The 288,358-nt window shown below is 50.7% G+C and overlaps 1 protein-coding gene, 1 long non-coding RNA gene and 1 other non-coding gene across 6 annotated transcripts; 1 reads left to right on the top strand and 2 right to left on the bottom strand.

Moving 5' to 3' along the window:
• Window positions 1-60,837: 60,837 nt before the first annotated feature.
• On the bottom strand, window positions 60,838-284,987 carry COL22A1 (collagen type XXII alpha 1 chain). 3 transcript variants are annotated; one of them, XM_002692600.6, is made up of 64 exons: window positions 284,537-284,987; window positions 261,826-261,988; window positions 257,653-258,219; window positions 233,522-233,596; window positions 228,927-229,038; window positions 226,271-226,394; window positions 221,871-222,146; window positions 220,095-220,175; window positions 218,806-218,922; window positions 216,293-216,337; window positions 214,123-214,185; window positions 209,811-209,849; window positions 195,260-195,313; window positions 194,429-194,482; window positions 192,989-193,042; window positions 192,332-192,376; window positions 188,557-188,610; window positions 187,904-187,948; window positions 186,276-186,320; window positions 185,989-186,018; window positions 185,717-185,770; window positions 181,383-181,436; window positions 171,107-171,160; window positions 164,929-164,982; window positions 164,246-164,299; window positions 162,938-162,991; window positions 161,954-162,007; window positions 157,161-157,205; window positions 156,574-156,636; window positions 156,088-156,141; window positions 152,866-152,907; window positions 151,866-151,898; window positions 148,812-148,865; window positions 148,116-148,169; window positions 147,107-147,160; window positions 146,406-146,459; window positions 144,792-144,845; window positions 141,541-141,645; window positions 140,188-140,232; window positions 129,486-129,563; window positions 119,669-119,704; window positions 118,740-118,793; window positions 118,054-118,098; window positions 113,888-113,935; window positions 107,007-107,120; window positions 106,594-106,647; window positions 94,833-94,886; window positions 92,827-92,880; window positions 91,025-91,078; window positions 87,691-87,744; window positions 84,034-84,087; window positions 80,769-80,822; window positions 78,071-78,115; window positions 77,298-77,351; window positions 75,924-75,977; window positions 73,950-74,003; window positions 72,219-72,290; window positions 72,028-72,063; window positions 70,957-71,001; window positions 68,924-69,103; window positions 67,252-67,318; window positions 64,583-64,765; window positions 62,301-62,378; window positions 60,838-62,040 (listed from the first exon to the last, which is right to left on the bottom strand). In XM_002692600.6, the coding sequence occupies exons 2-64, from the start codon at window positions 261,941-261,943 to the stop codon at window positions 61,850-61,852; spliced, it is 4,845 nt and encodes a 1,614-aa protein (XP_002692646.3). In that variant the 5' UTR covers window positions 261,944-261,988; window positions 284,537-284,987; the 3' UTR covers window positions 60,838-61,849. The 3 variants fall into 3 exon arrangements, with proteins under 3 accessions (XP_002692646.3, XP_024857776.1, XP_059730394.1); XM_025002008.2 differs by having other exon boundaries at window positions 60,838-61,889; XM_059874411.1 differs by lacking the exon at window positions 194,429-194,482.
• On the bottom strand, window positions 106,022-106,128 carry LOC112449648 (U6 spliceosomal RNA). The gene has a single exon (XR_003038246.1). It is a non-coding gene; the product is annotated as a U6 spliceosomal RNA (small nuclear RNA).
• On the top strand, window positions 197,790-199,055 carry LOC112449599 (uncharacterized). Of its 2 annotated transcripts, none has more exons than XR_003038195.2 (2): window positions 197,790-197,901; window positions 198,641-199,055. It is a non-coding gene; the product is annotated as an uncharacterized lncRNA (long non-coding RNA). The 2 variants fall into 2 exon arrangements; XR_009490435.1 differs by having other exon boundaries at window positions 198,531-199,055.
• Window positions 284,988-288,358: the final 3,371 nt, after the last annotated feature.

The raw sequence follows: 288,358 nt of genomic DNA, 5'->3' as shown, positions 1-288,358 counted from the left end.
TTCAAGCTGGTTTTAGAAAAGGCAGAGGAACCAGAGATCAAATTGCCAACATCCGCTGGATCATCGAAAAAGCAAGAGAGTTCCAGAAAAACATCTATTTCTGCTTTATTGACTATGCCAAAGCCTTTGACTGTGTGGATCACAATAAAGTGTGGAAAATTCTGAAAGACATGGGCATACCAGACCACCTGACCTGCCTCTTGAGAAACCTATATGCAGGTCAGGAAGCAACAGTTAGAACTGGACATGAAACAACAGACTGGTTCCAAATTGGAAAAGGAGTATGTCAAGTCTGTATATTGTCACCCTGCTTATTTAATTTATATGCAGAGTACATCATGAGGAACACTGGGCTGGATGAAGCACAAGCTGGAATCAAGATTGCCAGGAAAAATATCAATAACCTCAGATATGCAGATGACACCACCCTTATGGCAGAAAGTGAAGAGGAACTTAAGAGTCTCTTGATGAAAGTGAAAGAGGAGAGTGAAAAGGTTGGCTTAAAGCTCAATATTCAGAAAACTAAGATCATGGCATCCGGTCCCATCAATTCATGGCAGATAGATGAGGAAACAGTGGAAACAGTGGCTGATTTTATTTTTCTGGACTCCAAAATCACTGCAGATGGTGATCACAGCCATGAAATTAAAAGATACTTACTCCTTGGAAGGAAAGTTATGACCAACCTAGACAGAATGTTAAAAAGCACAGACATTACTTTGCCAACAAAGGACCATCTAGTCAAGGCTATGGTTTTTCCAGTGGTCATGTATGGATGTGAGAGTTGGACTATAAAGAAAGCTGAGTGCTGAAGAATTGATGCCTTTGAACTGTGGTGTTGGAGAAGACTCTTGAGAGTCCCTTGGACTGCAAGGAGATCCAACCAGTCCATCCTAAAGGACATCAGTCCAGGGTGTTCATTGGAAGGACTGATGTTGAAGCTGAAACTCCAGTACTTTGGCCACCTGATGCGAAGAGCTGAGTTATTGGAAAAGACCCTGATGCTGGGAGGGATTGGGGGCAGGAGGAGAAGGGGACGACAGAGGATTAGATGGTTGGATGGCATCACCAACTCGATGGACATGGGTTTGGGTGGACTCTGGAAGGTGGTGATGGACAGGGAGGCCTGGCGTGCTTCGGTTCATGGGGTCACAAAGAGTCGGATATGATTGAGTGACTGAACTGAACTGAATTAGATTATAATTGATGCTTTTGAACTGTGGTGTTGGAGAAGACTCTTGAGAGTCCCTTGGACTGCAAGGAGATCCAACCAGTCCATCCTAAAGGAGATCAGTCCTGGGTGTTCATTGGAAGGACTGATGTTGAAGCTGAAACTCTAATACTTTGGTCACCTGATGTGAAGAACTGGCTCATTTGAAAAGACCCTGATGCTGGGAAGACTGAAGGCAGGAGGAGAAGGGGACAGCAGAGGATGAGATGGTTGGATGGCATCACTGACTCAACAGACATGAGTTTGAGCAAGCTCCGGAAGTTGGTGATAGAGAAACCTGGCGAGCTGCAGTCCATGGGGTCGCAATGAATCGGACACGACTGAGCGCTGAACTGACCTGAACTAGCGAGGCTACAATGGTGCCATTGTTTAACTCAACAGGTAATGGGGGCAGAAGCCCAGGGGCCTCCCAGGAACAGCCCTTCCTCCAGGTCCTCTGCTTTGGCTCCTCTGAGAAGCACCTCCATAATACATTTTTATGCATATTTCCTGAGTTTTTCAGATGGTAAAACCACCCGCAAATGGAAGAAATCAACTACTTGATGATCACTAGCTGGTAACTCAGACCTTCTGGCACCCAAGGATTGGCCACCATCGACCACAGAACTGTGCTCGACCTGATCACATACCCTGGGACGCCCGTCCCTCACCTGCAGTAAGCCTTTCTCTGCTCTGAACTCCAGTGTTCTGGTTTGTCTGGCCTCGCTGTGCATCTGGCACACGAACTTGCCTTCAGTAGCAAAGGATATTTGTGTTATATACATATGTATATAATTTTAAGTGGGTGAATCATTCAATTAAATGACTACAGTTGTTCTTTAGGGACAAATTCTTCCTTCTCGAAAGGACACAGCACTGGGAGGCGGCCAGGACCTTCTCACTTCTCGTAATCGAAGTGTCTGGGATGTCAATATCATTCCTGTCTGCAGAAGCACCAGGCCCTGTGCCAAGGCCTTTCCCTCAGTGAGTTATAAAGGGGAGGAATTCGTCGTGAGCCTGGCGCTGAGGCTTGCTTCCTTCTCTGTGAAGTAGGAGGTGAACAGCGTACCATATAGGGTAGTCCTGGGGGCTCAAGGACCCCTGCATAGCTCTGACACCCCGGGGACCCATTCCTCCCTGACTCCTGCTGCCTCCCCAGACCTGCTGTTTACCTTCATTCTGAGATGCCCTTGCAGGGGATGTAAGAGACTCAGTGATCAGGCAATAACTTCCTTAGAAGAACACAGCCAGGGAGCCCAGACCTGGCTGCTAGTCCTGGAACCTGCTAATAACCAGCTCAGTGACTCTGGGAAAATTACTGTGACCCTCTGAGCCTCAGCTTCCTCATCTTTAGAATGGACAGGACTTATAAGAGGAACACTAATGTCCCTCCTAATGTTAATGATTGTGGGCCTCCAGACCTAGGCTCCATTCCCTCTGGGTCTCTCATGGTTTGTGTAAGAAAGTGCAAGTTTGACACAAAGCTCATCACAATATATTACTTTATTTGATATCAGTGTTTTCTCCCTTAACTGAATGTATTTCCTACTATCTTAAGGTTTTTTTTCATTTTGAAATAGATTAACCAGATAAAATGTTTCTACACATATATTATACACATACATAGAGAGTGTACTCATACATGTTCTTTAAAAATAATTTTTAAAAACTGGATGCAATCAATTCAGTTTAAGGAAAAGACCGCTGCCCACACCCCTGAAGTGTCGTGTGCGTCCTTTTGTAATCCTGATGCCATTCAATTGGCTTTTTCCCACTTGTTGGCGTGATTCTGAATTTTGAGTTATTCAGTCCTATGCTTTCTTTGTATATTAATATGAAATGCATTGCTTAGCTGAATCTTTGTATTGAAATATAATGAAGATGCATTTTATTCCATTTATATTGAAATATAATGAAGATTCATTGCTTACTTATTTGGATAAAAATAATTAAATTATATGTGTTCTTCTTCTGAGACCTTTTCCCTCAAGTGTTTTTGAGAGAGAGTCATATTGACTCAAGTACTGTAAATTCATTCTCTATTTCTGTAGAATATTTCATTTAAGAACACAATGGAACTCATTTAAGGAATTCTTCTATTAAGGGACATTTGAGTCATTTCCTCTGTGTGTATATGTGTTCACCGTTTCTAATAAAAATGCCATGAATATTCATGTACTCCTGAATATCCATGAATATTCAGGTACGCGCCTCCTGGTACACCTGTGCCAGTTTTTCTTTCTATTTAGAAGGACAATTGCTGAGTTACAGAGTACATGTGTTCCAATTTTTCTGGGTAGCATCACATTACTTTCCAAACAAGCACTTCATTTCGTAGGAGTATCAGCAGGTGACACGAGTTTCCATGGCGGCATGCGTTTCCAACAGCCGGAAGATCAGACTTTGATCTTGCCTGGGTGATGGATTGGAAATGACGTTTCATTCAGAACAGGTTCTAATTTGCACACTTCTGATGAGCAATGATGCTCCGATGGCTCTACGTGTTTGCTGCCGTTCATGGTTCGTGTTCCCTGGAAATGCTTCTATTTGGCTGATTTTTATTATTGGATTGTTTATCTGTGTCTTATGGGTTTGTACAAATTCTTCATTTATTTATAGAATTTCTTAGGTTTATGTGTCCAGATATCATCTCACCATTTGTGGAAGTTGTTTATCCACATGTCCGTGGTGTCTTTTGAGGAGTAAAAGTGAAAGGGAAAGCCGCTCAGTCACGTCCGACTCTTTGAGACCCCATGGACTGTGTCCATGGAATTCTCCAGGCCAGCATACTGGAGTGGGGTGCCATTTCCTTCTCCAGGGGATCTTCCCTACTCAGGGATCGAACTTGGGTCTTCCACATTGCAGGTGGATTCTTTACCAGCTGAGCCACAAGGGAATCCCAAGAATACCAGAATGAATAGCCTATCCCTTCTCCAATGGATCCTCCTGACCTAGGAATCAAACTGGGATCTCATGCACTGCAGGTGGACTCTTTACTGACTGAGCTATCAGGAAAGCCCCCTTTGATAGTAAACTGCCTTTTATTTATGTCAGTTTAACTTCTCTCTTCACTTTCTGTTGATGGTATGCATTTTGGACCACTTCTCAATCTTGAGGACATTAAGATCCTCCTCTGTATAATTATTTCTTAAATTGTAAGTCGTTGCTTTTTTGTTGTTGTTGTTGTTGTTTTTACCTTTAAATCTCTCATCCAGTTCCCCCACACCATTCATTGTCCAGACCACCCTCAGCCCAGTAATCTTCAGCACCAGCTCTGGTACAGACAAGGCTATCATCCATGGAGGGGGTTGGCTCTGGGTTCTCTATTTTGTTCCACTGATGGAGTTTTCTCCCCCCTCTTATCAATAATATGCTACAACAATATGCTACTGTTTATCATGCTCTAGTTTTACAGTGAACTTTTCTCTTCAGCAGGCTAATGCCACAGGCTTCTCTGGTAGCTCAGCTGATAAAGAATCTGCCAATTTGATTCCTGGGTTGGGAAGATCCCCTGGAGAAGGGATAGGCTACCCACTCCAGTATCCTTGGGCTTCCCTGGTGGCTCAAACAGTAAAGAATCCGCCTGCAATGCAGGAAACCTGGGTTGGATCCGTGGAAAGATCCCCTGAGGGAGGGCATGGCAACCCACTCCACTACTCTTGCCTGGAGAATCCCATGGACAGAAGAACTTGGCAGGCCTGCAGTCCATGGGATTGCATAGAGTCAGACATGACTGGGCACAGCGCAGGCTAATGCCACACACCTGGGACTTCCTCAACTACATATCAGCTATTCTTGGTAACACAAGACTGTAGGAGTTTGCAAGGAATGGAACTAAAGTTTCTTTATTTAATTTTAGAGAAGATTTTGTTAAGTTTCATGACATCACCAATTAGGTTTTTCATTGGAATTGTACTGAATCCACAGAGCAATTGGGAGTAACTGACATATTTATGAAAATGACTGTACATTTATGTCAGTCTTCTAGTGCAGTAAAATATTATCATTTTCTATTTAAACTCCTTACAAATATTTTGTTAGACTTGGACCAAGGTACCACTGATATACATGTTACTAGTTTAAATGTATCCCTTTGAAAGTCGCTTTTCAAACTATCAGTAGCTAGAAATGGCAATTACTACAGCCTTGTTTGCTGGAGAGATCCGTCTAATCTCCAGCTAATTCTAATAATCTGTCTATAGATTCTCTGAGTTTCTTATGTAGAAGAACATGTGTTATCTGCAAATAATGAAACTGTAATTTTTACTTCTCATATTTTATATAAATTTTTTCTCTTTCATGTCATAGTTCCTGGCTGAGCTCTCCTGCAGAAGATAGACTAGAAGAGCAAAGGGGAGCAATCTTGCCTTAATCTTTATATTAAAAAGTGGTTTTTAACAACCCAATATTGTGTACATTGTTCCATTATTTTATCTGTAATACTCATCAGTTACCACTTTAAATAAGTTCTTGTTACTCGTATATTGCTAAACTTTTACAATAATGAATAGTCATTGAAATTTTATCAAATATTCTTTTCTAAGTCTATTAAGATAAGGTGGTTTTTCTCTTCACTTCTGTGAATAGAGTAGATTACATTAATCTGTTCTATAATGTTAATATGAATTTGCATTCCTGTAATAAACCCTGGTGGCTCCCAATGTACCATCTTTTTGTATATATGCTCCTCTTCAGACTGCCAGTGTTTTATTTAGAATTATTTCATTATTTGAATGCAATTTTCCTTTACTTTATCAACGTCGTTTGGTTGTAAAATCAAGTGACTCCATATTCTTAAAATAAGTTGTAGGGTCTCCTCTTTTTTTTACTTCTTTGAAAAAAAATGTATGATATATTAGCAAGAATTTCTTTGTTGAATATTTAACTCAACTGTAACATCACTGGGAGTCTTAACATTCTCTGTGCAGTAAGAATTTCAATTATTGATGCAGATGCTAGATAGAGAAGTATAGTTATTAAGGGAGGTCCCAGAGATGGAGGAGGGATGCTTGTTCCGGACTGAACCTTTTTGTAAACGGAGAGGAAAGAACCATCAAGAGGGAGACTGCAGATAAAGGGGAGAAAGGAAAGGAAATAGAAATCCTCGAGGAATTAGTTGCTGGGCTTGGATTCTAGGGCCTAGAGCAGGAATGAAGGGAGCTCTTGGGCTATGAATTAAGGGTCATTGCATGAAGTTGGTTGAAGAGATGGGTCATGATAGACCAAAAGAGAATGAGAGAACAGGGGAGTGGATGTCTGTGAGGCCAAAATAAAAAGGAAGCTTAGTGGAAGAATGGGAGAGGGCAAGGAAGCTGAAAGACAGATGTTGTGATCAGGAAAGACAGGCCTGAGTTTATGCTGCTCAAGTTTTCCAGATCTGGGGTTGGGTCACGATTAGGATCAATCCTAGGGACACGATGGAAGGGAGATGGGAGGGACCTTCTAGGTAAGACACAACGGAGCCAGGGCTGAAAGCAAAAGCTGCAGAGGTGGTCTTCCTTTAGGCCACCCTTCCATTCTCTGCAGTGTTAAGGGGTTTGCAGACATCATGTAGTTTAATCCTGGCACAGCATGGTAAGGTGAGTCCCAGTGTTATCGCCAATGTACAGATGAAAAGCTGATACTCAAACAAACAAAAAGCTGATGCCCTTGGGACATTTCTCAGATGAGACTTAAGTGCAGGTTTTTCTACTCCAGGTTCAATCGCTGGGTCGGGAAGATCTCCTGGAGGAGGAAATAACAACCCACTCCAGTATTCTTGCCTGAAAAATCCCATGGATAGAGGAGCCTGATGGGCTACAAGTTCATGGATTGCAAAGAGTCAGACATAACTGAGCAACTGAACAAATGCGCTCTTTCTAATCCAAACCACTTTACATTTAACGGACCTCAAACACTATTTAGGAGGCCAAGAATGTGGATAAGTCATTTCCAGGGCATTGAAATCTCACAGAAATAGCAGGACTTTGGGAGGAGACAGAGTTTGAGCCCACAAATGTCGGTGAGAGGTGAAGCCTGGGAAAATCCATTGTCGCAGATTTCAGGAACCCCAGGTTCTATGCCTTCTCACCCATCGAAAACGGGGGTTCCCGAGGCTCTGCCATGTTTATGGACACTGCAAGGCACAGTGGCCTTTGTGGTCTGTGAAGGCAGTCCTGTTCTGCACAGTGGTGTGTACTCTGTTGCTCTGTTGTGTCCAACTCTTCGCGACCCCATCCGTGGGCTGCAGCCTGCCAGGCTCTTCTGTCCACGGGATTTTTTCAGGCAGGAATACTGTAGTGGTCTGCCATTTCCCCCTCCAGGGGAATCTTCCTGACCCTGGGATTGAACTCATGTCTCCTGCGTCTGCTGCATTGGCAGGCGCTTTCTTTACCACTGAACCACACGGGAAGCCCTTTGCACAGTTACACAGATAGGCTTTGAGTCTCCCCCCTCTTCTCCAATCCTTCTTCCTCCAAAACAAACAACCCTCCTGCTCTGATTCTCGGTGCCACCTACTTCCCAAAATTGGCAAGAGAACTGAGTAAGGCATTTCACACTTAGCATCTTTTCTGATCCCTATTGTCACTCTGGGACGTAGATATTATCATCCTCATTTTACTCACAACAAAGCTTAAGCACAGAGATTGAGACTTGGCTTGGTACAAACATCCCTTGCAATTGCAGAGCTTTTTGAAAGAACAAATCATTTACTGTATGATTTTGCATCCATGTTCTCCTCTTGATTTTGTTCTTGCCAAGAACTCCTGAAGGAGACAAGTCCTGTGATCCCCACTGGCAGAGGAGGAGGTCTTCTCTCAATCCAAGCCTCATCACCATGAATGCTGCAGCCAGGACAAAGCCTTGCCTCGTCCATCTTGCTCTCTGTCATTTTTTTTTTTTTTCTTGACTGCACCGTGCAGGATGTGCAATCTTAGCCCCCTGATCAGGGATCGAAACTGTGCCCCCTGCATTTGAAGTTCAGAGTCTTAACTACTGGACCTAAGGAAAGTCCCTTCTGTGATCTTTGTATAATGGTCATGATACTTCCAGAACTCGAGAAAAAGTGCCAATCTCCAGACATTACTGTCAGGCTAACCATGGTGAATAGCACCAGTTTGGCTCAGGGCTCCCCGAAGACCTTGCTGAACATGGCACCCACTGAAGATCCCTTGTCCTGAATCATCTGGACTTGAAGGAGTGCCTCATGGGCCAACAGAGGGCCCTGCAGGAGACATAGCACAGGCCAGGGTGACCAGTTCCAGGGCTCCTGCCTAGGTGCTGATCAGCTCGCCCAGGCCCATGCTGAATTGCCTGTATTAATGCTGAAGGAAGTCAACCCTGAACATTCATTGGAAGGACTGATGCTAAGGCTGAAGCCCCAATACTCTGGCCACCTGATGCGAAGAACTGACTCATTGGAAAAGACCCTGATGCGGGGCAAGATTGAAGGCAGGAGGAGAAGGGGACGACAGAGGACGAGATGGTTGGATGGCATCACCACTCGATGGACATGAGTTTGAGCAAGCTCCAGGAGATGGTGAAGGACAGGAAGCCTAGCATGTTGTAGTTCATGGGGTTGCAAAGGGTCACACACGACTGAGCGACTGAACAACAATTTCTAGTTAAGCCACTTACTAGCTGTATGCTCCTGAGTAGGATGTGAACCTCTCTCTACCTCAATATCTTTGTTTTTCAAAACTCCCAGCAATATTCCTACAAGAGGATTGTTGTGACAAATGATCCTTGAACACAAGCATTCTATAATTTTTGCTTCTGATATTAATGATGATGACTGTTATTGTTATTTAAACATTTGTGAAAACTGAGGCCCAGAGAATACAAGATAACTTCCAAGTTCTCTCACTGAGCCAGAAGCCATAATTCTGTTTTTCTTTTATTTTTTTCTCAACTTCAGCATTTTCCTTCCCTTTGGAGGATGAATTGAGGTAATATAAGTAAGCTGCGGTATTCGTCAGCTAGAGCTGCCATAACAAAGTGCCTCAGACTTGGTGGCTTAAACAACAGATTAATTTTTTCTCCATTCTGGAGGCCAGAAGTCCTGGATCAAGGTGTTCGTGGGGTTGACTTGTTACAAGGCCTCTCTCTGCCTTGTAGATGCTGTTTTCTCCTTGTGTCTTCATAGGCTCTTCCCTCTTTGTGTGTCTCCATCCTAATCTCCTCTTCTTACAAGGACTATGGAATTAGGGCTCATTCTAATGATTTCATTTTAGCTCAGTTACTTCTTTAACGACCTCTTCTCCAAACACAATCACATTCTGAGGTGCTGATGGGGAGTGGAGGGGGAGGTTCGGACTTTGACACGTGGACTTTGGAAAGGCACCATGCAACCTATAATACACGCCGATCACAGATTCTGACACAGAGAAGATGCTCAGGAAAACAGTATCATTTTCACGATATGGAAACTACTGTGCCTTATCCCTCGAGTTGGATGAAATTCCCATATTGAAAAGGTATGATGTCCGCAGCCAAAGACCCTCAAACTTAGCCCCTTGTATGTGCCCTGCAGAGGATGTCACACAGTTCCAGAAACTGCTGTGTGCCCACAGGACCCTTCTGAGGAAAGAGAACTCATGAACTCTCCCTACATGGAGTTGCTTTGGCTCAAGCCATGAGCACTGAGTGGATTAAGCTCTACCTCCCCACCCATGGATCTTCCCTGTAGCTCAGATGGTAAAGAATCTGCCTGTAAGGCAGGAGACCCAGGTTCGATTCCTGGGTCAGGAAGGTCCTGGAAAAGAAAATGGCAACCTACTCTAGTATTCTTGCCTGGAGAATCCTATGGACAGAGGAGCCTGGCAGGCCACAGTCCACGGGGTCGCAAAGAGTCGGACTCGACTGAGTGACTAACACACTCCCCACCCACAGATGGCTCAGATGGTAAAGAATCTGCCTGCAACGTGGGCAACCCAGGTTCAAGCCCTTGTTCAGGAAGATCCCCTGGAGAAGGGAAAGGCTACCAACTTTAGTATTCTTGCCTGGAGACTTCCAGGGACAGAGGAGTCTGACAGGTTACAGTCCATGGGGTCACAAAGTGTCAGACATGACTCAGCGACTAACACTTTCACTTTCACTTACCCACCCACAGGACCTTGGTCAGACATCAGTGTAAGTTCACTGCAGCCAAGGATGGACCTGTGAGCGCAGACCCTGTCATCTGCAGTGTGGGCTGATACTCCAGCCAATGGTAAATGTTATGTAGGAAATTTCTCCTTGGAGACACATAGAGAAATAAACCAGAATTGAATTTGATCTCATCTATACCTGGAAAATTCCATGGACAGAGGAGCCTGGTAGGCTGCAGTCCATGGGGTCGCTAAGAGTCGGACACAACTGAACAACTTCACTTTCACTTTTCACTTTCATGCATAGGAGAAGGAAATGGCAACCCACTCCAGTGTTCTTGCCTGGAGAATCCCAGGGACAGGGGAGCCTGGTGGGCTGCCATCTATGGGGTCGCACAGAGTCGGACATGACTGAAGTGACTTAGCAGCAGCAGGAGCAGCAGCATACCCACTGAATATAAAAAGAGACAGAGAGAGAGGGAGTGGGGAGCTCTGGAACAAACTTTGTCTTCTCTTGAGTTTATAACCCACAATCCTTTCCTTAGAGTCAGTCTTTTTGATTCCCTCTGCCATTTTCCGAGATCTTTCTCCACTCCCTTCTTCCCAAGCCAACCATATTCCTTTCCATGAAGTGCCCTTCCTATCTGTAATGCAAATGGTGAAAATAGAATTAAAGATGTCTCATTCAATCTAGAGAAAACCTGCTGGGTGTGAGGACCTGGAGTTCCTCTTCAATACCAGAAGCATCTGGGGTCCCCTTTCTAGGCACAGGGACTTTGTAACATGGGGCTCACCTGTGAACAAGAAGATTGTGCAAGCTATGTGTTAAGGTCCTTCCCAGCTCTGATGAACATATGGTCTCTATGTCATCCGGGGTACGTGGACCTCAGGCTCTTCCTTCTTCCTTCATACTCCAGCAGAACCAAAGCCTCAGGAGGCAACTCCCCTCTCTGTCATTGCCAGGAGAGGCCAGGAATGATGGTCGGAGAGGGACTTGATAGGTTGATTTCAGTGAGTGTGGGTGGGGATGTTCACTTCTGCCTGAAGAACGCAGGAGGAAACACCACATCCATGATACAGGGCTCAGCCCTGTACCAAACAGCAATGCCCTGGCCTCTGCACTGTGGTCGACTCTGAGAACACAGCAGAGCCCAGTCTCTCAAAGGAGCCACTGACCCGTGGACAGATCATAAATCAAACACTACAGGAAGCCCACCAGAGTGTAGCTTGCATGGCTCGGGGAAGAGGTTTCAGAAGCAGGAGCTTTGGTCACTTACTAGCTGTGTAACCCTTACCAAGTCCTTCACACAGCGTGGCAAATCTTGAGATTTAAGGAAGCACTCTATAAACTGTGGATTGCTTTACAAATAGTAATTGTATTAGGAAGCTGATTGCCCTGGGACACGATCAAGTCCAAACTACTTAGCAGCCAAGGTGGCTGAAGTTCCGGCTCCCGATACTCCACCCCTGCAACATGGTCAGCGCTCCAGACACACAGCACACAACTTGACATTTCTCACATTTTCGACATCCAGTCGTGCGTCCCTGCCCTTGCTCTCTTCCTGCTTGCCATGTGGCAGATAACTGCTTGTTTATCAGAATTAAAATCTCACATCACCCCCACCACACACACAGGGGCACATGGACACAAACTAAGCGCCGTCAGCGTCTCTCCTGGGTAAATTCTTTGATCTCAAGATACGTCAGGAAAGACCAAATTCATTAAGCAACGCTAAGTCCCCTTCTCACGATGTCCCCAGATTCTGATAACCCAGAGGTCGTCAAAGAGCTCTAGCAGAGGTCTACTCCTGAGCCGACCTGCAGATTCTCAACCAGCGTGAAGCTCAATGCAGTGACGTCATAGATAACCTTTCTTCTGCAAAGTGAGGATGTTTATCCCTGCAGTGTTTGCAGTAACACAAAACGGGGAAAACATCTTAGTGAGGAACAATAGTGGGGACTGGTTGGATACAATAAAAGATAATAAGCTATCAATCAATCGCTAAAGGTAAATGCTTTATTTTATTTTATCCTTTATTTTAAAATAAAGGGAAATGTTCTATTATGTGGAAAAATCCATTTTATGAGTTTTATGCTGTAATACCAGGCTTCCCTGGTGGCTCAGTCATTTAAAATCTGCCTACAATAGTGCAGGAGACTGCCTGCAATGCAGGAGACCCAGATTTGATCCCTCGGTCAGGAAGATCCCCCAGAGAAGGAAACGGCAACTCACTCCAGTACCCTTCCCTGGGAAATCCCACAGACAGAGGAGCCTCAGGCTACAGCCCATGGGCTCGCAATGAGTTGAACAGGACTTGGCAACTAAACAACCACCAGCAATAAAAAAATTATGCCCCAAAAGAATGTAAAACAGAGATAGGCTCTGGGAGTTGGAGAGTGCAGGTGGCTGTAATTCTCTCCATTGTGTTTTACTGCATTTTCTAAATATCCTATAAGAAATCATTCTTTATGTCATCAGGTAAAAAATAAATGTTTTAATTTTTTTTAATCACTTGGAATCAAACAAACGCAAATTTTGAATTTTAGACTTTTGTGTATTTTTAATAGTCACTCTGATGCTGGATAAGAAGGAAGGCAGAAGGGGAAGAAGGCAACAGAGGATGAGATGGTTGGATGCAATGGACATGAACTTGGGCAAACTTCTGGAGATGGTGATGGACAGGGAGGCCTGGTATGCTGCAGTCCATGGGATCCTGAAGAGTTGGAAGTGACTAGGCAAATAAACAACAATAGTTACCCATCCGTCCATCCTTCCATCCATCCACCCTAGGGGAAAAAGATAATCTCACTACTTAGCGTCACTCCCTCAGACCCTTGGGATATAACAAAAGCCATTGGGAAGTTTAGAAATCTGCCCATGCAGAAGGAGGAGGTGCTGGGCCGTGGAGTGGTCCTTCCTTCACATCTTGCTGTCTTCCGTGAGATCTGAGTGCATATCACAGCATAAACCAGGAGCGTCCCCTCTGTGCCAGTGGGTTGTGCTGGAGCAGCCAAGAGCAGACCAGGAGAGGTGGGCATGGAGCCAGTGGGCCAGAGGCACACCGAGCGAGGTCCAGGATGACTCCCAAGTCTGACTCTGTGCAGAGGTTCAGAGAACAGTGGATGCCAGTGGAAGATTTGCTGGATGAGGGTCACAGAAGCAGGGCTTGGTTGCAACAGTGAGAACTAACGTGGATCAAGCCCTTCCCAAGTCTCAGACACCACCTCCATGCTTCACTGAGCACCCTGATGTCCTGCTCGCTGGCTCGGTGACCTCCAGGGAATGGCTCAAATCTTGTCTTCAGTAAAAGCGTCTGTAAGTGGGGCAGAGGCCTCAGCTTGGCCTGCCTGCCTGGGTTCTTTTAAGGTACAAAAGAATGCACAGATGCAGAAGCCCATTCAAAGCTTCCACTTCCTGTATGTGTGACCTGAGATTTGCACTTGCTGATTTACAGTGTTGTGTTTAACTTTGCAAGTAGGTTTCATGCGTGCCCACTTCAGTTTACAGAAACCCAAGCCATTTCACAAACAGCAGTTTTCCCATAAAGGCACCTTTGGAAACTGTAAAGGCTCCAAATAAGACTTTGATGTCTAAAAGAAAATGCATACCATCCCTTCTGATGTAAAAGTAATTGACTAACTTCCTACACAAAGGATTCTTTTCATTTAAATGGAGAAGAAATCTTAATAATAGATGATTGCTTTATGAATATGAAAATTATGTATTCGTTGCATAATCAACCGTTTAATTGACACATCATTGCAGCGCCTGTGGAGTGTGCGGGACAGATTTAAAACCACGTGACGAATGGCTCCAATGCTTCTTTTACAAAACAAGAGACCTGCTATGCAGCTTAGGGGAAAGGAAACAGCAGATTTCAATCTGCCATTGCTTGAGAAGCACCTGCTATATACAAAGAGAGACTGTTGCTGAGTTTACCATCTTTAGGATGTTATCTCCTCCATGGTCAAGCCCAAAAAATGAATTTATTGGCGTTAGCAGAGGCAAACTATTATACAGAGTGGATAAACAGCGAGGCTGTGCTGTATAGCGCAGGGAACTATATTCAACATCCCATGATAAACCATAATGGAAAAGAATATAAAAAAAAAAAAATATATATATATATATATATATATGTATAACTGAGTCATTTTCCTGTACAGCCAAAGTTAAACACAGCACTGTGAATCAACCATATTTCAATAAAATTTTAAAAATAAAATAAAAAAATGTTTAAAAATGAGATTAGTGCATGGATTATTGCAATTACTATCCAGATTAAAATCTATAGAGAGAAAGACAGTTCATAGTGATAAATAAAGAAAAAAATGGCTTTAAGAATCAGCTGTGGACAAGCACTTTAGACACATCATTTTATTTGCCTCTTGGCATCAAAGCTAGGGCAAGATATGGGTTCACTTCTCTGAAGACACATTGCAGATTCAAGAAGAGAACCTTCTGCCTTCCAAAGTCCACTATCTGCTTTATATCATGCTGCCTCCCCTGTAGGTGACAAAAAAAAAAAATGCTCACAAGATTCCAAGGAGGAGCAGCTGTAACCAAGCTTTCCAGGACAGCCCACCCCCTCATCCTTTGCTGTGGCTCCTCTCTGAAATACCCAGAGAGGTATTTCCTGAGTTGTTCTACAAATGAAAAAACCTCCACCTCTCCAACAAAGGGAAGAAGTTAACTACTTGACAATCAGGAGCATGTAGCCCCAGGCCTCCTGAAGCCTAAAGGCTGATAATGTGATACCACCTGGTGATTGCACCATCAGCCAATCAGAGAACCGTGCAAGGGAGGATCACACACCCTGTGACACTCCCTCTCAGTTCAGCTCAGTTCAGTAGCATAGTCGTGTCTGACTCAGAGATGCCATGGACTTAGCATGCCAGGCCTCCCTGTCCATCACCAACTCCCGGAGTTTACTCAAACTCATGTCCATAGAGTCAGTGATGCCATCCAACCATCTCATCCTCTGTTGTCCCCTTCTCCTCCTGCCCCCAATCCCTCCCAGCATCAGAGTCTTTTCTAATGAGTCAACTCTTTGCATGAGGTGGCCAAAGTACTGGAGTTTCAGCTTCAGCATCATTCCCTCCAAAGAAATCCCAGGATTGATCTCCTTCAGAATGGACTGGTTGGACTCTCAACCAAGGGACTCTCAAGAGTCTTCTCCAACACCACAGTTCAAAAGCATCAATTCTTCAGTGCTCAGTTTTCTTGGGACTCTCAAGAGTCTTCTCCAACACCACAGTTCAAAAGCATCAATTCTTCAGTGCTCAGTTTTCTTCACAGTCCAACTCTCTCATCCGTACATGACCACAGGAAAAACCATAGCCTTGACTAGCTGGACCTTTGTTGGCAAAGAAATGTCTCTGCTTTTTAATATTCTGTCTAGGTTGGTCATAACTTTTCTTCCAGGAGCAAGTGTCTTTTGATTTCATGGCTGCAGTCACCATCTATGGTGATTTTGGAGCCCCCAAAATAAAGTCAGCCACTGTTTCCACTGTTTCCCCATCTATTTGCCATGAAGTGATGGGACCCGCCCCCTTACCTGTCTTTTAAAAATGCTTTGTCCAAACCCTTTGGGGAGCTCCAGGAGGAGTTTCTTTTTTTGGGGGGGCGGGCATGAGCCACCCTCCTCCTTGCATGGCCTGCAATACACCTTTCTCTGCTCCAAACTCCAGCGTTTCAGTTTGTTGGGCCTCACAGTGCATCGGGCACACGAACCTGAGCTAACACAACCTCAAAGCTCCAGGGTGTTGATAAAAGCTCCGAGAGCAGGAGGCATTTTCAGGGGACTGAAAAGAGGCTAGAGCTATGGCATGGGGCAGCGAGCATGAGGATAGATCCCTGCGGGAGTTACTGCATCTAGAGACGCCTCAGAGGTGGAGGGACGAGAGCTGACGCAGAGAAAAAACTGGCACAGAACTCAACATTCAAAAAACAAAGATCATGGCATCTGGGCCCATCACTTCATGGCAAATTGCCGGGGACCAGCCCCGGCTGATCCAGGGTATTCGAAGGAGAGATGGCGTAGGCGAAGATCAGGAAACAACTGCTTAATTAAATGTAAATTAAGGATATAAAGAGCAATAGAATAAGGATAGCTCAGTGAGGAAATTCAGTGGAGAAAAGAGGCTGAAATAAGGATAGCTCAGTGAGGAAATTCAGTGGAGAAAAGAGGCTGAATAATTCAGCCAGAAGGTAAGAGAAAGAACGACATGGGGAGACCAAGTTTCGGTGAACAAGGCCCCGCACTTTATTTTCCAAAGTAGTTTTTATACCTTAAGTTATGCATAGAGGATAATGGGGGAAGGGGTAGAGTCAGGCAGCAAGCCAGGCTTTCTTCCTGCAAACTTATCATATGCAAAAGCTTAGGTGATTTGCATCATCTTCTGGCCCGGAGGCCTGTTAACATTTTAAGACCCTTTCTTCAGAAAACTTATTTTTCTCTAAAGGTGATTGGTCGGGAGCCACCCTCCAAAAGCATTAGATAAAGTTGCATTCCTACAGAGCAAAGGTGTGGTGGGCTATAACAAGAAAAAGAATTAACTCAAGGGTCCCAGGTTACAAACATTAAAGCTACTACTTACACCAATTATATTAATCAATACACTGCCAGGGACACAGCAGGTAAGGGATATGGAAACTTAGCAGCAAACATTGGCCCAACAAGTGAAAATCCCTTCACCAATACAATTTCTAATCAACCTTTTAACTATTCAAAAGAATCTGTGTTTACACAGTTTAGAACATCTCCTGCCTCTCACAGTTGGGAGGCTCTGAACAATCACATGTGGCCGGAAAAACCTATTCAGGCAGGCTAGAGGATTTCCAAAGGAGTTTGTAGGTTAAACACTGTCACACCCAGGAATTATTAACTGGAGCTGTAAGCTAACTTTTTTCAGAGAGGTAGTGGGGGACAGCCCCCCGTAAAGTCAGAGGTGTAGGTGAAAGCACAAAGCAGAAAGTAGGCAGACTCTGGTTTTGGGGGTATATGCTCGAGAATTTCCAGGGGGACTCCTGAAGCTCGATCCCACCTTTGCGTATGCCGAGCCTCCTTCCTCATGACCTTTGTCATGGGCGGAGTTCCTCACGCTGGCTACCGGCAGTGATAGAATTCCAGTTGAGCTATTCCAGATCCTGAAAGATGATGCTGTGGAAAGTGCTGCACTCAATGTGCAATATGCACTATGCACTCAATATGCAATATGCCGGCTCCCGGCAGCAAATAGATGGGGAAACAATGGGAACAGTGAGAAACTTTATTTTCTTCTGCTCCAAAATCACTGCAGATGGTGACTGCAGCCATGAAATTAAAAGACTCTTGCTCCTTCGAAGAAAAGCTATGACCAGCCTAGACAGCATATTAAAAAGCAGAGACATGTCTTTGCCTACAAAGGTCTGTATAGTCAAAGCTATGGTTTTTCCAGTAGTCATGTATGGATGTGAGAGATGAACCATAAAGAATGCTGAGCGCTGAAGAATTGATGCTTTTGTACTGTAGTGTTGGAGAAGACTCCTGAGAGTCCCTTGGACCACAAGGAGATCAGACCAGTCAATCTTAAAGGAAATCAGTCCTGAATATTCATTGAATGGATGGATGCTGATGCTGAAACTCCAATACTTTGGCCACCTGATGCGAAGAACTGACTCCTTGGAAAAGACCCTGATGCTGGGAAAGATTGAGGGCAGGAGGAGAAGGGGAAGACAGAGGATGAGATGGTTGGATGGCATCACTGACTCAATGAATATGAGTTTGAGTAAACTCCAGGAGTTGATGATGGACAGGGAAGCCTGGTGTGCTGCAGTCCATGGGGTCACAAAGAGTTGAGAGTCCATGGGGTCGCAGAGCAACTGAACTGAACTAAAGAGAGCCTTGGACCACAGTCACATTTGGGGCTGGGAGCTCTGAAGGGCCGAGGAGAAGGATGTGGAGGAAGGCAGTTGAAGGAAAGGAGTACATCAAAGGGACTCCAAAGAAATCCCAGGATCCAGCCATCTCACCAGAGTAAGGATCCCAGGCGCAGCAAATAAAAATAAGGATGTGTAGTTAAATTTGAATTTCAGGCCAACAGCAAATAATTTTTGAGTAGAAGTTTGTGTCAAGGATTGCATGGGAAACACTACTACTTAAAAGGTGTCTGAAATTTACACATAACTGGGTACCCTGCCTTTTATTGGTTTGTCCCACCCAGAGGGACACACACTCCTAAGCGACCCAGCCAATGTCCCTACAGAATGGGACCCTGGCCCTGAAGAACTAAGGCCCTGGCCATCTGCAGTGGCTGGCGCGCAGCAGGGATGGCGTGGGGTGGTGGAGGGAGGGGGAAATGCTGTACAGACTCCAAATAGAGCACAGTGCAGCCAGGTAGCACAATCACTAAGGGCTCTTTCCAGAATCAGAGTGTCTTCCATGGCATGTGTGTGTGCGCTCAGTCATGTCCAACTCTTTGCAGCTCCATGGACTGTAGCCCGCCTGGCTTTTCCGCCCATGGGATTTTCCAGGCAAGAATACCGGAGTGGGTTGTCATTTTCCACTCCAGGGGATGGCACTTTCTACTTCCCAACCCAGGGATGGAACCTGTATCTCTTGCATCTCCTTCATTGGCAGGTGGATTCTTTACCACTAGCACCTGCTGGGAAGCCCGTCTGACGTGGACTCATGAGGAATATCATCAAGAGGGCAGGTATGGATGAAGGCAGGAGTCAAGAAAGGAACAAAAACACTGTGTAATCACTTGAGAAGTTTTCAAAGAAGGCAACAAACACCAAGACTCTGGAAAGGAGAAATCAATTTCCTTTTATCCCCTGTGTTGCAGTCGCTTCTTCCCATTCAATGAATATCAATATGTAACAACTTTCTAGGCTGTGCTGGGTGTTGTGAGCTGCAGTTGCAGAATGAATAAGCTAGAACCCAGCTTGTACCCTGGGTTTCAAATGCTGGCTTTGCCATTTACACACTTCCATTGATCCTCAGTTTCCTCATCTGAGAAATGGGTGTAACCATTTGTTGTAAGGATTTCTGTAAATGATGTAAGGGAAAAAATAGTGCTCACAAAAAGCCGACTTCCCCTCTGGCTTTTTCTAATCATGGAGAAACACAGATGGTTTCACAATCTCAAAGTATTGAGCAAGCGACACCGGGTTTCCAGAGCCAATCACGGACAAACTGAATCCGGTTGGCTTCTGTTTGCTGCTACTTGACCACACTCACCAGAGTAAACTTGCCCACATGCTGGGCAAAAGGAGCCCTAGCAAGTTCAGCTTCAGAGAAGTTGCCTGCAAAAGCTAACCAAACCGGTCAGTGTTCTACAGGGTAATAAAATCACAACCCTAGAGGTTGTGTTTTCTACCAGGCAGAAAGAATTTGCATCATTAGAGAAAGCTGAGACGTGAATAGGGAATGCCACACAGAAATGTCAAGTTTTAAAATGAAACAGAGGTAAATTCCCCTAGATAATTAAATAATCCTTGAATGTCCTTGTTAAACAAAGCCCCATTCGACATGATGAAGGTTCCCTGCACTCTCATGGCCTTATTTGTAAGTTTGAGGCTTGTTTTTCTAATCAAACATTATGTAACAACAGAGAAGTCAAAACCAATAAAAGACAATGATAGAGGGAATTATTCAACATAGAAAAATAAGATGTTGTAGTTTCGTGTCAGCAACTTTTATAGACTTTTTCTAAAACTAGAAATAATACTTTCATACGTTGTTCAATGACCTTTGTTGTTGTTTAGTTGCTATGCCGTGTCAGACTCTTTGCATCCTCATGGACTGCGGCCCATCAGGCTCCTCTGTCCATGGGATTTTGCAGGCAAGAATACTGGAGTGAGGTGCCATTTCCCTCTTCAGGGGATCCTTTCGCCCGAGGGATCCTTCCGCCAGAGGGATCCAGCCCGCGTCTCCTGCCCGGCAGGCGGATTTTTCACTACTGAGCTTCCCAGGAAACCCATTCAGTGTCCTGCTGGCCAATAAAATCTTAAGCTCTGTGGTTATTTTCCTTTCTAGGAAGAAGTAATTTACATTTCTTCTGGACAAAAACCTTCAGACCGGCATTCAATGTCAGAGTCCGGACCGTCATCGGTAGTGAATAGTAAGTCAAAGAAAACATCCTTGGGGTGACTGACAGGCGACTTTCTAGTCTGATTTTCAAAAGATGTGCCATCAGTCTTTGCTTATTTCTAAGTCGTGGAAAGTTGTTTTCTTAATACTACACTGGTTGGGATGAGCTTGAATTAACAGCATGTTATTATGCCGGGACTTCCTTTGAAACCTACCCAGAAGGTTGTAACCGCTAGCGTTATAGCCACGCGTTCTGGGAAACAAACTCACTCAGAAGGGCAATGCAGATAGTGGAGTGCAGTTTATTACACCGACGGGCCCAGGGTAGAGTCTCCTCTTAGCCGAGGACCCCGACCAACTTCTGTGAAAACCTTATGTACCTTATTTGTACTGCTCAAGCTCACTTCCCCAAATTCCTTAAAGCCAGCCTGGAAAGTGTTAAAGGGAGATCCAGGTTACAGCCATGATTCACCATCAGAAGGGTCAGCTGGTTATACACTGTAGCCTACACCAATGGGTGCCATAAAGTTTACAAAGGTGACTGACTACATAGGGGATTATCACATTCTTTCTGGCGACAGGAAATCTTGGGATGGAATCTGTGTGTATTAGTCCGGGAGGCCAGTTCGGCAGTGGGTATGTTATCCCCATGGCTACCAGGCACATGGTCCAAAGCTCACTGTAAGTGCGAGATGGAGTTTCCTTCTTTGTCAAGATGGAGTCAGCTCGGCCTGTTCTTTCCTTCCTCACTAGCTTTAAAGGCACATGATGCTGCCATGTGTTCTCTTAATTTTCTAAGAAACTACAAGGAAATTTAGAATACACAGCTCGAAACTCACCGCCACCCCCCCTCCCCACCGCCCCCCCACCCCGTCCATTACTTCTAATCAGGCTCCTACCTATTACTCCCTCTTTGTCCATTTGCAAAGAATGTTTTTCAATTAAGCAGCTTTACTCTGTGAATGAAAAGAGAAGCCCTTAGTTTGGCTGCAATTGGGTTACTTCCCAGCTTTTCTATTTCTCTGAAAAACGATGGGTCCAATTTCTGATTGGTTGTTTGTTGTCCAATTTTCCTTTGAGAGCAACAGCGAGTCGAGGCTGTGTTTAAACACAATGAAGAAAGTGGAAGATTGACACAGTTTTCCCAATCGTTTGAGTTAAAAGGAAAGCAATAACTGAGTGGAGAGTAAGCAGTGTTTCAGCAGACGCGACACAAATGGGTTAGCCTTCTTGGTCAAGCTCATCCTCCTGATGATTTTTTTTTTTTTAATGGATTCTCTCTAGTGGGTTTCGTAGTCAGAGATTTTATTGTGCGTGACACGTGAGTCAGCTTGATACCTATTCGCTCATGCATAGATTCTGGTGAAATCTCTGCCATGTTTTCTCTGGAGTAAAAGAGAATGTGTCTTCATCTGGACAGATCCAGCTCTAATTCCACCTCCACTCTTTATGAAGGATGGCACAAGGGCAGGCGTCTGTCCCTCCTCTTCCTGCTCCGTCCAAGAGAGAGACCAGTGCTGACATCCCAGGTTAGCATGAGGAGCCTCTAAGGCATGGTGTCCAACTGCCAGCAGGTCCCCAGGAAATTCGCCCCATCCTCCTGTCTCTTCCTTCTCTCCAGCAGGTCCCCAAGAAATGCATCCATCTCCCTCCCCTGTCTCTTCCTTCTCGAGGAGGTTGGGTTGCTGGAGGATTACGTCACAGAGGTATTGACTTGAAAAAAATGCACAATGTGAAAATTGTGAGTTAAGTTTTATTTGGGACAAGATGAGGACTTTAGCCCAGGAGACAGCATCTCAGATAGCTCTGAGAAATTGCTCCAAAGAGATAGTGGGGAAGGTCAGTATATATGTGATTTTGGTGAAGGGGGAAGAGTACATGCAATCAAGCACATATTTTTTTTTTTTTTCAGAAGGTTTCTGCTGGTCTCAAGGAGCAGGCGTCATCATGAAAAATTTTAGTGCTTTTCTAGACTTGAGGAGGTACAAGAATTGGGCTCATAAAATCGGCCCATCTATCTGGAGACCTGTTCCACCAGTCTTCCTAGAGCACAGAGCACCTCATTTCTGCTCTCTGCCCTGAGCTGCTTTGAGGGGCTGTTGGAGGTCTGCAACTTCAGCAGCACGTGATTTAATCCCTGTAGAGGAAGATGGCAAGTGCCAATTTGTAGTTGACAGAGGAAAGAATACGGGTGCAGAGCTTGTTAAGAAGTGTCCTTCAAACTCTCCTGGTGCTAAGAAACCCTTTGAGTGCTTGTCAAATGTGTGAGCAAGCCCCACCCTAGACCCACTGAATCAGATCCTCCAGAGGAGAGGCTGGGCCAGTGGTGATGCTCGGTCTATAGAAGACTTCATGGAAGAGATATTCTTCACCCTCTGAATTAAAGAGCTCTGAATTCATCTCAGAGCTGTAGGTAACCCAGGCAACTGACATTTCAAACAAACGTATTTGTTTCCATTGCAGGACTTCCTTTAGACAAATCTAAATTGGAAGTAGAATATGGGAAACATGAAGCGGAGTGCTCTGGTTTGAGTCAGAGACTGAATAAGAGCTTCCGGTGGAATATATTTGCTGTGGTGGATGCAATAATGCCCCTCACACGGATGTTGTTGTTCAGTCACTCAGTCATGTCTGACTCTGCGACCCATGGACTGTAGCACACCAGGCTCCCCTGTCCTTCACTACCTCCTGGAGTTTGCTCAAATTCATGTCCATTGAATGGGTGAGCCTATCTAACCATCTCATCTTCTGCCACCCTCTTCTCCTTTTGCCTTCAATCTTTTGTGGCATCAGGGTCTTTTCCAATGTGTCAGCTCTTCCCAACAGGTACCCAAAGTATTGGAGCTTCAGCTTCAGCATCAGTCCTTCCAATGAATATTCAGGGTTGATATCCTTTGGGATCGACTGGTTTGATCTCCTTGCTGTCCAAGGGACTCTCATACAGATGTCCATACCCTGAAACCCAGAACCTCTGAATAGGTTATGACCCTTTTGTGACCCCCATGGACTGTGGCCTACCAGGCTCCTCCCTCCATGGGATTTTTCAAGCAAGAAAACTGGAATGGGTTGCCATTTCCTCCTCCAGAGGATCTTGTGGACCCATAGATAAAACCCACATCTCTATGTCTCCTGCATTACAGGCAGATTCTTTACTGTCCATTGAGGAAGCCTGAATAGGTTACCATAGATGGCAAAAGGGACTTTGCAAACAGGATTAAATTAAGGATAGGGAAAGAAAGAAAAGAAAGTGAAGTCACTCAGTTGTATCCGACTCTTTGCAACCCCGTGGACTGTAGCCTACCAGGCTCCTCTGTCCATGGGATTTTCAGGCAAGAATACTGGAGTGGGTTGCCATTTCCTTCTCCAAGGGGTCTTCCCAACCTAGGGATTGAACCCAGGTCTCCCGCATTGTAGGCAGATGCTTTATCATCTGAGCCACCAGGGAAGTCCACAAGGATAGGGAGATTACTTCAAATATTTGTATGGGTCCCATGTAGCATGAGGGTCCCTAAAAGAAGGTAGCAGGAAGATCAAGCATGAGAAGATCTTGTGATGGAAGCAGAGGTCAGACTGATGTGTGATCGTGAGCTAAAAAAACACAGCTGAGCTTTATTCACTGGAAAGGCAAGGAAATAGATTCTTCCCTGGAGCCGCGAAAAGCCCATTTTGGATGCTGGCTTCTGTGGCCCAAGGCTTCAGAATCTTCTTACTACAATGCCCTCATCACAACTAACTGAGGAATGGGTGTCTCGGCCAGAAGACATCTTCCGCCATCAAATGCTGCCCTCCTCTTCTCCACACACACAAACACAAGCTGGGAATGGGGAAGTAAACAAAGAAAACTATAGAATCCCAAATATCAGATCTGGAAAGGCTCTAGTTCTAGCTCAACATTCAGCCCACAACATTTGGTTGATGTTGAGTGAGCATCTGTTATGTACCAGACACTGAGCTGGCCCAACCCTGCACTGCACTTATGGGCTGTGGTGTGAGACTTGGGAATTTTATTCTTAGCATCAGAGGAGGTCCTTGGAAGATTTTGAGCAGGTGAGTGACATGGTCTGGTTTATTTTTTAATAAAGAACACGATGGGGGAACTTCTCCGGTGGTCTAGTAGTGAAGGATCCACCTGTCAATGTAGGGGACATGGGTACAATCCCTCATCTGGGAAGGTTCCACATGCCACAGGCAACTAAGCCCAAGAGCTGCAACCAGGGAGCCCGTGCCCTGGAGCCTGTGCTTTGCAACAAGAGGCGCCGCTGCAATGAGAATCCTGTGCACCACAAGGAAGAGTAGCCCACGCTCACCGCAACTGGAGAAAGCCCGAAAGAAGACCCCGCGCAGCCAGCAGATAAATAAAGAATAAATTTTAGAGAGCATGGGTATGAAGCGTGAATCCGAGAGGAGGAAGAGACTACATCCTTGGGCAGCACAGAGAGTTAGAGCCAAACCCAGGTCAGAGGGCAAAGCGATTTCAAAAGGGAAACAGAAGAAGTAAATAAATAAAAGGAGAAAACTGAAAAGGAAAGAAATAAAATTAAATACACGAATGAGTGCCTAAAATAAATGCAGACAAGCCCAGGAGGGGTAGAGATGAGGTGAGACCGCGCTTAAGACTGCAGGCATGCAGTTCCACAAGAATGTGTATCTTGCTTATCCTCTCCACAGTCTTGCCCCCAAAGCTACACAGTGCTCGTTCATGGTGTTCTATAAATACTTGTTCAAAAGTGGAAGGAAAGAAAGAAGGGATATTATAAAGTATTAAGAAAAAATCTGTGTCCGACTCTTTGCAACCCTATGGACTGTAACCCAACAGGCTCCTTTGTCCATGGCATTCTCCAGGCAAGAATATTGGAGTGGGTTGCCATGCCCTTCTCTAGGGGATCTTCTGACCCAGGGGTCAAACCCATATCTCTTAACGTTTACCTTCATTGGCAGGTGGGTTCTTTACCACTAGCACCAGCTGGGAAGCACTAAGAAAAACTACTAATGCAATTGTTGGGCTGATGTCTGAAAAATCATGAGACAGACAGGTATCCAATGGGTGGAGGTGGATTAAACATCATTTTGATTTGTAAAAGGTCTGAAGAAGGCAGATTCCACAAAATATGTGCTGTGAGCCTGGCTTCACTTATGTATCGGGATTAGTTTCAGCTGTGCGGGAAGGAAACCCCAAAATGGCAGTGGGTTATCATAGGCAAGATAATTTCTCTCTTGACCTACTAGGTCATAAGGGAAGCATTCCAGGTCTGTGGTCCAGTCTGCTGCACCGAGATCTCAGGGATCCAGGCTTCTCCCAGCTCTCACTCAGCCTTGGCTAAGATATGTTGTCCACATGGTCAAGAGGGTGGCCTTTGGATTGGAACCCAATGCCACGATTTCCACAAACTCATCAGCTGGAGTTTTATTGCACCATCACATCCAGAAAAGAGTTGTCAAACAAAGGTGGGCTGGGGGACTCTTTTTGTAAATGAAGTTTGATTGGAACCCAGTGGCACCCATTCATTTATGGATTGTCTATGGCTGCTTTTGCTACAGCGACAGTTTTGGGTAGTTACAACAGAGGCTGTGTGCCCACAGAGCCTTCCATAGTAAGCCTCTGACTCTCTGAAGAAAGTTTTCCCACCTCTTCTACAATAGAAGACGGACAGCAAGGCCACCTGGGAAATCCCTAGTTAGTACTATAGAATAAATCACCGAAGAGATGAAGGGTAAGGACATAGAGGAGGAGGCAGAAGGGGTCATTGAAAGGAAGGGGAAGAGGGTGGTCCTGGGGTCAGGGAAGCCCCATGAAGGGCTCCGTTTTCCAGTCAATTTACTCAGTAGTTGGCAGTTTCCAGTGCCTCTCAGGGTCACAGTTTCCTCAACTATAAACATATATGTGGAATCTAGAAAAATGGCACAGATGAGTCTATTTGCAGGGCAGGATAGAGGCGCAGACATGGGGAACAGACATGTGGGCACGTGGGAGAAGGGGAGGTGGGAGGGCCTGGGAGACAGGGACTGACGTAAAGACTCTGCCGTGTGTAAACAGACAGCTGGCAGGAACTGCCGTGAAGCACGGGCAGCTCAGCTCAGAGCTCTGTGATGACCTCCACGGGTGGGATGGGGCGGTGGGAGGGAGGGCAAGGAAGGGATATATGCATATATACAACCGATTCTCTTCCATATACAGCAGAAACTAACACAGCATGGTAAACCGATTACACTCCAATTTAAAAAAAAAAGAGCGCATCAGCAAAACGTCTTTTAATGCAAGTCGTAAGGATTATATGAGCTGAGGAGTCTGAAGTTTCTAGCACCCACCCGGACTGTCACATGGTGTATGTTAAAGGAACAGACAGTGTTAGGGTTCCAAAGAGTAAGTTTTCACACACTGACCTCACTTTCTTCCTCTCTCAGATCTGTAGAAGGCAAATAAGTGGGCAGGTGACCTAATATTCTGGGTCTTAGTAAACCCTTGGAGAGAAGCTTTGGCCAGTGTGTGTTTATGTGTGTAAGTGGTATTTGTTAGTGTGTGTGGGGGGGTTGTATGTGTTAATGAGTTGTATGTGTGTGAGTGGGAAAGGGTGTGTTTGTGTGTGTGTGTGTGTGGATTGAGTTACATTCTTAGACAACAAGGAAAACAATAATTAATTGAGTAATTATGCAGAAAAGTTTGGGATTCATCTGTGTTGAATTACTCAGTATTATAATAACACCAGCCTTGTGCTTGGGATACCAGCCGAGACATTAGAAATAATTTTTTAAAAAGCTCTTCTGGAAAGATTTTCTATTTGAACACTAAAATAGCAGCAGGATGAGAACACATGGGACTTCTCTCCATTAACTTGATGGCGTGTTACTGCTTCTATTTTAAAGCTGAGTGAAGAAGCACTGTCATATTTTTAGTGCCCGACCCCTCCCAGGTCTTTGTTCGGGGCCGTGACAGGATGGATGTTGACGGGGAGGGTTCGGAGGTCATGTGCTGCGTCACTGAGTCAGTTCTTGGTAGGTGCAGGCAAGGACCCACCACAAACAAACAAGATCACACTTAAAAGCTCAACATTAAAACCTACAGTCACGTTCCCTGAAGAAGCAAACAAGCAAATGACTGCAAAAGACAAATATCGCAGGATATCGCTTATATGTGGAATCTAAAGCAAAAAGAGTACAGACGAACTTACCTACCAGACAGAAAGAGTCTCAGATGGAGAAAACAAACTCATAGCTATAGGGGAGGGTGGGGGCGGCAAGGTGGGGAAGGGGAGGGACAGATCGGGAGATTGGGACTGACAGATACACACTGTGTATAAAAGAGATCACTAACCAGGACCGAAGGTGTAGCCCAGGGAACAGCACTCAGGACTCTGTTATGATCTATACGGGAAAAGAATCTAAAAGAGTGGATGTGTTTATATACATAACCGATTCACTTTGCTGTACACAGGAAACTAACACAATATCACAAATCAAAATTAGTATCTGGCAGACAACAACAAAAGGCCGATGAAAACCACACTGGCTGGACTTCCCAGGCGGCCCAGTGGTTAAGACTCCGCCTTCCAGTTCAGGCGCTGCGGGTTCTAAGATCTCCCGTGCCTCAAGGCCAGAAAAGCAGAACACAAACAGCAGAAGCAATATTGTAACAAATTCAATAAAGACTTATACAACAAACAAAAAACACACTGGCAAAAACAAACTCAGATAGCTGTAGCTCTTATTACATCAGGGTTGACTCTAAAGGAGCCCAGAGACCTGGAATCAAAGGGAGGGCTGGCCTCAGCTGCCTCCAGAGAGGCACAGCATCCCTCTAGGCTTGTCGGTGGTCCCAGGACTCTGGAGAGTGAGTGTTTCGCAGCCGCCTGGCATGAACAGATGTGCAGTGGCTGTGCAAATAGCAGACGTGGGCTCTGATACCAAGTCTCCCCCAAAGGGCCACAGGGCCTTGCACAGGTCACCCCGCCCCTCTCAGCCTTGTCTCATCTATAAAACGGGGATGCTGCCTCCTCTGCAGGGCAGCTGACAGGTAATAAAACATGGGTGCAAAGCCCTGGCTTAGTGCTTTGTCCAAAGCAGGCTTGGTAGGACCTAGTTATGGAGCATGTGAACATCCCGCTGGGTACGTGTGTGTTAGTCACTCAGTCGTGTCTGACTCTTTGTGACACTGTAGACTGTAGCCCTCCAGGCTCCTCTGTCCCTGGGGTTTCCCAGACAAGAACACTGGAGTGGGTAGCTCTTCCCTTCTCCAGGGGATCTTTCCAACCCAGGGATCGAATCCCAGTCTCCTAAATTGCAGCAGATTCTTTACCATCTGAGCCACCAGGGAAGCCAGAACGTCTTGCTAAGTGAGCCTAAATCTCAGCTTTAAGGGAGTTCCAGGGGTCCCAAGGGACCCACACCATGGACCCCTAGAAGTAGGTTATGCTGAGACAGCACTTCCTTTTAACACTCAAGGTCATTCCCATATGCCACTTTAATATTCACTAAAGGTATCTTTCTACCCTGACAGTCTCTGAGGACAGAGACTGCTGTGCTGGTCAGCCATGCCCTGCTCTACTGCCCGTGGAAGGCGAACACTCCCAGCCTATGTCACAAGTGTCTGAGCCGAGCCATCTAGACAAGCCCACGCGTCACCAAGCACTTCCCTTGGATGTGGCATGTCGTGCACATGACTGCCAGCGTGCTAAGCATTCAATCCTTTAAAACAGGAGGGACTGCATTGTTATCCAGGAAAGAATGATGGATGAGTGAATGAATGAAAGGATGAATACGTGAATGAAACAAGAGTCTGGATTCACATTCTCATCCTGCTAGCTTCGTGACTGTCACTTGACTCCTGTGAACATTGGTCTGTTCTCTGTATGCGTGCTTGTTGTAGAAATCTAAGGAAATCTTTAAAAACAATGCTTGGCACAGGTCCTGGGATGTGAGAAAGACTCCACATAAGGTAGTTACTATGGTGTTAAAAGGAGCCTAACCCCACAGGGATATAGTGTGACTCAAATGAGATAATATGAAGAATATCGATTATTCAGTGACAAATGCTAGTGATTAGAATTCTAGCTCTGAGTAGTGATGAGCGTATGGCAGGAAGAAGATTTATTTTCTTGGTTAAGGAGGTACAATCTTCAATGAGTCAGCCTAAGAACATCAAGCAAGAGGATCGTGCAGAAAACATTCACTGCACACATCACAAGAAGAAACCTTGTAGGGGTTTTAATGGGCTTATTATTTGTTCCATTCCAAAAAAAATAGATAACTCATTTAAAAGGATTTGGAAATTGTATCAACTCAGGAAGAAGAAAATAAAATTACTCACCTACCAGCCAGAGACACACTGTTAGCATTGTAATATATTTCCTTTTATACTTCTATTTTCCTCTTTACAGATGTTAACAACAAACTTCTGAGAATTTATTTTTTAACCCAGCGGTGAAGATGGAGGATACAAGATTTAGCATTTTATATTTTGTTCACTTTTCTTTTTTCCATCTTTGCTTAGGTTTGTGAATACAATTGTGATGGCTGGCAAAATATCTCAAAAGTATATGCCTACTTTTCTTTTTTTAGTCAATTAATTTATTTTAATTAGAGGATAATTGTAATATTGTGATGGTTTTGCTGTCCATCAGTGTGAATCGGCCATAGGTATACACGTGTCCCCTCCATCCTGAACCCCCTTCCCTATGCCCACTTTCCTTAATCCCCACTGTTAGATGGTTTCCACTTTTTATTGCCTCAGTAAAGATTGAAGGCAGGAGGGGAAGGGGACAACAGAGGATGAGATGGTTGGAAGGCATCACCGAAGCGATGGACCTGAGTCTGAGCACGCTCCGGGAGTTGGTAATGGACAGGGAGGCCTGGCGTGCTGCAGTCCAAGGGGTCGCAAAGAGTCGGACACAACTGAGCGACTGAACTGAACTGAATGATGGGTGAACAGCTTCACACGTAAAATTTTCTTTTTAAACTTTAGAAAAGGCTTTGCGTCTGATCAGCATTTTACGGTTTGTGCAGGTGGCTCGTTTTACCGCATCCTCTGGGAAATAGTTTGTGAGCATCCGCCACGCGCCAGGAGCTGTTCTCAGGACCAGGGCATTCCACAGACAACAAGACGGAGGCAGATCCTCGGGAGACTGCAGACAGCAGCCCACCGGGCAGCGCATGAACCCATGTCGCAGGCACTCACTGCAGGTACCATTTTAGCTCGGAGATTCAGCTGGCGCAACCTGCCTGTGGCAGAATGATACTAAAATGGATCGTTCCGGATGCAGGTCCAGCGTGCTTCCTGGCTTCCCGCCCCTCTCCCCCACCTATACAAGAAGTGATGGCTGCTCCTTTGCCTTCACTGTGGGGCCCGCAGCACATCCGATGGGCTGTGCCTAGTCGTCAGCCCCCTGGACTCTGAGCTCAGTAAGCACCAACGTGCGGTCCTCACGTCTCCAGGTTCCCCGTGCTCAGCTCCCAAGATGATGTTCAAAAGATGTTTAATGGAAACCTTAATGATCGTGTCTTCTTTTTTCCTTCCCAGTGTCTGTTATAATGAGGGAGTCTCATCCATCCCGCTGTCAGCAGAGCCTATTTTCTCAGCCCAGCTGTGAGTACGTCACCTGTCCAAGACTTTACTGTCACCACTGCGCAGGGCCCTGGGGGAGGGATAGGCACTCAGCCCCACCTTGAGCCCCCAGACTTGAGCCCAGTGCCCTCAGCAGGGTGAATGCCCCAGGAGGTGAGGGTGGGGGACAAATTCAAAGGGGCCTGCAGGCAAGGGGAGGGGGGTTTGATGAGAACAGCAGGATGCTTTCCATCTGGGCGTGAAATGGAGTTTTTTTCTGTGGTTAATGAGAACAGCCTGTTTCCAATTTGACTAATGTCTTCCATTAGAGCTTTGGCACAGCCCAGCACAGAGGCGCTATCAGGGGCTTTGCTGTCATTTCTTAAAAGCCAGAAACTGCTTTGTCATTCAAAACTTTCCTCTGGTCCGCCCCAGAATCCTAAGGCAAGGCGTAGGGAGGTGGAGTTGCAGAAAAGCTCAACTCCCCACATGCCTGCCGGCTAGCTGGGAGCCCTGGGCAAGATTGCCCCCCTCTCTGAGCTTCGGTCGTGTCCAGCTCTTTGTGACCCCATGGACTGCAGCCAGCCAGGCTCCTCTGATGGACACAGCTCCACGGTTCATAAAACTGAAGTGAAGGCATCAGCTGGGCTGCCTTCTCATCTGGAAGCATCCACCTGTGTCCCCCAGGTCGTCGGGAGAATCCATCTCCCGGCAGCTGCAGAAGTTATGGAGTTGCTTCTTCAAAACCAACAAGAGAGCAAGTCTCTTCACATCGAGACCTCCCTCTAAACATCTCACTCAGGATTACCCTGGTGGTCCAGTGGTTAGGACTCTAGCTTCCACAGTACAGGGACACAGATTTGATCCCTAAGCAGGAAACTAAGATCATACATGCTGCGAGCCATGGCCAAAAAATAAATGAATAAAAAATAAGTAAAGCCTCGCTCGACTGGGTCCTGTGCACTCAGGATCATCTCCTTTTCAGTCCCCTTAGAGCTATCTGACTAGGGACTATGGAACTCCTCTCCCTTTGTCAAGGATGGACGTGGGTGACAGTGATGTGCAAACACGGTCCTGTTGTCTCATCGCCTTTGCCGTCATCTGTGGCTGAGGATCCAGTTGCAGGCCCCCTTGAATTAAAGGGGAGGGGAATTGTTCAAGGGCATGGGTCAGAGGGTGGTCTTGGGGATGGGAAATCTGCCTACCATAAATGGAGTGGTGTGAATGGGATGGGATATCGAAGCAAAATTCACTCTGAAGACCATCTCATCCAGCTTCCTTCTTTACAAATAAGGAAACTAGAGTCCAAAGAAGCAGAAGAAACAGCTTCTGGTTTATTCCACACACAGTTCACTAACATCTCCGGCTCCTGGAGATGTTCTTGGTGCCGAGGATACAGCCATGAACACATAGCAGACAAAACCAAATGCTAGGAGATGGAGAAAGACAATCACTGAAACAGTGAGGGAAAAAGGCAGGGTGAGCCTTGAGGCTGGAGACAGGACCCACCGGTATGGATGCGAATCATTCCAGGTGGGAGGAATACTTGCTTCCCACGGGAAGGGCTGCGATCTTGCTGGGGCTCCAAGTCCCTGGGCGCATTGCCAGATTCTGCCTCCCAGAAGCCACATGGGGTCTGCTGGGCCAGAGGTTGCCTGGAGATGCAGCCTCACCCAGAGCCAAGGAGGAGGGAGGGGTCGTGCATAGGGGCAAAGGGCAGGCTGAGAGAGGGTACCCATGAAGACCCTTGGAGAGAAGAGGAAGCAGCGGAGGCCAGCGACGCCTCCCCAGGAACATCTGGCAGAGGCGACCAGCCCCTGTGTGCTGCGGGCTTCGTGCTCCCTGCTCCCTGGACCTCCGGTTCTCTTTTCCTCTCCACCCTTCTCTCTCTTACTTTCTTACTTATTCACCTCATTGCTCGCGCCTCCATTGCTACCTCTGTTTTTTAAAATTGAAGCACAGCTGATTTATTCATACAAGATCATATTAGTTTCAGGTGTACAGCATAGTGACTCGGGTTTGGTTTTTTTTTGAAACGGATTGAGCTGCATTAAAAGTTATCATAAGATCATGGTTCTAATCCCCTGCCCTCTACAGTACACCCTTGCTCGGATCTGTCTTCTGCACAGCAGTTTGCATCCCTTAGCCCCTCGCCCGGGTCTGCCCCTCCCCTTCACCCGGGTCTGTCCCTCCCTCTTGCCCCTCCCCTCGCCCGGGTCTGCCCCTCCCCCTCGCCCGGGTCTGTCTTCCCCCTTGCCTCACCCCTGGAAACCACCAGTCTGTTTTCTGTGTCTGTCTCTGAGTCTGTCCCTGTTTTGCATATACATTCATTTGTGCTATTTTTAGATACCGCATAGAATGATATCATGCCGTATTTTTTCTTTCCTCCTGAATTTTTGGCAGCCCCCTCTCCTTCTCTCTCTCTCTCCATTTGAGCTTCTCCTGTTCTTTCGTCTCCCACCCAAACAGCATCTCTTCCCAACAAGCTCGCCTTCCCTTGGCTCCCAGCTCGCCTCCCTCTCCCAGCTACTCCTGCGTTCCTTGCCCAGTCCCTCTCCCCTCTCTCTTCTCACGCTTCCCTCCCTTCCCCCGACTCCTCCCCTCCCTCTAAAGACACAGCCCACTTCAGTCCCTTCTGACAGCAAACCACCTTCTTTCTCTGAGATTCAATTTTCTCTTTCCCTGTTTGCAATAATTAAAGGAGATAATGCACTAATGCTTAATCAGAAGAGACTTCCCATAACTGTCTGCTTCCCTTCCCTGATCTCCGTTCCTTTTCTTTAAGCTCTTGGTGACTTAGTCTTGTATTTCCCCCCAGCTCTCTTTTCCTACCTCCCTTCAGGTTGTGGGGGCCGGTGGAGGGGATTTACTTTCTGGCTGACAACGTTTCATTTCTGGCCTCCTGGCTCTTTCATGGCATGCTCTGAAGTTTGCACACTGTCCACCCTTCCATCCCACCTCACTGCCTGCGTTTCTCCATTGCACCCACTGCCCTGTGGTTCAGTTCAGTTCAGTCACTCAGTTGTGTCCGACTCCTTGTGAGCCCATGGACTGCAGTGTGCCAGGCCTCCCTGTCCATCACCAACTCCCGGAGCTTGCTCCATCTCATGTCCATTGAGTCGGTGATGCCATCCAACCATCTCATCCTCTGGTGTCCCCTTCTCCTCCCACCTTCAGTCTTTCCCAGCATCAGGGTCTTTTCAAATGAGTCAGCTCTTCACATCAGGTGGCCAAAGTATTGGAGTTTCAGCATGGCTGGCTTATTTATTTGGTGACAAATCCCCACCAGAATGTAATTTCCTTGGGGCAAAGATCTTGTCTCCCTTGTTCAAGATTCCTCCCATGGCCCTCAAAGCATGTGCTCCACAAATACCTGAGTCTATTAAATGGATGAATAGATGGATGTGCGTACGTGCCTGTTCAGTCACTTCAGTCGTGTCTGACTCTTTGCGACCCCATGGACTGTAGCCTGCCAGGCTGCTCTGTCCCTGGGATTCTGCAGGCAAGAATACTGGAGTGGGTTGCCATGCCCTCCTCCAGGGGATCTTCCCAACCCAGGGATCGAACCCACATCCCTTATGTCCCCTGCATTGGCAGTCCAGTTCTTTACCACTAGCACCACCTGGGAAGCTGGTACAGATGGATGGATGGGCCAATAACTAGATGTGTAAGTGGAGGGATTTCTAACAAAACTCAATCAGGTCAGAGTCATGGGAACATGTAATGGAGCAGTAAATATAACGGGAACCTGCAGAGATGACCTCGATTGGAATTCTGCTGTCTGGAGCCGGAACGCGTTCCTGCTCCTTGTCCCTGTGAGGATGTCTCCTTACAGACAGCAAATGCTTTCCGGAAAAGTGATCCGCCTCCAGAAGAGTACTACCCAAGGCGCCCAGTAATCGGTACTCCCTGACGGGCACAGTCTGGCTTACATGTTATCAAAGGACCCCCAGTTCCTCACTGGAGCAAAACTCGCTTGAAAGAAGCCACAGCCAGCCCACCTTCAACAGGGCCGGGTTCTAACAGATTGAGCACAGACAGGCTTGCATCTCTTTTGAGAAAAGTGCTGCTCCCTGAGCCAGATATAGCCCTGGGGGATGTTTATAGACCTGCTAACTCGTTTCAGAGCCAAATTAATCAGAAACATAACAGGGGAGGGAGGTATCTTTCGTTTCTCAAGTTAATGAACAAATGGATTTCCTATTCATTATTCATTGACTTTGAAGTTTAATGAATAGCTCAGGGACAATCCCTAAATTTTGATATTTATAGAAAATCAGCACCAGCCAGATTCACTGTGCATCAGTTTATTATACATAATGAATTTCTCTGATTACTTGATCTGGTATTTATCAACTTTAAATTTTTAATGAAGAGGAAGCGATGAATCCATTGAGCTTGCCCTTACTCTTCACTCTCCTTTGGTTTTATTCCTTTGTGAGAACCAGATGAAAATTTCCAGGAGCCTGCACTGCTTTTTTGTCCGTGTCTGTGTTCTAATTTCTTTTTCTTTTTCCAGAAGAACTAATCTTTCCTGTGACATTCATCAACTTTTTCCATTCACTTCTTCTGCTGCTGGGAAAGTAATATCTTACCTCCTCTTCTCTTCAGAAAAAAAAAAAATCGGGGATCTTGTGTTTAATATTAGAGTAAGTAGAAGAAATAAGCATTTTAAGACTCACACTTTGGGATAACTTAAAACCAGCAGCAAACCTATAAGAAAAAGAATAAAACTCCATTTCAGGAGTCCTCACCCATTCCCCATAATCTACAACCATAGACACTTTTTTTCTCTAAACTTTAAGCTTTTTATTTTGTATTGGGGTATAGCCGATTAACAGTGTTGTGGGAGTTCAGGGGAACAGTGAAGGGACTTAGCCATATATACACATGTATACATTCTCCCTCAAACTCCTCTCCCATCCAGGCTGGCTTATAACAAGAGCAGAGTTCCCTGTGCGATACAGTAAGTCCTTGTTGGGTCTCCATTTGAAATATAGCAGTGTTTTCTTGCTCTTCCCGAAGTCCCCAACTATCCCTCCCCCACCACAACCGTAAGTTTGTTTTCCAAGTTTCTGAGTCTCTGTTTTGTAAGTTCTTGTATCATTTCTTTTTAGATTCCACGTATAATGGATGTCATACAATATGTCCCCTTCTCCATCTGACTTACTTCACTCAGTATGACAATCTCTAGGTCCTTCCGTGTTGCTGCAAATGGCATTATTTCATTCTTATTAAAGCTGAATAACATTCCATTGTATATACGGACCACATCTTCTTGATCCATTCTTTTGTTGATGGGCATTTAGTACAACTATAGACTTTTTAAAGAGAATAAACTTAGGGATGGTTTCAAAAGGAAAAAGTAAGAGGAATTCTCTGGTGATCCAGGGGTTAGGACTCCATGGTTTCACAGCCAAGGATCTGGGTTTGATCCCTGGTCAGGGAACAAAGATCCTGTAAGCCTGCTTGGCCAAAAAAAAAAAGGAAAAAATAAGAGATGGATATTACCCAGCAGGGCCTCTCGGTCATTTTATCATAATCAATGGTATAGTCATCACATCTTTATTTTAGGGAGGAGCCCAAATATGCTGGAGGCAGAGACATAAAAACGTTTCACTTTTCCAATAATGATCCCCAGCTGTGATCTGTGAAACTCTCTGGAGAGTCATTTTCTTTAGCATCTAAATCAGATCCGATGATAGTTTTAGTCATTTTGAAGCCATCTTGCTTAAGTTACTTAAGGCTCACATGGCCGGTCACTTTCACATTTCTGTCCCATATCTGACTCTAGGGGCCCCACACCCTGAGCCTCCCACCCCAGCACCTGTGCCTGCTAATCAATGCCTCATCGGTGGCCCTGGACCTGAGGAAGGGAGCAGAGGCTGTGGGGTTCTCTTCTCACCTCCTTCTTCCCAGTCTTATCCCCTGATTTGGGGGAATAACAGCATAGAGAAGGGAGCTCTGGGAGTGATGGCCTTCTAAAAGGTTGATGAGGATGGTGGTAGTGGTTGAGTGGCTAAGTCGTGTCCTTCTCTTGCGACCCTCTGGACCGTAGCCCGCCAGGCTCCTCTGTCCATAGGATTCTCCAGGCAAGAAAACCGGAGTGAGTTGCCATTTCCTCCTCCAGGGGATCTTCCCGACCCAGGAATCAAACCCAGGTCCCCTGCATTGCAGGCAGATTCTTTACCGACTGAGCTAGCAAGGGAAGACCCCTGTTAATGTTGATGGATGTTTGGATATTTGCTTCACAAAGCCCCCTTTGAGGGGACTCCCTCCACATCAGGCCATGCCTTCCTGCTGACCTCTCAGGGCCCACCCTCACAACGTACTCCATGCTTCTGCTGCAAGAACTTAGCTCCCTGTGTAGAGGTCCTCGCCCAGCCTGAGTCCCCCAGTCTCACACCACTGTGAACCCAAACTCTGGGACCTGGGCACGGAGAGGGTCTATTTCTATAACCCTCGGGAAAGGAAACACAAGGAAAATGTCTTTTCTCCTTTTTCTGCAGGAACGTGTTACCAGGCTCCCCTTCTGCAAAGCTCTGTGGCCTGTTCCAAGAAGACCAGCCAGGTCGGCAAGCCCAATGGATAAAGGAGACCCAACTTGGGAATGATCTAGTTTCCTCCTCTTACTGAACTTCCCAATTTATCTGCAGTTTTATGAGTGGCTCTTTGGGGACTCTGTTCTTTAAGTAAAGACGAAACTTCTTTGGGGCCATACCCTTTGCAATAAGGCTTTGCATTGAGCATCTCTCATCCAGAAGTGGTGTCTATATGCCCCCCATCCATCTGGGCTCATCTTGCAACTTGTTTTGACCAACAGACCCTCCCCTCTCTGGGCCTCAGTTTGTATGAGTTCAGGAAATACACTGGGAGTTTGTATTCAACTCTCCATGAGTTGACTTAGATGGAATGGGGGCCTCTGGAGCTGTGCTTTCCTCTACATTTCCACCTTGTCTTATTCACTCTTCCCCCAGGGCCATACAGTGACCACACGAGGAAGCGGAATCAGCAGTGCAGGAAGAGCACACGCGGCAGAGATGAAATAAACTCATTCAGAGACTTAGTAATCAATAACGGTTGCTGCGGCAGGATTCTCTTCCCTGATGAAAGCTGGAAAGAGGGATGGTGAGATCACGGTCCTGAACTGCTAACCCCTCTGTTTCCCTCAAGCAGGATGAAATGTGTGTTTTAGTGACTGCGTATCATTTGAGGGGAAAAAAGCGTGGATAGAAACTTCTGTGGTTGCTAGGCACCCTGAAGACTTTGTGAAATAAATACATTAACGTCTGATGGTCAATCTTTCTTAATATTATATCTTTCCACTCTGGCAAGGCTGTGACTCTGTGGACTGCCAGGACAGAGTTATTAACAATTATGGACTCTAGTCATTTGGAAAACATTGACAATGAATGGATTTTTAAGTTCTCTTTCAAGATGTTCCCCTCACCAAATCACATAAAAACTCCTTGACTGGCTTCTAAGGTAGTCATTCAGTTTGAGAGTCAGCTAAAACCCACTGAGTGCCCTATGCCAGGCATGGAGCTAGACAGTTTAACTGGGGTTGTCTCTGTTTCACGCTCATGCAAACCCTTGAGATAGAAACAGGCATGCTATTTGTAGATAAAACAACCGAGGTCCAGAGAAACAAATTGATTTGTTCAAGGGGAGATTGGAGGCTGGAATCCCACTTTGCTGACCCCTGGTCTGACGCCACCTGTTTGTCAAACATATTTCTCCCTGCTTCTGACAACCTTTGTGTCCCAGGATATAATCTAAACAAAGTGTGAAATAAATTTTAATCACCACAATGATGTTTCTTTTGTTTTCCTATATGTGAGGCATTGTGCTCAGTGCTTTGTTGCATTATTTCATTTGATCACTGTCAAAATCACTTGTGATAGAGTATTGTAACAGTAACTATACAACTGAGACTCTCAGGGAGATAAATAAGTGGTCCAAGATCACCAAGCTAGACAGCGGCAGAGCCAGGATGATGCTAGGCTTGATCCACCTGCCCCCAGGGCCTGCCTGTCACCTTGACATATGACACACCCACTGTAGATCTTACACCCCAAGCCTGTCTACCCTTCTGAACACAGTGAGTTGTGATATGTTTTAAACTAATTCTGCTGCTGCTGCTAAGTCGCTTCAGTCGTGTCCGACTGTGCGACCCCATGGACAGCAGCCCACCAGGCACCCCCGTCCCTGGGATTCTCCAGGCAAGAACACTGGAGTGGTTTGCCATTTCCTTCTCCAATGCGTGAAAGTGACAAGAGAAAGTGAAGTCGCTCAGTCGTGTCCGACTCTTAGCGACGCCGTGGACTGCAGCATACCAGGCTCCTCCGTCCACGGGATTTTCCAGGCAAGAGTACTGGAGTGGGGTGCCATTGCCTGCTCCAAAACTAATCCTAAGTTCCCTTAAAAACCTTAACTCCATCCTGTTATTCGCATTGCCCGTGACTCTGGCCTTTACCTTATAGCCCTGTCCATTCATTCCATTAACAACTGTGTCCACTTTCTCATCATTTCTCACCGTCTCCAGGTCACCCTGGAATGAAGAAGTGCCTCCATCTCCCAGCTGGGTTATGACAATGATCTCCTTTCTGGTCTCCCCCGTCATGTCCTTGACCTCCCTGGGGTCTATTTTATAGAGACAAACAGAGGGATTCCCGTGAATTACAAACCAGAACGCATCACTCCCCAAAGTCAGGCCTGCAGCAGCCTCGCATCTTACAATGAAATCCAGACCCATCTCACAGACTTTGAGGCCCTGTGGGAGCTGCCTTCAGCTGCCCCTCTGGCCAGTGACCACCCCCCCCCCCATTTTCAGCCACAAAGGTCCCTTCTCTGTTTTGCGACAGGGGTTGCAGCAGCCCCATCAGAGCCTTTGAACTGCTGGTCTTCCTTTCCTGGAATGCTCCTCCCCTGCGGGATGCCTCCCTCCTCAATCTATGAGCAGGTTTCTGCTCATAGAAGCCACCCCTTGATTCCATGCCCTGAGATACTTTCTTCTGCTTTATAGAATATTTCACCCCTTGACCTCATATTATTAAACCCTCTCTTTTCTTTCCTTCTGATTATCAACTCCACAAGGGCAAGGATCTTTATTTTCTCACCAACACACTCCCTTCCCCATTGCCTACAATAGAACCTGGCACATAATAGATGCTCAATAAAATTTTTGCAAAGATGGACAAAATCCTGAGATCCCTTTCATGTTTACTCAGAGAAATTCTAGACAGTATGTCCTCTCTTCTCTATATTGAAAGTTTTTCAGGAGCATGGACCTTGTTCTTTGTGCTCTAAGTTACACAAGTTTCAAAGAAAATTGATTGAAATTAGTGGAATATGAGAAAAGAGGATCTAAATTTTCTGTGTGAGTAATAACTATCTACCAACAACAAAACTAAGAGGTTGTGCTTCTGGAGCACAAGAAACCGTTCAGCTGACCCACTTAAAAATTAATCGAAATACAGTGACTGTCAATACAAAAGAAATAGCTCAGTCCAAAGGAATGATTGTGTGTGTCTCTTTGTGGGTTTATTTCTTACTTGTTTCTTTGTTATCACATTAGTAGGGTTTGGGAAGGAACAGAAATAAACTCATATATTCAATTCTCCTGATTAACAGGAAGTCCATCACAGTCTTCCCAGTGTCCTTTGAAGCATCATTTAGATGGTTAGTGTTCCCAGATCTTCAATCATTCTGATCCCTAAACAAATGCTTCCTAATTTTTTCAAGTCTGAGGACCTCTTATCAAAATCAAGCACTGAGATGCTGCAGAATCCACTAATTGAGAGGCTACATAAAAGACCAAATTTCCTATGGGCTTAACCTGTGCCTGGTAGAGAATTAATAGTGAATATGCATATACTGAACTAATTCAACATTTGTTGAGTGAATCACTTCTGTAATTATGTCTAACTCATCTATATATTTGATAATAATCACAACATATCCATATATATTTGAGATGATTGCTGTAGCAGGGAACAATAATGGATAACGTGGATTTTGCACCTGCTCATGTCTGATTTTGTTCAGGAGAAACACTAGGAGAGCATGGAAAACTGCTCCCAGCTAAACATGGCCAGGTAGGAATACAGAAAATACACACCTCCTCAAACCTCGAGGACCTGCCTTCTATCGCTGGTGTGTTAGGAGCCACACGCATCCACAGGTGATATTACAGCTCTCCATCTCCTATTAGATAACCTCCCTTCTGTGTGATGCATGCTGAGTCGCTTCAGTCCTATCCGACCCTTTGTGACCCCATGGACTGTAGCTCACCAGGCTCCTCTGTCCATGGGATTCTCCAGATAAGAGTACTGGAGCGGGTGGCCGTGCCCTCCTCCAGGGCATCTTCCCGACCCAGGGATCGAACCCATGTCTCTTACATCTCCTGCCTTGGGGGATGGCTTTTTCACCACTAGCACCTCCTGGGAAGCATGGCACAGCACAACCCTTCCGATGCCTGTCTTCACAAGCAGAGGCACCAAAGCAGACTTTTATTCCAGAGTCAGGGGACTCCTCTGACAGCCAAGTTCGGCTCCAGGATTCCCTGATGTCAAAGTCATTCTTGCATCGCAGTCTGACTCCTTCCCAGCCTCTTCGGCTCCCTCCCTTGCTTTTATTCATACAGAAAATGCCCTAAATACTTTAAATAGATTAAATGCTTAATCTAACACGGATGCCTGCTCCTCAGAGGACCTAGGACTGATGCAGTCTTTTTTCCCGACTATATGTTAAACTTCAGGAGGGTAGAGAGTGCACATCCTTTTGGAATACCACTGGCCCCAGGACCTCACACAGCATCTGACCCTCACAAGGTTGCCAATCACCACAAAGTAAAGAATCATTGCTTCTGAGCACCCTTTCTCTCTCCTCGAAACAAGGCTCTGTGGGTCTTAGCCGCTTAACCATCATAATTCACCCACCAGCCAGTGAACCTTCACCAACATCACGATTGAGTTTTCTATTCTCACTCCTGTGCTCTCATTAAATATTTCACATTGGTCTACCACACCATTTGTCACTATTTATGGCAAATAGATGGGGAAACAGTGGAAACAGTAGCTGACTTTATTTTTCTGGGCTCCAAAATCACTGAGAATGGTGACTGCAGCAATGAAATTAAAAGACGCTTACTCCTTGGAAGCAAAGTTATGACCAACCTAGATAGCATATTAAAAAGCAGACATTACTTTGCCAACAAAGGTCCATCTAGTCAAGACTATGGTTTTTCCAGTAGTCATGCATGGATATAAGAGTTGGACTATAAAGAAAGCTGAGTGCTGAAGAATTGATGCTTTTGAACTGTGGTGTTGAAGAAGACTCTTGAGAGTCCCTTGGACTGCAAGGAGATCCAACCAGTCCATCCTAAAGGAGATCAGTCCTGGGTGTTCTTTGGAGGGACTGATGTTGAAACTCCAATACTTTGGCCACCTGATGTGAAGAGCTGACTCACTTGAAAAGACCCTGATGCTGAGAAAGATTAAGGGCAAGAGGAGAAGGGGACGACAGAGGATGAGATGGTTGGATGGCATCACCAACACAATGGACATGGGTTTGGGTGGACTCCGGGAGTTGGTGATGGACAGGTAGGCCTGGTGTACTGCGGTTCATGGGGTCGCAAAGAGTTGGACATGACTGAGCGACTGAACTGACTGAACTGACTGAACTCTGCAGACTTTACCACTGTTTCAGAGCTCCTTGAGTGTAAAGACTGTCTTCTTCATCTGTGTCCTTGTCGTCTACAATGATTAATCCATTTTAGATGACCAGTAAATATAGGAAGGAGGGAATGAAGGGAGGGAGGGAAAGAGAGAGGAAAGGAGGAAAGAAAACTGGGAATAGAGTTTAGCTTCTGTAAATTGTGCTTCCCTTGTGGCTCAGCTGGTAAAGAATCTGCCTGCAATGAGGGAGACCTGGGTTTGATCCCTGGGTTAGGAAGATCCCCTGGAGAAGGAAAAGGCTACACACTCCAGTATTCTGACAGAGAATTCCATGGACTATATAGTTCATGGGGTTGTATTGTGGGACAGGACTGAGTGACTTTCATTTTCTGTAAATTATTCATGTCTTCATTTTAAAATGTTCCAGTTATCCCAAATATTTTTAGGAAACACGAGAGAAAATAGACATGCTTCCTATACCCCAAATTACTGTTGGCATGCTTAGTCGCTCAGTCACGTCTGACTATTTTCAACCCTTTGGACTGTAGCCACCCCCCAGGCTCCTCTGTCCAGAGGGTGCTCCAGGCAAGACTACTGGACTGGATTGCATGCCCTCCTCCAGAGGATCTTCCCGACCCAGGGATTGAACCCACGTCTCCTGTGTCTCCTGAACTGCAGGTGGATTCCTTACTGCTGAGCCATCAGGGAAGCCCCGAATTATTGTTTAAATAGAAGCAATTCTGGAAGAGTTTGCCATCATGAGAAGGACACGGACTTTGAAATCTCTCAGCCCTGGGTCAAAACCTTCGTGTACAACATGCACCTCTGTGACCCTGAGAAAATGAGATGGCTTCGCCTCCTTCATCTCCTCCACTGAAATCCAGAATCCAGTAAAGGTCATGAAGCAATGCATGCAAAGCCCTTGACACTTGGTAGGAGCTAGAGAATTAGAAGCTATTCTGTCCTTTAGAACTCGAGTCTCAGGGCGAACCCTGAAACACTTGACTGGAGTTAATTTTTCAGTCTAAAGTCTTAAACAGATAAAGAGATGCGGCAAGTCTACTGCAAAAGAATATATATTTGTGTCCTGGCAGCCCAAGTGATTTGAGCTTCACATCATAGGCGATTGTCAGACCAAAATAATCTTCATCAGGATTTCAGCTTTCAAATATGTGGGTTTAAAAAAAAAATTCTTGGCTCCATATGATTTGTGAAGCTCTAGTTTTATATTTTTATTGAGAAAAAAAAAAGCCCTGTCATTTCACACTTGCTTGTTACTGTTTGCTGTCTTCTGACAGCTTTCATGACTTGGATTGTAATTCTGAGATCGTCAGGGAGAGACAAGGTGAGACAGTTAAAAGATGCTGACCTTCTCAGGGACCACAGACAAACTAACACACCCTCGCTGTTAATTTCACATCTTCTGAGCTCCATGTCCTCCAGCCCCACCAACTCCTGGCAAAGGCTCCCTTGGGCTATGCTGTCGCCAGCCTCCTCTATTTTTTTTTTTAGTATTTAAAAAAAAATATTTGTTTGGCTGTGTCAGGTCTTACATGTGGCACTCCAGGTCTTGGTCATATCATGTGGATATTTCATTGCTGCTATAGCACACTTGCCCCTCTGCATGTGGAATCTTAGTTCCCCAACCAGGGATGGAACCCATGTCTCTTGCATTGCACGGGGGATTCTTGACCAATGAAGCACCAGGGAAGTCCCCAGCCTCCTCTTTAAATATCATCACTGATGCCTGGAATCCCTCCCTACCTGGCCTACCTGCTTTTACCTGGTCACCTCCTCCCTGGCAGGTTTCCTTTACCTATGAGTCAATCTCTCTCCGTGGTGCCATGACTGGACATGACTTTCTCAACTCCTTTTGTATGTTCCCTTCACAAACATTCATCAAATGTCCAGCATGCGGCAGATTCACAGAGAAGGGCTGAGTGTACAGAAGTGAATAAAACGGATGTGATCTCCTTCCAGTCCTGGAGAGTGCATGATTTGTTTGAGGAAATGAATAACTGGATTATCAGATCATTGTTGTTGTTCTACAGTCACTCTAATGTCTGACTCTTTTGTGACCCCATGGACTGTAGCCCACCAGGCTCCTCTGTCCATGGGATTTTTCAGGGAAGAATACTGGAGTGGGTTGCTATTTCCTTCTCCAGGGGATCTTCTTGACCCAGGGATCCAACCCATGTCTCTTCCATTGGCAGGCAGCATCTTTACCAATGAGCCACCTGGGAAGCCCAGGTAATTACGGGTGTTAGATCATGGCATCTGGTCCCATCACTTCATGGCAGATAGATGGGGAAACAGTGGAAACAGTGGCTGGCTTTATTCTTCTGGGCTCCAAAATCACTGCAGATGGCGATTGCAGCCATGAAATTAAAAGATGCTTACTCCTTGGAAGGAAAGTTATGACCAACCTAGACAGCATATTTAAAAGCAGAGACATTACTTTGCCAACAAAGATCCATCTAGTCAAGGCTATGGTTTTTCCAGTGGTCATGTATGGTTGTGCGAATTGGACTATAAAGAAAGCTGAGCACCGAAGAATTGATGCTTTTGAACTGTGGTGTTGAAGAAGACTCTTGAGAGTCCCTTGGACTGCAAGGAAATCCAACCAGTCCATCCTAAAGGAGATCAGTCCTGGGTGTTCATTGGAAAGACTGATGTTGAGGTTGAAACTCCAATACTTTGGCTACCTGATGCGAAGAGCTGACTCATTGGAAAAACCCTGATGCTGGGAAAGATTGAGGGCAGGAGGAGAAGGGCATGACAGAGGATGAGATTGTTGGATGGCATCACCGACTCAATGGACATGAGTTTGGGTAAACTCCGGAAGTTGGTGATGGACAGGGAGGCCTGGCGTGCTGCGGTTCATGGGGTCACAAAGAGTCGGGCATGACTGAGCGACTGAACTGCACTGAAAGTGCCACAAAGGAGGAAACAACTGCAACGAGACTAAATAATAAAGTTTAGTCATTAAACATAGTCAAGGACCTCTAGGTCCTCCTCAAGGTCCATAGATAATATACTGAGCCATACCTGCGAGCTATATTGTAGATACTGAAAAGCCCACCAGGAGAAGTTGATGGCCAGATTGCAACTGTGACATGCTGCTGCTGCTGCTAAGTCGCTTCAGTCGTGTCCGACTCTGTGCAACCCCATAGACGGCAGCCCACCAGGCTCCCCTGTCCCTGGGATTCTCCAGGCAAGAACACTGGAGTGGATTGCCATGTCCTTCTCCAATGCATGAAAGTGAAAAGTGACAGTGAAGTCGCTCAGTTGTATCTGACTCTAGCAACCCCATGGACTGCAGCCTATCAGGCTCCTCCGTCCATGGGATTTTCTAGGCAAAAGTACTGGAGTGGGGTGCCACCGCCTTCTCCGATAACTGTGACATAAGTGGCCACAATTCCAAGAACTGGCCTCAAAGAAATGGGAACAAACTGACCCTGAAACTGAAGACTAACTGTACCTAAAACAATCAAGATGATGTTGATCAGACCACTGACCAATTTCAAGATGACTGTCAGGGCTGACAGTGCTGTTTCTGCATGTAGCCCCCTCCCTCTGCCCCCTGATTATCAGTGAGGGGGAGTCAGCCTTTGGACAGGAGTCCTTCTCTCACCACACCTCCAGTTACAGGCCTCCAAAACGAGGCAAACTTTCCTTTCCACCAACCTGGCCTCTTTACTGGCTTTTGATTGGCAAGCTGCCCTCATGGAGGTCATGTTCTAGAGAAGGGATACAGACTTGTGTTAGATGGTATTAACTGCCATGGAGACAAACAAATATTCAGGTAAATAGGAATCTGAAATTGGGAAAGAGGGTTGTTTGCATAAGATTCTTACGTGTGTGTGTGTGTGTGTGTGTGTGTTTTTGTGTGTGTAGGTGTTCAGTCGCTTTAGTCGTCTCCGACTCTTTGCAACACTTTGTATCCCGCCAGACTCCTCTGTTCACAGAATTTTCCAGGCAAGAATGCTGGAGTGGGTTGCCATGCTCTCCTCCAGGAGATCTTGCCAACCCAGGGATCAAACCCATGTCTCCTGCATCTAACGCACAGAAGGAGGATTCTTTATCCACTAAGCCACTGGGGAGCCCCAGATTCTCACGGAAAGACACAAGTTGATATCTTTTTTTTTTGAGAGGGGGGGAGCATAATTGCTTTACAAAGTTGTGTCAGTTTCTGCTGTACAACTAAGTGAATCAGAAGTTGACAGTTATGCAAGGACCAGGGAACGTGATATATGGTCAAATATATATCGGCAAATAGAGGTTTATAGACAAAGGAGACTGCTTGTGCAAAGGCCTGGGAACAGCAGTTTGCCTTGTGTATCTGAGACCCATCACAGAATTGGTGTGGAAGAAGAGCTAGCCAGAGTTGGGGAGGTAGCCAGGGAGGTGGGGGGCACAGGAGTGAGGATGGAGTGGGGAGAAAGTGTGGGTGATGTAGGGTTCCACAGTGCAGGGTGAGGAATCGGACTTCTGATCCGAATGAGAAGGGAAGCCAGTGGAATCATTGGGGTGGAGTTATTACAATCTCTGACCTTTATAGCATCTCTCAGGGTTTGGAATTTTTTCTGAGTCTAGACAGTAAGGCTCTGAACTCTGAGCATCAGCCATAGATCACTATGGCTCTTGATCACTAAGATCTCAGCTTTTCTGACAGGCTGCCCTGTAGGGGTCTGGCATTCTATTCATCTCCTGCTTCAAATCTCTTCCTCGTCACTGGTCCTGGATAAGATATCCTTTGATTGTTTCTGAACCCATATCTCTAGATGGATAGGGTGCTCAGGAATTTCCTTTGGCTGCCCTCTCCTTGCTCACCCTGTGCTGGAGAACGTCCCCTTGGCTGGACCAAGGACGGCTCCAGGTACGATTTCTCAGCAAGGACTATAAAAAGCCACGTGACCCCTCCACTCACACGGATGTGAAATATCACTTGGCCTTTACAACTGGGGCCAGTGTAGCGGATGACTGCCTTTCTGAAGTAAATGCCATAGGTTATAATGAGCACTGGGTGGGAAAGAAACGAGATATTAACCGTGATTCATGCCTCAAATTGAAGGTAGGACAAGTAGTTCGTGAACATCCTGATTAGATTTTCATCTTGTTTTAGCAGCAGCAGCTCAAGTGAATGTTTGCTCAGTGCAATCACGTCACACGGATTGACACATAGATAATTATGCTATTTATCTTCTTACAAAAGTCTCTCAACTGGGGAACTGTGATAATTTGATGCCTGAGAAGGTTGGGGACAAAAGTCACTCCAGCAAGAGAGGAACAGCAGGAAGTCTTTGGTGATCAGATGATCAGCCCCATGGGAAGGGCAGCTTCTTTCACCGGGTCCCCCAGCTCAGGTGCACCCTGCCTCTCCAGCTCTCGTCTCTCATCGTATTTCCATCCTCCTGCTCTCAGGAGCCTCCCTATTGTCTTCTGGTCCTCTCCCCTCCATCCTGCCTCCAGGCTGGCCTGTTCACCCCACCTTTGTTCCCCTTTCCCATTTCTCAATTATTTCCTTACTAAAAAAAAAAAAAAAAAATCTCTCAGTCATTAACACAGTGGTACATGGGCTCATTGCCTGGAGAATCCCATAAACAGAGAAGCCTGGTGGGCTACTGATCATGGGGTCACAAAGGGTCAGACACGACCGAGTGACTAAGCACAAGCACATGGACTTAACATACAGTGAATGACTCGTGTTCTAAAGCCCAGGCCAAATCACATTCAGTCAGTTCAGTCGCTCAGTCATGTCCGACTCTTTGCGACCCCATGGACCGCAGCACTCCAGGCCTCCCTGTCCATCACCAACTCCCGGAGTTCACTCAAACTCATGTCCATTGAGTTGGTGATGCCATCCAACCATCTCATCCTCTGTCACCCCCTTCTCCTCCTGCCCTCAATCTTTCCCAGCATCAGGGTCTTTTCCAAAGAGTCAGCTCCTCGCATCAGGTGGCCAAAGTATTGGAATTCCAGCTTCAGCATCAGTCCTTCCAATGAACACTCAGGACTGATCTCCTTTAGGATGGACTGGTTGGATCTCCTTGCAGTCCAAGAGACGCTCAAGAGTCTTCTCCCACACCACAGTTCAAAAGCATCAATTCTTCGGCGCTCAGCCTTCTTCACAGTCCAACTCTCACATCCATACATGACCACAGGAAAAACCCTAGTCTTGACTAGACGGACCTTTGTTGGCAAAGTAATGTCTCTGCTTTTTAATATGCTATCTAGGTTGGTCATAACTTTCCTTCCAAGGAGTAAGCATCTTTTAATTCCATGGCTGCAGTCACCATCTGCAGTGATTTTAGAGCCCCCCCAAAATAAAATCAGCCATTGTTTCCACTGTTTCCCCATTTATTTGCCATGAAGTGATGGGACCAGATGCCATGATCTTAGTTTTCTGAATGTTGAGCTTTAAGCCAACTTTTTCACTCTCCTCTTTCACTTTCATCAAGATGCTCTTTAGTTCTTCTTCACTTTCTGCCATAAGGGTGTCGTCATATGCATATCTGAGGTTATTGATATTTCTCCTGGCAATCCTGATTCCAGCTTGTGCTTCCTCCAGCCCAGCGTTTCTCATGATGTACTCTGCATATAAGTTAAATAAACAGGGTGACAATATACAGCCCTGACATACATTGCTCACTCTTATTAGAAACTTTCCCTGGCTTCTTATTACCCACAGAATTAAAACCTCATACCGATATAGTCAAAGCTATGGTTTTGCCAATATCATGTACAGATGTGAGAGTTCGACCATAAAGAAGGCTGAGCACTGAAGAACTGATGCTCTTGAATTGTGGTACTGGAGAAGATTCTTTACAGTCCCTTGGATGCAAGAAGATCAAACCAGTCAATAAATCAACCCTGAATCTTCATTGGAAGGACTGATGCTGACGCTCCAGTACTTTGGCTACCTGATGGGAAGAGGTAAGTCATTGGAAAAGACCCTGACACTGGGAAAGATTGAGAGCAGGAGGAGAAGGGGGTCACAGAGGATGAGATGGTTAGATAGCAACACTGATACAGTGGATATGAATTTGAGCAAACCCTGGGTGATAGTGAAGGACAGAGGAGCCTGGTGAGCTGCAGTTCACGGGTCACAAAGAGTCAGACACAACTTAGCAACTGAACAACAACAGCAACCAGCCTGTATCAAGATGCTCCATGATCAGCCTCCATTTACCTGTGAGGAACTCCTTGCGGCCTCGCTTTGCAAGAAACCTAAAGTCTGTGCATCGTCCACTCACCCCTCCTTCATTTTGCAGTGGGACATGGTCTAGGGTTTGGGCGTGTAACAGGCCCTACAAAGACAGGAAGTCCTCATTCACCCTCATTTTTAACAGCAAAGCAAATGGACAGGAAGCACACCCTGGCGGGGAAGAGTAAGTCTGGAAAAGTTGAAGGAAATGAACTTGTATTCCTAGATACTGAATTTAAATATTGGGTTGGCCAAAAAGTTTGCTCAGGTTTTTCCTTACCATCTTACTGAAAGCTCGAGTGAAACTTTTGGCCAATCTATTTAAGCTTATACATATAAGTTTATAATTTGGATTTAAATATAATTTAGATAAAGATAAATATGATCTACATGTATGTAATTTACATAGGTATATTTGGATATTTACTGATAGGTGTAGTTATAAGCACAGATACAGATACAGAGGTTTGTCCATCCCATATCCCTCTCTGGTCTTCTTCCCAACAAAATTACTCAAGGAGCTCTCTGTATCAATGTCTCCACTCCCTCACTTCTGATGTGACCTTCATAGGCTGAGTTGGGCACTCAGACCCATCGCTGCTCTGAAATTGACCTGGACAACCCTCAAGTCACTTCCACGTGACTCCAGCCAATAGCCTATCCTCTGTCCTTGCCTTTCCTGGCTTTCTGCAGCAGTGGCCATGGCTGACCCCCACTTCTTTATGAAAACTCTGTACTCTGGGCTTGCTCGACATGGAGCAGGCTGGCTTCCATCTACCTTACTGCACCCTTCCCGGGCTTTCTTTGGGTCCCCCCCTTCTCTGGAAACTCCAGGAGTCAGGAGTCTCGATGAGCTGGACTCAATCTCTTTTTCTTGGAGGGAAATGCACATGGGAAGAGGGTGTGTTCATTGCCACAACCGGAGACACTGTCTCTATGCTAACGACACTCACAGTTACATCTTCAGCAGCATCTCCTCTCTGAAGTCCAGGTTCATCATCCAGGTTCATCCTCTCCTAGGATCTTTGGGCATCCCAAGTTAATCTTTGTAAAATAGAATCATTGGTACCACACTGGATCGTTTCCCACACTTATGACATCTTTGTTTCAGCCAACATCTCCTTCACCACCCAACACTCGGGCCGAGAAATGGGTACCCCCTGCCTTGCACATACCTCGCATCAGTGATGTCCTTTGGCAGTGCCTCCAAAGAGCCCTGGTTCCACCACCTCTACAGCTGTTGCCCTGCACCCAGCCCATCCTCCTCACCTGGACTACTGCAACACCCCTACCTCATCTGCCCACCCCCCACCTTCCTTTCCCAAATTTGTGAATGAAACATTTCCAAGGACCCCTGGGCTTTCCTTATTCTTAGAGGAAAAGCCCTCTGTTCAGTCCCTGAAGGTCTTGCTGAGCAGGTGCCTGCCTCTTTCAGCTCTTTTTTCTCCTCTGCAGACCCTTCATTCAGAATCCTGCAAACGTGACATCCTGCTTCCTGCCACAGGACATTTGCACACTCCTTCAGCTTGGGAGTCCTTCTCCTCCTTCCCAGACCTATGCTCAGCTGCCTCTTTTCATCTCAAATGCAGTCTTGGCAGAGATCTTTCCTCCAATCCTCCTAATATAGGTACTCTATCATGTTACTAATCATTCTATCTTATTTGTGGTTCTTTTCAATATCTTTTTATGTAGTGCATGCATATCCTCCCTAGAGAATTACATTGTCACTCTCTCTCTCTCTCCCTCTCTCTCTCTCTCTCTTTCTCTCTCTCTCTCTCTCTCTCTCTCTATATATATATATATATATATATATATATATCCCCACCAGAATAAATCTTTCTTGAGAACAACAATAATTAGTTTTTAACTCTTATATCTCTTGTGTCTAAAATGGTGCCTTACAAAGTTAATAACTACTTTCTGATAAGTTATAAACCATAAATATATAGACAGAGCTGCAGCCTAAAGGCACTATGCCTGGCTTTAACCCACAAAGTTAGCTGAAAATATCATAGCCCAAATATATGTTCAGCAGTATCCACAGGTCCATAAAGAAATGTTTTTTTTTTATGGATGTGCACTTTTTACGTGCTAGCATCAAGCACAAGTGGTTAAGTGATTTTCAGTCACTGTCAAATGCTGAGAAATAAATGAAAAATAAATTTAAGAGCAACATGCTGCCTGCAGAGAAAAGTCATTTTTGCCTCCATTTGAATCCTCTGCTGACTGGCTCCATGAAAATGGGTAAAGTACTTTCTTTTTCAATGTCTAACATCTCTGAGCCCCAGTGTCGCCATCCGTAAAATGGGATAACAAGCCCATCGGTACTGAGGCTTGACTGTGAAGATTATACATATTGATGTGGCTCAGTCGCAGTTGCGGCTACCTCTTGCCCTTTCTTGTCTGCTGAAAGATGTGCGGTTTCTGTCTTTGGTCTTAGACTAGAAGGACAACAGATACTGACTGGGTAGGAAAGCCCTGCTCCTCTGCCATCACCTCTGCATCCACCTTTTCCCCAGATGGCCCATCAGGAGAACATCAGGAAGCAGAACACAGTTCAGAGTTTGCTTCAAAAAAAGCTTCAGAGACTTCTCTGGTGGTCCAGTGGTTAATTTGCCTGCCAACACAGGGGTCACAGGTTTGATCCTGGTCCAGGAAGATCCCATATGTCACAAGGCAACTAAACCCCTGAGCCACAACTACTGAGACCACATTCTAGAGCCCGCGAGCTGCAACTACTGAGCCCACAAGTCGCAACTACCCAAGTCCTCGTGCCCCAGAGCCTGCGATCCGCAACAAGAGAAGCACCACAGTGAGAAGCCCACACATCGCAATACAGAGTAGCCCCCACTCTCTGCAACTAGATAAAGCTCACGCACAGCAACAAAGACCCAGGGGAGCCCAAAATAAGTAGATGAATTTAAAAAACAGCTTCACCCTCTCCTGCACCACTCTTTGCTGATAACTCCCAAAACCCATCATGGAAGTGTCGGCTAAAAAAATGCACAAATGAGGGTTTCAAGTTAAGTTTTATGTGGGGCGACATGAGGACTGCAGCCCAGGAGACAGTGCCTCAGATAACTCCGAGAAACTGCTCCAAAGAGGCTGGGGGGAAGGACAGTATACACGTGATTTTGGTGAATGAGGAATACGTGTGATTGAGCACGTATGTTTTGCAGAAGGTTTCCGCTAGTCATGAGGAGCGCGCATCACAGGGAAGGGTTTTAGTGCTTTTCTAGATTTGAGGAGAGGCAAGAACCGGGCTCATACAATCAGTTCTTGAGAATATCTCTCTGAAGACCTGTCCTGCCACTTTCCGGAACACAGAGTGCCTCATTTCTGCTCTGCGCCCTGAGCTCCTTCAGGGGTGTTGGAGGTCAGCAGCTGCAACATCACATGATTTAATCCTGGTAGGTAGATGGCAAGCGCCCCTGGTAGGTGCCAGTTTGTTGTTGACAGAAGAAAGCCCTCCTTGGGCACACAGCCTGGGCAGGGAGGATGTTTGGTCCGGAGAGAAAAAAAGACTTCAGGGTCCCCACCTGATCGTGGTCCTCAGGGATCCAAAGAGCTGAATGTAAAGGGATCGCCCAACCAGGGAGGCGGCCGGCCCGGAGGAGCCGGGCGGGTGTGTGCTGAGCCCCGGCCCCGCCAGCTTCCAGCTTCCTTCCCGGCACAGTGGGTCACGGGGCCCCAGTGGAAGGGGCAGCACACCAGTGTCCCTAGTGTGGAGGATGCTTCTGAGACTTGTGGCAGCTGCACAGTGGAGAGCGGGGCCAGGGACCGGAGCCCACGGACATCAGTGTCCAGAGCGCCCGCCTCACCACGGGGTCTGCAGCCACGGCCTCTCCCAGAGCCCCCGTGCGCGTGGCCAACCCAACAGGACCCAGTGGAGGCTCCAGGCTTCACTGAAGCCTGAGTGGACCCTGAGGACAGGCTGCCTCAAGGTGGGGCAGAGAATGGAGTGGAGACCGCCGGGTGTCCTGGCTGAGGGACCACCCCGTACCCAGAAGAGCAGGACACTTGGACTCGAAGGTCTTGTTGGGGCAGCCACTGGGATGGACTGAAGGCTGTAATCCTCAGAGCTGGGGCCAGAGAGGCAGCTGAGGCCAGGCCTCAAGCCCTGCCTCACCAACCAGAGGAGATCAGATGCTGGACTGCTTAAGGGGAGGAGTGGGGGGTGCAGGTGAACCCCTGCGTCTCCTGAATCTGGGAGTGGACTCAGAAATTTCCAGATAGGGAGCCTGGGAGTGGCTGCACGTCAGAGCTCAGAAGGACAGGCCTCCTCGCTGGGGGAGAGGGTGGCCTCAGAGAGGAGGAGTCTGGGCCAACTTGATATGGGGAGGAAGCCCCTTCTTCCCACGTCAGTCCCAAAAGGCTTATGTAGAAGGAAATCATCAGGTCCGCTAAGATTCCAGACACAGAGAATGCGTCTGTTAATGACCAGCTTTGTGAGCCTTCCAGAGCAGAGGCGCTAACAGATGGATTCTAAATGGGGAAAAGCCCGTGACAAGCATCCACTCAAACAAACAAAGCCAAGAGCTCTGCTTTTTTACTAGAGGCCAAAGAAACCCTCACCTAACTCTGCAACAGAATTAGCCCCGACTTAAGGGGGCAAAGCCAACTGTGCAGCTCCAGGCTGGAAGGGAATCCCACATCCTCCTGCAATGAATAAGAGGCTGCGGGGTGGGCCAGGCATGGGGGCTTGGAGGACTCCATGTTTCTCTGCAGGGGAGACCCCCTGCCCTGGGGTGGGTGGATAAATAAACCCCCTGGGCCGCCGCCACTGCCCAGAGAACTGAGGCTGCTCCTCTTGGGCGTGAAGCATCCAGGAATGAAAACAGGGCCCATGAAGCTGGAAGCTTCCAAGAAGGTCAGCCCAGGAGGAGGCTCAGAGTGAGAACAGGGGAGAGGGGAGAAGGTGGCGGGTGCTGGGAAGGGGAGGGAGGAGGAGGAGGAGGGCAAAGAGAGAAAGCAAGGAGGAGGTGGGAGAGAAAAGGCAAGGGAGGGCCCAGCTGGCAATCTCAAAAATCCAAGGCTGCCTATGTAGAACACAGCGGGAAGGAGACTGAGAAGGGCAGAGACCCCAGGATGGGTGAAAAAGCAGAGAGCCAGACTCTAGAGTTGAGGGAGAGAGGCTGGATTGTCCGAGATTGGAGATCGTAGAGAAAAATGAGAAAGAGAGAGCAGAGACAGACAGGTTTCAAACCCATACCAGCCACTTACAAGGGTATCTGTAACTGTCTCGTCTCTCCTCTCCCTCCATGCGTGCCCCCACCCTCTGTTCCTGCCCACCTCTGACAGAGACGTTTTTTTCTAACACAGTCTTGTGAGCTTTTCTTCCCAGTCTTTCGCCTGGTAACCTACCTGGTCCCTGTACCCTCTTCTCATCGTTCTCCCATAAGGATGTCCCATCCCTGAATCCCAAGCCGTGACTCCCCCAGAGCTGGCACAGCTTTCCCAGCCTGACCGGGGGCCATGGTGTGACCCCCTCCTCCACAGCACCTGGAACTTCAGGACGGGGCCTGGCGCTGAAGACCAGGTACTTACATCCGTCCCCTCCGAACTTGACCCACCCGTGCCTTTCCTGGGCTCTCCCTGGATTTGCTGGGCGGCCCCTGCATCCTCCCGCTAGGTGGAATGTCACCAGCTCTCTTTACATCGGGGTTTAGGTCCAGACCAGTGTCCTCTGTTGTGCCACTGTGGGTTTAATTCCTCCTGAGCAGCCTCCCGACCCCTCCCTGCAGGCTGGCAGGCGGGAGGCCAGGGTGCTGTGTGTCCAGACTCCATCCCGTGAGACCCAGGTTCCCCGAAGGAACCCAAGCTGGGGGTGGGGGATGTCTGTCCCACAGGACACCTCGCGTCTGAGACAGCTCATCTCTGCAGACCTCTGTCCAAACCAGACCATGCTTGTCTCCAGAAACAAGATGAAAAGTAGAATCCAAGGTTCTCCAGGGCAGTTACTCATAGAAAAGAACTGCCAGTTTGCTGGGAGACTGAGCGACGATGAAGAGAAGTCTGCAGGGACCCAGGCCCGCCCCCCATCTGATGGGCGGCCGGTGAAGGGGCAGGGGCCCGGAGCCCACGTCCACACCAGTACACGCCTGACCTGCTGCTGCCAGAAGACCTGGAGGAAGTCGCCATACCTCCCTAGTTCCCTGTGTTCTCACCTATAAAACCAGGCTCGGGACACCTGCCCCCACGATGGCTGTCAGAAAAAGGGAGCAAGGCTGTGGGCATACAGTGGGTGCCATCATTCTCAGATGATACTGGTTTTATTTATCGTGGAGCCTTCCATAATCTTTGCAGATTTCTCTTGCACAGCACGGATCAGATTAAATTGTAAGGCTCTGCTTCTTGTATATCTGTCTCCCTCTGTGTTGCCCAGAAATAGTGTCATGGAAATAATTACATACATACGATGATATACAATTGCCTTAAATCTCTCCCGACTGCGACCTCCATCCATGAGATGGGCCTGTGTCGACTTGCCATCCAAAGTGCCTGGCACCACATCTGCTGAGCATAAACAAGCCAGCATCCCTCTTGAGACTGGACACAGGTCCTCCAGCCTGGTCTCTGCTGTGCCCTTTGTCTGTAGGGTCCCCACATGCTCAGACCATCAGAGGATCAGACATGCCCTGAGTGGCAGCTGGCTGCGTTAATTCCTGCCAAGTTCTCCATTCTTCCCTGACTACAGTGAATATTCTGGAAGGGAATCAAGGTGAGACTGGGTCAGCCCGCTGCTCCAGCATCTCCATGGCAACAGCCACAGTGCTGTTCCACACAAAGGATCTTGGTTAACGAAGTGGTCAGAGGTCACGCCGCCAGGACATGGCCTCCTCGCCAGGGTGTCTTTCAGAACAGGGCTGGCCTCCTCGGCTCACTCCCTCTCCAAACATCAGGGTTGTAAGAGGTGAGGACAGGAGCTGTTGAAACGGGAAATCGGCCTAGCAGTCAGCAGTCTGGGTCTGCCACTGCTTCGTCTTATGCACCTTTCCAGGTCTCCAGTGTCTTGACGAGAGAAACATCCCTTACTCCACACTCTCTCCCCCTCCGGGTGAACCTCCTAGCCAGATCTGAAGTTTGCCAATGGTTTTAATAACTTCCTATATATAGGCACACACTTGGAACCCTGGCTTCATAAAATAGCACCACAAAAGAAACCTGAAGCTAGATGTTCCCAGCTGCAAAGGAAAGGAGAGCTACAAAATGATTGCCCTGAAATAGCATCTCCCCAACCACATGCCGAAGAGCCAGAAAGGCCGCCTGCCGCCTTCTAGTAACTGAACAAGTGGCATCTCCTCTCCCCCATGGGAGTATTCTTTTAAACGTACGTCTGGAGTTTGCCTCTGCACAGAGCCAGGAGAAAGCAGTTCATGAGAAAACACCGGGGTGAGAAGACAAGGTGGCCTGGGTCAAGGCTGCAGTTTCCAGCTCCCGTGGATGCCTCCGTGTGGTCCCGCAGCGAGCTGGACACACGAGCTGTGTGTGTGATTTGGGATAGGTGGGTTCACAGTTCTGCCACCGTTTCTGAATTACCATGGGGAGACAGAGCCAAGCCCAGCCCCTAGAGATGTGTTACAGAACAAATAGTTCAGTCGCTCAGTTGTGTCTAACTCTTTGCAGCCCCATGGACTGCAGCACGCCAGGCCTCCCTGTCCATCACCAACTCCTGGAGCTTCCTCAAACTCATGTCCATCAAGTTGGTGATGCCATCCAACCATCTCATCTTCTGTCGTCCCCTTCTCCTCCCATCTTCAATCTTTTCCAGCATCAGGGTCTTTTCCAGTGAGTCAGTTCTTCACATTAGGCAGCCAAAGTATTGGGGTTTCAGCTTCAGCATCAGTCCTTCCAATGAATATTCAGGACTGATTTCCTTTAGGATGGACTGGTTGGATCTAAACCTAGGGGAATATACTTTGAAAACCAAACCAAATATCAAGCAAATATTTGGTCTGAAAAGTTTCTCTACTTGGATTACTGTAAACAGATGAGCAAAGTGGACTCAATCACTCTGCTTGTTAAAAGCATTTATTTATATATACTTATTTATTTGGCTGTGTTGGGTCTTTTTGCAGCATACAGGAGTTTAGTTGCAGCATGTGGAATCTTGCTCTTTTTTTAAGTTGTGGCATACTGGATCTAGTTCCCTAACCCAGGGCCCCTGCTTTGGGAGAGCAGAGTGTTAGCCACTGGAAAGTGAAAGAAAGTGAAGTGGCTCAGTCGTGTCCGACTCTTTGCGACCCCATGAACTGTAGCCAACCACTGTAGCCGCTGGACCACCAGAGAAATCCCTCAACTGCTCCTGATGGAAGACAAAATAAGATGTTGTAAGGGACGGATTCACGTGCCCTGCTTTTAGGTGTTAACTCACTTCTTGTCGGAGAAGGCAATGGCACCCCACTCCAGCACTCTTGCCTGGAAAATCCCATGGACGGAGGAGCCTGGTAGGCTGCAGTCCATGGGGTCGAGAAGAGTCGGACACGACTGAGCGACTTCACTTTCCCTTTTCACTTTCATACATTGGAGAAGACAATGGCAACCCACTCTGTTCTTGCCTGGAAAATCCCAGGGACGGGGGAGCCTGGTGGGCTGCCGTCTATGGGGTCGCACAGAGTCAGACATGACTGAAGTGACTTAGCAGCAGCACCTTCTTGTGGTCATCATTTGAAAACATACACATATCAAATCATTCTGTTGCACACCTTACAATTATACCATTTTACATGTCAAGCATATCTTAATAAAGCTGCAAGAAAAAAATGAGCCTCATAGACATCTTGTGAAGAAGTTGGACGCGTTAGTCGCTCAGTCGTATCGGACCCTCTGTGACCCCATGGACTGTAGCTCGCCAGGCTCCTCTGTTCATGGAATTCTCCAGGTAAGAATACTGGAGTGGGTAGCCATTCCCATCTCCAGGGGATCTTCCTGACCCAGGAATCGAACCCAGGTTTCCTGCATTGCAGGCGGATTCTTTACCTTCTGAGCCACCAGGGAAGTACCCTCCCCCACCCCCCGAAATCCTACAAAGTCCTGTTAATTTCATTTCACAAAGGAGGAAATGGAAACCTGGGCTCTTCAATGATGCAACTGACATCCCCAGGCTAGTACAGCTGCAGTGCAGAGGGGACCTTCCCACCTGGACAGCTCACGAGGGACCAGAATTGAGGATCACTGTTTAACAGCTGACCAGGGGCAGATCTGCCCTGAAGCTGGGCTGAACTCAATCCATGGATGTTCTCGCAAATCCTGGCTCCCAGAAGGGGAAGGCTGCTGATCAGGAAGCTTCCAACATGCCTCCAGTAACAATCACTGCTGTGCCCTGAGCAGAGGACAGAATGTTTCCAAGCTGAGACCAGTGTGGCTGAGTCCACTCCTGCTTGCTGCCCACCTCTGGCTGGAAGAGAGGTGAGCTTTTATTGCTGGTTCCACACAGGAGAAGCACAGGTTCAGGGGGTCTCTGGGAAGCCCCTGGTCTGTCATTTATCAAATATCTAAACGAGGCTACATATTTAGATAACTGTTCCTTCTGGGAATCAGAACCAACTCTCCTGCACCTCCCTCAGGGCATTCCAAGAAAAGAACAGAAGCTCATGGAGATGGGTCCTTGGGCTGCAGCCATCAGCAGGCAGAAATTTGAGGCTTGGTTGGAAAACAGCCAGCAGACTGGAGCCTAATTATCTGGACCACTTATTCACACTCTCTATTTCTTCCAAACACACTGGAGCATCCTCAGACTCTGAGGAGGAAGCATCTCATCTTTGCAGGTCTTGAGATCTGACTTCCCAGGTGGCTCAGTAGGTAAAGAATCCACCTGCAATGCAGGAGACGCGGGTTCTATCCCTGGGTTGGGAAGATCCCCTGGAGGAAGAAATGGCAACTCACTCTAGTATTCTTGCCTGGAGAATCCCATGGACGGGATTGCCTGGAGGGCTACAGGCCATGGGGTCAAAAGAGTCAGACACGACTGAGCAGCTGAGCACGCACGCATGCACAAGATCTGGGACCAGTGCCCACACTACCGCTCATGGCCCCAGGCAGGTCCCGTCTTGGAGACGAAAACTACGACCTGGGAGCCCACTGTGGTTTTGTCCCGGCCCCTCGGGCCACGCGCCATGGTTTCTGCTCTGTTGCCAGGTGATAGCTCGTAGGAGCAGGAGCTGCCCCATTGCCTGTGCACAGCAGGTATTGGAACAAAGGTCTGTTGGAAGTTCTCCTGACTCTGCTGGTGTGTCTACAATCTGGAACTTTCTGTCCCACCCTCCAAGTACCCGGTGTTTCTATCCATCTCAGTTTAGAATTAACGGAAGTGACTTCCTCTTCCCTCACTCACACGCTGGGGCTTCATCCGAAGCCAAAGGGCCCTCAGAGCTGCCCCACGGGTGTGAGGCCAGGGTTCGGGTGTGAGGCTGGGGGTGCGGGTGTTGAGGCTGGGCATCTGGGTGTGAGGCTGGGTGCAGGTGTGAGGCCAAGGTTGCAGGTGTGAGGCCAGGGTTGCAGGTGTGAGGCCAGGGTTGCGGGTGTGAGGTCGGGTGCAGGTGTGAGGCCAGGCATCTGGGTGTGAGGTCAGGGTTGCAGGTGTGGGGCGGGGGTGTGGGTATGAGGCCGGGTGCAAGTGTTAGGTCAGGGTGGGGTCGCGGGATGACTCCTACCATGGTATGCACTCTCACTGAACCGGCCCCAGGGTGGTAACAGGTGATGATGGATGATGGCGCCCATCACAATGGTGGTCCTTGGGCCAGGGGGCTGGAATTGGCCTCCAAGCTGCCCCCAGACAGAGCTGTAGGCCTGGACCCTTCACACCCACCCTCATCTGCTGTGAGCATGTGGGGAGGCCCGTCCCCCTGAGGCTGCAGGGTCCACACCCCATAGGAGTTTCCCTGGCTCAGAATCCAGGGAAGGCCCGAGTGACACACTCTTGCTCACACACGTGCACACTGAGCACATGGCCTGAACAGTGGCTTGGTCCGTGCTCCCCGGGGGAAAAATGATGCTTCCCTGGCCTCGAGGGGTCCACGTGGGGAAGATGCTGGTGATAAGGAAGGACCATCACGGAAAGCAAAAGAAAAGGAAACTCGGATTTATTGAGCACCTGTTGAGCTGGGCGAGTCATTCACAAATATACACTCAACGCCAGAAGCTGGAGACACATGCTTCCCAGCTCTGGCCAGCACCCCGGCCAACTGCCCGGCATCAGACACACGGGAGTGGTCTCTGGACCCTCTTATTTCAAAATGAAAGTGAGTGAAACCAACACAGGGGCCACGGAGGAGCCTATCCATGCTCAGAAGCCAAGTGAACACACAGAGGCATCTTTTTCTGTGTCAGCTCCCACATTTTTGGTGCAGACGCTGCGAGATTCCAGGAAGCAGCCTCCAGCCGTGTGCAGTGTCTCCCTTCTGCAGGCTTGGGACCTGGAGGCGCTGAGCCGCTCCCAGAGGACGGACCTGCCCGCTGCTGCGTGCACCCGCCATCCAGAGCAGAGGCTGCGCTTCGTGTCTGCACCTTCCTTCTCTTTCTGCTTCACTTACTTCTCCTGGGAAGCAGCGGCTGTCAGCTAATCTCTCCCTGGGCGACCTCTGAGCACAACCAAGAATAGAAGCCCATTGTCCTCATTTTCTTAAAGTTTCCTTTTGAGGAAAGAGGTAAGTTTGGCAAGTGTCCGGTCAGGGTTTCATAGCACCGAGAGTTTCCTTAGAATTGGCAGCTACACTTCAATCGGGGGCCGTCAGGAGAATGAGAAATGTTCTCTGCCTCACGAATCAGGTTTCCCCAACTTCAGAGCAGAGGGGAAAAACTCGAAAAGCATTACCATATGAAATAACAATAATAATAATTAACAATAATAATATTATAATCTGACCGACCGGCAGCATCTGTTGGTTTTAATAATGTTGAGGTCTCTTAAGAAAAACAAGACAAAAAAAAAAAAAAAAAAACACACACACACATGATAAAAGAAAGAAAGGAAAACAAAAACCACATGGCTGAAATGTCTCAAGACCTCTGGCTTCCCATCGGGCTGTGCGTTCAAGTTTCAGAAATCCACCAGCGTCTCCTGGCATCCCGGCATCTTCTAGGGGCCCTTCACGTTACCAGGTCGAGCAGCAGCAAGGCTGGCGAAGTAGGCACACTGTGAGGGGTCGCACTGGCCCGGGGGGCCGGGGGGACCTGGGGGGCCGGGGTGTCCAGCTGGTCCTGTCTCTCCTTGAGGCCCGGGACTCCCGGGAAGCCCATCTTTAGCATAGCCAGGTTCCCCGGGCTGACCTGGACCAAGGAGCAAAAGAAAGAGACGGTGGTTCAAGTTCCTTCCGGAGCACACACAAGCCCTGATGCCACTATTTTCATTCAGAAGTGAGCTGAGGATGCCACAGGCTCAGAGCAAACACCCCACGGTCTGGGCGCCCTGCCTGGAGAGATGAGAATGGTCCCCATGGACATGGTGCAGCCAGATGGCTGCTCTTTGCATCCGACACCCTGGGGCCCGGCCCCTCCCCTACCCCAGACTGCAGCCCAGCCACTCCTACCTGGGATCCCGGGGGGTCCCATCTCGCCTCGGAGGCCAACTCCAGGTGCCCCTGGGTCACCTTTGGCTCCTCGCTCACCTGGTGAGAAAAACACGCGCTTCTGATGCTGGAGACTCACGATGGTGGCAGAGGGAGGGGCCCCACCACGGGGCTGGGGGCAAGGCCAGCACTGTGTCAGACGCCTCGCTCCTGTGCACACACTCATTCATGCACACTCGCACTCGAGCACACACTTGCACTCAGAAATATGCCCATGTGAACACCAAAACAGACACCCCCTCGAAAACATTTGCTCAAATACACATATGCACACATACACATTCACTCAAGTGTGATTACCAATGATACACACACATATGTACACTCACACATATATTATACGAATATGCATATGTCATAAACACATCAAACACAGACACCCAAACGTTCACACTCTCTCCTATACAAACACATATGTCCACACACATCCACTGGCACATGCCTACACGTCCCCGTGTTCTCACAGCATTCCTTCTGAGCCTTTGTCTAGGAGGAGCTGGGTGATAAACAAGCCTGAGTATACGTAAGACACAGCCCTACTCTTGAGAAGCATGAATTCTAAGACAGATGACACAGGACACAAAGAAGACTCTAATAGGAAGCAGAATCAGGTATAAGTCTTAATAATCACAGGAATTTAAAACTCTAACATGTTCAAGAGAAAGAGGGTTCATTCCCCCAGGAGGATATCTGAGACCAGCGAGGAGTTGGGGTTAATACTATACAAACTTGATTAAACTGCCTCGCAGCTTTTTTTTTTTCATCATTCCTTTTCTTTGAGATGTTGTCTCCAGAATATCTCCTGTATGTAGTGTATAACGTTTTCTTTTATAACCCAAACCAAAATTCTGCCAGTCCAGGGAGATTCTAGGCCATTCTTATTTATTGTTCCAGTTACTAAACTCGGTCAGTCGTCTGTCACAGTCTGACTTTTCTGTGCTTTATGCTTGCTTATTGGCATTTATTTAGTAAATTTTGTTTCATGAACCAACAGAAGACAGACTTGGATGCAAACGTTAAAAAAGTTGAGAAGCAGAAACATTACAAGATGATGCTTCTCAGTGAACGAAGAATTAAGGGGGAATTTCCTAGCAGTCCAGTCGTTAGAACTCTGCCCTTTCACTGCCCAGGGTGTGGGTTCAATAATCCCTGGTTGGGAAACTAAGATCCCAGGGGGCATCTGCCCAAAAAAAGAATTAAGGAATGGAAGACTGAAGGAGGGAGACGTGGCAGCTGAGATGACAGCACCGCCTCTCCCCTCCCCCGTGCTTATTCCTTGCTGGACAGAAGGGGTGAACAGCCAGGCTGCTGAATTTGGGCCCGGGTCCTTCCCCGCCCTTCCACATCTGTCCGCCTGCAAAGACAATGCCTTCCTCTGTGCACGGGGCGCTGTTGACGGCGGCAGGCACTGTGCCTTGCAGGACAGGCTCGCTGTGTCCAGCACAGCCACGTCCAGGTCAGGTATGTCCCTGAGAGCTGGAGAGCTGGCAGCCATGTCCAGTTTTAGTTCAAACCACTTTATTCCCATGGAAAAGCGTTACTCGCTCAGTCATGTCTGAGTCTTTGCAACCCCATGGACTGTTGCCCGCCAGGCTCCTCCATCCATGGAATTCTCCAGGCCAGAATACTGGAGTGGGTTGCCATTCCCTTCTCCAGGGGATCTTCCCAACCCAGGGACCAAACCCTGGTCTCCTCCATTGCAGGCGGATTCTTTCCTGTCCAAGTCACCAGGGAAGCCCATGTACAAGTGAAGTGAGTGAAGTCGCTCAGTCGTGTCCAGCTCTTTGCGACCCCGTGGACTGTTGCCCGCCAGGCTCCTCCGTCCATGGGTTTCTCCAGGCAAGAATACTGGAGTGGGGTGCCATTTCCTTCCTCCAGCCCATGTATAGCTGGCATCTGATGCCCGTTTGCCTGGAGATTAAATGTCTTATTCCTCAGTGACCTCTTGAACGGGGAAAGAGAAGACATCCTGTGTACTCCCCGGACCGTGAGCAGTGGAGACAGAGACGGACCAGGATGGGAGGAGGAAACAGACTCGCTCCTCTGGGCAGAAGCATCATTTTGCAAAAACGTCAAGTTTGAAAACCTCTTAGGCAGATGAAGAAACGACACGATGTCAACATGCAGGGTGTTAGCAGGCTGCGGGGGCGGGGAACGGGCTGACTCCTGCATATTCAACGGAGCGTGTGCTGTGCACACTGGTTCCTTCTCTACAAAGCACCTCGTCCCAGCTCCTCACTCACCTTTGGGACCTATGGGGCCAGAGGGTCCCTCCAGACCCCCTTGCCCTGGCCTTCCTGGCTCCCCGACGGGGCCTGCCCGACCTGGAAGCCCATCTTTTCCAGGAGGCCCTGGGGGTCCGGGTCTGCCTTGAGAGGGCTTCGTGTGTGCAGAGGGCATCTGGGCCAGGAGGTAGGCGAGTTTGGCTGTGGAGTAAGAAAAACAGAGAGATGTTTCATGAAGGAGGGATAAAGGACTGAAGATGGGCCAGCAGCGCACTGCAAAGCTCGAGGCAGTAAGAGCTGGGGAATAGCAGCGAGAGAGACACACCAAGAGCGCGCTGCAGGGCGCGTGTCCGTGTGGACGCTGCTCCGGAGCCAGGCAGCTGGGCTGTGGTCCCAGTGCCACCACTGCTGGTGGCATGGCCCTGGGCAAGCCACCTGACCTCTCTTAGCCTTTGCTGCCTTTTCTGCAAAACGGGGGCAATGAAATAAGTCCAACCCCACTGGGCTGGTGGAAGATGGAACCAATGAGACGAGGCATCATGACAGCCCCCGGCACGAGATCCAAGTGGTGCGTGGATGTCGCTGTTCCCCTCGAGGCGGCAATGACAGCAGCAGCAGAAACTGTTGCAACTCTCAGGCTGGGGAAACTGAGGCCAGTGGGGGAGGGTGAGACTTCAGTGGCTTACACAGAGCAACTTAGGGACTTCTCCTAAGCGTGGAATTCCTCATCTATAAATGAAGGGCTGAACGCGATGTCATTAATGATTCTTAGGTGTGTGAAATGTTAAAGATCACAGGCTGATTCCAAACCCAGAGGTCCAGCCGCTGGCCTCCATGCCTTCCTACTGCACGGGGCATACACAGCCCACCCCAGGGCCACCAGGGGCTCTTCCTGTGTTTTCCAGACGATCAGGCCATGCCCTTCACCTGGCAATGGGGAGTGACCAGCCCAGAGAGGCAGTCCTGATGCCCTCCTGGGTCTCAGTGGTAAAACCAAAGCAGAATCAGGTCTCTGACAGCCTGGCGGGGGAGCTTCCGAGTAGCCCCTTCCCCACCCTCCCACATGAGGAAGCGGGAGGGGCGTGCGCCGGAGACCGGGGCACACAGCTGTTCGGCTCACAGCCAGGACACTCTCATCTTGAACGTGGAGCAGATGCTTCTGATGCTTCCTCCTCCCAAGATTGTTTAGAAGAAAGGATTCAGCTCAGCAGATGCTCCATCTGAACTCATTCAAAACAGGACTCGTCTCTGCCCAGGGGCTGGAAACTCCTCGTGTGCCCGATAAATCTAACATCCAGAAGAAAGGCTGTAGATGGGGATGCTCACACACGGGCGACCTCAGGACTGCCCCGCCCAGGGGGAGTCACCATTCCAGCCTCTGGTATCCTTCCTTTCTTCACCCTCCTTACCACCAGCCCAGCTCTGTGCTGTCCTCTCCAGGGAATGGTCTCTGGTTCTCCTGGGCAGGGAAGACGGACCACACTCACTCGCCTGGATACCCCACAAGGGCATTGAGACAGTCATTGTGTTCTGTGCTGCATCCACAGACCCAGTGCAGAGTCTCGAATGTGCCAGGAGGAATATTTCACTGTCTGAGACCTGACCACGTGAATTAATGTGCCCTTCCCCTTTGCCCACCCGTGCCTGGTAATGGTGGTGGGTTTCCGATCTTCCCTAGCCCAGAGTGGTTTGTGACTTTCTTCTCCTAACAGTTTCCAACACAGAGGGCAGGCGGAGATGAGATGGGAGAGGATGCAGTGGCTAAGAGCCTGGACTCTGCAGCCTGGCTGCCTGGTTAGACACTCACCAGCTCTGCAGCCTCGGGCAGGTTACTTAGCGTCTCTGATTTAACCCTCATCCATGGCTCAAGAGCTCACAGAGGCTTCCTTACGTCAGTAAACACGTGTGGGTTCTGAGAACTCCACCTGACGTGGAGCTGGCCCTACATACTGGTGCTATGACTATTACCTCCCCACCCCTCCCTTCCTGAGCACCTGCTCTGTATGGGGCCCATGCAAGACTGGGATTTCACAAAGAATCCTACACAGGAGAATTACAAGGATTCTAGTTCCTTGAAAGCACAGTGTGTTCCAGCTCCCATTAGGGTCTCTGCACATGCTGTGTCTAAGGTCTGGAGTCTGGTCCTTGGTGTCAGCTCCCACGGCCCCTCCTCCAGGAAGCCTTCCCTCACCTGCTCCCCACCCTCTCTGAAATCTTAGTTTCTTCCCCCGTCCTCCTCTGTGTCCTCTGTGTCACATTAAATCACGGGCATTTTCTTACTATACCGAAGTCATCTTGCCTGTGCCTCTGTCTCCTGTTCTGGGCTGTGAGTTCTACAAGAGCCATTGCAGGCCTGCCAGAGCTCCTTGTTGATTAGATAAACCACTGAATGCACAGAGAAGTGCTCATGGCAAGGCTGGTTCTGTAGGTGGTGAGCTCCCCTTCCTGGAGGTAATCAAGCAGCCATAGCTCAAGCGGCCCCAAAGAGCGCCTTGGAGCGGGATCTGTGTCAGAAGAGGCTGGAGGGAGCCTACAAGGTGCACCTCTGTGCTGACTTCTGCAGGAGCCGCCCTGAGGCTGCCTTTACCAAGCCAGGCTGCAGAGGTCCCGAAGGAGAAGTGAACGGACTACCGCCCAGGCTTACAGAGCATCTAGGACCCGATGCTGTGAAAAAGCCAGCGACTCACTTTCCAGCTGTTTCTCCAGTTCCTCTTGGATGAGCCGCCGCAGGATGTCCATGGATGGAGACTCGCCCTGGGAAGAGGGAGGGAAGGTGGAATTACTCACCTTCCTAGGACCACCTGCCTCCCGAGACCCAGAGTGCTCAGGAAACCAAGACGGCCACAGCCACGCAGACCACAGCTCCCTAGTCCAATCCCTTTAACACCTAGAACCATCTCCCCACCCCCTGCCACGCAGGCAGCATCATTGCGTCTTGCATGGTGACCTGGATGCCTTTCTCCCTGAAGCCCCTGCTCCCTCTCCTTCCTGCACAAACCCCCTCCCCAGCCCTGGACCCGGGAGGCCTGACTCTGAGCCTCTCCGGGCTGAAGTCCCCCCACCTGCAGGGCCAGCTCGCAGGCTGCCCCCGCGCTACCTCAGGCTTGCCTTCCTCCCACTGGCCACGTGGTGGCTCTGGTGTCTGGCCTGCCCCGCTGGCCCCACAGGGTGTCTGCTCACACAAACGATGAGCAGTCAGCGGAGCAGAGCCCTGCCTCCAGGCCCCCACTGCTACATGCAGCTCTTAGAGTGATCCGTGAGAGCAGACCTCATGCCATGTCGGGCTCCTCCCTGGTCGTCAGAGCCCTTCCGGGAGGCGTCCACTCCCAAGGGTTGGGGTGTTTACTGTGCTCATCGCTGCAGCCCCAGCATTGGGCTTACAGTCTTATTTCCCTTTTTTCCTTTCTGGCCAATGACCCTTTATCTTACTCCCAGAATTCCCATTACTATCCAGAGCAGCAGGACACGCGGCAAAGACTCGGTGGGTGGAGGCACTCTGGAAGCCCACTGAGTCTGCGAGCACCCACATTTGGCTGAAGGACAGGACCTGGCTGCCCGGCCTCTCCAGGGGGGTGAAACCCAGGCTGACCGCAGAGCCCCGCAGGAACAGGGCCAGAGCCTCAGAACAGGCGGGACACGGGACCCGGGCCTGTGCTCTGGGCCACAGGAGGGGCCCCCGAGGACCACGCAGGCTGCAAAGTGGGGGTGGGGAGATCACATGGACCTGCAACCAGCCCCCAGGGACGGGCCCACCAAGCCCTCCCTGACACACTACAGCCAGCGTGTCCCTGTGTTGCAAGACTGTGTCACGTTAAGAGCTTGGCCACAAGAAACACTGTGTTCAGAGAAAAAAACAAACTGCTCTCAACAAGCCTTTCCTTTTGCACTTGGGAAAAGCTAGACCCAGAGGGAAGACCAAGCACCCCAGACAGCAGACAGGAGGGAGACTAGAGCCGGGTGTCGGATGGACGGGGAAGGAGCCGTCCCCATGGGGAAGCTTGGGTCACTGGGAGCCTCTGCATCTTCTCGACTGCCTGTTGCACAGGGTCCTGGGCAAACAGCATCACCGCCCGGAGTGAAGCCTGGACCACGGGGACAGAGGGACTCTATCCCCAAGCCCTTCGTAAGCCACATGTGTCATTTCACTTAACCATCACAGCCAGCCTGTCGGGAGAGAGGCATCCTCGTCCCTTTTGGGAGGGACGGGAGGGCAGGCTCAGAGAGGACAAGTAGGGGTCAGCCCTCGCTCACACAGGTCACCAGTACCTGCAATCTTGCCCCTCTGGAGCCCACACACCTCTCTGGCTTCCCCTGAGACCCTAAGGAGCCCCAAGTTTGAGGCATCGCCCACACGCTTACCCTTAGCCCTGGAAATCCTGGCTGGCCCGGAGGCCCTGGGGGACCGGCCGGCCCGCTCTCCCCAGGTGGCCCCTGGGGGCCCATGAGGCCTGTGTGACCCTTGTGGCCTGGGGTCCCGGGGTCGCCGGGCTGGCCCTTGCCACCGGGAGGGCCTTTGTCACCTTTGATGCCAGGATCTCCCTAGAGGAGGCAAGAAGAGCATCCGTGAGCAAAGGTTAGAAGGCACCCCCAGGCCGGACATGCCCCAGGCTGCAGGAGGGACCCCCGGGCCCGGGTCCTCAGTGCGGGAGAGGAGACCTCAGTCTTGCAAGGCCCGTGACGCTGCGCTGGTGCAGACAGGACTCGGGGCCCAGACGGACAAAGCTGTGCCCCTACGTCACGCAGGTCTGCCGGGGATGAGGTGCGGACTTTCAGATCCCAGTCTCATCTCCTCCCAGCAGAGAAGGCCAGCGCAGTGATGAAACCATCTGCCATATACATGCTTATATGGAAAAGCGTAAAGAGTGGTGGAAAAAGTCTGATAGGTTTCGGGGGGTTTACATAAAAGGTATATGCATATTTACACGTGCACGCCCACCTGGTTCTGAGCACTTGGGTTCCAGAAAGGTACAAGCAAGTGTACAGAGACAGACCCAAGAAAAGCGTGCTGGATGGGCACCTAGTCTCCACTGCATTCACTTGTTTTTTTTCAATTTATATTGTTTAACTGTATCACTTTTCAACAGAAACAGTAAGAAGAGTGAGTTAAAAAATGAATGCAGCCAGATTTGAGGAGGGTCTCCTAAATTTCTCCCACGTGATGGGTTTTATGGGGGCGTTGTCATCTGTGGGTGGTCTCCAGTGTGGGGGTCTGGGAGGGTCCCTTTCATGCATCTCAGTGCCAAGGCCTGTGGTACAGCGTTTCCTATTTATTCCACATCTCTATATCCCTCTGCGGTGAGAGGACCTGTCCCATATTTCAAATGTTCCAGAGTGGAAGGCGTGAGGAGCCTGACTGCTGTCTGGCAACCTTCCACAAAACCACTTAATGGGGGGAGGCAACTTCTTTATTGACTGGGTATTAGAGAAGCTTCTATTGATTAAGTATTAGAGAAGGTTCATGGTCTGAATTTCCCGGCTCCCAACCAAAACTCCAGCATGTGGCAGCTCCGGCCAGCTCCTGGCTGGCAGGACCCTCACTGTCTTCACAGCCACAGCCCCAGCCCCTGGGTCCATCCTCAGGGACCAACAACCACGAGAATCACAGTCGCTGGGAAGGAGGAGGGCGAGAGATCCAGGTGGGGTGAGAATCCCCAACCTCTCAGCTTCCATTTCTCTCTAGTCTGCAGAGGAAACCAGTCCACACCCGTCCAACTTGCAAGGAAAGCAGAGATAAACTCTGTGGGACCACGGGAAAAAACCCAGGGCGGGTATGGGATGGCAGTGCCTTCCGTGTCGGGCAGCAGTGGGACCCTGTGATGGCCAGCCACATGGAGGACTGTTTAATTTCTCTGGAGGGAACAGCGGTTGTTATGGGTGAGAGAACGCCCCCTCCCCCCACCAGTGTTTCTTCCAAAACAGAATTGATTTTTTACCCTGTTTTTTGTTTTTTTTTTTTTTTTGAGGAATGCAATGTAAAGAAAAGCTTTCTGAGCACAGCGCCAAGACGATTCATTATGGGAAAATCTGTTCCCTTGTCACCTCCAGGGACAGAGCTGGTTCTTGGCAAACTGGCACTTCGGGCTCCAAGCATGTCATGCACAGGCTTCCACGCACGGGGAGGAGACGGGGAGATTTGTCAGAGTCTGGGCATGCTTGCCTCTGAATGTGTAATTGCAATGATTTTACTCCTTAAAATAACAACCATGAAAACCACAACAAAACCCCAACAACAGGAAAAACCTCCTGCTGTGGGCTCATGACTGTTGCGGGGGGAAAGAGAACAGGGAAGCCCCCACAAGCTGCTCCCCTGGGTGGGCAGCTTCCCAAAGCCCTGGACACAGGCCCCTTGCCCCCAGGAAGGTCGCCTGCACGTGACCACGTGTCCCACTCACCCTTTCTCCTCTGAGTCCTGGCTCTCCTGGCTTCCCAGGTGCCCCCTGCAATGAAAGCAAAGGAGAGCAGTCACTTCACCAGGGGCATCTCTGTCCTTCTTAGTCCTTGCTGCCTGCGGAGGACAGGGGGTCCTCCAAGAGTCCCGCTCCTGCCTGGTCATAACCCCCTCTCTTATGTACCCATCACCTTCGCCTGGCAGTTCCTGAAACATGCCACATTTTCTCCCCAATGCTTCACATGTGCCGAGCGGTCTTTTCCTAAAGCCCTTACCTGTCTCCTCCACCCCTTCCCACCCCTGCCCCTGCTCATCCTGACCAGGGCCGGGGCATCTCTGCTGACACAGCCAGGGGAGGACAGAGCTGAGGCTTGAGCTGGAAACTGACATCATGCTGCTGGGTGGGGAAGGACCATGGTGGGGCAAGGCTGGACATGAGAAGTCAGTTAGGAGGTCCCTGCAAATGCCCAGGGGAGAGATGACGATGGTCTCAAGCAGGTCTCTTAGTGGGAGAGATGGAGAGAGCTGGACAGAGCTGAGAGGTACTTGGGAGTCCGAACGGACACGTCTTGTTAATAAACAGGACTTGCTGATGGGCTGGGTGCAGACCGATAAGTGAGAGATGTATCAAGATGGGACCCCGGGACCGGCTCCCACGCAGAGTGAAAACACGGACCTTTGTTGACTAAGCACCAGGGGGACCTCCCTGGGGGTCTAGTGGATAAGACGCTGAGCTCCCAATGCTGGGGTCTTGGGTTTGATCCCTGGTCAGGGAACTGGATGCCACATGCTGCAGCTACGAAGCGAAGACCCCATGTGCTGTAACTAAGACTAGGTCAGCCAGATAAACAAACATTAAAAAATAAAATAAAAAGAAGGCACTAGGATCTCAGGACAGTGATGGCAGAATGCAGAAGCAAGTGCGGGCGCCCTGCTACGCCGAGGGCCACCTGCAGACACCACGCGGCAGAGCACGCAGCACACCACCAGCCGACAGCACGCGCCACCCGCTGATGACGAGGCCCCGTGTCTCCCGCAGGAACAGGCCCCAGGGGAACAGGGCTGCGGCACTCACCTCCTTGCCTGGGACTCCTTTCTCGCCTGGCTCCCCCTACAACACAAAACAAGTATCCTTTAGCTGCACGGCTGCATCAGCATGTTGCACGCAACACGAGTGCCTTTAAAACAGACACTTTGGCCCGAGTCGTCTCGAGCAACAGCAATCAAGGGTCCCGCCAAGGAGACCCTGACAGGGTCCCTGCTCACCTGAGGCCCCCGGGGACCCAGGAAGCCCGGGAGCCCTGGGCTGCCGTTTTCTCCTTTGGTTCCCTTCTGGCCCTGCGGAGGGAAAACGGGGCAGTCACTCTTCAAGCTCAAGGGCCAACTCAAGAAGGTTCAGAAATCTCGTAGCCCCTCTGTACTCTGCAGGCCTGGCATGTGAACAAAAGAAAAGACAACCCTTTTCCTGGAATGAAAGGGCTGGGTTAGGGAGAGAAGCTGTGCTGAGAATCCCACCCATGGGTGGGGGACAGGAGAATTTCCTGTGAATAGTCAACGGCCTTCCCATTCAGAGCAACAGAAACACAAAGGGACAAACATGTAACAAAACCCCTTGATGGGGACGGGCTTCCCTGGTGGCTTCGTCAGTAAAGAATCTGACTGCCAAGCAGGAGGTGCAGGTTCGATCCCTGGGTCGGGAAGATCCTCTGGAGAAGGAAATGGCAACCCCCTTCAGTATTTTTGCCTGGGAAAAAATCCCATGGAGAGAGGAGCCTGGTGGGCTACAGTCCATGGGGTCCTAAGAGCCAGACAAAACTCAGTTACTAAGCCACCACACTTGACATGTGTGGGGCCCCTCTAAGTGACCTCCCCAGAGAGGCGGAGTTCCTCTTCCCAATCGGTCAGCGATTCTCACGGTTTGGCTCACTTTTGGGGGCAAAGTGTGTGGGAATCTTTCAGCTTCAACCTTTCTGGGAAGCCACCAAATGTGGGTCAGCCCGTCTGCAGCCAGCTCTGCGCTGAGGTGGATCAGCCTTGTGACACGATCCTTCCTGTCTGAGATGTCTCAGCATAGCTGACAAGACTCTGTGATGGTTCCTACACGGCTGTCCCTGGTCCAACAGGAAGATGGGGCTCTACCGGGCACCCAGGTGCCTGGTCTGCTTGGGAATGATGGCTCTCCCAGGAGGCAGGATTTGCAGAGCTACCACCAGGAGGGTTCCTGGCAAACCAGGATGCACTGCTCATCCTGATTTCCACAGTGACAACAGTTAGCCAGCCAGATGGGTCTGCCCATTGCTCCGTGCAGTTACTGCTTGAGTACCAAACTATGAGGATGGCCATCTCAAGAGGATTGCCAATTTTAGCTAATAAATCTACTGTAAGGCTGGGGTGGGAGAAGACGAGTGGACAGGCGTTGACTTACCCAACCCTAGGCTTCATCAAAGACCTGTCTTCTCCACCACGTCTCGCCATCTACCAGACCTGAACCCTAAATCCTGAATCCACTATCCAGGGATGAGGACACTGCTCAAGGCCTGCTCTTTCTACTCCCCGCCCATTGTTCCTTCTTGTTCTCCCCTTTTCCCACCTCCCAACCAGCAGCAGGATCCTCTTCAGCCCACTCTGGGTTACATTCAGCCCCACGATGCATGATGCCTACCCTCTCTCATATGTTAGGGGTCGTGGGCCTGACCCTGTCCTTCCATCCTCTAAAGGCATCAAACAACTAACTTGCACTCTTAATACACTTTAAAAATTCTTTAATAGTTTTTTTTTTTCCTATTGGATGCCTATGGTTGTAGACCACAGAGTTAAGCGCGTAATCACATGAAAGAGGTCCTTCCTGGATCCTCTTGCCTCCAGCCTATTCCTACCATCCAAATACCATGTTTCCCCACTGAGGCTTCTGGGAACAGAGACCAGACAGGCTGATGTAAACCACACACCCTTCCAAAGCTTGCCCTGATTGCATCACAGCCGAGGGACAGTACTCACAGGGCTTCCTGGGGTGCCAGGCTCTCCCGGTGATCCAGGTGACCCACTCTTACCCTGATGGAAGAAACAGCAGTGAGGGTTCTGCTGGGACGTTCTGCCATGGCACAGGGCACAGGGCACAGGTCACAGGGCAGGACGCAGGGACAGAGACTGCTGGACGTGGAGGGCCGGTCTCACACAGAGCCGTGACTTGGACCAGCATGGCTCCACGTGCTTCCTTAGAGGCTGCTTATCAACCCTATGGGGCTTCCCTGGTGGCTCAGATGGTAAAGACTCTGCCTGCAGTGCAGGAGACCTATGTTCGATCCCTGGGCTGGGAAGATCCCCTGGAGAAGGGAAAGTCTACCCACTCCAGGATTCTTGCCTGGAGAATCCCATTAATAGAGGAGCCTGGGGGGTTACAGCATGGAGCTTGGGATATTTAACTCATAATAAATGATAAATACTTAAATGAGTTCACGTGCATGAAAAATCCTGGGCTGGTGACTGCTGCCTGGAGCACAGGCATGGTAAATCTTCGGGACCACATTTGCTGACTTATCCATTCATCCTCCCACTCAGATGCTGACTTAAGGAACAAACAAAAGTGCTCACATCCCTGGAGGCCTGGTCTCAGCTGGGGATGCATGTTCCTGCCTTTATGCCCTCCTCCTTCTCTGTGAGGGGCACCGCTGACTGCGTGGATAGAGAGATCAGATAACATGGCAGGTGCAGCATCACGTGGCCACTGGATGGAAGGTCCCCGCATTCCAGATTCCAGGACAGACTCATAACCGTAACATGCTCTAACTTGATGGGCATTTTGTGCCCAAAACTCATAGTCCCTCCTGCTGCCAATCCATAGGCTGAAGTCCTAATCCCAGGGGTGTCAGACTTTGGCCTGATTTGGAAATATGGTCACTGAATATGTAATTCATTAAGGTGAGGTCACACAGGAATGGGGTGGGCCCCTAATCCAATATGACTGGTGTCTTCATAAAAAGGGGATAATTGGACCAGAGAAATGTCACAGGGAGAAAACCATGTGAAGATGGAGGTGGAGGCTAGGGTGATGCTTCTAGAAGCCAAGGAATGTCAGAGGCTGCTTGCAAACCACCAGAGGTTCAGAGAGCCATTCAAGGCTCTCCCTCGCAGCCTTGGAAGGAACCAACTCTACTGGGACCTTGACCTTGGACTCCTAGGCCACAGAACACTGAGATGATGAATGTCTTAGATTTCTAGCCTCCATAACTGAGGGATAATACATTTCTGTTGCTTAAGCCACTGTGTTTTCGGTCCGTTTGCTACGACAGCCCTAGTGAATGAATACAGAGCACACTCAAACCCCAGGATTCCTAAAGTTGGCTCATGATTCAGGGTTGGGGGCTGTTATAGTGCCCCAGCCATGCCAAGTGGCCCTTTTTTAGTATCTGAATTGTGGGTAGGTGGTCCCAGACAAGAGCCTGGGGAGTGTGTGCTGGGCCACAAGGGTGGGCTTAGGGCAGCGGCTATTTACCAACTGCTAAGACATTTTGAGGGCTTCCCTCATAGCTCAGTTAGTAAAGAATCCGCCTGCAATGCGGGAGACCTGGGTTTGATCCCTGGGTTGGGAAGATTCCCTGCAGAAGGGAAAGGCGACCCACTCCAGTATTCTGTATGGAGAATTCCATACAGTCCATGTGGTCACAAAGAGTCGGACATGACTGAGCAATTTTCACTTCACTTCACTTCAAGACATTTTGAAATGAGATGGTTGGATGGCATCACCCACTTAATGGACATGAGTTTGAGCAAACTCCAGTAGAAAGTGAAGGACAGGGAAGCCTGGCGTGCTGCAGTCCATGGGGTTGCAAAGAGTTGGACACGACTGAACAACAAGACATTTTGTCATTTTTTAATGACACACAGGGCTGTACCAGGATGAACCAACCAAATATCACCATGGTAACAGGCCTGACAAAGCACGGAGCAGATCGCCCTCAAGGCAAAACTCACCGGTAGGCCCCTCAGTCCTTGGGGACCCTGTGGCCCTGTAGGTCCAGTGTCACCCTGGAACAGAGAGAGGTCACGTCACCCCAGACTCGCTGCATGAACATGGTGGAAGCAGACTTCCCCCCGGTGCCCTAGGGACCCAACAAACGGGGCCCAACGTGTCTCATCACCAATCACCAGCTGTTCCCCGGGCACAGCTCACTTCCTGCAGGTAAGTCCTCATTTGTACACTTGCTGACTTAATTTACTTGGATAGACCTGGCCCACCCGGACACATGGGGATCTCGGGGGCTCTACCTGGAGCTAAGGGACGTGACAGGGAAAAGAACTTTCCTTGGCGTCCCATCTCTGAGTCGCTGGTCAGTCACCTGTGGCCACTCCTGCCTCAGTCTCCACAGTAAGAAAAATGCCATTGGAAGGTCTACAGAAACTTCCAGGGTGCCGAGCAGCGGGGACTCACCACTGCCTCCCACACGGTCTTTCCGGCAGCCTCCTAACCGGGGTATAAATCTCCTCATATTATAAATGAAAAAGACAGAAGCTTGGCCATACTCCTACACAAATTAGACTGTACAACACCCTAAAAAAATGGGAGTTTTACATGAAAAGAGAGAGCTGAGCAGCAGGGAGGCAGGCACTTGTACCACGAGCAGGCCTCCGGAGCCTGTCCCCACTGCACCCTGAACTGCTGGGCGACCTGAACCCTCCACCCCCTGCCCAGGGGGCTTCTCTCACACCCTCTACTATAAACTGGAGCGAGAGGGGTCAGGGAGCTCAGGATTCTCAACCTGCCTTTCAACACCGAGAAGCACCCTTGGGGGACAGGGCGGGGGAGAGGCCTCACTCCAGTCAATGCAGCTGCCCTGCTTTGATCTGCCTGCAGGGCCCCCGTGTACCAGACAGGTGGGTTTATGGAATGGATCCCACTGCTAAGGAAAAGCACAAGAAGAGCTAGATCCTTTCCAACTCCAGCGTCTCATGACCACAGATCAGCCGAGATGACAATGTACACCAAGAGCCAGGGTGGGGGGCACACATCACCAGGGCTTAAAGCCAGGTCCTGAAGGGTGCCAGGGGCTGGGCACGGGGCCACCTGGGACCTCAGGACTGCAAGCCAGTGCTCCTGACCAGACACTCACGTCCAGGAGGCCGAGCCGTGTCCACACACGTCGGACGGCCCTGTGGGGAGGGCTCAGGCGGCCCTCAGTGCCAGCAGGCAGGACATCGCCCAGAGAGTCTCACAATCCACCTGTGACTCCCTCCATGGTGGTACCCGCTCCCCTGCCCAAGTTCTAAGTGTCTCCTGGTCCTTGTCTAAACTATCAACACCCCTCCACCCATAGGCCCAGCCAGGACCCACTGGACACCCGCACTCACGTCTTTCCCTGGTGACCCCTCCCGGCCAGGGGGCCCCGTGGCGCCAGGCTCTCCCTAGGAAAAGCAGAAACACAACAGCTGCTGTTACAGAGAGAAATGTGGAACACCAGGGTCCCAGCCGCCAGGCCTCGGAGCACAGGAGGAGGAAGACCAGGAGGACCGCCTCCGCAAAAGCATCCCCACCCCAGGTCCTGGCCCCCAAGTGGAGTCTGCAGTGCCCCTCTAGGCCAGCTGTGAGCCCTCTAAGCTGCAGGGAACCACCAGCTGACAGATCAGGCAAACCGCTGGGGGTTCCACCTCTCCATGCGCCGACCCGTTGGCCCCTCGCTGCACCCTGGCTTCCTCCTCACCGTACTGAGCAGCAGGCCTCACCGAGGGATGCCCCCTGGCCAGGGATCCCTCTGCTTGGGGCACTTGGAAGAGACAGAGCAAGGCGGAGCACAGGAAGACAGGACCCAGGGTTTCCCAGCTGGGATAAGCTGAAGGTGTCCACACACGAGCTCTGGGACCTCAGGAAAACCACCCCCATCCTCCGGCAGCAGTGACCGCACCTGACTCCAGGCTGACCTGGTCAAACTGGTCGGTCATCACTGTGAGGCCCCTGGGAGAAAGGTCTAGAAACACGTAACCGGGGAGGGATGATGCTTCCAATGGCTGCCACTGTCCTCTCTCGGGACACAGCTCTGCCCGTCCCTCCAGGGCCCAGGAGCCTTGTGGCTAGAAGCGCCCATTCGGGTGCATGGGGACCGTCTGACGGTAACATGTCCACTTACCCGGGGGCCAGGTGGGCCAGAGTCGCCTGTGTGTCCCTTGAAGCCCTGGAAGAAAAAGAATGATGTTATCCCACCAGGGAGCAGGCTGGTAACGCAGGACCAGGCGGACTCCAGGGGGTGGAGGGGAGCAGGAGGAGGCAGCAAGCCCCCGCTGGATATGTGCAGGGGGTCTTCTCGACCCGGGGATCGAACTCGGGTCTCCTGCATTGCAGGCGGACTCTTTACCGTCTGAGCCCCCAGGGAAGCCCTTATCTCCTTTAATCTCCTGTTTTCAAGAGCAAGTGAAGGCCCTTCTGGGGAGAATACCAGCCCTCAGGCTCAGCCATTAGATGAGAGCTCTGACCTGCAGGCCCCACTGTTGTGTGGTTGTGGCTGTCATCCTGGAAATGTGTTCTCTGTCCTATCCTCCCCACTCGATGGACAAGGATGGTGGCTTCCGGAGGGAGGCCGTGAGGGTCACTCCCCAGGCTGTGGGGCGGTGCAGTACCAAGGGGAGCTCGAGACTCCGGGAGGAGCCGGGGAGAGGAAGACGCACTCCCTCGGATTTGACTCCAGATTCAACCCTGTGACCTCAGAGAAGTCAGTTGACCCCCTGGAGTCCTAACATCACCATCTAAGAAATGAGGATAATAAAAATTACCCACCTGGCAGAGTTCTGCAGGACTGATTGGCAGAAAGGGGTGTTCTATGCTAGTCAGTGTGACGGAGCAGGGCTGACTTTGGAGCGAGGTCAGAAAATGAACCTGGTCTGGTGCCCCACTCTCTAGCTGTGGGCCTTGGGAGCTTTACTTCTCTTTCTTGGGATTCAGTGTCTGTATCTATCGAGTGAGGGTGAGCCCACGTCTGCAGGGCTGCTGTTCAGGATTGAGAAAGAGGAAAACAGTGCTCTCCACTGTTCAAGACGGCCAGTTCCCTTTCCTTGGGTCCCAGGATATTCTTCCAAGACACTCGAGTCCCAAATCCAGCCATGCTCAGAGCCAGGGACCCTGGTTGTTCTCCTCCCAACAATCATGGACAAAAGCACCAAGTAAAGGAAGCCACACGCAACGTACCTGTCATGTGGCGGGGAAATTCCTTTAGTACTCACAACCACCCTGCAGAAGCGGGAGCGGCTCTGCTGCCCATTTCATAGAAGAAGAAACAGGTTCAGAAAGGTCCCCTGGCCCAGGTCAGAGTTATTAAATGGCAGAGCGGAAGCTGAGCCCAGGTCTGTCTCTCTCAAAGCTTATACGTCTCTAATTCACACAGTGCCAGCCAGAGGAGGCGGGTCTTTCATCACCTGCCTGGGTCTCTAACCTCTATCCCTGCACTGAAGCAGGACTCCTTACAACTCTCAGTTGAGAGATGGGCCTGGCCCCAACACAGTTCCCAGCAAATGGATCTTCTTGGTTGAAAAAAACAAAGAAACAAACCAAGAAACCCCTCCCTCCAATAAACCAGTGGCTACGGTGGCAGTTTAGTCTGAGTTGTGTCCAACTCTTTGGGACCCCATGGACTGCAGCCGGCAGGCTCCTCTGTTCATGGGATTCTCCAGGCAAGAATACTGGAGTGGGTTGCCACCTCCTTCTCCACCAATAAGCCAGTAACAACCTTAAAAAAAAACATCCTAACTCTGTGTTTTAATCCTCCAAAGAGGTGATATTCTGCAGTCTTAGGTTTCTTCTCCTGGTGCAATCAGGTGAAAAGCAGGGAGATTTAGGAAAAAGCAAAGTACTTTTTTGTGTTTTATCTCCTTATTGGATACTAGCCAGCTGAGTTATTGATTTTTTTCTTTTAACAGAGAAGCAAATTAAGGAAGTAGAACTAGCATTTTCTTCTCCCACTTCTTGCCAGTAGGCGATTTCTGGCAATCTTATATCTGGCAAAATTATATCTAGATAATTGGATTTTAAGATTTTCATTAAAAATCACATTTTCCCAAAAGAAAATCTTAAGGAACTGGGTAAACAACTTTGAAATTATAAAGAAGTAAAGCATTTAGCAAAAAAAAAAAGAAAGAAAAAACCCAAGAACTCTAAAATACACAGAGTTCATTTTTGGAGAAAAGGTATCTTTGTTTATGTGTATAATAAATAGCTCAACAGCTAGATCTAGATTTAAATATATAAATGATAGATATAGACTTAGATATATAAATGTTGGATTTCGTACATAGAAGACGAAAACTCATGCTAGAAGATTAACAGAGCGTTACTTCCATGTTGTAGAATTATGTTAACTCAATTTTCTTCTCTGTAACATTACTTTTCTTATTCTTTTTATGACCATCATCATTTGTTATTGTTATGCAGTGAAAATGTGTTACACTTCTAATTGGAGAAAAAATACTTTAGCTGTGGAAAGGTTTCAGAATGAAAATTAAGACTCATTTTTAGGGTTTGTCATCCAGAGAAAGCCTATTAAAAATATAATAAATAGGATAAGAACAAAGGAAACTTAGAGTACCAACACTGTGACAATGGCTGCAAGAGGGGAAATAAATTTTATCGCAATGGCACAGGAAGCACCTGGATTTACTGCGTGTAAGTACCAATGTCTTGGAAGGAAGGCACTTCTGGAGTCCACGGCTGGGCGGTCTCAAAGAACCCAAAGAACCCGACCCACAGTGTCACAGGCAACTGGCTGGTGGCTTTATTCTATGTGGACAACACACTTACACACACACACACACACACTCACATACACACTCAACACTTACAGGGGGACCGCGGGCACCCTCTGGTCCTGGCAGACCCGGCTCTCCTGTTTTGCCCTGAGGATAAAGAAGAAAAGAAAAATCTGAGGACAGTATTTTCAGGATCTTCCTATTCTTGGTTGCCCAGGCTTCACATCATATTTCTACCAGCCAGTCTCTGCACCTGCCAACCCTACCCTCCGGCACCGTGGTCCATGTCAGTCCATACAGAACAGCACTGTGTAGTCCAGCCTATCAGACTCTTGGTTTTCCTGGGACGGTGCTGGTTACACAAGGTTCATCTCTGAGACGCCCATTCATGGTTGCCCCTATTTAATTCTCTGGATTGTTCTGGGTGGATGAGAAATTAGGTAGACACCCAAGCCAGAAGTAGCTTTATGCCACTCACAAAACCACTGCAAGGCAGCTACTAACAACTGCATCTTACAGAAGGGGACACTGAGGCTCAAAGTTACAGTGTCACTGAGTTAATAAACAGCAGAGCCAGAATGAATCCCAGTGACACCGCAAGGATGCTCTCCTCACCCCAGCCGCAGTGCCAGTGACAGGCGGGCCTGCAACTGACTCATCCCGGCCCCATCCCATCTCCTCCTAACTCGACGCAAGTAACTGGGACACTCTGTTCAGGAGTCTTCCCTACCAGCAGTCTTGTACAGCCCTGGATAGAACAAGCAATAAACATAGGCTCGTGGGTGCTGAAGTCCAGATAAAAGTGGTGAGGGGAGGGGAGGGTTGGGGGAGCAGGGCAAGTGGGTGAAAGGCCACGGGGGTTGATGGGGAGACGGGCAGGGCACAGGAGGGCACACCCACCCCCACAGCTTATCAACCTTGAGGGTCAGATGGGGTCCAAGAGGGGGCACTGGAGAGGCACAAGAACATCCGTGGATTTAGAGTGAGAATTATGGGGAGAAGGAGGACGGGCACCAAGCTCTGATTTCTAAGTAGGTTCCTTCTCTGTCCCAGCTCCTCAAAGTCTAGCCGTGTGGTCTTGGGGGTCACCCCCTCCCCTGGATCTGTTTGTCAGCTGTACACTCAGGACCATCTCTGCTCCACAGGGCCTTTGATGGAGGGGATATGGGCCTAGCCTGGCCCCGGCCCCACAGGCAAGTGGGATGCCCAGCACTGGCTGAAGCTGTAGCAGGAAAAGGGCGACCGCCAGCCCTGCTGAGGGTGTTCTATGCACCAGCACAGCCGGTGCTTCACACAGTGGCGTCAATGAGTCCTCCCTGTAACCCATGAAGGAGACACTTCTGTTCCCCACCAGGCAACACCCCAAGGCATGGAGACGTCAAGGGACCTGCTCAGGGTCAAACAGCTGGGGTTACAATGCAGGTAATTTGGCTCCAGAGTCTCCGAACTTCATCCTACGCTATAATGCATGTGCAAATGTCTCCTATTAAAAATAATGCAACGGCAACTCTTAACAGCTGCCTGTCTACCCATCTGTGTATCTATCCATGCGTCCACCATCCGTCTCTCCACTGTGTTCCTCCGTGTCCCCAGCGCACAGGAATTTAAAGGACCAGGTCAAAGTGGAAAGTAACCAGCCGCCACCCGCAGTCAACGCTGCAGTTTCTGGGCCCCCGCCCTGGGCTCCCCTGGAGGGGCTCCTGGCACTCTGTCCATCAACCTCTGCTCAGGGACAGGGCAGTGCTCAGACCCTGAGGGTGCAGAAGGCCCAAGAGCACGGGAGGCCAGGCCCCCTGGAGCTATACTCCCTTCAAGCAGGTGAAGGGGAGATAAATACCCCGGCCTCCGGTCCTTTGGCAGCGGTGGGAGCAGGCAGGCAGGTGTGCTGCTCACGTGCTCTCAGCCGGTCACCAGGGGAGTGGACCCGGCGTGCCCGCTGGACCGTCCGCTCACCGGCTGCCAGCAGCTCTCGCTCCTGGCTCCACCGCCTCACTCGGTGCCTGCTCCTGGGGTCTGCTCCTTGTGCCTGACCCTGTCCCACCTCCTGGGCTCCCGGTCTGCTTGGAGGGAGCCCAGGAGGTGACGCCACCCATCCTCTGCCAGTTTCCTCCCAAGCAGCTCACAGTGATAAACGTCAGGACGGCCACCCTGAGACCCCAGAAGGAGCTGCTGGTGAGCTCTGGACTGCCTGCTGTCAGGGGGAATGGGGGGAGTCACTGAGCACCCTCTGCTCCCAGCAGAGCCGGCCCTGTATCCCGTGGGTGGACTAGGCCAGCAGTGACCCAGAGCAGACCTGGCCCCTATCCGTCTACGCCCAGTGCCTGGCACAAACCTTTCTGTATGAAGACCAAGGGCCTCACACAGGTATCCTGTGCTGTCAGTGACAGCCTCTCGGGATAGTACGTGGAGCATGCGTGCTTAGCCACTCAGTCATGTCCGACTTCTTGCTACTCTTGGGAATGTAGCCCACCGGGCTCCTCTGTCCATAGGATTTCCCAGGCAAGAATACTGGAGTGGGTTGCCATTTCCTCCTCCAGGGCATCTTCCCGACCCAGGGATCGGCCCCCCTCTCCCATATCTCCTGCATTGCCACTTCCTGCAAACAAGCTGCCTGCCTGCTCTGCGGTACTGACTGCTGGGGTCAGCCTTCAGGGTGTGGGTCCTGACTGCTTCCTTTACCAGCTGGACGGCCTCAGCCAGCCTATTTAACCTCTCTGTGCCTCAGTTTCCTCATCTGTACCAATAATGATACCCTCACCCCACAGGGGTTTTCTGGGGGTTACACCAGGCAAAATGTAATGGAGCACTCGTACCCCGCAACAGCTGTCGGCCACAGTGGTGACATTTGTCCTTCTCTCTCCCTAACTCCACTTAGCAGTTCTATAGGCTGCACAGTTCTAACCTCACCAGGAGTTAAAACCATGGCAGTTGGGAAAAGTAACTCACTAAATCGATTAACAGTTAAAGAAGCCTGATGCATTTAACCAGCTTCTCACCTCATCTGATTCTTCAGCAACTCCAGCGAGTGGCTACTATTATTCTTGTTCTGTCTGAAGTGAGACTGAAGCCAGGGGCAGGCTCTGACTCACGCCAGATCACAAGCCTGCATGGAGTGGAGCCAGCACCCAAAGCCAGCTCCTTTTTCTGGGGGCGGTTGCAATTTTGGCATAAAATAATTTAATTTTATCAATAAGCAAAATTAAATATGATAATACCCTACTGGGCTCTTGGGGAAAGAAAATGAAGACGTGCACAGAAGAGAACTCTCACTGTGCCGGGGTCCCGGCAGCTCCGGACACAGAGCAGCCGTTTCTGCTGCTCTGACGTGTAAGTGATAAGAAACCAAAGAGTCCCTTACCGGCTCTCCGGGGGGCCCTGGTTTTCCATCTCTGCCCTCTTTGCCTTCTTCTCCCTGCAAGAGAAATTCAAACCAGTTATCTGGCTGCAGACACCCAGAGGGAGGAAAGGACGGACTTCTTTTTTTGCCAGGTGTACAGCTACATCCACACGCGACCGACAGACTGGCTGGGTTTCCAGGTCTACTCCCCAGCACCACCACTCTGACCTGGATCCTCTGTTCAGCAGCACCTGGCGCACAGCGGAAAAGCAGTACGTTGCACCGGCATCACTTTTTATTGCTATGGATGGAGAGAAGCCCCTCCTGGACATTCCCTAACTTAGGACACCACAGGCTCATCTCCAGGCCTCCTGTGTTGACGACAGCGACGAGGGGGTGAGGATGCGGCCTCTGATGAGGGTCAGGAACCCCAAGGACTCAAGGAACTCCTGGGACTTGAGGGGGCACTGAGAATGACAGCCAGGGCCACGTCTGGGTGCAGGAAGGCCACCAACATGTCACATTTCTTTCCTTGAAATCAAGCTACGACTCCCACCTGCTCCCAACCCCCTACCAGCCCACCCGCTGCTCTCAATCAAGACACCCTTAGCCTCATGTTTCTCTAAGAGACTATGAGGTTGCAGGACTCTCTGCAGATCAGGACAATGATACGTCACACAGGCTTAGGTTCCAATCCGGGGCTACCTAGACTGGGCAGGTTCCGGGGAAAGAAAGCAGCAGGCGGCAGGGCCATGGGAACCAGAGCCATGGCGGGCAAGGTTCGAACTCACTTGCACCAACAATGCATATGATCTTGGGTGAACTGCTGACATTCTCAGCTCTGAGCGGCCCCTCTCCTAAACACAGATGACAAACCTGCCTGGCAGAGTCATGAGGGGGCTCAGAATCAGTGCTGCCACCTGAGATGCTTAGCCAAACAGCGACGGCAAACGACACCAGCAGTGAAGCTGCTCCCGCCTGTCAGGTGCACAGGAAATCACGCAGCGCCCCTCATCAGCGCCTGCAACGTCAGTGCCCGGGTTCCAGGGGGAAGCACTGTGGACGGTAATTTAAGTTTACTGACCATTCGGGCCACTAGCCAATGCTCCGTGTGCATCCGTAACCCGTAATGATCCTGCTCCTGGCATAACCATGGTAACACCGGGCCACTAGCCAATGCTCCGTGTGCATCCGTAACCTGTAACGATCCCGCTCCTGGCATAACCATGGTAATACCAGGTAAGCCAGCTGGGCAGGCCCGGAGGCCAGGCATGTTGGTCCTTTTCTCAATTAAGAGTTAACTCCAGAAACTGCTTCTCCCCCTACACGGAGTGGCAGAGAGGAGGGTCAAGAGACCCACGCACAGCAGAGAGAGCCCATGGACAGGGTGAGATCAGCACAGCAAGGAGAGTGGCCGGGACTGGAGGCTGGAGACCTCGGCATGAACCGAGGAGTGGGGCTGTGGCAAGGACTACGCAGGTTAACATGCCCACAGCCTGCCCTGCGATTAGCACCAGGCACACAGAAATTATTATGACTCCTATCGCCCAGGCAGAAGGGAGAGAAAGAGTTTTCTAGACAAGGATGATTTGTTAGAGGAAGGCAGGGTAATGTAGAGTGGCTGGGAGGAAGGGCCGTGGAGTGAGAGTGGATTTTACAGGGACAGAATTGAAGAGACAGAGAGGAAGAAACGGGGCTCAACTCACGAGGCACCATGGAGGTCAGATCTTGGCTCCCACCTGCCGATAACCACGAGCAGATGGGTTCTGCATGGGAAGGGAAGAAGGGAGGCAAGAGAGGAGGAAGAAGGAGTTCTTCCAAATCACAGAACCACATCTAAGGTCATTTCTTTCCTCTTCAGTTACCCTAGGACTTTGATGACAAGGGTTTGGCACAAAATTCAAACTGGGATCTTCTCTCCTTACCTTTACAATGGCTGGAATGAAATCAAACATTCCCTAGTTGCTCTGACACACTAGGCCACATGGTTGCAGTTTATACCATCAGGGGTTTCACATCCCAGACTGTCTTTTAAGATCTGGGCACCCTGGACAGGGGACTCAATCTCCGGGGTAGCATGGCCACAGTGAGGGCTACTGGCGATGCCCAGGAAATGCCTCCTTGACCAATGCGGGCATTTATCAGACATTCAAGGAGGAAGGGCTCCACGAAAACCATTCATTCACCCACATATTTATTTCAGTAATATTTTCCATGTGCTCAGCATGTGTGGGGAGCAAAAAAGCCTGGTGTCATAGAATCCACAGCCCAGAACATATCCCAGTGACTACCAGCCGCTCTTGCTTTATGTCCCCAGATCTAGCAACTAGTAAGTGCCTAATTAGACTGTGTTGAATAATCAAATCAATTAATAATGGGGGAGGTGGTCACAGATCACACCATGACATAAAGATGGGATACCTGCTGAGACAGACACTTAAGAAAAAAGGAAAGAGACTAAGCCTATCCTGGCCTGAGGAGCAGAGGGCACTTCTGGAGAGTGATGCCTGGGATGAGATGGGAAAGATCACAGGCATCGACTAGTGACAGAAGTGACAAGAGGGCATTCACGGGGACACAGACACATGTGCAAAGGCCCTGCGGCCCGGAGAAGAGAGGGTGCAGAGTGTTCAGGAACCCAAAAGACAGCCAGTGCATGGCCAGCACAGCCGGAACAAAAGGACACGCGGTGGGGGGCAGTGGGTGGGCCCTGTGGCCAGGAGCGGCGCCAGGAGCAGGCACACTCCAGGCCTGGAGCCACACGAGGACGCATTCTCAACGAGAAGGCAGCAGGCGGCCTCCCTGGGCCCGCCTTATTCCTAACATACTGGAGAGTCTGACCCTATTGAGAAACATATTGGGTTGGCCAAGAGGTTTGTTGCAGTTTTCCCATAAGATGTTGCATAAAAACCCAAACGAACATTTTGGCCAACCCGATATTAAACTGAAAAGTCCAGAACAGCAAGCTTCCCGGGTGGCTAAAGAATCTGCCTGCAATGTGGGAGACCGGGGTTCAATCCCTGGGTTGGGAAGATCCCCTGGAGAAGGGAATAGCAACCCACTCTAGAATTCTTGTCTGGAGAATCTCATGGACAGAGGAACCTGGCGGGCTACAGTCCATGGGGTCGCAGAGAGTCGGACACGACTGAGTTACTTTCACTTCAATTTTCAGTATGTTTCAAGAATCTTAGATATTACTACACTCTGACAAGTAGACTTTTGGGCACCATCCTACACAAGTAAGGAAAGTGCTTTGCATGTAAAATAATCTATTGTAGATTTTTTTAAATAGTTATAAAGTTTATCAGGCAATAAAGAATAATCATATATATTTTGATACATTTATTGGGTAGAGTGTATGTAAAATTTATGAGCGTTTGATACCAGTGCGGAAAATATAAAATGTTTATATTATCACAAACCATTATCAGAGTTGTGTGTGTGTGTGTGTGTGTGTAGAGAGAGAGATGAAAATTTTATTTACATAAGTAAACAACAACAAATATATACATAGAGAAAGAATGAGATTAGGACTGGCTTTGCTTAGTGATTTTTTTTTCTAATTTTCTATTGTACCAAAAAGTCCCCCAGTAAACACGCTTTAACAATGGTGAAATATCATTTTCTTGGCATATTTTTGTAGTAGAGAAACTTGATTTAAAATGAAAAGCCACTTACTGGGATGCCGGGTAATCCAGACGGGCCTTGGGGGCCAGGAGGACCTTCTTTCCCCTAAAAGATCCAAAACACAGAACACCGGTAAATTTCTTGGCTGGCTTTTCTGGAGGTGAGTGATCTCTCGCAGAATCGCCTTCGTGGTCTGGAAGGAGTCCTCATCCACCTTGTTCCTTTCCAGGAGCTGCTTCTCTGTGGGGCAGGGAGGTGCCCTGGGCAGGGCAGAATCACACAGCTGATGTGCAGACCGCAGCTCACTTTGGCCTTATTACATAGACTCAGGGAGAATTAGGGCTTGGAAGGCACAGTGGGAAGAGGCTTAGGGGTCCATGAGACCTGGGTCCAGATCCAACTCTGCACTCTGTCCCCAAACAGCCCGCGTCTCGGGAGCCTGCCTCACTGCACAGACACAGCACCCGCAGGGCTTCAGCACACAGGACGCAGGACAAGAAAAGAACTGACCGGGGACACACAGCAGCTGCTTTTGTTACTGCCGCCCTCTGATCCAGAGGTTCCCCGACTTTTTACCATCCGTGGTGGCGTTTAGTATCCCTTTTCCTCTATGAAATCGACTTTGAAGGATTGTGTTTACCAAGCTGCCTTAATTAATACTTCCTTTCCATTTTAGTCACCAAAAACACACGCCACCGTCAAGCAGATGGGGTAATCAGTGTTACCATTTTTATCCCAGTGGGCTTATTTATAAGCCCTGTGTCTCTACCACGAGTATTTCAGAAGTCCTGGTGACTTCTGAATCTCCTGTCGTTGCTTATCCTTTGTAGGAAGACACTGACATCAGGTTTTACACTCTAATCCACGTTCCACACTTGGGATTGACAACAACTTGTAAACATCTCTGTAAACTTATGTTGCATGATATTTGAGATTGTCCGGAGACACTGTCACTTACACCAATGTAAAATAATCACAAAGCAAACAAAAAAATTTCATCCCCTCCCTGCATCACAACACCTGCAAACACATTAACAAATAAAGTGGGGTTTCTGTCAACTTGGGCCAAATATTCGATCACATGAGGTATTTTTTAAATAGCGATAACAGAGCTTCCCAGACACCTCGTTGGATGCTTATTATTCCAGAGATCCTACTATGTAAACACCAGGAACCTAGGACAAGAGTCAGCAAGCTCTGGCTCTCAGCTCATTTGCACAAAGTTTCATCAGGACACAGTCTCACCCACTAGTCTACACACTCTCTGTGGCTGATTTCACCTTATGATGGCAGAACTGATTATCTGCACCAGAGACCATATGACCCCCAAGACTAAAATATTCACTGTTCAGGGTCTTTTTGCTCCAATCAGGTGAGTTGAAGACTCAATAAGGAGTCAGTATGGTTGTTCCTAAGCCTGTTTTCATGAGTTGTTGCATGCCATAGAAATTATGCAATTTAATTTAATTAGATTACCCAATTAAATTTAGATGGAAAGAAGAAAAACGATCATCAATTTATGCAAATTCAGATGTTGAAAATACTTGATAAAGGTGAGACACTCACTGTCTAAACAGATAGCTGATAGCTGTACCATCAGAAGATAGCTATAAAAGATTAGCAAAAAATCCTAACAAACTAGGATCCTACATTCAACTGCTTCACAGGTGTTGTTATATATTCAAACTACTTTTTAAAAAAACAACAAATAGTAAATGGGTGGATGTTCTTTCTACAACATAATGACAAGAGACTCTATTCAAGGGAACAGAAATAAAAATGAGGGCCTTCCCTCTATGTCAAAAAAATTGGCAAGCGGTTTATACATTTTAATTCAAAATGCAATAGGAATGTTTTAGATTTCTCTCCCTGTGTAAATTCTTTAATTTTATTTCTGTCTTTTAACTACCAATACTCATTGCTTGTGCCAAGAAAACTTCAGCTGTTTTGTGGTTTGATGTTTATGCGTAAAGATGAGGACAGTGGACAGCTTCAAGCACAGGCCTAGCTTGCTAGGACAGAATCAATGTCTTATTTAATGTCGTTTAATTCCTAGAAATGCAAGGATTTACATCTGGGCCCCAAATCTTATTTTCCTCGGGCAAACAGTAAGTTAGTTTTTATCAGGGCCATCTTTTTCTGTCTGAGAATCAATAAAAAGCTGCCTGCAGTATGGCTTATATTTTACTCAGCCTGGAATTTCTAGGTGGGCTGCTTCTAAAGGATCAGCCAGATGATAATCATAAAAAGAACCACATGGCTCTTACTTTTCAATCTTGGCTTCCCCCTGCCCCTAAGCCACCATCCCACACAGGGGGTGAGCATGGAGTTAACAGAAAGAATGCCCAAAATGGGAATTTTCAAACTGACTTCACTCCTAACTTGGATATTAATTTTCTGTATGACCTTGGATGAGTGACCTCACCCCATCTGCTTTGTCTTCTCATCTGAGGAAGACGAGTTCTCCTGGCTGACCCCTGAAGTGTTCCTGGCACCAGAGTGCAGAGATACCAGGTCAGGGTTGACCTGCTTACTAGCAATAGTCCTACCTGGAACATGACCCTGAGATTTCCACAGAGTGGGGTCTGCACCTGGCCCTGACACTTCCTCACTGCATGCCCCTGAACTTGTAGCTGCATTTCTCTGATGCCCACTTTCCTTATCTATAAAACAGAGACAATGATTCCTATTGATAAGAGGCCATCAGATGAGATAAGAGGTTTTAGGGGACTGTAAATCCCTTTAAGAGACTATGCATGTAGTGACTACAAACACAATGCCTGCTAAAGTAATGTTCATCTTTGCTTTATGGTGCTGAAGCAAAGAATGGTCCCACAGCTTCAAGCAATGAATTTAATTCTGGTTTTTGAGATAAAGTCTTGGGTTCCAACCAAATCGACCTGTGTGTTTTTAGGGTCCTAACCTGCAACTTTCGCTTTCACTCTTAACTTCACTCTCATTTCACTCAGGGCTTTCTGAACAGCTGGGTAACAGGGGCTACTCCTGCCTGACATGCCGCTCATACTACAGGCTCAGGACGGAGCAGCTCCAGGCTTTCTAGTCCCCCATGCCTGTTCCAAGTGGAAACCACACCAGAAAGGACTAGAGAGATGGGGCTAAACCTTAAGCCAGTGTGAACTGGTCGTAAACTGAATTTTGTAACAGCCAATGGCCAGGTCATTTCATCCAAATCTTTCATTTACAGGCTGGGTAACCAGGGTCCTAAAAGAAAGCAACTCCTCCTGTGGTCGACTAGTAGTCAATCGACCCTTGGAACGTGGGCCACGGGAGTCAGGGAGGACCAGGGCAGGGCTGGCAAACACCTGAGGTTCTAGGAAGTTCCAAACACAGGCTGAAGGCAGATCCTGTCCATTGAGGAACTTACTGGGGGTCCTTGGATTCCTGGTGGTCCAGCAGTTCCCGCTATTCCGTCTGCTCCCTAAGGAAGGTAAACCAGAAAGCCAGTTGGTTGTATATCTGAACGGAGGTCATCAGCACCTCTTCTTTGGGCATGAGGCAATGCACAGAGCTGGCACCCTACGCCCCTTCACAGCTGCCTGAACTGGGAGTATTTCAGAGGTGCTCTGCCTTTCCCAGCAGGCTGCGATAGCCTCTGGGAACACAAAGATGCTGGGAGGACAGCAGGAGAGACCAAAGCACTCACCGGCCAGTGATCCACAGGCAAGAGGAATAAACGGCCTCCCAGCAGAGAGGACATTTTCAGCTAATATTGGGGAACGTTTTGGGACACAAGGCAAGAAATATACAACTGGATGTATAATATCTTCCAGGGAGCTAAAGAAAATGACTGCCTGTATCAACCCAGGGATGAAGGGAGGAGGCATTCCACACAGGTGAGGAAGTGGCGTGAAGCAAGCCCCAGACACTCTTCTGCCCCAGGGTTCCTGGGCATGCTGTTCCCTCTGCCTGTAGTCGAAACCCACACGTGTCAGAGCTCAGATCCCACCCTCCTCATCACAGCTCAGGCATCAGGTCCTTAGTGAGATATTTCCTTACTACCAGATTCAAAACTGCAAGTCCCTGCTCCTCACCACCCGTTTTCTGCTTATATTTTCTCCAGCCTTTATGTCCGCCTGACCTCCTGGTGTTTATCACTGTGTTCATTGGGAACTAAAATGCTGCCTTTGAGATAGTAGACACTCAACAGTTGTTCAATAAAGCAATGAACGAGGAGCCGGGCTGGCTGGGTGATAAGGCAGAGGCTCTTCAGATTAATGAATGCATTACTGCTTACTGGCTCTGAAGGAATGGTGTAAGACCTCTAAGCTGTCTGCGTCCATAGAAGGTAGGCAGTGACACTGCCCGAGCCACAGCGGGGTGAGGAGTAAGTGAGGCAGTGTCCCACAACGTGCCTAGCACAGAATCAAGGGTACCAGTTATGAGAGCACCCTCTCAGAGCCAGACTTCCTGGGTCCATGTCCCGGCTCCCCACTGAGAGCTGTATGGCCCCAGGGAAGTTATTTTATTTCTCTGCCATTTCAGTTCCTTTGTAAAATGGAGAAAAAGAGAAAGATAGCACTCATTTAATTTGAGTAAGGTATAAATACAAAGAGTTAACCTGTTCCAGGTACATATTAAGAGACTCCTAGAGGGCTTTCCGTTATCGCAGGTCTGATGACAACAGTCTTCTTCTGTGCCTGTCTGGTGGCCAACCCAAGCCAGGAGCACTGCAGGGAGTGACTAAACACGGGATACAAGCAAGCAAGCTCACAGGACTTTATTTATGCCTTTCAGCCGTCTTTATTCAGTCGTTTCATACATTTATTGGGTGCCTACATTGGCCCAGGTGCGGGCAAAGTTTCAGGAATACAGAAGCGGCCACATCATGATTCATTCATGAACCGGGAGCTTTTTATGGCAGCAGTTGCCTCTCCAATGTCCCTTCTCCCTTCAGGCCAACGCCTTTTCCCATGATCTATACTATTGCTATCTTGATCAGTTTTTCTTTTTGCTGATCGTCGGATGTCACCAAATCCAGTAACACAGGCACACACAGTGTAAAGAAATTTCCTACATGAAATTATACATTTTGAAACAACCAGATTTTCATGAAACTAAATGATAGCAACCCAATCAATTCCCTACAAGGTTGTTCACAAATGTGGCCACCGCAGTGCACACCAATGGCAAGGCCAGAAGAGGAAGGCATTCCAAATAATTACTTACTGGTGGTCCAGGGTCCCCTGGGGGGCCCATGAAACCGGGAACTCCGGGATGACCCTAGGAAAACACAAGACAATTATTTTAAATGATTCCCCAAAGGCTTTTTACTTTGTGCAACTATAGATTTCAGATAACTAGCCAGAAGCCATCTCCTAACTCAGGTAACAATTCTGGATATACATGTGTGTTTGTGTGTGTATACATAAATCTACATATTTATATTTATATCAAAAGGTGGCCGAGGGAGTGTCTAGCAATCTACCCTGGAACTGGATTTGCTTCAAAATAATATGAGGAAGAAGTATACAGATGAAAACAAGAGTGGCTATAGAGCTGGAAGATGCTGTGACCAGGTGAGAAGTCCAAGGGGTGCTTTTTATTATACTCTCTTATTTTCTTAATGAGGTTTCCCCAATGGCTCAGTGAGAAAAGAATCCACCTGAAAAAGAATCTGCCTGCAATACAGGAGACACAGGAGATGCGGGTTTAATCCCTGGGCCAGGGAAGATCCCCTGGAGGAAGCAATGGCAATCCACTCCAAAATTCTCACCTGAAAAAATCCCAAGGACAGAGGAACCTGGCAGGCTACTTGTAGTCTACAGGGTCACAAAAAGTCAGAGATGACTGAGAGACTAAGCACGTTTTTAAAAAATATGTATTTATTTCCATGGCTGCTCTGTGTCTCAGTTATGGCACGTGGGACCCTCAGCTGCGGTGTGTGGGGTCCAGCTCCCCAACCAGGGATGGAACCCAGGTCCCCACGTCGGGAGCGCAGAGTCCCAGCCAGTTGGCCACCGGGGAAGTCTCTACACTCTTATTTTGATGTGTTTGAAGTATCCCGTAAGAAAAACTTAAAAGCAGGTAAATGCATATACACAATTTATACAATGGAAATCGCTCAGTTAACTGAATTACGGCATCTCTGAGAACATTACAATTATTTTAAGAAAGACAGTCATGTCCCCGTGTAGAAGGGAGTCTATGTGTATTACAGAATGAGCTATATCGGTTATGGTGCAAAGTATAGCACCTCAGCGTTCATGCAGTGCAGCAAAGTTATCAAAGCAAGCCAACCACCACGAAAGAAACGCTTCCCCGCCCTCCTCCTTCACCTCCTTCCACAGGAAAACGCAAGCTGCAACGTTCGGTCTAGAGAGCACTGCTGTTGAAAACTACTGAGAGTAATGCAAACACGGTTTGTTTTTCAGGACAGACATTTTTGCCGAGTACGTCATCCAGACCTTGAGTGCAGCGCTCATCTCCTCGCCCCTCGGGTCTCTGCCCCCCGAGCCTCACCTGTCGCTGAGGGTCTGTGGGTCAGGGATTTGCCCACCGCTCAACCTGAACCTCAGAGCCTGGGGTGGGGCCTGGCGTGGAGCGGGTTTACCGTGAAGAGATGGATGGAAGACTTAGAAGGAAAGGCAGGGGCACGTGGAGAGAGGACAGGAGAAGGAAAGGGGGGAAGGGGTGGCGGAAGCAAAGCACAAGCAGAGGAGTCGGTTTAAACGCAGAAAGGCTGCTGTAGCTCTGGCTGGGCGGTGATAGGGGACAGTGTTCAGACCCGCAGGAAGAGCACCACATCGTCACAGGGACCATTTTTACAAGGCGTTTGGAGAAGTGATCCAGCAGGGATGGATAGGCTCTCACAGGGGAGAGTCATATGGCAGAAGCAGAGGGCGGGCAGGAGGAAAGAACACAGCATTGTGCATTGGCAGAGAATGACTACCATTTCAGTGAGCGAGAAGCACTAAAGGTAAGTGAGCACAAAATTTTAAAATATATATTAAAAAAAAAAAAAGGAAAAAGGTAGGCTCCTCAGATGATTGGGAAAGGGGAGTGTGACAATGAACCAAGGTGGAAACTATGAAATCCTGATTTAAAAAAAAAAATCCCACCGAAGACAATGAAGAGACAAGAAAAGATTTCCAAAATGGTGGAGTGAAAATTACTTAGGAAAACATAGTGCTGCTTCTTCAGGGTGAACAGTTTATTATAAACTGAATTCTTACCTGGTCACCTTTCTGTCCAACCTCACCGTCTGCACCATGTTCTCCTTTATTTCCCTTAGGAGAAAAAAAAAAGAAAATTACAGAAAATCTTGCCAGAGCTCCTTTGCAAAAGAAAACTTTCGTGTTGCATTCATTCACTCATTCTTCATCAGTTTCTTATCAGGTTTGTGCTGGGGGCCCAAGTAGCTACATGACCTTGAGCAGGTCATTTAAAGCCCAAGTTGTGGGGCATTTTTAATCGACAAAATGAAGAGAATAATGATTGCCCACCTCCTGAAATGCTGGGAGAATGAAATAAAATAATACATGGGAAATACTTAGCATGGAGCTCAAAATATAGTTAAGAGCTTATAATTATTTTTACTATTCTGTGTTGGAATCCTGATTTTGTCATTTACTAATTGTGTGTCACTGGTCAAGGTGTTTCAACTCTTCTGCTTCCTACTTAAAAAACGGGAATGATAACAGTAGACTCTTTGTCGTGGGGTTGCTGTGAGGAAGAAATGGCCGAAAATCCATAAAGCGCCTGGACCAGTGACGGCTTCAGTGGTCTCACTAGTCTCACTGTCCCATCACCAAGGTCATTGTCACCAAGGTCACTGTCACCATCACTGTTGCTGTCACTGTGGCATCACCATGACAACCACTATCCTTCTCCTCCTCTTATCCCATCACCACCACCACCGTTACTGTCATCCTTTTGCCCAGCACCATCACTATCATCTTTTTATTCCTCCTCCTCCTCCCTCACCATGATCAGTACCCGCACCACTCTCATCCTCATCCTCTTCATCAGCTATACCATCGTCATCTTCATTGCCGTCATCATCAGCACCATCGCTACATCACTCACGACTAGCACCTCTATCCCCCTCCTCCTTCACATCACCATCGTCTTCATTATCTGGTCACCAAGACACAGCATACAAGCTACCAAAAATACAGTCCTACAAACGAATCCTGAAAGTACCATTCAAAGCTTCCACTCTCTCTTAACTGTCACCTACTTAGGCTTAGCGGGTTAACAAGTGTATTCCGGTAAAATGTTATTAAACAAAAACACGGTAGTTTCTTTGAAAGAATGCATTATGCATTAAAAGCTGTTGGCAATGACTCAGTCTTGGCTGTGGTTCCAAGCCTGTCTTCCCTTACCTTTGCACCTTTGAAAGTTCGTGTTCCTTGTTTGCCCTGTTTGTTCATTCAGTAGATGAAGGAGCAGAGGTGGTGGGTGGCAGACCTATCTCCGAGGGTCCCTCCAGACTCCCAAACCCTACAATTCTCTCACTGAAACATCACGCCCAGCCCTCTTTCCATCCAGACACTGAACCACACCAGCAGTTCGTCGATGACAATAATTACCCAATAACACCCTAGCCTCCTCCTCTCTGTGGTATATTGGGAGGGTTAGGTGCTCCAGCATCTGTAAAGTGCCAAATGCTTTTGTGTGCAGGAAAAAAAAATAGGTTCCGAGGGGAAGAGCATTTGTTGCAACATTTTTGCGTGCAATTACGTCTATTCTTTTAAGATCATTAAAGCCAGCACACTGTCTGCAGGCCACTTCCTAATCTCAATGAAAAGAAGTCACAGACTAGCACACTGCTTCTCTGACTTTAAGGATGACCGCCTTAAAAGTAAATGGTTTCCTTTCAATTCCCATCCTCAGTCTGGGCTTAGAGTGGCTTCAACCCTCATCCCGCAACAACTAAAATGTCAGCGGCTCAAGGATCTCCACGGTTGTCTGTCTCCTTCTCCACTGCAGCTGGGGATCAAAGCACACATAGCCACCCCCCAAGCCTGACTCACTTCCTTTCAAAAAAGAGCGCTGACATTTACAGAGCCCCTGCTCAGCTGGGCACTCTGCCAGAGTCCACATGAGGTTCCACTTCATGTATTTCTTTGTTTATATCCTGAGCTAATGCAAAAGAGCAATCGATGTGTCCACATTCTCTCATTCAGCCAGGAAAACTACTCAGTGAAGTAGGGGGCTATTATCAGAGCATAAAGATAAGAGTCCTGAAGACCAGAGAGGTTAAGCCATTCACCTGAGGCCACACAGCTGGAAAAAAAAAATAATCATAGTATTTGTCACCTAGTGGAGGTGAGGAAATTCCAGTTGAGCTATTTCAAATCCTGAAAGATGATGCTGTGAAAGTGCTGCACTCAATATGTCAGCAAATTTGGAAAACTCAGCAGTGGCCACAGGACTGGAAAAGGTCAGTTTTCATTCCAATCCCAAAGAAAGGCAATGCCAAAGAATGCTCAGACTACCGCACAATTGCATTCATCTCACACGCTAGTAAAGTAATGCTCAAAATTCTCCAAGCCAGGCTTCAGCAATATGTGAACTGTGAACTTCCAGATGTTCAAGCTGGTTTTAGAAAAGGCAGAGGAACCAGAGATCAAATTGCCAACATCTGCTGGATCATGGAAAAAGCAAGAGAGTTCCAGAAAAACATCTATTTCTGCTTTATTGACTATGCCAAAGCCTTTGACTGTGTGGATCACAATAAACTGTGGAAAATTCTGAAAGAGATGGGAATACCAGACCACCTGATCTGCCTCTTGAGAAATCTATATGCAGGTCAGGAAGCAACAGTTAGAACTGGACATGGAACAACAGACTGGTTCCAAATAGGAAAAGGAGTTCGTCAAGGCTGTATATTGTCACCCTGCTTATTTAACTTCTATGCAGAGTACATCATGAGAAACACTGGACTGGAAGAAACACAAACTGGAATCAAGATTGCCAGGAGAAGTATCAATAACCTCAGATATGCAGATGACACCACCCTTATGGCAGAAAGTGAAGAGGAACTCAAAAGCCTCTTGATGAATGTCAAAGTGGAGAGTGAAAAAGTTGGCTTAGAGCTCAACATTCAGAAAACGAAGATCATGGCATCTAGTCCCATCACTTCATGGTAAATAGATGGGGAAACAGTGGAAACAGTGTCAGACTTTCTTTTTCTGGGCTCCAAAATCACTGCAGATGGTGACTGCAGCCATGAAATTAAAAGATGCTTACTCCTTGGAAGGAAAGTTATGACCAACCTAGATAGCATATTCAGAAGCAGAGACATTACTTTGCCAACAAAGGTCTGTCTAGTCAAGGCTTTGGTTTTTCCAGTGGTCATGTATGGATGTGAGAGTTGGACTATAAAGAAAGCTGAGCACCGAAGAATTGATGCTTTTGAACTGTGGTGCTGGAGAAGACTCTTGAGAGTCCCTTGGACTGCAAGGAGATCCAACCAGTCCATTCTGAAGGAGATCAGCCCTGGGATTTCTTTGGAAGGAATGATGCTGACGCTGAAACTCCAGTACTTTGGCCACCTCATGGGAAGAGTTGAGTCATTGGAAAAGACTCTGATGCTGGGAGGGATTGGGGGCAGGGGGAGAAGGGGACGACAGAGGATGAGATGGCTGGATGGCATCACTGACTCGATGGACTTGAGTCTGGATGAACTCCGGGAGTTGGTGATGGACAGGGAGGCCTGGCGTGCTGCGATTCATGGGGTCACAGAGTTGGACACGACTGAGCGACTGAACTGAACTGAATCCAGATCTGTGTCCAAACTTTCTCCTCCTAATCAAGTTAATTTCCTGGTTATGTTTTTAGGTCACGATGCTTTGTCCCGCTGGTTTCATAATGTCAAGAGCACTAGATATTTAGTCTGGAAGCCTGACTGATTATGCTAACCATGTTCTCAGAACCTTTCAACACACTAAGAATAAAGCCATCAAGAAAAAACAGATTGGAAACAAAACAAACCAAGAAACAAGCCGCTGTCCTGGATTCTGCGTCCAGGAACATTACTAGTTTGCTATTCTGCAAACTTTGCTTTCTGCAGTAGATGTTTACTGAGGATGCAATGAAAGGGCTTCGCTTTTCCTGTTGAAATGGACAGAAGAAACTCGTACCACAAGCCCTTATATCAGAGCACTGCCTTTAGAAAACGTGACACTGTGAGTTCTTTCTCTGTCTCTTGGAAATGGATATCAATCCTTTTCAAAGGTCAGCAAGCCTTTTGCTGGTTCTAGGACCCAGGAATCGGAGAAGGCAATGGCACTCCACTCCAGTACTCTTGCCTGGAAAATCCCATGGGCAGAGGAGCCTGGTAGGCTGTGGTCCATGGGGTCACTCGAGTCAGACACGACTGAGCGACTTCACTTTCACTTTTTACTTTTATGCATTGGAGAAGGAAATGGCAACCCACTCCAGTGTTCTTGCCTGGAGAATCCCAGGGACAGGAGAGCCTGGTGGGCTGCTGTCTATGGGGTCTTACAGAGTCGGACACAACTGAAGTGACTTAGCAGCAGCAGCAGCAGCAGCAGGACCCAGGAATGGCCTTCCTAGGTGGTGCAGTGGTAAAGAATCTGCCTGCCAGGGCAGGAGACATGGGTTTGATTCCTGGGTTGGGAAGATCCCCTGGAGAAGGAAATGGTAACCCACTTCACTATTCTCACCTGAGAAGTCCCCCATGGACAGAGGAGCCTGGTGGGCTATAGTCCATGAGGTCATGGAAGAGTCAGAAACAATTTAGCGACTAAACAACAACAAAAAGGACCGAGCAAAATATTTCTCAAGCATCTGGGAACATCTCTTTGAAATTTAATCAACAAGGGAAATAAAACCCCATCAGCCAGATGCTGTAGGAAACTAGGAGCCTAACTTCTGGGTCCTTTTTTCCAAGCTGCAGAACTACCTCCAGGCAAAAAATGTGAGCAGTTTGTTTTGATTTTGTCTGAAGTTAATTCACTAAAGCAGACGATTAGTCCAATTACCAGGTGAATTAGGATGAACGTGACAAACAGTACTATGTGGGCCTTTTACGTGAGGACTAATTACTATTCACCCTGAGGACACACACGTCATCAGTCACAGCTGCCTGACCGTAGAAAAGGTGAGGTTTCTTTGTCTTTACAAGCTCTTGGCAGAATTGCCTGTGGTACCCATAATATTCTGGTTTAATGCTTGTGCAAAAAAAATAATTATTTCAGTTCTACCTTCTGGTTTGGGAGAAGATTCTGTTTGGTTTTTAAATATATTTCCCCCATGCCATCATGTACTAAGTACATAATACAACAACTATTTAGAGGTTATATTCATAGCAGAGGCTGCTCTAAGGATGTTAGGTTTTGGGAATCCATCAAGCAGATAATTCTCTCTGGGATTTTACAAATTTTTGAGAGCATGGCCTAAATTTTCTCAAATTAGTAAGCGTCTGCTATTCTCAGAAATTTTGTCCCTGAAAATTTGTGTGCTGTTTCTCTGCTTAGAAAACCTTTCCCCAAGAATGCCTGTCAATGCAAGTAAAATCCTACTTCTTGGGACTTCCCTGGTGGTTCAGTGGTTAGGAATCCACCTTGCAATGCAGGGGAATCGGGTTCGATCCCTGGCCGGGGAACTAAGATCCCACATGCCGAGGGGCAACTAAGTCAGACTGCCACAAGCACGGAGCCTGCACCACAACTCTGAGAGTCTGTACGCCGCAACGAAAGGTCCCACACGACACAGCGAGATCCTAGTGCTGCAACTGAGACCTGAATAAATAAATAAATGTTAAAAAAAATCCTACCTCCTCCTCCAGGTAGCCTTCACCTCTGCCCCGTGCCATTATTTTCCTTAAAATCATTTAACTCTCCTCCTGGCAATCTGTCAGAGTTGTTATTAACTCAGAAGAAGGAACGGTAAGGAGGACCATCCACAGTCACATGCATCCAGCACTTCCTACCTATGTGCTGGGCACCATGCCTGGTGCTTTGTAAATGTTTCCTTGTTTAATCCTCATGTCCTCTCTGTGAGATGAGCCATGTGGTCCTTCTTTTACAGATTAGGGACCCCTGCTTCAGAAAAGCCCCAGTTCCCCAAGTCTTATGATCAGTCAGTGCAATTCACCCAGCTAATAAGAGGCAGAACCAGGCTGGGGAACCACTGACCACTCACTGCTCTCGATAGCCTTGGCCCCAGTCTGATTTTGCTTAGAGTCATCACCTTCTAGATCTTTCTTCTCCAACACATCAGGCCCTAGAAGACATGGCCCATATCTGACCTAACACTATCCCTCCTGACTTGGAAGGGAGCTGTTTAAGGGCATGCCTGGTGGGAATCTCTCAGGACTGAGGCAGCCGTGGGTGAATAGAGACTTCTCCTGAGGAGAGCTTGGACTAAATGGCTCTGGGTTGTCTTCTGGGAAGAATGGGATCCCAGGGCCTTTTCTGGCAGTTCTAATAACAGCAAAAGAGGTTTTATCTCCCACCTCCCAGAATTGTCCAGAACCTCTAATGAGATCTTCTACTCACCTAGCATCCCCAGTGCCTGCAGTTCCCATTACATGATGTGTGGACATGTGGACAAGAAGAAAACCATGTTTTTCACGAAGGACAGAATAATCAGCATTTCCAAACTCAAAGGGGCTTTTACATCTGCCTCATTAGAAAGTCATGGTCTGATGACAATCTCGCTTCTTCTTCTTCTGCATAGATGGTGATCATAATGGGAGCCAGTTTTCAGCTTCCTCTCCTTAGTCAGTATCTTACGCAGTCTGAAAGCTCCAGAATGAAGCTGTGGAGCTGACGGTGTCATTCACCTCCCCAGACCCAAGATCCAGAGACGGCAGCTGCAAATAAGCAGGAAAAGTCTCGGGAAGCCTGAGTCCCCAGATGTTAGATCACAGTCACAATCAAACCTTCCTGATGAAGCCTGTGACCACTGAATACCTAGAGCCTCTGGTTATAAAAAGACACTAACAATGACCACAAATACCCCACTGTGGGCAGCGTTTTCAATTTAGAAATTAATCATGAGGTCCGCAAGTCTGACAGAGATCTTGTTTGATAAGCCAAGTTCAACAGAAAGGAAATGAAACAGCCCTCTGTTTTGTTTTCTAGAGAGAGGCATGGGTTGAGTGAAGAGCACAGAGACACACTTGAGTTTGGAGCCAAAAACCAAGGCAAGCCTGTGGGTGCCCAGGCAAGATAAACCAGTCAATATTAAAGGAAATCAATGCTGAATACTCATTGGAAAGACCTATGCTGGTGCTCCAGTGTTTTGGTCTCTGGATGCAAACAGCTGACTCATTGGGAAAGTCCCTGATCCTGGGAAAGACTGAGGGCAGAAGGAGAAGAGCAGGTTAGAGGATAAGATGGCTGGATGGCATCACCGATGCAATGGACTTGATCTTGGGCAAGCTCCAGGATACGGTGAGGGACAGGGAGGCCTGCCATGCTGCAGTCCATGAGGTTGCAAAGAGCTGGACATGACTGGGCGACTGAACAAGTGCGATTCATCTTCCCAGCCACAGTTGGTGAGAAAGGGAAAGCTATTAAGAGTCAGTACCAGGGGCAGTGAATCAATAGATAGAAGCGTTGAGTCTTCTTGGGCGCTTTCCTTGGCGCTGGTGTTGGTGATAGCATTACTGGGTTTAGTCACTAAGTTGTGTCTAACTCCTGGGATCCCGTACACTGCAGCCCGCCAGGCTCCTCCTCTATCCATGGGATATTCCAGATGAGAATACTGGAGTGGGTTGCCATGTCCTTTTCCAGGGGATCTTCCCGACCCAGGGATCAAACCTGCGTCTCCTGCTTTGCAGATGGATTCTTTACTGCTGAGCCACAAGGGAAGCCCCTCCTGGACGCGTAACAGCATACTACCTAGTGGGGGTCTAGGACCTGGACTTCAAGGATTCACTTTGACCTACTAGTTTTGTAGTAGTTTTGTAAGATTGGCATTTAACCTTGCTAGACCTTAGTTTTCTAATATGTAAAGTAGAACACTATCCAAGGATGATGCTCACCATCATAGGAGATGACATTATAAAGCAGGTAAACTGGTCTTTGGTCCTTAATACACTAGGTATAACGTCTCCTGCAGCTCCCTGAGATCTCACTGTGCAGGGTGACCCTGAGAACAAGGCCACCGCAGACTCCCAAGTAGAGAAACAAAACACCCTGTCTTTCAGAAGCAGCACTGATTTCTGTTCTTTTCCTGGATGGAAGCTTTCTTTGACTTTCTCCGACTCTGAAAAGGAACAAACCCTCCCTTGAAGGCAATTATAACAGAACAAAGGCAGAGTCACTGTCCCAAGACAGCAGCACTTCAGGAGCGGTTGGGCTGATTGAGAAAACAATTCCTCCTTAGTGGAAGGAACGCCTTATCTGTTTAATTGATCTGCTTTCCTTTCTCTGAATAAAGGTTATCGTGTGGCAGAGGTAGCACCCAGAAGCTGGCAAGCTGACAGCAAAGGTCGTATACTGAGGCTCAGCTGAAACGACCCACCTGCAGAATCCTTCAAGCAAGGAGTTTAGCCGCCACTTATGACCCCAGAAAAGGGGAATCCTCAGGAAATAGCAGAGAGGATGCTCAGCTGTGCTGGTGTCTCTTAGCCTAACACTTCCCCAGGGCAGAACCTCCAGTTCTATCTACACTGAGACCTGATGTCTTCAGTTCCCGAAGCAGGAGTCTTGGTTTTGTCAAAACCCTGTAAAACTTCAAAATCTCTGCACAACAAACAGGAGTTGTTTTAACCTGCCGGCCGGGGCCTGGGACACCTGCTGTTTTCCATCCTGATACCCCACAGGCTCCCAGTTGGTGTCACACCTCAGTATTTTTCTTTGCCTCCTTACCTTTTAATAACAAATATAATGGCTCCAACCCCATCTTTCAGGGCTGTGCCTAGGGTGAGGCAAGTGACCACTCACCCAGGGGCCCCATAAACCTCAGATCGGACATAAAGAATATGTCAATGACATATTTTTAAAAGTCAAAGTTAATGAAAAATGAAGAATTTCATCACCTATTCAGTATAAATCTATATCCCTTCCTACTTGAGAACTTCTGAATATGTCTGTATTTAAGTTAAAAGAAAATCGTACTATATGTTTTAAGTGGTAAATTTTTAAGTGATTAAAAATATTTTTCTTTTCTAATAAAAAATTAATGCAAAATAATACAAGATGAACAAAATATGAAAATGGAAATAAACACAGGGCTCCAGATCAGATCAGATCAGATCAGTTGCTCAGTCATGTCCGACTCTTTGCGACCCCATGAATCGCAGCATGCCAGGCCTCCCTGTCCATCACCAACTCCTGGAGTTCACTCAGACTCACGTCCATCAAGTCAGGGATGCCACCCAGCCATCTCATCCTCTGTCGTCCCCTTCTCCTCCTGCCCCCAATCCCTCCCAGCATCAGAGTCTTTTCCAATGAGTCAACTCTTCCCATGAGGTGGCCAAAGTACTGGAGTTTCAGCTTTAGCATCATTCCTTCCAAAATCCCAGGGCTGATCTCCTTCAGAATGGACTGGTTGGATCTCCTTGCAGTCCAAGGGACTCTCAAGAGTCTTCTCCAGCACCACAGTTCAAAAGCATCAATTCTTCGGCGCTCAGCCTTCTTCACAGTCCAACTCTCACATCCATACACGACCACAAGAAAAACCATAGTCTTGACTAGACGAACCTTTGTTGGCAAAGTAATGTCTCTGCTTTTGAATATGCTATCTAGGTTGGTCATAACTTTCCTTCCAAGGAGTAAGCATCTTTTAATTTCATGGCTGCAGTCACCATCTGCAGTGATTTTGGAGCCCAGAAAAAGAAAGTCTGACACTGTTTCCACTGTTTCCCCATCTATTTCCCATGAAGTAGTGGGACCGGATGCCATGATCTTCATTTTCTGAATGTTGAGCTTTAAGCCAACTTTTTCACTCTCCACTTTGACTTTCATCAAGAGGCTTTTGAGTTCCTCTTCACTTTCTGCCATAAGGGTGGTGTCATCTGCATATCTGAGGTTATTGATATTTCTCCCGGCAATCTTGATTCCAGTTTGTGTTTCTTCCAGTCCAGCATTTCTCATGATGTACTCTGCATATAAGTTAAATAAACAGGGTGACAATATACAGCCTTGACGAACTCCTTTTCCTATTTGGAACCAGTCTGCTGTTCCATGTCCAGTTCTAACTGTTGCTTCCTGACCTGCATACAAATTTCTCAAGAGGCAGATCAGATGGTCTGGTATTCCCATCTCTTTCAGAATTTTCCACAGTTTATTGTGATCCACAGGGCTCCGAAGGAGCAGAAATTACCATGAGACAAGGGGACACGACTGAGCTGTGTAGAAGGAAAACGAGGGTCTCGTGTAGGCTGGGTCTCATCTTGACTTAACATTTCTGTATTTTGTTCCTCATGGATCTACTTCATTCATTTTAAACGTTTCACAATACTGCATTAGAGTCTCATTTAGCTTGGTTACACCTTTGCCCAGGTCTCACCTCAGTCTTGGCCCAGGCACTGACAGAGGGCTTACAATGTGCCAGGCGCAGGTGGGAGCATCGTTGAGCAGTCATCAGGGTCAGAAGCCCGGAGGGTCTCTGCCCTCACAGCCCCTCGTTCACCAGGAGGAACGGGAAGGGCCGGGAGGCAAAAAGCCAGCCCAGGGCCGTTGCCGAGACCGTATTCCCACCCCAAGGGTCTTGCTCCTGTGGTCTCTCTCCCACTGACAATTTCATGCTGCAACCCCCATCAGAGGAGCCATACCGAGTCCCAGAGAAACACGGTGACATAGTGACACACGTGTCCCTGAACACGCGTTAGGGATAGAGCGATGTGCAGAGGTCACAGCAGCACAGAGTTGACAAGGCGGCGGGGCAGAGAAAGCCCCCCAGGGCAGCGTGGATGTCCACTCCCTGCCTACACACTCTCCCAGCCTACACACTCTCTCCCCCTGAGTGCTGAACACTGTCCTGACCGAGGGCCTGAGAGCCGCAGCCCCGAAGCCTGCCTGTTCCGCAGCTGCGCGCCCAGCTCCCCTCTCCCATGCCAGCCTCTGAGCTCCGTGAACCTATAGAGCCATGCTGCCTGTTCCAGACAGGTGTCTCATCATTCACAGCACAGTGAATGATGCCCACTGCATTTCTATAGCACTTTCCTAATAACACTCTTTTTTAAAATTATTTTTTATTGAATGATAATTTCTTTGCAGAATTTTCCTGTTTTCTGTCAAACCTCGACATGAATCAGCCATCAGTATACATATACCCCCTCCCTTTTGAACCTCCCTCCCATCTCCCTCCCCATCCCACACCTCTAGGTTGATACAGAGCCCCTGGTTGAGTTTCCCGAGCCATACAGCAAATTCCTGTTGGCTGTCTATTTTACATATGGCAATGTAAGTTTCCATGTTACTCTTTCCATACATCTAAAAATACGGAATGCTTCACGACCTTGCATGTCATCCTTACACAGGGGCCAGGCTAATCTTCTCTGTATCATTGCAATTTTAGTGTATGTGCTGCAGAAGCAAGCACCCTAATAATCCTTTTATCGAGTGCTAAGTTCTTTATCTGTACAATATGTTCAACTCTCACTTCTCTCTGCAGTTGTTTTTATTCACATCATTAGTGGTTGGAGAAATTGAGGCCCAGAGAGGTCAAAGATTTTGCCTAAGGTCACACAGCAACAATGACTCAACTAGAATTCAGAGTTGTCTGACCCCAAAGTTCACGTCATAACATCACTACACGTTCCTATCCAGTAGCTCATCTGTACTTCCAACCACTCAGGTATTTGTAGATGAGCAATCTGAGACTCAACAAGTTCAAGTGCCCATTTCCAAGGTCACTGAGACAGCCAGAGCAAAGGAGAGACCTTGAATGTGGGTTTTCTGATTTTAAAACCATGATCTCGTTACACTGGGCATCACTCTTCCTCAAACTTAGGCTAACCAGTGAGATGAGAACAGATACACGTGAGTTTTATGACGGTTCACTGACCTGAGGTCCAGCTATTCCTGGGGGCCCTGGGAGGCCTCTGGGCCCAGCATCCCCCTGCAGCAGGAAGAACGGGGAGAAAAAAAGAAAAAACAGCAGGAATAAGTGTCTGGACCCGACATACGGCATTGTCAGCAAGATGTCCACTTCCATATCATTCACTCATTTCCCATGGGATTCCCAGGTCCCCGCCTGCCCCTCAGAGTGTCTGAGCAAAGGCAGGCGGTGATAAGGTGTGTGGCTGTGATTCAAGGGTATAACCCACCCCCAAAGTGGTAAATGGTGCAGGAACCAGTCCCCAAGGTGACCCCAATGATCCTCGCCTCCCAACGGGTACCAGAGAGACAGTGCTGGCGTCTCCAAGATGATTCACTTTGTCCCAATGATAAAAACGAAATCTCCTCTTTTGTTCCTACCTTTTTCCCTTCTGTGCCTTCTCTCCCTGGCTTTCCTGGGAGACCTTTGTCCCCTTTAAAACCTGGAAGACCAGGGAGGCCTGGGGGACCCGGGGGACAGTCATTGCACACGTCCTGAGAGAAAGAGTAACATGATAATACAGTTACTTGTAAAACAAAAGGTGACCCATAGCTCCAACCCCTCCAGACAGGAGGAAGCCAGCAAATGATGAAAAAGCAAACGGGTAGATGGAGTCATTACCCACACAGCCTATGTCAAACTTCATGTTTTTCTCTCTCGTTCTTAAACTAGGTTTCAGCATTAATATATCTGTATTATTACCGCACGTCTCCCTACTTCCGGCCAATGGCTGAAGTGTAGCCCAAGACCAAGACGTCAAAAGCACATGTACCGATGTCTGTGAACATCTAAAAATATTCACAGTACAGATTTAAAGCAAGCATTTAGTACTGTAAGAAACAGCATGCTTTGTCCCTAAAGCCAGAGACAAAACAATGCTGGAGGCTGAATTCTCTGTCTCACAGGTTTACCTAAGTGGTTTCTGAACAAAGAAGCAAAATAAAGAATGCAAGAGGCAACCCCCCTCCCCGAGGTCTTGCTCACTGTAACACACACCAAGTATCGCCTGGCATTCTTCTTAGTCCAAGGGAAACTCACTCAGTCGTGTCTGACTCGTTGCAACCCCAAGCACTATACAGTCTGGAATTCCACTATACACTGGAATTCTCCATGGCAGAATACTGGAGTGGAGTATCTTCCCAACCCAGGGATCAAACCCAGGTCTCCTGCATTGCACGCGGATTCTTTAGCAGCTGAGCCACAAGGGAAGCCCTTCTCAGTCCGAAGTAGGTATTTAATCAAGGCTCTCTGGAATGGAGCTTTGCTCCTCGGCTCTGAGGCAGGTGAGTTCTGTCCCTGGAGTGAATTTAAAGCCCAGGGAACCAATTCTCGAGCTTGTCTGTGTCATCCCCAGGTCTTACAGTTTGGAGCACAGTAAACCCCAAATGAAATTCACTGGCCTGACCACACTCTGTCCAACTCACACCCCAGCATCTTGGACTGCTCCTTCCTTGTGCTGTCGTTGTGCTCAGTCATGTCCGAGTCTTTGTGACCCCATCGACTGTAGACCGCCAGGCTCCTCTGTCCGTGGAATTTCCCAGGCGAGCATACTGGAGTGGGTCACCATGTCTCCCTCCAGGGGACCTTCCTGACCCAGGGATCCAGCCCACACCTCCTGCATCTCTTGCATTGTAGGCGGATTCTTTACCACGGTGTTCCTTCCACGCCTTCACTCTAATCCTGTCTTCCTCCCCGATTCCCTCCTTGTGATAAAGGTTAAATAAAGTAAAACAAGCATGGCTCTCGGAACAGTGCCAGATCATTTCCAGAGCGTTCGGCTTTGATATGAATTCACATACTCAGCCAGCGGCTCCCTCGCTGTTGGGCACGGCGCTCTTCTGCTTCGAGACCACAGTAAACAGCTGTCTTGAAGAGCTCACGGATCCATGGCACCAACTGACCCAAGCAAATGTGCTAACTCGGGCCTTGGGCTGCTCCACTGGAGAGACGGGCCAAGACTTGCTCACGTTCACAGTGGGTGATGTCTCAGGTGGCCTGGCACTCATCTTGATCTCTAATTCAGGATGGACAGGCTTTCATCAACAAAAAGCATCTCTGAGCAGTCCACCTTCCTTTCAGGTGCTCACGCCTACTCAATCTTTGATGTTTCTTTAGAGGTGTCCTACTCCAAGAAGCACTCCTGATTGCTTCACACTGGGGGTATGCTTCTGCCCCTGAGAACCTCCTGCTACAGAAGCACCTGTCTCACTATAGAGTGGTCTCTTTATAGCTCCATGCCGTCCCCATCAAGCAAAAAAAAAAAAAAATGTGTGAGCTCTTCGAGAACAGAAGTAGAGTTGCTTTATCTCTGCATGTCTGATTTATAGCAAATAATCTTCCACAGAGCATGAGCTCCGTGAGGGGCCCAGCCGACCCAATCAACCACCACCAATTGACCTTCACACGCCTAGGGCCACCTCCCAGAAGCTGGTTGAAATGTTAAGGGGAACGAAATGTTGGGTATGTGAAGAAATGGCAAATGAGGTGAGCTGAAGGGCACTGTCTTTAGTTGCTGGTGTTTGGAATGGTGGCAGGCTAGGGAGAAACTCTTCTATTCCTAGACAGTCTCTATAGTTGCTTACAATAGGATATATCTGTGAAATAGGGCAACCCCAGACACGGGATGCATGGAAGCAGAGCTAGGCTGGTTGCAGTAGGACTTCCAGACACTAAGAATTTTTGGACTTGGAGGTACAGTGGGATCCACAGGAGAAAGTGATCACATCTAAGACAAGATCTCACTGTTTTCTCATTTCTTGTTGATTTCTGGCATGGTTAAGTCAGCCTGAGCATGTCATAGTCACACATCCTGTGAGCATTGTTCCCTGATGGCCAGGGCAGCCCCCAGACTTGCTAGAGAGGGGGCTGGACTTAACATACAGACCCGGTCCTGGAATCCAGTGCGCGGGGCAAGACCAGCCCCCGACCCGCTCTCCCACCAAGCCTCCCTTTGCCTCTGTGCCCGTGGGACCCCAGCCCCTGGACCTGGGACACCTCAGTCATGTGGATGCTAGCACTGGGACCCAGGCAGACTGCCCCCAAACACATCTCAGTGGCATATTAACTACTGTGAATTAAAGTTACTTAAGAAATGGTCAGTGTAAGACTGACATTGATACTTCTGTCTTCCCTAAAACAGGAAATAAACCAAAATACAGGAAATAAACCTCTCACGTGAAAGGGGCCCTCCCTGCAGCTGGAGGTGGGAGGACACCTTTATCCCCAGAAACAGGGATTTCAGGGCCAAGAAGCCTGTATAAATCTTCAGTTTTAATTTACTACCCTGAACCCAAGCTCTGCTTAAAGTCTTCACTAATTAAGCACCCAGAGCCTATGTTTCTTTGCCCTGTCAATTCCTCACAAATGTCTTATGTCTTTACCTACAAAGTATGAAAGCTGCCTGTTTGGCCACTTTTTAGGTCTCATTTCTAGGAGACCTCCATGTGCACAAATTAAAGCTTATTCTGCTCCTGTTAATGCCTTGTGTCAATTTTTAGTCCCATCACAGAACTCAAGAGGACCCACAGGTGGAATTTTCTCCCTCCCCATCACCAGCCAGAGTTCTGTGTCCAGCTGGACAGGCTTGCCCAGACCACAGTGAAGCCTCTGCCCACTTGGGGTTCACGGCTACACCTTTCCAAGCCTCAGTCTCCCTATCTGTGAGATGAGAACCTCAGATTCTGGGGAGAAATACATGGCGAGAACACAGGAGTTTCAGCTGCCATGTACATCCCTGTGGTTTCAGCTGTGATTTTCCTCCCTTTGTCCCACTGGCAGATCAGAGAGATGACCCTGCTCATCAATTCTGCTCCCAACTCTTCCACTTAACTGAGTCATCTCAGGCAAGCCACTTTAGTTCCTTTGAGTCCACTTCCATATCTGTTAACAAGGCTCTTTCTCCTACTTGGGAGAGAGTGCAAATTTTAATACATATGAAGCATCTAGCATGTTGCAAGCTCCAGTGTGTAAATGCAGACTCCTCTTTGTCTCCATCCCCTTCCTATTTCCTGAGACATTTTCAGCAAACCCTGTGTCATTGTATTTGGTGCAGGACAGCAGACTAAGCAAGCGCTCAAAACTGCATAACCCTGGAGGGATGCTGCGGTCTCTTGCCAGGCACAGAAATCATCTCCAGATCATCTCACACGAACTTCTGCTGGATTCCTGAACCTTCAGTGCACGTTCATGCCAAGCGTGTAGCCTATACCTCAAACCTCGAGCTGACAGCCAAGGAACTCACTACCTGCCTGTCCTGCATCAGGTGGTCGTCAGGAAGCTTGGATACACGCAAAAATGAGGTCACGTAGCAGAGGAGTCGAGGGCATGAGGAACTGGAACTGGTCACACTGGGAGTGAGTGTTGGCTCTGCCACCGTGCAGCTCTGTCACCTTGAACAAGTGTCTGGCCCATCCCTGCCACCTCCTGCTCTGCAAAAGGCAGTAGGTGATAGTACCCAAGGTCCATCTAGTCAAAGCCATGGTTTTTCCAGTAGTCATGTATGGATGTGAGACTTGGACTATAAAGTAGGCTGCACACCAAAGAACTGATGCTTTCAAACTGTGGTGCTGGAGAAGACTCTTGAGAGTTCCTTGGACAGCAAGGAGATTAAACCAGTCAATCCTAAAGGAAATAAACCCTGAATATTCATCGGAAGGACTGATGCTGAGGCTGAAGCTCCAAAACTTTGGCCATCTGACGTGAAGGGCCGACTCATTGGAAAAAACCCTGGTGCTGGCAAAGATTGAAGGCAGGAAGAGAAGGGGATGACAGAGGATGAGATGGAATCATTGACTCAATGGACATGTGTTTGAGCTAACTCTGGGAGATGGTGAAGGACAGGGAAGCCTGGCATGCTGCAAGTCCATGGGGTCACAAAGTCAGACACGACTGAGCAACTGAATGATAACAGTAACTGGGTTGTTGGCAGGGACTGGGTGAAACAATATTTATCCTGGGAATCGTCTAAAGGAGAGGCCTTGAGGAGGACCTCTCGGGCACAGATCCAACCATGGAAGTTTAGTAAACGGGAACTCTTAGAATACAAAGTTTCTACTCAGGCAGTCTTCCAATGACCAGGAGGAGGCAAATTTTCTGTAACGAAAGATGCCTTCTCAGCAAGAGAGGGTTCCCCCACTCCACAGCCACCCCATCAGGCTTTAACTGACATCAAGATGGCAGTGGGTGATTATCAACTAGGGAGCCAGGATAGTGACTCTGCAGACCTGGGCAAACCCACGAGGGCCAGGCTTCCATCTACAGAGTTTCCAGGCAAAGCACAGCTCTGGAAGGTCAGGGAGTGTCAGGTACTGCCCTGAATGTAGGTGCTCACATTCTCTCGTAGTTCCTGGCTGCTACATCCTTTGGCAGGTCAGAAGTATCAATTTGACTAAACGTCTGTTTCAATGCTGCAGCTGTAAAGCACACAGCAGTCACTCCTGTTATCTCTGCCTTAAAGACTGGGACACTTTGAGGCTGTAATCCTTAAGGGGAGGTGGGGGACAAGAACTGAGGCAAATCCAACGCCTTCCCAGTGGGACAGAATTAGAGAAAAATCACCTAGACTAAAAAGCCTGTACTAAATAGGACTTCAATAGATAATGATTTCTTGCCATGTCCTGGTTGTAAAAAAAAAAAAAAAAAAAAAAACTCCCTCTTGTCAGTAAAAATCAAGAAAGATTGCTCCACTCCTCATTTTTAAGTAAAATGTATCGTTTTCCATCAAGGCGTCTCAATGTGTAGAGAGATGAAAAGTCCCAGGCTTCTGAGATTTCCTTTCTCCTTCTGCTCTCCTCCCTTGCTCTCATGCACGAACCGGGTGCTTTCAAATGCCTCCCAAGTGGTTTTTAGAAGACAGGAGATGAGGGAGGGGTGGTCACGCAAAAGGCAGGGCCGGGCTCCACCCAAAGTTCAGACCAAGGCTGAGAACAGAGGCAGCAAATGGTCCCCCACGTGTGTGGCCATAGGACCGCTCTTCTGGAAACATGGATCTTACCCCGCTCTGTCCTGCCTGTCCCCCTTCTTCTCCGTTCAAGACCCGAGGTCCCTGGCCGAGCTCCCAGGCAGCCAACTCTCCGCCCTATCTCAACCGAGCTCTCTCAGCTCACGTCCCCCACCCCCCGGGGAGAGGGTGCTGTGGTTCTGACGATGAGCTCCGTCTGCGCTCAGATCCAGACTCCACCTGGCCAAGGGCCCAGCAGCTCACTCACCGCTCGGCACCTGCGCCCTGGACCTGGCACCAGCAGGATCCTCACCCAACCTGCTGGATTCTGCCCAGGAATATCTTTTCAGAACCCTAGGACGCAGTCCTGTGTGGGGTCCAAAGTCAGTCTCTGGACTCGTTGAGGAGTGGATTCTATTCCCAGAAAGTCGCTGACCCTCATGGTGACTCAGGTTTCTAATAAACAAAGAGCTAGTCACTAAGTCTTATCTGACTCTTTGCGACCCCTGGACTATAGCCCACCAGGCTCCTCTGTCCATGGGATTCTCCAGGCAAGAATACTGGAGGGGGTTGCCATTCCCTTCTCCAGGGGATAGTCCAGATGCAGGGATCAAACCCGGGCTTCCTGCATTGCAGGCCAATTCTTTACTGTCTGAGCCACCAGGGAAGCCCTATAAAGGCTGACACACATCCCTGGGTGGGCTCAGACCACCAACCTTTCGGTTAATCGCCGGATGTGCTAACTGACTGCACCAGAAACACACCAGCATAGCCTTAAAATCCCCTGGAGAAGGGAACGGCTACCCACTCCAGTGTTCTTGCCTGGAGAATCCCATGGACAGAGGGGCCTGGCAGGTTGCAGACCATGAGGTTTCAAAGAGTCTGACACGACTGAGCGACTAACAAGCAAAACGAGAACATAATGGTACCAACCTCATGGAGCAATTGTAGACAAGAGAGATGCACGTGAAGCATTAACCATAGTACCACCCGGAAGGATTTCCCGTGACAACGGATCTTATTGTCCAGTAAGACAGCCACTAGCCACAGGTGGCCAGTAAGTACTTAGGATGTAGCTAGTGTGATCAAAGACCGGAATCTTTTTTTTTTTTCATTAAGTTAAACAAGTTTAAATTCACACATGTGGCCAGTGGCTTCTGTGCTGGACAGTGGATTTTAGCGCACTGCTGGCACGGCATGTTCTCAACAAATGTTGTTATAGTTGTTTATACTCTGCTCAGACCAAAAAAAAAAGACCATATCATTGACATCGCCAGCCTCCCCGTCAAAACTCTCAAAAGGCATGCACATTTTTGTTTTTACCTTCACCAAGAGATTTACGTCCCCTGGAGACAGTACTGAAGAGGGGCCCTGTCAAAGTAAAAATAAATAAATACATACACACAAGTGCACACTGCATATTCCATGCTTCTGCAGCGAGCAGCCTTCAAAATGTGACTGTAACAGGTGACATGTCTACACAGGACACAAAGAGCCTGGTCTACGCCCCACGCTTGGGAACCACAGGCAGACTCTTCTGAGCTGTCCTAACTAACATCAGACTTTCTGGTCCCCGCCTTCCTGGCCCTCTCTCTCTCCTGCTGGCCCCTCCTCCCCCTTCCATCACCACCAGCAGGTCCTATGGGTACTGTGGAAGACGAAGGGGGCGGGTTGTCCTTTACTCCAGGTGGGTAATAGCTGCCGCTGTCATTCACATCTAGTATGAACCTAAAGCAATTCCTTCAGCTCCCCCAGGTGAACTAGCATTTTAAGCCTCATTCGTCTTTATGAGTTGGAAGTCTCTAACTTCAGGAGGGGAGTTCAGAAATCATGAGTAATTACAAAGCCTCTGAAGGTGTGAAGGAGTCTGCAGGTCCCTGAGTTCACACTCAAACCCACAGTGAGTTCGGAAGTGGCGTGTTATGACCATGGCAGGCCCAGAGCCCAAGTGGAGTGGAGGCTGGGTTCACCCCAGGGTGCAAGGGACAGGAAGCTGGGAAGGAAAATGGAAATACAAAGGCAGATGCTGAAGGGACGAGGGATTCTTAGGTAAGGACTGGAGACTGGCGTGCTGCTCTGCACACTTCTGCACATCGCAGTGGACAAGGAGTGCCAGAGAGCCCACGGTGCAGAGGGAAGATGGCAGGCTTCCTCCAGAATGTTGGAAGCCTGGGACCACTATTAGACTTGTGGTGGCTGCTTCCTTCTGATTGAGTCCAGGTTTATCCAGTCTAGCCTGTTACAGAGACAATTTCCTGGCTTCCCCACTTTCCCTGACTCCATGGGGTTTCTGCCACATCCTGTGGCTGCAGACAGTGGCAGAAGCATTGTGTAAGTTCACATAGGATAACCTTGGCACTGGCTGGGTGTACGTCATGCTTCCTAAGCTGAAATGCTCAAGTACTGAATCACTGCCCTGGGTTGCAAGAGGACACCACCTGAGACAAACTGGGGTCGGGCTGAGTCAGAGTCGGCGGTTCTGAAGGGGCCCCTCGCCTGCAGGGAAAGCTTGCCTAGGCTGCATCTGCTGGAAAAAGCCTAGAATACCCTTAGTTATCGGAGACCGACCCTGGGGAGGAAGGCCAACCCATGCTACACGCTAATTGAGTAAAACTTTAAAAGGGGAAAGGGGTTTTATTTTGACATTGCATGTTTTCTTCAGGCAAGTTAATAATGCAAGATTTATACTGTCCAAATTGGGAGTTTTTTTTTTCCTTCTTTTACAAATTGGGAGATTTTTATACTGCTGGCCTTGTATTCTTGGGGCTATTTTTCTGCTGTCATTTGAGCCCTCTGTAGAGTTGTTAAAGCTCTATGAGCATGGCTGGGCATCAGTTAGAAGAGAGAGAAGAAGGGGTGGATTTCCCGTCTAGGTACAGCGTGCCCTGGGGGATAATTTAATTAACACCCTGTTGTGATCCATTTCTGTGGGCCTCCAGAGAGAGGCCTGAATACACAGGAGCAAGGCCCGTGCGGGGGCAGTGGCCAGTCGGTTGTTGATGGGAGGGAAGTGCTGGGGTGAAGAGAGAGAGTCTGTGCCCTGCCCAGGCCGTCATTACCTCCTGGGCACTGACCACCTGCTGCCAGGATGCTGGCTGGCTGGTCACAGAGACGTCAGCTACACAGCCACTGACGACGGGCTGACGTGGAGGTGAGTAAGAACCGCTTCTTGACGGGCTAGCTCTATTTGCTGCTCACACCCGAGAGCTCCCTGTGGGATCAGGCTGAGGCTAGATTCCAGCTGAACCCCCAGCTTTGACCGCCTCTTCCCTCACCATGCCCTGTTTTCTTCAATCTTAACAGGTTTCACCTTAATCAATCACTAGGCACAAGAATCCCCACCAGAGGCTCTGCTTCTAGAGCACCCGAGGGTAGACAGGGGACTCCTGCTACAGGGATTCTAGGGATGCAGCCCTGGGGGAACCCCGCCCAGGGCCCACTGTCCACCCTTGGAGGGCTGGTGACTGCAGGAGAGGCCTTGGTTGTCCCAACCCTGCACATTCCCAAGACAGGTCTGGCCCCGGCTGCTCTGGAGAGATGTACTAAGTCCTTGGAATGCCCTCCCTGATAAGAGTGCCTTTGTTTGCCCAGGGCCTTGGGCCATGCAGTTAACAGTGTCCTTGCTGGGGGCCTGGGGCCAGTCTGACCTCTGGGAGGACGGCAGATGGTGGAGTAACCAAGACCACCCAGGGAGGCATGCCTGGTCTGGGTAAGAGTCCCTTGATGGCAACACCCGCTGAATTTCAGACCACTCAGGGTCACCTCCATGGATTCAGATTACACACAACTTCTGGGAGAGCCGAGTGTGGGCAGGGGACACGTGGAGGCCTCAGCCTCGTGTCTTGGGGGCTCCTTCCCTGGGATAAACCGTCATCCTGAGTGTAACAGCTCTCCTGAGCTCTGGGAGCCCTTCTGGTGAGTCACTGAACCTGAAGGGGGTCCTGGGGACCCCTGAGAACGTGACTCATCTGATTATCGAGACCAGAGACCCTGACAGCAATACCTGGGACCACGTTGGGGGAGGGTGTTCTGTGAACTTAAAGGTAGTCAAGAGAGACCGATGCTCTCTCAGTCTCTGCCGGAAACCAGTTGAGTCACGTCAAGGTGAGCCCATCCTGTCCGCTGGACTCTGTGGATGCACTTCCCTCTGCAGAGGTATCAAGGTCTGGATCTGGCAGAGGTCATTTGAACCCCTTCAGCCTTTGGCCTGAACCTTACTCTTCCACCCACTTCACCAGGGCCTGGCACTTGGGTATCAGGGTGGATGCTGTGAGCTTTATTTGGCTGCTGCAAATCTGACTCCGTGAAGGAGGAGGAGCATATGAATAAGTACCCTCAACCTCCAGCAAGACTTTTCACTCACCCTTCTGGCGGGTCTTAGTGAAGTTTCAGGACCCTTCTAGGAGACCAGGGTGCCCGTCCAGGTGTCTGCTGTTCCCAGCAGCCTGGACGAGGCAGAGACAGATGCTAACGCCCTCAGGGGCCTCCAGGTCTTGGGTCTTTGCCTGACTGACACTTGCAGCAGGCCGGGCTTGCAGAGCAGACAGACGGCCATCCTGAGGGCAAGCCTCTGCCCAGGGGAGATCCAGTCTGAAACCAGTCTCGAGGCCTGGGACTCCCCAGTCGTGGCTGCCACTGTCTCTTCCTTCTCAGGCAGCAGGTTTCAAAGGGCTGATTTCTCCTGTATCTTCCCACCTGCCCACCCAGACCCACTCATCCTCACTGCTCCTTCCCTGGAGGGCCCACTGGTAGCCTGGTTAGCTGGCTAAGCCTTCGGAGCATCTCTGGCATTGGTAACTTAATCTGGGGGCTGGGTTCCCAGAGGGGATGCACTGCACACGAGGGAAGCCTGCTGGAGCTGAGAGCCCGGCCATGCTGCCTGGGACCAGACGCTCAGGACTCTCTCATCCTGCGCAAGCTGCTGTAGCTCTCCTTGTGAGAGAGGAAAGGAAGCTTCTACTCTAACGGGGGGAAACCAGAAGGAACTGACATTACTGAGGAAAAGGTCAGGACACAGGCCAGTGAGGAACCAGCCCTGGACAAGAAGTGGCTCCTGTCCATTTGCTCACCCCCAGGTCCCCATCCATCCCTTTCTGCTCCAAGTCCTGGGGGTATCAGGGACTCACCTGCCTCTGGCGCTCAGGTGAGCTGGCCCAAAGAGAAGCACATGGGGAAACCGGGATGGGGGCACTGCTCCCTCCCAGCCTCTGGCCAGGTTTCCTGGCAGTGGCTTTGAACCCACAATTTCCGCTCCCATCTGGCAGCCCCGTCCCCACCGTTCCCGCTTTCTCTTGGCTCTGAAGATGGGTGCAAGGTGGTACTGGCTTCTGTGTTTATCTCTGGGCATCACAGCCACCTCTGATTAGTTCCCTCCGCCCACAGCTTTGTAAAAAGCCCCTTCTTAAAGCTTCTTGAGCCATCCGAGTTGCATTTTATTCTGGCTGAACCCCTGATGGTCAAGATTCATCCAGAACAGTTAGATCACATACTGGTTTGCCAGGAGGCCCTCTTTCTCCTGGATTTCCTGGTATACCCTAAAAGAAGAAAGAAAGAACATTAACTCTGTTAAGCACATAATCCTGATCCACTCTGCCCACTCTCTCCCTCAACCTCTCTATCTTGCCAAGTGCAACTCAGGAGAAAACAGATCACCCGACCGTGAAGACTGGCACCAACAAAAACTCACAGCTTCCAACCTCAGCTGAAGACCCAGAGCTTCTCAGAATATATCAACCAGGGCAAATATTCAGAACAGTAAGCCACCCCTCTCAGAACTCCTTGCCAAACACAAAATTGAAAGTGCGTACGTGTGTGTGCACATGTGGACACACACTCACACATCTGATCTTCAACTCAGGCCGTCTTTTTCCAAACACAGGCAGAAGGACCAACTTTGAAAGAGAGGAGGGCAGAACAGCAGGAGGTGTTGTGTGGGATATAGCCAGGAACTTGCACGGTTCTGACAGCATCACACAGAAGCAAAAGAAGTGCAAGCAGACAACACACGCTTAGAGGCCACGGTGGACAAAGAGGCCAAACACACAACAGGCTCCCAGGGGAGCGGGCGGGGCTCGGTGCACAAAGCAGCTCCCCCGGGGTTTCCTGGTCAAGGGAGGCCAGGGGAGGGGGAGGGGGGTCGGCAGGGACACAACCCACACCCCTTGCCTTTACTTACATCCTGGCCAGCTGGTCCCTGGGGGCCGGGAAACCCAGGCGGGCCTCGAGATCCCTGAAGAGAAAGAAGACATCCCCCAACACTTAAAACAAAAACCAAGGGCCCCCTTGCGTGGGGTTGGTTCTCCTTGTCCAATCGCCTGGCGCACTGACCAATCTGATGGAACGGAGGTACCTGAGAGCAGCCAGGGCTTGAGGACTGGCTGTCTTCAACACACAGATAGAACGCTCTGGAAAACCTTCCCCATGAGGCTGACTGCCCAGGCCCCCTTCGCAAGCCCCCTTCTTACTCCTGCAGTGAGACGGGCCTGAGCTCACTCCGGGTGCAGGGTCGATTACCAGCCTCAGGAGCCCGCTGGCTGGACACACTGACCTGTGAGAGGACCAGTGCGGAGGCCGGCGCTCAGGTGACTGCTAGATATTTTTATTGGAAAGTCGTTGCCACCTGGCTGACAATTTCTAGATGGTACTGGGAGTCGGCCCAAATCATCTTTCAATTACGGATCTCACTTTCTGCAGGAATCTTCCTAGACTTTCCCGCCTGCCTCACAGATTAAAAGAGCACCCTCACTGGCTCCTGGCTCTGTGGCTGGGGGCAGTGAAGCTGGGATTCAAAATTACTTCCTCTGGCAATGTGATGACATGCGTGAAACCACAGCTGTCCGTCTAGAGGGAAGCAGAGGCGGCGAAAAGCAAAGGCAGTGCCGGTCTGCCCAGCTGTCACTGGAGCTCAGGGCACTGGACAACCCTCCTCCCGACTCCACCATTCCACAGGTGAGTGCCTGTATCTTCGAGAGTCTGCACTGTATAACGTTAAAGTTGTTGTTTTTTAAACTACTGTCTTTGCTGGCCTCTCCAACTTCAAATGGCTTTGATTAGCGCATAATTTCTCCCATCAAGACACAACCCTGTATTTAAGTCATACTGTACCGGAGGACCTTTTTCTCCTGGTGGTCCAGAGGGGCCCTAAGAAACAAACAAACAAGTAAGTAAGCAAACTGGAAGTGAAACGTCTGTTTAAATGTAAGGCTGGGTCCTTAAGGAAAAGCTAACACCCTCCCATCTTCTTTTAAGACAAAACTTTTTATTTTTGTATCAGGGTATAATTGATTAACAGTGTTGTGATAGTTCCAGGTGGACAGCAAAGGGACTCAGCCATACATATGCATGTATCCATTCTCCCCCAAACTCCTCCCATCCAGGCTGTCACATAACCTTGAGCAGAGTTCCCTGTGCTAGACAGTAGGTCCTTGTTGGCCATCTATTTTAAATACAGCAGTGTGTACATGTCCACCCCAAAACCTAACTATCCCTTCTTCCTCCCATCCTTTCCCCGAGGCAACCACACGCCGGTGAGTCAGTTTCTGTTCTGTAAGTTCATTTGTATCATTTCTTTTCAGATTCCACATACAAAGGATGGCATATGATACTTCTACGTCTCTGCCTGACTTCCTTCACTCACTATGACAATCTCTAGATCCACCCAATGTTGCTGCAAATGGCAATGCCATTCTTTTTAATGGCTTCCTGCATGTGTAAGGCAGTGTCACCCCCTCTCTCATGCACCCACTATCGCTGTGTGTGGGGATCCTCCTGGAACTTTCTCCACCTGCCCTGCACTGGTGCTGCCCCCTCCTGGCAGCCAGCGGGTGTCTGACGCCTAGCCCATCTCTAGCCCTGGTGTGCAGTGGACCCTGCATTTCAGCATTCTTGTGCTGCATGCCCTGCTTGCTTGGGTGGGATGGGTGGGGGAAGGGGCACGTCTAGACTCCCCAGAGTGGGCTGCATGGCTGAGGCTGCAGTGGTACCCCTTCCTGCACACACATGCACACATACAGATACATGTGTGTGTGCGTGCACACACACACACCACGGTCTGCCATCCCACACATGTGAGCAGCCTACAACCTGGCTTCCCGAGCTGCACTGAAGATGCGTGCCCTGCCTGAGGCACTATCGTCGAGTGTCAGGCCCCGAGTGAGCGGCACTGGCCCTGGGCCGCAAGCCTTCGCATCTGCAGAGAAGATGCCGCCCTGCCCTCCTGCCTGGACGTGTTCTCCTTGCCACACGTGGGTTCCCAGTATAGATGTCGGCACCCTTGGGCATCTCCCAGGCTTCTCCCAGGAGGCTCGTTAGAACCGGTCCCCAGCCCCTGGGTCACCCCATCTGGGACAGATGGCCTGGTACTGTCATTGCTTCTGGGCTCATCTGCCCTCTCTCCTCTGCCCTGGGGGTGCTCAGCACCCACTCTCCAGGACTCAGCACCACCCTGGGAATAGCCAGACACAGCAGAGCATAGCACACGGCATGCTGCTAAAATTAAAATTTTATGGTATGAGAACTTGAAAATCAAGTGTTATCATCCTCATCATTGATGATCAAACTAAGGCCAGAAGAGACAAAGAGACAGCCCAAGCCACATCGCGAGTCACTCTCCAGGTGCAGTGAGTCCCACCACCCGTTCTTGGTCCTGGGCACCTGTGTGTCCCTGAAGTGGCACCCGGGAGAACCTCCAAGATATCCGAAGAGTGAGAAGAGTCTTCACACAAAGGCACAGGTCCCAGACAGCATGACAGACCAGGTAACCTAAAAGCCTGCCCATTAAATATGTCCCAGAAATTCCTGATAAAATAAAATAAGCATCATTTTCAGTGCAGAGTTGAGCACTAAACTAGGGGAAACTTCCAGAGGACTAAGTCAAGCAGGTAAGAAGACAGTGGGCTCCGGGCTTCCCTGTGGTCCAGTGGGCAAGAATCTGCCTTGCAATGCGGGGGTCAGTGGGGGGTGCTCAGTAGTGGGACTCTTTGCAACCCCATGGACTTTGGGGCCCCATGGAGCCCCAGTGGGCACCTCTGTCCATGGAATTTTCCAGACAAAAATACTGGAGTGGGTTGCCATTTCCTACTCCAGTACTTTACTCATATCAACCTAAAAACTCCTCTCAAGAAACACAAACAACCCTTTTAACCCTCACAGAAGATTTCTTTAAGAGTAATACATGAAATACTTTCCTTATTGCACTCTGCAAATATTTACTGAGAGCCTCACATACACCAGGCGTGGCAGCCAGGGGACACGGGTTCAATCCCTGGTCCAGGAAGATTCCACAGGCCGCAGCGTAGCTAAGCCTGTGTGCACAACTCCCGAGCCTCTGCTCCAGAGCCCCAGAGCCTCAGCTACTGAAGCCCAGGCACGTCGGGTCCATACTCTGCAACAAGGGAAGCCACCGCAAAGGGCTGCCCAAGCGCTGCAATCAGGGTGTATGCCCCACTCTCTGCAACCAGAAAAAGCCCTCGTGCAGCAGTGAAGACCCAGCACAGCTGAACATAAATAAGTAAACAATTTTTTTTATTTTAAAGAGAAGACAATGGACTCAGAGTCCCACCCAGAATCTCCCTGACTCACAGATCACTTCCCCCTCCATGAGCTTTCACACTCTCGTCAAGCTGAAGGTCAATGGCACCCATGGATCAATATACATACATCCAAATGTCATTCCTACCATAGTAGCTCCTTACTGAGGCTGTATACTTACTGCTCAAGGAGAGGACTTAAGGACAGTTTATTACTGGCCTGGGGAATGCTGCCAGAGTTTAGAGGCACTTTTTGTTTCCAAATTGAACTCCAAGATGCACCTGAAGCATTTGACTTGTTCATCAGACTAAGCGTTGGATTCCTCTCATCTGTCATTTAATAGAACATCCACATGTGAAGGATGGAATTGGTTGTCAAAAAGGTCTTCATTTCAAATCTTAGTTCTATCAATTATTAATTGTTTGAGCTTGAGCACATTTGTTTTTCTGAGCTTCAGCTTCCTTATTTATAACACAAAGCTGGGTGATCACCTTGGCTCCTATGATCAGAAGCAGAAGATCCTCTAAGTAGAGAACAGGACCGGTGCCTGGCCCGTAACAGGCATTCCCACAGCCATCTTGCTACTATACTTTTAAGAAATAGCGGAGTGTGCTGTGGAGGAAGGACTGTATAATGACTTCCCAGTGTCAGTCTGAAATCTGAAGCCTAAACACGTGTTCCACAATAGCGACCCCATTTCTGAGATCACACCCTCTGATGGGTTTTATTCATGAGTCACTTTACCTGACACACATATTTTGGCCTTTGAAACCGTGTTCCACTTAAAAGGAACTACAACTCCTTGGAGAAATGACTGATCCCACATCTGGACAAGGAACATATTCAAATCTGGAACCTTCTATCATTCCAAAGATCAGGGAAACTACCAACCAGCATCTCTTACATCTGCATTGGCAGGCGGGTTCTTTACTCCTGTGGCTCAGCTGGTAAAGAATCTGCCTGCAATGTGGGAGACCTGGGTTTGACCCCTGGATTGGGAAGACCCCCTGGAGAAGGGAAAGGCTACCCACTCCAGTATTCTGGCCTGGAGAATTCCATGGACTCTATAGTCCATGGGATCACAAAGAGTCGGACGCGACTGAGCAACTTTCACTTTCACTTTCTTTACCACTAGCGCCACCTGGGAAGCCCGAAGACTGCTAGGCATGTGTTAAAAGCACTTAGGGTCAACCCGAAGAGGCTCCTATTTGCATAAATAAGACAGTCTGGACAGCAAAAGGAAGAATATCTGCCGCACATTAAAACAAACTGAATGTGTTTAAATCTGAGTTCAAAATGATTGATAAAAAACCAAAAACACCTCACTGATCATCTTTGTGAGATACCAGGGAACCAAGTCGTTATTTGAAAATAATTAACAGGAAAAATGAGGGAACACCTCTCCACCTAGAAGGACTGGAGCTACTACATAAAAGAACTGACTGAACTAAGAGAGCACCAATTTGAAAGCCTTGATGTGCTAATTGATCTAAGGCTTGGACATCAAAGGCTGTGCACGTCAAGACAAGACACCACCAGACGTCAGATACCTCCTGCTGGAAGGACACAGCCTGTGAAGTCTTGTCAGAAAGATCAAACCTGAATTTGCTCCAGCCTTGAGGCCCAAGTATGGGTGTACAGGCAACACGGGGACCAGGAAGCCCTGAGCTATTCTGTGAGCAAAGTCCAGAAGCTCCATAAGACCTAACAATAAATCTTGTTTCACCAATTTAAAAAATTGCAATTTATACGTATCTAAACTTGAAATTTGATCCCCTCTACCTTGCTCCTCCTCCCGTAGATATCTATCTAAAGACACAGCCCATTTTATTCGCCATCATCTTTTATCTGAAAGGCTCATGGGTACCACGCTACATGCTGGGCTCCCGGGGCAGGTTCAAACACTTGCTTTGCCTTTCATCAGCAGACTGAGCCAGGCCCACTGTCTGAACCTCTCCAAGCCTGAGTTTCCTCATCTGTAAGCTGAACACAATCACAGCTCGGGCTCCTAGGACCACTGAGAAGACTGCGGAAGGTGATGTGTTGCAAAGCCACACACGGGAGCCTTGCCCATTTGTGTAAGTGCTCAGTATGCCTTGGGAACCATTACAGGAACCTCAAAAAGCCTTGTTGAGTTTAGAAAGGAGCATTTTCAATTGGAAACGAGAGTAGAAATTTATTTAAAACCTTTTTTTCTTCCAACAACAGAGGAGTCCCCCTGAGACTTCAGTCGAAAAGCCAAGATTAGGATATTTGGGGTACTCAGCTCCTGGTTATACAAGAGCCCTGGGGCCTGGGTTTCCCAGGGGGCACTAGTGGTAAAGAACCTTCCTGCCAGCGCAGGAGACGTAAGAGACATGGGTTCAATCCCTGGGTCAGGAAGATCCCCTGGAGGAGGGCATGGCAACCCACTCCAGTAATTCTTGCCTGGAGAATCCCATGGAGCCTGGCGGGCTACAGTCCACAGGGTCACGAAGAGTCGGACACGACTGAAGCGACTGAGCACATTCCTGGGGTCCGGGGCGGTGCACAGCCCCTCCTCTGCAGCCCAGGGGACCTCGCTGTGCACAGAACAGGATGAGAGCACTGGGCGTGAATGAAGCTGCAGCGCCTGTCCTAAGTCCTTGGGGTGACTGCCGAGAAATGCCTGGGGTCCCCAAGTAGCAGCCGGGTGAGATAGGGCTACCTGTCTGCACACACTCCTTTAGAAGGGCAACAGGCCAGCCTGACCTGGGGATGGCAGGAGCGGTGGTGTGGTTCTCAGAACCAAAGGAACTGGACTCAACCAGGAGACAAGACATACGAACAGAAGCAACAGTGAGACTCACAGGTCAGTAGTTCAAAAGCAGCGAAGAGTGTGAGATGACCCTGGCACGAAGAAAAGTGTGTTCTCGGTCACTCAGTCGTGTCCAACTCTCCGCAACACCATGGACGGTAGCCTGCCAGGCTCCTCTGTCCATGGGATTTCCCAAGCAATGATACTGAAGTGGGTTGCCGTGCTCTCCTCCAGGGTATCTTCCCAGCCCAGGGATCAAACCCGCATCTCCTGAGACTCCTGCCTTGGCAGGTGGATTCTTTACCACTAGCACCACCGGGCAAGTCTGGTGCTACAGGACTTTACAAGGAAGGACCATGTAAACGTGAACTCCTGCTCTACTGCTGCCCTGGCTTGGAGAGCAGCTAAGGGCATCTGCTCGGAGCTAGAACGCTGGGGTCCAATCCTAGCTCCCCGACGTCCTAACTATGACTTCAGGCAAATGTCACATCTCTTACGTGAATTCCCTCATTCGTAAAATGAAAGAGAGAACAGGATCTGCTTGGCAGGGTGGCTGGGAGGACTGGGTGAGAGGATCCCATGAGCTAAGTGAGGGGATGGATGTGGGTATCTTGCTCAGAGCTGGACACTGCAAGTGGGCAGGCCATGTGAGCTGTGGTCACAAGCGCTCCAGCTTTTAGAGGCTTTCATTTCCATTCTTGTTCTATTACTCCCTGGAAGAGGGGGGAGTGGGAAAAAGAACGGCTCCACTCAGGAAACATGACAGATGCTTTCCCACATCATCAGCGCCATGCTTCCTCTCTCCCGCAGTCTGTAGGTCTATAAAGGGCTGTGAGCTCGTTTTCTTTGTATGTGAACCCTCAGTGTCTGGGCAAAGTCAGAACAAATGACTCCAGAGAGGGAACGCTGAAGACAGAGAAATGAGAGGTGATTCCAGGCAACGGAGGCTGAAAAAGATGTTAGGCGAGGAGTTTTATGGCATTTAAAGGTTCAAGGCAAGCTTCTAGGTGTTACTACCAACATGACCGCGCTGCAACCCTCCCTACACCCTTGATCTAGAAACTACTGCTCAGGCCGGGGTCCTGGGGTGCTGCTGGGGGAGCCCCGCCCTTGCTGACCTCAGGCTCAGAGGCTCAGTGAAGTTCAACAGCACTTTGATCTGCCCTCAGGCCTAACTGGGTCATTTTCAAACTTATCAGATCCCGCTAAGGAAGATCACAGGCAACCTTAAGATAAAAGGGATGTTTTGTTAATGTCTTGAAGGGAGCAGTTGAAACGCCAAACAATTGCCTCTCCATCCAGTCCCCTGCCCGGTGATGCGCAGAGCTTGGCAGAGAAAGCCTCGCTCGGGCTCCCTTCCAGGTGGGGTGAGTGCTGCTCCTGGATGCCCAAGCCTTGGAGCACAGAGCCACAGGAGGAGGGACCAGAGGAACCTAGCCTTAATGTGAGGAGGTGATGGAAATGAGCAATCCCACCCACGCTGGGGAAGCCACAGGCCAGCTGAAGCAGAGGAAGAGAGCTGGCTTCAGAGGACTGGAAGCGATGGTCCTGGTCCTGGACTAGCTGTGTGACATCAGCCAAGTCGCCTCACCTTCTGAGCCTCAGACAGTTTACCTGGAGAACACTGAAGAAGCAGACACCTTCAGTATGAGTGTGATCACTCAGTGGTGTCTGACTCTCTGCGACCCCATGGACTGTAGCCCACCAGGCTCCTCTGTCCATGGGATTTCCCAGGCAAGAAACCTGGAGCGGGTTGCCATTTCCTCCTCCAAGGGATCTTCCCAACCCAGGGACTGAACCTGTGTCATCCTGCATTGCAGGAGGATTCTTTACCACTGAGCCACCAGGGAAGCCCTAGACACCTTCAGTGACCCTCTCCAGCACCTCTAGGCACACACCCACCTGGTAGGTTCTGGTTGAGGTGCCTGCCCTGGGGCATATGTAGCCATGAGGGGATGCTTAGCCCAAGTTCCAGCCCCCTAACCCCCGTACCCTGGAGCAGCCTTCACTGACTCCCACCAGGAGTCGACCCTGGCTCCACCCCAACTTGTGTAGATCACCTCTGCAGCTGCACCGGCATCTCCAGGGCCTTGCCAGGGGAGGATGCCACTCCCCAAGGGGTGATTTCTGAGATAATTTCCCCCAATAAACCCTCAGCCCTTGAATTCTGATCTCGGGAGATGCTAATGCAGAAGCCCAGCCTTCAACAAAAGATAAACCAGCTTTCACAGGACGCAAGGGTTGAGGACGTGGATGCTCTAGACCCAGCACCAGATACAGACCACTCAGCCTGTGGCAGGGGGCTGCTGAGCCCGGGGGCATGAGGGGCGCATTCACACCCTGTTATCAGCCCCGCTCCACCTCCACATCCCCCTGAACCCTCACACAGATGGCCCGGCCAGCGGGAAGGAGCCGGGGCCAGCAGCCAAAGACAGGATTTATGGAAGCTCCATAAGGTCTCACCCACCACGGAAGCTTTTAATCAGTGGAAGTGGAGGAAGGACCCGGAGCGGTTGACTTGTGGCCTCTCGGCTGGAGGCAGCCAATTACTTTTCAGGTGGAATCACTTGGGTGGGGACGTATTTCAGGGGCGATTTCATGGCTCTGCGTTGGGAGGTGGGGCGACAAGCATCCCCCTCTGCTGCCTGGCTTTCTGATTAAGGTTTTCCTACAGTGAATCCCTGGGGAGTGGACGGGACATGCAGAGGCCCGTGAAATGACGGTGGGACCACTCCAGATCACAGTTTCTCTTCTAAGCAGCTAACGCCTGCAGGACTCGGAATCCTGACTCTGGCAGAGAAGGCCCCATTAAAAGCAGGATTTCTGAAACAAAAAGAAAGCCTGAACCTGCTGCATGTCTTCACTACATCTTTTTCCATATTGTTTCTTCTAGTTACCAACAGATTGTAAAAGACAGCCAAAGACAAAAGATAAAGCTGATGCAAGAGAGGGTTTTTTTTTTTTCCATCAGAAATTTTAGCAGAGAAATTAAGAAAGACAGATTAAAACTGGACATTTCCAAGAGGATACCACCTGCCTTCTCCCTGTTTTCCAGGGACCTTTAGGAAGACACAAGGCACTGGTCTTCCCGCCTTGAAGGCAGCCCCACTGCTGGGAGTGGAGTGGAAGCGAGGTGGTCATTCCTGGGAGGAAGAGAACACAGACGAGGGTCCCTGGGGGGAATTTCAGGGAGAGAATGAGAGGCGTAAGAGCAGCACTGGGGCAAGGAGAAGGGTTTTTACTGTGGTGCTGTGGGTAACGGCACTTCCCAGGTGGCTCAGTCGTAAAGAATCCACCAGCCAATGCAGGGGAAGCAGGAGACGTGGGTTTGACCCCTGGGTCGGGAGGATAACCCTGGAGAAGGAAATAGCAACCTACTCCAGTATTCCTGCCTGGGAAATCCAGAGAAGGCCCACGGGGTGGCAGAGTGGACGCGACTCCGTGACTGTACACACACTGTAATACACCAGGCTTCCTCTCAAGCTCTTTGAGAGACAAACCAGGCACGCTGCTGCTCTGTTTTTTGAATGAGAAACCAGGCAGAGACCAGGCCATGCGTTGCTCCAGTTTATATTCAGATTTCGTTTACTGGGAGTAAAGTCTGATCGTGCTTCTGGGTTAAGATGATGACGACGACAACATCATCAATGAAACACGGGCAGTTTGGATTCTGTGAGGTTTAGCAGCTATATCAGAAAACCACTGAGTGTTGGAGCTTCCTAGTAGACTGATGTGAATTATCCACCAAGACCACCAATCCAAAGACCACGTCACAGGATTTTATTTTGGAGATAAAAACCTCTCCTGGGGGCTTCCCTGGTGGCTCAGTGGTAAAGAATCTGCCTGCCAATGCAGAAGACACAGGTTCACTCTCTGATCTGGGAAGATCTCACTTGTCCCACAGTAACTAAGCCCATGGCCCACAACTGCTGAGCCTGTGCTCTAGAGCCTGGGAGCTTCAACTACTGAACCCACTGCCCCAACTGCCGCAGGCCACGTGCCCTCCAGCCTGTGTGCTCGCACCAAGAGACGCCGCCACAGGGAAGCCTGAGCACCCCAACTACGGAGTAGCCCCCACTTGCCGGAACTAGAGAAAAGCCCTCGCGGCGATGAAGACCCAGAAAATCCAGAAATAAATAAATAAAATAAAATTATTACAAAAAGAAAAAAAACTTTCTTGATTCTATTGATGTCGTCAGCGATATATTAATTGGAGAGGGATAATGAACTCACCTTTGCCTGAAAGAGCATGAAGGCAAGTCACTCCTCCAAGACCACACCCCTCACCCAACCAGCTCAGGTTCACTGGCTTCCACTCAGGTTTTGCCAAGTTTGGACAGTGAGTCCTTTTTTCCTCCCTTTTCTTTTTTTAATGAGCTTTGTTCTCTCACTCCTCTTTGAAAGGACACATCTTGGTCTCCCCAGAGGCCTTATTCCCATAAGAAGTACACCAGGTTACGGTAACAGCATCAGCCACAGTGCACAGGCCTACAGCCTCACTGACCCAGGGATCACGACCCACCACCAGATCAGCCCGGAAAGGAGTGGCCCTGCGGTCCTAGCAGGCCCCGGCTGTGTGTCCTGGAGCAAGGAGGTGCCGGGTGAATAAAGACTCACCGGAGGGCCGGCGACCGCCATGCCTGGCTCTCCACGGTTGCCAGGAGAGCCGGGGATCCCAGGCGCACCACGGTCCCCCTGAAAAGAGAAAACAACACAGTCAAGATGTCACCTCTGGGCAGGAGAGAGCAAAGGTGCAAGGCAGTTCCATTCCTCCCACTGTCTGGACCACACCCTCCAGCCAGCATCTCTCCCAGCACCTCACTCTGCACACTCCCTGGAGTTCATCCAAGCTGCCCCTCATCCCACTCAGTCCAAAACGCCTGGACCACAGTCACCATCTGTGACGACTCACCTTTGAGCAGTGACTGTGCCCCACTGTTGCCCATGGCTCCAGATGTGATTATAACAATATCACCCCCACCACAGGTGACCACAATTTCAAGTTTTACTGGGCTTTTTCCACATTTCTCCTGCCACCATCCTGAACTCACCCCAGAGTTGACCATGTAGCCACATTTCAACCCAGTCCCCACATCATCAATAAATGAATTCATCATTTTGCCAATAATGTACCAAGTACCTATATTTTGTGAGTCACTTTCCCAGGGGTTGCAAGGGGCAAGAATGACTGAGATACAATCTCTGCCTTCAAGCATGGTGGTTAATAGAGTGTAGGTTTAAGTTCTGGTTTCAACACTTGGTAACTGCCAGCTTCAGAGGACAACAATTTCCTTCATTTACGAAGGCCAGGGTATACCAGGAGCTGCAGGGCCAGCAGAGGCTATGTTTTTTCAGAGATCACGAGAACAGAGTGCCTGGCATGGCAGTCAATGCACTTCAGCTGCTGTGGTTGTTGCTGGTCTCAGGTGCCCATCATTCTGGACTTTGATCAGACGAGAAAAAGGAGAAGGAAAGGAAAGCAGGGGAGGAATTCTGTTTGCTACTTTCTATAGAAGGACACTGAGACGGTTATATCTTTGTATTCACAATTTCAAAATTCTCGACCTCTGAAAACAAGTGTTTACCCTAACTCATCAGGTAGCAAAAGCTGACTTGTACTGACTTAAAGGCTAATTAAAATCTTTAGACATCCCCTTTTCCATGGATATTTACACATTTCTATGGCATCACTATTGGAGAAGGCAATGGCACCCCACTCCAGTACTGGAAAATCCCATGGATGGAGGAGCCTGGTAGGTCCACAGGGTCTCGAAGAGTCGGACATGACTGAGCGACTTCACTTTCACTTTTCACTTTCATGCATTGGAGAAGGAAATGGCAGCACACCCCAGTGTTCTTACCTGGAGAATCCCAGGGATGGGAGAGCCTGGTGGGCTGCCGTCTATGGGGTCGCACAGAGTCGGACATGACTGAAGTGACTTAGCAGCAGCAGCAGCATGGCATCATTATAATGAGTTTGACGAGGAATTTTGCCCCACACACCACAGTAAATGCTATTTTCATCACTTATAAATTACTACTTTTCTAAATTCTAAATAAACCCAATCCAAAGCACACAGGACCCACACAATTTCACGTAAGAGACTGTACCCCTATATTAGGTCAGCAGATCGTAGCCAAGCCTAATACTGAAATGGGAGGTGACCCTATTCAAGCCACTTACCATCTCCAGGGTGAGCTAATTTGTATGGCAAATGGAAGTAGCCTTAGGAGGTCGTCACGAAGAGCCAATTAGATAATGTGCAACAAATTTATTCCAGGTAGAACCCAACATTGCTAGGCAACACTACTTTATCGAGGCTTATGTTTTTAAGCATTAAATGAAAATCCTACTAATAACTGGCTTACCCTGCAACCACCATCTGAATTTGAAAACTTTACATCTGGACCTTTCAGAAAAATAATGCTTCAAGATGATTTGTTTTTCCTGCAGTGTGACTGTTGCTTGGACAAGTTTGTAAGTTATATATTCATTCAACAAATGTTGGTTGTTTATTCACAGCAAACTGCAATCTGGCTCCACAACCAAAGATGACTCATTCAGGGGCCCTGCCCATTTCCAATGCTCTGTGTTCAATTCAGGAGAGAGATCGGAACAGGCTTGAGAAGTTCTCACGAAAGAGATGAACCACAGCCTAAACGCTCCCTAAACTCTGGTAACACTCTCTCCCTCCTGCCCCCAGGCCCACGGTGGCCTTGTGTCCTCAGGACCACAGCCTCCCTCTGGCCCACCCTCGCCTCTGCAAACAGTCCCCGAGAAATCCTCTTCAGAGCCCCAGATGGTGCATCCTGTTTCTTTAGAATAAAATGCTGTGGCTGATTCTGGGACTGCCAAAAAAGCTGATTTGTGCGCAGGGGGAGGGCGGGGAGGGGAGGAAGTCAAGAAATAAGGCGAAGGTGGAAAAAAGTGCAATAACTAAGAGAGATACGATCAGTGCCGGGTCCCTCGCCAGCATCCTGGACGGTGAGAGGACGAGGCGGAGGAGTTCACGCTGCCGCCGAGCGACAGCAAGTCCAGTCTCAGGACCGAGACTGAGTCCCCCTTAAAACCACATTCCCCTGCAGGTTCACGACTAACCTCTCTATCCAAAAGTTTACTCCTACCCTTGCCCTGCCCCTGCTCCCCCCAGGATAGAAGAGGATCAAAGAAAAAGGTGGGGGGTGGGGACTGAAACTGAGCAGGACCCTGCAGGGTCTTCCCGGGTATAACTCCCTCCGTGTCCTGTCCTCGATTCTTGTCTGGCCTTCCCCAAGTCCCAAAGAGCAGATTCAAGCAGTTACTAATTAGGGAAGAGAGGGGAAGCAAAAACAGGAAAATGGAAAGAAAGCAAAGAACAGCAACAAAGCAAAAAGCAGAAACAAAGGAAACGCAGTCAAGCAAGAAAAGGAATGATGACCTAAACAGTGGCTGAGCAGTGAGACAGAGTCGCAGGACTCCTAGTTTCTCCTGAAGGGCTATACATAAAAACCTGCCATGCACTTCTGAGCTGTCGTGCAGAAACCAAGATCCCCTCGCGTTAGAGGATGCTGACCAGCATGTGGATACCGGACTGGTTGGAACCAGAAGGTTGATGATTAAGATTTCCAAACATCACCCTATTACCTCACCATCAACCTGTTAGAAAGATGTCCACCAACACACCCCATGACCCTCATATAAATGTTGCTCTTCAACCCTGTCTGAAAGCTGCCAGGGCTTCGGGTCTCACTTGCCTCCCCGTTCTCTTTGCTCCAGGCATCAGACACTACTGTCCTTCGCCCCGTGGCAGCAGGCTGGCTTTGCTGTGCATCAGGCAAGCGTCCTCAAGTTTGGTTCAGTCACACAGTAATGTCAACCTGGTCCTGTGACCTTGGATGACTCCCATAACCTCTCTGGCACCCTTAAGACCCTCATCAATGAGGAAACAAAAGAACATTTTACCAAATTCCCACGTACCTACTGCAGACTCATTTACAAGGTAAGAAACTATAAAACATGGAGTGTTAAAAGGTGTATATTGTATTTTATTAGCCAAGTGCAGTTCAGTTCAGTTCAGCTGCTCAGTCGTGTCAGACTCCTTGCAACCCCATGAACCGCAGCACGCCAGGCCTCCCTGTCCATCACCAACTCCGGGAGTCCACCCAAACCCATGTCCATTGAGTTGGTGATGCCATCCAACCATCTCATCTTCTGGCGTACACTTCTCCTCCTGCCCTCAATCTTTTCCAACATCAGGGTCTTTTCAAATGAGTCAGCTCTTCGCATCAGGTGGCCAAAGTATTGGAGTTTCAGCTTCAACATCAATCCGTCCAAAGAACACCCAGGACTGATCTCCTTTAGGATGGACTGGTTGGATCTCCTTGCAGTCCAAGGGACTCTCAAGAGTCTTCTCCAACACCACAGTTCAAAAGCATCAATTCTTCGGTGCTCAGCTTTCTTTATAGTCCAACTCTCACATCCATACATGACCACAGGAAAAACCAAAGGCTTGACTAGACAGACCTTTGTTGGCAAAGTAATGTCTCTGCTTTTGAATATGCTATCTAGGTTGGTCATAACTTTCCTTCCAAGGAGTAAGCGTCTTTTAATTTCATGGCTGCAGTCACCATCTTCAGTGATTTTGGAGCCCAGAAAAATAAAGTCTGACACTGTTTCCACTGTTTCCCCATCTATTTGCCATGAAGTGATGGGACCAGATGCCATGATCTTAGCTTTCTAAATGTTGAGCTTTAAGCCAACTTTTTCACTCTCCTCTTTCACTTTCATCAAGAGGCTTTTTAGTTCTTCTTCATTTTGTGCCACAAGGGTGGTATCATCTGCATATCTGAGGTTATTGATATTTCTCCTGGCAATCTTGATTCCAGCTTGTGCTTCATCCAGCCCAGTGTTTCTCATGATGTACTCTGCATACAAGTTAAATAAGCAGGGTGAAAATATACAGCCTTGACATACCCTTTTTCCTATCTCGAATCAGTCTGTTGTTCCATGTCCTAACTGTTGCTTCCTGACCTGCATACAGGTTTCTTAAGAGGCAGGTCAAGTGGTCTGGTATTCCCATCTCTTTCAGAATTTTCCACAGTTTATTGTGATCCACACAGTCAAAGGCTTTGGCATAGTCAATAAAGCAGAAATATATATTCTTCTGGAACTCTCTTGCTTTTTCGATGATCCAGCAGATATTGGCAATTTGATCTCTGGTTCCCCTGCCTTTTCTAAAACCAGCTTGAACACCTGGAAGTTCACAGTTCATGTATTGCTGAAGCCTGGCTTGGAGAATTTTGAGCATGACTTTACTAGCGTGTGAGATGAGTGCAATTGTGCGGTAGTTTGAGCATTCTTTGGCATTCATTGCCTTTCTTTGGGACTGGAATGAAAACTGACCTTTTCCAGTCCTGTGGCCACTGCTGAGTTTTCCAAATTTGCTGACATACTGAGTGCAGCACTTTCACAGCATCATCTTTCAGGATTTGAAATAACTAAACTGGAATTCCATCACCTCCACTACCTTTGTTAGAAGTTAGTTAGCCAAGTTAGAAGACAAAAAATAAACTAAGCACTATACATATTAGAAAAATCCATATTCTTTTGCATCCCAGTTTCTCCTTTAAAAGTTAATATAGGGACTTCCCTTGTGGCCCGTGGTTAAGAATCTGCCCGCCAATGTAGGGGACACGGGTTCCATCCCTGGTTCCGGCAGACCCCACATGCCTCAGGGCAACTGAGCCAGTGCACCACAGCTACTGAGCCCGTGCCCTGAGAGCCTGTGCTCTGCAGTAAGAGAAGCCACTGCAGTGAGAAGCCTGCACTCCACCACTAGAGGGTGGTCCCTACTCACTGGAACTAGAGAGAACTCGAGTGCAGCAATGAAGACCCAGCACAGCCAAAAATGAATAAAAACTTAAAAAAAAAAAAGAACATTAACAAGGGAGTGGACCTCCCTTGTACTTTGTTTTAGCTCGCCTCCTTTCTTCTTCCCAAGGCTATATTTTATGCACAGCACAAAACCGTAACAGCTGCAAGCTAAACCACACCCATGTTGCAGTTTGTGTTCTTCTAAGTAGCTGTTCACACTCCTGCTTCTCGAACCAGCTGATCCTCACATGCGGGTCTTCTTTCATCCAGGTTCTAAGCTTCCAAATACTTCAGTTCAGTCGCTCAGTCGTGTCTGACTTTCTGTGACCCCATGGACTGCAGCACGCCAGGCTTCCCTGTCCATCGCCAACTCCCAGGGCTTACTCACTCATGTCCATCGAGTTGGTGATGCCATCCAACATCTCTATTGTCCCCTTCTCCTCCTGCCTTCAATCTTTCCCAACATCAGGGTCTTTTCAAATGAGTCAGCTCTTTGTGAGTTTCAGCTGCAACATCAATCCTTCCGATGAATATTCAGGACTGACTTCCTTTAGGATGGACTGGTTGGATCTCCTTGCAGTCCAAGGAACTCTCAAGAGTCTTCTACAACACCACAGTTCAAAAGCATCAATTCTTAGGTGCTCAGCTCTCACATCTATACATGACTACTGGAAAAACCATAGCCTTGATTAGATGCACTTTTGTTGGCAAAGTAATGTCTCTGCTTTTTAATATGCTGCCTAGCTTGGTCGTAGCTTTTCTTCCAAGGAGCAAGCATCATTTAATTTCATGTCTGCAGTCACCATCTGTGGTGATTTTGGAGCCCCCCCAAAATAAAAGTCTCTCATGGTTTCCATTATTTCTGAATACTTACCCACCAATTAAAACTCAGCCCAATCATTTCATTTCTATAAACCCACCTTTGCCTGCCCGCCTCTCAGCCTTCGAAAAACATTTGAATGTATCTTCGTTAACTTTAAGACACCACCCTCCCATTGTCTCTGACCTTCTGACTTTTATGTAAGTATCTTAAAAGAATAAATATTCCATTGATTCATTCATCCATTAGTTCAACAAATATTTGTCAAGTACCTAAATGGAGTCAGACTCTATGTTGGGCACAGCATCTACACAGTTCTGCACCCACAATGCCTACTGTTGGGCCTGGAACAGCCCTTTAACAGCCAATCCCTGAATGCCTGAATAAGTGAATCTATCATCACTCGCATTTTGTCAGGTACTAAATTTTGCTGTTGACCAAAATCAACTTTTTGCTCAGGAGGGAATATGATGAATGACCTCTGGCAGCCCTGCCAAGAATCTGAGTCACAACTAATCTCTGCTGCAGGAGCACAGGCCTGGCTCCATTTGTATGCTTATGGCCCTCTGTGATACCAACACTTCCCCGAAGCAACAGCTTAATGGACTGAAACTCGGAGAAAATGGCTCCAAGAAAAGAGCCAAAGACCTTAAAGCTCAGTCAGAATAAGCAAGGAGGTTCCTGATTAGAAGAAAGGGGGCATGTGAGCTCTAATCTAGAATAGTGACTGTGTTATCTGTTTGGAAGACACTCTGAGCCAGCCCAACAGTGTTTAGGGAGGAAAATGTGTGAGGTCATGGAAGGAGGAGGTCATTTATTGAAAAACTATGTGCTGTGAGATTACTTATCCACAGGAGCCCACTGGGGGTTAACCACGTTTTACTCCTTCATACAGAAAAGGAACAGAGTCTCAGAAACAACAAGCCCCTTGCCCTTATGTCATAGATCTTGGGCTTCCCATGTGGCATCAGTGGTAAAGAACCCACCTGCCAAGGCAAGAGACATAAGAGATGTGAGTTCGCTCCCTGGGATGGGAAGATACCCTGGAAGAGGGCATGGCAACCCACTACAGTATTCATGCCTGGAGAATCCCATGGACAGAGGAGCCTGCAGGGCTATAGCTCATAGGGTCGCAAAGACTCAGTCAGGACTAAAGCGAGGGCATGCACGCATCTATCTTACAGGTAGCTGGGCTGGGATCCTAACCCAGCTCCGTCGGAAGGCAAAGCTTGTTCATTTCGCTAGAAACAAGTCCACCCAAGAGAAGGAAAGGCATCTTTAAGAGTCTTTTTGTGGCTGTAAGTCACTATGAAGGGCTGAGAAAGCACCAAGGAAAATCCTTGTAGCGCACTCTTAAGTCCCCAGGGGTTTTCAGCACCAGGGACAGCACCCAGGCAAGGCCCACAGCTAAACGCTGTGAGGAAGGGCGTCTCTCCCCTTCCTCCCACCTTGTCCCCCCACGAGCCCCTCATTCTACAACTAAAGATCTCTCTGATTCCAATTTACCTTCCCAATGCCAGCTGACTAGGGAAACTTTTATTCTAAACTACATTCCACCTTGCAAACATATACAGTATTAACGCTGAAAGGGTCATCTGTTTACACATCTCATATGTAAACAGGGAGAGAGCACAGCTTACCATGGGCCCCATGGATTTGAAACTGGCTGGTCAACTGTACCCCAGGGCAAGGCCCTCTGCACATCTCACCCCAGGTCTCCGCCCACCTCTCTTCTCCACGCCTCACTGCCGCCTCCCAGCACTTCCACTGGGGCTTCTCTCTCCAAAAACAGGCCGACAGGGATGAGTCAGGTCTCTCTAGACCCCTCACCTTCTTGCTGAACCCTAAAGTAGACTCCACAGGGTGATCTAATGATAAGGATCACTAATATTTATTGGGCACGTACATGCGGCAAACATAAGGCTAGGCAGGCAAATACTTTATTTGCATTACATCATTTTTTCCCCAAACTCTGCCTGGGAGGTAGATTTTTATCAACCTCATAAATAAGCAGCCCAGAGAAAGGACGTCTTTACCCATTTCCGCATCTCTCGTTTCTGGTGCCCTTCCCAGTGCCCTTGCCTCCCTGCCTTCTAAGAGGCAATTGATTTCTCCCAGATCCTGAAATCCCTCCTCTAGGGGGAACTGAGAGCTCAAAGTGCTGCCGGGCAGAAGCCGGGCTCACGGCATCACGCAGGGACCTCAGACACACGGCTGAGCTGGCTGTGGATCAGGGGTCCTCCAGTCCCTGGTCCTGCCGCCCTGCTTCACACAAGCCCACTGCTCTGGGCACAAGGAATTATTTTACAGGCCTGCAAATTCAGGCAAAGTTGTTTCCATTTTTTTTTTTTCTTCTTCAGAAACTAGGGAGTTGTCAAATATCTGCTCAGATCACTCAAAAGAACTCCCTCATTTCTTTTTACTTTCATCGTGAAAAACAAAATCACCATTAGGGAACGCACTTGATCTTCGTCAGTACAACCTCAGTACGACTGCAGAGGTCACCTGCCTGAAGGGTGGAAAAAATCAGGCAGCAGGTTTAACCTAGAAAGTGAAAGTCACTCAGTCGGGTCCGACTCTTTGCAGACTATACAGTCTTTGGAATTTTCCAGGCCAGAATACTGGAGTGGGTAGCCTTTCCCTTCTCCAGGGGACCTTCCCAACCCAGGGCTTGGACCCACGTCTCCCGCATTGCAGGCAGATTCTTTAGCAACTGAGCCACAAGGGAAGCCCCCAGCAATTACTCCTGAGTGCTCAAATTCCATATCCTGGTTATTACTGTAAACCAAGATTTTACATACTATAAAAACAATATACTCTGTGGTTTTGTGGCTAAGATCCCAAAAACACAGCCAAAAAATAAAAGGAGAGAAATAAAAGAATGAGTATCTGGGCCTTCAGATAAAACTTCCCGTAAGAGCAGCATAAATGGATTCCCAAAGTGTTGTATCTTCAGTAACTGGGCTGGGTGCTAAGGATGTGGTTTAGGAAAGTGCTGGCTGACTCAGAAAGTGGGTCCAGGAAAGATAGCCGGTGACACCAAAGGCACATAAAAAGAAATTTAAAAAATCTGTTTGTATAAATATATGCAAATGGATAAAAATATGGTAACTCTACACTAATGCTTCATATAATTTTGAATATATTTGTTAAACTAAAGCAAAAAATAAACATTCTAATGTCCTTCACTGACTATGTCACCCACGTTCATAAGTTTATGCATCTGAGCTGGTCAAGCAGTCGTTCACTGGCTGTGGGGGCCTGTACAACACATGCTCTGCTCTGAACACATTCTATCTCGTGCACCTCTGGTCTTCTCCCATGGTAGGACCCTGCAGAGAACTCCTTCCTTGTCTTCCCCTTCAGCTGCTACACACATTTTAGAATCGGGACAAACATCATCTCTGCCAAGAAGCCTTCCAGAGTCAAACCAGGCTGGGCCGGGAGCCCCCTCTGAACACTTGTGCCTAAGCCTCCCTCTATCCCAGCATCTGTTCATCTGCTTCTCCCCCAGCTCCTGAGCCAATAGAGGGCTGGGGAAACGTGCCACTCATCCCTGACATCCCCCAGCCCACCTCCAGATCTGACACGCACCAGAGGCTCAGCAGATCCGCAATGAATGAGATAATAAGCATGTCGTTAATGGATGCATGAATGACTCAATGAACTCATTGATTCAGTGTAAGGATAACTTCAGGAAAACTGTCCTCATCACCCAGGAAAGTTCGCTTATGAATACTCCCTCATGGGCAAAGTCGTCTTTTCTGAGTCATGGTTACAAGTAAATTGAACAAGAGACGCCTGCTATTGACTGAAGTGTCTGCCTTTCCTCTAGGAGGCCTGGCTAGATGACAACCAACCCCCTCCCCTGCAGGGTCAGGAGGTTGGTGGAAATGAGTGACCACCTCCGGGCCTGGCCCACAAAATCTTCCCACAAGGTCCTCTACCATCTTTTCCATCATTTACTCCGGCGTACGGAGGACTCGATAGGAGACACTGAAGTCTTACAGGAGGGAGTGCACGGGACCAGGAACGTGGGCCCCTGAACGGCCGTGTGGTCAGGACTCTCCACTCACCAAAACTCCCATTACACTTCACGTGAATGCAGAATAAAGTTATATTACGTTAATCATCTGAAATCCGAGGACCCTTTGTGTCCCCAGTTAAACCAACAAGACTTGTCATTGTTTAGTCATTAAGTCATGTCCGACTCTTTTGTGATCCCTTGGACTGTAACCCACCAGGCTCCTCTGTCCACGAGATTTCCCAGGCAAGGATACTGGAGTGGGTTGCCATTTTGTCCAGGGGCTTTTCCCAACCCAGGGATCGATCTTGGGTCTCCCGCATTGACAGGTGGGTTCTTCACCACTTAGCTACCAGGGAAGACCCCAGTACAAGACTACATCTACTCCTTCACTGGCTGCATGCATCTTTTGCGACTAATTTAACTGCAAGTATTTATTAAGGAACAACTGTGTGGCACCCACTTCCATCTCATGGTTCAGAGCTGCAGAGGCTTTTGTTAGGTGACAAGCGATGAACGTGGAAGTAAACAGGGGTGCCCAGAGATGCTCACAATTAACTCTGGCATGTTCACTTTCTAAGTGCAACCCACGGTATGTACAGTTTGGTAGATAAATACTCACCTTGGTTCCCAGAGGTCCTGGCAATCCAGGTGGGCCACGAAGTCCCTGGGAAAACAAATGGGACAAAGACGATCATGGAACCACGAGTGACCATCTACCCATCTACCCTGTGCTCTGGGGACACACAGGACCGGGCTCTCTCCACGACCTGCTGTGCATAAAGCAAAAGCAGCTGGTTTTGAGACACAGGAGCCTTGGGTGTGAATTCTGACCCTATCACCTACCAGTTCTGCATGACCTCGAGCAAACCCCTCAGATCTCTCTTAGTTTCCTTTCTTAAGATCCTTTTTTTTTTTTTTCCTGTTTTTAGGTAGTGAAATTTCATTTTATTAATTTTTATTTTGTATTGGAGTATACTTGAGGTGTTGTGCTGTTTTTGAGATGTACAACAAAGCGACTCAGTTACATATACACATGTGTGCTGTGTGCTCAGTCGTGTCCCACTCTTTGTGACCCCATGGACTGTAGCCCACGAGGCTCCTCTGTCCATGGCATTTTCCAGGCAAGTGTACTGGAGTGGGGTGCCGTTTCCTTTCCAGGGAATCTTCCCGACCCAGGGATCAAGCTGCCTTTTGTGCCTCTGGTGCTGGCAGAAGGATTACACATACATACACCCACTCTTTTCCAGATTTTCCCAAATAGGTTATTACAGAGTATGGAGCAGAGTTTGCTGGGCTTGGAGGTGCTAGTTGACTACCTATATTATAGTAGTATGTATATGTTAATCCCAACCTCCTAACTTATCCCTCCCTGAAAGATCCTTATTTTTCAGATTCCCTCAAATAAGGTCAAGGCCAGGTTTCAGGTTTTTTCGCTGTAGGGGCTCTTCTGATCCCAAATTCTGGTCTCTTTCTTACTTACCACTTTCTGTCCAGGACACACTAAAATGTGTTTAAGTCCCCATGCACGTAACACCCTCATGAACTTACACACACAGCTCATCTGTCTGCAACACCCACTCTGTGCTAGTCCATCTAAAAAATAATTTCTTCCAACTTTCACTTTTTGCATAGATGCCACTTCCTGTGTGAGGCTTCCCCGGCTTACACAGATCAGGGAAACCCTTCTCCAGGATGGCCGAGCTACGGTCATCAGACTGCTCGGCTGTCTTGTGAGCATCTCAACAGCACAGGCTCTAACCCATGTCTGCGTCCTCGGAGCCTGACCCACAGCTAGCAGTCCACACGGGACCCTGTGCCGTGCTGGCCTGATGCGGGCGGGAGCCAGCTGCTGCCCCCATACAAGACCCCTTTCCCAGCCCAGCGGCTTTCTTGCAAAGTTTGACAGCGGAGCCTTTTTTCCTTTTCTAATTCCATCGTGGCTGTTACAGTCACCGAAGCCCCCGACACTTACCGGGTCTCCATCTTTCCCTCTTCCAGGGGGCCCGGGGGGCCCGGGGGAACCAGGATCGCCCCTGGGGCCGGCTGGCCCTGGGCTCCCTTCTTCTCCTGCTGCTCCCTGGAAAGACAAGTGACAGTGTCCGGGATCAACGAGATGCAGAAAGTAAGGTTTTCAATGGACGACCAATCTAAAGGGAGGGCTTCCCTGGCGGCTCGGTGGTCATAAAACCACCTGCCAATGCAGGGGCAGAGGGTTCAATCCTTGGGTCAAGAAGATCCCCTAGAGTAGGAAATGGCAACCCACTCCAGTAACCTTGCTTGGAAAATTCCATGGGCAGAGGAGCCTGGCAAGGCACATGGGGTTGCAAAAGAGTCAGACACGACTTAGTGACTAAACCGCCACCACCTCCTGAAAGGGATGGGTGGGCTTCCTGGTGATGCCCTGCTTCAGAAAGCCAACCCCTTCTGAAGGCACAGAGGACAAGCTGTGTAATGAGACCCCCAAATTCATATGCCAAAGCCCTCAACTCCAGCACTTCAATGTAGAAATATGGTGTAATTAGTTGAGAGGTGCTGATACTGGAGTAGCATGGAGCCTAACCCAGAAAGAACTGCTGTCCTCACGAGAAAGGGAAATCTGGACACAGGCCTGTGTAGAGGGAAGTCCATGTGAAGACACGGAGAAAAGACAGACATCAATAATCCAGGGAGAGGGGCCTGGAAGACATCCTTCCCTCACAGCCCCCAGGAGGAACCAGCACATCTGACATCTTGATTTAGGGCTTCCCAACGCAGTGAGAATGGTGACACAGCGCGATTCTGTGGTTTAAGGTACCCAATCTGTGATGCTCTCGTTACAGCAGCCTTAGCAAACTATACAGCGTGGAACATGGGCATGGGAGGACACTGTAGTTCTCTGGTCCAACCTTCCGCCCGCGGCAGGAAGCCATCAGGTGTGCTTCTTCCAGGCAGCCCTCCCATTCCTGCTTGGACTCCTTCGAGAGCACAGAGCTCACCACCTCCCCAGGCAGCTCATCTCCTTACTGGGCAGCTCCATTAGATGCTGTCTTTATATTCAGCCAAGACAGTCCTCTCTGAAATCTTCCAGAGGTTTGACTTCAAACTCAGGGCTATGCAGACAACATCCAATTCCTCTTCACACGACAGGCCTTCAGTGATGCGAGCACCACGTGGGGATCCAAAGTGGGGAGAGAGAGAGGGAGCCAGGATCTGATGAGGGAGGGAGCTGGGCTCGGGGTTTGCTCCCGTTTCTGACCACACGCCAGTGCCCCGTGCAGCTCCAGCCTGGACTGCTGCGGAGACCCCGTGGCCACAGGAAGTCCCTCTCCGGGCAGGGCTTTCTTGGGCCTAAGCTGCCACCTGCACCAGGCATTCCGGATGCGGAAGTGAGGGGAGGTACCGTGTCCCACGGAGGGCAAAGCAAAGGATGGAGAGGACCTCTCTCCAGGCACAGGGCAGAATCAGCTTCTGCAAGTCTCAGGCCACCCACTGGACAGTCAGAGAGAAGAGCAGATCCTGCTGTGAGGGATTTTTACCACTTTGTACAGCACCGGAGGGGTAGTCCCCTTGCAAATGCATTCTTCCGCTCATCAGAGCAGAGGTGTCTGGCTCCCTCTAGCGGCTGAATGAGCCAACTGCTGTTACTGTTTCAGTTCAGTTCAGTTCACTAATGAAAGAGAAAGTCGCTCAGTCCTGTCCGACTCTGCTACACCATGTACACTACAGTCCATGGAATTCTCCAGGCCAGAATACTGGAGTGGGTAGCTGTGCCCTCCTCCAGGGGATCTTTCCAAGCCAGGGATCGAACCCAGGTCTCCCACATTGCAGGCGGATTCTTTACCAGCTGAGCCACAAGGGAAGCCCTAAGTTGTGTCTTTTTAAGTCATGACTCTTAGTGACCCCATGGACTGTAGCCCGCCAGGCTCCTCTGTCCATGGGATTCTCCAGGCAAGAATACGCGAGTGGGTTGCCATTCTCTCCTCTGGGGCATCCTCCTGAACCAGGGATCAAAATCGAGTCTCCTACCTGGGAAGCCCCAGACGTTCTCACGTTTGCTCAACTAGTCCTCAACATTCCCTTCTAACCAACCCTCTTCTAAGCCCCTTCTAATTTGTCAGTGCCCGTGTGTCCCAGAATAGAGGCCCATCCTTTACACATGGTAATAATCAAAGCAAACAGATGGCCCAGGTTTCTTTTCTTTTTTTTTTTTTCTCCCTCGCTTAAGGAGATTTTCCACAGGCTGGTCAATTATTTTTCTTCATAACAGATCACTCCTTCTCCAAGGGATGCATTTACAAACAGCCTTCCCATCAAAACGTAAAAGTTTGTATTTACTCCTATTACAACGTTTTGCCAAAATAGAAAAGATAAAATGGTCACACCTTCCAAAGGTCCCAGGTGAAGTGGACCTGAAGGAATTTGCATTGGTAAGTTCAGAGACAGGAGAGCTGGGTAAGGGTTGGCTGCGGAGGACGCATCAGGAGTTGGGGTGGGGTGAGGGGGGGCACTGGGATTTCTGTCTCTGGATGAGAAGCCTCCGCTGGGGGCTCGGGACAGCAAGCCCCTCCCCCCTCACCGCCTGCTCTCTGCCGCACATCAGGGCCTCAGCTCCTCCTCGCCACCCGTGTGGCCCTGCGGTCCGTGTGGGCTCAGTGCGAGCCTGAGACCCGGGCTCCTCAGCCCTGACACTGCTGATGCTCACGGCAGACGGTCTGCACTGAGAAGGGGTGCAGTCCTGTGGGTGTTCAGAATCCCCATCTCCACCCACAAGATGCCAGAAGTCGGAGTAAACATGGGAGACACATGCTAGAATGTGAGGTCAGGACGTGCCGGGGAGCCTGCCCCTCTGCCCTCGGGGTATTGCTGTTTTGGGGGAGGACACCATGTCTCTCTTCTTCCTAATGAATAAAGCTTTTCTCATAGCCTGGGAAGGTTTAATTGCGCATGGGATAGTATGGGGTGGCTATGCTGGAGCACTGAATTGAGAGAAAGGGGGGTTTGGGAGGCAGACAGACCAGCTCTCCGGCTCAGCAGCTATGGGAGGCAGGACACAGAACTTCAGTCTACACCTCTGTTGGGCAGGGCCTCATCTGACCCTGCGTCTGTGGCGAGGATTAGAGGAGCCGACTGCAGAGGAGCCCTCGGCCACCGGGTCCTGAAGTGGGTCTGAGCAGAGCGGGCTCTTTTCCTGCCTCTTAAAAGCTGAGAACCGCCGCGGAGGGTGGAGACCACCCTGCGTCTTACCTTCTCACCACGCTCCCCATCTTTCCCAGGGGGGCCTCTGGAGCCCGGGGGACCCTAGAGACAGAAAGGTGATTGACAAGGTCAAGTTAAAGAGGGCCCAGGGCACTCAGAGAAGAGCGTTGGGCCCCCTCCGGTAAGAGGCTCCTGACTCGTTCTCCACCTCTGACTTATTCCTCCTCCGCTGCCCTCCCACCACCTCCCTGTCCCCCGGGGACCGTCACGCATCCTCGCACATCCTCGCATATCGGAGCTCTAACCACGCGGCCCTGCTTCCCGGCGGCCTGCCCACTGTGGGCTGTGGCTCTCAGAGGGCAGGCAGGGTGTGGCACGGAGGGGACCTCAGGGAGGAGAGGGTGACCCAAGAGCACAGCCTTGGCGTCGGCAACCTGCCCGTGTCGTGAGCGTCCCCCAGAGGCTGACTTTTCGAGGCAAGGCTCAGGGCAGGCATCCCGTGGACGCACCAGCAGGGACGTCAGGAAGAGGACGGGCGGGTAGGGACACGTTCGCGTGGCTGCAGCCGGTCCTGCTGGGGGCTCCGTGGTCCAACGGCAGACGTGCGCCTGGAGCAGCTCCCCCAGGGGTGAAGGAGGTGGGCCGTTTACACACCTGTCGGCCAGGGCTGCTTCTGCTGCTGCTACTGGCCACATGCCATGTGGCTGGACCATAAGGTCTCTTAAGGCCAGAGAAAACCCTCGGGCCAAGGGATGCAGGGCTGGCTCCGGGAAAAGTGTGCTGACACTGCGGGGGGAGGGTCACGTGACACTGGCCAGGGTCTCGTGGTCTCCACAGCAACCACTGACCACGTGACGCAGCCTCCCTGTGCCTCAGTCTCCTCCTGAGTGAAACGGGGCCACTTCTGACAGTCACCTCCCAGGGTCGTGAGGAGTCAGGGAGTGTGAAGGACTTACAACAGTGCCTGGCACACACCTACACCCACATCTGTCCTCTAAGCCGCTGCGATTAGTAACAGAAAAGCTGGTGACAGAACAGGACTGGACTCAACCTGTCTGAGGAGCACAGTTCACCGATGCCCTCCACCGGATGCCACTGGGTGTTGTGTTCCACAATTGAAATAGAAATCAATGTCCAGGGTGGCTCTTAACGCGGGTCACAAGCAGACCCCAGGGCCCCATGGGGTGGCCGCCTCCGCAGGCCAAGCGCAGCGGGGCACGAAGGTGAGCCTACACAGCCCACACGCTCCAGGCTAAAGAGAAAGCTGAGGCCTCAGGAGGCCCCCACAGAGGCCTGGCAGCCAGTGAGCTGCGGCTAGGACCCGGCAACCCGACAGTCAGGGCGTCTCACATTCCTGCAGGTTCATCCTGCTTCTGCCAAGGCCAGTTGTGACGCTGATCCTGCATCAGCACTACTACAGCTTTCTGCCCCCAACAGTTTCCTTCACCACACTGAGGTCTCCTGAGTTACCGAGAGCCTCAGGTTGTAGCTTTGTAGGTATCTTTGCTGGGCCTCAATTTCCCCATCTGTGAAATGGGAGCAGGGATGCCTACACCCTGAGTTCTGTCGTGGAGGATACATGAGTTCACTAGGGGGATGGACACCATGGATCCACAACCAGCGCCGGTGTCCCTGCCCTCCCCACCCACCCCAGTTACTCACCACGCTCCCTGGGGGGCCGCTGGGGCCAGGGGGCCCTACAAGTCCAGGAACTCCCTATAGAGAGGCAGAAGACGGTCAGAAAGCCAAGCAATTGATCACAAGCGGCTCCCCCAGTCTTTCTCCAAACTTGCCTCCTATTCAACTCTCCCTGATTTGCTAAAAATGCTTCTAGATGACATTCCCTCCACAGGAAGGATGACCCTCCTGTCCGGGAGGGTCCAAGCCTCAAAGGAGGTGGATTCCAGCACAGAGAGGGGTGACAGGAGGCCAGGAGGACTCTGGGACAATCCTAAGGCCACGGCATGGAGGCGGCAGGGAGAAGGAGTGGGTATTGAGGGGAGGGCAGAGAAGGTCAGGTGCTGTCAAGCACACGTCTCAGGTGGGGCGTGGCCTCTAGCTTCCGAGCATGGGGGAATGGAAACCCTGAAAATGGAAGAAAATCTGCAGATGTGCACTACGGAGACACGTGCTCTGGTACAATGTAAGTTGATTGTAAGGGTGCGAACAAGCTTTGGAGACGAGCAAGAGGATCTGGTGAGGCGGGTGGACAGGAGCCAGCCCTGGGCCCGGCCAGCCCTCCAGTGTGGACAGCACCTTCCCAGCCCTGTCCGCACACTCAGCGGGGAGCTGGGCGCCCGGGGGCAGGGGTCAGCCCAGCCCCCTCCCATGGGCCCGGGAGGCAGTGGCCAGGAAGAACTCACGGGGCTCCCGGATGCTCCAGGCGCTCCCTGGGCGCCTTCTTGTCCCTTGGCGCCCTGCAAGGGAAACAGAAAGAAGTGAGACACCTCCTGCAATGCCGTTCTCGGTCCTACGCAGCGACGTGGGGGCACTTTGTCATCAGAATCAGGCAACCCAAACGCAAAGGACAGGATTCCCTAGCGACTCAGAGATAAAGATTCCGCCTGCCAATGCAGGAGATGCAGGTTTGATCCCTGGGTCGGGACCCCCTGGAGAAGGAAATGGCAACACACTCCAGTATTCTTGCCTGGAGAATCCCATGGACAGAGGGGCCTGGTGGGCTATAATCCATGGGGTCACAGAGTCGGACATGACGGAGCGACTAAACCACCACGACCAAACTGAAAGGACAGGGAGCAGGTTTATAGGTGCAGAGATCACAGCTCCAGGCCCCCTAAACTTCTTCAGTCTTCACCACCCCCAGGACACAGGCAGCAGCCCCTACCCTTCATCTTGACGTATACGAGGCGCAGAGGGATGGGCCTGCCCAGGTGCAAACAGGCAGCCGGGGGCCCCTGGGATCTGAGCTTGGACAGGCCACTCAGAGCACACGAAACACTGCCCAGCACAGAGCCAGTTAAGAAGCCAATCAAAATACAATCAAAATGCCAACACTCTCTAGGAGTCCTTTAAATTGGCATTGGAGATTTCCTGCACTTGAAAAGCCTCCGAGAGTCAGGACCCCCTGGATTTTAAGAGCTGTCGGGGAGGGAGGGTGCAGCAGGTTACCAGCTCTCCTAAACCCACACTTCAGTGACAGAGAAATGACCTCCTGGGCTCCAGAGGTTGCATTTTGGGGTTTTCTGGGAGAACCTCTCTCCCCAGGCCCTGGACTCAGTCCTAGCAGCGCCTGTTGCGGCGCCCCCTGGTGGACACTCCTAGAATGACAGGGTGGAGGGGCCGGCGAGGGGCGGGAAGAGCTAGCAGGAATTTCTGCTCTGGGAGCCAACGGCGGACAGAGGGCTCTCTTACCGGTGGTCCAGTGGGTCCCCGAGGCCCCAGTTCTCCAGGATGACCTGGCGACCCCTGCAATGAAACAACCCATCAGCAGACGAGGTCACACCCTTGCTCTGGGGAGGCATGAACATGGGCAACGGGAAGGGATTGAGATCCACAAAGAGGAGGGAGGAGGAAGGAGCTACATTCAGCTCAGCAGGGCTCCTGTGTGCAGTTCAGACAGGCCCTTAGGTGTCAGATCTCAGGAAAGCAGACACACAGGGTGAGGGGTGCGGGGGCAGGGTGTGGGGCAGGAATGAGGGGTAGGGGTGTGGACGGGGGTGAGGGGAAGGGTGAGGGGCGGGGTGAGAGGCAGGGGTGAGGGGCGGGGTGAGGGGAAGGGGTGAGGGGCGGGGTGAGAGGCAGGGGTGTGGGGCGGGGTGAGAGGAAGGGGTGTGGGGAGGGGTGCAGGGAGGGGTGAGAGGCAGGGGTGAAGGGAGGGTTAAGGGGCAGAGGTGCAGGCAGGGGTGCGGGGAGGGGTGCAGGGCAAGGTGTGGGGCAGGAATGAGGGGCAGGGGTGCAGGGAGGGGTGAGGGGCGGGGTGTGGGGCAGGGTGCGGGGTGGGGTTCAGGGTGAAGGGAGGGGTAAGGGGCAGGGGTGCGGGCAGAGATGAGGGGAGGGGTGCGGGAGGGGTGCAGGAGGGGTGTGGAGTGCAGAGCAGAGAGCACTCACCGGCTCCCCAGGCACGCCAGGATCGCCCTTCTCTCCCCTGGGCCCTGGTTCTCCCTGTTGGCAGAGAAGCAGAGTAAGGCAGCTGCGCCTGGCTCACCCTCGGGTTGGCCGCACAGACCTTCCAGGCCTGTGTAGGCACCTTGCGCTGGAGAAGCGAGCAGAAGCCGGCACCACCCTGTGCAGTTTCCACACTGCTTTCTCCACCCACGACCTTGCCCCCGAGGTTCCTGCCTGCCCCCCACTGCCCAAGCCCATCCCTGATCCCTGAGTTAGCATCCCCACCGCCTGGGCTGGGGCCCCGCTCCCCCTACACCAGCTGTTGATGGAATGTGCACGCTCCACCGCAGAGGGCCGGGGTTCAGTGAGGACACCCCGACAACGAGGCTTTCAACAGAGGCAAGCTCCTTCCTCCTTCCAGAATCTCCATCTCCCACCAGCTCAGAAGAACACACTCTGGCTCCATTTGTCAGACAATATCCTTATCTCTAGCTTGCTTTCCCCCTAGAAAATTTCCCAAGGCAGGAATTTGCAAAAGCGCTTTGTCTGGTCCTCAAGTCACTGGAGACACGACCCATAAAGATGGAAGGGCTGACGGGATGGAATTGGGGGACACAGAGGGAAGGACCGCTGCGTGCTTTCTGCCAGCGGGGGAAGGGACTATGGGGGTCGGGTCAGGAGAGGGACCCTGACGCTCTCAGACAAGATGCTCCAGGCGTTTCTCCCCAGGGCCTGAGATCCAGGAGCAGACTTCACCATGGGGGTGCTCAGCAAGCGCCCATCAACAGCTGCTGAATGCTGAACGCGGGAGCCTCCTTGTCCTCCACCGCTCCCCGCTGGTGATGCCAGCCCAGGGAGATGCCCGCTCTGGGCTCAACAACTGCAGGCACTGGCCAGGCCTCCCAGAACCCTCTGCAGGCGCAGGGGGTGGGTCAGGCTGCTCTTCCAGGGAGCGGCTTCTGAACCAGTTACAAAGCCCCCGTAAGCTCTCAGCTGTACTGTCTCCCAGCCTGAGACAGCCTGTCACTCCATCCTCCAGACAAGGAACGGGTTCCTGCTCCTGACATCGAATCTGCACACCAGCTAACAGTCCCTGCTCTGCTCCCCACTGTCATCACCATGCTGCCTCGTGGCTTCCCCAGATGGGATCCCCGACATCCCCAGGAGGCTTCTTGTTCCTGCAACAAGAGTTCGGGCTCTCCTTCCAGCCTTCCTCCCCTTTCTAGTCACCTTAATTATGCTGCAAACTTTGTGCATACATGCATGCTAAGTCATTTCAGTCGTGTCCGACTCTTTGTGACCCTGTGGACTATAGCCCGCCAGGCTCCTCTGTCCAAGGGATCTGGTTGCCCCTCCAAATCTCCAGCCCTCGCTGTGTACAGGGACTCAAAGGCAGACCACTGAGGTGAGCAGGGAGAAGTCAGAACAATGGCTTCCAAAACCACCAATACAAACACGGTTACCACGGCAACGAGGCAGCCCCAGAGGAATTCATGCAGTAACCCCCAATGAATCCTTTTTCCCGTGGACACAATTTCCTTGCTTTGCACCTGTAAGTGGCCTCCTGGTTTCTGCAGAGCTCAGACCCTGCAGGAAGGTGTCCCCCTCACCAGGATTCAAAGGGGAGGCTGGGCAGACCTCTGGCCCCTCTCAGTCCCTTCCCGTGAGAACACCTTGGACATCATCTTTTACGGATGGAGCGGTTCCTTTACAGAGAGGCGGGATGTGTAGGTTTGCCGCAAGCTTTAGGGATTCAGGGTGGGCAAAAGGGAGGAGTCCCAGAGGATGAAGGGCTGAGGCATCGTGTAGGGGGATATGGTTCTGGAAGAGGAAGGTGGTGGGCCAGTGTGACAGAGCCTCAAACCTCGGCACCGGCGGGGACAGCGGTTCAGCCAGGGCCTTACGGCCGATAGCTACATCCCGATTCCTGACTCCAGGAAGGCCCTGTGCAAGGTGCTTTGCTCCTCGAACCTCGGGCCATCATCTGTGAGCTGGGCACAGGGCCAGTCAGAGCGATGTCTGCCCTGTGCCCACCACATTCAAGGCTCTCCTGCTTTGTCCCTCTGAGCCCTTCCTTCGAGAGAGAAGACGCAGCCGGAGCCCTGCCTGCTCTCCCCTCAGCATCCTTGGACACTCCTGCAGTCCCCTGCCTCCCCCCACCACCTAGGGACGGCCCCCTTGCCCTCCCTTCCTGCCCGTTCCTCCTCCAAAGCAGCTCAAAGTCCTCCCTCTCTTTCCGTGACGATTTTGGCACTCAGTCTCTCTCTCTCTCTCTGCTCTGTTCTTTTCCATCACATCCAGGATCTCTTTAGCTTCTCAAGTTGTAGTTACTTAATAGCAGCGATGTGGAGAAGGGTCCTCTCCTAAGCCTCTTGGCCAACACACGTGGTGCAGCAGGTCAAGTCCTAACCACAGGAGAACCATGTCCCCAAGAGCGAACCAACAAAGGAGGCGAGCTTGGTGATGTCAGAGACCCTGAACACGCTCGTTTTCACAGAAGCCCCTCGAGAAAGAGGAGGGAAAGGCTCCTGGAGACTGTGGCCACGTTGAGTGTCCTTTTCCATCATGCGCTTCCGTCTTCAGAAAGAGCCACGTGCTCTCCCACCAGCCACCTCCCCAAGCAGGTTCGGTCCCCACTGGCCCCTGAATGGCCCTCTAAGACTTGGCCCCCAAGACCCCCAGGCCGGCCCCCTCTGCCCTTTCACCTTCTGCCGCACACAGGGCTCTGTCCTGCTTGGAACAACCGGCCACCCTGTGCAGTGAGGGGGTCACTTTACCCAAAGAGAGGGGTGGCCTTTACCCTCGGCTACTGGGAGGCCCCGTCCCGGCCCCTGACCCGGGAGGTCCCATCTGCCCCTGGAGCTGGTTGGTCCCTCACCCAGCCCGCTCCCTGCCGGCTGCCAGGACAAGGTCGGGAACCCAGAGGCCTGACAACAGTTGGCAGGTCAGGGCCGAGGGTCAGGACGCAGCCCAGCCCCCTGCCCCCCAGAGCACCCAGGGGCATCGCAAGCCCCGCCAGGGGGCACCGGGCAGCCACAAGGCACCGCCACTACTTACGGGCATTCTCGGGTGTGGTGTGAACAGGGAAGTCTGCAAAGGAGACCACAGAAACAAGACAGACGTAAGTGGACATCAGCAACCTGCCTCGGACAGACCTACCGGTGAATGCAGCTTCAGGGGCTCCTTTAAGGATGATTTTCAATAGAATCGCACATTCCTTTTAAAGTCCTTACCCTCCATATGAGGCCATCCCCTGCCTCAGCTACTAACTGACCAATCCCTACGTGCCCAGACAAGGCCAGTTCCCAGAGCCATGTTCATCTCCCTTTCTGCACCACCCCCCACCCCGAAATTGATTAAAGCATAGAATACCAAGGCTGGAAAGAAACATTCAAGTGAAAAAAAAAAAAAAACATGCAAACCATGCTCACATATTTATATAGCCTTTGTTTTTTTAATTTAGTATTTATTATATATCCGAAACTACACAATGTACCTTACATGTTTCAGTCAATTTTCACTACAAATGTACAAGACACAGCTCCGTATTTTTTTTTTTTTTTCTTAACAGATGAGAAGATGGAGTCTTCTTCACACTAAATAACATGTTTAAGATCACAATGCTGGTGAGCAGCACAGCTGGGATTCAAACCCACTCTTTTCTTCTGGCTTCAAAGCCCCTGCTCTTTACTCACGCCTGAACCCCAACTCATAATGCCCACCCTGGGACCTGCAGAGGGTGGAGGTGTGAGTCACGGGTGTATACCCACGTTGCAGTCTCACCCTGGACAAGCTGCTTCCTGCCTCTGACCTCATGCCCACAGGCAGCAGGTGGGCATGGGCGCCAAGTGTCTAGCCAGTGTTCTGACCAGCGATAACCGTGCGGCCGAATAAACTAAATCAATAAGCACAAGGTGGTTCTTACAGAAGCTCATGCACTTTCTGGATCACGAGACCCAGGGATGGGTCTGGCTATGGGCAGACTCCCTTAAAAAGATGTTTACAACTATGTGGTTGGTGTGCAGGAGGAGAAAGGATTAGAAGCAGAGTGACTTACAGTGCCAGGTAATCCAGGGGGCCCTGGTGGGCCCACTTCCCCCTAGATGAAGAAATGGAAACAGCAGTAAAGATTCCACCTGCCAATCCAGAAGATGTAAGAGACGCAGGTTTGATCCCTGGGTCGGGAAGATCCCCTGGAGGAGGGCATGGCAACCCACTCCAGTATCCCTGCCTGGAGAATCCCATGGATAGAGGAGCCTGATGGGCTACAGCCCATGGGGTCGCAAAGAGTTGGACACGACCGAGCGACTCACACACAGAGCCCTGCTTATCCTGGGATACCGTTCCTAAGAAGACAGACTCACCCAGTCTGCCTCTACTGCAACTGATAGATATATAGATCCAAGCTATAAAATATTTCAAACACACCAGAACTCTGCTCTGAGAAACATCTATGCGGCCACGTGTAGCTGTAGGTCGTTTATACCACTTATTCCATGGCGCACACGGAGACAAAGTGACCCGTGATCCATCCTCCGCTGACAACACTGACGTGGTTTCCCACCTGCTACAGCCAACGTCCCCACACTCTGTCCTGAAGCCAAAGCTTGAGCCCCCTGAGAGGCTCCTCTGGACCCTGCCCTCTCCCGAGGGCTCAGGCTCTTCTCAGCGGCCTGAGGGGCGAGTGTTACATGACAGGCTTGGGAATCGACTCACCTGAGCTTAAAACCTAACTCCACCATTTTATACATTATTTTACTTCTGTTGGCGTGTTTTCCTGTGTGCAAAATAACGATGATGGTACACACAGCTCACAGCGTCCTCTGGGGACTGAGTGAGACCTTCAGCGGGGTCCCAATGAGGAGGAAATTATTATTCCATTTGCCTCGAGGAAAAGAGGCTACTGGGCTGCTCCATCAGGAGGAACGGCCCCCAAAGCCCTTCATTCCATGTGAGTCACAATGGTATTGGGACATGGATATCTCTGCCCACGTGTATCCTAGCAGCCCCGGGTCCCCAAGTGGTTATTAGTGGACAAATGAATGAATAAAGCTGACTGAGAGATGGGCTAGGCTTCTCTTATTAATAGTGACAACAATAAGATGATAATGAAAGCAGTTACATGATAAACCATAATGGAAAAGAATATCTTTAAAAATGTCTACATGTGTGTAACTGAGTTACTCTGCTGTACAGCAGAGATTGGCACCATATTGTAATCAACTATACTTTGATTAAAAAAATTTTTAAGTGGTGACATTGTCTTCTATGCTTGTTTCTACAGTTATACAGGATTTAATCCCAGGTTTCAGCTCACTTTCCTACATGCATTAATTCCCTTCATCACCACCAAAATGCCTGGAACTTCATGTGTACCCCCATTCCATGGAAGAGCAAACTGAAGCGTAGCCACACTCGGGCCCCTGCCCAAAGTCACACAGACAGCAGCTGGTGCAGCCTGGTGGCAAACTCTGAGCCCAAGCCCGTAACTACTGCGAGGCATTCCCCTGACCACGTTGCAGAAGCTCCAGAGAGAACACAGCACCCTTTCTAGTGCCGAGTTCCAGAACCAATCTCAACCAAACCATCCAAGTTCAGTGTTTCCCCGTGCAATGCACGTGCGATCAAGCTCTGTCTGTTGTGCCTGAGTCTTTGTCACGCTATGGACTGTAGCCCACCAGGCTCCTCTGTCCATGGGATTCTCCAGGCAAGGACACTGGAGTGGGCTGCCATGCCCTCCTCCAGGGGATCTTCCCGACCCAGTGATTGAACCCACGTCTTCAGCACTGGCACGCAGGTTCTTTACCATTAGCATGACAGTGCAAGGTATGAACAGACATAAACAAGAAGAGGGTTGGAGGAGAGATGTGTCTCCAACCCCGAAGTCCTCAAGACCACCTTTCTGGAAGAGCCTTGCCCGCCCTGAAGGCTGTGGGGTGAACACAGGACCATGAGCTGGCGGGGCAGAGCCCAGGAGCTCTCTGACTTGAGGAAAGATGCTCGCCTAGAGAAGGGTCTCTGAGATCTGGAGTCAGTGGGGCTGGCGGGGGCTCCCATTCCCGCTTCTCTGCAGTTTAAGTGTCTCAGCCCCAGCTGACGCAATCCTCTCAGAGATGCCCTGGGGTCAAATGCTTCAGTGCCGGGTTGGGAGGAGGTAGACCAGACTACTGAGGAAGGGACACCCAGGCACGGCCAGCAGGGGGCAGTGTTGCTTCAATGTCATTTTTTTTTCAAACGCAGAATTGTCTATGATGACATATTCCTCTAGAGGCAAAGAAAAGCAGGCCAGATTTTTCGGAATCGTGAATGCGACTCTGCCGTGGCCCCGGCAATTCTGCCAAAGCAATAAAAGGGGCTTAATGGCCTCGCCGAGTCCTCTGCATCTTGGAAATGAGTTTCTCAAATAGAAATTGCTTTTCTGAGAAGTCCAGGAGAGCAGTGGGCCTGAACGGCTTATCCACCAAAGCCCTTTCCATTGCAGGATCTCTATTTATAGATCGCAGGTCCGTTCAGAACAAAGACCTCAGCCCTCAGCCTGGGAGCGGGGATGGGGGCTGCTGAGCAGGATGGTGGGCAGGAAAGCGGGACACGGGAGGGTGCAGAGCTCAAACTGGGAGAACCAGGTGGCCCCCTGGGCAGCAGAGGGGGGATCGCAGGGCCCCGCTGGGCATGTGAGGCTGCCCAGGCTCCCCTGGGCCAGGCCGGTGTGCCATGTCGACCCGCTCGGAGCCTGGACGCTGGGCCTGAACTGCAGTCAGGTATCGACTCCCACCACCCTCCATCCACACAGCCCTGGGCCGGTAGCCTGGCCCTTCCATGCCTCAATCTCACCTATAAACGGGGTGGGGGGTGTCACTGATAATCTGGCCCACCTCCGGATGCCACCAGGATCACCCAAGTCACTATGTGTGCCGTGCTCGCTACGACGACCCCGGCCCGTGGCGGGTCCCACCTCCCTGGCGCTGGTTCCTGGAGGCCCACGGTTCTCAGGCTCCACCACTTTATACGAGAGACTCAGGCACCCACGGATTTCAGTTATCCACAGGGCTCCTGGAACCAACTGCCCGTGGATGCCAGCCTACACAGGCAGCTCTGCTTTCGGGCCAGCAAGGGAGACTCCAGGATCAGATGGGATGCCCAGGACCACAGCAGGGAAAACCAGGACTGCCACCCAGGCCACCGCTGCAACTCCAAGCACGCACTCCCTCCACGTGAACGACGGACAGGCGGTTGTGCGACACGGGGTACTGACGCCCCGGACAAGGGCAGCGGCTCCTACCTTTACACCTTGGTCGCCTTTCAGTCCCGGAAGCCCCAGGGCACCTTTCTCTCCCTACAGAGAAAAGATAAAAACCAGGAGACATTAGAACGCAACTGAGTGTAACTGCTGCCTCTTCCAGGTGAGAGCAAGGGGGGACCCTGGGCAAAATACAGTTTCGTCTCCCCAGCCTGCCCTGCCATGGGGAGGATCGAGTTCAAGGGATGTTGGTTGTGCAAAGGGGCAAGTGCTCCATTCGGCACCCGACAGCTGACGTCCCTGGTCATTCCCACAAATTTCATCTAAGCTGCTCCACCCTCCTTTCCAGATGGACCCCTTGGCCACCGCCCCTTCGTCCCAGCGCGTGGCCCACGGTGGCCCGATCCCCTGACTTTCCTCTTCCTAGACACTGGGGAAAATGCTCCAACCCCAGCCCGGGTCAGCCCGTGCCCGAACGCGCAAACCAGGGCTGGGGGCGCTCTCCTCAGGCGCGGCGCACGGCCTCACCTGGTCGCCTTTCTCTCCCCTCGCACCTGGGAGTCCCGGGAAGCCTGGGAGCCCTGCCTCTCCCTGTGGAAAGAACACAGCGCCGTCATCAGTGGGCTCTCAGGAGGGAGGCTGCCCCAGACCTCTGCAGGAGCAGGGCAACATGGAAACAAAGCAGCGGAGAGAGGGGGATCCTAGACGGTGCTCTGGGGCGGCCCCAGGCGCGGGCCCACTCTGCAGCCCCTCGCCCGGGAGCCCTTACTTCCCCTCTCATTGTCTGACTCCTCATTCCTCTGGGTCAGCCACAACGTCACCTCCGGGCCACGTCTCCTGACATTCCCTGAGCCTGAGTGAGGGGCCTCCTGGGACCCCTTTGGTCACCTGCAGGCACCACTCACTGAACCTGCTCAACTGCTCTTGGCTGACGGTGGTGACCCTGGTACCCAGTACAGCAAGGGGTGCACAGGACGTGCTGACGGTCACAGGGCAAAGAGACGAAGGCACACAGGCGTGCTGTGAGCTCCAGGGAGACAAGCGATACAGGCGCAGCGGATACCAACAAACGCACACATTGGATGAACAAACGAAAAATGAATGAATGAACAGACCTTTTCTCCAGGTCGGCCAGCCAGGCCCTGCTCCCCAACTTCACCCTGCAGATAGAATAACAGACACCCCGTCACTTACCACACACGTTTGCAGAGACGGCTGTCACCCCCAGGTGGTCCCGCAGACTCAGAGCACCTGGCACCCACACCCTCGATGCTCACACAAGCAGCACAGGCCCTGAAGCCCCAAGTGCTGAGCGTTTCTGGAGGGAGGCTTCCACACTCCCCACATGGTCTTGCACGCACGCTCAGTTGTGTCCAGCTCTTTGCGACCCCATGGACTGTCGCCCACCAGGCTCCTCTGTCCATGGGGTTCTCCAGGCAAGAATCCTGGAGTGAGTTGTCATTCCTTCCTGCGGGGATCTTCCCAACCCAGGGATCGAACCCGGGTCTCCTGCATCTCCAGCATCGGTTGGCAGATTCTTTACCACTAGGGCCACCCGGGAAGCCCCACCCTGGCTTGACCTTCCCTCAAAAGAAACGGTTTCTGGAGCTGCCCTGATGGGAGTTTACACAGGTTGGATCCAGTGATTCTGACTCTAATCACAGTCTAGAGCCACAGGGAGTCCTGGAGCCGCCCCGACTCTGAGCTCTGCTCCCTTCCAGGGGGATCTCAGACCCCCAGCTGGGTCCAGTGGTGGAGAAGCTGTTGATGAACTTGTCCGAGCTGACCAAGCAGCCCACAGTTGTTCAGACTCCTTGGTAAAACACAGGCAGCTGGGGGTGGAGGAACTCACGGGCAGGAGAGAGATCCATTTCCCCTCCCATGGTGTGTTGCTATAGGCAAGTCTCAGGTAAAATGCTGCTTAAACATCTAAACTTATATTACGTTGGAAAGCAAGCCCTCAGCAGGGCTTCCGGTCGCGTGGATGAAGTCGTGTCCTCTGGCATCAGGTTTCTGACCAGCGTTCCCTGGTCCTGCTGAAGTGGGGGGCAGGGGGTACAGGACCAGAGGGGCCCACTCTCTGACCCCACCCGGCTGCTACGCTCAGCAGGTCCCTGTAAGTCACTGAGGCAAAGAGGCCTGTGGTGGGAGGAGTGGGGAGGGACTGCAATTTCTAACCAGCCATGTGTCTTCAGAAACACTAACTTCTTGAATGCCAGTTTCTAACATCATTATGCATGGACACATAGTCACTTCAGTCACGTCTTGACTCTTTGCGACCCCATGGACTTTAGTCCTCCAGGCTCCTCTTTCCAGGGGATTCTCCTGGCAAGAATACTGGCATGGGTTGCCATTCTCTTCCCCAGGGGGTCTTCCCGACCCAGGGACCGAACCCAGGTCTCCTGTATTGCAGGGAGATTCTTTACCGTCTGAGCCACCAGGGAAGCTAAGTATGGTCCTTATTAAAATCTTTATGTAGATTTCCATAAGGAAATTTGGTTTTCTGGTAAGTGGACACATGAATGAATGAATGAGTGGTTATGCAAACACATAAAGGTTTCCCCTGCAGCTATGCCAGACTCCAGTGGTAGTGAAGTCTATACCGCATGTTGAGAGAGACAGAGGAAAAGAAAGTAAAGAAACTAAAAGCACTATTCAGCATGAAGCACACATTTCATCCTGCAGTTCTGGTGCCACTAGGGCCACTGGTGCCTGAGTCGGTGCATATAGAAATTCTAGATGCGCTCCGCTTCTCCCATCAATCCCCAGTGTTCACAAGCACCATTAGAAACAGCTGCTCTTACTGGATCTGTGCAAACACTTGCTACACAAATTGTCACTTTAAATCTGCTAGGACAGGACAACCTTTACAGTTGGAAAGGCGCTGGGTGGGGGTGGTGCTGAGGTTGGGTAGCAAGCATTTTGAAGGCCTCCTGAAGTGCCTCCTGAATCCGTGCTGTGAATCCTAAGCCAGAGCAGGACCCACGAAGGGCTGGGCGGCTCCTGAGCCCAAGAGGGCGATGCACCTGCTCATCCCGCAGCTGGTCTGTTCCGAGTGGGCTTGAGACCCGTGGTCCAGGATGCACCCACGACCTTCTTCAGAGATACTTACCTTACGAGGCGTGATGTCAAAATAAAGCAACAGACCTCCTGCCCTGTCTCCTTCACAGCTACAAAGGATGTTCTAAGAGCAACGTAACTGTGGAAATTCAGTTTCCAACTTCCTAGAGAAAATTTTTAAATGCACTGCACTACACTAGAAATCGTACAAAAACGGCAGACGAGCTGTGGTTACGGACCTCTCCGAAACTTTCAGTCACTGGGGGCGAGCATAAATACTGAACACGTAGCTGGAAAGACTAAAGACAACGCCGAGGGCACCTCAAATTCACCCCAATACTTCAGATCGTCCACACAAAGAACTCGATGGGAACAGGTTCTTCTGAAGACTGTTTAATTGAATGTGGGAATTTACACACTGTAAGCTCAGAAGGATGAGCCAACTCACACATGTGAGGAAACACAGCTCAAACAGGTCTGGCTGACCCCACAAATCCCCCATAAAATCCAAGGAGGATCTATGGAAACACAGCTCACAGGTCTGGCTGAGTCCATAGAATCCCAGCAGTCAAAAATGAAATATTATAGTGAGCTATGCAAATGCTTTAAGTTATTTCTGGAAGATGATCGAATTTCAGCCTATCAATCAAAAACAGGAACGTGGCCTTTGGTGTTTAAAAGACCACATGATTTACCCCACAGCAATGGAGGGACAAAACGCAGCCAGTTACATATCATTACATTTCAATCACAGATATTTTTTAAAAACAGGAATGTTGAGTCCTAAAAGATGGAGATGCTGTGCTTGTAAGCAACAGTGAGCTGGCCCACGGAGCCCTGAGGAATCCGGGGCGCAGGGGCTCCTAGCGGATGCTTTCCCCAGGGAGTCCACTGGGCATCCTGGAGAGGGCGGGCACGTGGTAACCCACATGTGTTCTGCTCCATTTTAATTTGGTCTAAATTGTGGCTCTGCTGGTAAAGAACCTGCCTGCAACGAGGGAGACCCGAGTTTGATCCCCAGGTTGAGAACATCCCCTGGAGAAGGGAAAAGCTACCCACTCCAGCATTCTGGTCTAGAGAATTCCATGGATTGTATCGTCCATGGAATCGCAAAACGTCAAACACGACTGAGCGACTTTCACTAAAGAATGATCACTTCTTGAAAAAGCGAGGCCACAAGGAACCAAGGGTCCAGGGATTTGCCCATCAGCCTTCACTGGCCAGCGAGGTGACCCAGGTCCTGCCTCCCGGGACAGCAGGGTCACCACTGGGCCAAGTACAGACCATACCTGTGCCCTTTCTGGGCTGTGAGTTATCAGTCGGCCACCAGTGAGCCCTGACTGAGTGCCTGCAGGTGCCTGCTGTGGGCTGGGGCTGGAGGGTGGTCACCAAGAGCCAGTCACAGCCCTTAACTAGCTCTTACCCTGACAGAGTGTGAGGGAGAGCGCCTCCGCGTGAGTGTCTGTCTGGACACAGGCCCCTCCAGAAGCACAGGCGCCTGCAAACGTACACACCATGTGCACACACACACACACACCCCTCACACACACACACACACGACAAACAGACCCACACACCATGTACATACCCACACACACCCCCCTCACATGCACACACACACCCCCCTCACATGCACACACACACACACACACACACCCCTCACATGCACACACATATACTGCATACACACACACGACATACAGACCCACACACCATGTACACACACACACACACACCCCTCACATACACACACAACGTACAGACCCACACACCATGCACACACACACACACCCCTCACATGCATACACATACACTGCATACACACACACACACACATGACATACAGACCCACACACCATGTGCACACCCACAACACACACACCTCTCACACACACACAACATACAGACCCACACCATGCACACACACATACACACCCCTCACACACACAGATACATGACATACAGACCCACACACCATGTACACACCCACAACACACACACACCTCACATACAGACACATCCCACATACACACACCCACACCACACAGACACACACCATGTACACACACACACACACCACATACTCACATAACATACAGACACACCCACATGACATAGACACACCAGACACACACACTGTGTACACACACACCTCACATACACACACACACTGCATACACACACCCACAGCACACACAGATGCCCACACCATATACACACCCACACACACCATATACCCATGTACATACCCACTCACACACCATATACACACCCAGAGCACATACGGACAGTCACCCAAATCCAGCACTTGGGCCCCTTCCACAGGAGGTGCCCCCTCTGCATGGCACGTAGGTTGCCTCCGCCGCCTCCATGTATCCAGTCTCCACACGTCTGCACCCCTGGAAGCCCCAGGCTTCCTTCCTTCTGGAGGGGTCAGGTGTGAAGGGACACTGAGGCAGGGAAAGCTCAGGGGACAGGATGGGCAGGGACTGACCCCCTGGCCCCTCACCCCCCAAGACGGGCTGGTTAGCAAGGCTGTCCCTCTTCCTGAGGCCAAGGCTCTCCCGTGGGGATGGGGTCCTTTCCTCCAGCTGCAGGGCCCCCTGCCTCCAGGAACTCCCTGCTCCTCTCCCTGGGCGTGCCGTGGTGTGGCTCTCAGCGGTCGTCAGTCCAGGGTGTCACCACTGACCCCAACCTGCCCCTGCCTTTCAAACAGCCCCTGTGCGATGGCCCTGGCTGTTCCTTGCCTGACCCCAGCCTACAAGGCTCTGACAGTGGGGGTTCACACAGAGCCTCAAACACACCACTTAGAATAACAGGCGCGAGAGGAGGATGTCAGAGTCCTTACCCGCGGGCCGCGCTGTCCGGGCAGACCGTCCTCCCCTCTGTCTCCTGGGTCTCCCTGCAAGGAAGGCGGAGGAGAGTCAACAGCAGGAGCCGGGAGTGGAGGGAAGCAACTGAGGACCAGCTCCAGGCTGGAAGCAGGAAAGCTACTCGGACCCGGGTGCTACTGAGCTCCTTTAATTCTGTGAGACCGCAGTGGTCCAAAACAGCAGCTCCAACCACCTCCTAGATTCACCGGCTCTGCTTTTGATTTACAGACTCAAGTGAGCGGGAATGAGGGATTCAGAGCAGGGGAGACCCTGCCTAAGTGCTTTTGAGACGACAAAATACTTGGTCAGCCCTTATCTTTTGTTTTTAAAGAGAGGAGAATGGAGAATATTTACATGACATGTTCTTAAAGTAAGTTACATCCGTATGTATTCTGTATTCTGTCATGAAAAAGTGGAGCTTCTAAGTCTGCCTACTGAAAGGGATGGTGAAAACGCCTGTAACATCCAGAAGTTGCCTTCCAAGGACTGTTGACATTCATCCTTGAGCTTCTGTATCTTTGCCATGAAAAGGTGAGGTTCACTTGTTAAACTGTTGGCTGTATGGGTTTTTAATTATCCCTCTGAAGTGAGTAAACTGTGAACTTGCTTCCCAATTTTATGACAGTTAACCTCTGACTCCTCTTAATGATCTTACTGTAATGAGCCCCAGAATATTTTTAAGTTGAAGTCTCTTATTATGTAAGAGTCTCTGAAAAGGCTTCCTCCTTACAAATAAAATAGATGCATATCTCTAACAGAATAATTTAAAAGTCTTCCATCTCCAAATCCTCAACCAGTTACCTAGGTAGGAATAACGGGCTCACCCATATCTGACCTTGAATATTAAACATTTCCGAGCCCTGCATGACTCAGGATCCAAACGTGATCCACAGCTGGAGCACCCAACCATCAAAGAGCTCTCTGGCTTCTGGGTTCTGGGTTCCCTCACTCATACCAACCTTGGGTCCTGGCAGGCCTGGGGGTCCATTCGGCCCATCCTTTCCAGGCGGTCCCTGGGCAGAGAGGGAAAAAACAGACCAACATAAAAGGCCCGGTCAGGGCAGCACTGCGCTGAACTGCTTCCAGCCAGGAGCGGATTCTGCAGCCAGAGCTGGCCGGGTGGTGCCTGACACATGCGGGACCGCTCCTGGGTGCCAGCTCTCAGGTGCGGTCACTGTCGTAAACTGTTAGTGGGTGAAACCGTGGGGATTGGTGTTCAGGAACATCTGTGGATGGCAGCTAAGCATGCGCTCCAAGCTTGGACAGGCTCCCCTGAGAATGGGCCTCACAACACTGGACCTCACGTCCAGAGCCTTCACTGTGGTACCCGGAGCTCGACAGAGCCCAGCATGCCAGCATCCAGCCATCACATCTCAGCATCCCGGGGCCTCCACCTACAGCCGCCTGTGGATCCAGCGCCCAGTGACAGGGGGACAACTGCCCGTGCTGCCCAGACTGACTTTTCCCTCAGTCACCCTTTCTCCAATGTCCCGAGCCCCCACCAGTAGTGCGGGTTCCACTGGCTTCTGTAGCCACAGCCTTTCCCCACCCATTGGCCCCACCAGACAAGCAGCAGTAAGGAAATTCCTTCTGGACGAGCAGAGGCCTCCTGAGGGCCATCACCTCTGACACCCATCATGGTCACATGGTCTCAGGGGCCCAAGGCCACTCTATCACCCATCACCCTGCCCTGAAGAGCTGCTGGCCGAGAGGCAGGAGACACCCAGCTGGAATCTGCACCCTGCTTGTGCGGACGTTAAGGTTTGATGATCTCCACCCTCAGGACCTAAAAGGATTGAGAAGGCCTGGCTCCCTGGATCCTGCTGACTGGGAGAGAGGAAACAGCAGGCACAGAGGCAGGGCCGCCCTGCCACGTCCTGGACCGAGCCTCGCGTCTCCGCGCCCATTACTTCCATGACCCCCTGGTGGTGTCTCCACAGACGAGAAGCCACGCTTCCAACAGCCAAGGGCTGTCAACTGTGCCTCGGGGTTACAGAGCACAGGCAGTGGCCTGAGGAGTGGGCGCCTTGATCCGCAGCCTGGCTGGGACCCTCGGGGCGAGGCCCTCAAGAGACAGCATGCAGCAGGCACCATGGAAGGGAGGAGAAGGAGGCAGGGTGCCAGGGCCCTGGTCCCCCCAAAAAGAAGGGAAGAGCACAGAGCGTCACCCACCGGGAAGCAGCCTGGGCGGCCAGCGGAAGGGCCAGCCCCTCCCACGTGGAAGGGTAGGAGAGGGGAGAGCGGGGAGGGGCGCCCCGGTCACTCACCGCCTGCCCAGGGGGCCCAGGCTTTCCCGGGAAGCCGATCTCTCCAGGCAGACCCTGCCAAGGGGAACCACAGGGGAACCATTAGTCTGACCTCTTCCGAGCACTGGCTCCCTTCTCCAGGCGCTTTTGCTGGCAGGAGCCCGGATCTTTAGCTCTGACGAGGGCACCCAGGGTGGACACCCCTCGGGGGCATCTGGCCGTCTGTGGTGTGGACCACGGTGAACAGAGGGGTCAACACACCTCCCAGGCTGGCCAGCGCAGGGCTCGGCTGGGCTGCAGTCGGGGCCACCAGCACCTTCACTCTCCACTGGTGGGATGGGTGGAAGGAACCACCTCTCTCTTCCCCCCACCGTCCACTCTGCCCACAGGTACCTTCCCAGCTGCTCCTGAACTGGGGGAGGAGAGCCAACCCACACACTGCTGAAAAACCCTGGGAAGGACGACCCCACGCTTCCTGCACACTCTCTAGGAGCAGCCACGAACATGCTGAATGAGCTCAGGAGCTATCTCCAGTCTAACGGGCTCCAAAGCTAGCTGTGGGCAGGGCCCTCCTTGTTCATGCCTTTGCTCTGCTCTTGGACAAAGAGCCAACGGATGGCTCCACACGACGATGTCCCTGTCTCCCGGGGCCATGAAACCTCCATCTAAGTGCCCTGGGAAGAGAAAGTCAAAACCAGTCTCACCGGGGGGCCTCCGGGTCCAGGGGGGCCTGGGACGCCAGGTGGTCCTGGGGGGCCCTGAAAAGAAAGAGGGGGGCCTGGGTGACAAACGTGCGTGGAGCAGCCTCCCGGTGGCACTGTCCTTCGAGAGGGAGAGGGATGGGGACACAAGAGATGGGGGTGGGGGTGGGGCTTCAGTTTTATTGCAATACCTTATTTTTTTTTTAAACAAAAAGGAACAAAAGCAGAAAGAAAAGATCTGAAGTAAAACTTACACCATGATAACATGTCTGCTATCTGGGTGATGGGCATGTAACTGGTATAGTATCTATTCTGATATTTATTGAGAATATTTGTGCATTTAAAATAAATGTGTCTGTGTGTGAATACACACACACGGAGTTAACCCATTAACAAAAATTTCCTAGAACAGCGGTACCCAAGCATTATTCAGCATCGGATCACCTGGGGTGAACAGACAGATCCGTTAAACAGCAGCTCTCACCACGACACAGTTTCCAGGAGACGCACCTCTGGCCCTTCTTTGTCCAGGTGTCTCTCCACACATGCCCTCCCTCCCATCTCCATCTTTCTGAAACGTTCTGCAATTCCCCCGGCAGAAGTAACCGCTGCGTCCCCCACGCTGAAGGCCAGTGTGACGGTGCTCACGTGACTCACAGGCCCTTGAAGGCAGAGTTCCCCCCTCGTCCCCCGCCCCGCACCTCTTATCGCACAGCGACAAGCCCAGGGCTTGCAACAGAGCAGATGTTCACTCAATGTTTGAAGCCAACTTGATTGCAAACAGCTGGGGAGAGGGCTGTGCACTCAGAGAAGAGCGTCCCATCCCCACTAGAGGGAGGTAAACTCTAAAAAATGGCCATGGTTGCCGCTGCTGCGGACACTTCCCTTTTCTCCCGCTGGGGGCACTGCTGAGTCAACGACGGGCAGCGAAGAAGACGTGAACGGAACAGAACTTCCTGCTTGGCACCTGGACCTGGTTTTCCGCGTGGCTCACTGAGTGCTGGAGAGCCTTTGGGGGGTAGCGTCTACTTTTACTGGGAGACATCTGCTTGGACCTGGAGCAACTGAGTGGCCAGGCCGCGCTGGACAGGGGACTGGGCAGGTACGATGGAGGCACCAAAAGTGGCTGGTGACCTCACTTCTCTCCACGTCTGCTCCAGCTCAGCTCTGCTCACCTCCAGGCAAAGCAGCAGTCCTGCAGGTGGCACTCCCAGGACCCACCTCTCCCTGACCTCTGAGGTTCTCACAGTGACCTCAGCCCCGCAGAGCTCATCCGAGGCCCCTTCCCACCACACGCAACTCTCCCTCTAACAGCAAACCAGACACACCTGGCTTCCATCCCTCCTGTGACGCGACACCCCCTGGAGTACCCTGGCCTCTTTCAAAGTAGCCGCTCCAGGAAACGGGCCTCCTGACCAGTTCGTTAGTCCGAACCCGTCCCCCCTTCCTCCTCCACGTCCTGCAGAAGTCCCTGTGGGCTGACGACTGCTTGTCTCAGGCTCACAGCCTGTGTGAGTGGGCTGAGTTTTAGTGATCCTCTACTATAAACTAATGGAGAAGGCAAAGGCAACCCACTGCAGTATTCTTGCCTGGAGAACCCCATGGACGGAGGAGCCTGGCGGGCTCCCTGCGGGTCTCAAAGAGTTGGACATGACTGAGCAACTGAACAACTAGAAATTAAACCTCCTTATTTGACAATATGGAAAACTGAGGCCCAGAGAAGCTAAGGGCCCCACCTGAGGTCACACAGCCCTCACGTGCAGTGGATCCTGAATCTGCCACAGAACCACCTGGAAAGCTCGTTGTAAAACCAGGTTACCAGTTCCCTTGACGGCACTCTTAGAGGCTGGTGGGGGGCTGGGATGACAGAGAGAACAAATGGAGCAAGTGAAGGGTCCATTCTGGGGACTGGAAGCCCTGGTGATGAAATCATTGTGCCTGTACCTGAGGGGCCATCCTGGCTGGGGCTGGTCAAGGAAGGCCCTGCAGCAGGGGCCACATCTAAGCTGAGAGCTGAGGAAGTCCAGAAAAGGAAGAACACTAGGTTCAGGGCCTGAGAACAGGCAGACCTCCATGTGTTGCCAGGACTGACAGTCAGTGTGAAGGAGTGGAATGGGGTTGTGGGGTGGGAGACAGGGCTCCAGGAAGCGGGGGGACACAGTGGTGGGAGGGGGAGCTGCTGGGAAGTGCCCGGGACCTGGCTTTAGCAGTGGAGAAGCAACACAAGAGCCGGTCTGACTTGGCTGGAATAGCATTTGGAAGGAGAAGTTGACAAAACTCGATAGCAGGTCGGGTGTGTGGAACGAAGGGGCAAGAGACTGGAGTCACCAGAACGAAGGGACCCGTGATGGCGCCCTGCGCTGCGGTGGGGATGCAGCGGGGTGAGTGTGTCCGGGTGGAGCAGACACCGGCTGAGAGTTCTTGGCGAGTGTTTGAGGCACCCGGCAGAGGTGCCTGGGAGCTCGGGGAGTGGAGGCTGCAGGATTAAATATAGAGGCAGAGGGTGATGATAAAACCAGGAGGGGCCTCATGCCAGCCGATGAACGAAGGTGTGTGAAACCAACTCAGCTCACGCTCTTCTCTTTTTATCATCAATGTGAAAATGCTACTCGCTCAGTCGTGCCCAACTCTTTGAGAACCCATGGACTGTAGCCCTCCAGGTTCCTCTGTCCATGGGACTCTCTAGGCGAGAATACAGGAGTGACATGCCATTCTTTTCTCTGAGGGATTGTCCCAACCTAGGGATAAAACCCTGGGTTCTAGGGTTCTATAGAATCTAGACACAGATTCTTTACCATCTGAGCCACCAGGGAAGCCAATATCTAAATAACCAATTCACCTAATTATTAAAGAGAGTGACAAATTAGCCAATAGATCTAAATGTTAACAACAAAATCCCTGTTTTAATTATTATGAATAAAAACAACTGAGTAATGACTCTATCAATTAACCAATAAGTCTAATTATTATTAATGGGATGTTTTATCCTTCTTGATACGATGGTCACTACACACCGACATGCTCAGTGATTGCAGTGGTGACGTGTAAATAACCAATTAACCTAATTAGCATTAATGATAACAGAAAAGCAAATAACTATTCCTAATAACCACCTTGTTCCAACTGGAGTAGATTTATGAAATTGGATGGAATCTGAAGATGCATGAAAATCCCTTGCATAATCAGCACTTAGTCACACTTCCTGAACAACTTGCAAATGTTTGTTTTCAGAGGTTATTCGTGATCGTGAGTCCTCCTCCATGATGGAAAGTCTTCCTCTAGGACACAGCTCCAAGGGCACAGGGATTGTTCCCCCCTCAGGGGAGGGGGTTTCTGGGTTGAGAAACCCAGCTCAGTCCTCTGGGGTCGGCCCCTCCCCTGGCTGTGTTCCCACCCACTCAAGGGTCTGCCAGCCATGCTGACCTCAATACCTTCGCATAAACAGTCGTCCAGACCAGACACAAATTCCCACTTTTCCTAAAAGGCTGCCAGTACACAGGAGTCACCACCTAGAATGTGTATCTTGAGTCTAAAACATTCCAGGATGACCGTTTTCATCCTGAAAAAAGAGGCACCAAAAGCATCTTCCAGAAGGCCAGCTGCCCTGGGGCCTGGCTCACCCTGAGGCTGGCTCTTCCTATTATAGCAAAGCTAACTCAACTCTAAGCTCCATTTCTGTTGGGGCCTTCCCTACTGGCTCAGATGGTAAAGAAGCCACCTGCAATGCAGGAGATCCTGGTTCGATCCCTGGGTCGGGAAGACCCCCTGGAGGAGGGATGGGCTGCCCACTGCAGTATGCTTGCCTGGAGAATCCCACAGAGAGGAGCCTGGTGAGCTACAGTCCACGGGGTCGCAGAGGGTCGGACAGGACTGAGAAACTGACACTTTCATTTTCACTTCTCCATTTCTTTCGATTGGAAATGGGATAAGCCTTCTCACAGGTGGCTGTAAAGAGCAGATGCGACTGTATACTGACACAGGGAGAGCGTCTGACAGGAGCAGAAACTGAATGGACGGACCCTCAGCCTTCTCATCAGACCAGGAAGCCCAGGAACTTCCTTTCTGCTGTGACAGAATCAACCCAGATTTTCCAGATCAGCTCAGGGACCCTCCTCTGGGCCTGAGAGGCTGACGCCCCGTCCCCCAGAACCAGAGCTCTGACTACGCCCCTCCCAGGCCTTAGCTCAGAGGATCGTCCCTCTATCAGAATCTCTCCCTGCCTCCATCACATCTGGCTCCTCTGGGCTTGGACAGGGGCCACGAGGTTCCCCTTCCCAGGGCCGCACCCGCACACGGTGGGGGTTAGGTGAACACCTGCTGGATGAATCGATGAGCAAACACACAGATGGCAAGCAGCACAAAACTGTGGCCAGGCCGAGGGCAGGTGTGCGTGCGTGTAAGTTAGGAAGAGTGAATTACGAGCTGGGCAGGGATCCAGCAGGGAAACACTGCTCTTGAAGTGGGCATGGTGGGCTTGAATGCAGCTCTGCATCTGTGCGGTGGTGATCCAATGCAGGGAGCCAGGTGGTACCTATCATACACTACACCCTCTGGTTCTGAACCACGGAGATCCCCGAGTATATCAGGGTGCCCCATTTCTGGCAAAATCCCTGCCCTATTTGTGTCTATAGCATCCAACTCAAGGCCTGGCACTCAGGAAAGATTTTGTTGAAGGGAAAAAGGCTTCAGAATTTAAAACAAAAGAAAGAAATATATTTTTCAGGGTAGCCAAGAAAACAGTGATAGGGAAAAAAATCTGTAACTTAAAGTATTTTGATGGAGCCGTATTTATGGTGAATTTTTGAAATACACAAGCTTTGCTCTCAAGAAACAAGGTCATAAAACAAATGCAAAAACACTCTTTATCTTGCACTACTAACATCAAAATGTCACAGTGAGTGTGGAATCTTTAGAAGACCATGAATAATGGCTGGTTTTACAGCCCCTTATCCTGTGTTACAGCCTGATTGGCATGTGAGGGGCTGGAATAAAGCCTGAGATTCACGTGTGGGGTGCCCGGCACACACTTCATATTCAGAGCGGGAAAAGCCCATTTGGAAGCATGGTCAGCAGCGTGCCCTGGGTGGGTGCCTACCAGATATTAAAGGACAGTGGCTACCATCACAGACTTGGGTGTGGAGGAGATGTGCCCAGGAACAAGTGGGCGCCAGAGCCAAGCCTTTACTGCAGTGGGAAGCCGGCAAACAAGCCTGTATTGATCCCGCCCGCCTGCTGTGGCCACCAAGCCAGAAAGATGGGACAGCACCCCGCCCAGGGCTCCCTGTGCTCTCACTGGGACCCCAGCACTTGGGCCACATCCCCACATCTTCTGCTGAAATCATCACCCTGTTTTGTTTTTATTGGCATTTGCGACAAATGATGAAGCAGAAGTTCAGAAGGTAAAGGGACTTGTTCAAGATGCCGCAGCCATCAAGTGGCCGCGGCTGGGACCCTAAGCTCCTAATCTCCGCCTCCCTAACTGTGACCCCCCCCCCAGTGCTTCCCAGGAATTTACCGACCCTAATTCCAGGAAGGCTGGGGCTGGGGGTCAGTGGCGAGCTTTGGTGCAATTAGCAAAGAGATCACAAAGTGGGGTGTGATCACCACCAGTGCTGAGTGCCTGTTCTGTCCACACTGAAGTGTGTGCGTTGGGAGGAGGGTGAGGGTGTCACAGTGACTCTGAATTTATAGAAAAAGGGGACTGAGAGGGGTCAGGGCCCAAGTGGCCTGGGATAGGGGCAGGGCCCTCCTGAACAGCACGTTACCCCAAGCGAGTCCATGTATTGGGGAGTCGCACCCCGACCTGGTCTGAAATGGGGAGGGTGACCTTGAGCCTGCCCACCTGCCAGGGTGGCTGGAGGGATCCACGGGGGATCACAGGGGTGGCACACGTGAGACCACGGGGGAGTAGGGAGCTGGACCAGCCTGGGGCCGGGGGAGGAGGTCTGCTCTCCTTCAGGCCTAATCCCCACGCCCCAGGAGACTGAATAGCTGTTCTCCCAGCACTGAGGTGGGATGCAGGGAGGGCGAGGGACCCGCTGCACATTGTTTTTAATGCTCTGATGAGTATTGCTCAGATTCATGCAAGAGTCTGGTTACAACCTGAGAACTGCTACCCTATCATTTCCTTAATCAGAGAAAGCAGTGTGGCTAAGGAAGAGGATAGGAAGACAGTAGTTACCTGCTGCCCCAGCAAGCCAGGGACTCCAGGAGGACCCGCCTCACCTCTCTTTCCCTGAGGACAAAAAGAAGAAGCCAGGATTAACAGGCAGCCCGCGCCCAGAGCCCATCTAATGACACGTCTGGAGGAACCCCCCTGATAACAGACTGTCCGTCTCGAGACACCCTGCAAGGAGGCAGTGTGGGGTGGGGGTCAGGGAAGTCTGGGGCCAGGGAGCCTCCCCTTTGGATGTCAGCGCTGCAATGCGGATGACTTTGGAAACACATGGCCCCACATTTTAAAAAGTACCACACGGTTTACCTGAGAAAAATGCCCTTGTCCTGTCCCCATGACACTCATTCCCTTTCCTTGACAACAACTAATCCTACCAGATGTTGGTTGCTTTCCAGAGGCAATTTTATGTTTAGGCAAGCTTTGCACAGGCGCGCGTGCACACACACACACACACACACACACACACACACACACACAAATGCGCCCACACATGCACACACATTCTCCCCCTCTATCCCTTTTTTTCTTTAGAAATATGGCATAACATTCAATCCGCTGATAAACTCCACTTTATTTCGCTTGAGGATTTAACCCAGACGCTCCTGGGTCAGCACATGGGGAGCAGCTCCACTCTTTCTCACAGTTACAGACCTTTCAGCACGAGGATGAAAGGCGGTGCATCTCGACCCTGGGCAGGCAGGTCACAGGGACCATTTCTGCGCTTCTGCCATCAGGATCCATGCTACTCTGCATGACCCCAGCCGGTCATCCCTTGGGGGTGTGATCACTAAGCCTCGGAGTCTACCTGTCTGGACAGGGGTGAGGTGCGTGCTGGCGAGTCCTCACAACACACAGCATGTACCCTATCATACGTGTACACAGACGATGGAAGGCCCGCTCATCTGCTTCCTTCCTTACAGTTATCCTCACAAGGTCAGAGCATTGCAATGAGAAATGAAAAGGAAGGCATGACTCTGAATCAGAACCACGTTCCTCGAGCACCTCCTCTGTGTCAAACCCTCTTCGGGGGTTTCCCGTATTTTCCTTGTGTCTCCACTCTGCAGGAATCCCCTCGCTCCAGGATGCAGGCACTCTCAGTCCTACTGGGAGGTGGGGACACTGAGGTTCAGAGTCAAGTCTCACCGGGGACCCAGCTAGAACCTGATGAGGTTAAGATCCGGCCCCAGCGCTGTGTGCAGGGCCTTCCCAGGGCTCTGACAATGAGATCATTGGGATGAAGCGTCTCTAACAGTCTGCTGGATTACGGAAGCTGGATGACATCAGCGTCTCCCCTCTTCCTTAAACTCTGGCCCCTCCCTCTCTGCTCCTGTACACTTGTGTTTGTCCCCACGCACTGCCCACCCCCAGAGGGAAGGTGTCTTTACGACCGCAGACTGTGCCAGCCCAGCCCTCTGACCTGCTCTTTCAGTCTGGCGTCCGGTGGCCCTGCTCCCAGCCCTAAGCCACAGCTCACGTGGGCCGCTTAGCTTGGCCCCAAAGATCCCAAGGACTTGGCCCGCCAAGCCACCTCTGTCTGTAGGACCCACGCTCCATCTCAACTGGTCAAAGTCCCACCCCACTCCACTATCTCCTCTTTCATGAAGTCCCAGCTATAATGAGAAATATTGGCAAAATAGGGCAAAAACATATTTGAGACAGATTCCCAGGTGTCATTCAAGAACTCATGAGTTAGAATCGCCAGGGGTAGGGCATGGAGCTCTAAGTAAGTGGCTATGAGAACTCGGCCACTCACCACAATCAAAGAGGTCTTTGATCTTTTCTTTTCCCAACCCCCTTCCTCTGCAATATTGTAAGAAAAAGAGTTCTAAACCTACCATAGATGAGGACAGGCAAACCATTTAACTTGCTGAGTCTTAGTTTCTTCATGTGGAAAATTATAATTATTGTAATTATGTGAAAAGACAATAGTAGAAGAAATAATTCAATATTTGAGAAAATGATTTAAAAAGCATAACAGAGCATCATGCAAATATAATAGATAGTTATGAGGATGAGAAGGAAGATGACGGTGACTCTGATGAAGAAGAAATGCTAATAGAAGAATTCTGGCCCTTTTGAGTCCTTAAGTGGGTGAGAGACCACGTGTCAAGCGGTCCGGCTTCAAAACCACTACCTCTGAAGAGCACTGTAAAGACTAAGATAATGTCCACAGAGTGCGCAGCACAGGATCTGACATTAAGAAGTACACAGTGGTGATGGTGGAGGTGCTGGTGATGACACTGGTAATGGTGGTGGCAGTGACTGTGATGGTGGTGAATATGCTGGTGATGGTGTTGATGGTAGAGGTGATGAGGGTGGTGATGGTGGGAATGATGGTGGTCATGATGGTGGGGGTGGGTGGTGGTGAATATGGTAGTGATGGCATTGATGGTGGTGGTGATGGTGGTGGTAATGCTGATGATGGTGGTGCTGGAAACAGTGGTGGTGACAATGATGCTGTTATTGGTGTCAATGACAATGGTGGTGGTGACGATGATTCTGTTATTGGTGTTGATGGTAACGGTGGTGGTGATGATAGTTATTGGTACCGATGGTAATGGTGGTGGTGATGATGGTACTGTTACTGGTGTCAATGGTAACGGTGGTGGTGATGACAGTTATTGGTACCGATGCTAATGGTGTTGGTGGTGATGATAGTTATTGGTGTCGATGGTAATGGTGGTGGTGACAATGATACCGTTATTGGTGTCGATGGTAATGAGGGTGGTGATGATGATACTGTTACTGGTGTTGATGGCAATGGTGGTGACAATGATACTGTTATTGGTGTTGATGGCAATGGTGGTGGTGATGATTCTGTTACTGGTGTTGATGGTATTGATGGTGGTGACGATGATACTGTTATTGGTGTTGATGGCAATGGTGGTGGTGATGATGATAGTTTTGGTATTGATGGTAATGGTGGTGGTGACGATGATACTGTTATTGGTGTCGATGGCAATGGTGGTGGTGATGATGATAGTTTTGGTATTGATGGTAATGGTGGTGGTGACGATGATACTGTTATTGGTGTCGATGGCAATGGTGGTGGTGATGATGATAGTTTTGGTATTGATGGTGGTGACAATGATACTGTTATTGGTGTCAATGACAATGGTGGTGGTGACGATGATTCTGTTATTGGTGTTGATGGTAACGGTGGTGGTGATGATAGTTATTGGTACCGATGCTAATGGTGGTGGTGGTGATGATAGTTATTGCTGTCGATGGTAATGGTGGTGGTGACAATGATACTGTTGTTGGTGTCGATGGTAATGAGGGTGGTGATGATGATACTATCATTGGTATTGATGGTGGTGACAATGATACTGTTATTGGTGTCATGGTAATGAGGGTGGTGATGATGATACTATCATTGGTATTGATGGTGGTGACAATGATACTGTTATTGGTGTCATGGTAATGAGGGTGGTGATGATGATACTATCATTGGTATTGGTGGTGACAATGATTCTGTTATTGGTGTCGATGGTAACAGTGGTGGTGATGATAACGTTATTGGTGTCGATGGTAATGGTGGTGGTGATAATGATACTGTTATTGGTGTCAATGACAATGGTGGTGGTGATGATGATTCTGTTATTGGTGTTGATGGTAATGGTGGTGGTGATGATAGTTATTGGTACCAATGGTAATGGTGGTGGTGACAATGATACTGTTATTGGTGTTGATGGTAACGATGGTGGTGATGATGATACTATTATTGGTATTGATGGTGGTGACAATGATACTGTTGTTGGTGTCGATGGTAATGATGGTGGTGATGATGATACTATCATTGGTATTGATGGTGGTGACAATGATACTGTTATTGGTGTCGATGGCAATGGTGGTGGTGACGATGACTCTGTTATTGGTGTTAATGGTAAAGTTACTGGTGGAGGCAGCAGCCCTAGTGGTGGTGGACATAGCAGCAACTCTGCACTCGGGACCTATACTTGGGTGTGGGGATTTGAGAAGTGCTGGCCAGTGCAAGCTATGCATCAATAAAGAACCATTCATTCACAATAGCCTATTCCCTGTCATTTTTCTTCTCTTTTAAATTGCCACCCAACACATTGTTTGGATAAATGTCTGTGGTTTATCAATGGTATTGATGGTATTTAATCAATGGTATTATCAATGGTAATAGCAGAGTTCTCAAGCTATTCTGGGTGTCTGGATGCTGAGCAAGACCACTATTTCCAAGGCCACCTGTCTGCCCGTGGAAGAGAGAAGTCGATAAATTCAAAAGAGCATCTCCTTCCCAGGCAGGATGAGTTAACACGGCCGCATGAGGGACCATTATCAGATAAAAAGACTGCTTGTGCAAGTGATTCTAATCTGAGCCGTATGGTCCTTTTTGCTCAGTTTCTGTTCTCCGTGCCTCCAAATGTCAAACATGATTATTTTCTACTGGTGAGAGCTGAATCCAGGTGCTCAGGGAAAACCTAGAGTGTCCTGAAATAAACCTGGCTCCGCGCCATGACAGGAATCAAACAGTAGCCTGTGATCCAAACGATGCTGTTACCATCTGGTAGGTCAGGGAAAGGCAAGAAAAAAAGGCTTTAAAAATCGAAAAGTAAAAACAAGTTCAACCCAGGTTGCCACTGACAAAAGACTTCTTGTGCTTCTCTCTCTTAGATCTATCAGAAATTGGAGCTAACGGGCCTGACTACATTCAGCCACATGAGACCATTGGCTCCAAGGGCAGCGGTCAGAGATGCAAGTGATGGGTGCTCAGTGCATCCACCGGAACAGGTGCTGCCAGCTACTAAGAGGTCCAGGTGCTGCCAGCTACTAAGAGGTCTGTGACCCCATGGACTGCAGCCTGCTAGGCTTCTCTGTCCATGGAATTCTCCAGGCAACAATACTGCAGTGGGTTGCCATTCCCTTCTCCAGGGGATCTTTCCCACCCAGGGATCGAACCTGGGTCTCCTGCATTGCAGGCAGATTCTTCACCGTCTGAGCCACCAGGGAAGTCCACTAAGAGGTCCCACATCTGTCCAAAGCTTCCATTGAAAGGCCTATTAATGTCCAGCTTAGAATTCTGGTGTGTATGTGGACACACACACACATACACACCCCATCCTAAAGCAATGGCAGGAACGGTTTAGATCCAGGATGACCTGAGTTTTCATCCCTGCCTCCTCATTTACAATCTGTGTGCTGCTGGGTAATCCAATCTACACCTTCACGTCTTGGTTTCCTCATTTGCAGAATGGGATTGAAACTGCCAGACCTCATAGGACCTTTGTGAGAATTAAGTGCAAAACATGTGTTCAAAACACAACAAACGAACAAACAGCTAAATGCCTGCTATGCAATGACTCAACCAATGTCACCTCCTTCCTATCTTATACTAGAGTTCTACACATGTATGGATAGATTCTGTTTTTAAAATTGTTTTTAAAGCAACTGGCACAATCAGACCCACCATAAGACACTTGGGGATCACTCTATCTCTAGTAAGAAAGAGAGCATCACACTTGATAGCATCACTTCTTCAGGTCTCACCTCTTGGTAAGAGAGGAAAGAAGCCAAAAAATATTGATAAAATGATCAAAGGAACCAAAGAGACTGTCCCCAGCTTGTGGAAGGAGCAGTGACAGAGCCCTGAGTGACCCTGACCTGAGCAGGGAATTTCTGGACATTAAATTTCTCACTATCAATCTCAGAGACTCCCTCCACCATGACAAGTCTCCAGTTTAGCCATTTCAAATTTGACATTGTTTAAATGCCTGGCAACATGGAATTCTATTAAGCAAATCTCCCCACCCCCCACCCCCCGACCCATTTTTGTCCAAAGGGGAAAGAAGATATCTAGGCTATTTCAGATGGGGCTAGGACCACAGAGCAAGATAAAAGCTAAGTAAAAGGTACAGAAGGAACGACATTTTCTTCTTTAAAACTGGACATTCTAGGTACACAGATGACTAACGGGTACATGGAAAGGCGCTCAACATCCCTAATCATCAGGGAGGCGCAAGTCAAAACCACAATTTAGACGTAACGTCACACGTGTTAGAATGGCTATTACCAAAAGATAAAGAATAACAAGTGCTGGCGAGGGTGTGGAGAAAAGGGAAGCCCACTGCTGGTGGGAATGTAAATTGGTTCAGCCTCTGTGGAAACAATATGGAGGTTACTAAAAAAAAGAAGAAGAAGAACCAATCCATGATCTAGCAACCCCAATTCTGAGTATTTATCCCAAGGAAATGAAACACTAACTTGAAAAGACATATGCACCCTCATGTTCAACGCAGCATTATTTACAATGGCCAAGACACAGAAGGTCCCTACATGCCCAAAGATGTATCAATGGACAAAGAATAATATCATGGTATTATACATGCAATAGAACAGTATCATAAAAAGACAGAAACCATGCTATTTGCAACAACATGGATGAATCCTGAAGGCACTATGCCAAGTGAAATACATCAGACAGAAAAAGACAAGTACCTTACAATCTCACCTATAGTACAGAATCTAAAACAAAATTGAACTCATAGGCATAGAGAACAGATTGGTGGGTGTCAGAGGAGAGGGGGTAGATGGTGGGTGAAATGGGTAAAGGTGGTAAAAGTGATAAAAAAAAAAAGAGCTGGAATTCCCTGTGGAAGGTCAGAACCCAGATGGCCAGATGGCTAGTCCTGGGTCCTGTTCTGGCCCACACCACCTGGGTGTGTCAGCCACCCAACTGCAGCACTCATGCGTGACCCATGAGCCTTTCACTCTTGCAACCCTAATTGTGTCTGATGCTCACTAGTGACATTATGTTATTGTTGAGTTGCTACGTCGCATCCGACTCTTTGTGACCCCATGTACTGCAACCTGTCAGGATCCCGTGTCCTCCACTCTCTCCCGGAGTTTGCTCAGATTCATGTTCATTGCATCAGTGATGCCAGCCAACCACTTGATTCTCTGCCACCCCCTTCTCCTCCTGTCCTCACTCTTTCCCAGCATCAGAGTCTTTTCAAATGAGGTGACTCTTCACATCAGGTGGCCAAAGTGTTGGGAGTTTCAGCTTCGGCATCAGGCATTTCATTGAATATTCAGGGTTGATTTCCTTTAGGATGGACTGGTTGGATCTCCTTGCAGTCCAAGGGACTCTCTAGAGTCTTATCCAACACCACAGTTCAAAAGCATCAATTCTTGAGCACTCAGCTTTCTTTACAGTCCAACTCTCACATCCATACATGACTACTGAAAAAATAATAGCTTTGACTAGATGGACCTTTGTTGGCAAGGTGATGTCTCTGCTCTTTATTACACCATCTAGGTTTGTCATAGCTTTCTTTCCAAGGAGCAAGCATCTATAAATTTCATCTTCTGATGACATTATACATTTAGGCATATTTTATGCACTCATATATGCTTTTATTTTCATATATATATAATTTTATAAATGTGAGGCACTCCTCTAAGTGCTACAAATACAAAAATAATGTTCTCATGGACTTACATTTTAGTGAAGAAAAACAAAAACAAATGGATTCTCAAATAAGAAAAACACAAGTTCTCTACAGCAAATTAAAATAGGCTGGTGTGAGAGTGACAGGATGTCTGTTCTGAGATGGATGATCAGGGCGCAAGAGGATATTCTTGGGGGAAAACTTAGCCTCGTGGACGCTCTCGTGTGTCCAACTGCCTCAGTGGCTTGGAGCCAGGCTGCCTCCACTCTGGAACACTCTGGGCTCAGATGCTCTGCAGCGCTGCCAGCTCCAGCTAAGAGTGCTCCCCTGACCGCCCTCTCCCCAGTGCCTCGCTCGGACGAGCACGAGGAAATCAGAACCTCAGATAGGCTTGAGCACCTCCTTTTTCTTTTTCTGACAGCATAGTATTCTTTATTAAAATATACAGGTCCGCTAACTTAGAAAACATGACAATTCAAAAGAGGGTATCTGTTCAGATCCATAAAAACGACTTGATCTTTGCATTCATCACTGGTTTTAACAGTCTGCTCTAACGGCCAATCTTATTTGTTTTAAATCGAGGATAATTGCCTTAAAATATTGTGGTGGTCTCTGCTGTACATTAATGTGGATCAATCATAACTCTATATATAATGTATATATATATATAAATACAAATTTATATTTATAAATATAAATTTATTTTTATAAATTTATAAAAATAAATTTTTGAGCCTCCGTCTCCTCCCATTACACCTCTTTAGGTCATCACAGGGCACCAGGCTGGGCTCCTGGTGTTATCAGGGAGCTGTGGTAACAGCTTCCTGCTAGTCTTCTCCTTTACACATGATAGTGAACACATGTGCATGCTACTTTCTCCTCGTGTCCTGGGACTGATGAACCTATCCACAGAGGAGAAATGCAGACCCCGACCTGGAGCATGGATGTGTGGACACAGCTGGAGCAGGACAGGGTGGGACAGACCGAGCGCCTCCTCTGCCTCCATCTAAGGTGGGAACCCAGCCAGGCAGTGAGTGCCCAACCCCTGCCTCCACCGGCGGGGGCAGCGGGATGAGACGGGGTGGAGACGTGGATGGGGAAGGGGGTGCCTCGCTGCGACCTCCCCTCCCTTTCACGTCCTCATTGTGGAAAAACAGCAGCTTTGTCCAAAATGAAGGCGTTCGCCTCGCCAGGAATTATGCTGTCTGCCTGTTGCTAATCTCTAAAGTAAAGGGCCTGGATCCCTTTCCTCAACCCACGTTTTAGTCTCAGGGTCTCAGTTCCCAGGTCCCTGGACTCATCACTGTCTCATCTCTTCCCCCATCGCAGCCTGAGCGCTGAAACCAGGAGCTCTTTAGACCAACATTTCAATGGACACTGACAAGGCAGGTCACCCACGGCAAGAGGAGGGATAAGGCTGTGAGTGAGTCGTCACCCTGTCTCAGGCCCTCCTGACTCAGCCAGAGGCGGTGCAACAGGAGGCCGCACCCCAGCCACATTGACATCGGCTGCTGTCTCTCCAGCATGTCCACAGGATCGGCCGCCGATGAGCAGCACCCATGGGAGGGAACAACTTGAGTCAGGAGATCATCAGTGATGCTGCAGGACCGGGGTTCCCAAGGACATGCGTGGTCGTCACCCCCTGCTCACCCGCGGATGCAGGACGAGACAGGCGCCGTCCTTTGGGCCCCTGGCACATGCTCTACTAACACTCTTGCCACGCTGCCCTGTGACTCCAGTACAAAAGAGAATGCAACAATGCCTAGAGATGATGGTGCCAAGTGAAGGAAGTCAGAGAAGGACAAGCCCCACTTCATGTCATTTACACGTGGCATCTAAAGCATGACACAAATAAAGCGGCTACAAAACAGACTCACAGACGTTTAGACATTGTGGTTGCCAAGGGGTGAGGGGAGCGGAGGAGTGAAAGTCTGGGATTAGCAGATGCAAACTGCTAATAAACATTCAGGACGGATAAACAGAAGGCCCTACCGCATAGCACAGGGACCTATACCCAACAGCCTGGGATAAGCCATAATAGAACAGAATATTAAAAAAGAGTGCACGTATGTGTATGTTTGAGTCACTTTGCTGTATAGCAGAAACTAACACAACATTGTGTATCAACCGGACTTGAATAAAATAATTTTTTTTTAAACCGTGATGCTACAAGATTAGAGCCAGAGGTCAGGAAATGTGAGCTGAGTGTTCACTCTGCATGAGGTCCCCTGCTGGGAACTGAGGACCCAGAGCTGAAGGTCAGCCCTAGTCTGTGGTGGTGTGGGGCACCAAGATGGGCAGCCAGCTTTGGTGTGCCACAACACCCTCTATCCTACAACACAGGAGTCAAACCCGTAAGGTGTGCACAATCTGGACAAAAAGAAAAGGGGGCTCCATCAGGTTAAATGACATGCTCCTAAGAAATTATGAGATTCAAAAACCATACGGATTCTTCACTCAAGAGCAGCTGAGAGCCTATCGGTAGACCTCTATTATCTCATGGCTATTTTTTCTTATTTTCTCCTCAAGGCTTAGCTCAAACATCACCTCTTTCAGGAGGCCCTGGCTGGCCCCCAGCTTGGGTCAGTACTCTCAGGACTGAGTGTCCCCTGATCACACAGAGATGTTAGTTTCTATGTACACAACTCATGGAAAACCACACACTCGTCTGCAGGAGATGAGCCAGGACCCAGCTCGAGGCTGCCCATCCTCAGCCACTGCCGAACTCAGCTAACCCTTCAATCTGCTTCCAGAATTTATCTCAAGCTCAGGAGACCGGCACTATCTCCTCTGTGTGAGCAGCTAAAATGGGGAGTGTGGTGTGGCTGAGTTGGGGCACCAGGAAAGAAACACAGTTTACTTACTCGGAGACCTTGCAAACCAGGAGGTCCATCCTTGCCTTCTGGACCCATCAGACCCTTTAGGAGGAGGAGAAAGGGGAAAAAACAACAGAGATGGATCATGGCAAACACACACAGCCAACACCACAGGACATACTTTGTCTGGACACTCTCATTGGATAGGAAAATACCACCCTGTTCAATTGGGGAACCTGGGAGGTCAGGAGGGGAAAAAAAAATAAAACAATAACCGTCTAATTCCGTCAAGTCTGTAACACTTAAACATGTGCGCCTATCCGATGTAATTAAGTGTGATTGACAAGCAAGGCGTAGGCACCATTGTTCATGCTCTGAAGACGAGCACAGTAAGGACCAAATGCCCGGCCTCAGTGCTCTGTATCGAGTGCACACAAGAGAGCGCCCGGAACCCAAGTGTCTTTAGCTCTAAGCCTGGTGCCTTTGTCGCTGTATCTTGCTGGCTGGGCAAGGACGGGCTTGGGTTATCTGACCCTCCATCCATAGTGATATCCAAACTGATTGTCTGGATAAATAAATGAAATTGTCTAAGGAAGATCAATTTCCACTAAGCAAGGAAAACGGGCACAGGAAGGGGTCATACTGAACTGACAAAGATCCTGCCCTCTGACCCCTCACTATGTATCTCCTGCCTGATCTCAGACAAGTACACTGGGCGTCCTTGAACCTCAGTCAGTTCATCTCCAAAGCGAGGATAATATACCTTCTACTGAGTGGCTGTGAGGACAAAGCGAGGAATGGGTGCCAAGGCCCCGACATCCACCCGGGTCTCCTGACGGCACCCTGGTTTACACTCATGTGCATGACGTCGCCTAGAATACGGCATGAAATGTGGATTGGAAAATGAAGCCTTCAGCTCTGAGACCCTATCACCAACTTTATCAGTGAATTGGGGCCAACAACTCCCTCTCTGCACTTCAATTTCCTCATTTTCAATAATATGTTGTTGTTCACTCAGTCATGTCCAACTCTTTGCAGCCTTATGGACTGTAGCCCACGAGCTCCCCTGCCCAAGGGACTTCCCAGGCAAGAATACTGGAGTGGGCCATTTCCATCTCCAGGGGATCTTCCCGACCCAGGGATTGAACCTGTGTCTCCTATGTCTCCTGCATTGGCAAGCAGGGGATTCTTTACCCCCTGAGCCACCTGGGAAGCGAGTCTATAGACTCAATAATATGACTGTCATACAAACAGCTATTATTGCCACATTTTGCATAACTATTAAGCGACAGGACTGTATTGAGGTTTAAGGTCTTTTCTCTTAATAACACCATTAAAACAAGCATGTTACTGTACCAACTATGGTAACCAAAGGCTTAAATATCCCTTTCTCACAAGGATTATTCCAGTGAGATCAGGGCATACTTCAAGGGAAGCCCCTGCAGAGGTGAGTTTTCATGAAGCATCAAGACATGTCTCTCATTTGATCTGCCAGCTGATCCTTCTTTATTACATTCAATCAAACATTGATACAACTGCCACAACCCGTTCCATCTTGGGGAAAGGATGAAAGATGCAGGCCTCCTCAATGACTCCCAGCATCCGGGAGCAGAAGGCTGTGTGCCATTTCCACTTAGAGAATGGGATGCACTTTTCACTCTCTGGGATTGCTTGTCACAAACTCAAAGTTTTCCCTTCTCAACAGAAGCTGCTGAAGCCAGGCTTTCACTCTCATTCAATCTAATGAGAGCCACTGCTCTGCAGAAGGCCCCAGGCCAAGTGCTACTAGAGATTCAGAAAAGCCAGAAATAACAACTGATCTCTGTGTTGGGCTTAATAAGGCTTCCTAGAGCAGTGCTTCCTACAATCACCCGTTTAACTCTCACAGCACGTTAATGTAGGAGGTGACGTTGATGATGATGATTTCCAAGCCAGGAAGACAGAAGGGGATAAGATGGGTACAGTGATGCCATCAAGACCCAAAGCTACTTGGTGGAAGAACTGGGACGTGAAACCAATGGTCTGGGGCTCCTAACCCCAAGAGTCTTCCGTGGCCACAGTGCTCCTTATGAGCTCAAACTGAAATCAGATCTCACTTTGATGTCCCTCCTAAATATCTGCTGTGGGTCACTCCTTCACAAGCATGTATTAAGTTCCCACCATGTGATAAACTGTGGATTTGAGAGATGGAGAGACACTGGCCCTGGCCTTAAGAACCTCACACTCTGGGCCTTTCATCACTGTTCCTCATTTTTCACAAGGTCTTTAGGTTAGGCTACTGGCTTTTTGAACTCCTTCCAAGGGAATTTCATCACCAACACCAGGTACTGTACTCAATCCCATTCTGTCAAGAGCATCTAGCCCCGATACCCTCTTCAGGACCCTGGACAGCTCCACTGAGCTGCAGGGTTGTGCTGTTCCAGTATTTGCAAGAACCGTGGGTTCAGGAGCCTCTCCTTGTTCTAGAAAATGGCCTGCAGGAATGACATGAAACACTTGAATCCTCACTGCAAGTGTCAACTCACAATTATTTCTTTTTCACACTCTTCACCAAACTATGAAATCAGTCCATGTGCTTTCATCCCTGTATCTCCACCCTGAAATATTTCAGTTGATATAAAGCATGTGACCAAAATGTTTGAGGTTTCTTCCCTCCCTCCCTTCCTCATTTATCAAATTTTACATAAAGGGGGAAACTGCCGTTACTACATCCCAGACCCCCGAATGAGAGATCAAGAAGGCTGCCTTGGGAATAAGCAGGCCTGGGCACTGTTACCTTCTTATTCCTTAGTGCGAACCGGGAGGGAAAGTCACTCTGCTCTGTGCAACTCGGAGGACGTGTTGCTGCACTGTGCACTCAGGGGTGAAAAGACGATGGGCTAGACTGTCAGATGGATCTGGGCTCAAAGCTCAGTCTTGCTTTTTAGCTATGTGACTTTGTGCAAGCTACTTACTTATATCTCTGTGCATATCTTCTTTGGTTAAAAAAAAAAACTTCACCCTTCCATACTATGCATATGTTTGCCTACAAGATGTACTACAATACAGATGATCAATACTTGCCACTTACTGATCTGAGCACACTGTATTACCCATGTTATCTACTTTACATCTCTCAACATACTGACAATGGTGGAGAGATTTGGAAATCAAGCCTCAGAAGGGTTTAAGCAAGGTATCTAAGGTTATAGAGACAGAAGGGAAGCTATTCTAACCTGAATTTTTTGATGTGAAAATTTTCTAATTATACTGGAATTAAACATCTTCTCAATTCTAAAGGAAATCAACCCTGAATGTTCACTGGAAGGACTGATGCCGAAGCTCCAATACTTTGGCCACCTGGTGAGAAGAGCCAATTCATTAGAAAAGACCCTGATGCTGGGAAAGACTGAGGAGCAGGAGGTGACAGAGCATGAGATGGTTGGCTAGCATCATCAAATCAAACGACATGAATCTGAGCAAACTCTGGGAGATGGTGAAAGACAGGGAAGCCTGGCATGCTGCAGTCCATGCGGTCACAACGAGTCAGACATGACTGAGTGACTGAACCACAGCAAAATACATCTTCTAAGTTTCTTCTAGTTTTACCCCAGCAAGAATATCCACATTTATCCTAATGAGGAATAGGCTTTACTGTAAATCTGATTATAAATCTGACTTATGATAAATCTGAGTTACTTTAAGTATGATCTATGGGCATTTCAAAATAAGAGTTGTTTTATTTTCTTCAATGAAACAGTCACTTGAAAGAAGCAGAAGTATGTTACCAAAAGGGACCTGATTCAACCTCCACCATGTGGAATTGACTGATTCATATTCATTATCCTTAGTATCTGAACTCACATCAAAAATCATCACAGAGTCCCTTTGAAAGGCCTCTTCCCAGATGGTAATTCTTAACATTAAATTCTTAACAGAGGGAGAAACCGAAGGCTGAAGTGTTCCAAGCCACTTCAAAGTCAGTATTAATGAGAAACAAGCGAAAAGCAAATGTGCACTGGAAACGATTCAATCGGCATTGAAGTGTCCAATGTTTTTAATTCTGTTTTATCTGAAAGGACGGTAAAACACCAGACTGAGCACCAGAACCCCAGCCCTGGCCAGTCTGGGCCTGGGGACTCTGGAGGCAGGCTGCCTGGGCTTCGACTCCAGGTGCAGACGTGCTCATGCCTGACTCGCTCCCGGCAATCTCAGCCCTCAAGGCCCAGTGTCTCCCATGCTAGATGCTGGCAACAACCCCTGTCACTCAAGGTGACGGGATGAGACTCTGAAATAACCCTGAAATGACTCGGCAGCGAGAATGGCCATGATTTTGCAGACCTAGAGGTATTCAGAGTGGACCCCTGGCTGGGGGTGGGGGCGGGGCGGTGGGGGTGACTTACCGGGGCGCCTGGTGGCCCAGGTGGGCCCTGGTGACCCCGAGGTCCGGGGGCTCCCTGGTAACACAAGCCAAACGCGAATTAGCCGTGACACCCTCTCCTCATGTCCCAGGCCTCCAACCAGGACCCTCTGCTGACTGTCTTCTTCCCGAGTTCCCAGCGTCTCTGAGGGGCTCCGTCTGAGCTCAGCAAGCAGTCTCACCACTACGCTGGTGGCCTTTCTATCTCTGCCACCACCTGGGGTGCCAGGACAAGAGAACCCACATCCCGCTTACCTGCTCGCCTTTCAGGCCCTCTCTCTGCACCTGGGGGACAAACCAGACGTCAGCAAAGCTGGCAGCCTCTTCTCAACAGTCACCCTCACTCCACTCCATGGTGGGCATTTGCACAGCCATTTCTGACTTTCCTCTGATTTTATCCCATTTTCAGTGTGCAAAAGCTTCAGACTCTCTTGTCATCAGAAGAGTTCCTCCTCATTCTCAGAGGCAACAACTCTCCCAACTACACAATACGATCAGTGTCTGAGGCCGGGATTTTACCCTCTAGGGGCTGCACCACTTACCACAGAGCCTGGAAGCCCAGGGGGGCCTGCAGGACCCACGGCACCCTGCAGAGAAATGACAGGCATTTCATTATAGGGAACTATTTTGATATTGAGCTATAGCCCCAATGACTGTTTCAAATTGTAAAGCAGCCAAGATCTGTCCCAGTAACATTCCTTCAACATGAGTTGAGAGTCACTGTATCATCACCCAAGAACCTCTGGTTTCTAGACCTTTCCAACAAATGCTCCAAATCATACCATGGCCCTTGGACCCTGTCTTCCTACTTCTGCTGCATTCATCATAATAAGCAATGAAAACTCACCTATCAGTTTGGTCCCAATCAGGAGGGACCAAACATCTCTATAAATGAGGGGGAGGTTGGAATTTATAATACACACACACACACGCAGTAGTGGGAAAGAGCTGTCACCTAGATCCAAACTTTAAGAATCATCCCCTCTTAGTGACTTGAAATAAACTACTTATTTTAGGCTCTAGCATCCTCGGTGTCAAGAAACTTCAAGAATACATTAAAATCCTGACACCAGATAACAGAGCAGTATAAATCTCAACTCTAAAAATATTTAGACAGAGAGAAAATAATTAGGCAAGAACTGAAGTTCAAGTGAGCAAGTCTGGAAGGGATCAACCTTCTCCAGCCACCACTGCTAAAGAGAGGCTTTCTCAGCCCACAGGTGTATTATTTATAACTATACCCTGTTTCTGGAAGGAGTCAGAGCAGCCTTTTTCATTTCCAGCATGTGCTGGGAAGGCATCCGAGTCGGGCAGTGACCTTGACCTGTGCTCTGCAGTGTGACACTGAGCAGTGACGCATCTCTGGTCCAGCCCTCTGCTTTAGCCGGACTCCCCCCGCTGCCCCGTCTCTCTCCTGGCTGTTCTCAGACCCAAAGTCTGATGTCTTTCTTAAGGGCCTAATCATCTGAAAGAAACTCTTTCTCTTGTACTAAATGCAGGGCTGGGTCTCATCACCCCTCCTGCCATAAATCCAGAGCACAGCCTGCCTTCTCCATTTCCCTTGTGACCCTGAAGGCCTAGCAAGGTTATCATCTTCATACATTTTCATAGCGCTTCACAATTTTACATGCAGTTCTTTGCATAACAGAAATCCTAAGCAGCAAATTCAGTTAATAAGCCTTGTTGTGAAAATGTTCTAACACAGATGATCAGCAGGATGAGATGCAACCTCTATTTTATTTATGAAATACCCAGCACATTTTCAGAATTATAATTCTGGTTAAAAAAAAAAAAAAAAACAGTAAACGCTGCAAAGGAGAGAAAGAGGAAAAGGAATTTGTAAGATTTTTCTATTTGCTCCTACTCTGCCTTAGCCCAAAAAGCCATTTAAGTAGCACAACATTTTAGTATGTCCAGATGTTATATAATGGGGATTTTCATTTGTTTTTTTAGATGGATTTTTATTCCCCCAAATAGAAAAACATGTTTAAATACAATAACCAGAAATTTTTTGTAGGCTGAGTTCTAATGCACGATTCACCACCTCTGTCTGCCCTTCGTTCCCAAGCTCTAGCGTGGCCACCCCCCAAAACACAGGCCTCAGTTTGTTCAGGGGAGCAGCTCCACAGCTGCCCATCGGGAGCCGTCCCCACCCCAGCGCCTGGCTTACCTTCTCCCCCCGGGGCCCTGGCTCACCGGGAGGGCCGGGTCTTCCCTGGAAAGAGAACACGGGGTCCATCAGGGGAGTGAGTGGAAACGGCAGGGCGGAGGGTAACACACCTCCAGACCTGTTCCTGGCCTTTTCCCCAGAAGGGCCCCTCCACAAGTTTTCCCAGACTGCACTTGTCGCTATGAAGCTTCCCCAGGCCCACATCTCCACGTGGTTCCCTGTGGGCTCGTGGATGCATCTCACGGAACACCCGTGTCAGGACTTTGAGAGTTGCGTTAATTTGCACAGCTTCATATTATTCCCTGTATTTAATACACACCCTGATTTATTCAACTTGTTTCTTATTTATGAGCATCTGGGCCGTCTGTAGTCTTTTAGTCTCGGAGACAGGACTGCAACTCATCCATCACTTTGAACACACGCATATCGCCTGTGGTCTTCCCATTAATGACCAGCTGTCGTGTTACTACGGTTAGACCAGTTTTAAAGTGGTGTGTTCTCTGGGATCCCTCCACTCTGGCGTGGAGGAGTCCATGAGTGGCAAGCTGGGGGCTGGTCATTAAGCCTCCCAAAGCCCCCAGCCGAGCAGGATAGACTGAAGCCCACAGGCCCTATGAGCCTGACCCAGGCCCCACCCTGTCCTGCCCACCTACCTGCTCACCAGTCTCCCCCTGCTTCCCGGGGAATCCATCCAGGCCTTGCTCCCCCTGGCAAAGGAAGGAAAGTGAGATGAACAATGGAGGGACATGCCCAGGGTCAGAGGCACAGAAACAAAGCAGCAGCGAAGGCATTTAGTGCTCCACTGTGCTCTACTCTCCACCAGGCACCAGGAGAGAACCCCCCAAACACACACACACACACACACACACACCAGGAGATACACACACACACACCAGGAGACACACACACACCAGGAGACACGCATACACACACCAGGAGACACATACACATACATCAGGAGACACACACACCAGGAGACACACACACACACCAGGAGACACACACACATACACCAGGAGACACACACACATACCAGGAGACACACACACACACGACACACACACACACACCAGGAGACACTCACATACACCAGGAGACACACACACACACGAGACACACACATACACCAGGAGACACACACACACACCAGGAGATGCACACACACACGACACACACACACACACCAGGAGACACTCACATACACCAGGAGACACACACACATACCAGGAGACACACACACACCAGGAGACACACACACATACCAGGAGACACACACACCAGGAGATACTCACACATACACCAGGAGACACACACCTGGAGAGCCCCTCCCCTGTCTACACACACACCCACACACCAGGAGAGAAAGAGACACACACACACACCCCAGGAGACATATATACACCAGAGACACACACCAGGAGAGCCCCTCCCCTGCCTACACACACACACACACACACACACACACACACCCAGGAGACACACACAGAGTAGACTGGACTCTACGTGTACTGGGGGTCAAGGGGCACAGAAGCTGCAGGGAGGTCCCAGAGCTGCTGGTGGCAGAGCCATGGGCTGCTGAGCCCAAAGCTGGTGCTCCAACGCCCGGGCTTCCATCCCCAGACAGGGCAGGACCCTGGGATGTCCTCCCCAGGACCCCAGGAGGTTGCCATCACACCCCGCCAAAGCTGTCCAGAGAGCACGCTCTTCTGGACAGAGCGGGGGCGGCTGTGTCCATCCCCTGGTCCCCAGGGAGTGGGCACCCCTCTTTTTGACTGAGTAGACCCACTGTACACTCTGCTGACTGCCCCGAGCCCAGCGGCCCCTGGACAATCCATTCAGGCCTCACTGTCCCTCAGTCACTAGGAGGTCCTTGTGTCCACAGAGCCTCCATACCTCGTGCCTGGCAGGGCCTTTCTGGAAGATGCCAAAAGCAAGGCTGGCCCACCCACCCCAAGCCCGCAGAGAAGGTCCTGACAGGCGGTAGCAGAGCTGGGCTTGGTGGCAGGTGGGCACTGGCTCTCTCTGGCCATGCTCCACTTCTAGGAGGCCAGGCAGCGGGATGCGCCTATCTCGAGGGGAGATGGAAACTTCCTTTTTGCTGATTTAAGAAATTTAGGAGGTTCACGAGAAAATAAACTGTTCTAAGTACTTATCAGATATAAGAACTGGAAAGGAGCCCAAGAGATGATGCAGCCCAAGCATCTGGTTTGACAGATGGGAAAACAGAGGTGCAGAGAAGGAACCAGCTCCCCCCAGAGTCGCCGAGAACATCGGCAAGGGAGCTGGGGATCAGAGTCAAAGCAGAGCTCTCAGTGCTCAGGTTATGCCTCCCTGCCAATCCGCTATGCCTCGCTGTTTCTCTTCTTCTCGTCTCCCACCCTCCGTAAATACGGCCTCTGTTGCCCAGCACTGCTCTAAGCATTTTACAAACATTAAGTCATTTAATCCTCATAGCAGCCTTACATAATAACTACTCTCTACACTGAGGACACTTGAGACTCAGAGGTGAAACGAACTCTCCAAAGGCCACACTGCTTGCAGACCCCAGAGCTGAGCCTGAAACTCCGGCAAGCTGGCTCTGAAATCACCATGCAGGGCGTCCCCTGGGCCACGCTGTAGACTGAGGCTGATGGCTGACGGCTGGACTTCCTCTCCAGGGCCTGCCCTGCAGGTGACCCCCTGCTCCCCCAGCTTCCCTGCCAGGTGGCAGCTGCAGGGCGCTGGGCTGTGGCTCAGCCCTCCTGCCACGTCTGTTCCCCAAACCCTGCATGCTCCTAGTGGGGGGACCTTCAAATTGGACCCCTGTCGCCCTGTGCACCAGGGATGCCCATCAAGCCTGTGCCTGGACCCCCAGTTACCCGAAGGGTCACTTCCCAGTCCCCACCTTGTACAGAGGAGGAGCAGAGGGCCACAGAGAGGCCCTCCACCCAAAACCTGACACACGGAGCCACAAGAACTCTCTCCAGAGAACCAAGAGACACGCGTCCCAACCACACGGGGCAAGGGATTCCACTGTTGAAGCTGCAGTGATGAAAGTTTGATATCCGAACAAACAGAAACCACACTTTGGGGCCTGAGGTGAGGGGCGTCACCCTGGCTCTCGCCCCACTCCTTCCGAAGAGCCTTTTGGGGACCCACACGCTTCCTGAGTCACACAACACATTCGTCTCCTTTGACCATAATCTCCCTTCTAAGGGAGCGGCCGGAGAAAACCATCCTAAGTTGGGAAAAATAAATAAATAAAGGCATTGGTGTGAAAATGTTCACCAAAGCAGTATTTTTTAATCATGACAAACTGGAAACAATCCTCCCTGATCGATAATAGGGGAATGAGCACATAAATCATGGCCTATTCACACACGGGGACGCTGTGCAGCCATTTAAGATAAATCATAGACGTCTGCAGCAGCACGGCGGGGGAGATGCTACCCGGAGGAGGAGACACGAGGGTACGCAAAGCAGAACACGTCACGTGTGACGATGTAGAAAGACGTCAGAGACACAGGAGTGAGTCCTGCAAGAAATCAAGAAACGGGCCAGAGTGGTCGCTGCAGCTGCAGTGGGATGGTGCACTTACAGGCTGCTGGTTTTTTTTCCTGTTGCCAGATATGGCTGTGTGTGTGTGTGTTAAGTTGCTTGAAATAAAATTAAATTTCTTAATATTTTAGAAATGTTCTATAAATGAGAGAAACATGTACTCCAGGAAGACGGAACAGGGCAGGTGCTGAAAAGGGGGCTGGAACACAGCTAAGCTCGAGAGGGCCAATTTTAAGCTTTTGATTTGAAGGAGCCCAGTGAGTGGATGGGCCTGGGATTCCTGGGAATTCGATGCCTGCTGCTGTCCGGGGAGGTGGGGAGGTGGGATGCCGTCCTTCTCCCCACCCCCAGAGCCCTGAGCACTCCACCCATGGAAAGATCTGGTCTGCGGATGACTTGTGACCTGGTGGCGTCAATATGAAGGCACAGCCAGCTTCGGCGTGGAGAGTCTCAGCTGAGGTCAGGTCACAGCACTCGGTCCACAAGGCTGTGTGGGTCACCAAAGCCACAGCTGTCCCTGCACCCCCTCCCTCCGTTGACAGTCAGCGTCCCTGAGGTATGGAGAATGCAGGCCAGTTGCTAAGGAAGATGTGAGTCCCCAGCAGCAACTGGAACTTTTTGAATCCCAATCCTGGGCACTTTTAAAACCCCTCTGGTCTGGAAACCCCAAACTGTCTCTGCAAGGAGATCTCAACCCCTGCAGGTACCGGGACCACGGCCTTCTGGGCCCAGAGTTTACATTTGGGGTCAGAAGCTAATGCCTCCTCTGCACCAGCCCTCAGTTACCATAGCACACACACATACACACACACACACATGTTCACACACACACACTCACACACATGCTGTCCACAGAAAGCTGCACAACTAACTGAAGCAGACTGTAAATACCTTTTCTCCCCGGGCTCCCTTTTCCCCTCGTTCTCCATGGAGACCCTGGAAGGGAAGGGAGGATGAGTAACAACGCAGACAGCCCTGTCCAGCTTCTCTGCACTGAGCTTGAGGCCCCGGGACAGCCTGCTCGCCTGGGATGGTGGTGAAGGTCTGTCTCCCTCCCCACGGCAGCCTGCTTCTCCCTCGGGCCTGGGTGGTGAGCTCGGCCCCTGCCTGGATGAGAGCCCCTGGGGCTGGTCCCCCCATCTCTGGATTATCCAGGTACCCCCAGCTAAGACCTGAGCTCAGCTGGCCGAGTGCAGCAAGGTGGCCCTGGAGTCAGTCCCCACTGCCATCTGATCATGGAACCAAGGAATTGAACCTGAGACTCAGGGCCCCTTGAAGCCACATTCCTCCCCCTCCCCTGGGAGAGGGCCACTGCCCCGCCCTCCATGCACACACTGTCCTCAGGAGAAGCACCCAGAACCTGCGTGAAGGCCACCCTCCCCTCTGGGAGCAGACGTGATGGAGACGGCAGCCCAGGTGTGGGCCTCTCTGACCACATGCTCCAAGTTGTATTTATGCACAGATGTGGGGTAGGGACCTGTCACAGGGCCTGGGTCCCAGTCCCCTAGGACAGCAACACAGCCCCTTCCAGCAGCAGCCTCTACTTACGGGAGCACCGATGGGGCCGGGAGGTCCTGGAAGTCCAGGCGGTCCCTGGGATCCCTGCAGAAGACAGTTCCCAGAGCAGAGGTTTGGGGATGGAGAGAAAAGGGCAGGGGCAGAGGGAAGACGCACTCAATAACCGTGTTAGGGGCTGAGACAGCTGCTCCTCATCCGCCGCCACGTGCCGCCTGCATAAAGTCCCCCCAGGAGACCCCCCCACCTCTGCTGCCCCCCTCCATGAAGAGCTCATGTCACCCCCTGCCTGGGGGAGCTGGGATTCACGCGCAGCTCGGCTCGACTTCCACAGCGGCCTTTGAGCTCTCACGAGGCCAGTGCAGCAATCTGGTGTGGCCGCGCCCCGTGGCCATGCTGGGACCCGGGCTGGACACGTGCAGAGCTCCTGGTCACAGGCTGGCTTCCCGTGGCTCATCACGCACACCTCACGTGGGGCCAGCACAGCCTGGACACCTCCTCACAAAGCCCACCTGGGGTCCCGAGCCCGGGAGCCCCTGCTACCTGGACCAGGATCTGCTGCCACTTTAAGGCTGTTAAACTGGCCATATTTGTTAAAACCCATTAATAAAAGATTGGGGGCAGGAGGAGAAGGGGAAGACAGAGGATGAGATGGCTGGATGGCATCAGCGACTCGATGGACATGGGTCTGGGTGAACTCCTGGAGCTGGTGATGGACAGGGAGGCCTGGCGTGCTGCCATCCATGGGCTCACAAAGAGTTAGACATGACTGAGTGACTGAACTGAACTGAACTGAATGTTAAAAAGTGCTTTTTCCTCAGCCAAAGATACCCTAATTTTTGTCACCTACTCTACTGAAACAAAAAAATAACAGTGGTGTGTGCATTTACTGATTTTTGTGGAAAACAAATGAAATTAGAAATAACCTGGAGGGCCACAAACAGAGGCAAAGTTATGTAAATTATGATGCATCCGTATCATGGAACGGTAAGCACTAATTAAGAGAACAGGTGGTATTGATCTGAAGTGGGGAGGAAAGACACGTCTCTTGTTAGAAAAGATAAATGGCAGAACGGTAGGATTCACTTTCTGTGAGAATTTAGGAAACATCAGGGATGTGAACACACACACACACACACACACACACACACACGAGCAGGCATGTGGCTGCATGAGAAGCATTTGCAGGGCGTCGAGTGGGCCCATAAACGTTGGTTTTGCATCAAGATCTGTGCACTAGAAACATCAGAAAGTGAAAGTCGCTCAGTCTGCTCTTTGTGACCCCATGGACTGTATAGTCCATGGAATTCTCCAGGCCAGAACACTGGAGTGGGGAGCCTTAGCCCTTCTCCAGGGGATCTTCCCAACCCAGGGATCGAACCCAGATCTCCCGCATTGCAGGCAGATTCTTTACCGGCTGAGCCACCAGGGAAGCCCAGAAACATCAGAAGAAGAGCTCAGAGCAACACTCACCCGCAGGCCCACCTCCCCGGGCAGCCCCGGCTCGCCCGGTTCTCCTGGCTCCCCCTGCAGCACAGAGAACAGCACAAGGTCACAAGCCGGGGGACTCAGGCCCAGGCCCCGGGGCGTCCTTCCCAGAACTGGATCTCAGCACGGAAACAGCGTCATAATGGCCAGCAAGCCGAGACCTAGGCTCCCCCCAGAAGTGCCTCCGACAAGCAAAGGAGCTGATCTTCACTGCAGGCCTTCATCACTGGAACCCCCAACACGCCCCAGTTCTGCTGGTCCACAGAACCAGGCCGGAGGGAAGAGCGGAGAAAGCACAGCAGCTGGCGTTGATGGTGAGGAACCACTGAGGACCCAAACTGAGTTCTTGGTGGCGAAGAGGACCTCTTTATCCCGGGTCAGATGGACCCGCCTGAGCTGAGATCACTTCCGCCTGGGGTCCCGGGGTGTGTTCCGACTCAGAGGCCGGGGAGGCAGAGGGGGAGTCAGGTGCCCACTGCAGGCGGGCCGGCTGGACACGTGGGCTATGGGGCCCCGTCCAACTTAAGCTATGAACTGAGGACTTGGGAACTGGGTCCCCTGGCTCCATTCCAAGTTCCAGGCACTGGGACAAGAGCCCAGAACTGCTGGTCAACCAACTGTGAAAACAGCTCCCAGGGGCAGCCAGGTGACGCCCGGTGGCCAGAGCTGCTGGTGTGGTGATAGTTACCAGGCTGACCTCCAGGGACCTGGGACGATCCTGGTACAAAGGTGCCCAGTTGGAGCCTGGCCCTGGCGAAGGCCACCCCCCCCTCAAGGACAGGGGCTCCGATCAGCAGGCCCCCAGAACAGACATACCCGCATGCCTTTGCTGCCGTCTCTTCCTGGGGGACCCAGCAGGCCCAGGGAGCCCTAGGAGGGGAGAGAGAGAAGAGCGGTTAACATGGGGTGAGGACCACGCTGGACATAGGCTCTCCGCTGTGGCAGCAGAGGATGCGCCAGACGGGAATCATGGCTGAGATACTCCTACTCAGAGGGCGGCAACACACAGATCTGCAGCCCGGATGCCTCCAGGGGAGGGCAAGAAATGCAGGCCGCGGGCCTCTCTCCAGACCCTTGCCTAGGGGGCCACGTTTTAACCAGACCCCTGGGGGGTCTGTATGCGCCTGACGGTGGGAGTGAGATGCCCCAGCCCTGCCTCTCAGTAACTCGCCACATGGCCGCCCCACTCCAGGCCCCAGTCACACATGCGAGCAGAGCATCAGCCACAGCAGGGTTCTCGACCTGGGTCCCCCAGCACCAGATGGGTCAGTCTTTGCTGGGGGCGGGGAGGCTGCCCTGGGTGATTCAGGGTGTCCTCCAGGGGCCCTGGATGCCGGGTACCACTCCCCGGGTGTGACAACCCAAGCATCCCTGGGAGGAAAAATCACACCAGAAATGCTGGGCTAGGCCAGGTATCAAAAATGCTTCTTAAGCTGGGGCAAACTCCGTTCCAGCAAATCAAGAGGAAGCATGCAACACATGTGCCCATGGAGCAGGTGTGGGGGCCTCCTCATCCCACCCCCATGCTCCCTGGAAGTGCAGCAGGGGGGCAACTCAGGAACAGGGAACCCGAGGACCCCTTATCTCCCATCCAGCTCCCACACCGTCTCCTTCAAATCAAAGGATTCCACCAAGACCTTCATCCCACTCCCCACTCTCCATCAATTTTCCAAGGACCACAGAGCAAGCCAATGCCTCTTTCTGGGGCTTTTCCATCTGTGAAATGAGGATGTCGGACATTCAATGAATCAATGAACTGATGAACCTGTAAGTAATATTTAGAAGAAAATGCTATGGGCTAGACCCTGCAGGATGTCTTCTACAAATATTTTCTTACTTAGTTCTTATAATACGCCCGTGAGAGAGGTTTCGTTTTCTCACAGACACATCACACATTTACAGTTTTACCTAGAAATTAAGATGCACGCATGTATGCACACGTCCACACACACACACACGCACACACACAAATACTTTAAAAATGTTTACAGAGTGCATTCTACGGCCGAACATTCTAAGTTATTCTGTTATTGGAGAGAAAGACAGACAGACAGACATCTCTGGCCCACACCTGCACCTTTCTAGCCATGGGACCCCAAAGGCAGCCACCCTGGAAGACCATGTGCAGACACCAGCAGGATCACTGGGAGGGTGACCGGCGATTTCAGATATAAAGCTCACACCCCACTGGGCACCCCCATGGCCAGCAAAGGACACCACAGCTCACGTGCGATGTGCATAGTAAACTGCCTGGGTGGCCATTTCCTCGGGACAACTGGGAGCTGATGGGATGCTTGCTAGGGTCAGACTGTCCCCTGCTGTCCACCCCTATAAGGGAAGGGCAGCTGTGGCCGGAGATCCCTCAGCCTCTAATCCCACCGCTGCACTGTGGGGATGAACCCCCTGCCCGCCTGTCCCTCCATCTGACTATTCTGAAACTCAGCTGAGGTTGAACGAGGCGACCAGTCCAGATGCAAGTGATTTCTCTGATATGGAACGGCGACTAGACACCAGCTAGCACTGCTATCATTAGCATTAATGGCACAGCCAACAGCAATACGAACGGGATACTAAAGACAGTATCCCACCAACATTCCCAACCTGTCATGTTCTGAGCTCTCTCCGCTCATCAGTGCACTGAACTCGTCCCCCCAGCACGTCCGTGTTTCATGCTCACGTCACATGCAGCCCACGAGCACACAAGGACACTGGATTCCTGGTGGCCTCCCAGCAGTTCCATGGCCTGGTGAGGCAGGCTGGGGCAGCGGAAGCCTGGGCACCCAGCCCTGCTCTCCCTCCCCAGGGATCAAGGTCAGCCCCACTCGGCCTCACCAGCCCCCCTTCCCTGGGGAAGCATCAGAGTTTCCCCAAAGGCCTCTCAGGAGGCAGGCCCCCTGCTCAAGCCACCATGCTGGGGGTCAGGTACAGTGTGGGCTCAGCTCCCCAGATGCCTTGTCTGTCTCCAAGGCCCACGTTTCATCTGCTCGGAGCTAAAGCAAAAGGCAGTATGTTTCCAGGTAGCCAGGGCCAGCACACTTAATGCTGCTTCCCTACAACATGAGGGAGAAATTCAAGATTTCCCAAAAGGGAAACATCAAGAAGAATAAGGACACCCCCAAGATCAGGCCCCCTGGAGTGGCATGGCGCAGAGCTTGCCCCAGGGGTCAGTTACCCAGTCCTTCACAGGCCAGTCTATCTCTTGGCGGCTGCAGGTGGGGAAGAGAGGTCTGGGGGGCTCCTGCCACGGGAATCCAGGGGGCAGGAGCAGCAGGGCACAGAGCTGCCAGGACCGTGTAATAAAGGAAGCCGGGTAGGAGTCCAGAGACAATGCCAGAGGGGACTCGAGAGAGTTCCGGAACCTCTGCTGTGCCCACGGCTGTCGCAGGTCCAGCCCCGTCACTGCTGTCCAGCAAGTGTCTGGGTGAATCTGTCTGATCACAGGACCGGAGCGCCATGAGGTGGGAATCGGGACTCGGTCACATCCGTGTGAACAGTGTCCACCAGGCCCAGAGCCCCACAGGTGTTCCCTGGGCATCCATCCCTTCCTAAGCCACGTGGGCATGCAAAAGGAGACAAAGGGGAGAGCCCCCTACTTCAGAATTAGCCCTGGGGGTATGAAACCCCAGGGCCAAAGTGCAAATCAGGCTGTTGCAGGAAAACAATGGTTTCAAGAGCCAGTAAGTTACAGCTTCAAATCCTGCCCCGTCACTCTGTACTGACAGAATAGGCCAGGTCAGGGCAGCGCTCTGAGTCTCAGGCTCCACTGGGAAGCAGGTGTCATGAACCTCACTGCAGGATCTGTGCTTCCCACAAATGGGAACAGCTCAGCAAACTGCTTTTAGAGAACTGGTATCCCAGAACCAGGGCTTCCCCGGTGGCTCAGTGGTGAAGAATCTGCCTGAAATGCAGGAGACATGGGTTCGATCCCTGGGTGGAGAAGATCCCCTGGAGATGGGAATGGCTACCCACTCCAGTATTCTTGCTGGGAAAGTCCCATGGATGGAGGAGCCTGGTGGGCTACAGTCTATGTCAGACACACCTGAGCACGCATGCATCCTAGAGCCAGTCCCTTCTGCTTTGTCTGCAGGGATGGGCTAGCCCTGCAGCCTAAGAAAGTCAGCCTCTGTAGAGATGAACGAGTATTTTCTTCGTCTAAGAAGCTAACATCTTTTTTTTTTTTTTTGAATCATGGTTGAGATAACCAAGCCAGCACTGGAAATAAGACACGCACTGAGAAACTTCCACTTTCAAGTCATCGTGAGGTCCAGGCATTTCATTTAGATGGGTTCCTGCCCCAGGAGGCTGTGTGCCCAAGAAAAAGTCAACCTGGCCCAGATATTTCATGTTCCGGGGTCACATGATCTTAGCATCACAGAATGCCACCATGTTCACAGGACACACCTTCCAAAGTCCTTCTCTTGAACTCAGCTGCCTGCAGAATCTGTGAAGAGAGAAGTCAGCGCCCTAAGCCGCTCCCTGACATCCCACCAGCAAAGTCACGCTGCCTCCTGGAGCCTTGGTGTCATCATTTGTAAGATAGAGGTTCGTGCTGCTTGAGATGAGTAAACAAGTGGGGATATAATTGTAGACTATAAAATATTATTGATGTGTCAGTTGCTTATATTCTGTAGAGAACTAAGAACACTTTCTCAGGTCTGTAAGGCGGGTCAATGAGAGGAATGGGAAACAGACCGGAGGCTGGTCTGGAGCAGGAAAGGCTGGCATAGAGGGCTCCTGAAAAGGGAGTTTGGAGCTCAGGATCCATGGCAAAGCACACAAAAAAGGAAAGGGGATGGAGGGAGGGAAGGGAGGAAGAGAAGGGAGGAAGGAAAGAGAGAGAAAGATAAAGATGAGAGACGGGGAGGAGAGGAGGGGACCAGGCTGCGGGGGCGGGTCTGGGTTCATGCGACGCCTCTGCTAACCCTCAGCTGAGCAGAAACAGCTTCCTTCCCCTCCTGGGTCTCAGTTTCATCACCTGTGAGCAGGGTGATGCAAGGAGGAGCAGCACCTCCGGCCCAAAGTGAGATGCCTTGAGACAATGCTTTAGAAAATGACTTGAACATATGGGAATCTGAAAAGAGCATCAGGTTCTGTTATTTGGAATATAATATCTGGAACCTCCATTCTTTGCCTGTGAAAAGGAAATCACTCAGCTTAAGATGACTATATCCGTATATACAATGGAATACTACTCAGTCATAAAAAATAACAAAATAATGCTACTTGCAACAATGTAGATGAGAGTAGAGGTTATCATATGAAGTGAACTGAGTTAGAAGGAGAAAGGCAAACTCCATACTTATCACTTACATATGGAATCTAACATGACACAAACGGAACTATCTATGGAACAGACTCGGAGAAGGCGATGGCACCCCACCAGTACTCGTGCCTGGAGAATCCCATGGACAGAGGAGCCTGGAAGGCTGCAGTCCACGGGGTCGAGAAGAGTCAGACACGACTGAGCAACTTCACTTTCACTTTTCACTTTCATGCATTGGAGAAGGAAATGGCAACCCACTCCAGTGTCCTTGCCTGGAGAATCCCAGGGACGGGGGAACCCGGTGGGCTGCCATCTATGGGGTCGCACAGAGTCGGACACAACTGAAGTGACTTAGCAGGAGCAGCAGCATGGAACAGACTCACAGACATGGAGGACAGACTCCTGGTGGCGAAAGGGGAGAGGTGGAGTGGGAGTCTGGGGATAGTAGCTGAAAACTATCACATAGAGAAGGTACAAGCAACAAGGTCCTACTGTCCAGCATAGGAAACTATAGTCAGTATCCTGGGACAAACCATGAAAAAAAGAATATATGTACACACATACACACACTGAGTCACTTTTCTATACAGAAGAAATTAGCACAACATTGCAAATGAACTATACATCAATAAAAAATAAATTATAAAAAGAAAATACACTTCGCTTCATCTTCCTGTGTCACAGTCACGATGGACTAGAATTACTAAAACCTGGGTGAAAAACAAACAGGAGGACGAGCGTCGATAGTACACATGAAACGCATCACCAACAACAGCCAGGGCTCAGGGGTGAGGGCTTCCCCGCAGCTCACACTGGCAGCTGTGACTCTAAATCGGGGGCCCTGATTTCAAGTCAAAGCGCTGACCTCACCCCCTCCACACACACACTGCCTGGAGGATCTCGCCAGAAGCCCCAGCGGGTAACGTCTGGCAGGAAATTACCCACCTAGGCCCACTTGCGAGAACCATAGCTCCACGGATCATATGGTGACTTCACTGGGCGAAATACAAAGAGAAAACAGGAATGTCTCCTGTTCTATTACTTAAATATCAGAGCCTGCCCCCTAAATCCTGACAAAAGCACTGCTTCACTGTGGAGATGCCCCGTTAGGATTCCTCTTTGCCCCCTGGCTGAGCCCGAGCAGGCTCTTCAGGTGGAACAGAGGGGTCCTCTGCACAGTGATCCTTCAAGCGCGGCTCTGGCCCAGCAGCATCCCTGGGCCTGGTTAGGCAGGCGGATTCTCTGGCCTCACCCCAGGGCCATCGAATCAGACAGATGGGGAGTGGGGCCTGGCCAGCGGGTTCAACAAACCCCCCCCTGTGGTTCAGGTGCTTGCTCAAGTTTGAGAGCCACTTTTCTGTGGTGTCTGAATATATGAGCACAATCCCTGGCTTGGCCACACAGATATAGTCACTTGCACCTGGTCACATAGTGAACAGGCCTGAAAACAAGGACAACAGTATCTACCCCGAAACTAAGTAGCTCGTGCTGGCAGACACTTGTGAGTACAGGGGACTGCTGTTACTCCTGGATGCTCTGCAAGTTGTTTTGGATGAAGTGAAGAAAGAGAAAGACACGTTATACCCCTGTGTCAGCCCACCTGGGACACACTTTCTAAAAACACCCTCCAGGCTTCCTGAGGCTCCGGGAGTTGCACAAGTCCTCCTGAGGTGGGGCGGGGCGGGGTGGGGACACTGACATTTCCCAGCTGTCGGCCACCCCTGGGGATAAGACCTCATTGCTGCAGAGGATGCAGAAGATGTCATTCGGTGTAAAAAGTGAAAAACTACATTGGCGTGATAGTAATTATACTCAACATTTATGAGTACTTCTTAACAATAGAAGTCATTATTTTCACTAGTTCACTTCGTCCTTGCTGTAACCCGCCGAGGCCGGTAGAATTATAGTCATCAGTTTATAGATGCGGGAAAGCAAGGGTTGCAGGGGTTGAGTAACTGACTTCGCCAGGGTTACACAGCTGCTAAGTGGCCAAGCTGGGATCTGAGTCCAGCCAGCTGGTGTCTAGGGTCTGCACGCTTGGCCTCCACTGCCCTCCCAGTCCAGCACTTACCCTTCCAATAAATGCTCTCACCCTCCTGTATGAGGCCCTTGGCCCTGTGACTGGGCCATGAGACTTGGCAAGAGCCTGAGTGTCAGACGGAGCTGGAAAAAGTGCACACTTTACTATTCTGGCTCTGCCTGGGGCTGTGAGAACCCGTGAACTCAAAACTTCCTCAGTGTGTCCTTCAGCACCACGGACAGGGTCAGCAGCACCTTTATTTATTCCAACTCCCAGCAATCTGCCCCCACCTACAAGGCTATTTGAGGGCACGTAGGCAGCTAAACTTACTTCCCCCTAAATCCTTTAATTATGATAAAAATAGAAGGCACTCGACCACAGTTATCCAGCTCGATAACCATGAATAATGCACATTAAGGCACAGGCTAAGAATAGGAGATGGGGGTGCTGATTAAGCCAGTCGTTAACAAAGGGGATGAGACCCAGAGCTGGAGGCAAAGGGTATAAATACATCTTAGAAGTTTCAAAAAAAAAAAAAAAAGAAGTTTCACACATATAAACACACACATATAATTTATATTTTATGGCTCAGAGGCTCTATAATGTAGTCATTGCCTAAAATAAGTTCCTCCCCACAAGGGACGTGGGTTTTGAGGGTCAAGAAATCCCAGATAAAGGCATCTCTCTAGGGGCGGGCAGGGAACCAGCATTGGCCAGTGTGGTGTTAACAGTGGGGCATGTAGGGTCAGACACGGCCCCAGCCACCCTCACCCACCGCTCTGTGCCCTCAGGCGTGCCCTAGACTCCTTCAAAGAGTTGCAGAGGCTGGTACTCATAAACTGGACAGCAGGCAGATGAAAGCGGTCAATAAAAGGCTGACATCATGATTCTTTCCACTTCAAGGTACCTCTCGGAGACGATTCCAGACAAAAATCACCAAGCACTGGCCACTAAATTCACCTTGGCCACCAGTGTTAATTCCCCCAGGCCATCCTCTCAGACAGAATCTGTGACATAAAAGTGGATCCATCATCCCTTGCAAGGGTCCACGTCTCACCTGCACCAGACCCCCGTGATATGCAGAGACAGCTGAGACCTTCTGAGGACCTGACTTGGTCACTAGCTCTGAAAGGAGGTGCTGGGAATAAAATCCATCACATAGCAGAGCCTGCGCTCCACTCCCATCCACCTGGGCAGTCCATCTCCACTTCCGCAAAATCCTCTCATCTCACAATTTCAAAGACCGCCTGCCTTTAAAGACACCAAACAAAGAACCAGATCCGGTGGGAGAGACCAGGTCTTTCATGCTGTGATGGCACAAGGTGGGTCTGTCGTGTTGAGATGAGAGAACAGTCACTGTGAGAGCAGGTCTGACCATCCTCTGGAGTAGGGCCCCAGGCACCCCTGTGATGTTCATGGGAAGGGCTCCCAGCTGGCTCAGATTGCGGGCTAATCAGGACCGTGTGAGTAGCCACACTGCCACCCACCGCTGGCTTTGCCCTGCGAGCTCTGCAGGGGCCACAGTGATTCTCCCTTCTCTCTCTTTGTCACTCACCCCGACCCCATCCTGGCTCCTCCACCCACCCTGACTCTCAGATGTTGACAGCGGGTTAATCCTGCTCTAAAGCTCATGCCCCTCACTGTGCCATCCTTCCCCCGTCTCCAGCCAGTGCCTGGCCCTAGACTGGGTAACTCTTAAACTTCTGAATGAAGCAGAGCTCCTTACAGACTACTTCCTACACCTTCTACAATGAAAAAAATCACTGTGTAAGAGCATTGTCCTAAATCTTGGGGGCCTTTTCCACAAGAGAGAGAGAAGGTGATGCCCTCCACCTGAGCTCACTGCCCTCCAATACTCTGGCCACCTGATGGGAAGAACTGGCTCACTGGAAAAGACCCTGACACTGGGAAAGATTGAAGGCAGGAAGAGAAGGGGACGACAGAGGATGAGATGGTTAGATGGCATCGCTGACTCGATGGACATGAGTTTGAGCAAGCTCCAGAAGTTGGTGATGGACAGGGAAGCCTGGTGTGCTGCAGTCCATGGGGTCGCAAAGAGTCAGACACAACTAAGCAACTGAACTGAACTGAAAATTCTATCTCCTATGAGCCAACCAGCCCAAAAAAATTCAGCTGAGTTTCTTCTACTTGCTCGTGTATTATTTTCTGGGGCACCGCACTGTGAAATCCAAGCACAAAATCCATACAAAGTATTATTTATTGCCAGACAGGATTCCTGTGAAAATGCTGAAGAAAGGGCTTTCAGGTTGTTGTTTGGATTTTTTTTTACCCCGTGTACCAAGTGCTGAGTATAGAGTTGCTGACCCAAGCATGGCTTGGAGACACTTTGCCCTGATTCCATCCCATGTCTCCCAAAAGCCGTCACCATCTATAAGTTGTGATCCAGACTCCTGAGGGGGGTTGTAAAGCCTGCTCCCCACCCTGTCCTCGGTTACTCTCCACTCTAGGGAAACTGGGTGTGTGTGGGGGCTGGGTCTTCCCAGCACCAGATCTGGGCTGCTCTCTGCCAGAAGGCCACCCAGGACAGGTTTTAGAGCTCCATGAACCCACCACTGTCTCCCACGTACTCAGTACTTTAAGACTGCCTCCTGAAGAAGCACTTGTCACTCTTTCATGGATCTGAGTACTAGTTTCTAGCAGATGAATGAAAGGAAGAATGATGAAAGACAGATTTTTATATGCACCTACCTAAGGACCTAAGGCAGGCACTCTCACAGGCAATGCCAACCTCCTGTAACACAGCCCTAAGGGACGGGCATCAGCGGCCCCACTTTACAGACGATGAGACTGAGGCTCAGAGACACCACCTAAAACTCGCACAGCCACTGCAGAGCTGGTCCAAACCAGGTCTGCCCACTCCCCAAACCTGCTTTCTTTCCAACACCTGAGCCCACATTCGAGCACAAAATGAAGGCTCCTTTACCCTTATTCCTCCATGTGCCAGATTCCCAGGGAAAAGCAGTGCACCCCCAAAGGGCAGAGAGTTCCCCAATATTGAATGAAGCCATGCAGAAGAAAACTGGACCGACACCCTGACTTCCAGACACCAGAGGGCACTGTGGGTCCAGGAAGCGGCCACAATGCAGCCTCTCCTGGTTCTTCCCCTGAAGGGTCTGGTCCCCAGAGCACGAGGGCCCTCGGAATGAAAAGGAGGTTCACTGGACACCCCACGGTTTGGCCTTGCATTTTTGTTTCTCAATCTTTTTCTCTCCTTGGGGCTCATGAACCACGTCTCCAAGGAAAAAAGACACTGTGCCCAGCTGCAGGAAACCTCACACCAACATCCTCACCACGGTTACTCATTTACTTTGTCAACAGGGAAGGACCAAGGATGGAGGGCCACGGAAGTCATCACCCCTCCCTGCTCTCCCTGACTCTCCCCAAACTAGTCCAAACCAGCCCAGAGCAGTGGCTCTACCCTATCATCAGCATCAGCACCACCATCACCATCGTCATCACTGTCACCAATGTAACTGTCATCACCTTCACCACCATCATGACCATCATCCTCATCATCATCACCACCACCATGACATCAGCACCACCACCACCATCACATCATCACCATCACCACCATCACATCACCACATCACATCACCACCATCATCACCATCATCACCACCACCATCACATAACCAGCACCATCACAATCACATCACCACCATCACCACATCACCACCATCACATCACCATCACCATCATCACCATCATCACCACCACCATATCACCATCATCACTATCACATCACCACCATCACCACCATCACCACCATCACATCACCATCATCACCATCACATCACCACCATCACCATCACAATCACATCACCACCATCACATCACCATCACCATCACATCACCATCACATCACCATCACCACCACCATCACATCACCATCACCACCATCATCACATCACCACCACCACATCACCATCATCACCACCATCACATCACCATCACCATCATCACCACCACCACATCACCATCATCACCACCATCACATCACCATCACCACCATCACATCACCACCATCATCACCATCACATCACCACCATCACATCACTGTCATCACCACCACCATCACATCACCATCATCACCATCACATCACCACCACCACCACATCACCACCATCACATCACCATCACCATCATCACCACCACCACATCACCATCATCACCACCATCACCACCATCACATCACCACCATCATCACCATCACATCACCACCATCACATCACTGTCATCACCACCACCATCACATCACCATCATCACCATCACATCACCACCACCATCACATCACCATCACCATCATCACCACCACCATCATATCACCAACACAATCGCACCACCACCATCACATCACCATCACAATCACAGCACCACCATCACCACCACCACATCACCATCATCACCACCACATTACTATCACCATCATCACCATCACATCACCATCACCATCACAATCACATCACCACCATCAACGCATCATCACCATCATCACCACCACCATCACATCATCATCATCACTACCATCATCACTATCACCACCACCACCATCATCACCAAGACAGAACTGCCAACGATGATGGGATAACAAGAACAGCAGTGTCACACATTATGCAGGCAAGGGCAGTGGATGAATCCTCTGAGCAACCTCTCATGGTAGGAGCTATTATTTCTTTTCCTATCTTTTACAGAAAAGGAAACTAAGGCTCAAAGTAGCCCAAGGGGAGACACACAATCAACATGAATTTGAAGCTGAGTCTTTTTGACCACAGAGTCTGGGACCCCTCTACTGGCCCCTGGTCCTGGATGATGGAGGTCCACGTTCCAACCACCCATTCACTTCTTAGACAAGTACGGATTAATTGCAGATGTCTTCCAGACACTGTGAGGAGGTCTCAAGTCCCTTTTTCTCTATCTCCCCAGTGCCTGAGGTGCAGGCAGATCTTTTCAGGTAGCCCCACAAGCCTGCTTTCCCCTTTCCCTGAGCCTGATTCCATACATATTAAAACACTGAGGGACCAGAACCCCAAGAACCCCGGGGAGAATATGGGGCACAACAGGAACCAGAGAGGATGTTAACTTCCAAAATGAAGGGCAGAAGCAGCCCAGGAACAGAGAGCCACACACCAGTCTTGGGCCAGGAGAGTCAAGGGGCCAAGAGCTCCTGCAGAGCTTCAGGTGTGTGACCCTCAGCCACTCATCACCTTCTCTGAGCCTCAGTTCACTCAGCTATCGGACAAAGGGGATTCAATCAGCCTCCCAGCTTCCCTTCATGGTAGTACCCATCGGGACTGTTTTCTAGCCATCTTACTAGCAGTGACCTTGGGCAGGCCACTTGACCCCTAAGCTAGCTCTCTCATCTGTGAAACAGGCAGGGCACTGCTTTCCCTGAAGCACCATGTGAACAGTGACACACACAGCATGAGACACAGCTTACAGGGTGCGTGGCCTTCACGGGGCTGATGCACATTGTCACACTGGTTAATTGCGTCACCAAAAATTAAAAAAAAACAAAACAGCACAATTCAGAGCAATATGATTTCCAGACACATCGGGCTCCTGTCCATCCAATCTGCTTGGTATTCTGCAACTGCTTTCGAGAGAATATTCAAGCAAAAAAGCCAGTCTGCAAAGCTCTTTCCAAGTGCATGAGTCACCAGTGGCCTTCTCCCTGCCGTGGATTCAGTCATCCCTTTGACTCACCTGGGCCTCCTGCATCCTTGGAGGAGAAGCAGAGGCTCCAAGCTACTGAAGGTGACCCCAGGGACTCAGGCTGGGGGTGGGCTGATGACCAAACCTCAGAACAGCCACCTGCAAGGGCCTTTATGCATCATCACACCCACTCCCTCGTTTCCACTGATGAGGAAGCAGGGACCCAGAGATGGAGGTGACTCACCCCAAATCGCACAGCTCATATGTGGCAGAATCTAAACTCAGACTTTACTAAAAATGTCCAACTGCAAGAGAGTGTCAATTGAGGACAGAGCCAGGCATGCCAGAGCCTCTTCTGCCAGCGCCACGTGTGTGAGGAGGTGCCCCCACGGGGCTCTGACAGAGCAGCTTCAGCTTTGAGGGTGGTGCTGCAGCCTGGACTCCAGGGCACCAGGGACGTGCCTCCAGGCATCAGGAGGAGGCTGCCTAACCTGAGCTCAACCAGAATGCACGGGGCAGAGATGCAGCTGCTCCTCCGAGGAGAAGGGGTGACTGTCAGTTTCTCCTGGTGACATCTACACACGAGAAGGGCAGCACATCACTCAGAGCTCAGGCTGGACCAGGACCCAGGCTGAGCCCCGACTTCAAGAGGGCTCCGGCAGCCCCAGTCCTGAGCCCGAGGAGCATCTGGGTGTCCTGTTAATAGCCTGTGCTCTGGCTCTGGGCCCTCAGGAACCAGCACGCTGGCAGCTATCAAACCAAGTTCCAGCTGCGATGCTTTGAGCCTACACAGGAACCGTGGAAGGTGGTCCATCAGCCCTGCTTCAGGCATCGGGAGACTAGACTCTGACAGCAGGGCTGAGCAGCACCAGCCACCCAGGTCTGCAGGTGCAGAGCTCGCGTTATGCTGTCTGCTCACGCCCTCTCTCCAACGGCTTTGCATTCTTGTGCACCAGTTACTATGTGTGTGAGCATGTGCCTGAGCTTCTAATACAGGTAAACAAAGAGAAGTTCATTGTGGAATCAACGAAGACACAAAGGAATATAAGGGACAAAATAAAGACCCTCACAGCCTGGCCACCCAGACAACCAGAGGTCAACAATGGGGATTTGCTTCCAGAATTCATCTGTCTCTCTTCCACACACGCACATGCCCACACACAATGAATGAGTCACACTGCATAGATATTTTGCAATGTGTTTTAAAAATTAACAAAATATTACCTTCATTTTCTGGGTCATTAATTATCCTTCTAAATGTGACTATGTGTCCATAAGTGTTATTGCGTTACGGAGCTGTGCCGTTGTGTTATGGAACTGCACAACGACGACTCATTCTACAGTGCTGTAGCTGCCGACAGAGCGATAGTTCTTTCCAGACTGGCTTATAGATTTCGCTGAAGGAAACGTGTGGCTATGTACTTGTGCACAACCTCCATTTATCTCCTCAGAGTAAATCTCTAGACCTGAACGAACTAAATAAAAGGTACTCTACAGAGAAAATGGGCTGGGTATGTGAGAGCTCTGTTTCCATAGTAACTTGACAGAGCGGCACCTGCTTTACATCATAAACCCTATGCAAGAGGTTGATGTGAGCCCCCCAGGGTCCAGTGGTCTGCATCCTGAGTCTGCAAGTGCCCAGACTCTGACAAAATGATCAACATGAATGTATGTTGCAAAGTCTTGTGGCTGTTCTCCTGAGAAAAGGGAGATGTAGCTTTGATCACTGGTGTGAGTAGAAGATGGCATTTTAGTGACTATTTTATTGCTTCTTCTAGGTGGACACTGTAAGAAAGTGATCCCCTCTTTCCCAGGATCTGTCGAGTGTGTGCATCATCGCCACGACGGATGAAGGTCAGAAAAGGTGCAGCATTCGTAGCTGGGGAGCACGTCACAGGCCTCCGTCCCTCCATCTGTCCTGCTGCTGCCGCCTGCCACTCTGTCCCTCCTCATCTTCCTTTTGTGCTTCTGCAACAATCTCCTGGCAATTCCCCAAGCTCCTCTGGTCTCCCCCCTCCTACCGGTACCTGCTATTCGAACTTTCTCAGCACGTCTGATCAAGCACAGACCATCCTTCCCATCACTGCAAACAAGCCTGGACAGGTTTTGATACTGAACGCCCAGCGTGCTGGTCCTCAAACCACATCTGCAGCTCTGTATCCCACTTACCAGGAGCCCCATGAAGTGCCCTGTGCTCTTAGGCACTGCAGAGCATCCAGGACCTAGACAAGCCTTTCCCTCCTTGCACTTAACACTGAGGCACTCAGCCGGGAGACCTCTTCCCTCCCACCCAATTCTTACCAGCAGCAACACGGCACACACACCTCTCCTGAACCCAAGGCCCTCATCCTGGTCCTGGGCCACCTCCATGGCCCCTGGAGGAGTGAGACAACGGGGAGGTGCTTACCTTTTCACCCTTTTCTCCTTGCACAAAAGGTCCTCCGCCCTGGAAGGGGAAAGCAAAAGACAGGTTTGCTGCAGACCATCTCCATGGCACGGCACCACACATGGCGAGTGTGCCTGGGATTCGAACGGCTGGCTGCTTTTTCACAAGCTCTGCCAGAGAACCTCTAAAAGTCGTCTATCATTCACTGAGTGTTGATTATCAACATTTTTATTTCATTTTCCCAATGACTCAGCATGACAGTAGTATTCTTTTTTCCACATCAGCTTTTGAAAGATGTAATCTGTTGTTGTTTAGTCGCTAAGTCACATCCAGCTCTTTGTGACCCCCATGGACTATAACCCACAAGGCTCCTCTGTCCATGGGATTCTCCAGACAAGAATACTGGAGTGGGTTTCCATTTCCTCCTCCAGGGGATCTTCCTGACCCAGAGATCGAACCTGAGTCTCCTGCACTGGCAGGCAGATTCTTTACCACTGAGCCACCAGGGAAGCCCAAGATACAATCTACACAGCACATAATTCAGCTATTTACATTCAACTTAGTACATTTATAGACTTGTGCAACATCACCACAGTCAATTTTAGAGTCTCATCGCCCCCCAAAGAACCCCATACCCATGGTTGTCGCTCCCCTTTTCCCTCACCCTCTGCTCTGGGCAACAATCAGTCTCCTTCCTGTCTCTGTAGGTTTGCCTATTCTAGATATTTTATATAAATGGAATCATACAATATGTGGGCTTTTATGACTGGCTTCATAGCCAGTGTTTCCTTAGCGAAGTGTTTCCAAGGTTCACCCTCCTTATGGCCTGTATCAAACCTCATTCTATTGCAGAACAATATGACGTTGCATGGCTAAGACACATTTCATTTATCCATTCATCAGGTAGTGAACATTTGGCTTGTTTCTGCTGTCTGGTTATGATGAATAACGCCGCTATGAAAATCCATGGGCAAATTTTCATACAAACACGTGTTTTCATTTCTCTTGGCTGTATACCTAGGAGTGGAACTGCTGGGTCTTGCGGTAATTCTGTGCTTAACCCTTGAATGAGCGCTGGATGGTTCTTCAAAGCAGCTGCAGCGTATTGGAGGGCTCCCCGCCTCCACACTCCTCGCTGTGCACCCGTCCCTGTGCGTGGGGCTCCACGCCTCCACACTCCTCGCTGTGCGCCTGTTACTGCGAGTGGAGCGCCGACATCGCTAATCCTTGGTGACGACTTGTTTATCTCTCACTTCAATTCTCAGTACTGACTTCACGTATTTAGGAGTTCTGTTCTTAGGTGCACATATGTTGATAACTGTTGCATATTTTTGAAGGATCAACATTTTTATCGTGATAAAATGCTCCTCTTTGTTTCTATTAACTTTTTAAAGCCTACTCTCTCTGGTATGGCTACAGTCACTCCAATTTTAATGTTTTCAACTTGTAGAATGTGTATTGGACACATTTTCAGCCTATTTATATATTTGAATCTAAAGTTTGTCTCCTCTAGACAGAACACGCTGGATCTTGCTTTTATGTCCAGTCTGAAAATCTCTGCTTTTTAAATTAGTTTGTATAATCCATTTACAGGCAATGCTGGTTTTGATATAGGCAGATTTACATATGCCATCTAACTTTCTGGTTTCTATGCCTCCTGACTTTCTTCCTTTTTTTCGTTCTTTATTACTCTTTCCTTTACTACATGAGTACATTTTTACTGCAATATTTTAACCTCTTTAAGGATATTGTCACTGTATACTTTTAAATTATTTTTCTTGGAGGTTGTTTGAAGTTTCCCATATATGTCTTAACTTTTCAGGATCAACCTCAGACTTACACTAACTCACTTCCATTGAGGTTGAGAGACATACTGCTGTGTGACCTATTCCATCTCCCCCCCTTTTGAGCTACTGTTGTGACAAATATTTAAGTACCCAGTGATACACTGCCATAATTATTACTTTGAAGTTGTCATCCCCCTACATTCTGACCTCAATTATTTTTGGTGATGAGTCAGCTGATGATGTTATTGGGGTTTCCTTCCACATTGTGACTCATTTTTCTTCTGCTGCTTTCCCATTTTTTGTTTTGTCTTTTAGCATTTTTTATTGATATTATTTTCTTGGGCTCCAAAATCACTGTAGACGGTAACAGCAGTCATGAAATTGAAAGATGCTTGATCTTTGGAAGACTCCTAGACAGCATATTAAAAAGCAGAGACATCACTTTGCCAACAAAGGTCCATATAGTCAAAGCTATGGCTTTTCCAGTAGTCATGTATGGATGTGAGAGTTGGACCATAAAGAGGGCTGAGCACTGAATAACTGATGCTTTTGAATTATGGTTCTTGAGTAGACTCTTGAGAGTCCCTTGGATTGCAAGATCAAAGCAGTCAATCCTGAAGGAAATCAACCCTGAACATTCATGAATGACTGATGCTGAAGTTGAAGCTCCAATACTTTGGTCACCTGATGTGAAGAGCTGACTCATTGGAAAAGACCCTGATGCTGGGAAAGATTCTAGGCAGAAGGAGAAGGGGACGACAGAGAATGAGACGGTTGGATGGCATCACCAACTCAATGGACATGAGTTTGAGCAAACTCTGAGAGACGGTGAAGGACAGGAAGGCCTGGCGTGCTCCAGTTCATTCGGTTGCAAAGAGCTGGACACGACTTAGTGACTGAACAACAAATTGATATTATGATGTTTCTAAGGATGGATCTCCTTTTGCATTTCTTGATTGGAGTTCCTGAGGCTTTCCGAGTGTGTAGGTGACTATGCTTCATCAAGTTGAGGATGTCTTTAGACATGATTTCCCTGATTACTTTTTATTCTCCTCTCCTGGTAACCATATTATGTGCCCACTGATTGACTTCACGGGCCCCCACATTTCTCTGAGGCTCTTCATTTCTATTCATTATTTTTTTCTCTCTGATCTTCAGTTTAAGTAATCTCCACTGATTTATTTTCAAGAATTCTGGCTCTTTCTTCAGCCAGTTCAAATCTGTTATACTTCTTTATATTCTGTATTTGATGAGATATTGTCACAACACTCCCCTCCATTTCCTTCAGAAGTTTCCTTTAGCTCTTTGGATATGATTTAGTGCCTGCTTTGCAGGCTTTGTCTGTTAAATCTGACATCTGAGACCTCTCGCTGGCTGTTTCTGCTTTTTTTTCCCCATGTATGAGTAAGATGGGTGTTTCACTAGCCCCCACCTTGTAACACCGATCTGAAGGTTAAGTGAGAAAGAGTACTGTCAAACAGTACTCAGGTAAACAGAGCCAGGTACACAATGCACACTGTGACACCAGCAGGTCTTCCTGCTTCCGTGTTGCTCTGCACAGAGCAGGTGCTTCCCACCCCTACAGGAGGCAGGCATACACGGTGTGGGTGAAAGGCGGAGCTCAGCAGGTGAGCACAGGACTCAGACTAACACAGGTTCAAATCTCGCCTCTGACACATGTAGGCTCCATGATAACAAGCATATCATACAAGTCTGAAAATCCTGTATCCTTCACATCAGAGAAGTGACGAGACTATGTTCTGGGGTGGGATGAACTGGGAGACTGAGATTGGCATATGTACGCTATTGATAGTATGTCTAAAATAGATAACCAGTGAGAACCTACTGTATGGCACAAGGAACTCATTCAGTGCTCTTTGGTCACCAAAGTGGGAAGGAAATCCAAAAAAGAAGGGACGTGCATGGCTGATTCGCTCTGCTGTACACCAGAAACCAACACAACACTGTAAACCAACCATACTCCAATAAGAATTTAAAATAAGCGCTTCTAAGAAGTAAGGAGGGAACCCACATGGAGCACTGGTGAAGAAGGGCAGGCGGTACAGTTACAATTACGAGCTCTCAGATGATGATGTGAGGGGTGCTATCTGCCAGGCTAACTCATCTAGGAGAGTGACTCTGTCTCATCTGTCTTGTCTTCAGGGAACCCCCTGAGCATAGAACCTAAAAGGAACTGGCTATACCCACTCTCATTCACTGACCACTTACCACGGCCCAGGCATTTCATAGACAAAGCTGTTACTTTCTTTACTTTGCTAGTGGAGTAAGATGAGATTTTCAGAGGTTAAGAGACTAACCTCACAGTCACCCAGCTAATGAAGACTGGAGCCAAGGCCAATGGCTGGGGTCCACCTACTCTGAATCTGTGCCATTGATGCTAGGAGATGCAGCGCCCATCTGGAGCACAGGATTCCGGGGGTTGGGGGTGGGGTGGTGTGGGGTGAGGCCAGAGTGGCCGGGAGGCACCCCCATGCCCGTGGAGAGGGGTCCCCCACACTAGCCATGGTGGAGAGGCCTTCACTCACCGTATCTCCTTTCTCTCCCTTGGGTCCAGGAGCGCCTGCTGGCCCAGTGGCTCCCATGTCTCCCTGAGGGGCGGAAACCAGAGACAGCAGCGGGTCAGTTCCTCCGGTCAGGCAAGGCTCCCCGACACCGGCTGCCCACAGCCCACCTTGCCCCCATTTCCTGGAACCGACTGGTTTTATCACTGCCAACTGCACCATGAGGCCAGGCTTCCCACCCCCGGAGAGGGGAGAAGCATCTGAATAACTTCCCCAACCTCCTAATTCCAGGAGCCCAGGGCAGCTTGAGACAGCGAGTGGATGAAAGCCTCGCACGCTGGTTGCTGGGAGCAGGAATGGGAGATTCCATGCATCCTACCAGACCCAGCTCAGGCAGGGGCCCCAGGCATCCTGGAGCCCCCCAGGCAGCTTCAGGGCTCCCCTCTGGCCCCGCTCCCCCACCCACTCTCCCAACTCCCAGTCATGCCTCTTCCTGCTGCCTCTGAGTCCTGGGGACCTGGCTCCCTGTCACCCATAGGCACATCCTTGCATCCAGAGAGGGCCTGGGCACCTGGGTCCACCAGGCCACACCTGTGGACATGACCTGAGTGACCTCTAGGTAAACGGAGCCAAGGGACTCACAAGTGTTCACGCAGCCTCCTAACCATGGACGGGCTGGGACACAGATGAAGGGCCAGGACAGCTGACCAGCCACAAGGCAGCTAGGCTCCCCTGCAGGCCGTGGGGCCTCTTCTCTCCTTGGAATCCCTCCCTCGCACCTAGCTTCTCTCCCAGGGCCGGGGGGTGGGCTCTGCCGCCCCACAGCCCGGATCTGTTCCACCACAGCCCCAGTACGGTTGCTCTGTGAACAGTCGCTGCTTCAGACAAACATTTTCTACTTAGAGGCTCACACCCCCAGACGGCTCTGCTCCTTTCTTTCATCTGACAGCCAAGAAGTCAAGGTTAGAGCCTGGGGATACCTGAGCAGAAACCCCCACTCTCCTCTTTGCAGAGAACACCGGGCACCCTGGATCTCAGAGCTGCTTGTGTGTGTGTGTGTGTGTGTGTGTGTGTGTGTGTGTGTGTGCTCGCACGTGCATGCACGCCCATGTGTGTCTTGTGTATCTGTGTGTGTGTGTGAGTGCACGACCATGTGTGGTGTCTGTGTGTGTGAGTGCACACCCATGTGTGTCTGTGTGTGTGTCTGAGTACACGCCCATGCGTGTCTGTGTGTGTCCTCTCCATCCTAGCAGACTTGGGGCAGAGGGGAGCAGGGTGACAGGAGGGGAGATGAAGGAGATACCCAGAGGAAGGAAGAAGGGAAAAGACAAAAAGCGACCTTAGCAGGCACTCCACGGTGGTTCACTGAACTTGAACATCATCCATGCAGGTGAGGGATGGGGAGAGGGAACGAAAGGGGGAGGGGGAGGGGAGAGTGAATTAGGGAGGAGCGAAGGGAGGCATCCCTGTGTCTCCACCCTTACACTCAGCCCCTCTTTCTGACACCAGACCAGGTGATGGTCACTGGGGCACGCTGACCTCTGCCCTCAGCCACTGTATGACCCACCCCCAGGGGCAATCCACATCTTTCTGGGTCTCAGCTTTCTGAGACCAAAACCATGATGGGAGATGACAGCCCCGTCCCACCCCATAAATGCTGTAAACCTGGGCAGTGGTGGAGACAGAAGAGGCTGGGCCCTGAATGAGGAAGGGGGAGGCCCCGGGGAGACACCTGGCTTTGAGCAATTGGTGAGCTTGGAAAATGAGCACAAAAATAATTCCAACCAATTTAAATAAACAGATCGCAGGTGCTAAACAGACTGTTTAAAGCCCAACCCCCAAAGTTTCTGGACTATAGAGGCCTGAAAGGATGGATGAGGGTTAGCTGACCACAGAGAACTGAGGCTGCTGGAACAAACAGGATCTGAGCCTGGGTGTGCGAGTTCCACCTCCTTCTAGCTGACACTGTCAAGCTGAGAAATGAACCTTCTGAGCTGCGAAGAGACTCAAAGGTTCCAAACTTCATGGCACTTGCTCTGTTCTTCCATCTCAACAAGCTCAGAAGAAAAACCCCACAGGACAGTAAACTAACACACCACTGTTTTGGTTATTTTTTCTTTCTTTCTTTCTTACAAAAAGAGCAAATCAAAAGATCCTCGGGCTCAAAGGACTCGTCTGCAGCTCCAGTACTGACCTTTGGGCCGGGGAGTCCCACGGGGCCATCGAAGCCCTTCTCACCCTGAAGGAAGAAAGACAAAAGAAACAAGTAAGGCTCTGTCTTAATTTCCCCCTTCTCTCTTCACTGGTGGGTGATCCCTGGCACAGGCTCGTAAGCCAGTCTCTTAGAAAGCCATGTGCTGATCAGTAAGCTGGACAGAGTTCACGGCAGCTGAGAGCTCCTGATTGCAAACTGCCAACCTGCATGGGGAGCTGGGACCTGGCCTCCAAATACAGCTACTGGTGGAGAGATCATCCATCAATCGACAGACGCCAGCCTCAAACTCTGGGGAGCATCACCCAATAATCCATTCCATCCATCGCTTCATACGCTGCCTGGATCCCACCTTCCCATCAACTCAATCATTTAATACAGTGGCTGAAAATACACACATGAAATGATTCAGTCTTTGCCATCTGGAATTTATGAGCTTATGGAAGTAGAGACAAACAGAGTCTTCATCCAGGATGATAACTGCCATGGTAGATGGAAGAAGAGGGAGAGGAAAAGGCCATAATGTCATGCAAATAGCAGGTGCTGAAGGAATAATTACGGACAGATGTGATAATGAAAGGAAGAATACAAACAGGGAGGGAGCCTAAAGGAGGGGAAGGGAGGAGCAGGGAAGAGGAGGACAGGAGGAAGGAAGGAGGAAAATCAGACAATAATACGATGAGAAAAGGATTTTCTGAGGATGTCTTGAAAGAAGAGCAGGCATTAGCCAGATAAAAAGGCCAGAGGGGGAAAGGTGTTCTAGGCAGAAGAACCTTCACACGCAAACTGCAGAAGGCAAGGAGGATCTTGCCCCCTCCATGGAACAGGACGCTCCTGCCTGCCTGGAGACTAGGAGGGGAACGTGGAGTGAAATGAGGCAAGAAGGGCAACTGGGAGCCACGAGGGGCTGCACAGAGCAGGGACAGCTGGGGGAGGGGATCCAGAGGCCAAGCCGAGGAGGTCAGTGGCCATCCAGCGGGTGTCTGTGAGCTGGGGACGGGGAAGGTGGGTGCTAAGAGGGGACAGAAGCCTGCTTGACCCCAGACTTCCCTGCAGGGGTCCCCGCCAGGGCAAGGCCCCGGGGAAATCCTGACCTGGGCAACCCCACTGGTCCCTGGCACAGTCCACGTGCCGGTGCGCCAAACCTCACATTGTTGCAGTTACCCTTCTCATTTGGGGTTTTTAACGGAAAACAAAGACTCCAGAAGGATTTGGGTTTGGATGGTTGCTTTTGTTATGACATTGATGAGTGAGAATATGATCAGCATGTTGTCCGTGGCCTGAAGCCCTGAGCGTGCCCAAGGCGCCATGGAGGAGGAGGAGCCGGAGCCCTGCCCGGCACCCTGTGGGCACCCACTCTGACTCCCTCCCCGGCTTCTCCCAATCAGAACCCAGAACCAGGCCAGAGGTGCCTCACTTCACCAACTCCCCAGGAAAGCTTCAGCTTGGAGCAAGACTGGGCTGGCTCCTCGAGGTCTTCCAACAGGTAGGGCCATGGTCTGACCACCCCACCTGACTGAGAGCTCCTGAGGGGCCTTCTGGGAGGAAAAAGAAAAGACAGAGTGATGGAGAACAGAGGAGAGGGAAGGCGGTAGGGAGGAGAGGCTGCCACGATGGGCAGGCTTAATGAAACACATCTGTTGGGAAATTCTTAAAGTGTGTTTATTCCAGGTAACCTCAATCACCACTTTGTATGCTGGCCTGTCTCCCAAGACCCCTGCAAAGTCGGGGGGCACCTGCTGCGTGCCAGTCCCGAGCTGGGAGGGGTAGACAGAGCGATGACTATGCTGAACACTGGAGATGGAGGGCCCTGGAGCCACCCAGGGCAGAGCCTAAAGCAGAGCCTCGTGGAGACCAACTCCAATTTGTCATCCTGGTGTTACTTGTTTGTTCTGTTCCAACAGTGGAATTTTTTTTCTTATTAAGAAGGCCGCTGGTCTACAGGAAAACAACAGATGATGGCCCCAGGCATCCCAGGAGACATTTCATCCAGACAAACAGGAGGTGGTGGTGCTAGTCAGAAACGCACTGGGTTTTAAAACAAGAGGTGCTGAACTCTATTCCTATGTACGTTCAGATTCCACAGCATGGCCAACAGAGTGCAGACGGATGGCGGTGGACCCCACAGAGCCACCGAACCCTCTGCTGCTGCCCTGCTGACACTTATTCTCAAAGCAAATCTGGCTGTTTAGTTGCACAGGAGTGAAGAGGACACCAGGAGGCAGAGAAACTTTGGGAAGACATCATTAACGTCAGAAAAATGTTCATCCCAGTGGGGTCTGAGGGGCTCCCCTCCCAAGGCCCACAGAGATCCGGAAGAAGTCCCAGGAGCAAGGATGGTCCCCAGACCTCAGAGCTACCTGGAGCCCGGGGTCATCCTGCCCTGGCAGCCCATGTGCATGATGGGAAATTCCCAGCTCCACCGCTAGTTCTGTGAGCTCTGGGCCCACTGAGCTCTGGGGCCCCAGGCCTGCGGATAAGGGTGGACTGTGTACCTTTTCTCCAGGTGGGCAGGAGCAGTTGATGGTCTTCAAAAACCCTATCTGCTCACTGCCGGAGGTGGGAGGCGGCTGGGGCAGCGGGGAGGGTTCCGTCAGCACGGTCACCTGACACTGGGAGGAAAGCAGAGCGGTCAGAACCTGGCTTTTTGTCCAGCACCCTGGAGCACTTCCCTGTTCAGGCAAAGGGGAGCCAGGAACCCTGAGGAGGCCGGAGCCTGAGCAGGACAGGCAAGTATCTGACTATAGGTCCTGGCACTCCGAGATCTCGGAGTCAGATGGGCATGGAGTCAGGCTCATCTGGAGTCAAATGAGACAACGGGTCTCGGCCCCTCCACTGGCCTCTCAGCAGCCTGAGGGAACCGCTTAACACCTCTGAGCCTCAGTGTTAACCTCCACAAAATGGGGACAAGGGCGTTTCCATCATAATGCGGTGAGAAGGGTTTAGTGGGACTGAAGTATCGAGCTGGACACCAGGAGCCAGGCACGTGCCAGATGACTTATTTCTTCCCTTCCCTCGCTTCTTTCCTCCTTCCCTTCCCCTTCACTGCCTCGCTCGTTCTTTCCCTTTGTTCTCTCCTAATTTAATCTGTCCTCCTCCTTTCTCTCCCTCTCCTCTCTCAACAGCCAGGCTCATCTGACTCTGCAGCCCCACCTCTGACAACGACCACCTCTGGGTGCCTGTGCCCAACGGTCGTCCTGAGACAGGACACACTGACAGGGTGCTCACTGTACTTAGGATCTGGGCCGCCCAAGCACAGTATGGGGATTTTAGCCTTTAGCCCTGGAAGGCAGGACTACTGAAGCATCCTTGGGGTGGGTCCTCGGTAAAGAGAGTGGAGAGGAGGCACCTTGGCAGAGGCGGAGGTGGGGAGGGCCCAGGACAGGCAGAACCTCACGGAGGGTCCAGGCACACCAGGCAGTCTGGTCCGGCCCGCTGTTCCCGATCCCGAGCTGCCTCCCCGGTCTTGCTGATGAGCCCTGAGCACTGACAGCACCAAGGCCATTCTCTCCTGGGGACACGTGGCCAGCCTCTGCCCCTCATCACCCAGAGCTGGGCCCCTGGGACTGCTGACTTAGGCCAGAGGGACCTGCTCCCCCAACCCACACCCCACCCGACCCGGAACTGGAGCCCCTGGTGATGACCACCAGGCTCCCTCCGAGCCCGCACTCTGATGGCGGGTGTCCTGATTCTGCTCCCAGACCCTGAACACCCCCTCCCCAGGGGGTCACGGGGAGGAAGTCAAGGGCCCATCCCCCCACCCCCCGGCAGAGTCTCTGCTCACCGGACCCGAGGGGATGTCACAGCAGGTCTCCAGTTCCGCGTGTCGGGAGTCGCAGTAAATCACGACCCGCTGGAGGTCAAACTGGGAGGGGAAGTGAGGTCAGAGGATGAGTTTGGGGGGGTTCAGAACCCAGGCTTCCCCCTGGTATCAGGCAGGCCCCGCTCAGGGATCCAGCCCACTTCCTCCTTGGGGTCCTGTGTGGTGGTCTGACTCCAAGCTGAATGTCAGAGGGAGCCAAAGTATCATCTACCGACATCCCATCCTTCCAAAAGTGCAAGCCCTGCGTGCAAGGAGCGAATGAGCACAGGCTAGGAGCAGTGTCTCCTGCTTTCTGTGAGTCAGGCCCTCGCACACCCCTCCTCTCCCTGCTCACTGCCCTGCATTCACTGCAGGCCAGGCTGTGACGTGGTCGCCAACGGTCTCCAAAGGTTCAGCATGTTCCTCTTTTCGACCCTTCAGCAGCTCCACAGGGTGTCTTAACTGAACTTTTTTCATATTACAAATCTGCTTCTATCACTGTCTTCAATACCACTGTGCCCTTAATATAAAGGGGCTCTATTACCCCATTTTCTCCAAGAAAGCACACCAGAAAGAGACCAGCATATTCAAAACCCAAGACCTGCTGGTTATGATGGTAACACATCGAGGCAACCTAAATACCCACCAACAGGGGAACAAATAAGCAAAATGTACACCAAAATAGAGTATTATGAAGCAGCTAAAAGGAATAAAGGCTTAGACACATAATTTTAGAGGAAAAAAGCAGTATGTGACTACACATGCTATACATTACTACATACATTTCAAAATATCCAGCACACATCCAACAACACTACATTCGATCACAGAAATGCAAATACATGAAAAAAAAAGAGAGAGAGAGAGAGAGATGGCCTTGGGAAGAGCTAGCTATCCCAGATCATGATTCGTTTACATCTTGGCAAGCGGGGGACACTTCCAGTTAGAAGGATAGAATGACTTTAGTTTGAAGACGGTGCATAAGTGTGTGTGTCTGTGTGTGTAGGTGTCGGAATGCACCTCTAGAGAAGAAAATACATTAAAGGAAAAGAGAAACAAAGGAGGAGGAAAGACAAAGAAAAAAGAATGATGGAATGAAGAAGGAAGGACAGCTCTTTCCAGCCACTGGTTAACATTCCGGGATAGTGGAATCAGGATGCTTTTTACTTACTTCCCACATACTTGCCTATATTTTCCTAATTTCCAACAATCAGAAAAGGGAAAAGAGTCTATTTAAATGTAAAGGAAACTATATAACTCTATCTACCCATCGATTTTGCCTACACATATACGTAGATGTGGCTCAGCAGTAAAGAATCTGTCTGCAATGCAGGGGACACAGAAGATGTGGGTTTAATCCCTGGGTCGGGAAGACCCAGGGAGGAGGCACGGCGACCCACTCCAGTATTCTTGCCTGGAGAATCCCATGGACAGAGGAGCCTGGTGGGCCACAGTCCATGGGGTCACACAGAGTCGGACGTGACTGCTTGATGAGTGTGGGTGTGATATGGAGATACATGAGCCACTTCCCCAGCGCACAGTGCCCGGCACACAGGAGGTGCTCGGCATATATGCTAAATGAGTAAGTGGCTAGGTCACTGAACGAGTGAACGATGGGACACGGCAGTGTTCTGAGCCGGGGCCCTCCCTCCTAAGACGGCCCACGGTGATGACTCGGTGAGTGATACAGGCAGGCGTGGGGGCACCCTGCTCCTGAGGCCCCCTCCCCTGAGGTGACCCCGCGACCCCGGAACTCACGTCGACGGGCACGCTGTCGTAGAGGCGCTTGCCGATCGCCGTCTTGCCCTGGATGTCGATGTTCTCCCGCTCCTCGAGGGGCAGCGTCTGCACCAGTGCACAGTCGACGTACAAGGAAGCGTTCTGGGCCTGCACGCTCAGGGCCACCTTGTGCCAGTCCCGGTCGAAGAGGTCGTGGACCCGGGGGCCCCGGAAGACCACCCTGACGGCATCCTTCATGGCGCCCACAGCGCTGTACTCCACGGCCTTGTTCTCGCCATCCAGGCGGATGGACACCTGCGGAGGAGGGCACCAGGGACCTGTGAGCTGCCTGGGCCCGAGGCGGAGAGGACAGCGGAGAGGGGAGGCCGCAGAGTCAGGCCGCGGCCACGACCCTCCCGAGCCGGTCAGCCTCGGGGCCTCCTCACTGCGATGCGATGGCTGACAGCTCCCTTGTACACTGTTCCCAACCCTGTACTGGAAGACTTGAGCTCACACGTTAATCCAGGGGTCAAACTCTCAAATGCCCAGAGGGGCCATGCCGGTAAGAGCACATTTGTAAACCTGCAAGTGTGGATGGGGCTTGAGTTGTCAGACCTACCAGAAACCGTGGGTGGTTTCAGCGTCTTTTAAAAGCCCAGAGAACAAGACTGTTTCCAGATGCCAGGTGCCAAGTGTGTAATCCGTCCACTAACCCACCACTAACCTGCTCTCTCTCTCACCTTGAGGATAAAAATGAATCCCCAGCAGAATACAGGGAACTTGCCCATCTTGTTCACTGGATTACCCCCTAGCCTTTTGCAAAATGCCTGGAAAACTCTGGAGGAAACTTTTACTTTCCTCCTACACCCAAACTGGCAAATCACTTTTAAGCTATGTGACCTCAGGCAGGTTATTTAACCTCTCTGTGCTATTTCTTCATTTGTAAAACAGCACCAATGATAGTGCTGACTTCATAGAGTGTTACAGGAATTAAATTTAATTTAATTTACAGATATGTAAAACATTTACAGTACTTGTTATAAGTCAAGTGCTGTTCCACGTATCAACTATAATAAATCAAGCGAGTTCAAAGACATCACTGCAGTGCCGCCTTCTCTGAGACACACACATAACTGGATTCTAGCCTGGTCATTTGCTCTCACATCCTCAGGCATGTTGATTTATTTTTTCATAGAACTTTGGGTCAGTATATGAAAGTATCCCATTCACTTATTTTGTCCACCTGTTTCTTGCCTGCCCCACCCCATCTTTTTAAGCAGGCACTCTGTCTCTGTCGCTCATTTCTTTAACCCCAGTAGCTAGGACAACCAACACACTCCACACAGTAGCACTTAACAGAAAGGGAATGAATGAATGGGAGCTCTGAGGTTAAAGGAAGGAGCCCACTGCTCTGCATATCAGCCAGTGTTCAGGACACCACCCAGGTGTTCTAGTTTCTCTGTCTGGGCTCCACGTGGGCTCAGTCCAGCCAAGGGGGACCTAAGATTTATTATTTTTTGCAGTCTGGTGGTATGTTACAATTATAGGGAGAAATAAAACTATGAACCCTTAATACCCTGAAACTTCTCATGTGCTGTGCTTAGTTGCTCAGTTGGGTCCGACTCTTTGCACCTCCATGGACTGCAGCCCGCCAGGCTCCTCTGTCCATGGGGATTCTCCAGGCAAGAATACTCAAGTGTGTTGCCATGCCCTCCTCCTAAAACTCACATACATATAATCTAATACTTGTGATTATACCTAGTCTGCTACTTCTTGAAATTGGCTTCACCTGTTTGAGCCCTGAACCCCTGAGGACTTGGCGAGCTTCATGAAGCCATGAATTTTTCTCCAATGTTTCCATTTCTTCCAGCACGATAAGAACACAGGAAGGCCTGTCAGGCCCAAGTCCTGTGTCTACCAATCTGAGCCAGGAAGCCTCAGAAAGACAACCCATGGGTCGGATCCATCAGCAAACCCTGCTGATTCTATTTTCAAAATACATGCCCGGAATCCAATTTCTCCGCAGTTCCCCACGATCACTTGATCTAAGTCAGCCTCATCCCTCGCCATCCCTCACCAAGAGGACAACGGTCTCCCAGGCTCCCTGTTCCAGGCCTGCCCACCTCCCAGCATCCGGAGCAGACACTCACCTCCTCTGTCCAGCCTCCCGCGCTTAGGTCCCTGCACTGGCCGCCCACCCGGTCAGGAGCCTCATCTCCAAGTATGCCCCCCTCCACCCCTGCTCCAGGGCCAGTCTCTTCCTGGCCCTTTATCAGACCTGGAGTGAGTGAGCGCCCCTCAGTTTCTCCCAATGACATGCCAGTGGTCAAGGGAGGCTGTAATCCTACATGGGGTCATGGAGGTAAATATAGCTAGGTCCGGTTACAGGTTCAAGAGCACAGAGGGAGGCTGCTCGCAACACTCTGCTCAGAGCTCATCTGCCGCTTGGCTTCTGTCCACTTTTCTTGGGTCCGGCCAGGATTCCCCAGGGCATGCTTGGGGTGGCCATCATGGCGTCTCCAGGGGAGGATCAACCCCGAGGCTGGTTCGACAGAACGGGACTGCAAGGTGCCTCTCCGAAAAGGCAGGTTCTGACTGCGCACAGCTCTGCAGGATCCCAGCCTGGGGCGCATTCTGGCACAAGAAGAGGAGGGGGTGGACATGGCAGAGGGAGCAAGCAGCCCTGCAAACACCATGAAGGAAGAGGACCCAGACGGCGGGGGCAGTGCACGCTCACCCACAGGAATGTCACGGCAGGAGCCCAGGCCCACAGCACCGGACCCCGAGGAGCCAGAGATGTGCGTGTCTGCAGACGGTGGACAGGGGTCATGGTGCGCTGCCTGCTCTCTGCAAAAACAGCCTCCGGAGCAGACGCTCACCTCCTCTGTCCAGCTTCCCGCGCTCAGGAAATCAGGCCAGGGCAGCCAAGCCTGACCACGCTCTGCATCCCAGTCTGACCAGGGATGCTGTAGCAGTCTCATTACAGGACTAGCTGATGGGGACCGGAGCCAGGAGGGACTGCCTGGGCTCCAATCCCACCTCCCCACATCATGACCTACGAACGCTAGGCAGACGCTGAAGCTCACTGTGATGCCTCCTCCTCCTATTCACAGGAGGTCCCCAATAGCTCAGATGACAAAGAATCTGCCTGTGATGCAGGAGACCTGGGTTTGATCCCTGGGCCAGGAAGTGCCCCTGGAGAAGGAAAGAGCAACCCACTCCAGTATTTTTGCCTGGAGAATCCCACTGACAGGAGCCTGGCAGGCTACAGTCCATGGGGTCACAAAGAGTCAGACACGACGGAGCGACTACCCCTTTCACAGAAAGGGTGAAAGCCACCCTTTCATAGGGTGGCTATGAGAACTGAAGAAGGATCTCCGAAGCAGTCGGAACAAGCTTGGGCTCCTACTGACTGTGTGTGAGTGTGGGTACAACGTGTGCTTGGGGGCAGGGCTCAGCTTCAACCTCGGGAAGGGAACTCACCACCACGGAGCAAGTCCCCTCTCAGCGAGCCGCCCATGAGTGGCTGCTGTGCTCCTGCGGCTTGAGCATGCTTTTGTTTTGTTTCAACCCCAAATGAAAATACATGTGTCTCCCGGATGAAGATGAGTCATGTCTCGATACAGCTCATACGTCGTCAAGAGGGGACAAGGGTGAAGGACAGACACAGTTGGTCCATGGGCTCTGAGAACAAGGGGTTTGGTAGCTGCACCTCAGATGAACACATCATGCTGCTTTGATGGTCAAATCAGAGAGAGGCAGGCCCTCACTCGGCTGCCTGCTCTGCTGCACTGTCCCAGCTTCACAGGGATGAGAACCACAATGCACCTGATGTGGGCAAAGACAGGCTGCAGCGCTCCATTCAAGGTCAAACCAAGGACGACCATAAAAACTCTATTATACATCAGGCAGCATCTTAGATGCTTTACAGACATCACTCTGTACGATGCCTCCACCAACCATTGACAGGAGGTGCTCTGTGTCCCGACTAAGAACATCAGGACTCGGAAAGCCAATGTGGCCCTGAGCCCACACCAAGAAAGGACCAGACACAAGGTCTGAGCCCAGTCGTGCCAACTCTGAGCCGGTTTCCTCCACTGCATCACAAACACGCTGCTAACGCAATACGTGCATTAGGACAGCAGTGCTGGCCGCCACCTCCCCGGCTGGGCTGAGGGTCCCTGAGGCAGCAGCTAGGCCTCCAGCCCACCAGGGTGCTGGGGGCTTGGCCATTAGTGAGAAGTGAGGCTGCAGTCCCCCCGGGGGCCTCCCGGTCCCCCAGGGGTCTCCCAGTCCCTGCAGGTGCCCTGGGCCTGGATACACTGGACTCTCCATTTTCAGAGCCCAAGACAGGACCCATGGAGAAAACACAGCAGGTGCTGCCCTGCCCATGAGGAGGAGACAGAAGCCCACACTGGGACATGGCGTGCAGCTCGCACCTGCGGGATGCCGTACTGGTCGATGACCTGCCAGATATACCAGTCTTCTCTCCGGGATGGTTTCCTGAGCCGGAAGGTGGTGACAAAGGCGTACTCATCGGGCAAACCTTGCGGGAACACGTCCCTGGAGGGAGACAAGAAACAGACACCACCAGGCTGAGGGCAGAGGCTGCAAAGGCAGCCCACGCACCCCAGGGTCACTGAGTCTTGCCACGCTGACCTTGTGGATTTCTGAAGTCCACCTCATCACCTGCCTTCACTGCCTTCTCCTTCCAGCAGTGCCTCCACCCAACTCTTTCTGAGCCCTGCCTTAGCCCCTTCAAATCCACCTGCTCCCCTCCAGGGCTCACCTGCTTCCATCTCTCCAAAATCAATGAGATGCGCTACCCTGCCTCCTGCCCTGGGGTCAGATGCAGCCGACTGTGCCAGCCCTCACCTCTCCCTGCCTGCTGACTCCCAGCAAGGCCGCACAGGGGTATCTTATCCTGCCTGGTTGCTGCCCCACATCACAGGACACCCTCCATCCCCTACAGAGCACGGGGGCCAGCTCTCATCTGGGGAAGTCCCTCAACCCCATGAGCTCCAGCCCAGACAGCCCTACAAGGCAGGCACACTGCCCTTTGCCGACAGCATCCCAAGGGAGCATGGCTCCCCACCAGGAGTCAGGGCCGTGAGGAGCTGTGCCGCTCCTGTCCTAGCTGAGGGCAGCCGGGCTGTCAGGGCAAAACTCCTGGGGCTCAGCAGCCCAGTAGAGGCTCCCCCCCAGGGACCAGCTGGTCTCCAGAGCGCCCCTCATCACTATCAGCTGTTGCCCTGCACGCCCTGCTCAGAGGCACTGCCTTCTGTGCTGGAGCAGGTGGAGGCTGTCTGGTCTGAAAGCCAGGAGGGGAAATGAGGGGGCGTCTGGCTTCCTGGTTCTCAGACTCATGGACCCTCAGGGGCCCTTGGTTTGGCTGTAGGAGCTGCGAGCAAAGACTGGTCCTCTCTCTGTGCTTCTCAGGTCTTGGATCCGAGCTGCGAGTTGGCCCAGCTGCTCGGAGTCGTTCTCTGAGCTGGAGTCTCACCCTGGATCACACCCCAGCGCTGTAAACAGCACCCATCACTCCCCTGGGCCTCCCCCAGAGCCAGGGCCACCCCCGGTCACTGCCCACGGGAGGGTCTGCACAGACATGGGCTTGGGAGCCTCGGATAGACGCTGCCCTTCACTTCCTTTTTCATCTTACTGCGTCAATGAGGCCAACTCTGCTACGGAGTTTCTAAACACACTTACATCTCAACACGTGTATGTGTAACATACAGACAGATATGCTATGAGCGTGTGTGTGTTCAGTCGCTCAGTTGTCTCCAACTCTGTAGCCCACCAGGTTCCTCTGTTCATGGAATTTTCCAGGCAAGAATATTGGAGTGGGCTGCCATTTCCTTCTCCAGGGGATCTTCCCAACCCAGGGACTAAACCCACGTCTCTCGCATCTCCTGCATTGGCAGGTGGATTCTTTACCCATCGAGCCACCTGGAAGCCCATGTATATGTGCTGTGTCTATGTATTTATAACTGTATCTACATCTGTTTATCTATACACAGGCACACCTCGTTTTGCTTTAGCTTTACAAAGATACTGTGTTTAGATACTGCTTTAGTTTTGAAGATACTGAGTTTTTTTTTAAACACAAGACTGGTGGCTGCTCTGCACCAAGCAGGCCCATGGCTGCCACTGTCACACAGCATTCTTTTTTAATTAAGATATGTACATTGTTTTGTTAGACATAATGCTGTTGCACACTTAACAGACTACTGCTACTGCTACTGCTGCTAAGTCGCTTCAGTCATGTCCAACTCTGTGCGACCCCATAGACGGCAGCCCACCAGGCTCCTCTGTCCCTGGGATTCTCCAGGCAAGAACACTGGAGTGGGTTGCCATGTCCTTCTCCAATGCGTGAAAGTGAAGTCACTTAGTCGTTCCCGACTCTTAGCGACCCCATGGACTGCAGCCCACCGTCCATGGGATTTTCCAGGCAAGAGTACTGGAGTCGGGTAACAGACTACAGTTCAGTGTAAACGTAACTTTGATACACACTGGGAAACCAAAAGAGTTGTGACTTGCTTTGTTTCGACATTCAATTTACTGGGGTGGTCTGGAACCAAACCTATAGTAACTTAAGGGCGTGCTCCTCTCTCTCTACCTCTGTCACTACCTTCCTGTAAATCTATCAAGAGACTAAGACTTTTTATTTGGCTGTTTATACATACACAGATATACAGGAGGGGGTAAAGGGATTGAAGTTGGAGGACCAGAGTTTGAGGCCAACTTCTGCTTCCTAGGACTATGAGATTTTGAACAGGTTACTGTCCCATTTTCAGACAAAAAAAAAAAAAAAAAAATACACGCATGAGTGAATGAAGGATGGACACCAAATCCATATGGAGAAGTGAGTGTAGGAGGACCGGGGAACCAGTAACATTACAGGGAACAGATCAGTTAAGAAACAGGTGGAATTTCTGGGGTCAGTGATACGGACGCTTCATCGCAGGGTGATCTCACCAGGCACTCTGCAGGCTAAACCCCTACCCAGTGCTCAGCGAGCAACCAAGCTCTCTGGCTGCTTCCCGCCCTTGCTAAGGCGTCCGGGGCAGGTCTGGGGGGGAAGCCAGCACTCACTCCGTCCTCTGCACCACAGGGAAGGATCCCATCCGGACGTAGGAGCTCTGCGCCCCGTTCTCTCTCTCCCCCAAGAGCGTCTTCACACTGAACAAATCCATCAGGTCAAAACCTGTCCAAAGAGACGAGAGGCACATCAGAGAGAAGACGACTCTGTCTGTGATACCGCAGGAACAGAAGCATGTCCTTCGCTTTGTTTTGGCTCCAAGAGAGGACCTGGCTCACTGGTCATGGGAAGTAATGGGAAAGACATGATCCTAGGGCTCGGGGGAGCTGGCGGGACGAGGCAGGGGCATCCAGGTCAGTCATGTATCTGTGTGATGCTGAGCAGCGACATAACCCCCAGGAGCCTGGGCGCTTGGTTGTGACAGAAGGTTGACACGCCACCTGAGACTGTCCTAAGGCCCCCAGGTGGTCACTCAACACAGGGTAGGAAGCTGACTCAGCAGGTCGGTTATTCCTCAGGATTCTGCATCACCAGCCACACATCCAGACCCACGACCCTCTACAAAACCTCCTGGACCAGCGTGGGGGGCTGGCTCGAGTCCTGCAGATACGGTCCTCAGAGAAGCCCAACCACAGCGCCCGCACGGACACGTCAGTGGGATGCATCGGCCTGACACCGCATCCCCGGGGAAGGAAGCGCTCCCGGCCAGTGAAGGGAGGCCCTCACCCATCTCCACATCCCCAGGTCTAACGTGCCGCTCAGCATCGGCAGCACCAAACCCACAATTCTTCAGTAAGATTCCTCTGTCTCCAACACTCTGGGGCGAGGCCACGGAAAACAGGAAATGAACTCTCACGTTAGGATGATTAAAACATCTTCTACCACAAAATTCTGCCCTAAGAGATGACTGAGTCATCCAGCTTGTATTCTTGAGAGCCTGTCTGTTCCCAACTCTGGGCAAGGAGCTGCAAGGACAGAAAGCACTGACCTCCAACCGAGAGTCTGAGCAGCAGCAGAGTCAGACCAACCTGGGCTGACCCGGAAGTGAAAGTGTTAGTCTCTCCGTCATGTCTGACTCTGCCACTCCATGGGCTGTAGCCCTGCCAGGCTCCTCTGTTCATGGGATTCTCCAGGCCAGAGAATACTGGGGTGGGTTTTTCCATGTCCTCCTGATCATGAGGTCCTAGCTATGTGACCTGAGGCAGGGTGCCTGACGTCTCTAAGCATCCATTTCTTCATCTGTAGAAAGGGGGCTGTCTTTGCATGCGTCTCACAGGGCTGTGGTGAAGCTTGAATAATATGGTACAGAGCTCATCATACATAGCCTGACATGCAGTGAAAGATCCACGGAACAGTTTTCATATTAATTACTTCCCCTGACAATGACTGCCGTCTCTTATCCCACTACATCTGTCCATGGATTTCATTTATTCATTCAATATGTATTTTTTGAGAGGCTGCTCTGAGCCAAGCACATGTCAGCACTGGCAACAAGCTGGGAGAACTGGCCCCCAGAGGTTCCCAAGAGAGTGGGTTCAAAATCCAGCGGGCACGTGCCCGATGCCCACACAGCAAGGTGCCAGGGCTGAACGGGAAAGAGGCCTGCTCCTTCCCTTCACAGCGCCATCCCTCTTCCTGGAAACCTCCACTTTCAGTTTGGTTTCCCTGTAGTAGTTATTTGTGAGAGAACAACAAAAAAAAAGACTTTTCAAAAAGCAAACATATGCTCTGCTGCCTAATTCCACTTTCACTGGTTTCCATGAATAAAAACAAAGACTTAAACACCACGAAACTGAACAACAAGCAATTAACGAGGTGGCAGCAAAGGGCACCAAGAGAAAGATGAATTGCCTGCAATAAATAAAGGCCGGGAAGGAAAATGAAAAATGTTCCCCAGGTAAGCGGACTCAGATGTGACGCACCGAGAGATAAAGAGGCAATTGTTTAATGCAGCAAGTGCGAGGGGGCACCTCCCTGAAGTCGTGGACTCAGCTGAAGCAAATGGCATCAGGGACACTGTGACCACTGCCCAGAGTCCTTCAGGGGTCTGCGTGGGACCAAGCTCCGCTGGACACCCCGGGCATGAGAGTCACTTCCAGGTCTTCAGTGGGTCTGGCTGAGGTACACACAGTGTCTGTGTCCAAGGAGGAAGCTGAGCAATTGGGGGTGGGGCCTGATCTGATTCATGCTTCCATCCCTGAAAAAGGATGGGATCCGCTGCTGTTCTTAACTGAGGCTCCACTGGTGGAAAGAGGGAAGGAGAGAAGAAAGGAATTCACTAAACCACTCAGGGCTTCCTACGTCTTACAATGCCCCATTGGCTGCTCAGATTTCAGTAATCAACAGGACAAAATTCCCACCGTGCCTCCCACTGCCTGAAGTCTACTGTCCACAGAGAAACGGGCACAGAGGTGAGCAGTGTCCGTATAGTGGGTAGATGGGAAGAAGGGAGATGTCTGGGCTTGTAGAGGAGCACATGGAGTATCTGCCTGGCCCAGCTGAGGAGACATTAAGGAGGGCTCCCAAGAGGAGGCAAGGCCTGGCCTGAATTTAAAAAACAAATGAAATCTGGGGAGAGGAGGAGGGAAGGTCATTCAAGGTAACTGGATGTGCAAAGGTCACCGGACCTGAGGCAGTGAGGTTCCTTCCGAGAATCCCCACTATTTCAGGATGTCAGGAACCACGAGAGGGGGACCAAGGAGTGAGTGAGGCAGATGCATATCGGGCCAGGCTCCAACGGCCACATGAGGTGGCCTGGGCTTCTTTCTGTAGGAGGTGGGGGGCGGGGAAAGGCTTTAAAGCAGGGAGAAACACAACCCCGGGCCTGTGCTCAGAAGTCACTCTGGCTGCAGGGATGGAGGAGCTGGGAGACCAGGGAGGACCAGACTGGAAACACGGGGCTGGGGGGCGGGGAGGGAAGAGGCACTAGGCTGGGATCATCTGAGTCGGTCGGGACTTGGTGATGATTATCTGGAAGTCAGAGACCAGACAGAAGGAGAGACCCATCAGAATGCCTGTGGCCAAGTTTCAGAGTAAGACCGAGCCCAGCACCTTCCTTCACCATTAAATAACTCCTTCAGAGAGCACTGCATAGCATCGTAGTTGCTAGAATCTGCAGAATGTTCAGGTTTCAGAGCTGGGAGGGGTCCTAAAAGGCATTGTGCCAGAAGTGGGTAAACTGAGTCCCAGACTGCCGCCTCCAACTGCCTGGTCTGTCCTCCACCCCGTCCTCACTGCTCCAGCCCCACTGAGCCCGAAGACTAGCTGGAGTCACTTAAGGAAACACCTGGAGATAAGCCTTTGCGAACCGCATCTTTTACAAAACCTCCTCCCATTACCCGGCTGTGCTGAACATGGCATGTCTGCAGCACCTTCTGTCCTTAACTCCAGCCTCAGCCCCGACAAGCCGCTGCAGCGGGACCCCACTGGGACGCTCCAGGAAGTGGGTCAGAGGGCCTGAGTGTTTCCTCACCCGTGGTCACTGGCTGAGGTCTGGGTTACTCTGTTACACCTGAGGAGGGTTAACCTCCTGATTCATCTCACCTGCTGTGCACACAGGCAGCACAGTCTCCTGCCATTCTAGAAACATCCCCCAGGCACCAAGTTGCAGATGCTGGCTCATTCATGTGGGCAGGCAGGGTTCCTGGGGTAGGGGTCGGGCAGAGCAGCACCTACAAGACACCTGGTTCTGATCGCCCAAGGCTCACTGCCTCGGGAGGGAGACTGCACGTGGGTTCGTACTGGACCTGAGATAGTTTAGGGTGGATGGATGGGGCTCCCAACCTGGCCGGCACTGGTGAGGAGAGCTGGGCTGCTGTCCTGGAGGGGGAGAAAGCTCCCCTGTGATCATGCACCTAAAGTGTCTGCAGGACGCCTGGCCACAGGGAGCAGTAGACAGATGCTCATCACCGCCAGGATGAAGGGGAAGCCGGCTCAGCCGTCCCTACGTACCCCCAATCACCCCGTCATGGATGGAGACAGCCTCTGCAGTGCTTATTTCTGCTGCTGGCTCTGCAGTCATGTGTCTCTCTGCTCCCTCATCCATTGATTCGCTCCTATATTTATAACTCTGATTCACTCTCTCCTTCACGCCCAAATGCAGCTATTTATTCACCTTCTTACTCGGGCTGCCCATCACTTACTCATTCCCCACATCCCTCATCCTACTTCATTCTCTACCGACGCCTATAGCATCACCACCGACTCCCAGATGGAAGACGTGAATGGCCTCCCCCAGTGGGCAGTTCGTGGACAGGAGTTGCTACCTGCACAGCTCAGACCGTCCCCAGGAATTTGGTGAAAGACAGCGATGAGGACAGTACCAGCAAGGCTACCACCCTTGAGTCCAGGAGGGTCACGGTCAAGTCCGGCAAAGAAGAAAGTAAAAGTGTTAGTCGCTCAGTTGTGTCTGACTCTATGTGACCCCATGGACTGTAGCCCACCAGGCTCCTCTGTCCATGGGATTCTCCAGGCAAGAATACTGGAGTGGGTTGCTATTCCCTTCTCCAGGGGATCTTCCTGATCCAGGGATCGAACCCAGGTCTTCAGCATTGCAGGCAGATTCTCTGCAGTCTGAGCCATCAGGGAAGATTCACGTCTGGCAAATGGCATCGCAAAGCAATCCGTGCTGGGTGGCTGTTTCTCGTACCTGTGATCTCCTTGGTTCCGCCATTGGTGTGCTTAAAGCGATCTCCTTCCACACGAACGCTGGGGCAGAGCACATCTGAGAAGGGCGAGAGGAAAGAGACTGATGAGCAATCTTGACGTTCCCTCCGTGGAAAGTGACAGGGCAGAGACCCCGTCCACCCCCCAGCATGTGGGACATCTGCCGGGAGCAGCGGCAGAAGCAGGGCCACACCGACCGCGTGTTCTCTTTACTCCCAGATGTACCTGATGAGCATGGGCCCTACTGCCAGTGCCGTGCCCAGAGGTGACACAGGAGCAGGCAAGGTCCCAGCAAGGAGCTCACAGTGTGCCCATTAGAGGGAGCCCAGGAGCAATGCCCGAAGGGTCAACAGCGTCCTAAGTGACAGGAATAGGTCTGGATTCCTGGTGGTCTCAGGATCCAACACCCAGCCCTGCCTGGGAGGTCAGGGAAGCTTTCCCAGAAAGGTGATGCTTGCGGTTTCTCCTAAAGGAACAGTAAGACTCAGCCAGCCGGACCAAAGAACAAAAGGGGACACAGGCAGAGAGGCAATGTCACTCACACAGGCATGAACCTAAAAGATGAGAATCCCAAGTCAGAGAGGTGTCAATGGAATGGGAAATGTGCTGAGGGCCCACCTGCAAGGCATCTGTTACAACGCCCGAGGGAGCTTCAGGTGCCACTCCAGGCAAACCCCAGAGGAAGCAAGACTGCTCAGTTATACAGAGGCAATGGAGGAAGTCAAAGTAAAACATACTTCGTTATATGGCATATCATATCTAAACATCTTCATGATTTCTCAACTTTAAAAAAACACTGGAAGGAAAAGGGATTCTTTCAGTTGCTCTAAAAATCCCAGAAACTCATTGTTACCAAAGGGGAAAGGGTCAGTTCAGTCACTCAGTCGTATCTGACTCTTTGCGACCCCATGGAGTACAGCACGCCAGGCCTCCCTGTCCATCACCAACTCCCGGAGTTCACTCAAACTCATGTCCATCGAGTCAGTGATGCCATTCAGCAACCTCATCCTCTGTCATCCCCTTCTCTTTCCGGGGAAAGGGTAGGGAGGGATAAATTAAGAATTTGGGATTGGCAGATACAAACTACCATATAGATGTGTTTGTGTATATATATACACACATATATACATATGCTAAATAAACAACTAGGACATACTGTACATATAACACAGGGAACTATAGTCAGTATCTTGGAATAACTTAGAATATTAAAGAAACTGAAAAAGAATACATATGTATATATACACATATGTGCATACACATATATGTGCATAACTGTATATATACACATATGTGCATAACTGAATCACTTTGCTGCACACCTGAAACTAACACAACATTGTAAACCAATTATACTTCAATTTTTAAAACTCCTAGAGAACCCACTGTGAATGTTGAAGTCTCGGGCCCTAGTGTTGGCTTCCCTGCAAGAGATTAGGCTTCCCCTAATCTCTTTCTCTGTGTGAGCATGTGTGCCATGGGACACCTTACAGAGAACACACTTGTCATAGGGTAGCTTGGAGGACAGGCAAGATCAATTCATAACGGGATTAAATTTATCACCAGAGGCAACTCAGCACAGAAGCTGCCCTGCCCTGGAAGCAATCTGGTAACACACATTATTGTAATAATCACACCTGATCAGGCAGTCCTGTCATCCCACAGATGTCACATACAATGACTTCTTTTCGGCACAAGTGTTTCATTGTGGGACCCTTCACCAATCAGGAGTGAGGAGCAAGAATGGGATTCTCCCTGATTTGGGAGGAGGTATTTTTAACATTTATCCCTGAAGGCACCAGAGGTCTGACAGGCCCCAAGGAAGGGGTTATTTTGGAAACAGCACAGAGCTGTCTGTGTCTAGAACCACATATATGCAAGTGGGTGCCGGCGCTGCGCAGGGTACAGACAGCGCCACCCAGGACAGAGGCAGCTGCGGGTGACAACCAACTGCTCCAAGACTGGCAGGCCGCCAGAGGGATGCACTGGGACTGTGCGTCATTAAAATGAACTGACTCAGAACCTGCTAGCCTTGATTATGAGCAAACCTCTGGAGTCGACGGCTGGAGCTCAGGGCAGGCAAAGCCACTGAGTCTTCGTCTCTGCAAATATCCCAGGGGGAGGCCCTGACTCCCGAACCGATGGCCAAAGACAGTTTGAAGGCCACGAACACAGAAAAGATGGAAACGTTTCAGAGATGTCAACATGTGCCCAAACCACTTTAAGAAATCAGTCCCCAGACCACCTGCCAGTCCCCTCATGGGAGCCATCACTAAGCCCCATACATGCCAAAGCCTCAAGAGGGAATTTATAGCTGACAATAAGTCAGGACAAATGGCTCCCAAAATACACACTACATCCAGGCTTCCCAGGGAAGAGGGGGCCCTGGAGGGTCACCTCTTTGCAGGGAGTGGGGGTGAGCACCCAAAGTCACTCTCAGCTCGTAACTATGTGCCTTTGGCCAAGACACGTCCACCTCTTGGATAATGATCTATTTATTTCCACATGAACTTGCTTATTGGAATTGAAATACAGAGGTCCAGACACAATCCAGGTCCTGAGCTAGTTTTAAGGACCCACAAATGAGAAAACAGATAAGATAGCATCCCTGCCTTCAGGGTGCTCGCGGGCTGACTGTGGCCAGGGCCTGAGACGGGTCAGCTCCAGAAAGTGCCAGGGCTGCCCTGACACCCTGTGTCTGTCTTCTTGCCTCACAGCATCCTCCTCCTTGACCCTCCAGACCCTGATCAGCAGCCCCCTGGGCCTTGCTCCCACTCACCCCAGCCTGAGTGAGGACCCCTCAGCAGGGTCCCGTGTCCTAGGGCTGGTGGTGCCGTGCTGAAGGCACTGACCAGCGTGGCTGCCTCCCCAGTTAAGTCTAGAGGCCCAGCTGAGTCTCAGTCCAGCCCTGTCTCCACTGCCTTCCCGGCTCCAGGCTCAGAACGGGAGGCGAGTCCATGATGGACGGAAGGACCAGCGGTGCCTGAACCAAGAGGTAAACGCTGAGTGGTAGACCAGATGCCTCCTGGGAAAGGGCTTCACTGTGCTTTCAACCAGGTGAGAACTCAGAGTCCAGGACCCCAGCCACTGGGGCAGGCACTGTTAGCTGCCACCCTCATACCCATCCCTCACTTCCTCCTGGCGAAAACAATGTCACTTTTATTCAGATGAGCAGCATTGTTAGCCCAGGGAGAAAAGCGGTGAGTGGTAGGTCCAAGCCAGTTATGACTCCTATGGTCCCCACCTTTCCAGCCACCCCCTCCAGCTAGAGATGCATCTGTGACCCAGTTCTGGCCAAGGGCGTAAACACCAGAAGTGCACGGTGGGTGGGAGAAGGCTGAGGTCTGAGAAGACCTCCGTTTCCCTGATGGACGGGGACAGGTGGGCCGAAGGGGCTGGCAGGGGCACGTTCCCTTCCTCCTCCTTCAAATGCAGGACAGAACATCTGCAGCACTGTCTAGGAGAACTGAAGAAAGAGGAATTCCGCTGCCCCCAAGTCCAAGTGAAAAGCTTGAGAAAAAGCAAACGAGCTACTGAGAGACTGGATTACCGTCACATATCCAATCAATACAGACTTTTCAGGTTATCATTCAGGATCAACGTAAGGAGCCGCTCTGGAATTGAGGAGGAGAGTAAGTTCTCAGCAGTCAAAACGTGTATTTAACTAGTTCCCAGTGAGCTGGTTGCTTTTCCTTTTTGAAAGTGTGAGAGCATAAAAAAGATACAGCTGATGACAAAGCCCCGTTTCCCCCGGAGTTCACTCATTGATGTCTGTATTCCCTCAGCCTTTAGGAAGGTAGAACATTCTAGACTTCCTGGGAGCAATGCGATCTCCCTTTCCCCAGGATGGATTCTTTTTCATCAGAAGCTGCAACAGAGGCTGAGTCTTGGCTGATCAGAGCTGCTGCTCCCTGGGGCACATGACAGAAACTCACTGCAGGTTCTCAGGAAGAAAAAAAAAAAACTTGCCCTCAGTTTACCGAGTTGCAAATAGGGAGCATGTGTCTGAGCATCAGGGGAGAGACGTTAGCAGAGACAGTCTCTGCTGTCCTCTGCTTCGAGCTGACCCACTCCGCAGCTCTGTATGGAGGAGACACGCCAGGTCATCCCAGACATGCCTCCCAGTCCCCTGGCTCCCAGTCCAGAGCTTCTCCAGTGGGGGGAAAATGGGAGGGTGCTGGCAACTACTGAGTGGCTACTGCGCGCCAGTCACACTGGAGATTTGACTCACAACAGCCATTCCAGGAGGCAGATTTTGTTCCCATGACTTAGATGGAGGAATGGAGGCTAAGACAGGTTAAGAAACTCACCAGGAAGGAAGGGTGTCTGGGTTTGAATAAAGGGCCACCTGTGTCTAGAATGAGCGTGCAGAGGTGGTTCCCCGGCCAAGCTGAGCAGCACCGGGAGAAGCTGGGAGCAGAGCCCGAGGGAGGAGGCGGTCACTGCCCATCCATCACCTCACGGCCATGAACCACAGACGGGATGACGACGGTCCAAGTGGGCAGGGGAGGGGACTGGGGAGGCAGACACGGGCCAGACTCATGGGGTCGTTACTCTGAGGCCAGGAGGCCAGCCAGGAAAACAGTCCACACACCCCCACTCTGGAGAGCCAGGCCCCAAGGCCCCAGGGATGAAAGGAATAATGATTAGAACCACAGGCTTCCAAGGCCGATGGTCCACACATCGAGGTACTGTGGTCTGCTTCTGCCCGGGGCCAGAGCTCTCCCTGCGGTCAGCAGACGGAGGGAGCTTGCTCTGCACAGACACTGCGCCAGGGGCGTTGAAAACATCAGCACGTCTGACCAACTCCTCCCTGCAGCTTTACGGGCCAGGTGCGGCAGTTCACAGGTGCAGAAACAAAGGCATAAAGAAGTCAGCAGGCTGTCCAAGGCCACAGAGCGAGCAGGAGGCAAAGCCAGCACGCCAGCCCTGGCGTTGGCTCGGGACCACGACAGCACGAAGCTTCTCTCCAAGGTCACCAGCCCAAGGTCACCCAACACAGAGGACCCAAGTCTGTCTTGTCTCCAAAGCCTGCAGGGACAGATGGCCAGCTTGCTACTTTTGGGGGCACACCTTCTGCCTCTGGACGCCCCGACATGCACCCAGAGCTTCCTTGGTCTGCACTGAGGATTCATCTGCTCTCTGACTTCCGCCCGTCAGACCCGAATACTTGGGCCTGCTTATGGCTGGCTCTGAACAGGACACTGGGGAACCTGGGGAGGGCAGATGTCAAGACTCTGACCTTGAGTGTACCCTCTGCTGGTGCCAAATCCAGAACGGCCCCACTGTCTCTCACAAAAGTGGGTTAGATGTTTTCAGATAGTCAGCGTCCTCCTCTCTCCAATCGTCTCCAGCTGAGCATCCCTTGTTTCCAGCAGCTCCCTCACCCAGGAGAGGAAGATCGGAAGCAGTAAGACCCCAACCTATGAGCACACACGCCGTACACTCACAGGTCCCGGGGCACGGCTGAGGAGTGGCTGCCATCCTCCGGGACTCCAGGTCACCCCTGGAAACAGCCCTTGCACCCCCCTGCCCGTCCCTGGTGACCCTGCCACCCCTGCCCCTACAGCCTCCAGCTGCCTAAGCATCGAGGGTACCAGAGCAAGGCTCAGGCCTCCTTCTAGTAAAGTACAATATTGATAACCTGCAAATACTGTGCTAGTGACTCACCTCCGTATCTTCTGCCGACAGAGGCCAGTGGTTGGTCTCCTTTGTGACACCTGTCGGTGCAGTGTTATGCCCATTTTTCAGATGAGACAACTGAGTCTAAGATCGCTTAGAGAACCTGCTCCAAGCACACCTCTGGTTAGCGGTAGAAGCAGGATTCAGACCCAGTATGACCCCAGCATTTCCACACTTGACACCACAACTCGACATAAACGTACGGGGTGGGGAAGAACACACGTTAACACTTAAACTGTGGCTACCTCTGCGAGGGCAGGACTTGAAGTGGTTTTCACCTCCTTTTTGCTTTTCTTTGTTTTCATGTGGGCCTTAAAAATATGAAGGTGATTCACTAGTACAGTATTTGCAGGTTATCAATATTATACTTTACTAGAAGGAGGCCTGAGCCTTGCTCTGGTACCCTCGATGCTTAGGCAGCTGGAGGCTGTAGGGGCAGGGGGCGGCAGGGTCACCAGGGATGGGCAGGGGGGCGCAAGGGCTGTTTCCAGGGGTGACCTGGAGTCCCGGAGGATGGCAGGGACCTCGTGGGGCTCATATGCACGTCTGGACTCAAGACATCTGCCACAAGGAGCAAATGTGTAAACATACAGACGAGGCAGCCCCGCCCTGCTGGAGTCACAGGCCAGACATGGGGGATGCTGGGAGCAAAGGCAGAGAAAGACACGGAGAAGCAAGGGGTCATCATGGGTGATCAGTCCACAGAGGAAACTGGCTGGTGAGGGGCGCTAGGTATGGGGGTCAGGACGCACATGGGGTCTGAGAAGACTCCGGGCTTGGTGCTTCTGGGCTGAGAGCTCAGAAGGGAGCAAGCAGCCACAGGAAGAGCAGAGGGCCAGAAGGTCCCAGCGAGGGCAGAGCCCTGGGGAGGAAGCCGCTCGGTCAGCCCAAGGGTGATGGGCAGGGGGGTGGGAGGGCAGTACCAAGCCCTGTAGCAAAGTCCAGGGAGGGGAGAGGGCAGAGGTGGATCAGGGGACATCTCCTAACCCCAGGTAGAATCTTTCAGAGCAATGAGGAAATGACTCTGCCCGGGATACAGAGCAGGGCAGGAAGGGGGCCATCCCGGCCAGGGAGAAAGAGTTTATCACGGTGACCTTGGAAGTGCGACCCCTGCCAGGAGGGTGTGATTCCAGCTGTCCGTATTCCTTGGACCTCCTTCCTCCTGGGGACTGTCCCCTGGGCTAAGCACCAGTAGGTGTCAGCAGAGACTGCGAGGACCTCCTGGAGGCCAGGCAGGGAGAAGCCTGGGGCGGCTGGAAGTTGGGGGGGCGGCTGGAAGTTGGGAGGGCGGCAGAGCCTTCGGCCAGCACCCAGGTGCTCAGCCCCGCAGTGACCGTTAGCACCTGGCATCTGAGCAGCACCTGAATGCAAACCTCCTTCACGCCGCATCTGACGAGCGCCTGCCACACACCTGGCACTAAGTCAGGCCAGGGCTCGTGGTAAGGGGCCCTCGGCACTCAGGGAGCTGCCGTCTCCAGCAGACAGGGTGGAAACTGGTCAAGCCAGGCACTGATGTCTCCAAGAACCGTGTGATCCCAACCCCTGGAAGGTGCGGAGGCCAGTGAGGGGTGCAAACAGCAGGGTCGGAGCTGGCTGGAGGGCCAGGGTGTCTCCACTGAGGTCTGAGGTGGAGCCAGGCAGGTGATAGCAGGAGGAGGGCGGTCCTCCAGAGGCACGGGCCAGGGCCGGGGGGCCAGAGAGCGTGGCCACCATGGCCCGGATGGCAGACAGGGAGGAGCGACCGTGAAACAAGCTGGGGGTGGTCCAGGAGGGGTGGGGACTGACAGGCCCTGGTGGGAGATGCCGCTCTGCCTGGGCAAGGATGGGGGTGGACAGGCCCTGGTGGGAGATGCTGCTCTGCCTGGGCAAGGATGGGGGCGGACAGGCCCTGGTGGGAGATGCCGCTCTGCCTGGGCAAGGATGGGGACTGACAGGCCCCTGTGGGAGATGCCGCTCTGCCTGGGCAAGGATGGGGGTGGACAGGCCCTGGTGGGAGATGCCGCTCTGCCTGGGCAAGGATGGGGGTGGACAGGCCCTGGTGGGAGATGCCACTCTGCCTGGGCAAGGAAGGGGACTGACAGGCCCTGGTGGGAGATGCCACTCTGCCTGGGCAAGGAAGGGGACTGACAGGCCCTGGTGGGAGATGCCACTCTGCCTGGGCAAGGAAGGGGACTGACAGGCCCTGGTGGGAGACGCCGCTCTGCCTGGGCAAGGATGGGGGCGGACAGGCCCTGGTGGGCGATGCCGCTCTGCCTGGGCAAGGAAGGGGACTGACAGGCCCTGGTGGGAGATGCCACTCTGCCTGGGCAAGGAAGGGGACTGACAGGCCCTGGTGGGAGATGCCGCTCTGCCTGGGCAAGGAAAGGGACTGACAGGCCCTGGTGGGAGATGCCGCTCTGCCTGGGCAAGGATGGGGGCGGACAGGCCCTGGTGGGAGATGCCACTCTGCCTGGGCAAGATGGGGGCGGAGGGACCAGCCAGGGGGTGGCAGAGAGCCACAGGGTTGCTGAGGGAGAGGCGGTCAGACCCTGGGCTCTCTGCCAAGCAGAATGAGCAGGCGGGTGGCCGACTGGATGAGGAGAGAACCAGAAAGAATGTTCTGAGTGTCTGGAAACCTGTAGGAAGAACCCATCTGGAAAACAGAGAACCCAAGTCCAGTTCCCACCACCCCGTGTTTGAGGTGTCTCAAGACACCCAGCAAGCAACCAGATCCATAAGCCTGGCTTTCCGACTCCAAGACGAGGCGCCTGGCTTTTGGTTTGGGAGTGGCCCATGTGCGGACAGCGTTTAACGTGCTGGGAGGGCGTGGAGGACATGGTTTGGAGAGGGAGAGGGCCAAGAGGAGGCCTCGGAGTAGGTCCCAGCCTCCCGTGTCACATGCCAGGACACGAGAACTGACCAGCAGAGGAGGCTGAGAAGGGGAGGCTCGTGAGATTGGAGCGGGACCCAGGGCAGGGAGGAGGCCCAGAGGCTACAGGAGGGAGCGTCTCAGAGGACAGGGTCAGGCCCCTGAGTAACAGAGTTTACCACCAGGAGGCAGAGCTCACGCCCAGTGTGGGACGGCAGCACGACCCCGCCCTGCACCCCGAAAGCACCATGTGGACGGCCAGGGGCCGGGGAGGCTTCGTGGGGGAAGCCACGCTCTCTGTGCGAGGCACCCTCCATCTTCTCTGACCTTCCGAGACTGTCTCCTCAGTTCCAGAACCGAATCCACACTCTTAGCATCGACCCTTCAGGGTTCCAACAGGGACTGGACAAGAGAAAGGACAGGAGGCTCCAGACTCAGGGCTGAGGCCATGGCGATCCCATGGGGTCACGGCCCCCCTCACCCCAGGACGCCGGTGCCCAGCGAGGTGTCACCTGAGGTGTCCGCACCCCCGAACCCCGAGCTTCTGCAGAATCAGAGAGGACAGGGAGCAGCCCCAAGGTTTTCACACAGGGCAGGGGTCCCACGTGAAAAGGTTGCTGAACGGGCGAGAAAAGCTAGGCAAAAGGAACCCTCCATTCCTTCCAACATGGAGTCTGAGGAGATGGAGAAATAGGTAAAACCAAAAAAGCGGCAAAATTATCACATGACTCCAGAGAAGGGTGAACAAGATACGTCCCCCTGGCCCTGTGCAGAGGGGCTGAGACTGGGCTGGGAAGACCGGAAGCGGGGGGTGGGGGGAGAAGGGGGAGACCCACGGCGGGAAGAGGCCTCGGGAACCCAGCTCTGGAGGCAGTGCAGATCTGAGGCCCTCAGCATGTGGCCAGGACAAACCACCTCACCGCTGCATTTCAGGAAAGAGGACAGGCTGAGGGAGCGCAAATGCCTCCTCACAGGCACACCCCTGACCGCTACCCACAGCGTCTGTGGGTCTCAGGGCGGATGGGCGAGCAAGATACCCAGTCTCTTCTCTCTACTTTCAGCCACAGCCTCTCCATTAGCAGGCGGCCTGGGGTCAGACTGTGTCCAGACTCAGGGTCATGTCCCCAGTCAGGGGAGAGAGACAGAGGCCTGGAGCCCACTGTGGACAGTGGGGCCCAGCTCAGCCGTGCACCGCGTCAGGCCCTGAACGCCTGTGTGTGGGGGGTGGGATGGCAAGGTGGGCACCAGGGCACCAGGCAGAGGCAGACACAGCCAGCCCCCAGGCCCACCTGCCCCTGGCCACTCTCCCCAAGGTCGGCGGAGGTGGGTTCCTGGAACGGCCACCAGCTGCATTTCCGTGGGAGCCATGGGGAGGCCAGTGGGTCAGCACGGCCAGCCTGGCTGCCTCCCCCCAACACTGGACAAACCAGCCGCAGAGGCAGAGCGCTGAGTGGAGCCGGGGCTGAGGCCGGGAGGAAGGCTGGGGCACGAGGGCACACAGTCCGGGGAGCAGGGCCCCCACCTAGGGCTGCCCGCCCACCCGCCACAGGTGGCAGCCTCCCCCAAGGACCTGCAGGCAGAGGCTGCGGAGCCCCTTCCGCAGTGCGGCTTCCTGCCGACCTCACACAGGGAGTGCAGGCACGGGGGCCCCCCCTCCTCCCAGCTGACCATGGCTGCTGCCCCATCCCCTTCCAGCCCCGTGTCTTCACCAGGGCATCACCAGGTGCTGGGCTCTCTGGTCAAACCTCCGCTCACCTTTCCTAATTTCCGAAGGCCGACCCTTCCGCCCACCCTAGGCCTGCCCTCAGACAACCTTCTCGGGGACACGCACCCCATCTCTCGGGCTTTGCCCAGCCCACCTGCCTGGGGTGCTGGGCTCAGCTCCAGCTCCCTCTCCTGCTCCACCCTGAGCCTGGGGGCACCAGGACCGTGAGGGGCAGCCGTCGGTGGGGTCTGTGGACAACACTTGACCTTGCAGCCTGGGGGGTCCTTACCCCCACAAGGGCCCTGTGAGGCAAGGCCAACTGAGCAGGAGCAGTGACGAGAAGGGGGCTGGGCATAGGCTGGGCAGACTGGGGCCGCTGTGTCCTGGACACCACTGGACGGGGGTCTCGCCCGCCTCCTAGGCCCACGTTACGGGGATGGGACATGTTTCCGGGGACACTTTTCACACTTGATCGGTGACTTACATGTAACAGAGTGCACAGTGGGTAGGTTTCCTTTTGTTCTTCTGCCTGGGGTTTGGGGCTCAGGGCCTCCCCAGTGCTGGGCAGGCTTTGGTCAAGGCGGAGGTCACTGGAGATGCCCAGCTCTGCATTCCAACCCCTGGAACCATGGGTCCCATGGGGTCCACCAGTACAGGCTCCTCTGGTTCAACCTGAGCTCAGGGCAGATCTCAGGCCCTAGGCAGACACGGCAGCAACACAAAACACCCAGGCTGAGCAAGCGGCGAGGGACGCCGGGCTCGCCCTGCAGGGGAGCTGGGGCCCCTCCAAGAGCTCCTGTCATCACTGCCCCTGCCTTGGTCACTCATCCTACGTCCAGCTGTTAGACTGATGCAAGGAACAGGAGATGGACTGAAAACAAACAAACCAAAGAAAATCACTATGTGTTCATTACTTGATCAAGCAACACTGGCTACGTCCAGAATATGAGCAGGTATTTCAGAAGCGCAGACAGACACTCCATATGCACTGGGGTTTTTTGTTCCTATTCCCCATGAGATTCCTCCATCTCTCTCCCACGCGTACGTGTCTGCTAAGTCGCTTCAGTTGTGTCCGACTCTTTGCAAGCCTATGTACTGTAACCCTCCAGGCTCCTCTGTCCATGGGATTCTCCAGGAAAGAATACCGAAGTGGGCTGCCAGAACCTCCTCCAGGGGATCTTCCCAACCCGGGGATTGAACCTGCATCTCTTAAGTCTCCTGAATCTGCAGGCAGATTCCTTACCCCTAGCAGCACCTGGAAAGCCCCAAATGCACTGATTTTTAATAAAGCTGTAATTTTACAACTTCCAGGGTGAGGGTCAGGAGGAAGGGGGTTTTGCTGTATGGACCACCTGTCTCTAGATTCGTGTGTGAGTGTGTGTAGGCACATACATGATCCATGTGTGTGTTCTGAGTGGGCATGTGTGTTTGCGTGCCCGTGTGTTTGAGTGTGTGTGTGTATCTGTGTCTGTGTGACTGTGTGTCTATGATTTGTTGTGTTTATATGTGGATAAACTCAAAGAAACCTGAATCTGTGTCATTAAAAGGACAAAGACAGACACATTTTACAGCCAAAAAGTCGGCAAGAACATGCTGCTTTGACAATTGTTTTCCTTCAGCCTTCCAGGAAGCGTGAGGCTGTATCAGAAGCACAGCAATTAATCAGCCGCATTTCTTGGAAAGCCCCAGACACTGTGTAACCCCTGTGCCCCCCTCGCCCTCCCACAAGTGTGAATCCAGACCAGCTAGGTCAAGGTTAGCTACAGGACGTGAGAGACACTCAGAAGGCAGAATTCCTCCACATAGTTAATTATATAGATGCATACTTATTTACAGACACGTGTGTATATATAGACTGTGTATACGTGTGTATACATTTTGCAAGTGCCAATTTCACTGTGGCCACTACATTTCATCCCTTTACCAACGCAACACGAAAGCCACTGTGGCAAGTGCAGAGTCAAACCTCCCTCCCTGAGCTGGAACTCCTGGCGTGACGATGCCAGTAAATGAGACAGTCATGCCTGCGTGCACGCACTCTGTCTGGGATGGCCCCAGGGACAAAGAGCGCCATGGCTGGGACCATCCCACAGCCGGGCAGTGGCAAGGGGAGCACGCAGACCCACAGCTGACCTTGAGTCCTTTTTAGTCGTACCGGGGTATGAATCCTTGTCTAAGACGTGGGATGGCAGAAGGACTTTTTAGGATACACGAGTCACCCCTAAAAAATGGCAAGGCGAGGAAGCACCTATAAAGCAACAGCTCCTGGGGGCAGGGGAGAGGGTTATGCAGGATGACAATCAAGACACAGAAGGGAAGGGGCCTTCTGGATAATTTATAATTTACAGTATATAATGGGTGGGATTATATATAACATATTATTTATAATAGTTAATATTAATTTTTAATGTATTAATTTAAAATATAATGTAAAATACATATTAATTTATAATATAATAGGTGGGTGGGAACCCCACACACCCTGCTCAGCACCCCATGAAACGCCCTCTCCAGGGTCACCCCAGGAGACAGTGGCAGCAACTTCAGATTCTCCTAACCATTGCATCAGAACCCATCATCGGGAGTCCGTGATCTTTCCCTCTACAGAGCCAGAGAGTAAACACTTCGGACTTCATGGGCCACGTGGTCGCTGTCACAACCACTCTGCCTGTGGTTGTGTGAACACAGCCACCAGCCATATGTAAACAAGCTGACATGAACTACATCCTCCAATAAAACTCAGTGTGTAAAACGTGGTGCCTGAGCGGATCTGGCCTGCGGGCTGGAGTTGGCCAGCCCCTGCACTAGGTCAAGGACGGGCTTGCCTTCCTGAATAGGCTAGCTCTCTTTACAGAATCCAAAGTGCGTGAACTTCGAGACCCTGCCTGATTCCCTCCTGGGATGAGGAGCTCACACGCAGTCGTTATGTCTCAGAACTTCAGTTTTTTACGTTTTTCAAATATAGATTTGTCATAAAAATAGTTTATCAGTTGCACCTGACTCTCTGATCCCATGAACTGCAGCATACCAGGCTTCCCTGTCTTTCACTATCTCTTGGAGTTTGTTCCAATTCATGTCTATTGAGTCAGTGATGCTATCTAACCACCTCATCCTCTTTCGCCCCCTTCTGCTTTTGCCTCCAATCTTTCCCAGCATCATGGTATTAAGTATGATAATAAACAATGCAATAAAAACAAGAACCACTGTAAGTGGTTCACTAGATCAGTAAATATCACATTCTTTCAGACGAGGAGACCAAGGCTCAGAGAGGCTCACACTCCAGCCCAGGCACCACCAGCGGGCAGCAGGCAGCGGGCAGAGTTGGGATTCCATCCAGTCTCTGTCCACAGATCAGAAATGCTGGCAAGGCCGTGCCCTGATTATGATGGTCACAAACTCTGTGCCAGGCTACAAAGGGAGCCTTTCATGTGCATGTTCCCTGGGCTCCAGAGAGTAGGTAGTAATATTACTGTCCTCGATTTATAGTAAAAACTAAAGGTTAAAAAAGGAAGCTGTCCAACAGAGAAACTTGTGTTTAACTGGGGCCTGTAGACCTCAGTCCATCTGCTCAACCCAGATGCTACAACACTGTAGCTCCCCAGGGGCAGAGGGCAGGCTATGAACGCAGGCCCTCCCCAAGTTCTCATCCTGTAATCCTCACACACGCCAGAAACCACGCGTTCCCAAAGCGGGTAATACTGCCTCCAAAGGAGCAAAAATGGCTTTCAGTGAGGGTTTGAAAAAATCTGAGGGATTTCAGATGGGGCCCTCCAAAGTTCAACCTACCCAAACAGCATAAATAGTAGGTGTGATATTACGGTTTCAGAGAAGCAGGCAATGAGAGGAAACAAAACACTTACATAAATACCCTTCAAAGGAGATAATTATTTTTAAAAGGTCAAGAAATACTGCCCTGCATAAAACACATAAACTCAATCACCTTTCTGACAAACAATAACTATGCACACGTGAGCTTCCCAGGCGGCTCAGCGGTAAAGAGCTGGCCTGCTAACGCAGGAGATGCAGGTTCCATCCCTGGGTCGGGAAGGTCCCCTGGAGAAGGAAATGGCAGCCCACTCCAGTACTCTTGCCTGGGGAACCCCACGGGCAGAGGAGCCTGGGGGCTACAGCCCACACATGCCGACACACACAGTAAGAGCAGACAGTGGCAGAATGTGTGCTCAGGGCCATTGTTGTGTCAAGCACTTTCCGCATCCCAATCCTTAGATTTTTTAGGACGCTCAACAAGGTAGAAATGTCACCATCATCCTCTTTGTACCAATGAACAGGACAGGAAGAGGTGAGCTAATGGGCCTGAGGCTTCACCCAGGGTGCGGGGTGCCAAGGCCTCCCACCAGCCCACACTGCACCGGGGGGAGTCACTGGGCATGTGCAAGCCTGCTCTAGGAGCCTCCCTACCTGCACAAATCCACAGAGAGCTCAGCACTTAAAAGGCAGGACAGCCATCCTAAGACCCCAGAACCCAGCAGCAGAAAGCGATGGTCAGGTGGGGAGAACTCAGGATGCGAGGGGGCCTACTCCTTCTGTGCATCGGGAAACACCCATCAGCAAGTGTGGACAACACGAGCTGCCCTCCCTGGTTCAGCAGAGGCTAAAGGCGGAAGCTCTGGGGTTTGGACATGTGGGTCACGCAGATGCGGCCAACAGAGGAGTCAGGCAGGGGCCTCATCAGGGGCGCGGGCCCCGTGGGGCCGGGCTGGGCAACTCTGCCTTCTTCCCCAAGCACACAAATCAAGAATGAGTGATGGGTGGTTTTTAGTTTTCCATTGCTTTCAGTAATTTTCCAATAAAATGTCCCAGCTCATAATCAGAATTAAGAAACCCCATGACCGTTTCCAGGGGGTGACCTCAATCAAGACAAGTTTTCCCAGGGAGGACCTCCCGGTGACCTTCAGGCAAAGGGTGGGACCCCCAGCCTCGCTTCCTGAAGGCGATGTGGTCAGGGAGCCAGGCCACAGGCATCCACGTGGCGGCTCCAAACCCGCAGCTGGGGCGGCCGCCGGCTCTGCCCCGGCTTCAGATCCATCCAGGGGGGACAAGCTGGGCAGGTCGCCTCATGGGCACGTGTGTGCTCCTAGATGTGAGTGTGTGTGTGGTGTGTGCAGTGTCTGGGGGTGCATGTATGATTTATGGGGTGTGTGTGGGTGTGTGTAGAGTGTGGGGGGGTGTATGTATGGTTTATGGGGTGTATGTGAGTAAGTGTGTGTGTGTGTGCACGCATGCGCTGACCTCACAAGTCTCTGGGCCACGCAGAGGGACGTGGGAAAGGAGACGGGTAGGGACAGGAGGACTTGGTCCCTGGGCACAAGGCCGCCAGCAGGGCTGTGCCCTCTCTGATGACCACAAGACTCAGGCCCCGAGGGAGACAGGCCCAAACAGACTCCCAGCCCAGACACGCCGCCCAGACATGCCAACAGCTAGGCCCAGGCTCTCCCTGGACAGTATCTCTTGGTCCTCAAGGGGACATTCTCGGGTGCTGAGGTGCGCTCTGCCCTTGGCTGGTTCTCGGCCCCCTCCCAGCTGAGTGGACTCTGGAGAATCAAGCCCCAGAGTCAAGCCTCAGCATCCACCCTCAACAGTAAGGGTCCCTCGGCGGCTTTGGCGATAAGCGCCCCTCGGGGGTAAGCGGCCCTCACAGGTAAGCGCCATGATGCTCCACCCCTGGGCACCACTGCTGCCCACCCCCGCCAGGCCGAGCCCCTCCTCCACCAGCATCAGGCCCAGGCCTCCTGCAGGCCCTTGGCTCTCCTGCTTGCCTCTGCTGGAACTCTGGCCCATCAACCTTGGCGTGAACGGCTGTTCCACGTCATTCCAGCTTTTCTCTTCTCAAAGGCCTTCCTATAACCTTCCCACTTAAGACCCTTTATCATGCAACCCTTTTTCATTTCTTCAAAGCACTTAACCACTCTATGAAATCACAATCAAGTTCACTTGATTTTTTTTTCCCTCCATCTTCTTTCTGGAAAGTATTGCCCTAAAAGTAGAATCTCAGATGTGATCACTCACCATCGTGATCCCCTTGCCTCAGAACAAAGTCCAGGAGATAAGAGGGAAACAAAAAATATGTGTTGAGAAAGTAACACAAGCGTATCACAGAGAGCCTTTAAGACGCGCACTGCCGCGAGCTGCTGTCTTCAAAGGTCCACCTGGTCCGTTCCCAGTTACACAAATAAGTCCTGTGATTTACTCACACTGTTTTTTGCTATTAAAAAAAAAAAAAGCATAGAATATATTTTCAAGTGATTCCCTCACCTGAAGGTGAAGTGGCCTATGGCAGATACGGTCAAAAGCAATAAAGAGCCTCTCAAGGAATCTCAGTGCCCAGCCCCCAGGCCCATCTTCCCCATCCTCACGGTAGCCAAGTCTGTGAGCAGGTCTAACGAGCAGAGGACGTCGGGACCCTTCTTGCAGGGGCTGAGGACATGCATAAAATCACAAACTGGTGAAACGCATGGCTGGGGAGGGGATGCCGACATGCTCCCCGTGAGATCTGCAGGAGAACAGTGAAATGCATTCCACCTCACACATAAGAAAGCCCCTCTGTGTGTGTGTGTGTGTCAGTGTGTGTGAGTGAGTAAGGATCGCATCCAGTAGTCAAAACCCACTGGGAAAGCATGTGGACACACAGCACAGAGGAGGGAGGGAGGGAGGCTGCAGAGACACGAGAAGCTCCTCCTGGGCCCTGTCACACTAACATCCAAGAGCTACAGGACACAGCCCAGGACATGGCCCTTGTCCCTGGGGAGAGGGGAGGCAGGACCACCAGAGAGCGTCCCCAGAATAGAAGTAGGTGGAGGCTCCCCGGCTGTGGGTGCTGGCAGCCACAGGATCGCTGAAGGCCACACCACCAGCTATATAAAGGCTGTGTCGTGGCCGTGACCGAGCCCAGGGTGGAGAGGGCTCTTAATTACAGCTGCGGCTCTGGGGCTGGGCCTCTGCCCCACGCTCTGCAGGAAGCCAGGCTGAGATCCAGTCCCCTGGGGGCCTCGGCAGGCCATGGAGGGGCAGGAGCTGATGCCCTGACACGGAAGTGCTTCCCTGGATGAGTCCAGGGCCAGGGGGACAGTGAGCCATGGGCCAGAGCAGACCTTAGGGGAGGTCACTGGGCAAGGCCACGGAGGTCATGATGCTAGAAACAGGCCTCTGACAACACCGCCATGCATGCTTAATGCTGCTGCTGCTGCTGTCCACTCCTAAGTCTGCAGATCATCTCTTTCATTTATAAAATGAGGATAAAGATTTCTTCAGCTACCATGACCTTCATCGGTCTACTGAACAAACAGCCACTGGTCACCGTGCAGGAGCCAGGGCTGGTCCAGGCCCTGGTAGGGTTCAATAATTAGACATCTGATGGGATTACTACGGAAGGACAGCTCAGAAAAGCTCAGACTCGCGGGCACTGAGTGTTGAGCTGGGTGAGGAGTCGAAGGCCTGATTCCCTGTGATCCTGGATAAGCCACTCGGCCCCTCAGTGCCGTCAGCGACAGAAGGAAAACTTACTTAGGGGATTGGGGTGAGACTTCAAAGCCACAGTAGGTTTAAAGATGGTTCCTGAATATCCAAACTTAGTGGGAAGAGCTCAGGCTCTGCGGTCAGAGTGAGGTCAAAATCCCAGGTCTGCTCCCAGCCAGCAGGGCCACTTCAGGAGTGACCCGAACTAGCCACCCTCCGAGGGACCAGGAGTGGCCATGGGGTAAAAGCCAATATAAGTACCTAAGTGTTGTGAATATGAACTCTGAGAAAGGATGGACGTGGAAAGGAAGCCATAAATGCATTAGAAAAAAAAAAAAAATCAGCTGGCGGCACTAAGTTATCCTATTTGCTGCTATGATTTAGGAGGCAGGTTATGGGAATTTTGCTCCAAGCAGAGAGGGATGATGGCATTCTGAGGCCTGAGAAGCAGGACAGTTCGAGTCCATGGCTGGTCCAGGAGCAATTTGGACAAAGAGAAGCTTCTGCAGCAGCCACCCTCAAAAAGCACTGTCCAATCTCATGCCTGGTCCTGTCCCCACATCACCCCCTCCTCTGCTCACATGGTCACTCCCGGCTGGGCTTCCAGACCAGAGCAGGGCAGCCACAGCCCCCACATCCCAGCCTGTCCTGCCTGAGGGCTGGGGCTGGGCACCCACCTGGACACTGGCCCCTCACCTCCTGTGCGCTGAGCTGGGACTCAGTTTCCCCACTGTCCCCCAAGACTGCCCTGCCTCCCTCTGGTAGCCAGGCTGGCTAGAAAGCACAGGCTCTGGAAGCAGTCATACCTCAGTTCCCATCTGCAGCATCAGCAGCATAGAAGACGGAGGAGGAGGAGGAAGCGGAGGAGGAAGAAGATCGTATGAAATTTCCTAGCAGCCACAGTTTTAAAAAAGTAAAAAGAACTAGGTAAAATTACTTTTAGGAATATGTTGTATTGAACCCTAAATTTTGAGGATGTGTGTGTGCTTCATCTCTCAGTCGTGTCTGACTCTTGCGACCCCACGGGCTGTAGCCTGCCAGGTTCCTCTGTCCATGGGATTCTCCAGGCAAGAGTACTGGAGTAGGTTGCCATTTCCTTCTCCAGGGGAAATCTTCCCGACCCAGGAATCCAACCCAGGTGTCCTGCATTGCAGGCAGACTCTTACTGACTGAGCTACAAGGGAAGCCCCACATTTCCAGAATACTATCATTTAAACATGTAATTAATATAAAAAGATGCATGAGATGCTTTACTCCCTTTTTTCATACCTCGTCTACAAAATCCAGTGGGTATGGCACTCAGGCACTTCTCAGTCTGGACCAGCTCCAGATTGGTCACTGGCCACATGTGATGGCCAGCGCGGGACGAGGCACTAGTTTCCCCAGATGCAAATAGTGAGCACTGACACCGCCCCTTCCCCCCACCCCAACTGGGCTGGGTGAGAACACAGTGTGAATGAAACGCAAATATCCTCCCCAGCCTTCAAAACGTTTGGTGCTCAGAGAACAGCGGGCTCTCTGAGTGCTGTTCACCTCCCCCACACCCTGGGAAGTCAGGTTGGGGTCCTTCTCCCCCAGATGTGGCCTGCCATAGGGTGCAGGTATGATTCACCCCCCACCCCCCATGCCCCAGCCTGCCTTTTCCAGACGTTCATCAACCTCCAACATCTAATCGTTCCACTCTGCTCACCAACATACACACGAGGGAAACAGTTATTGTTGGCTAGGATTTCAGATTTGCTGAATATGCTTAGTCTTTGCATTTGGGAGGCAGTAGATCATTGCATGAGTTGCTTCCAACATGCACAGCACAGAATCCACTGCAGGTTGCTGCCCCTGATTTCTTTTTCAACAACATTCAGGCAGCTCCTCCTCCATCCCAGGCTCTGTTCCAGGCACTGGTACCCCTAGGAACAGCCTTTCCCTGGTGAGGATTATATTCCGTGGGTGAAGGCAGCTCTGACGCAGACAAACGAACAGAAATTTCAAACGGCAGGAGGCAACCAGCATGCACAGTCTGTGGTATAATCATGTGTCACTTCCCTGCTGCCTCCAGGAGGAAAAGCTTCCCAAGGACAAGAAGGACATCAGCTCCAAGTCCGCATCCTGGACACCTGATAATTGCCTGGCAGAGGACTCACTCAGTGTGTGACTGCTCAGTGAATGAATGAATGGACCGACAGATGGACTGAAGTGAACCGATGCCGACTACAGCGTACGGTTGGGTTGAAGTTGAATGAATGAACAGATTAGTGTGAATCCACCATGGCTGTTGAATGAATAAATGAATGAGTGGACTGGATGGACTGAATGATCACAACACTGGAAACCCATGTCCTTACTCTCAGATCTCCCAGGTCATCAGTGAGAAGCCCCCGCGGGAACAGCCCGGATCCAGACCATGCATCATCTGCAGGTACCCTGCCTGTGCCAAAGGGCTTCTGGCTGTTTGGATGCTGTGGGGCTCCTCAATCTCACCCGCCACGTGCTTCCCACTACGTTCCTGTTCGCTCTTCTGTTTTGTTTTGCTTTGTTTCTAATTGAAGCAATTGTGAAGACATTTTGCTTCCTGAGTCTCCAGAATACAGCGGACCCTCTCAGCCTCCAGCTGTATTTACAAACCGGATTCCCTTCAGATGATTAAGAATAACTCGACTCTTCCCTCCATTCAGGCATGTGGAGAAGCCTGCGAGGGAGAGTCCTGACTTTCTCCTGACATTTCCACAGCAAATGTGAGATGTGCTGGCCGGCTGGACGTGCATCCTTTCCCCTTTGGGTCTGGTCCCTGGTGTTCCTGCCGGGGTCAGATCCCTTTCCCTGGGGGAGGAGAGGCAGTAACTGACCCCACTGCACAATATCAAACAGGGTCCTGTGGTTCAGGCCCAGAGAGTCAGCCTGCTTTCACTCTGAGGTTACGGTGATTGGCTGGGGACAGTCACAGGGTCTAAAAGGCATCCAGCTAGTCAAGTCCAGGCCTGTGGGGTCACCCTCTCCTCTCCTGGGTCCAACCCACACCCGCTCTTTCTCTGTCCTGCTCAGGCCCCTGTCACCCAGCCCTTTCGCTGGCTGCTGTGGGATGTCAGCCAGCCCGGCGGACAGGGAGTGAGGCAGGGACTCCTTTCCTGCTCCCTCTGGGTCACGGCCGAGTGGGCAGCCGCGATTCTCCCCGAGACGAGGAGACCAGAGCTTGTGATGGTCAGGCCCTCCCCACCCAGGGGCCCCGGCTCCCTGCCATCCCTGCTCCAGCCACTGGCTCCCGGTGCTTCCCTCTCCCTCCCCAACCTCAGTCTTCTCCAAACAGAACCTCATCAGCATCTCTTCCATCCACGCTGGTCACTGCCGGACGCTGACACACAAATCTGCCAAGAACAGAATTAACAGCAAAGGCGAGCAGAGCAACAGGAGAGTAGAGGGCCCGGTCCCCGCTCGGGGCTGCCCAACCGCTGGCCTCTGCATCCTGGGTGATGTCCCTGTGTCTTACTCCTTAAGCAAGTTAGAGCAGGGTTTGCTGTTACCTGTGACCATTGTCCCTCGCTCAGACCCAGGGTCAGTGGTGGTGAAATCTGTGTTCTAGGGGCACAGGGGGATGAGGGCAGAGGCCGACAGCCCAGATTCTGTGCCCACACTGCCACTTTATTAACTGGGCAACACGATCCAGTGACTTGACGTCTCCAGGGTTGTCCGAACCATTCCCAAAGCCATCCCCTGGGAGGGGGAACCTCTTCAAAATCTAGCTTCTGGTCTGCCAAGACGAAGAACCACTTTGAACCCAGGCTGCCAGGATGAAGAAATGCTGGCGGGAGTGGTCAGCTGGGTGCTCACAGACTCTGAGCCACCAGGCTGGATGACTGCCCCTGGGCTGACCTGGTCCTAGCACCCGCCTCTGTCAGCCGGTATTTCTGGCCATATGCACCTAGATCAAGTCTCTACCTGGCCGTTGGCGCAGCAGTTCATCCTCCCTTCCTCCTCTTCCCCACGTGGTGCCATCACCTCTCTGGACTGCTGCTGAGGGCCCTGCAGGCCTTGCAGCTGTGCCCCCTTGGATCTCAGCATTCAGCAAGAAGGGGAGCATCTGTATCTTAGGAGGCTGTAACGAGGGTCAAATGAAGTCACTGTGGAAGTCCACAGCCAGTGAACTGCATGCTATGGAGCAGGTGAGTGTCCCTTAACCCTCTGGGCATCCCTTTCCTCATCTGTAAAACGGGCCTGGGCATCCACCCCCAACACCATTCTCTGAAGTTGCCCAGCTGTCTTGTGAGGGGGCTCACTAACCTGCCAGGATTCCTTTCTCCGCGAAGATCTGACCATGTCACGTCCTGCCCAGAACCCTCAATGCCTCGCCGTGCACACAAGGCCCCTCTTTATCCAGGCCTTGACAATCACACAAAGCCACCAGCCCCCACTCTGCTCCTCTCCTCCAGTCATTATAGTGCACTGACTAAACGTTGCCACCTCATCCTGAAGCTTGTGCTCTTTCTTCTAAACTAAGTGCCACCTCCTCCAGGAAGCCCTCCCTCATTCTCAAGGTCACCATCCACCAAAACAACAGCAGGACCTCACCCACCACATTCTTTTCTTTGGTGTCTTTCCCAATATCTAGATGAGGAACAGATTTCATTTTCTTGGGCCCCAAAATCACTGCAGATGGTGACTGCAGATATGATATTAAAAGACACTTACTCTTTGCAAGAAAAGTATGACAAACCTAGAGAGCATATTCAAAAGCAAAGACATTACTTTGCTAACAAAGGTCTGTCTAGTCAAAGCTGTGGTTTTCCCAGTAGTCATGTGTGGACCATAAAGAAGGCTGAACGCCGAAGAATCAATACTTTTGAACTGTGGTGCTAAAGAAGACTCTTGAGAATGCCTTGGACAGCAAGGAGATCCAACCAGTCCATCCTAAAGGAAATCAATCCTAAATATTCCTTGGAAGGACTGATGCTGAAGTGCCAATACTTTGGCCACCTGATGTGAAGAGTCAACTCATCAGAAAAGACCCTGATGCTGAGAAAGATTGAAGGCAGCACAAGGGTACAGGATGAGATAGCTGGATGGCATCACTGACTCAATGGACATGGGTTTGAGCAAACGCCAGGAGATGATGAAGGACAGGGGATCCTGGCGTGCTGCAGTCCATGGGGTCACAAAGAGTCAGACACGACTTAGAGACTGAACAGCAACAGATGAGGAAAGCCTGAGGGCAAGGGCTGTGTCTTATCTTTTTCTATAGGCCCAGAAATCAGCACAAGGCTGCACAAAAAACAGACTCTCGTTAAGTATCTGTGAATAAGTAAGTAGAGATTGAGAAAGTCAACACAGAGAAAAAGCCACAGAGTGCAAAAGAAATGGAGACAAGCATCAAGGCTCAGACAAGTCTTAGCTGCAAGGCTGGCCCATCCCTGAGACCAGGTCCCTGCAGCTCCGGCCTGCTGTTCCCACTGTCAGTCCCTCCTCCACTGACCCAGCCTCCTGCCCCTGTCTAGGTGGGACCCTCAGGGCTCCCTGACCCAGGGCTCAGTCCCCCAGAGAAGTCAGTAAGACAGAGGCAACACTGCTCCCTGCCCCCACCTGGGCCCGGGAGGGGGAAGTTACCAGGAAGGAATGTCACCCCAGTGAAGCAGGCACAGGCTGAAGCTGGGGAAAGGCTGACACGGGAGAAACCCACTCCAGCCCCTCCTGTCCTGGAGAGGGGGCTGGCCTCAGGATGACCCCACTAGAATCTTGAGGTCAGCCGCCCAGGTCAGAGCCCTAGGGGCTCCTGGCTCTCTGCCCAGTTGTCCCCTTACTCCACCCACAAACTCTTCCCTCTCTCATCCCCCTAGCCCTAGCCACAGTCAAGATTCCAGACAAATAACTCGGAGGCCTCGGGTGATCTCAGAGAGCAACAGGTCAAGAGCCCCTGGCCTTTGGGACCAGCAGCAGCCATCATCTTGAAGTGGCTGCCTCGGGCTTGTGGGGGACAGTTCCTGAAGGCGGTCTGTGCCCCATTCTTCCATGATTTTTCACTGTGACACCTCAGGAAAGGGGCAGGACCTGACATCTCTCACCTGTGTGAGCAGGTGCTTGGGCGAGGCCTTGCAAGCACCTGCTCTGACTCAAGGGCCCTGAGAAACCAATGCATAGTCCCCATGGCAGATACGGAGCTGCAACCAGAGACAGGTAACCAAAATCTGAGGCTGGATGGGGTTTAGGACCCAGCCCTCATGAATTTTCTTTCCCTGGACTCAGGGCCCAAGGCACAGGGCCCATGGGACCCTGAGGGTAGGTGTGCACGCTGGGGGTGGGTGCGCCTGGGTTTCCAGGTTCCTGAGCTGCAGAGCAGCCGCAGGGTGTCCTCAGGCCCGCCTCTGCCTGGAAGCTGGGTTTGCCCCTCGCCCCGCCCGCCCCGGGCACGGTCCCCACTCACTCTCGCACAGGCGGCGCCGCAGCTTGCCCCGGATCTTGTCGATGGCGTCGAAGTCAGACACGTGAAAGACGTGCGCCGCTGTGGGCTCGGAGGCGATCTCCTCTAGCTCCTCGCGCAGCGCCTCGCCCACGCCCACGGCAAAGATGCGGATGCCAGCACGGCGCGCGGCCGTGGCAGCGGGCAGCACCAGGTCCTGGCTGCGGCCGTCGGTCAGCAGGATGGCCACCTGCTTGAAGGCGCGGTCCCCGGGGCGGCCGCCGGCTCGTGGCGTGAAGCTGTGGCGTGTGATGAAGCGCAGCGCGTCGCCCGTGTGCGTGTGGCCGCCGTGGTAGGCCAGCTGCCGCGCCGCCGCGCGCACCGCAGCCCGCGAGCCGAAGCGGCCCAGCTCGAAGGCTGTGGCTGGGCGGTCGCTGTAGCGCACCACGCCCACCCGCGTGCGCTCCGGGCCCACCTCGAACGTGTCCACCAGGTTGGCCACCCACTGCCGGACCTTCTCGAAGTTCTCTTTGCCCACGCTCGAGGAGGAGTCCAGCACGAACACCAGGTCATAGTGGACAGTTTTGCAACCTACAGGGGCAACGGGAAAGGCAGGGTCCTTGCAGCGGGCTGGAAGTATGGTCATCTGGGTCCCCCAGACCTGCCTCCAGGCCCCGCCCGCTCCGCGGGGTGAAGCGAGGCTGGGCTGCCGCCTTAAAGCCCCAACCTTGGTTCCCTAAAGGCTATCTGATGGGGAGTCTCCCCAAGATTGCTGTGAAGTTCACCTGACTACGTATATAGTTAATATGTACACTCACATATATATATAGTGAATAACATATAAGTATATATTATATACTATAGATAATTATATATACAGTCTACATGTATTTATACAAGTGAATAACATAATTATATATTATATATTATGTACTGTGTATAAGCATATATGATTATGTATAGGTTACAGATATATCCATGTAAGTGCATAACAGTCATGTAACAGTGCTGACTACTGTTGTCAGTTTCTTTAACTCCTCCTACTATGTTGGTTCAAAAGTGACTTCATTGTCTTTCAGACCTGCAAAAGGCAATCCAAAAAATCTTCAAACGCTCATATTTCCATCTGGGCAGAGATAACTACTGCTAACCCACGGTGTATTTATCTATGCTGTTGGCAGAAGCGGGCCTGTACCCGTGGCACTGATATATAAGCTGGTTCCCAGCATCCAGTGATAGGCCAGGAGCCCATTTCCAGTGTGATAATGCTGGTTTCCATGGCTGCAGAGATTCCGCCACAGGGATGAACATAATTTATTTAGCCAGTCCTCTCCTGTCAGAGAGTTAAACAGTTCACAGTGTCTCACTATTAGAAATCATATAAAATGGATTGCATTCATATATTTTAGAAAGTCTACGGTGCTTTATAAAAATAGGCTCATATCTTTACAAATATAAACTTTATATAAGCTATATGACACTTTTGATTAAATAAAATGCAGCACTATAATTTATTTCTGATCCACAGGGCAACCCTGTGCAGAGAGCTTGCTGGTCCCCATTTTACAGTTAGATAATAGGAAGAAAAGTGTTTTCTAAACTTCAAAGTGCTGCCCAAGTAGACAGGGGAATCATCAAAATGCCCTTGCCTCGATTTTTCCAGAATCTGAGTCTTGGCCATGACAACGGGAGCAGCGGATCAGGCTTCTGGAAATACCTGGCACAGACAGTTGATCAGTGAAAATAATTTTTTTTTTTTTTAAAAAAGAGAGATCTCACTGTGTTAAAACGTCCAGTTGGCAAAAGTAAAAAATATTGACTGTGGTGGCCAGTGAGGATATAAGGAGAATGCCTTTATGGGCTCAAGGAGTGAGTCTGGGGTTTGTCACCCCCATCATCAGAGCCCTAAAAGCCTTGTATCTTTGAATCCGCCAATTCCAGATTCAGTGATTTACTTAAAGAAAACCAGCAGATAAATAGAAAGGGCAAAAGTAAAGCTGTAAGGAAGTTCATGGCAGCATTGCCAAGCAAAATCCCGGAGCCTGCCTTCATGGGTACGCATAAGGACCACTTAAATAATATTCCGCCTGCATCATTCAATGGAATGCTAGGCGGCCACCACAGTGATGGCCGTATTTACCAATGTGGATACACCTTCCACTCTACCATTGCCACATTTACCAATGTGGATACATTTTTCACTCTATCATCTATCACTAGGTATGAAAAGCACGTGTGTGTGTGTCTGTGTGTGTCTGTGTGTGCATGTGCATGTATACAACTGCGTATTGAGGAGAGAAGCTACGAAAAGAACCATCGCTTCTTTCTGGCAAGCAGAGCCATGAGCGAATTGTATTACCTTGTAGTTCTATGTAGTCCTGATCTTGCGTTTACACAATACACAATGCATTAAGTTCAAAAAACAAAAATAATATAGCTAGGTATATTTAAACACACACGCACACATCCTCATCCCACCCTGCTCCAGTGCTCCCCTTGAATTTTCCACGTCTACCTTCCCCTCTAGTTTTTTAAAATCCAAGTCCAATCGGCTGAGAAGCCGAGGTGAACCCCTGCCTTCGCAGAACGGATCCCCTAACAGGATCAGAGCTTTTGAAGTGTGTTTGCCCAGATGTGTGCACTCAGAGAAAACTCCTGGGGAGTTTTTGTCCTGGACACAAAGGTCATCCTTTTGCCTTTGGGACCATGATGTCCAAGCCTGATCAGGGTGATTGCTGCCCACGGCTCTAACCCTTGAGGTGATGTGGTTGCAGGCGGCAGAAGGTTCACTCGTGCGGGAGGCCTCACCACGGGGCCACTTTCTCTGGAGGCCAGGGCACAGGTGCGGTTGCAGGAAGGTGAGAATGAAGGGCAATGAGGCGGGAGGGGCCCTGGTTTCTGGCTTCGGTCCTGCCACTCGCAGGGGCCCTGTGACCCCACAGACTGCTTTCCACTCCATGAAATGGGGGCGGAGACAGAAGGTCCTCGGGCCTTCCCACTTCTGAATTTGATAATCCTGGTGCCAACTGGGCACTTGCAGCTATCCTGGGGGCACAGAAATCTCCTGGGAAGGCCCGTGTTCCCCACACGGAAAACAAGATGTCCACATTCATCACTGTCTGTCTAGCTACCCCAGCTTTGTGAGTCGCAGGCAGAATAGACCCTTGTAAAGTGATGGAGAAACACAAGCCTTGGGGGGTTGTTGTTTGTTTTTCCTCTTCTTTGGAGGGCCCAGATAAACAGCCTGACTCTAGCTCAACCCTGCCCATTCGTTCAACCTCACAGGGGGTGGGGCATGGGGGCGGGGGGGCTCTCTTTTTTTTTTTTTCAACGTTTTAAAAAAATCAAAGCATAGTTGATTTACAATATTGTGTTATTTTCAGGGCTTAGAGCAAAGTGATCTGCTTATGCATATTTATGTATCAATCTATAGTCTTTTTAAAAATTCTTTTCCATTATAAGTCACTACAAGATACTGAATATAGTCCCCTGGACTGCACAGTAAATCCTTGCGGTTTACGTAGTTTTTATCCAATACTGGGCATCTCGTCTGTAAAATGGGGCAGCATTTCACACCCAGCCATCCAGCGGCAGTTCTCTCCCTGAGACCAGGTCCAGCTGTGTACCGCAGACCTGGCATGCAGGCTCGGGGCTGGGTGCCGTGACAGCCCAAGCCGCTCCCGTCCTGACTCCTTCCCCAGGTCTCCCACGGACCATGACTCCTCCCAGGAGGCCCTCGGACAGGTGGGCAAGCCGTTCTGTCACTTCTCACCTCTCCCGCCCGGGCTGTTTCTGCTCCTAACTTCCCCACTTTCTGGCCGCTCACTGTCCCGGCCACCCCTTTAGGCTGGACTCCAGGGCACTCAGTGCCCCTCGGGCTGTGGCCCAAGGTCCTCTCAGGAACCAGACGAGGCAGCAGGACGCTAACCCCACTGCTGTCCCCACACCATGTATGTGGTCAACAGAGACACAGCCTCAACACGTTGTATGATCGACCTCAGATGTGTGTTCACTCTCTCACACGTGTACACGCCCAAGTGGCATGGCTGATTATGACTCACACTGGCTGGGGGACAGTGGACACCACACCTGGGATGACCCACACTCTCACACCCCCTGGCACTAGCTCACCCCCGGCCCACACCCACACACACATGAACACACACCCACTGCTCTGTATTCCGCCTATGGCCCTACCTGCCCTCTGGGCCTGACAGCCGCGGTCCCCGCTCCAAAGCAGCAGCATCCACAGGAGGCCGGCCACGACGCTCCCTCTCAGGTGGCCCATGGCTCTCTCGTGCTTGGGAACCAGCATTTCTTGGCCAGGAAGAGACACCGTGAGGGTCTACTGGAACATGTCCTGTGTGAAGAAAGAACATCTTTACAGGAGGGCCCTTGAGCTAAGAAGCTGCAGAAGTAACCTCTGGACCCCCTCAGGGGAGGAATTCCCCAGACCCAGCCTCCCAACCCTCTTCACTGCTGAGACTCAACTTTTCACACAGCCAAAGGTGTGACTTTCTAAGAGCAAAGCTCAGTGTTACCTCCTGTTCCCTGATTCATCCATCTCTCCAGTCCCCATCCATCCATTAGCAGATGCAAATTAATTAAGAACCCGCAGGCCTCCTGTTATCTGCTCCCTAAGGCTCTTGACCTGTGACACTAACGTCATTATTCTGATCGTATTTTCTACTTTTAGACATTAATAGGCTGCTTTATTTGTTTAGCATGTCACAAGAGGACATCTCTTTGCCCATACTCAGCTATTTTCTTACAATAGATTTGTAGGAAAACACTTGGGGCGTCCGTCCTATGGGTTTTGAAAGGGCCCTGGTAAGAACTGTCAAACTGCTTTGCAAAAAGGCTGCCCTGTTTTCACTGCCCCCAGCAGTGTCGGAGTGCATGTGTGGGTGCCCCTCTCACTGCGTACCTGGCCGCACAGATTGGCACCATTCCTTTGATCTTGGCTAACTCAACATCCCTTCTTGCTTTCAATGCATTTCTTTGATCCATTGAGGTTTATTAGCTAAATGATTTCCCATTTTGTGTATTTTATTTTCACGTGGATGGCCATTTCAAAAACTGTTTGTCATTGAGAACACCAAGATCCAGGTAAAGGAAACTGCTTATAGATGTTACCATTCATTTATTCACTCACAAATATTTGCCAGTGGCCTTCATGTGACAGGTTCTGAGGGCAGGCAGATGAATGTCACCAAATCCATACTCACGGACACCTGGGAGACAGGTAAGACATAGGCCCAGGCAAGGTAGGCTCAATGACACTGAGAGAGGGAAGGGGGTGTTTATGGGGGCTCAGGAACAGGAGGGGGATTGTCCTGTGACCATTTCAGGAGAAGGTGAGATGATAGTTACCATGTGTAAGAAACCCTAAAAACTCACAAAAAGCCATTAGAACCAATAAACAAACTCAGCAAAGTTGCAGAATGAAAAAAAAAAACAACATTCAAAAATCTGCTGTATTTCTGTCCAGGAGCAATGAACAATCCATAGAGAAATTAAGGAAAAGAATTTTATTTACAACAGCATCAAAAAATAGCATAAAATACTTAGGAATAAACTGAACCAAGGAGGTGCAAGACTTGTACCCTGAAAACCACAAGTCACTGCTGAACGGAATTAAAGAAAGGCCTAAATATGCAGTAAGACATCTTCTGTTACTGCTTTATGGTTATAGGGTTTCTGTCTGGGGTGATGAAAATGTTCCAGAAATAGTGCTGATGTTTATATAATATCTGAATGAACCTGTTGCTACTGAGTCACACACTTAAAATGGTAAATGTTATGTTATATACTTTTTATTACAATAAACCTTATAAATGATGTCCATATCCTTATCTCTGTGAATATGTTATGCTACATAGCAAGGAAGAATGACAGATACAGGTGGAATTAAGATTGCAAATCATGACTTCCTTGGTGGGCCAGTGGTTAAGAATTTGTCTTCCAACACCAGGGACGTGGATTCAATCCCTGGTTGAGGAATGAAGATCCCACATGCCACAGGGCAACTAAATCTGTGTGCCACAACTGCTGAGCCCACACACATAGCTAGAGAGGCTGTGCGCTGCAACTGGAGAAGCCTACACACCGCAGCAAAGACCCAGGACAGCCAATAAATACATAAGGAAATGAAAAAAAAACAATAAGTTAATGCTAAAAAAAAAACAAAAACACATAGCTAATCGCCTGACCTTAAAATATGGAGATAACCTGGAGTATCTGGGTGGGCTCCATGTAATCACAAGGATCCTTACAAAAGGAAGAATCTGGGTCAGAACACAGAGAGATGGCAACCTGAGAAAGACTTGCTCAGCCATTGTTGGCTCTGAGGACAGAGGAAGGGTCCACGAGCCAAGGAATGCAAGTGACCTCTGGAAGCTGGAAGAGGCAAGGACTGAATTCTCCCCTCTGGACTTCGAAGGGGACAGCCCTGCCAACCCCTTAATTTTAGCCCAGTAAGACCCATTTTGGAATTCTGATCTTGAGCACTTTAAGATAATAAATCTGCATTGCTTAAATTGTTCTATGATTTGTCACAGCATCCACAGGACACTTAATTCAGATGACAGTTTAGGGGAATGGAGGGCCCAGTGGATCCTGGGGCATACTGAGTGGTCCCTCCTGGCAACTTCCCACCCTCCCTTTCTCTTCACCTACCATCTACAAATGTTTGTCCAGGCCTTTTTCTCTGGACTAAATCAAGTCCCCCCCAAATTCACGTGTTGAAACCTCAATCCCAAGTGTGATGGTGTTTGGAAGAGGGGTCGTTGGAAACTGTGTGTGTGGTAGTTGCTCAGTTGTGTCTGACTCTTTTCGACCCATGGACTGTAGCCCTCTGTCCATGGGATTCTCCAGGCAAGAATCCTGGACTGGGTTGCCATGCCCTCCTTCAGGGGATCTTCCCAACCCAGGGATCAAACCCAGGTCTCCTTCACTGTAGGCAGATTTTTTATGGGCTGAGTCACCTGGGAAGCCCCTTTTGGAAGATACTTAGGTTTAGATGAGGTCATGAGGTTGTGTTCACCACGATAAATTAGTGTCTTTATAAGAAGAAGAGATCTCAGGAGTGGTTCTCTCTAGTGAGGGTGGACTGGTTGGCCTAACTGTGAAACAGGCAGCAGATTCTGTAACAGCCCAGGAGCATCCCCACACTGGGCTGAGGACTGCCTGACCCCACATCCCAGGCTGCAGGTCAGCACGCTCAGCCCTCTCACAGCTCCATCACCCATCAGCACCACTAAGAGAAAAGCAGCTTCGGTCGATGGGGTCAGATGTAGATTGGGGCAGACCTCGCCAGGAGGTCAGGAGGCAGAGCCTCAACCCAGAGTGCCTGGTGGTGCAAATCTCCGTCAATCACCAACTCTGCAACCTCAGAGAGCGACCTAAACTTTCTGCGCCTTAGCATCCTCACTGAGGAGTGAGATACGAACAAACCACCTTACAGGGTTGCTGCAAGGGGATTAAACAAGAAAACTGCAAGTAAGGGCTTCCCTGGTGACCTAGCGGTTAAGAATCCACCTGCCAATGCAGGGGACACAGGTTCGATCCCTGCTCCGGGAAGATCCCACATGCTACAAGGCAACTGAGCCCATGTGCACAACTACTGAGCCAGCACCCTAGAGCCAGAGAGCCACAGCTGCTGAACCCGTGCACCTAGAGCCTGCACTCTGCAACAGGAGAAGCCACTGCAATGAGAAGCCAGCCCACGGCAACTAGAGAGCAGCCCCCACTCACTGCAGCTAGAGAAAGCTGGTGCAGTGACAAAGACTCAGTGAAAGCAAAAACAAACCTTAAAAAAAAGAAACCTGCAAGTAAAGCCTTAGCACAACCTTAAGGCCATGTCAGTAGCAGAAGCCAGGGCAGGGACTCCGACCACACGTGCTTCTTCAGCCCATCACCATCCTGTGCACGTGTGCATGCTATGCCACTTCAGCCGTGTCCAACTCTTTGTGACCCTGTGGACTGCAGCCCTCCAGGCTCCTCTGTCCATGGGATCCTCCAGAAAAGAGTCCTGGAGTGGATTGCCATGCCCTCCTCCAGGGGATCTTCCCGACTCGGGGACTGGACCTGTGTCTTTTACTTCTACCTGCATTGGCAGGCGGGTTCTTTACCACTAGCGCCACCTGGGAAGCCCAAGGGTCCCTTACCTGGGTAAAACCCGGCGTCACTGGAAAGCCTCCACGCTGCACATATCACAGGTCCCATCTCTAGAACAGCACCATGGTGTGGACACCTGCATCCCCCATTCACAGGCCAGCAAGCCAAGGCTGACAAGCAGGGAGATGCCCCCAGCACACCCAGCTGGTGAAGGGTAGAGCTGCATGTGAAAGCAGGTCCACAGGACTCAGAAATAACTATTCCTTAGGCAATGGCACCCCGCTCCAGTACTCTTTCCATGGGAAAATCCCATGGATGGAGGAGCCTGGTAGGCTGCAGTCCATGGGGTCACTAAGAGTCGGGCATGGCTGAGCGACCTCACTTTCACTTTTCACTTTCATGCACTGGAGAAGGAAATGACAACACACTCCAGTGTTCTTGCCTGGAGAATCCCAGGGACAGGGGAACCTGGTGGGCTGCTGTCTCTGGGGTCGCACAGGGTCGGACTCGATGGAATCGACTTAGCAGCGGCAGCAGGACAGCAAGCTCCCCCAGGGCCAGTCTGTGCTGAGCTCTGTCCCGGTGAATATGTGTGGAGATGAAAATTCACAGTCTTGCTGTCTGGTCCTCTAAAGAAAAGGCTGGGGAAATGTGTGTGCTGCAAGCCAGGCCCCTTTTAGCAACATCTTCTCTGCAAGGCAGTACTGCGAGCCCCACCCTCCTGAAGATGAATCTGGGATCAGGGAGCACAGACAATTTTGCTAGGCACCCAGGCCAGTAAAGTCGGAGCTGGACCTGCTGTCAGGCCTGAATAACCAAAGTCCACACTCTCCAACACTCACCTTTTTAACATATATCACATGCTTACTAAATGCCAAGAGTCATTCGCAGGACTTGATACATAATAACTCATTTAATCTGGAAGGCAGGTATCATGAGACCCATTTTACAGATTAAGAAACTGAGGCACAAAGGGCTCAGGAACCTGCCCCTGACACACACCCAGTAGCCGGGATTTAGTCCCAGGCAAACACAGGCACATAGGTATAATCAAGCATAACAGGGCTTCTCAGGATGTTGGGATCTGGCTGGAGAAACCCTTCTTTCTTAAGCACAGAGACAACATGGATATAGCCAAAACAAGTCGTGCATCCTCCAGAGGACAGAGAAGGGTCTTCTCTGGTTGTTGTGTGATGGATTCCATTAAGTGATTTCCAAACATTGAACCATCCTTGCATGCCTGGGATACACTCTGTTTGGCCATGACCTAGAACTCCCTTTATTCACTGTCATATTTATTTGCTAATATTTTGTTGAGAGTTTTTGCGTCGAGTCTCACGAGAGATATTGGTGTGCCATTTTCTCTCCTCGAATGCCTTTATTTGGGATTAGGATCATGTTGGCATCACAGAATGAGATAGGAAATGTTCCCTGTACTTCTGTCTTCTGGAAGATGTTGTAGGGAAGAGAATGAATGAGTGTTCATAGCAAAATGCCCACAAGGAGGCAGGCTAGGTAAGGCACCTTTATGCTCAGGAGCCACTAAATGAGCATCCCATCTCCATCAAAAGAGGGGATCACCCCTACTCCATAGGGGATGCTGTGAGGGTTCCATGAAGTCGTTTCTACAAAGCATGCTGCAGAGATACTGGCACAGACCAGGGACACAGCCACTGTACCTGGTGAGATCTGTGTGCCCTGCTTCCCCACCAGCAAGCATGGGTACCACGATTCTACTTCTCTCACCAGCTCTGTCTAGGACTTGGCTGCCAAGTGGGCACAACGCAGGCCACACCCTGTCCCTAGGAGGCAGGGCTATACCATTAGTCTCCAAAAAGTCCAGCAATTAATTTACTGAGCTGAGTTCCTTCCACGAGCCAGCCCATCGCCATAGTAACCAGCCTTCCCTATTCAGGGACTCAGAGGTGGGGGAGAAAAGACACTGAGCAGAAGACAATTTAGAGGGAGAAAATGAGATCTGGCACATCGCGAGGCAGCCTGGACAAAGTGCGAGCTCTGCCTGCTGCAGAGGGTCTGGCCGCTGCCCACGGAGGGTGGAGACTGTGTGGAGTGAGGCACCGCGGATGTGTTGCTGGGGCGACGGACGAAGCTCTGGGCAGGAATCTGGTGGAGACAGGAAAGCCTGGCGTGGCTGTGTCCAGGACACTGAGCCGGGTCCTTCTGAGCCTCTGCTGTGCTGTCTGATGAAGACCGCACTTGCAGGGGCAGAAGGGCAGAGGGAGCTGTCTGGCTTCTGTCTCTATGGAAGCCCAAGAGGCCAGCTGCCTGGGGAGTGCTGGGGAGCCTGCCTCCTGGATTCAAGACCTGCAAAAGTCCTCCTCAGTCACCACAGACCGAGCACCTTCAGGGCCGTTGACTATTGCTGCAGCAGCTGGCACAATGACAGAGCTTCTGTTTAGAACCCTGTGTTCAGAGTCCAGTTCTGCCTGTGACTCGCTGTGCAAACCAGGGAAGTCACTTAACCTCTCTGGACCTCAAACCATTCACGTATAACACCTATGTCACAGGCCAGTATTAACTGCGTAGGGGTCCCAGGCCTTTGATGTCTAACTATTCCCCAATTCAGTTATGCCCTGAAGGCAGGTCAGGTACTTACTAAGTGCCAGGCGCACAGAACAGGACACTGTCCAAGAAGCTTCAGACCTAATAGTGGACGCAGATAAGCAATTAGATGCTTCCATTTCTGTAGGGTCAGTGTTCTGATAGCACTTGACTTAGGCCTGAGAGTCAGGGAAGGCTTCCTGGAGGAGCTTACACCTGAGCGGAGTCGGGAAAGATGGGTGGAGAGCAGGCAGGGAGATAAGGGTTGTCTTCACCAGGAATAGCCCGCCTCCCTTCCAGGATCACTTATGAGCAATAAGTAAAGTATTTAGATGAGGAAGTACAAGCAATGATGAAAATTCAGGCTGGACCACAAGGCCAGAATCCATGTTAATAAAGACAGTCAAAGGACTTGGTCAGTAACCTAGTATAAGGGGTCAGACTCTGCCCTTGGAAGCAGTGGATGTCCTCATGCAAGGGAGTGACCTATATCAGTGCAATTTCGAAAACCCTATTGAGAAGGATGGATGGAGCAGAGGTACCAACAAGGAGGCCAGTGCAACATCCAAAGAGAGATGCTGATAATCTTTCCTAAGACAGTAAGGAGGTCAAGTGGTCCTTGGGCTTCCCTGGTGGCTCAGACGGTAAAGAATCTGCCTGCAATGTAGGAGACTAGGGTTCGATCCCTGGGTCGGGAAGATCCCCTGGAGGAGGGCACGGCAACTCACTCCAGTATGGACAGAGGAGCCTGGCACACTACTGTCCATGGGGTTGCAAAGGGTCAGACACGCTGAGCAACTAACGCCAACATTTTCAAGTGGCCCAGCTGCAGATCCCATGGTACCAGACTTCCAGTTTGAACATCTGGGAGCCAGGCACTGAGTGGGGTGGGGGCGATAAGCAGGACATAGTGAGTGAGTCTGAGTCGCCTGGAAGACACCCGGGTGGAGAAGTCAAAGACATCTGAGTCTAGCTCAGAAGAAACAATGGGGCAGGAGACCCTCCTGGAAAAGTGAAGAGGGAGCAGAGGACAGAGCCCTTAGGGAAAGCAGTGTGCTGCCAGGGTGGGGGCAGGCAGAGGAACCAAGTGCCCGCCCCCTGCCCTGCTGACACAGCGTCGGCCTCACGGTCAACTACCGCACTTTGTCTCAGAAGTGCTAGGGTACTTCTGTGCTGCTGCTTTGCTTCCCGTGATCCAATGTTTTCCTGTGACTTTCATGGTGGAGAACCCTCTGTGGTGCACTTTCAACTATAGACAAACAAACAAAATCTTCAAGAGAATAAAAAGATACATCATAGATCAGGAGAAAATATTTGCAAAAGATGCATCTGATAAAGAACAGTTCTTCAAAATAAACCCAAAACCCTTAAAACTCAGCAATAGGAAAACAACCTGATTTTAAAAATAAGCTGAGGTTCTTAACAGACCCCTCACCAAAGAAGATATACAGAGGGAAAACAAGCACAGGGGAAGATATTCCATATCACCTGTCATCAGGGAAATGCAAATTCAAGCAGCAGCGAGACACCCCTCCACACCTGTTAGAACAGTCCAAAGACTGACAACACCGAATGCAGGCGAGACTGTGGCCCAACGAGAACCCTCAGTCATTGCTGGTGGGAGCGCAGAATGGCGCGGCCACTTTGGAGAACACTCTGGTGCTTTCTTACAAAACTAAACATGTTCTTACCATGTGATCCAGCAGCCACCCTCCTTGGTATTTATCTAAAGGAACTGAAGCCTTAGGTCCACACAAAAACCTGCACACGGATGTTTATAGAACTTTATGTATAACTTCCAAGACGCAGAAGCAACCAAGATGCCCTTCAGCAAGTGAATCAATAAATAAACTGTGGTCCATCCAGACAATGGAAGATTATGCATCACTACAAAGAAATGAGCCAGCTAGCCATGGAAAGACCTGGAGGAACCTTAAATGCATATTACGACGTGAAAGAAGCCAATCTGAAAAGGCTACATGCAGTATGGTTCCAACTCTGTGCCGTTATGAAAAAGGCCGAACTATGGAGACAATAAAAAGATCAGTGGTTTCCAAGAGTGTGTCGGGGGTGAGGGGAGGGAGGGATGAACAGGCAGAGCACAGAGGATTTTTCGGGCAGTGAAAATACATGTCCAAACCCACAGTATGACAGCTGGTTCAACAGGTTATGCGATAACAGATGTGGTGAACGTACAGTGGCATGAACGATGTAAACAGTAGCCAGAGCCATGCTGTGGTTTCACTTGAATTGTTTTATCTCCTCACAACAAGCTGATCAAATGGTGGTTAGAATCCAGGAATCTCAAACTCAGGAAAGTTAACACATGTGTCTCAAATCATACACCCAGGAACATGCAGAACTAGAATTCAGCCGTAGACAGATACCATCAGTAACCACAGAGGACTGCTCCCTGCCCTCTACAGAATGAAAGCACTAGCTGATGTCTCATAGAAGAGGAGGAAACAAGGGAACTCGGGACTTCAGGAGTCTAGTTCTAATTACCAGCAAGAACACCCACCCAGCTCTCCTTCTACTCAGACACTGAAAGACTCACATGGAATCAGCTTAAACCCCAGGCTACCAAAATGCAGGATCAGTTTCATTGCAGGGGATGGACACAGAATGAGAAATGTGCTTTGCTAACCTCCTTCTTTGTGCTGTGGAATTCAAAAATATTTCCTATCAGTTCTTTTTATCAAGAGACCAGATGCCAGTCGCGTTTCTCTGCCAGTTGCTAAAAACTGTGAATGAAACTCAAGCCACGGCATCTCTGGAAACTCTGCTGGAGTTTCCGGGAAGAGAGGCGTGTTTCTGATAGAGATGCTAGGTTTGGAGTTGTGGAGGGCCATTTGCCATGACCCGGGGGTGGGGGAATCCTGATGGAGAAGGAAGCCACCCATTGAGGGGAACGAGATGAGTTTTGTCGCTTGAGCACCTTAGCCCAGTGTTGCCCAAAGTCCACAAGCACTCAGAGCTTTTGTGTTGGGGATAAATATTTCTCCAGCCCCATTTTTTAAAAAATCTAAGCCAGTCTGACTGGGCTTCTTTCACTTCCAAACCACAGACAGGCCTTGGACTTTATATGGCTCTGCAGATAATGGCTCCATCTTGCGCTCACCCAGGCCCTTCCAAGTGCCCTCCCCACCCCGGGTCCTTAATCTCCTTCCTTGCTCTGTGTCTTTTCCCCTCTTCCCCTCCTTTCATGTTTGATTGACAACTCAGCTTAGACTGGCTTTCCCAGAATCCTTTTCCAAGGGCTGACTTCCAAAGTCCATCCAGATACCGCACCCCTGCATCCTTCCTGGGCCAATGGGGCAGCACAGAGAAGGATGCCTTCCCTTGAGAGAGCCCCACCATCCGCACCAGAAACCACTCAAGGCCCGTGATGGCTCTGTGAGTCTGTGCAAACATCCGACAGCTGCCGTAACCCTGTTCTTCTCTCTTTCATGTTCAGTACTGAATTCTTCTTGATTTTGTTCTTTATTTTCTCTCTCCACCGCCCCACCCCAAATAGACTGTCTCAGTTCATTTTACAAGAGACTGTCTCCGATTACAGGGTCCTGAGGACACAGAGAGATATTTCTGTTTAACTTATTTTGAGTAGCGTCTGGTCTGATGAAGCAATGCATATAAATAGTGCTGCAGTGCCCACTCTGATTTGGGAGGTGCCGACCCAGTAGAGTCCTCATTTTTGGGGGGAAGGACAGTGAGGAGTCATAAGTGGTGTCCCCCGCTGCCAATCTCAGCTCTCAGCCCCCGTTGGAGCTGAGATTGGCAGTCAACAGAGAGCCACGGGCCGTGGGGCCAGACAGACTGGAGTTCAGTTCCCGGGTCCAGCACTTGTCAGGTTTGCTCCATGATCTCAGCTACTGTCTAAGCTTCCGCGCCTCGTCTGTAACAAGGGGATTAGCCTGCCCCATCAGCTTATGGGAAGGATTAGGGTCCCTACCACAGTGCCCGGTTGCCAGTCAATTAAAAAAAAAAAGCTATGAGCACTCAATTAAAGGAAGTTACCAGAGAGTCCTTTCTAGCACTTGTTTCAAGTCAACAGTACCTTCTGTACCACCACATGAGACCTCTGTCTGAGAGAGTGGTCTACTCCAAACTCCCCCACTGCCCCATGCTTGAGGCAGAGGAACCAGAGACCAAATTGCCAACATCCGCTGGATCCTCAAAAAAGCAAGAGAGTTCCAGAAAAACATCTATTTCTGCTTTACTGACTATGCCAAAGCCTTTGACTGTGTGGATCACAACAAACTGTGGAAAATTTTGAAAGAGATGGGAACACTAGACCACCTGACCTGCCTCTTGAGAAATCTGTATGCAGGTCAGGAAGCAATAGTTAGAACTGGACATGGAACAACAGACTGGTTCCAAATAGGATAAGGAGTATGTCAAGGCTATATATTGTCACCCTGCTTATTTAACTTATATGCAGAGTACATCATGCAAAATGCTGGGCTGGATGAAGCACAAGCTGGAATCAAGATTGCTGGGAGAAATATCAATAACCTCAGACATGCAGATGACACCACCCTTATGGCAGAAAGCAAAGAAGAACTAAAGAGCCTCTTGATAAAAGTGAAAGAGGAGAGTGGAAAAGTTGGCTTAATGCTCAACATTCAGAAAACGAAGATCATGGCATCTGGTCCCATCACTTCATGGGATATAGATGGGGAAACAGTGGAAACAGTGGTTGACTTTATTTGGGGGGGGCTCCAAAATCACTGCAGATGGTGACTGCAGCCATGAAATTAAAAAACACTTACTCCTTTGAAGAAAAGTTATGACCAACCTAGACAGCATATTGGGAGAAGGCAATGGCACCCCACTCGAGTACTGTTGCCTGGAAAATCCCATGGATGGAGGAGCCTGGTGGGCTGCAGTCCATGGGGTCGCTAAGAGTCAGACACGACTGAGTGACTTCACTTTCACTTTCCACTTTCATGCATTGGAGAAGGAAATGGCAACCTACTCCAGTGTTCTTGCCTGGAGAATCCCATGGACAGAGAAGCCTGGTAGGCTGTAGTCCATGGGGTCACACAGAGTCGGACACGACTGAAGCAACTTGGCAGCAGCAGACAGCATATTAAAAAGCAGAGACATTACTTTGCCACAAAGGTCTGTCTAGTCAAGGCTATGGTTTTTCCAGTGGTCATGTATGGATGTGAGAGTTGAACCATAAAGCAAGCTGAGAGCCAAAGAATTGTTGCTTTTGAGGTGTGGTGATGGAGAAGACTCTTGAGAGTCCCTTGGACTGCAAGGCGATCCAATCAGTCCGTCCTAAAGTAAATCAGTCCTGAATATTCATTGGAAGGACTAATGTTGAAGCTGAAACTCCAATACTGTGGCCACCTGACATGAAGAACTGGCTCATTTGAAAAGACCTTGATGCTGGGAAACATTGAAGGTGGGAGGAGAAGGGGATGACAGAAGATGAGATGGTTGGATGGTGTCACCGACTCAATGGACATGAGTTTGAGTAAACTCCAGGAGTTGGTGATGGACAGGGAAGCCTGGCGTGCTGCAGTCCATGGGGTAGCAAAGAGTCTGTGACTGAGCGACTGAACTGAACTGAACTGAATCCACTCTCAGCCCCTCTCATGCTTCCACCTAAGCCTGAGTGCCCCCAGTAACCAGGTGCTGGCAACCTCGCAAGGCACTAAGAACATCTCAGAATCCTGCACTCTTGGAGCTGCACAGTGTCCGAGAGATGTTAACCATCTTCGGGTGAGGAAGCTGAAGGGAGGATCCAGCCCTCACTTGGAGCCCCTACCTTAAGAGATGCTGTAGTCTAGCATCCAAGCTCCTGGCTCAGCCCTGGGGGTACCCAGGACCCCAGAATCTCTGAAGACACTTTTCCTTCTGAGGGTGAGACTCTGACATCTGAACCAGATTGTAACCCTGTGGGTTAAGCTCTGTAAGTCTGTAAAGGGCCTTGGGCACAGTTGTCATTGGAGCACACAGGTCTGTTCACGTCATTCCCAGCAGAAAGCCTTCTCCTTCTGGCCCTCAGTCTGGTCCCGATCTCCTTTTCCAGGTTCGTGGTCCCCACCGAAAAGGCTCCTCATGAGCCTTTTCCTCCAGCCTCAGCAACTTCCCCCTCTTTCTTCAACACCCCACAATTGCCCTAAGTCTTTGCCACTGCCTCTGTCATTACCTCTGGGATGACAACAGTCTTTTCCTTGCCAGGCAGACTCCTACTCATCCTTCAAAACCCCTAGGATGCGTCTTCTCCTCTGTGAAGCCTTCTCTGATTTCCCACAGAGGGAGTGTCACTATCTTCTTCAGGCTCCCACAGACCCCCGGGATGATACTGTTTTATCATCTCACAAACAATATTAAAACTGACCTCCTTATCTTCTGAACCCTGTCAAGTGGGAAGCTGATATTGTAGTGTGTTGCTGTTGTTCAGTAGCTCATTTGGGTCTGACTCTTTGTGACCCCATGGACTGCAGCACTCCAGGCTTCCCTGTCCTTCACTGTCTCCCAGAGTTTGCTCAAACTCATGTCCATTGAGTTGGTGATGCTATCCAACCATCTCATCTCCTTCTCCTTTTGACTTCAGTCTTTCCCACCATCAAGGTCTTTTCAAATGAGTCAGTTCTTCGAATCAGGTGGCCAGAGTATTGGAGTTTCAGCTTCCACATCAATCCTTCCAATGAATATTCAGGGTTGATTCAGGTTGTATTATGATGGGCTCCAGCATAACTGTCTCTCTCTCCCTCTTTCTGGGCCATCAATACATGAGCCTAAGGAGTGACTGAGCTGAACTTAAGGCATTTCCCCTCTGGGGGTGGGCAGAGGTGAACTCAGGCAGCTTTGGCTCCTCCCATCCCCTCATCTAGTGTTTATGTTATTTTATCTTATTTCCTATGATCTTTTTTCCTTCTCCTTCTGGGTCAGGAAGATCCCCCTGGAGAAGGGATAGGCTACCCCCTCTAGTATTCTTGGGCTTCCCTGGTGGCTCAGACAGTAAAGAATCCACCTACAAGGTGGGAGACCTGGGTTCTATCCCTGGGTTGGGAAGATCTCCTGGAGGAGAGCATGGCAACCCACTCCAGTATTCTTGCCTGGAGAATCCCCATGGACAGAGGAGCCTGGCGGGCTACAATCCATGGGGGTGCAAAGAGTCAGACACGACTGAGCGACTAAGCACAACAGCTTATTGGTCTGTGTTTTCCACGGAGCTCCTTAGACTTAGCGGTCATGTCTCAGGGCCTGGAAGGGTGACAGGCACAGAGCAGGCACTCCATGCATCAGCATAACCATGACAGAGTGTCTCCACTAACTTAACTCTACATTGACTTAGATAATAAAAGCACATTCTCTTTTATTTTTTTGAAAAAAAAAACTAAAAAATATAATCTTAAAACTTCTACGTGCTGAGAATAGAGCAAGCATGTGGCTTATGAGCACAGGAGTTACCGTCTCTGTCTAGTCACAAAGGGTGTTTCTTTTTTTCTAAGAGAGCTTCTCAGATCTCCAGGACCCATGCTCCACAGGTGTGAGTAGGTGGGGAAGGTCAGGGATGCCTGGGGAGGAACCAGGAACAGAGACCCCCACTGGGTGTTTCCTTCTCAGGGAATCAATGCACAGATGTGCCTGACACAGTGGGACCAGGGAGGTTCGTGCCCAGTGTTTCCCGGGGCTCCGGCTCACTGTTGTTCAAAGGATCCGCTGTTCTGGCATCACTGTATGGGGACTCCAGGACTAAGGCGAAGAGAAAGCTCCAGAAATACCTCCCCTTCAGGGGGGGCGGCAGTGGGAGTGGTTCTGCTCATCACCTCTGTGCTTTGCCATGTCCAGTGAAGTCAGGCTTTTCAAACCCAGTCTGAGCATTTCTCGGTGGGAGAATTCGCAGGAGCGACAGAGAAGAGCCTCTTGAAAGGTTCTCTCTGAGGACTGAACCCTGCCACCCCATCCTCTTTCCTTCCTTTTCACCTGAGAACAGTCCACACATGGCAGATCAACTCGTGGCGACGTTAATGCATCACAAGGCCCTCGTGCATCCATCCACCCGCGGGCTTGGTCTCTCACTCACCGTTTCGTCAGTCGGCTCTCTCGCCCGCCCTCCACCCAGGGAGTCATGCATTTCTGCACCCCCTCCGTCCCTCCCCACCTCATCACCACCAACCACCCACCCATACAGGCGCTCACTCACACCGCAGGCCCAGTACGGAACCCACTCCCACCCAAGCCCACACCAGAGCTTCGGCAACGGAGATAAACCAGGCAGAGTTCCTGCCTCCGGGACTGCACATGGTAGGAACACAGCCCCAGAGAGGAACAAGGCATTCAAAATAGTGTGGGGTCAGTTGCAGCGACGTGGGTGAACAGAGTGAAGAAAGTCAGAAAGAGAAAAGCAAATACCATATATTAATGTGTATGTGTAGAATCTAGAAAATGGCACTGATGACCTGTTTGCAGGGCAGGAATAGAGACACAGACAAGGAGAACGGACGTGTGGACCCTGCAGGGAAGGAGTGTGGAACGACCCGCGAGAGTAGCACTAACATATATACACTGCCATGTGTAAAGCTACCGGGAAGCTTCTGCATAGCACAGGGAGCTCAGCTCGGTGCTTGCTCTGTGATGACCAAGACGGGTGGGTGGGGGGTGAGGGGTAGCGGGGAGGCTCAAGGGGGAGGGGATACGTGTGCATGGCTGATTCATTTTCTTTCACAGCAGAAACTAAAACAACATTGTGATGCAATTATACTCCAGTTAAAAAAATAAAAACAAATAAAAATAGTTTGAGGAATTCTCCACTTTCCTCCAAGGCTCCGTGTTTACCCTCTAGGAAGCCGGATGTGAGAGCCCAGCCTTAACAGACAACACGCTGACACAGAGAAGGGAAGGGAGGGGAGGGGAGGACAAAGTTGGGGGAGCACAAGCGAAAGAGGCTTCTGCTCTTATCTGGCCATTTGCCCCTGGACAGGTCGCCTACCGCTCTAGGTCTCTTCTCCTACATAAAGTGATGACTAACTCTGTCTAGTATTCTTGCAGAAATTAGCCGGGGGGAGTGTGTTCCAGTAAGTCCTGCTGCTTGGTGAGTGGTTGGCTAGGGGCACCCAAACCCCCGCCTGAACACACCGGCGGCAGCTTGGCCTCAGGGCACTGGGGTATCTGCCCCTTGAGGCCCTAAACACATCTGGCCTGCAGCAGGCATTCAGAGCACTAACCGGACACAGCCCTGGGGGCAGGGCTATCAGGAAATGACCAACCAAAGAGGCAAGAGATACAGGTATTTGTAGTCAGTATGTAATGCTGGAGATCCTGGTTGGATTCCTGGGTCAGGAAGTTCCCCTGGAGTAGGGATAGGCTACCCACCTCAGCATTCTTGGGCTTCCCCAGTGGCTCAGACGGTAAAGAATCCACCTGCAATGTGGGAGACGTGGGTTCGATCCCTGGGTTGGAAATCCCCTGGAGGAGGGCATGGCAACCCACTCTCTTGCCTGGAGAATCCCATGGACAAAGAGCCTGGTGGGCTACAGTCCACCGGGTTGCAAAGACTCAGACATGACTGAGCGACTTAGCACAGTACATTCAGTATGTGCTGTACAGCCAGTGCATCATCTGAGGGAGGGGTGATCCTCTGTGATCAGGTGTTCAGGACTTTCTTTTCCAGCATAAGAACAGGCTGGTGTGTCTGACAGGGAATCCTGGGGCCTGTACGACCTTCTAAAGGTTCTAGCAAGTTGACCTACCAGGCATTAAGGATGTCAGATCTACTCACTGACCAGAGATTTCCGGGCCCTGAGCTGTCCCTCACCGTGTTTTCTGAGCCCATCCCCTTGGCTCCGGTAGAGATTCTCTAAAAGGTCCTGGACCACACAGACAAGCAAGAGAAGGGCCAAATTCAGACCCAAGTCAGACTTACACCCACCAACACAGCCCAGTCCACGAATCCAGGCCCCTAGGGCTCAGTGGGACCCCCAGCAATGCCCAAGGTCCAGAGCTGCCTGGTCATCACTCGGAGCTCACCCCCCACCCCACCACCACCACGCCACGCTGATGGGAAGGACTAACATCCGCCATGCATGCCTGTGTGTGGGACGCTGTGCCAGACACTGCAAATAACGGTACCACTTTTCCAATCTTGATATTTCACTCCCTTATTTGTGATTTAAACCAAGCTGTAATTTTATTAATCGGATACTATGTGCCAGGCACTTGATTATCACCGTTTGGAAATTCCTTCCTCCCACAAAGATGTACTAAGTTCCTTACTGCACCCACCATTGTGCAGACACTAGTAATTCAGAGATAAGAAACACAAAACCCGTGAACTCCAGGAACTCACTAGCAAGGGGCAGAAACAGACCAGCCCTTGGGGGATGACAGAAGTTGAAGACGTGAAGCTGTGGCAGCATGGGGGGCAGGGGGCGAGGAGCACAGGGAGGGCGGGGTTCGTGGGAGAAGCGAGCTGCAGGGAAAGCCCACGCGGACTCGCCCACAGCAACTCAGGAGCAAAGGGAAAAGCTGAGCTGCAGTAGGTGTTTCCACAGAGACCTGCAAACATGCCATCCAGGGTCTTATCCTGCCTGTCTGTTTCGCTGAAGGCCAATGAAGACCATTGCCCCACAGCCCAGTGGCCTCAGAGAAACCATTAGACCAGGCAAAACAGGCAATTCAACCTTTCAGTTATTAACAGAGCCCCTCCTATGAGCTAGACACAGTGGTAGGTAAACTTGTTGTAGTAGTCATTGTTGCTACAATTGTTCAAATGTTGGATTTTTGATTGATGTGTATGTTTGGATATAAGATTCTGAAAGGGTATTTGTCAGAATGTTACTACTGGATAAGCTGGGGAGATGAAAACACAGGACATTGCCAATAATTTTGCCCTTGTAAAAATACACTTTCAAGTGTAAAGCAACTATACACTAATAAAAAAAAAAATAAAACAAACATACATGTATTTAAATGCTAAAAAACATGCTTTCATTGCTTTTATAATTTAAGACATTCTAATGAAAAATATTTTCTAAAAAGAACAAAGATTGTCCATTGGATGAATGTTATACATTTATCTTACACACTTAAGGCAGATCGGAATTTTGGTTCAGCCCATGGATTCTGCACGAAGACATGGGTTTGAGTCCCAGCTCAGCTGCTTACTTACTGAGGGACTAAACATCTGTAAGCCCCGGATGGACAGGCCACTGGGCTGTCCATCTGCACAGGGGTTAGCAGCATAACTGATCCCCAGGAGTGATGGGAGAATGTGGATTATATACCCTGGGACCAAATGGGGTCCAAGCTCAGGCTTAGGGTCACACTAGTCTTGTTTTTATAGAGGTCAAAAAAATGTCATGGGAAAGGAGATTTCAATTATTCTACTTTTCTTTTTTTTCTTTGGTCACACCACATGGCATGTGGGATCTTAGTTCCCTGAACAGGGATGGAACCTAACCCCTTGCATTGCAAGCACAGAGTCTTAACCACTGGACTGCCAGGGAAGCCCCCTTTAATTATTCTAAGTACCGCCAAAAACATGGAGTAAGGGCTGACAGACAGAGGTGGCAGGGAGAAAGCTTTCATTTTAACGTGATATCCACTAACAAACCACTGGTTCCCCTTGGGAGGTGGCAGTTTCTCTGCCCCGGGAGTAGGATAGGAGAAGGTAGGCAAAGGCTGGGACAGATGAGTCAGACTCCGGTAGAGGAGATGGGGCAAGGTGGCTGTGATGGTCATCTCACAGGCTTGAGAAGAAAGAGCCTGTTAAAGGAACGACTATCCGGTAAAGCCCTGTGTGGTCATGAATCTATCACCCCAAAGAAGCTTGTAGCACTGTTTGATTTTCAAGTGAGACTTTGTTGAATGGATTGTTGAGCTCAGTTTGCTTTTTCTTGTTTTTATACAGCACACTCTGGCTTCAGCTACTTGGCTGCCGGGCAGTCAAGACCAGTTCCAATTGGCTCCTCTCTGTCAGGATGCAGTTAAAAGAAAGTCTTCTCTTTAGAGAGCTCCAAACAAAAAGGATGTGCAAATTGCTTTTTTTTTTTTTTTTTTCCAAAACTGTATTATGAACCCAACTTTAAGAAATTAAAATGATGTTCTCATCTCTATCAGAACTTAGGCAGAGTTAGCTAGAAGTAGTGAGCACACAGTAACTGGCAGTGTCCAAGCTAAGGCAGGCGGACAGCAGATGAGAACTTAACCCCATCAAATGGGGTTTGTCACTAGAGGGTTCCGACAAGCTCCATGACCACAGCGGGAGGGCTGGTCGGCACATTCCCTGGATCTCGGCCAAGACTTCCCTCTGTTCAGACCACGATGTTACCCAGCTTTTGGCTTCTCATAAAGGCCCAGTCCCAAAACCTCCTGAGAGCCACTAAAATGGCCGTGCCTTTTGACCCAGAATGCCTATTCCTTAGGAATAATCTCAGGGAAGGCATCGCAAGGGGGGGAAGTCACATGCAGAAAGATGCTCGCTGAGGCAGCAAGTGGGAATGGGGAGTTGGAGGGGCACATCCACCAAAAGGATTAGAAGAAGCGATAAAAAATGGTGCTTACTAAACCACAAAGAAGGCAATGGCACCCCACTCCAGTATTCTTGCCTGGAAAATCCCATGGACAAAGGAGCCTGGTAGGTGGCAGTCCATGGGGTCGCACAGAGTTGGACACGACTGAGCGACTTCACTTTCACTTTTCACTTTCATGCATTGGAGAAGGAAATGGCAACCCACTCCAGTGTTCTTGCCTGGAGAATCCTGGGGACAGGGGAGCCTGGTGGGCTGCTGTCTAGGGGTTGCACAGAGTCGGACACGACAGAAGCGACTTAGCAAACCACAAAGAAAGCGACCAATTTTGCTAAATCATAAGGCTGAGGAGTGCTACATGTCATTCACTCATTCAACGTTGCAATTCCTGTGGACATTTGTTCACTTACTCATTGCAAAGTGCAAGGAGGAGAGGTCAGTGTGGCCGCCTGGCCTTCACACACACACACACACACACACACACACATGCACAATGGGCAGGAAGACCAAGGGGAAGCCCTCTATGCCCAGGCATCTCTCAGTAGACATGCATTTAAGACCCATCTCTGTCTCTAAATACAAAACAGTCAAGTCATTCACGTTCTCCTGGACTCTGTCCCTTCATCTGTAAAATGGGGCAACTGTACTCTTCTCATCTTACCAGATACATCTTTATTGATTTCTGTTATTTGATTTTTATTAATAAAAATATTTATTTAATAAAAATGATTAAAGTTGTTTTTGTCAGGCAAGCTGCCTTGTCTTCCACTCTTGAGTAAGAAGATGGGCTAAGAATTCCTCAGGGACCTTTCCCACCCTAAAGATCCCTGTGGGCTTTTTTCATTCTGGCTCTCCTCAGCTGCCTGCATCTGTAATGGTGGCTCCTTCTGTTGGTGTGATAAGGGCTTTGATCCCCCAGATGTGGCTTTGAATCTTGGCTCTTGTATTCCCTCTACCTGTCCCGAGGTAAGCCATTCAGACTCTCACCTTCGGTTTCCTTGTTCACAAAACCAAGAAATGAATGACCCACAGAGAGTTCACAGTCCTGACCCGAGTGACCACACACCCATGCTGGCCTCTATTGGCAGCAGCACTGAAGTAAGAGCAGGGGGCCAGAGTGGATGAGCAGAATTTTAGGGAAGGAAGCACTTAGGAAGTGCAGACCCTCAAGCTGGGAGAAGACCTTAAATGTTCACATGGCCATCGACGTTCAGATCAGCACCCATTCCGGCCCTGTGAAATGGCCGTCCAACCTCTGTTTAAATCCCTCCAGCATCGGAGCCTCGTCCCCCAGTGATTGAATCCAGGGGAACCCCTCCTGTCTGTGACCCGATATTCCCACTGGACAGGAATCCAGCATCCAGTGAAATTTCATTCACCGGTCCTCCTGCTTCCACCCTCTGGGGACCGAGAGAGTGGGTCAGCTGTCTCTTCTCCACAGCATCCCCGCAGATTCCATCAGCCACGGGTCTTCTCTCCTCCGCAACAGAGGCTCTTTCTTACAGTCCACAGCTCTGTTCCCAGGGAATTCTCTGCATTCTCTCCTCTGAAAGTGACTCTGCTTATCTGCAATCCTCTTAGAATGGAGCCAGAGGGAGAGAGAGAAGCTGGACCTTCCAGTCCAGAGGGGGCAAGCCCCCTGCCGGTCACACCAGTGACACCGATGACTGTGGATGACCAGGGGGCATCCGCCTGGCTGGTGGGCAGCCACATGGATGGCCTCCCTGGGACACAAGCCCAAGGCTGTCCCATCTTCTCACTTTTCAAGAGAAGCCAGAGATTAAGATGTGTACATGAAATCTCCTGATTCAGTTTATGTTGAAAAGTAATCAAAACAAATGCAAAATGCTCCTAAGAAGCATTAAGACTATCTGAGGGCTGGATCAGCCTGTAGGCCACTTCCTTAACCATTTTGTAAATAATGAAAAAACTTTCGAGAACCTGACGAAACTTTGAAGAAGCTCCAGGGGAAAAAAAAAGTTACAAATTTCTGCTCCCAACATTTTCAAGGCCCCAAGGAGGTGTGTGCGTGTGTTCCGACAGTTGTGTCTGACTCTTTTCGACCCCAGGGACTGTAGCCCACCAGGCTCCTCTGTCCATGGGATTTTCCAGGCAAGCATACTGGAGTGGATTGCCATTTCATACTCCAGCAGATCTTTCCAACCCAGGGATCCAACTCGAGTCTCTTGGTCTCCTGCAATGGCAGGTGGATTTTTTACCATTAGCACCACCTGGGAAGCCCCTTCAAGGCCCCATTGATCCCCAGAGTCACTTGTGGATCTGCAGAAAAGGAAACCCTCGACTCTTCCAGCCTCTTGACAGACACAGGACACCCACCGACACAAGGTGGCAATTTCCCTCAAATCACACAGCTGGCCCCTGAGCAGCAGAGTGACAAGGAGATGCAGGATGGGGTGGGGGTACAACCACTGATGCCACCCCCTCCCCGGGTCTGTGCAGCAGAAGCTAACTTAGATCCACCGCATGCCAACGAGGTCCCGGGCACTCTCAGAGTTCTCCCCGTGTGCTTTAATCATGTCCATTTGGCAGATAAGGAACCCGAACCTCCCTGGGCACAGCTCCCCCAGCTCAGGGCAGCCAGAGAGAGCAACAGAGTTAAGACCAGGAAGCCAAATGAGCAGCAAGGCTCCTGACCTTCTTCAGCATCAGTGCCAACCAGATAGCACACCCCACTCAGCCCAACACAGAAGCCCTGGGCTTTAGAACTTCCCTGGAACAACTCAGTGAACTAAACTCAAAGGGTCTGAAGATGTGGCCTATCACCGGGGGCTCTCACAGCACAAGTCTGGCTTCCTAGGATTTTTCCGGGTGTACATCCTCAATGAGACACAGACAGACGGGAGCTGGAATGACCTGTGTTCCCACAGGGGTGCCGTACAAAGTGCTGGAAGATGACAAGTAATGGAATGATGTTCTGTGGAGGGGACCAGGGGGGTCGCCCCCTTCAGGACATGCCTGATAAGCCTCTCCCCTGTCTGTCATCTCTGAGTCTGGACTTGAGTGGGGAGAAGGGAAGGTACATTTTCCCAAAAATGTGACTAATTCCAATTACATTTTATAACCTGGGACAAGAAGCTCAGGTCTGCTGCAGAGATTGGCTTTGCAGAAAAGGAACAAAAACACCTTCCTGGGCCAGAGAAAGTTGGGAGAGGGAGACACACTGCTCAGATAGGAAAGAGATGTCAACTGAGACCAACAGGCAAAGCTCCTGGACACTGAATGCAAAACCAAAGGGACACTATCCTTCCCCACTTCACTCTCTTTGTCATTTTTTGTCTTTTTTTTTTTTAATCTTTCTGGCTCCTCTTCCAAATTTCTTATTGGAAAGTTAAAAGAAGCTAGGATGTCTCAACAACTCAAAAGTAGCAACTCAGAAACCAACCTGCATCTGACAGGCTGCCGGGCGCCAGCCACCCTGTGCTCCTGTTTCCCAGGGTTGTTTGGCTGGAATCAAACAGGTGCTTCTCACCGACTTTGCTCCATCCCATTCTGAACCTGGGCCCAGCACAGGCCCACCTGTCAGGACCGAGGCCACACTGCCTGAGGAGCTCAGTGCGCTGGTGCTCCAGAAAGAGCTAGATCCCAGGGAGGAGAGGGCATTGCCCCCGGGGCTCACGCCCCCAGGACGCTCCCCTCCTGGTCGCGGAGGAGATGGGGGAAGCCTGAAGCCCTGTGACCCCCGGCAGCCCCGAGCAGAGAAGAGAAGCCGGCCTTACCTGGCAGGGGCGAGGCTCAGGGGGATGCCAGCCGGGGTCCCAGTCCAGGCGGATCCAGAAGAAGCGAGTCTGGAGAAGCCGCGAGCCCCAGGCAGCCCCCTCCCGGGCGGGGGGGTGTCACCGCCCACCCTCCCCCCAATCTAGCAAGCTGACTCCCTAGATTAGACCTGTAATAGCTCTGGCGAATTGGCCCCGGCCGGGGTCCGGAGAGAGAGCTACTTATCCGACCACTAACTAAATAAATACTGTAAAAAAGGTGAGGCTTGGCACTTAGAGGATAAAACAGAAAGTTTGTGAGAAACAGAAAAATAAGGAAACGGGAGACACCTCCTTGGGGGGGAAAAAATGCAGCAGCGGCAGCCAGCCCAGCTGCTGCCCAAGAACAAAGCTGCTCTGGTCCCCCCAGGGGCGAAGCGGCCGGGGCGGTGGGATCCCCAGCCCGGAGCGCGGAGGGCGGGGCCCGGAGGTGGGCGGGGCGATGAGGGAGGCGGGCAGTGGGGGGGGCTAAGAGGGGCGGGGCGGGCGAAGGGGCGGGGGCGGGGCGAGCGGAGAAGGAGTCGCCTGGTCCCCTGGAGTGCCAGGGGCCGGAGGGGCGGGAGGCTCCCGGAAGAAGGGGGAGAGGAGGATGGGGTGTCCCTCTGGGGGTCGCGGTTGGGGGGTGGGGGCAGGAGGCTGGAGAGGGGTCAGGGCAGCAGGAACAGCGTCGGGCCCCAGGCGGCAAAGAGAAGTCGCTCAGAAGCCCGGGACAGGGCCTGACAACTCGTCCAATTATAGACTTTAGCGGGTATTTCGGTCCCTTTTACAGCCTGGTCTGAAATAGCCGCCTCGCTAGGCAGCAGCTGCCTGCAAGTTTGGAAAGTTTGGAGGGGCAGGGGGCCGGAGGTGGGCGGCTTCGCTTTTGCCGCGCTCTGTGAGCCCCTCTCCTGGCTCAGCACCTGCCTGCCTCTGGCTACAGGTGGCCCCTCTCCCTGCTCTCAGAACATCCTGGGCGAGGGGTGAGTTGATGTCCTTATTTTGAGATGAGGACTAGGAAAGTTCAGGGAGAGCCGTTGTCATCCGCCTGCGGGGGTCCCCCAGAAGAGCAGGGGTGGGGGCCAGGTGGGTGTGAGAAGCACACTTCCCTTCCTCAAGGGTTGCCAAGCCTCCAAAAGAAGAGAAGGAACAGGTGCTGACCCCAGGGGCTCTTCTGCTTTTTCTTGCTGACCTCCGTTCCTAAAAATGGGCCGGGCATGAGTATTTTGAACTAGATGAGAACATGGCTTAATTTGAATGACCTCCCTCAGCCCCACTCGACCCAAATCAGACTCCCAAGCTCGGGGGTGTCTTTATTTGGCCTCCTGCTCGGCAGCAGGGATTTAATAAACAGACAGAGTGGGGCTCATCTGTGACCCAGGGAATTCTCAGCCATCCAGCCCCTTCCTTCCCCTCCTCCTCATTTCCCTTTTCCCCTGTGGCAGTTCATTCCACATGTGGTTACTGGGAGCCCACTTGGTACCAGGCAGAGTGTCAGGTGCCAGGTAAATGGAACACAGGAGGCGTGCTGGGAGCGGGGGGGTGGGGGGCACTGTCCTGGCATGGGATGGCGACGAACTGACATGGGTGCCCTGGTTATCAGAGTGACAGGTAGGGTAGGGAGGTTAGGAAGAGAGTCATCACACCTGCGTGAAAGGACTAGACGGCACAGTCACTTAACACACAGGCGTCACGGGCCCCGTGTGTGCCCAGGTGCCAGGTATCATGGTGAGCCTGGTCGGGAGGGGGAGGTTGCCTGTGTCCATCATCACAGGGAGACAGAAAACAGGGATGCAGCCCACCGCACTGAATGACCAGGTTGTCCTAAGAGCTGTGAAGGACACAGAGAAGAAAGATGAATTAGAGAGTGAATGGAGAGGGAGCCGGACTCCAGAGTCAGTACCACGGGGCCGTGACTAGAGATGGGAGCACCTCTGCCCTGCCTGGTGAAGGAGGGCACCCAGGGTCGAGGCTTGCAGGGTGCCCAGAGGTCACTAGGGCACAGACAGCTGTCCAGGCAGAGTGAAGGACTTGAGCGTGGAGTTGAGGGCCCCTTGTGGCCTGGGGTTCGTGGGGGGACTGTGGCCAGGACCAGGCTAGAGAGGGGAGCAGGGCACAGGTGACTGATGCAGCTGGGGAGGCCTGAGAAGAGTGTGGACTGGAGCCAGATGATCAGGAGTGTCTGGAGCGCTTGTGGGGCAGGGGTTTGGCCAGTAGGGGGCTTTCTAGAGCCCATGGGCCATGGTAGGGAGGTGAGCTGGGAAACCATCCAAGATCAGAGAGAGAGCTCCTAGAACAGCTAGTGCCAAGCCCCATGCTGAAAACGAGCTTGCACATTTGAGGGGCGGCCCCAGTGGGGTCCCACAAACAACCTCTCCCCTCTGATGACCCCTGAGACCTAGTGAGGGAGGTCGGCTCACAGGACAGAAGGCCCCTTCCACCATTGTGACTGTCTCTGGGACCCTGCCCTGCAGTGGTCCTGTCGCCCAGGGCTCTCCCCCTGCCCCTGCCCCACGCCTCACCATGACGGAGTATGTCCTGACCACCAACTGTGGACAGAGCCCACGGCCCCCACCACACACCCTAGCCCTCAGTCTCCCATCTTCCCTTCTGCTGCTGCCAGTGGTTTCTTAAAAATTATTTTGCTTTTAATTTTTATCAAATGCAATGGTAACCTTTTTTTGCCATCTATGGGGTCGCACAGTGTCGGACACGACTTAAGTGACTTAGCAGCAGCAGCAGCGTCTATGGGGTCACACAGAGTCATACACGACTGAAGCGACTTAGCAGCAGCAGCAGCAGCAGAAGCAGCAGCACATGGGATCTTAGTTCCCTAACCAGGAATTGAACCCTTGCCCCTGCAATGGAAGCACAGAGTTTGAATCACTGGACTGCCAGGAAAATCCCTGCTGCCACTGTTAAACCAGGATGAAGGCCTCTCTGGGCTGGACAAACCCCTGGAGACCAGAGGCCTCCCCTTCCATCTCCTTCCCCACCTGAGCACTCCGAGGCCCAGAGAGGAGGCTGGGCACACTCGGGACTGCTGTCCAGCCCCTCCTCGCTGCCGTTCTTCCAAACCAAACCTCTTCACGAAAAAGGATCCGTGGGTTCACAAGGTCATGCCCTTCCTCTGAGAAATGGACACGAGGATTTGTTCTGTTCTGCATCTCTGCAAAGAGAGGCTGAGAGCCTGGAGAAGTGAGCAGAGGGCTCTGCAAAGACAATTTCAGAAAGCTCTGTCTCGCCTCCTTCCCTTCTGGACTCTTTCTCTGCTGAGTCCAGTTGCTGAGTCCAACTCTGATGCCAAGCTGCCCACATTTTCAAGATGTGTTAAACAGAAATGGAAAATGTGCATGGGTATCATTCCTCATGGGCCTCCTGATGGCTCAAACAGTAAAGAATCTGCCTGCAATGCAGGAGACCTGGACTCGATCGGGAAGATTCCCTGGAGAAGGGAATGGCTACCCACTCCAGTATTCTTGCCTGGAGAATCCTATGGACAGAGGAGCATGATGGGCTACAATCCACAGGGTTGCAAAGAGTCAGGCACAACTGACTAATACACACACACACACACCATTCTGCATACAAAAGTATATGGATATCCATTAAACAAAGAGCTAGAAAATGTCTCCTGTGACTTACTTCCTTCTCATTTCTTCCACCCATTCCATCATGGTGATGATTAACACCATGGGTAAACATATGGAACAACTTTAAGGTGATCGCCAGTCATAGTTTGCATTTCTGGGTGGAAACATCATGGGATCCTCTACTCAAGGTTTCCCGAAGGTGCAGTTCAGGTGTTGC

Source organism: Bos taurus, chromosome 14 (genome assembly GCF_002263795.3).
Source record: "Bos taurus isolate L1 Dominette 01449 registration number 42190680 breed Hereford chromosome 14, ARS-UCD2.0, whole genome shotgun sequence".
NCBI classification, from domain to species: domain Eukaryota; kingdom Metazoa; phylum Chordata; class Mammalia; order Artiodactyla; family Bovidae; genus Bos; species Bos taurus.
The sequence above is the reverse complement of the archived record's forward strand: the minus strand, read 5'-3'. Positions and strand labels throughout refer to the sequence as shown.

Coding starts and splice junctions, on each gene's coding strand:
- COL22A1 (XM_002692600.6), bottom strand. CDS start 261,943: ATGCTGGTTCCCAAGCACGAGAGAGCCATGGGCCACCTGAGAGGGAGC. Junction 186,019..186,275: donor CTGGGCTTCCAGGCTCTGTG/GTAAGTGGTGCA, acceptor TTTGTCCCCCAG/GTGCAGAGAGAGGGCCTGAA. Junction 84,088..87,690: donor CTGGATTACCCGGCATCCCA/GTAAGTGGCTTT, acceptor TTTCTCTTGCAG/GGAGAAGAAGGCAAAGAGGG.